Source organism: Myxocyprinus asiaticus, chromosome 37 (assembly GCF_019703515.2).
Source record: "Myxocyprinus asiaticus isolate MX2 ecotype Aquarium Trade chromosome 37, UBuf_Myxa_2, whole genome shotgun sequence".
Lineage (NCBI taxonomy): Eukaryota > Metazoa > Chordata > Actinopteri > Cypriniformes > Catostomidae > Myxocyprinus > Myxocyprinus asiaticus.
This window is the reverse complement of record NC_059380.1, coordinates 2,378,561-2,632,418: the sequence shown is the minus strand read 5'-3', so window position 1 is coordinate 2,632,418 and position 253,858 is coordinate 2,378,561. Positions and strand designations below refer to the sequence as shown.

At 38.8% G+C, this 253,858-nt stretch overlaps 1 protein-coding gene and 1 pseudogene across 2 annotated transcripts; both read left to right on the top strand.

Annotated features, from left to right (window-relative positions):
* Positions 1-7,355: 7,355 nt before the first annotated feature.
* LOC127428091 (protein FAM126B-like) lies at positions 7,356-32,617 on the top strand. 2 transcript variants are annotated; one of them, XM_051676164.1, is made up of 12 exons: positions 7,356-7,605; positions 14,502-14,559; positions 14,786-14,890; positions 16,304-16,483; positions 16,588-16,668; positions 17,416-17,531; positions 21,734-21,829; positions 22,129-22,245; positions 25,725-25,812; positions 29,593-29,743; positions 29,993-30,124; positions 31,217-32,617. In XM_051676164.1, the coding sequence occupies exons 1-12, from the start codon at positions 7,535-7,537 to the stop codon at positions 31,807-31,809; spliced, it is 1,788 nt and encodes a 595-aa protein (XP_051532124.1). In that variant the 5' UTR covers positions 7,356-7,534; the 3' UTR covers positions 31,810-32,617. The 2 variants fall into 2 exon arrangements, with proteins under 2 accessions (XP_051532124.1, XP_051532125.1); XM_051676165.1 differs by lacking the exon at positions 29,993-30,124.
* A 49,663-nt stretch (positions 32,618-82,280) lies between these two features.
* On the top strand, positions 82,281-204,576 carry LOC127427753 (protein diaphanous homolog 3-like; annotated as a pseudogene).
* Positions 204,577-253,858: the final 49,282 nt, after the last annotated feature.

The window sequence follows — 253,858 nt, the reverse complement described above, 5'->3', positions numbered from 1 at the left end:
GGCTAACATTCATTGTGTTTGCATGGAAGAAAGAAAGTCATATGGGTTTGGAAACACATGATGGTGAATGATGACAGAATTTTCATTAATAATAATAATAATAATAATAATTCTGTAATAAATGTTACATGTGGATTATGTAATGGAATACAAGGGAGTTAACGTTCATTATGTCATTTGGAAAGTAACGAGTTAGTCACTACTTCATTACTCTTATGATATGATAACAATGATGGTGAGCCGTGAAATATCATAATTTCAGTCAAATTCTGAGTTTGTCCAGATCCACTGATCCTGATGGAAATTTGAAGGAGCACACATCTCCAATAATCTTTCGGACACGGGGTGTTTTAAATATGGCGACCCAGGGCTGCAGAGCACAACAACATTATCAAAGCATATAAAAGCTGAAAACACAATGAAATTAAACCTCAACACATCAATATTAAGCCACAACACACCGAAAAAGCCACAGCACAACGAAATTAAGCCACAACAACACAACAATATTAAGCCACAACACACTGAAAAAACCACAGCACAACAATTAAGCCACAACACACTGAAAAAGCCACAACACAACAATATTAAGCCACAACACAACAATTAAGCCACAACACACTGAAAAATCCACAACACAACAATATTAAGCCACAACACAACAATTAAGCAACAACACACTGAAAAGCCACCGCACAACAATATTAAGCAACAATAACACAACAATATTAAGCAACAACAACAACACAACAATATTAAGCCACAACACACCGAAAAAGCCACAACACAACAATATTAAGCAACAACAATACAACAATATTAAGCAACAACAACAACACAACAATATTAAGCCACAACACACCGAAAAAACCACAACACAACAATATTAAGCAACAACAATACAACAATATTAAGCAACAACAACAACACAACAATATTAAGCCACAACACACCGAAAAAGCCACAACACAACAATATTAAGCAACAACAATACAACAATATTAAGCAACAACAACAACACAACAATATTAAGCCACAACACACCGAAAAAACCACAACACAACAATATTAAGCAACAACAATACAACAATATTAAGCAACAACAACAACACAACAATATTAAGCCAGAGCACACCGAAAAACCACAGCACAACAATATTAAGCAACAACAACAACAACACAACAATATTAAGCCACAACACACCGTAAAAAAACAGTACAACATTAAGCAACAACAACAACAACACAACAATATTAAGCCACAACACACCGTAAAAAAACAGTACAACATTAAGCAACAACAATACAACAATATTAAGCCAGAGCACACCGAAAAACCACAACACAACAATATTAAGCAACAACAATACAACAATATTAAGCAACAACAACAACACAACAATATTAAGCCAGAGCACACCGAAAAACCACAACACAACAATATTAAGCAACAACAACAACAACACAACAATATTAAGCAACAACACACCGAAAAAGCCACAGCACAACAATATTAAGCAACAATAACTCAACAATATTAGCAACAACACACTGAAAAAGCCACAGTAAAACAATATTAAGCAACAACAACACAACGGAATTAAGCCACAGCACAATGATATTAAACCACAACACAACAAAACTAAGCCTTTTGTTTTCTGATTGCGGCTTAATTTTGTTGTGTTTTCAGCTTTTATTTGCTTTGCTAATTTTGTTTTGTTGTGCACCCCAGGGTCACCATATTTAACCCCACAAATTCAGCTCCATTTGATCAAAGCACCATTGAAAACAGTTCTTTTCTGGGGTGCCAGAAAAACCCGGAGGTGCGGGAGACAAGCATTTGTTTGCAAACAGTAACTCTGCACTGCAGATTTAGCAACAATTTTCGCACCCATTATGCATTCATGGAGACAGCTTTTTCTACTGTTCACTTTAGGCTGAAGGCTGCTGGAATACACAGTGTCAAATCCAGCATTGGCTCCACTCCTTCCTGTGCCACCCAGTCCCAGACATGGCTATGTTAAGTGAGGTGCACCCTGGGAACTACGTATTTTACTGTCAGTGTAGCAGTGGTATTTTCTCCGATATAATGACCCGTATTTTCTTGCATCGTATTTAATTTGAATTATTGATTAAAATATGAGATGCCCAGATCTTTTTACCTTGACTCTCCAACACACTTTTAGATGTGCAGCAGTCTCTCTTTGGATCCTGTAGGCTTGAGGACGTTGCAGTACGTGTACTGACGAGGGTCATAGGTCACTACCCACATAGAAACCAGTTACTGGTAGACTGTGGGTTGGCAGCAGTGAGTCATGATGGTGGCGGGCACTTACCAACAGGATACGCCATCATTGAAGGGAACCAGGGCTGAAGTAAGAGCTATCATGATGCTCGTCACAGAGATCATAATACAGATTGATATTAAATCAACAGAGGATTGTGATTTTTAGTAAGCCACTTGTCTACCTAGTGCTTTAAATGATTTGGCTTGCGCATAAATAATTAAGCGCAGTTTCACGTAAAGTCTTACAACATGTTAAAAACAAATGACTAATGAAGCATAATCTTTTGTGTATATTTGGATGCGATCTATGACTAGAATTAAGTGGGTTTATGAGTCAGATGATTCTGAGGTCAATAAATACCAAGAAGGGTGACGTCGGTATTGCAGACTGCTGTCTATGACTCAGGAACACGGCAGTGTGGAGCCCCTCGCTGGAAAACTGGACTTTAGTCAGTTCCCCCTGGGGTCACTTCTCACACTCATGTCTTAACATGTGAGTTAGCAACCCTCTCGCTGCAACAAACCACACAGAAAATCACAGCAAGGACATTCTCGATTTGACAGCCATTGTTGGTGGTCTGGGATTTTTATGCACACATTGGGGATTAAAGTGCAAACTGCAAATATTGCTCTTTTGTTTACAGGCTTGTGCCACAGCTATGATGCATCCAGTTTATTTAGTCCATTCTAAAGGGAAGATTATAAGCACATGGAAGCCCACTCGAGGCTGGTGACAATCACTAACAGAAGGAATCTGGTTCATTAGGTACTATGGTCAGAAAGTAATTTAAAACTACAGTAGGTGAATGTTAACTATAGTAATATAAACTTGTAACAACTGTGAAATTGCTGTCAAAAAACAATTTTTAAACTGTATATTTTCATATGAAAGGGGCCCAGAGCAATATACAGTCAGGGGTCCCAGAATTACTTGCTACAGCCCTGATTAAATTAATCTATAATTATCTATCACTGATCTATCACTATCATATAATCATTGAATCTATTCACAGACATTCATTTTTAATATTTTCTCTGCTGTGAAAAAACAAACAAGCAGGAAAAACAGGAATTTATGCCTTGTAGCTTTCTGAATGTGTAAGTTTAGGCCAATAATGTGCTCAAAACTAAATGTTTGAATTTCTATTATTGACTAAATCCTGGAAATGACATTCACCTCAATGTGTTGTGAAATCACGTGCCACAATGGAAATGTATATGTATATATGAGTAATCATGCTAAATTGATCATTTGGTACTAGAAAATCACTTGCCATTATATCAAACACAGCTGAAAGCTATTTGGTTCATTAAATGAAGATTAACATTGGCTTTGTAGTTTGCTGACTATCACCCCTGGAGTCGCGAGTTCGAATCCAGGGCGTGCTGAGTGACTCCAGCCAGGTCTCCTAAGCAACCAAATTGGCCCAGTTGCTAGGGAGGGTATAGTCACAAGGGGTAACCTCCTTGTGGTCGCAATTAGTGGTTCTTGCTCTCAATGGGGCGTGTGGTAAGTTGTGCGTGGATCGTGGAGAGTAGCATGAGCCTCCACATGCTGTGAGTCTCCGCGGTGTCATGCACAACGAGTCACGTGATAAGATGCACGGATTGATGGTCTCAAAAGTGGACACTACTGAGACTTGTCCTCCGCCACCTGGATTGAGGTGAGTAACCACGCCACCACGAGCACCTACTAAGTAGTGGGAATTGGGCATTCCAAATTGGGAGAAAAGGGGATAAAAAAACAAAAAACAGAACAGAAGCAGAAAAACAAAAAGAAAAGGTTAGAGTGGGCAAAGAAACACAGACATTGGACAACAGATAATTGGAAAAGAGTGTTATGGATCTTAACCCCATTGAGCTTTTGTGGGATCAGCTAGACTGTAAGGTGCGTGAGAAGTGCCCGACAAGACAGTCACATCTATGGCAAGTGCTACAGGAAGTGTGGGGTGAAATGTCACCTGAGTATCTGGACAAACTGACAGCTAGAATAACAAGGATCTGCAAAGCTGTCATTGCTGCACGTGGAGGAATTTTTGATGAGAACTCTTTGAAGTAGTTTAAGAAGTTCTGAACATTTTTTTCAAATTGTAATAGTAATTTTTCACATTATTAATGTCCTGACTATACATTGTGATCAGCTGAATGCCACTTTGGTGAATAAAAGTACCAATTTCTTTCCATAAGAGCAAAATTTGTACATTATTCCAAACTTTTGGCTGCCGGTGTGTATATATATATATATATATATATATATATATATATATATATATATATATATATATATACAGAATATAAACGGATTGTCTGATTATTTTTATCTTTGATTTTCCACATTAAAGAATCATCTTTGAAAAGAATATAAAGAAGTAGTATGTAAACTGTTCTCTAGTTCAGGGGTTTTCAAAATTTCTGATGCATGGAGCCACAAATATGACACACTTGCGAGAGGCTCTTTTTCCTAAAAATATGAAGGCAGTATTTTACAGTATTTTCATGCATAAAGACCAAATTTTACTGTGAGAAAAAGTGATTTTTATAATAAAAACAACAATTTACTATCATTCTATGAGTGCCATGCGATTCATGGTGCCAATGCGCTAACATTATATATGCAGTTATAATATGCACCGATTACACTGTTATTGTAATTTATGATGGCACTGATACTACTGCAAAGAAGGGTGTATAAAAGTGTGTTAATGGGTGGAATACAGACAAAAGAATGATGATAAGAGGCACATCTTTGGGTACATGTGTGAATGGCTTTTCATGTTGACTGGTCTTAACTGACTCAATGGGAATTAGTTGTCGGCCTCAAAGTAGGTGGAGCTCCAGGTCACACCTACCGATGACGTGGACCAATGGCAGTAAGGTGTTTAGCAGCTGGTAAGAACTTTCCCTGAAAGTTCACCATGGCGAGCTGTTACGAAGCACCGAAATGAACACAAAAACACCTTTTGTTTTGGCTGGATTCTGTTATAAATAACGTCACACCTGTTTGTTCTTCGATTTCGTAGGAAGTATGCAGGAGCCTAGTCAGTCAGTCAGTCAACAAGCATACATGGGAACTCCAAAACTTAAAAAAAAGCATCCCAGGTCAAGGGCGCAGCAGCCGCCCTCTTTAAAACTCTTTAAAAGGTGATTTGGTCCCACTAAACTCATAACGAGTCCAAATGGTGGATTTGTATACAGTATTCCTAGCGTTTTGTTACTTTGGGCAGATTGAGCGACCATCCAGCCAATCACAGGTGAGTTTCATGAGCCGAAACATCCCTTACGTAATACGCCATCAGTCAGACAGTCTAATCAACACGGCTCCGTTCATTTCTACAAAGCTGCTTTCAACAATGCTCATTTATCCATGTTTTTAATCGGCATTGATGTTGATCTAAATGAATCATCTAGAGATGAGCAACACACAAATGAGAGATATTTATCGGCATATCATTCTTGATTGGCAGCATTACATGAAATGCACTGCAGAATAAAAACAAAGGACAATCCGTCTTTTAAGTGCACATTGTAAGTGGAGTTTATATCAGCGCATGAGTCTTCATTACGTTCTGTTTTTTACATTTTGTTTGTGAGATAATAGTTTGATCGGTTCTTTTAGCCAATTTAAGCAGATGACTAGATCTGTGTTAAATATGTAAAGCTATTTTTAATATCAGATCCTGTTTTTTACCTCTATGTTGGTGTGCAGTCGACAAACTGTAGGAAAAAAGATAGATCTGCTGTGTTCTTATAACACTTAACACTGAAGTCCATAGATATGTAGACATGCATTTATATACATGAAAACGTACAGATGTTATTGAAATTCATCATAATTATTATATGACTATAATTGTTGTCTTTTGGTAAAAGTCATGCTCATATATATATATATTTTCTCCCCTTTTCTCCCCGATTGGAATGCCCAATTCCCAATGCGCTCTAAGTCCTCATGGTGGTGTAGTGACTCGCCTCAATCCGGGTGGCGGAGGACGAATCTCAGTTACCTCCGCGTCTGGGACCGTCAATCTGCGCATCTTATCACGTGGCTTGTTACCGCGGAGACATAGCGCGTGTGGAGGCTTCATGCTATTCTCCACAGCATCCACGCACAACTCACCACACACCCCACCGAGAGCAAGAACCACATTATAGCGACCACAAGGAGTTAACCCCATGTGACTCCACCCTCCCTAGCAACCGGGCCAATTTGGTTGCTAAGGAGACCTGGCTGGAGTCACTCAGCACGCCCTGGATTTGAACTCGTGACTCCAGAGGTGGTAGTCAGCAAACAACAAAGACAATGTTAATCTTTATTAAATGAACCAAATAGCTTTCAACTGTGTTTGATATAATGGCAAGTGATTTTCTAGTAACAAATTAGCAATTTAGCATGATTAAGATGTAGATCCAGATGTAAACACACTTCAAATCCCCAGCACACATACTGTACATCATCCACTATATAATATATATTAATATATACCGTAAAATATTAATACTGCACTGTAAGTGTTGGGTTTGTGCGAGCCACCTACTAACAGCTGTGTCCCCCCACATTTTTAATGATTGCTACGCCCCTGTCCCAGGTGTATACCGCATGAAGTTGAGAGAATGCCAAAAAAGACTAAAAGTGTTAACTTCATAGTTGTGACTTTTCAGTTATTCTAAAATATACAAAATAGTCATAATATAAAAAGTGTAGGTGTGTCTAAATATTTGACTGATAGTGTAGACAGACAGACTATTTGCTGTAGTTACATAATCTCCTGCTTCACCCCACACATTGAAAACATTTTTCAGTGTCTCTGAAGGGAACTCGTGGTTCTGTGCACTTGTTTGCTTTTCTTAAATCGATGACGCGTGTCTCTCTTAACCCAAGCACGGGTCACCTATTCACCTGACCAATTGTTGCTCTGATCAAGCCCCCGCTACGGCTGGCCAATAGCTGCGCAGTGCGCTGAGCATCGCTCATCTCACCACTCACCGCACTGTTCGCCTATTGGCCAGCCGCTCTCAGCACACGATAAGAGCGACTCAATTGGTCAGGTAAATAGCTGCAAGTTGGCAGGAAGAGCTCGAGAGACGAGGTACATAATGGCAACATGGGAATGATCCTCTCTGTCTGACCATCTCGAAGCCTTTTTAACCCATCGACTTTCTGATATTCGTAGTAATGGTCTGGTGGGATAATATCATTAATGATCTGCTTGATCTCAGAGGTGGTCGTTGATTGGGCTCCGTCCTTTCATGCGCATTGCAGCTTTGCGCAAGGACTCCAGTGTTCCTCTGCAGCATCCGGAGGAGTCCAGATCCTGCTGGTATGTAATGCATAATAACCATCACTTAGATAAAACTGTGTGCATGGACACATAAAGGATTTGGATACATTAAAAACACATAAAATAGTCGATTCAGGTATGAATGGGTACATTTATAAATATTACATTTGTGGTCACTGTAAAGTTAAGAACAAACTATAATGCGTATTGAAATGCATATTTATGTTTAATATGTTAAAAAACACCATCATTCTGCATGGCATCTCTTTCTATACATTTTTGCCTATAGAGATGAAAGAAAAGCCTAAAGGGCAAATAATATGCATTGCTATTTATTATTATCATGATGGGTTGGCCTTTTGTTTCTGTATTGTTTTGATTACTTAAACATGCATAATTGTCTACTCTTCAGATACCTTCACACCACACACACACATTGGCACTATGCCACCTTCTGGCATAACACCAGTGGGTGTATCTTATGCATCGGTACAAAGTGGCACACCTATAAACCAGCGGCATGAAGTGTGTATTCTCTAAATCCAAACATGGATGCATCAGGATTTAGGGCAGGAAAATGACACAGGAAGAATGACAGCAATCAGTGGTGCGTGCAATCCCAGAGTAATTCTTTAATCAAACCAATTCGGTTTTGTTTATCTCACGAGGAGCTGGATTGTGACCCAAGGATTTGTATTCTGTGCGGCAGAGAGATTTGCCCGGGCCAGATTAGGCACCATTTTGCTAATTTGACAGGATTGAGAGTGAGATGCATCTCACTGTCAGAATAAAACACAAAGCTAAGGCAGGGTTATTATTTGAACTTTAATGTATTTATTTATTTACTTTTTGTTCGTTTAGTTTATGATGGTTAGATTTAGGTTTTAATTCACATTCATTTTTATTACATTTTAGCCATGCAAATGTGTTTAGATTCAGTTTTCCTATTATGTTAGTTTTGATTGTTAGTTCAGTTCATGTACAGGTTTTCATTTAGATTTTGTTAATGAGAATAACATTGCTGAGGACACTTATAGTGTGTTGAAGTGAAGATTCTTTATATGCATGCATGATCTTTCAACTGTATGCATTCATCCAGGTGTGCATATGTTCGATTAAATGTTTACTCTGTACTATGGTTTAGGGTACAGCGGGGCTATAGGAACACCTTAAGGAAAATTCGCTTCTTTTTTTTTCTGGTCACAAAATGTATTGAGATATTGATGAAGCAACATAATGTTTGTGAAATTATTTACATAATTTAATTTATCGCCTTTTCTCCCAATTTGGAATGCCCAATTCCCACTACTTACTAGGTCCTCGTGGTGGTGCGGTTACTCACCTCAATCCAGGTGGCGGAGGACAAGTCTCAGTTGCCTCAGCTTCTGAGACCGCCAGTCAGTGCATCTTATCACGTGACTTGTTATGCATGACACCGCGGAGACTCGCAGCATGTGGAGGCTCATGCTACTCACGCCCAACTTACCACGCGCCCAACTGAGAGCGAGAACCACTAATCGCGACCACGAGGAGGTTACCCCATGTGACTCTACCCTCCCTAGCAACCGGGCCAATTTGGTTGCTTAGGAGACCTGGCTGGAGTCACTCAGCACGCCCTGAATTCGAACTCGCAACTCCAGGGGTGATAGTCAGTGTCAATACTCACTGAGCTACCCAGCCCCCCAGAATTTTTTTTTTTTTTTTTTTTTTTTAAAGGTGGTGATGGGGGTTATAGTGATATCATGTCATTTTAGGTGCAATAGTTATAGGGGAAAATGTGTCAGCTAATGCAAATACTTTTGAGACAGCAAGATGCTTTTTTGAGTAACAAATTAAGATAATGCTTATTCAAGAAAAAGAGTTGCACCATTTCCTGTTAATTTCAATCACATTTGGCATTTTGTAACATCTCAAGTATTCTATAAACAAAAGAATCTCTATTGTGATTGGATCAGTCAATGTGAGCCCACTTTGAACATTTTGCATAACAAATCTATTCACCCCACTTCAGAAAAACAATGTTTTATGGGGGGCTTTTTACCCCAAATACTATCCTTTCACTTATTGGTCAGTTATTGAAAAAACGTCTGATTTTAATTACATTGAACAAAACTGATAATGACAAATAAGTATTTTGTCTCAAAATTAATGTGATCATTTCTGGGATTCTCATCGGCTACGTAAATGTGCAACATTTAAAAAATGTTTAAATATTAGATCAAATTGCCTCAAAATCAACCTTCAGACATTACATGCAATGATCTCATGGATCGGGAATATTTTACAGTGTATAGTGACAAATGGGTGTTTTGGTAGTTTTTGTTGCTCAAATGTGCCTTTAGCCCTGTTGTACCCTAGAGGTGAGTTTCCTGGTTTGTATGAGATTTTAAGCGTCACTTATACACGTCAGCACAGGCTCGTCATAAATGCATGAAACTGTGTGTGTCTGTGACAGGTTTGGAGTACTTTGCACAACCGATTTAACAATGACCTTTCTGTTCTGTCCTGCTTCATTCAGCCAGATCATAGTAGTCAGTCTCTTGTTAATGCTCATTTAATACTAACTTCTTTGATCTCCCTTCAGTAAAATCACCTCTCGTTTTCTCTTCGTGTCTCTTTGCGCTAAGCTCTTTTCACAATGGCTATTTTAGGCCTCACTGTGTGTCCCTCTTCAGAAGGACTGTATACACTTAATTATCTGGCACTGAAGCTTGTAAGCTTCTTACACGATGGCAAGGGTTAGAGAGCAGGCGGCGCAAACCGTGTTGCATCCACGCAGCACAGAAATGTTTTGGTAAGGCAGATTGCCCCTGTCTTGAGATAGGGCTTTCTTGGAACAAGAATTAAATACTCAAGTTCTGTAGTTTGTGTGTAAATATCAGGGAGCGAACGTTGACTGGTGTTTTGTCACACCTACATTTTTAAAACATTTTAGTCAAACTGTTGCTGACCCTCAGTGGCGGCCAGTTGTTTTTGGTAACACTTTATAATAACTACATGGTATAAAGTATTTGTAAAGCATTAGTTTATAGTTAATTGATCATTTATAAATGATTGTTCCTACCTTATTAATACATTAATAAGCTATATATAAATAGTATGTTATTTGTTTCTGTTCACTTTAGAAAATGTATTTATTATTGTTAAATAAGTTCATATATAGGCAGTTTAATCATGTTTTTTATAATAAATAAACAACTTGTTAATCATAACCTAACTTATGTATTTTAGTTGATGCAAACCAGTGATGGTAAAAAAGAAAGCATAAATTCATAGTTAATAAAGATATTAAATATGTAATGAATTGGATACACATTTCTGCTTAATTAATGTGTATATGAGTGTTTTAGGAACACTTACCTTTTTTTATTTTTTTATTTTCTCCACTTTTTCTCCCCGATTTGGAATGCCCAATTCCCAATGCGCTCTAAGTCCTCGTGGTGGCGTAGTGACTCGCCTCAATCCGGGTGGCGGAGGACGAATCTCAGTTGCCTCCACGTCTGAGACTGTCAATCCGCGCATCTTATCACGTGGCTTGTTGAGCGTGTTACCGCGGAGACAGCGCGTGTGGAGGCTTCACGCTATTCTCGCGGCATCCACGCACAACTCACCACGTGCCCTAACGAGAGCGAACCACATTATAGCGACCACAAGGAGGTTACCCCATGTGACTCTACCCTCCCTAGCAACCGAGCCAATTTGGTTGATTAGGAGACCCGGCTGGAGTCACTCAGCACGCCCTGGATTTGAACTTAAGACTCCAGGGGTGGTAGTCAGCGTCTTTACTCGCTGAGATACCCAGGCCCCAGGAACACTTACTTTTAAATCAATTAATGCTTAATAAAGGTTGTAATAAAGCACTTACTAATGGATAGCTAAGCATTTTGCGTGATCTAATATAAAGTGAGAACTATATATGCCTAATTATGCCCGGGGCCAGTGTAAGAGTTTCGCCCTTTCGGGTCAGTACTGCATTGTCACTAAATCTTCCGTTGATCTTGTAAATGTGTTGTATGTGTGTCCTAATCTGATTATTAAACCACAGCAGCCTGCGATTTAATTTCAGAAATATCCAGTTCTCTTGTGTTGCCCGCTTCAAAGTGATGTGTGAAGGCACTGACCCGCTAAAAACATCACATTATGACTTCTGTAATGACACGCTCATTTAATGCGAAGCGTGCAGCACATGCAGCCTCTTACGCTGTAACAATCAAACGACAACATAGCGAACTGCTAATCCAGAAGTGTGAAACTTCCATCAATTAGACACAGAAACTGACACAGTGATCCATCAAAATAAAAGTTCGGTTTAAATGGATGCATGAAATTGAAGAAATAATGACAAAAATATATATTACTACTGCATAGTAAAAATGTAATATTCATTTTAATAATAATAGTAATTGTAAATATTATTATTATATCAGGAATAATGATATTTTAGCAAATTTCACAAGCAAGTGTGCTGTTGTACTGAATGTACTGTAAATCGCTTTTCATGTGGGACACAAATGTGCACAAGGTCTTTGAAAGTGAAAAGCCAAATTGTGCTCTGCTATCCGTGCGAGCGCATCAACCGGGCGCTCCTTAAAATGTGAGCTCTTGTGACAAACGCAGAGTGGCTCACATGCACGATTAATTCAGGCTTCCTTCAGTATCGTTGCGCATGCAACCCATTTGAATTTGCTATTTTAAAGTACCATGGAGCAGTTCAACCATCATGTGAAACGTCTTGACAACGGTGACATTCTGAGCAGCACTAATGAGGGAAAGAGAAACACCTGCTCAACTCCAGCATCAGTTATAAGACTTTACACATCTACACATCAACACCCTTACCAGTCTGAATCGGGCAGGGGAGGAGTGTGACGAGGAGGAGGGCGTGGCCGGGCTGTCAGGGTGCACAGCTGGCGCTGAATCAGCTGATCAGTGGGAGAGCGAGATAAAGGGGAGCCGGAGGTGACGGTTCAAGAGAGAGAGACGCACGCGGCCGCGTTGTGTGTGTCTGTGTCCGTTTATGTTTTATGTTGTTTTTAAGTTCATTTATATCATGACAGTTATGTTGACTGTTCTGCTGGTTCCCGCCTCCTCCTTGCCCATCCTTTACCTGTTACAGAGTGTCATTGTTAATTTTTAAAGAAAATAAGATGTATATATATTAGAGATAGACCGATATATCGGTTTTACCAATTAATTGGTTCTGATAGTTGCTTTTTGAAACTATAGGTTACCTGCAAATATCTATACCGCTGGTTTTTTTTTCTCTTGTGTTCCTCCGTGGCCATCGCTGGAGGATTCGACAGTTTTTTTTTTTGGGGGGGGGGGATTTTTCCCCTTTTTCTCCCAATTTGGAATGCCCAATTACCAATGCGCTCTAAGTCCTCATGGTCGCATAGTGATTCGCCTCAGTCCGGGTGGCGGAGGACAAATCCCAGTTGCCTCCGCGTCTGAGACAGTCAACCCGCGCATCTTATCACGTGGCCACGGAGACATAGCACGTGTGGAGGCTTCGCGCCATCCGCCGCAGCAACCACGCTCAATTCACCATGTGCCCCACCGAGAACAAACCACATTATAGCGACCACGAGGAGATTACCCCATGTGACTCTACCCTCCCTAGCAACCGGGCCAATTTTGGTTGCTTAGGAGACCTGGCTGGAGTCACTCAGCACGCCCTGGGATTCAAACTAGCAAACTAGTGAACTCCAGGGGTGGTAGCCAGCGTATTTTACCACTGAGCTACCCAGGCCCCTGAGGATTTGACAGTTTGAACAGCTTTGTTCTACGGTATAACCGTGGCCTCTAGGTGAAATAAAAACAATCACGTAGGGATTTGTTTATTCTACATCTTTCATCATTGGCAATATTCATCCATATTTTTATCCTCACTTCAATGCAATTTTTTTTATTTTTATACCAATTTTTTTACCAATATTTGCATGCAAAGGCAAATGCGACCATATGGAAATGTGCCCCGTCAGCACACACATCGTGTCGTCAACTTCATATAATAAACCTTATTCCTCAATAAACCTCATCTGGTGAATATATGTATACATGTGTGCAATGGTGCAGTGAAAAGCTTAATTTGGTAAATATTTAATTATAGAGCATTGTAAAGGATCCAAGTCTCTATAATTTCAAAATAAGAGTCCCTTGTGTGTTTTGGGCTTGTTTATAGTTAAAAGTCCAGCGTTATGCACAAAACCAATTTATTTATTTTTGTGCTTTTTATTAGGATTTTTGTTGAAAAGTAAAATGCATCTGAGACCTTATTTATTTTGGACTCTTGTAGCATCTATGTCTGTGCCTGTCACAGTACAAAAACAAAGAATTTTTTTAACAGCTTTTAAAAATAGATTTTTAGGATATCGGCCGATTAATCGGTTATCGCCCTATTCCACCACCAGATCTTTATCGGTAAAATCCACTATTGGTCGATCTTAAAAAAAAAAAAAAGAAAAAAAAAAGATGTGTGTGTGTGTATATATATATATATATATATAATATTATTATTATTATTAAATATATACGTTGCATAATTCAGAACCAATGTCCATTTATAATGGACACCAGAAATAACTATTAAAACATTATTACCATAAACTGAATGTATTGATTGATGGCTGCATTTAGAGGAGAACTACACCATGGTAATTTTTGGTGTTTTCCTGGAACTTAATTGGGGTCTGAAAGGGTAAAAATGACTAATTATATAAAAATGTGTGAACCACTCAAATAATGCAAATAATGAAGAAATAATGCAAAATACAGTTTTATGGCCATAAATAATCATGGCATGTACATTTTCTTGATTCACCTGCCATTGACAGTTCATTTTGGACTGTGTACATAATCTTTGGTGAAAGACTAATAATAATAATCTGCACAAATTACAATTTTTGCTGAATTTTCTTTCGATCTGTATCTCTCAGGAGGACCATGCTCTGCTCAGAGCGTGGGGTGGTGGAGGAATGGCTTTCAGAGTTCAAGGTGAGAAGTTTAACATCCATACAGAATTTAATATGTTTTTTTTTTTTTTTTAGCTCTCTCAAATTAAGTCCTCCCTTCCCAAGTGGTCTGAGTGCAATGTCCCATTAACCATGTTTGGTTTTGTAATCTCAGAATTTAATGGAGTAATATTTTTCAGTTAATTCAATTTCAAGCTGTATCATGTTGAGACTGCACAATCATGCCAAATGCCATTTCTCCTTTTTAGACGTTACCTGATGAGCAAATCCAAAGCTATGCTGGCAGTCTGCGTCTGAAGAAAGCTCTGGTACCTGCACTGTATGCTGTTATACAGGAGCAGCCCAGCAGTGAGGTACGATGAGGGCAAATTTGTGTTTTAATCAGGAATTTTATGGATGATTTCCTGTCAAATGGACTTGTGTTGGATGAAGCTTCTTTCTGAGAGCATGTGTAGATGTTGGCATTTAAAGATGATGTGTAATATGATGTGAAGATTATTCAGTGGGAAATATTGTTGGGTGGGACAAGAGGATTTGATTGGATCATGAGAAGTGGGAAAAGAGTGCTCCTAAATGTTTACAAAATAACTATTAGCACAAATACACATTTAAAATCTACAGTCTTTCTCTTCCAGGAAAACAGAACAAAAATACTGCTGAATCATCTTGTTCACAGGAATGTTTGTCCAATAAAATGCTCTCTAGAATGAGACTGTCCCGTTCCTATAATACCATATGCAACTGAGCAGTAATAGCAAGTAGCAAATCATGGTTCATGACTGTGTGACGTAAATAAAAAGCTATTCACTTAAAGGGATAGTTCACTCAATAATGAAAATTCTCTCATCATTTACTCACCCTCATGCCATCCCAGATGTATATGACTTTCTTTCTTCTGCAGAACACAAATGAAGATTTTTAGTAGAATATCTCAGCTCTGTAGGTCCATACAATGCAAGTGAATGGTGACCAGAACTTTGTAGCTCCAAAGAGCACAAAAAGGAAACATAAAATTAATCCATATGACTCGTGTTTTAATCCATGTCTTCAGAAGCGATATAATAGGTTTGGGTAAGAAAGAGAACAAAATATAAGTCATTTTTGTTACTCTAAATCTCCAGTTTTACTTTTACATCTGAAAGCCACATGTGGTGCCTGTTTAGTTTCACTTTCACATCTGAAGTGAAGTTATAGTGGAGATTTAAAGTAAAAAAGGACTTAAATTTTGTTCTGTTTCTCACCCACACCTATCATATCGCTTCTGAAGACATTGGTGTCTTATGGATTACTTTTATGATTGCTTAATGTGATTATTGGAGCTACAAAGGTCTGATCACCATTCACTTGCATTGTATGGACCAACAGAGCTGAGATACTCTACTAAAACTCTTCTTTCTTCAGCAGAACACATATGAAATTCATATACATCTGGGATGGCATGAAGGTGAGTAAATGATAAGAGAATGAGGGTGAGCACCATGATATGTTGTTGTGCCCCAGTGTCTGTTTCAGCAAGGAATACCTCAACAAAGGAAATATGTGCTCGTCAAACCATTTCATGGGGTCTTTAGGAAAGTACATGGGTTAATTTACTGATTTTTTTGTTTTTATGCTTTAAGCATGCTGCTTTCTTTGTTCTCTTTTCAGTTCTCTCACCGTCTAGGTCCTTGATTTACTTATTCATGCTGCACAGGAGGGTGTTTCCTGTTGCTAACTGTCTCTTTCACTTTGTGTCACTGTCTATTTTGTTCTCCTTCTCTCTTTAGCTGCTAGCTCCAGTGTGTCACCAATTGTTTGAGCTGTACCGGAGTTCAGAGGAGGGATTGCGTCGGTTTACCCTGCAGTTCCTGCCTGAACTCATAGGGGTGTATTTGCATCATTCAGCCTGTAGAGAGCGCTATCGCAATGGCTGTGTGGAAGCACTGCTGTTGGGCATCTATAACCTGGTGAGAGATTGGTGATTGAGTTTGCATTACCTGTAAGGGCGAGGTTGAAATGCAGTGTCTAAAGCTGATAAAGTCACATGACACTCCTGTTTTCTGTGTTACAGGAAATTGTGGATGGCAAAGGAAATGGCAAGCTGTTGTCATTCACCATACCGACCCTCTCCAAGCCTTCAATATACCATGAGGTACCTTCCCTGATGATATACATGCCTGTTAATCAGCCCTTTATTGCACATGATGTCTCAAACACACAAGGTGTCATTGTCCGATAAATAAAGATTATATCTCCTGTTATTACAAGATGGAGAGTTGTTTTCTGGCTGTAATGCACCAGCCTACCCGAGTCAAATCAGGGCAACTTGAAAGAGCAACAAAAACCTAGAGTTCTACATTTTCTGAAGAAACTGCGAGTTGCAAAGCTATTTGCTATGATACTCGGTTTGCAATGCAGTTGTTAAGGTGTTCTGAGTGTTTGTTTTTTTGTGTGCTTCTTTGTGGTTGCTAGGATTTTCTGGGTCATTGATAGGGGGATGATTATAGGCCCAAGTCAAAAGATCCCACCACCAAGTCTCTATGATATTCTGCTCCATAGATTTGCCATGTCCTTTGCCTGTCTGCTAGTGATAGAGTGCGAGACGAGATACATGCTAGAGTTATAGTATGCAACGCCATGTAAAGGAGGGCGCTGCCGGCACGCTAAGGGGGCGCAATGGGGACAACACTCCTCCCCGGTAGGCGAAAGTGGCGGGGACCAATGTAGATGTCGCATACACCCTCGAAAATGGGTAGTTGCGCCCCTGGTTCCATTTAATGGAAGTCTTGCACAAACATAAATATTCAGCACACTTGTATACAATTGTTGAATGTGGGACTTGCGGTAAATTAATTCATAATTAAAGCCAAGTGCTCTGATGTTTATTTTTTTAATGCAGCCATCCAATCTGGGTACCATGGCGTTAACTGAGGGAGCCCTGTACCAGCATGACCTCATCCGGGTGGTCTACGGCGGCCTGCTGTCTCAGAGAGAGACGTTCACCTCACAGAATAGGTGCTGTTATTTCTTACAAGGTTCCCACAGTTATGGGAAAACCAGGAATAAACTAAAATTGTGATAAAAATGTCTTTTTATGAGTGGAGTCTCTTTAAAATGTTTAAAAAAAACAAAACAACCCTTATCCAGTAATCATAATCGACTGGGAAAAGTCATGGAAATGTATTGGTCAAAAGTAGGGATGGGCCATACCATTTACAGTTGAAGTCAGAAGTTTACATACACCTTAGCCAAATCCATTTAAACTCAGTTTTTCACAATTCCTGACATTTAATCGAAGAAAACATTCCCTGTCTTAGGTCAGTTAGGATCACTACTTTATTTTAAGAATGTGAAATGTCAGAATAATAGTAGAGAGAATGATTTATTTCAGCTTTTATTTCTTTCATCACATTCCCAGTGGGTCAGAAGTTTACACACACTTTGTTAGTATTTGGTAGCATTACCTTTAAATTGTTTAACTTGGGTCAAATGTTTTGGATATCCTTCCACAAGCTTCTCACAATAAGTTGCTGGAATTTTGTCCCATTCCTCCAGACAGAACTGGTGTGACTGAGTCAGGTTTGTAGGCCTCCTCGCTTTTTCAGTTCTGCCCACAAATTTTCTATCGGATTAAGGTCAGGGCTTTGTGATGGCCACTCCAATACCTTGACTTTGTTGTCCTTAAGCCATTTTACCACAACTTTGAAGGTGTGCTTGTGGTCATTGTCTATTTGGAAGACCCATTTGTGACTGAGCTTTAACTTCCTGACTGATGTCTTTAGATGTTGCTTCAATATATCCACATAATTTTCCTTCCTCATGATGCCATCTATTTTGTGAAGTGCACCAGTCCCTCCTGCAGCAAAGCACCTCCACAACATGATGCTGCCACCCCCATGCTTCACGGCTGGGATGGTGTTCTTCGACATGCAAGACTCACCCTTTTTCCTCCAAATATAACGATGGTCATTATGGCCAAAAAGTTAAATTATTGTTTCATTAGACCAGAGGACATTTCTCCAAAAAGTAAGATCTTTGTCCCCATGTGCACTTGAAAACTGTAGTCTGGCTTTTTTATGGCGGTTTTGGAGCAGTGGCTTTTTCCTTGCTGAGCAGCCTTTCAGGTTATGTCGATATAGGACTCGTTTTACTGTGGATATAGATACTTGTCTACCTGTTTCCTCCAGCATCTTCATAAGGTCCTTTGCTGTTCTGGGATTGATTTTCACTTTTCACACCAAACTACGTTCATCTCTAGGAGACAGAATGCGTCTCCTTCCTGAGCGGTATGATGGCTGCGTGGTCCCATGGTGTTTATACTATTGTTTGTACAGATGAACGTGGTACCTTCAGGAATTTGGAAATTGCTCCCAAGGATGAACCAGATTTGTGGAGGTCAAGAACCAGAATTTTTTCTGAGGTCTTGGCTGATTTCTTTTGACTTTCCCATGATGTCAAGCAAAGAAGCACTGAGTTTGAAGGTAGGCCTTAAAATACATCCACAGGTACACCTCCAATTGACTCCAATTAGCCTATAAGAATCTAATTGCCTAAAGGCTTGACATCATTTTCTGGAATTTTCCAAGCTGCTTAAAGTCACAGTTAACTTAGTGAATGTAAACTTCTGACCCACTGGAATTGTGATATAGTCAATTAAAAGTGAAACAATATGTCTGTAAACAGTTGTTGGAAATATGACTTATGTCATGCAGAAAGTAGATCTCCTAAACGACTTGCAAAAACTATAGTTTGCTAATATGAAATCTGTGGAGTGGTTAAAAAATGAGTTTTAATGACTTCAACCTAAGTGTATGTAAACTTCTGACTTCAGCTGTATTTTCTTTTTGTTCTGATGCCAAGTACGATCAATGCCAATATCAGGAGACCTATACTGATACCTGGATTAAATGGATTCTTTCGTGAATTCTGAGGATAAAATTAGTTCTTTAAATAATATTCTTAAAAGCCATAATTGCTTTACATTTATGAGCCTAAACGGAAAATTATTAGACTTCTTTTTTTGTGTATATTGTTTTATTAACAACAATTACAGAACACTATCAATGATTTAACAACTTTTAATTGAATTAAATTTAAAACTAGGGATGCACCAATGTATCGGCTGCAAATATATATTGACCAATTATTGATCAAATTATAACCATCGGCATATCGGTTATAAGCATGAAACGCTAATATTATGAAAAAAACTATGATTTATTTATTATTAATTAGTAACACGCTTTGTAAAAATTCATTAATAATAATAGCCACATTATGTAGAAGAGTTAAAGGCTAATTTATACTTATTGGGCGAACAGGCTTCACTTACAAATGATGATGAAATGCAGTGATGTTTTTGTTCTGCCAATGTGTTCGTTTGGCGATATTTTTCCTGTTCGTGCACACGTGGGCGTGGTTTGGACGTGACACTTTTTATTCACAATCGCGTGTGCATGCTGAGGAGTTGTTACCTAGGTTGCTATCCTTAAAATGGATAACTTCGTAGCCCATCTCTCAGAGATTGTGCAGATGTATACTTTTTTACATGATTATTAGCAAAAACTCATCAAAGACAGCATGGCCATGACAAATGCATGGAGAGAGATTGGAGTTTTTATGAACTCAGATCAAATAACTTGTCGCCAAAAGTGAAAGGGGCTCTGTGACAAGTTTAATAAAGCAAAGAAGTAGCAGTATGTTAAACACCGTTACATCACTCTCAACAAACTCATTTTAAAACGATGTTGCACGTAGTATAAACGCCGGCCTTGTTCGCCTAAGGTGCTGTAGTTTGTCCAGGAGAAAAAAATGGTCTTGTTCCATAATATATATCAGGCTTGAAAACATTTAATATGAAATTTGTATTCTTTGTCATTCTCACGTTAATGTGGAAAAATTGTTATAAGCAGATGTGACAATTGTGAAAGCGGCACTTACTTACAGACTACATGATAAGGCGAAACTATCCAAAATGCTTTGAAACCAGCAGACTAACTTCTGAGACATCGGTATGATATTAATTAATGCTGCATGATTGATTGAATTAAGGTTGTAATCGCAGTATTGCCTTGCACGATTATGAAAACCTTAAAAGGCTGCGTTTTACTGCTTCATTCAGCACTGTGTAAGCAAGCGGCGCCCTCTAACGGTCTGGATGGCATTATCCCTTAAACCAATGTAATACAGAATTTAAAAAGGGGTTTTGTTCCTTTGGTTAAAACGTTTTATTTTTTCATGATGTGGTTGACATTTCCATGGATTTGCCCAGCATATGCATTGTATGAATTTGTAATGTTTCATCATATACAAAACATACATGTAAACTGTGAGTTCTGTTGTTTCGAAATGCAAAAAACAAAAGTGCAAAAATGTAATGCAAAATATATATATTTTTTCATTTCAATCATCATGTCATCATACTTTAGTTATGTTTGTATCTTTGTTATCATTTTTATTTTCTATTTATCTTTCATTGTGCCTCTCTTTGTCATGTGTTGAACAGATCCAATACATTTTCAATGGAAATTATTTATTGTTAGAACAGTAAAATAGCTTTTGTACCTCTTTGTACATTTTAAAGCATAATTCCTTGTAAAAATGAGATCTGATGACAAAATAAGATGAGTGGCAAAATATCGGGATGCCTATTTATTTTATTTTATTTTTTTATTGGCATCCGCCAAAAATGATCATTTCGGTGCATCCCAGTTTATAACAAATGTCACACAAATCCATTATAATATATATATATACTTTTTTTGTCGTTATTTAGAGCAAATTAAAATTATTATTTTTTTTCTTTTTTTTTATTACCTCAGCCAAGCACTGCTCTTCTTTGGTTTAGGATTAATCAGCCCATCTCTTGTAAAAAAGTGTTTTCATGTTAGTGTTTACAATCATTTATTCTTGCAGAGTGATTATGAAAAACTAGGTTTGATATTAGGTATATTTCTGGTGGTTTGGTTGATCGTGCCGTTGCCCATCGGACAGTTTTATTGCTTTGACTCTGCCATTATGTTTCCACAGGTTTTTAAAGCCTCAACATTTTTATTTCCTTAAACTTGGAGTGTCAGGCCTGTGAGATCTAGGCAAATATTGTGAGATTTGATAATAGCTGCTCCACCAGCTAGATGCAGTGCGACTGTCTGATTTGTTTATGTAAAATCATGCAGATGTCAGGGGGCTTAGATAACAGTGTGTGGATCTTCCTGCAGATTTGAGGTGCTATCTTTTCTGTTGCTCTGCTACAACTCAGCCGTGGCCTACATGCCTGCGTCCTCCCACCAATCCACTTGCAGAGTGAGCACACGGTAAGAGAGAAGATGTGCATGTTGTCATTACTACTAAAGGCCTGTCTTTGTGTACTCTCTCTCTCTCTCTCTCTCTCTCTCTCTCTCTCTCTCTCTCTCTCTCTCTAAACCATCTTGCTTGCTGTGAGTTTTTACTTGAGTAAGCAGAGAGGGAATGATTAAATGGGATATTGATTTAGAGAGAGAGAGAAAGCGAGAGCAAGAGAGAGCAAAGGTCTTCAGTGGCTGGTCACAGCATTAGCATAAAGACATTCAAATAAACAGGTCATTAGCGACTCTCAAACTCTTTCGTTTCTCAGGCTGTGTGTGAGCGGTTACCCACGGCAGCAGCAGAAGTCGTGGAAGGAGCCACATAACCGCGTGCGTCTGGAGCCAGAGTTCATGGTGCAGATGCTGACTGCTGTTTATCATGCCATGTAAGTTCAGAGCCCTGCGTCTGTGACAGAGCAAGAGCTCAAGTCTGTTTTTGTTCGGACTTGTTGACATCCCACTAGTTCTCTCTAAATGCCATGCCCAGATGGAGTCTGCTGACTTTTGTGGGAAAATCTGAAGGACAATTCTGCAAAAGAGATTTAATAATAATAAAAAATAAATGTTAAATGGAGCTTATTGGTAGCTCAAAGCATCATGAAATTAGGCAAAATATTTAATAAACAAACATGAATGGGGCGGGGGATATGTAGAAGTTTTATTAATGAGAGATGTCACAATTCTGCAGAGTGATTCTGTCTGGGCCTGCTAAATTAACAGCCTTTTTAGATTTATGTTTGAAATAATAACAGTGCTTGCGAGTAGTGGTGGGTAAAAACATTGATTTTCTGATGCATCGCTATCTTCGTTTGAACCATCTCGTTATGATTCTTAAATCTCTTACTCTATGCGCAACCTTCCACTATGATGTGAGGAAATCACTCGGCTAAAATGTTTATATACTGTATGGCAACTGGCTGGTAAATGTTCATATTTCACCAGTGATTGTTTAGTATAGTGGTGGAGTATTCAGCAGCGAGATCCTTTCACTGCATATTGAGAGTGAAAGTCGAGATCCACATGACCTATTTGTCATTAAATAATGTCTCTTTTAATATCCTTCCTGTTATCTAGTCAGTTGTTGATCAAAACCAACAAAATGTTTTTTTGAAATTCCTATCATGCATAGCACGGATGAGAGTCTCTCTCGTTAACATCTACAGACACTCTTTACAGAACTGCCGGTTTTCTTAAAGAGACAGTACCAGTTTTAGCACATTCAACAAATCAATGTAAAAACTTGTAAATGGTACAAATTATGTAATTAAACAATAAACATTTAACACAAAAAGAATATATGAAATATAATGTCTTATTGATTAAAAACATGGATTTGTTCAGTTTTTTTAAAAGCCAAAATGATGAAAAACTAATAAAATACAATTAGTAAAATTTATATTTTTGTAATGTACCTAGTTAGAAGGTCCCCTGTATAATTAACAGCATTAGCTGGGAGAGAATTTCTTTCATATGTCAGCAAAAGGGACTTAATGACTGAAATACACCCATATGAATCGATATCGAATTGAGAGCTTGAGAAACAGAATAGAATCGGGAAATCTGTATCAATACCCAGCCCTTTGTTTTAATAGTCATCAAATATGGGGGCTTGGGTAACTCAGCGAGTATTGACGTTGACTACCACCTCTGGAATTGCGAGTTCGAATCCAGGGCGTGCTGAGTGACCTCCTAGTGGTTGCTATAATGTGGTTCTCGCTCTCGGTGGGGAGCGTGGTGAGTTGTGCGTGGATGCCGCGGAGAATAGCGTGAAGCCTCCACACACACTACGTCTCTGCGGTAACGCGCTCAACAAGCCACGTGATAAGATGCACGGATTGACGGTCTCAGACGCGGAGGCAACTGAGTTTCGTCCTCCGCCACCCGGTTTGAGGCGAGTCCTTTCACCACCACGAGGACTTAGAGCGCATTGGGAATTGGGCATTCCAAACTGGGGAGAAAACGGGAGAAAATCAAAAATAAATAAATAAATAAAAAATATTTTGTTTAAATTGGTCTAAAACCGCCAAAACCCTAAGTATTATACTTCTGCAATTAATTCAGCCCGATCCGCTTAATACGCAGACTCCATTCAAACTTGGTAGTTATTTTCAGCCTTAGATGTGCCATATGTTTTCGTGAATTTATACAATTTTTTTATTTTTAGGATTTACGATAGAAGTTTCAAAATGATTTACATTGATAGAATGTTCGACATTTTAAGGCCTTGTCCACATTAAACCGTTAAAGCTGAAAAAAGAAACCAAACAAACTCTGTTTTCATTTTCCAAACCTCATCGTTTTCCAAAATATGTGGCGAACGTTTATTGTGGAGAGCGTTCTCTAAAGTCTCCATTGAGTAAATGTAGCGAAATAAATGCATTTTTAAACGTGTTAGTGTGGATGTGGCCTAAATGTAACCGACAGAGATCGTAATGTTTGCATACTGTATACTGTGTGGTCTTTCTTGCATCTATTTGCATACTGAATTGTGAATTCGTTTTTTTTTTCTTTTTTGCATCAATTAATCTCTCTTTAGCAGCATTGTTAAGGTGGTCAAACCAGGGCTTCAGGGTGCTTTCACACTAGCACTTCTGGTGCACACCCAGGCTCGAATGACGTCAGAGTTCGGTCTGTTCTGATGATGTGAATGCTGTTTTCCAAATTCTGGTGTGCGCACCCACGAACCACAAATGAGTCCGCTTGAAAAGGTGGTGTGGAGTACGGTTCATGTGAACTCCAGTAAGGTTCGCTACTGAGATAATAATAATAATTCCTTACATTTATATAGCGCTTTTCTAGGCACTCAAAGCACTTTACATCGTATAAGGGGAATCTCCTCAACCACCACCAGTGTGCAGCATCCACCTGGATGATGTGACGGCAGCCATAGTGCACCTGTACGCTCACCACACACCAGCTATTGGTGGAGAGGAGAGAGTAGAGTTATAGAGCCAATGAATTGATGGGGATTATTAGGAGGCCATGATTGAGAAGGGCCAATGGGGGGAATTTGGCCAGGACACCAGGGATACACCCTTACTCTTCACGAGAAGTGTCCTGGGATTTTTAATGACCACAGAGAGTCAGGACCTCGGTTTAACATCTCATCCGAAAGACGGAAGACGAACGCAATCCTACGAAATCATGGAAGTGAATTGCTTTTCAAGCTCCCGATCGCAATTATTTTGGAATAATACATTTCCCATACCCACTTGTCTCCGAATAAATCCCCTTTAGAGAGCAGCTCACATTCTTCACATTTCTTGCAATGCATCTGTGGGCTCGCTGCAGACAAACGCTAATATTCATCGCATCATTTCACATTCAATACATCCATGGCAGACAAACACAAGTGTTGTTCTGTGCATGTGAACTTTTGTTGGTAAAACCAAAGCGATGAATACTTAAATAACACAACGAAGCTGATGTCTTCTCGAGTTGCTGCCTAGTTACAGTGGTAAACAGCTGCCGCTTGTACTCACGTTGAGGATGTAATCGGATCGCGTTTTGACCCAAATAATCCGATCTGAACAGAGACCAGCAGAGGTAGCAGGAGGGGGAAGGAAACAAACTCGGATTCGGTCTAAGCAATCGAATCAAGTGTGAAAGCACCCATAAACTCAAACTTACCTAAACCTTTAACACTGTTCTTTTGCTGCCTTGCAAGCACTGGTAAATCCCTTCAGGAAATGGAAATCTTGTTTTCCATTTTCTCATTCTGTGAGCTTTTTGATTATTTCTTAAAAATATATGACAGTAGTTAGGGGAATCAGCACGGTACCTCTTTTTTCTGTAAACAATTAACTGTTTAAATGATCTGCTAATGATCTCACCTGCTTGATAATACTCTCTCCCATTAACTCAGTTATAATGGGCAGTGGGATCTGGGGAGGGAAGCGTTGGACGATATCCTCTACCGAGCACAGCTAGACCTGCATGCCCAGCCATTACTGGTAAACATTGGCAGCTGTCTACACCTAAATGGATTATGCAAAATACATTGGTTACAGTAAACTTGGGGCAAATAAATTGGAATGAACTGGTGAAGTGGGAGTTTTGGGGTTCCTCATGGTGGTAACTCTTTGTTATAACTACAGTACAAATTAGTTGTAATGCATTAGTTTATAGTTAATTAATAATTTATAAATGATTGTTCCTACATTGATAGGCTAAATACAAATAGTATGTTACTCTTATATATTTACGGTTGCAAACAATGTATTATTGTTTATAAGTTTATATAAGTAGTTTGATAATGGTTTTTCATCCTTATTAAACAACTTACTAAGGCAGGCTGGTCTCATAGAATGAATGTTACTCTATATACATTTTTGCAAACTGACAATCTGACTGACTTTCTACATTTCGCTGCAGTTTCCTGGTGAAATCAACACTAGAGGTGCTACAACAACTGTGTGATTTAATCATGAGGACAATTGCTAATTATTATTTAAAACAAAAAAACAATGTATTTTTCACTCTATTACTCAGTTCATCCTATGTTATAATATCAAAACACTTTTACTGTAATGCATGATTTGAAAAACGAAACATTTTAACACTTGAATTACGGACCCTCCTACATATACACACTTGTTCCCATGTATTCAGCTTGCTTGGTAGATCACCGGATCGAGCGATGGACTTCAAGTTTGACGGCTACGGTTCGAAATCATCCAAAGACTCACGAAAGTGAAAGTGGCATAGAAGCGACACATAATGACGTGACTGCTTCAGTTAATGTGCTTTAAGGGTTAGTTAAGGGTAGGATGTCTGTTTTGTTAAACTCTCATTGATCTTTTCGGACACTATTGGTTAGGTTTAGGGTAAAGTTTCAGGTTAGGGAGGTATGTTTTACTTATTAAAACCTCCATCTAAAATTCACCTTAAAAACCTTGTCTGATTACAACTTCATTTAGCTCAGTTCTGTCGCCCCCCGCTGGACATTTCACTTGAAAACTGCAGCCAAACATGTAATGAAGCACATAATTTCTTTTTTTGCAAAACATTTCATGAGACCAGGCTGTACTAAGTTGGCCATGACATAACCATTTCAACTTTTCAGAGTAATTGATCATTAATAAATGTTTAATTAGACATGTATAGTTCTCACTTTAAACTAGGTCATGAAAATACTTAATAAAGTTGTAATAAAGCACTAAGCACAAATTGTACTGTAATTGTTCCTAAAACAGTTATACACACATTAATTAGCATTATTAGATGTCCAATTCATTGCATATTTAACGTGTAAATCATTTTGGTAACACTTAACAATAAGGTTCCATTCGTTAACATTAATGCATTAGGTATCATGAACAATGAACAATAAATATTTATTTTACAGCATTTATTAATCTTTATTAATGTTAATAAAAAACAGAATTGTTCATTGTTGGTTCATGTTACAAATAGAATTGTTCATTGTTGGTTCATGTTACAAATAGAATTGTTCATTGTTGGTTCAAGTTAAGCTCAATCAAAAGGATTTGTGGCATGATGTTTATAAAAACAAAAAATAATTTGATTTGATGTAAGCTCAGCTTTATCAACTGAACCTAGTGTTAAGTGTGGATAAAACTAAGCTTATACAAATTCAATTTTACAAATTCAAGAAATGTTAAATGGACAGAATTTATTGTCGCTCTACAAGGTCAAAAGATTGAAGTGGGTTCTACTTTTAAATACTTGGGTTTTTTAATTTTTGACAAATTGTCTTTTAAGCCTCATATACAGCAGTTAGTGAGTAAGTTGAAATTGAAGTTAGCCTTTTATTTTAGGAACAAATCATGTTTTTCACTTGATGTGAAAAGAAGATTGGTTGAAGCAACATTTTTGCCTATTCTTGACTATGGTGACATGTTGTACAGTATATGAATGCATCAGTCTTCAAGCGCTGGCTGTTGTCTATCATGGGGCCTTAAGTTTTATTACTAATTGCTCAAACCTTACTTACCACTGTAAATTATACTCCAAAGTTGGTTGGCCGTCACTTTCAGTTTGTAGACTTGTTCACTGGCATATATTTATTTCCAAGGCATTAAAACCTAGTTATTTATCTGTTTTCATGATGCGTAAATGTGGTCTTTATGGACTACGCTCTCAGGATGTTGTACTCATGACTGTTCCTATAGCTCACTCGGAACTGGGTAAAAAGGCCTTTCTATGTTTACATACACTAAGTTAACTGTGCCTTTAAGCAGCTGGGAAAATTCCTGAAAATGATGTCAAGCCTTTAGGCTATTAGCCAATTAGCTTCTGATAGGATAATTAGAGTCAATTGGTGGTGTACCTGTGGATGTATTTTAAGGCCTACCTTCAAACTCAATGCCTCTTTGCTTGACATCATGGGAAAATCAAAAGAAATCAGCCAAAAACATTGTGGACCTCCACAAATCTGGTTCATCCTTGTGAGCAATTTCCAAACACCTGAAGGTACCATGTTCATCTGTACAAACAATAATCTCCTAGAGATTAACGTAGTTTGGTGCGAAAAGTGCAAATCAATCCCAGAACAACAGCAAAGGATCTTGTGAAGATGCTGGAGGAAACAGGTAGACAAGTATCTATATCCACAGTAAAACGAGTCCTATATCGACATAACCTGAAAGGCTGCTCAGCAAGGAAGAAGCCACTGCTCCAAAACTGCCATAAAAAGCCAGACTACACTTTGCAAGTGCACATGGGGACAAAGATCTTTCTTTTTGGAGAAATGTCCTCTGGTCTGATGAAACAAAAATTGAACAGTTTGGCCATAATGACCATCGATATGTTTGGAGGAAAAAGTGTGAGGCTTGCAAGCTGAAGAACACCATCCCAACCGTGAAGCATGGGGGTGGCAGCATCATGTTGTGGGGGTGCTTTGCTGCAGGAGGGACTGGTGCACTTCACAGAATAGATCATGAGGAAGGAAAATTATGTGGATATATTGAAGCAACATCTCAAGACATCAGCCAGGAAGTTAAGGCTCGGTCGCAAATGGGTCTTCCAAATGGATAATGACCACAAGCACACCTTCGAAGTTGTGGCAATATGGCTTAAGGGCAACAAAGTCAAGGTATTGGAGTGGCCATCACAAAACCCTGACCTCAATCCGATAAAATATTTGTGGGCAGAACTGAAAAAGCGTGTGTGAGCAAGGAGGCCTACAAACCTGACTCAGTTACACCAGTTCTGTCTGGAGGAATGGGACAAAATTCCAGCAACTTATTGTGAGAAGCTTGTGGAAGCCTACCCAAAATGTTTGACCCAAGTTAAACAATTTAAAGGCAATCTTACCAAATACTAACAAAGTGTGTGTAAACTTCTGACCCACTGGGAATGTGATGAAAGAAATAAAAGCTGAAATAAATCATTCTCTCTACTATTATTCTGACATTTCACATTCTTAAAATAAAGTAGTGATCCTAACTGACCTAAGACAGGGAATGTTTTCTACGATTAAATGCCAGGAACTGAGAAAAACTGAGTTTAAATGTATTTGGCTAATGTGTATGTAAACCTTCTGACTTCAGCTGTACTATGTGTATATAGGCTATTAATGTAATGTAGGAACAATGATTTATAAATACTCAATTAACTATAAACTAATGCTTTACAAATACTTTATACAGTGCAGTTATTATAAAGTGTTACCCCCCTACATGTAGGCTTTTGAATAATAAAGTTTCAATTATAATTTTAAAGGGAAATTTAAATGCAATTCACCAGTTATATTGATCTCTAATCCTCAGGTGGCAAATGCAATTAGACGTTCACTTCCATCCCGGCCTCCAGAGGGCTCGAGGAACCTTCTTGAAGTTGAAGTAACACCTGCTGGTAGATGTATTTCACAGGCAGCTGTCACTGCCGCCTCCATTCGCCGCCTTCGCTGGAAACGAGAGGGTATGCACGCTCAATATTCCAACCCACACGCTGTCAGACAGTCACCTGTAATTGACTCCTTTTATTTGCCTTTTTCATTCAGTTGTTTGTTGTTTTCTTCTTTCCCATATTATCCTTAGAAGAATTATTAGAATGCTAACATTAAGTCCCCATTGTCTTAGCCCCCTCTATCCTGAATGGAGGCCTTTTCTGTCTGAAATTATCACTATGTGAGCAACATGTTGAGCTTACTCACTGTCTTCACCACAGATTGTTTTGATTTCACATCCACGGCCGAATTCTACACCTCCATACCCAGCCGATACACTCCCCTGGAGAAACCAACCAGTCCTTTGCCATGTGGGCAGATCAAGTGCTCCATTCACCTAACTTCGCAAGGGGGTTAGGAAGATCTTACCCGTTAGACAATCCAGACATCAAGCCCAGCCCTTTTGATCGTAGAACGTGTTTATTTGTCTAAATATTAGAAAGAACTCACCTCAGTACCAGGAAGACCCCTTCGTGCATGTGACCAGTGTTTGTTCCCTGGTTGAGCTATGCAGACTTTGAACGTTTATCTATTCCAGATTCCTTGGTGTTGTCAGAACAAGCATTGTATTGTGATAATTGATGCCTAAAGCTTGCAAGTTCATCTTACCACTACTACAAATTTCTTTTGCACAAATTTCTCTACTTAATTCAGCTAAAGATTTTGGAGGGTTTAAAGGCAGAAATGTGAAGCTTATAATTTTATAAAAGCACTTACATTAATTCTTATGTTAAAACTCATTATTTGAGCTGTATAGTTGTTAAAATCGTCATCGTTTTAGGGTTTAAGGCACTATGTTGTCAAAAGGGTCAGACTCAGAAATTAAGGGAGGCTCGGGGCAAAAATGCAGATTGGCCCCATTGACTTGCATTGTAAGTGCCTCTCTGTAACCCAGATTTTTGCCTTTTTTTAAAGAAAAGGAGGGACAAGGGGCCTGGGTAGCTCAGTGGTAAAATACGCTGACTACCACCCCTGGAGTTCGCTAGTTCGAATCCCAGGGCGTGCTGAGTGACTGAGTGCTCAGCCAGGTCTCCTAAGCAACCAAATTGGCCCGGTTGCTAGGGAGGGTAGAGTCACATGGGGTAACCTCCTCGAGGTCGCTATAATGTGGTTCGTTCTTGGTGGGGCGCGTGGTGAGTTGAGCGTAGTTGCCGCGGTGGATGGCATGATGTCTCCGTGGCAACGCGCTTAACAATCCATGATTGAGGCGAATCACTACGCCATCACGAGGACTTAAAAGCACACTGGGAATTGGGCATTCCAAATTTGGGTGAAAAAGGGGAAAAAGCAAAAAAAATAGAAAAGGAAGGATGAGTCGAACTTAATTTTAGTGGTAATCACTATTATGCCACAAATGCTGTCGATTAAGCTTAATTTAAACCCAAAATATTTAATTAAATCCTGCTTTGCCTCATTTTCCCTTTCTGCCACTCTTCGTGTTATAGATGCAGATGGCGTGAGCTGTGGAGAGGACTCTTTTGACCCAGATGAAGGCTTCTCCTCTGGGGCTTCCAGCAGCAGTCAGCCCAGCAGTGTGAAACGTGACTGGATCATAACAGGAGTGCGACCTTCCCGGGATCCAGGAGCCAGGCAGAGCAAGAGCACGCCGGATGAAACTAGAGCCGCCCTCCGAAGCCTCCACCAACGCCACCAATCCCCTCGCCCTGCCGTCAGCCTCCACACTGTAGAGAGCAGTCGCAGCCCGAGTCCCTGTGCTCCGAGGCGCTTTCTGGACCCCCATTACATCCCTCCTTTTGCTTGTCCACCACCCAAAACTGGCAGCACGTCTTCTAGCAAGTCCTTGGACTGTACAGGCCTGAATGGCTCATTGGGGCCCACAGATAGCCTGTCGCTGGGTAGTCTCAGTGCAGACAGAGCCCACTATCTGTCAGCAATCAGCTTGCATGAAGAGTGTCTTGGGCGAGCCGCAAGGAGCCAGGATCTCCCCTCACCTGGACGTCCATTCTCCTCTGGAAGCCCTTTGTCTAAACAGTCTCGATCATCCAGTTTTAATATGCAGATTATATCACAGGTGTAGGATGATGTTGCAAGGCTTGGCTGTGTGTGTGTGCATGAGTGTGGGAGAGATAAAATGAGACAGAGAGAAAGAGAAGCTGCAGAAATGTTTAACATGCATGCGTAATGCGTATAAGCATGTTGTCTGTGTGAATGAGAGGTTGCACACATGCGTGTACTTTGCTCGCGTGAATCTGGGTGCACACCTGTGCTCATACACTTTTACCACTACAGTATGCACTTGGGTTGGCGAGGAGGAAATAAGTGTTTTGCACAATACTTCCCCTAGTGGACATGTTCAGAAGTGCACATAAACAGAGACAGTTTTAAATGTGCCAAACAAACATACAATAACAACATGGTGTTATTTTAAGAGGAACAATAAAGCAATGAACTTCAGAACTGACAATCACAGTCGATGCATAAAGACCTGATGCATGATCCAAAGAGCCCAGCTAGAGGATGTCCTGAAGAAATCTTCTTCTGTTTCACTGTTTCAGTTGCGCTGATTGAGCCTGCTTTCTGTTGCTTGTGCTCTCCACCCACCATAGATAATAAATTGTGTGGACTGCCTCAATGAAACGCTACATTGTGAAATGAAAAACATGGTATATGTTGTACTTTGGAACAAGTTTATATTTTAAATTGTGTATATTTGTGTATATGATTATTGTACAATAGAAGGAGTGTATGCTAACAGAATCGACGTATATTACTTGTACAGAGATAGGAATCTATCCGCTGAATGGTGAATAAATGTGCTGTTCATGCAAATGCAAGTTCAATGTATTTGACATGGCCTTGATATATTGGCATTAAAGATAGCTAAATAAGGATCAGTTAAACAGACTGCATGTTACATTTATTATAGTTGTCATACGGCGGAGACAAGCCATGTATTACGGTGTTATTCAGTAAGAAAAGAGCACTTTGTTGGAAATGTGAATGACATTCTTTCTTCTGCAGAACACAAAGATTTTTTGAATAATGTTTCAGCTCTGTAGGTCCTCACAATGCTAGTGAATGGGTAACAACATTTTAAAGCTAAAAAAGCACATACAGGCAGCAGAAAAGTAATCCATATGACTCCAGTGGTTAAATCCATCTCTTCAGAAGTGATTTGATAAGTGTGGGTGAGAAACAGATCACTATACTAAGTCCTTTTTTTTTTACTATAAATTCTCCTCCCTGCCCAATAGGTGGCGATATGCATGAAGAATATGAATAGCCAAAATCAAAAGAATAAGAATGTGAAAGTGGAAATGGAGATTGATAGTAAAAAAGGACATAAATATTGATCTGTTTCTCACCCACAACTATCATATCTCTTCTGAAGACATGGATTAAACCACTGGAGTCGTATGGATTACTTTTATGCTGCCTTAAAGTGCTTTTTGGAGCTTCAAAGTTTTGGTCACTATTCACATGCATTGTATGGACCTACATAAAAATCTTTGTTTGTGTTCAGCACAAGAAAGAAAGTCATAGACATTTTGGGTGAACTATCCCTTTAAGAAGTGGGGCATATTGTTGTTAATGTTTTTATGATTATTGATTATTTATATGCTAAAATAGCAAGGTTACTTGTTATTTTAGTGTCAGTTGTAGGGAACGTATATATGTTATCAAAATGAATCCTATAGCTAATTATAACCGTGGATATTAATCTTGTGACTCAACACAGTAGGCAACAACACCAAAGGGGGAATGCTCTTCTGAAGGATTCTTTATGTCACGTGGTTCTCAATCCGACGTATTTCCCTTTAGAGAGACCTAACTGGACCATTGTTCCCACAATAATCTAAATGTTAAATGTCAATGAGATGCACAGTATGGTGTGTAAAGGCAGGTAAAGGTGAACCAAATCACTTCAAGTGGGGGGTACACATTCTAACACCCCATCAACTCTGGACGTGTGCGTCGCGTCAAAAGCAATAGAATCCATTATAATCAATGTTGCTCTCTACACTTGAAGCATCCGTTGCGGTGTGTCTACATACTGGGCGGTATGTAAAAAATATTTAAGTCATTTAGAAGAAATAATGTCATACACATCTGGGATGCCAAGAGGGTGAGTAAATCATGAGATCATTTTTATTTTTGGGTGAACTATACCTTTAAGCTAAACTTGTTATGAACAGTTCATACCTCAATCTGCTGCTCCCATCTCTCCTTGATTCCTGTTAGCGGAAGCCTCTGTTTTGGAAGAGACTGTTTTGTCCTACTCTTGTGGCTTCTGACCCTTTTAATGTACAGTTGTGCTCAAACGTTTGCATACCCTAGCAGAAATTGTGTCTTTTATTTAAGGATAGTGATCATATGAAGCCGTTTATCATCACATAGTTGTTTGGCTCCTTTTTAAATCAGAATGATAACAGAAATCACCCAAATGGCCCTGATCAAAAGTTTACATACCCTTGAATGTTTGACCTTGTTACAGACACACAAGGTGACACACACAGGTTTAAATGGCAATTAAAGGTTAATTTCCCACACCTGTGGCTTTTTAAATTGCAATTAGTGTCTGTGTGAAATCAGACATTATTTTTGGCATATTATCAGTACGATCAAATATCAGGACTCTTAGCATTATTATACATTACGTATATTCAGTATTATATACAGTTTAAAATAGTACAATCATCTGCAAACACAGTGTAGATTCACTCTTGTGCTGAAAAGTCTCTGACCTCTGAGACATCAGCGTGACACCCATGAAAGCTGTTCGATTGATTACATTGAAACTGAAAGCACGGTACGATGTTGCACGAGTTTAATCAAAGTGATCGCGCTCCCTTTCTCCAGTGTGATTGGTTTAATTTACGTGGATGCATTCGCTCGTTTGCTCAGAGAAGTTTAACCGAGACTCGCTTGTGTTAAAAACAAACTTCGAAATACCTGGAAATACGGATCTGATTTAGAATTCATAACGTATACATTATAAAACAGAAAATAGCAGTAAAATGTAAGTGATGCGCTGGAGAGAAACAGCTCTTAAGGCTGAAACATACTTCACACATGTACGCAAACGCAGACGTGAGCGTTTGGCCAATGCATGGCCAACGCGTGGTCCCATTGTACATACATTACGTGCGCTCTTGCGTTGCTCTGGCGGTTACAAACCTCAGACCACAAGAGGGCAATAGATTTTTTAGGCATGACCACAAAACCGGTGTTGCGTCCGAAACTGATTTTATAGATCCATGACCAAAACCAGGAAAATGCTGCCTTCGGAGGCAGGATGAAAATAAGGTGCTTTTCAAACTGTTCGGAGACCAGTTCCTTAAGAGTTCCATTCATTCAAAACAGCTGTCAGTTAAGCCATTAACTGATTAGGCAGCAAGGTAGCAAGTCAGCTGCCTACGTTTTCAGATGCAGCCTGGATGTGGTAGATGAGCTGATAGTTGAGGACGGGGAGTGACATGGAGCAAAAACAAGCTCATTTGAATGGACTGGGGACAAAAAGTCGTATATATTTTTTAGAAAAGTTTCAACTCAAATTGCTGCCCGAGTCCGCCATGACAGTTGTTGATTGAAAGAAGAAAATCCGCTCTAGCGTCCCTTGTGGCAACGCTGAGAATGCAGCGTGTATTTGCGTTGGGTTATGAATTGAGCGCTGACACATTTCACAACGCAACAACGTGTGAAATTGAGCTTGCGTAGCAAGGTGCGTCTGCGTTTACGTGCTTGCTTAGAGTATGTTTGGGCCTGTAAGTGCATCAAACAGCACATGTACTCTGTCAAAGCATCTGTTGCTGCAACGGCTCCACATGAAACTGTATGATTATTATGATCTTCTTTCTAGTGTTTATAAAGTGCTCTTGTGTGCTGGACTTCTTGGGTCGAGTTTTTCTTCAACTTGTCTCCGTCATTTTTCAAACGAGTTTCATCATGCAATACATTTTCAAGGGGCTGTGAAGTGACATCACTGACGAAGCTTCTCCGTGCTTGGGCATATATCCAACTAATTGATAATGAAATTCGATTATTCGTCGAATAATGATTTTCATTATCGATAATAATCGATTTTATCGATTAGCTGTTTCAGCCCTACTTAAAGTAAACTAATTCTGCATTGTAGGCTAATGTCATCAGTGGTATTGATAATAATGGTGGGCCTTGTTTTCTTTTCAGTGGTGGATAATGATAAGAATCATACATTTTGCTGCTAAATCTCCAATTGATCTGAGCCAGCCTGAATGAGATTCAACCTTAATTACAATACCTGTTAGACCAAGGTAGACATTATTTAAAAGTAATGCTACCTTAGGGTGCATTCAAGGCTTCGAAGTTCTTTGTTCACTGTAACAAAATCACTATTCCTTTCCGTTCTCACCAATTAGTCTACTTGCCATGTAATGTTATGTATTTTCAATCCCAAAGGGATGATTGGAAAATAGATGGATATTACTAGTATTTTGTTTTGAGTAACATTTATTTATGTAGGCTTTCCCATACTGTGTGTGTGTGTGTGTGTGTGTGTGTGTGTATATATATATATATATATATATATATATATATATATATATATATATATATATATATATATATACATTAAGCTACTATTTGAAGCAATTACAGTATTTAGAGTTAAGACTCTTGCAGTTAGTTGTTCTCCAAGATCTTGATGTAAATGGGGTTTTGTGGGCTGATAGATGTTAGACTAAGATGCTAAAGCTGAGAATTCAAAGCTCTAAATATGTGGTGATGCGATTTGTGATGTTTAATGTGTTTCAGCTTTTGATTCCTTTAAAAAGCCAGGTGGAGTATGGACATTAACCAGAAGATGGCACTATAAAACCACAACATGAGGGGATCAAGAACAATTTCCAAGAATCAAGAACATTTTAAACCTCTTTTACATGCTTTCATAACCAGATTGTTTTAGTGCCATTTTAATTCATGGATGTACATCATAACGAGAGCTGAGGTTAGAGGAAGATAGAAAATGGATGTTTTTGTTTTGTTTAGTTTTTTTTCCAAATCCAGCAAGGACTGTGTTACTCTCTTCTTGCTTTTTTTTAATTGTGCATACCCCCCAATATCCCCCATAATTAATCAGAAACAGTTAGTAAATTGCTTTGGGTGCATCATGAAGAGATGAAATATGGCAAGACAGAAAGTAAACATCTTGTTTCAGTACTTATTGTCCCTTAATTTAATCAGTATAATCTTAAAACCCAAATGTTGTAGACTAGACTATCTGTTCTCTGTCAGATGGATGGCAAATTGGAAACCCTCCTTTTTTTTTTTCTTTTAGACTGGCAAATATAAAAGCTGTTCTGGGCAAATATGTCAAAGTTGAGAAATAGAAGATGAAACAGATTTGTTTGTTCAGTCTGTTTAAACCTAGAGTGTCTGTAAAGTCAAACTGGGATGTTATTGTAAACATTAATTGGCCGTAATAGGAAGAGGCTACCTCGTGACTCAGTATTAGGACAGTTGGATTCATGAAAGAGATCCACAACTCCAATTAGGCACATTTCGGGTTCATGTGAACACTAGGGGTGTCAAAAAATATTGTATTGTATCGTATGATACAACGCTCACTATACAATACCATTCAGAGCAACATATCTACAGAACATAGGCGAGAAGATCAATGGCAAACGGCAAGAAGATTGTAGCATTACAGCTTGTCGAATTTGCTAAACAATGGTGTCATGTCCCGGCGCTACATAACATCAAACATTTCATTTTATGTACACCTACATCACCGCAAAAACACAGCAGTAGCAAAGCTGCATTTAACAGCCAGGCTCTCCAGAGGACATGGAGCATGACACTGAGCAACACGCTCGTAAGTAACAAAAACGAGCTTAATCAAAAATCTGACAACTTAAGAAAACTGCGATTACATGACACTTATTATTCTCTGGTTTTGAAGTCGAAATGTAAATGGGTATGAGCACAACACTTGCGCACATGCTATAAGCCGGTTATAACGATAGTAAAATCACTGAGATCACATGTTTTCCCCATTCTGATGGTTGATGTGAACATTAACTGAAGCTCCTGACACGTATATGCATGATTTTATGCACTGCACTGCTGCCACATGACTGGCTGATTAGATAATCACATGGATGATTGTTGGTGCCAGACGGGCTGATTTGAGTATTTCTGTAGAGTTGGTGCAGTTGCCATAGCAGGAGACATTCTGGGCTACCCTTCAGAAGGCATTGTCCTGGGCTAAACGCACAGTTCCCCCATCTGTCGCCAATAAGGGAGGGAGTCCGAGCAAGAGAGCATGTGTATGGAACAGAAATGTATTTCACTGCAGCCTTCAGTGCTGCATCAACAAGGGAACATAACATAGTGCAGGTCAACCAAACAACTCTCATTACCACCAATTATGAGGGCAGATTGATTTCTCTGCTGCGGACATGCAAGAAGGCACACGGGAGTATGAAACATTTTCAGGAAAGAAAAAAGGAGAACTGAGGGTGGAAAGCGGCAATATAAGCCCAAAGAAATGTACACTCCGCACTACATGGGTTTTACTGGAAACTTTCATTCTTATGCTGTTTTGACAGCCCCCTGCTGTCTCCCTTTCTCCCTTCACTCTGAGTGAAGAAGTCTGTGAGCATCTTAACGACCACTGTGATGGTAGACGAGAGAGCACTGTGGAACTACAGAACTTGTTGATTGAGATTTGGCTGGAATCCTGTCTCAATGTTGCAATCTGTTTGGAAAGCTCGTGGCTGTTGCTATTGTTGGAAGGACATCTGCAAAATTAGCGGTCTTTCTAAACTTAGTAACATAGTAAAAGGAAGAAGAAAAGAAAAGAAAAGCATGAGATGGTGTGGTGCAGTGCAGTGGTTCTCAAATGGGCCATAAGTATGTTCTATTAGGGTCGTGAAGAACAGGGGAAAACAGTGCTTAATGCGAAATAATACAATCCAACTTAATCATGCATAGCAGCCAAGAATAGCAAAATAAATAGGCTAATGAACTTTTAAAAGGGAAAATTGGATGCCAATTCATCTGTCACATGGAGACATGTCATGAGGTAGGCATGAAATACCCTCATCTTTGTAAACCATAAACAAAACTACTTAAGGTAAAAGAAAAGACTACTTTACATACGGTCCTGCTTGAAATGAGGATCATCACACTTTTTAAATACGCTAATTTTTGCTAGTTGTCTGCGTATTTTTGGTGTGCATGTAAACGGGCTCATTGAAAGGTAAAATGGCTACATTGGGCATATTGAATAGACATTATGTAGAAGAAGCAATTACAGAAGCTGTCAGAGTTGCTCTTCTTTAACAACATGTTCTGCAACCTTAATAGCGCAGTTAACTTTTGACTCACCTAAATGAAAAGGATCTGACTTTTTTCAAACACCCCAAACAACAATGCCAGAGAAACTTAGTGCATCTATCAATGCCAGTGCAGTTATATTCAGTATTCCCCATTCTTTTTCCCTGTTGTATCTGTGTTTTGTTTATTTGTAAAGAAAGGTAATTTTCCTATGTACTGTAGCTCCTGTCTCTCTGGTGTCAATCATGCTACACCTTGAGCTTCCTAAGTAAGTCGCTAAAGCTTTTTCCCCTTTGCGGCTGCACTTATTACCTGGTGGGATGAAAAGCTCACAGAAAACCAAGCTGTCATCAAGGCCAGCAGGAAGTTGTCTGTTCTGACTGTAGCCTGAAATGTTGGATGTATGCTTTTCCTTAACTTCTACAAAAGAAAAACAGATTTTATATATACAGTGTATGTATATATATATATATATATATATATATATATATTTGTGAAAATGGAATTTATAAAAGCTCACTGAGGCTTTAAAAGGTATGCTACAAGTCAAACATGATTTTGCTCCATTTTTTATTTTAAAAGTCATTGTGAGATTTTCTCAAGGAGACAGATTTTGATTGTAATCCTAGCAACAAAGGTACAACATTTTTACAGACCTTTTCTGAAAGCTGCAAGACATGTTTATAACCTTGTTTTAAATCTGTCACTTAAATAGCTGGCTCCTTTTAAAATGTTTCTTTTCCTAATTTAGCTTTAGAAACACACTCCAGTCATTCTAAAATGTTAAGCTTGTGTCTTACATCTAGAAGGCCTCACATCTGTACCTGTCCAGATATTTCAAATGGTAAAATGTAAAATAGTTCTTGTCGCTTATCTGGTAAATTTGCATCCTTCAGCTGCATTAGGGAATTTTGCAAAGCACAAATTCTTCTCAGTTTCAGCAATGAATGTGGTGATGTGGAACTTACCACTCAGCACTGTGCCTATTTGTCTGTAATGACTAAAAAGGCAGAGGTTTAAAATGAATATTATGAAAATAAAGACAGTTATTGGATTTACATTGTTGAGAAAATACAGAGTCTTGTAGGCAAGCACAAAAGCATTGCAAATACAGTTTCAATGCATTCTTAGGTTGCTGTGTGGGAAAGTCCATTAATATTGGAAGGGAAAAAAATCTCCCCTGTAGATCCAGACAGTGATATTCTGTGGGGGTGACAGTGCTCAGGGTCTGAGAACACTCTAAGCCACTGCAGTAGAAGTGTCTGTATTGAACAGAGAGCACAGACTCTAGCAGCTACCGCATGAGCGTTCATGACTGGCATGATGAAAACCGCTTCCTCTTGTCACACACACAGACACTCATACACACTGAGAGAAATAGTTTCTTGTATCCATGACAACAGTGTGCAACATCAGCAGCACAAGAGTGATGGAGCTGAACCTCCACCTCCTGACATATTCGTGTTGGTGGTGGTGGGACAGTCATGCTTGTGTTGTGATTTTCTTTGGTGAGGCCTTCAAGTTGGGCTAGTCGACAGCACTCCTGTAATGCAATGTGTCCCATGTCCCATTTAATGTTGCATCCACATGGAATGATGGAGAAAGAATAAGAGATTATCATTCTGATGTCTCTGATGCTGTTTGGAGATGAGGTCCGAAGGAAACCCGATATGGTTTCGGGATAGTGTCTTTCTCCCTCGTTCCTAACCTCTTGGAACTGTCTGTCACTCCCCTGGTGCGCTGATTGCTATGCAGCTCTGAACTTGCCTTTGGCTCTTTATCCCGACCCCAGCTGTATCCGTGGAGACCAGCTGTCAGCCCAGTCAATTCCCCTCTTCCTCTTAACAGACTGCATCGCCCTTCGGACGCAAACCTGGAGATTGGAAGAAGGCCAGAAATCCACACACAGACTGAGGCAGAGACAGAAACAAATGAAGACAGACGGATATGAAGACATGCATGTGCAGATTGATGTATCCTGGTGATGGTGATATTACCCAAACAGAACCACCGTTAACCTGCTTTGGCTCTGTCACCTTATTTTAACCTGATTTCGCTACCTCTATTGCGCCTGACAGAGTAACGTTCAAACTCTGTGAAATCTTTGTTAACTTGTATGTCTTAGAACTCAGGGGGTATTTACACTTGGTCACTTCAAGCGTTTTTACTGATCGGATAGCTATAAGTGTAAATGCCCTCAAAGACTGATTCTAGACAGAAACCTCTGGAGATGTTTTGAGACATGTTCCATTCGAAACTCGGTCAAGTATAAATGTTCAAGCCACATATGTAAACTTTACTCCACCCAAACAGTGCTACGTCAGCAAATGGAAAATGTGAAACATAATGGTTGGCGTGCAAAAAAATAACAGTTGTTACCGAGTATTTGCATGGGGCTCGCGTTGTGCAAAAAATAAAAACAAATTATAAAATGGAGGACGAGAGACAGAACTTTTATCTTCATTTATTTGATGCAGATCGCTGACGAAACTGAAACTAAACACTGACAATGAGTGCAGCTGCATGGACATATCTTAACTACAACAAGCCCTGAGGGGACAAATACACAGCGTGCACATACAGATACCCATTTATTTTATTACACCGATATTTTATTTGCATATAGCGCAGGTAATGAAGATTAGATTTACATCCATTTGGTGGAGGCTTATTACATTACTGATATGACTGGAGTCTTCAAGTGTTATTCATTTCTTTATGTGTGAAACTTTTTTTTTTATGAGGAAAAATTTAGCTTACTGAGTGCTTCATTAGAGTTTACAAGTGGAACTTTACTTTGACTGAAACTTTGTGGTATTACAGATCTGCTGAAGTTTCTTTTTTCATTGATCAGAGCTCCCTTATTATCGAGCTGGCACACTTTTACTTCGTATTACTGTAAGAAACTCATTGACATTTTTTTAACCAGGATGATGTAATTGGCTTTAAAGTCTTTCATAGGAGCTGCATCAAGTCACACAGACCAGCCATGCTTTGGTATCTGGTCAATACTATACTGTCAATTACTTTAACTACGTTTGGTGCATTGTAAGGTCATTATGACTGGATTTTGAATTGAAATTGCACCCAGTGGGTTAGGTAGTGCTGCTGCAGGTTGACTTTAGATGGCTAATAGGCAAGGAATGAAAGTTTCTATTTGGTTAGCAGTAACTGTTTTAACAATTCAAAGGCTGTTTGGCACATTGTCCATAGTTTTAAATATTAGGATGTGCATGTGTTAGCACAGAGGTGTTTTTTTCTTGTCACAAAGTCTCTGCCAAGAAAACACATCCCTTACCTCGTTAGATATGATTTGGACTCCAGTCTATATTACAGCATATCAGCACTCACTTTAAATATCTGTTTCAGACTATTACATGGACATATATATGCCTCACTCTGCTCCTGTAATGTGCAGAGACTGAGGTAGTAGTGTGACAGCTGTCGATGACATCTGCGCACTGAGCCCAATTGCAGCACTCTCTCTCCGGTCTTGACATCCAAGGTTAAGACAATCACCGGCAGGTGGGTGTGATTGAGCCTAATGGACTGCAATTGACATGATTAGCATCTCTCACCTCTGTTGAGGTGCTAGTGGATTGATTTTAATAGCCTCTCCTGGCAAAGTGTCGATGGATCTGTTTGGCATTCATGCTTCCACGGCTAAACCTTTGGATTGACCTTCCTGCTGTCCGACCCCCTGCCACCCTTTCACTCATTACCCCGCCCAATTTTTACTCATACTGCAGTATATCGGTTTTATTTGAGCCTGTCCTTGTACTGCAACTCACCTACATGCAAAAATAGATCTCTTGCTGATCAATAAGTGTTTGAGGACAAAATGGAAAGGGATGTTATGATTGGAATAACTGTTATGGCAAAATATCAAAACTGTTTTTGTTTTTTTGGTCTATGTGATTTTTTTGATTTGCTCAAATATCACTCTGTCAGTTCTTTGCAGTCTCCTAATCTACTATTTGTTTTGATTCACCTCATCTCATTGAGTCTAGCTGGACTAGGAGACAGGGTTTCCTAGCAACTGTCACTGGGTGAAGCACATAATCTTTATCTGTTTTTGGGGAAAGTTTTTATTCTTACTATTGTCTCCCCAACCCCATGACTGTCATTCAAAAACCCACTTTAACTGTGTCAGCCAAGTAGTGTCAGTCATTTTTGTTTAAAGCAGTTGTTCAACTGATTATTATTTATCTTGTTTTACATTAAGCTTATTCAATGTACAGTGTGCATGCTCATGTCAGACAGCTCTCTTTGACATTGAGAGACATGACCTTTTATTAAAGGCTAGTATGATGGATGACCAATTGCTGTGATCTAACAAACATGGTTATTATTAATATAAGCAAGCGAAAAATGCTAATGTTGTTAATTAGGCAATACGTCCTTTTAATTAGACAGGTGCAAGGAGGGAGTACAAAAATGGGGGTGCAGCACATATTTGAAAAAATGCTCTTTATTTTCCAACAGGGTTCGCACAAGGTCCTTCAAGTGCTTAAAGTGCTTGCAATAAGCTTTTAGAAATTTAAGTGCATGAATACCAGGAAAATCAGCATGTTTTGTTGAAAAGGGCTCTAAATTAGCTTTTAGAAATTGACAGTAAGTACTGGGAAACCTGGAAAATCTATAAGTTTTGTTAATAAGTGCTTAAAAGTGCTTGAAATTAAAAGAGAACATTTCTATACATTTAGCCTGCCCAAGAAATACATACATTTTCCACATACCTCAGTTTGATTATATTCACGATATCCCCGGCACACAGTGCACATTTGAACCGGCCAAGTTTGGAAGGGGTTATCTGACCGACATGAAAAGCAACCAACCACAGCTGGTGTCGATGAAGCTGCAGAATGTTGATGTGGATACACATACCTCTGCAATGAAAGTAATTACTCTCATTGTGACGAAATATCATGCTAGGTGACAAAAATGTCTAGCATTTGCCATTGACCAGCAAATCACTCGCCAGTAATTGAGATGTGTAGTGGTGTATAAGTTTAGCGCCAAGATTCTTTCACTCTGCAGTCTCATGCGAAACAACCATATTTTAAAGTAAATGTACCTAATAGATTGGCTGCATGGAATGTCACCTTCGCTGAATGGTGAAATGCAATGGTTAAATTTATTTACATTACTGTACATTTAATGAGGTCAACTCTGATTTTGGTTAAGCTTTACCACATACTGTATGACAACATTCTCCTTTTTAGCCTGTATGACTGTATTTTCATTAAATAATGAGCTTGTTTACATGCACACCAATACTAGGGATGGGACGATATGGTTATCTCATGATTCGGTTCGATAGCCTATACAGTATGAGGTACACTATTCAATAGAATCTCGAGTCAATATAATAACACTTAGATGACAAAGTATTTCAGAAAATTGCTTATTTTTGGAAACATTTTTGAGCAAAATACAAATTGTAATTTCTCATCCAAATTAAGTTCTTTAATACACAATATGTAAGTTCTCAAAGTTTAAATAATAAGAGTGTCTCATATACCTTTCTCTATAAGACAAGATCACAAACGTCTTCAAAAAAGTCTTCAGAAATAGTGGGTGTAACGAGGTTCTTAAGATGGGCAAGGAGGAGGTGGGAACCAGCTGAACAGTCAACTTAAAACTTTAATAACAAACTGAACTCATATATAACATAAACTGCAAAACAAACATAGAGACTGTGTCTCTCTCTCTCTCTCTCTCTCTCTCTCTCTCTCTCTCCTGAACTGGCGTCTCCGGCCCACTTATCTCTCTCCCGCTGATTAGTCAACTCGGTGCCAGGCATGCGTCATCACGGCCCAGCCACGCCCCCCAACTTGACACACTCCTCCGCCACCAGATTCAGGCCAGACTTACTCCCCTCCTCGATTCCTGGAGGGGAGGTGTTGCCCTTTCGGCCGGCCTTCCCCGCCTCCTAGGAAACTGAGAGAGACGAGGGGAGGTAGAGGGGAGAGAGAAAGAGTGAGCGGGAGAGACAGAATGAGAGAGAATGAGGAGAGAGAGAGAGAGAGAGAGAGAGAGATAAAGTGGCATGCCGTTCCCCGGACACGCTGTCGCCTGGTCCTCAGCCACTCTTCTGCCCCCTGGTGAAAGACAGCCGCTCCTCCCCTGGTGGACGGCAGCGGTTCCTCTGTGGAAATAAAGTGAACTAAACTCACAGCACCTTCTCAGATGATCGGAGATAATTTGCAGCATTCTCATAGACGACATTATTCTTGCAAACAGTTTTCAGACGAATGAAACAGAGAAAAAAAGAGTGAAAACTCTTTACATGCACTTGTTCCATGAGACAGGCTGATGCTGCACGCCTCTGAATAATCAGCGCATCAGACACGAGCATTGATGGCTTTTCTTTTTTCTGTTCTTAAAAATATAATAAAGTATGTTACTTCAAGCATGTGTCTTTTCCCCCCTTAAGCAGGGCTGTGCGTTATGGCAAAAAAATAAATAAAATAAAAAATAAATATATATATATATATATATACATATATCGATTTTTTTTTTTTTTTTTTTTCCAAACTAATGGGTGATTCATGATTCAGTCTTTCAACTTTTAAATGTACTCCAACATTATGCTAAGTTTTTTTTTTTTCATTTTAGGAAACAAAGGTGTGCAAGAAAAATGCTCAAAAACGTGCACCACACAGGAAGTCAACATAAGTGTAAATGTAAAATGAATTAATATCTAATCAGTCCAGATGTTCAGAAATAGAATAAAATAAGAAAACTGCAAAATACTTCTTAGCCAATGTAGGTATACATTTTTATCCAGTTCAAGTCTATCTAGAAAGTACTCGTAGATCAAAAAATTTGATGTATAATCATAAAAGGCTGCCTGTAGAGTCCAAGTCACGCAGTGCCCTCTAGTTCTACACACTGAGCAGCACAGCAATATGAAATAATTTATCAATACAATTTAACTCGCAACGTTTGTCAGAATGATTGATTGTTTCCCAAATGTTGGCTGTGCATGCAGTAGACTTGAAACACACCATAGAACAAAGCAATAATTAGCGATCTATCTGAATCATCATGGTAAAAGGAGTGGTGGATTTGATTCTCCCATATATATAGTCTATCCATATGATTTAATATGAAGTGCCCGCAACTGTCATGGAACTAACGCTTTATTATGGGTATTTAAAGAAAAGAAAGGAGACTGTTCATCAACATGCCCAGAAAACACAGGCCAGAAATGATCTTAAGCTAAATGGTCTACATGCATGATGAACAAAGTAGAGCTACAATCATACTGGAAATAATAACGGCATCTTTTATATCAGTCTCCATGTTGTTAACCTGTTATGTTCATTTGGAGCTCGCACACACGTGCAGCTGATCTGTTCGAGAGAGGCATCAAGCCAAGAGCATTGTTTCTCTTCCTTATTCAGCCTTTGGTGGATTGACAACACATCTAACTATACCGCTTGCTAATATTTTAATGCTTATAGAAAACTGAGCAACTCCATCATGCCACTTGAATAAAACACTGCAAAATAAACTTTTCACAATGAACATTAGTCAGAGGTATAATTCATACTTGGGATGTGCGAGACCAGTCGACTAGTCGACTAAATGGACCTGATGCTGCTAGTCGACACTGGAATTACTAGTCGGTTAATATTTTTTTCCCATATATTTTGAACAGCTGTCATAGTAGATCAATGGCTAATGCACGACTGCACGTCGTGAAATACACGCAACTTTACAGTGCATTTTTTCCTCTCTCGTCGATTTGGCTTACCTGTTAATTATTTTCAACTATGTCCTGACTGTTTTAATATGTGAAGTAACTTTTACTTGGTGAATTCCATTTTGAACAGGCTATTAGGGTTGCACTATTGGTCCTGCACTATTCATTCAATTGTTTTCAATAAATATGCCTTTTTAATATTCGCTAACGTTGATGCAGTGAATGCGTGTCATGTTCTATATTTAATTTACAATGGTCATAATGCAAGCATAATTTATCTGCGAGCAAGTCACAGATAAATGCCCCATTTCAGCGGAATTTAGCGTCAGATTTGGAATAGATTAAGTATTTTAAATGGGTCGTATAAACACAATTTTTATTTTACTGTTTTCTGAAGGTTGGTTTCTGTAACACATTCATGGAAAGGAGGAGGCGAGAACCGGCTTGATAATATAAATAATAGTTTAATAATGGACTTAAACCAAAAGACACAAACACACACAGGTGTCGGACAGCTGTCCATAACTCTCCCTCTCTGTCGCACTGCCGTCTCCAGTCGGCCTTTATCCCTCTCCGCCCTCCGCCCTGCCACATTCCTCCCCCGTTCTCTCAGGCCGGGGAGCCCCCAGCATGACGTAAATCCCCCCCCTTTCCCTGGGGGGGGAGGCGGGCCTTCCACCCTGTCTATCGGCAGGTCATCCCCGTCTACCTGGATCAGGGGAGGGGACAAGGGGAGGGAAACAAAAAAAAAAAATGTGGCACCTACACGGCGTAACGGCGATTGTGCCAAATTAACAAAAACATTTAAAAAGAGAGGGAAAAGGCCAACACAGAGCGGCAGCGGGAGAGAGAGAGGAGAGAGAGAGAAAAAAAAATTCACTTGCCGGTTCTCCGATACGCCATTCCTGGTCCTCGGCCACTCCTCCACCCTCTGGTGGACGACAGCCACACCTCCCCGGGTGGATCGGAGGCAGTCCTCCAGCCCCTGGCAGACAGAACGCCCTGCCGTTTTTTCGGTGGACGAAAAAGGGTTTCCCCTGCCCCTGGCAGCAGTTCTCCCGCTCCAGGCGGTCGGCCAGGAGCCCCTCCCCGCTCGCGGTTGGCAGTCTCAGACCCCGCCGCGTTTCAGCGGCTGGTAGGGGTCTCCTCCGCCCCTGGTAGCGGCCCTGACCGCCCCAGGCGGTCGGTTAGGAGCCCCTCCTCCCCTCACAGTCAGCGGCCGATCCTCCGCTTTCAGGCGGCCGGGCTCCTCCGTCCCCCGGCAGATGGCTGCGGCTGCTCCGTTGGGGTGGATGGTAGTGGCGAGGACTCTACTATGGTGCATCCCTCCTCCTTCCCGGGTTTTGGCACCAGTGTAACATATTCATGGAAAGGAGGAGGCGAGAACCAGCTTGATAATATAAATAATAGTTTAATAATGGACTTAAACCAAAAGACACAATCACACACAGGTGTCGGACAGCTGTCCGTAACTCTCTCTCTGTCGCACTGCCGTCTCCAATCGGCCTTTATCCCTCTCGGGCTAATCAGCCTGATTAGGATCTGGGTGTGTAGAATCACGACCCAGTCCAGCCCGCCGCCCTGCCACAGTTTTTTTTAGGCAAGTCAACTAGTCGACTCCAAAATTTTCGTATAAACGTCAGTGAAATTGGTCATTCCGCACATCCCTAATTCATACACTAAAAATGGTTAATGTTCTATAAAATTATTCTTTATGTATAACTAATAATGTTTTATTTAACATTAAGGCTGTTTAACAGAGAGAAGACTATGTTTTTATTCAAATGAATCACAGCTTTATGGGAATTACACTGGGCCATGGAGCAAACTGCTTATCTGGAGGTGAGAAACTATCATAAAAAACAAACTAAAATAACCGGCAAAATAAAAGCTTGATTTAAACGGACACATGTGTTTTTGCTTAAATATTACACTTGTTGGGCACATTAAATGTCCTGGAAAATTGTGCCTAGAAAAGAGTGGGAACCCTGACAATGGTTGCACAAGCCATTCTATTTTCTCTTTTATAATAATTCTCTAGACACATACATGCACAAACACTCTGTTCCTCTAGTTTGTCATAGCTAATATCTTTTATTTCTTCCCAGTATAAAATCACACGGGCCCGTACACCCTTACACCTACTGTTATATGAATAAGCTACCAATGAACCCAATTGCTGTTGTAGCCAAGTTTAAGAAAGTTTGTGTTTGTGTGATTGGGGGTGGGGTTGTGGTGCACTTGGCCCAAAACTAGTCCCCTGCCAGTTTCTTGAATCAATGACACCTCTCATGCTGTTTGGCTTCCTATAGTGTGCAATATCTGTGGCTAACACATCTCGTGTTTTATTATTAGTAGGGTAGATAGATATTTGTCTACAGTAAATAACAGATAGGTAATGTATCAGATTACACTGATTATACTTAATAAATGATCAATTTAATGTAAAAAGCATTCATTAAAGAGAAGATATTGCTAGTTTTCACTCTTGGTCCCACTCTCTCTTAACTTTTCTTTGTCCTTCTGTATTCTTGACTCTATAGGGTCCCTGGTTTCCTTTCTCATCTCTGCTGGGTGTAAAGTTGTTAATAAATGTGTTGTTTCTAACTGTTTGTCTAAGTTAAGAATTATTTTCTATTTTAAGTGGAGTGGAGAATGGCTTCACTTCTAATGAGATGTCAAAATTAAAGTGGTTTTGATAGGTTTTACATATTCTGGGACAATTACATTGAAGCACCGATGATATTTCAGATGCTGTTACCATGGGTGTTTTAATGAGCCAAGCCATTTGTGTGTGTGCAAGTTTAAGAGTGTGTAAGAGAGACGTCAATGCTTATTTAGGCCTGCCATCGCTCCTGATATAAAGTACTGTGTGCATTATAAGGCAGCATCACCCTTGAATGGAGGTTAAACTAGCAAATATACACTGGACCATCCATATGCATGGACACACACATGGGCTTTGAGCATTTGTACTTTGTCATATCATGTGGTATAAACATGTTTGAGATGTGATGAGTTTCTCTAATTCAAAGGCATGGACTTAGATTTTCCTCAATAACTCTATTATCGGCTTTCTCATGGTCTTCTTGTTTACTGTAGGTGGTCAGCCCACCCACTGTTGGCTGAGGTGGAGCAGGACCCTGGCTGGGCTAGTGGTTGGGTGTGTTAATCTCATTAGTAGACCTGAACTCAATCCTTGCAGTTTTGCTCAGCTCTAATAAGGATCTCCCATTGCTTGCCCTCCTTGACACACATACTGTTTTTGTTTGGGTTGGTCTCGTCTCCAGTCGTAATGGTTTGCCCTTTATTCTAGATAGGTGTTCTATTCTGCCCATGTATAGAATATTAATTACTTTCAATTTGATTATGCTTTTTCCCCCCTGTTAGCTAGTGAATCAAAGGGGCTGAGCTGATCTGAATGCATAATTCTTACCGACCACGTTTACATGCACTTAAGAAAACGTTTTATTCCAGGGTTTTAGCAGAAAGCGGCATTCTGAAACATCATGTAAACAAGTAGTGGTCGACCGAAATTGTTTTTTTTAATGGCCGATGCCGATATCCAGAGAGCAGGAAGGCCGATAGGCCGATACAATGCTGATATATCACACAATTTAATATAGTAAATAACAAACTTATAACTGCTAAAAATGATAAAATACATAAACTCTTATTTAGCACTATATTTACTCAATTTCACACAAAACTAAAAAAATAATATTGTATTTTAAATGGTAGATTGCAGTTTCTTCAGATTTCTGTTTAGTCATCACATTTTAGTCATTTATTTGCACATGAAGAAATTGTTAATATATTAGGAAGAAGGAAATAACAGTACATACAGTAGTCCAGCAACCATGGATGGCCTGTCCACATTAGCAATCGCATTTACTCAAAAACTATAGAATCAAACCAATTGTACATACAGTGCATAGTGAATAAAACATTTACTTATAGCACATGTGAAGTGCTTTTGACTTGCTACCTTGCTGCCTATAATCAGTTAATGGCTTAACTGACAGCTGTTTTGAATGAATGGAACTCTTAAGGAAACTGGTCTCCAAACAGTTTGAAAAGCACCTTATTTTCACCATACCTCTGTATACAGCCTCCGGAGGCAGCATTTTCCTGGTTTCAGATGCAGCCTTGAAGCTGCACTCACACGCCTGTGTGGATCCAGCACGAGCCTCAATCTCCTGACAGTTTAATTGGCATGGATCACCTGCTTGGATTGTTGTCATGATTTGTGAATCAGATCAACTTTTGATCCTGATCCTGAAATTTTTATTCTGGTTGATAGAATATGTGCTTCAGAGGAAGATATTAGATGAGCGCTCGACAGGAAGAAAATGCTGGATTTTCGTGAGGTTCTGTTTAAAAGAGATATCTGCATATTTGCAAATGGCATATAATACAAGTTTTATTGATATTTGCATTTTATCATTAGAAAAGAAAGTTAAAAGTGACAGGGAACTGTTGAGGAGTGACTGTAAGAATACGTGCTTTAGAGGTAAATAAATGACCGCTCCACCCTGGATCTGCTGAAGTTTTGTGAGGTTGGTTTATTACATCGGTTTAAATGAGATTTGCACATATTTACAGACAGTATATGATATTAATTTTATTGATATTTGCCTTTTTATTATTTGACAAGACAGTTAAAAGTTACAGAGAACTGTTGAGGAGAAAGAGGGAGAATGAAACCGGTGAACACTTTATGAACTCAAACGCGTCTGCCACGGCTCTGATATGCAGACTGTTTAAATGACACTGTGTTGCACACCAATCTATTACTGGAGTAACACGATGGCACGTAACAAGAAAATGAACCGTGACTGGTCGTTTACGTGTCTCAGTCGCTTCACATGCAAGCAGGCGATTCTCAGCGCCCTCAAGAAACAAATCGGCCAAATGGGAAAATTAATCGGCTTCGGCGATATATCAGTCGACCACTATAAACAAGAATGTTGATTTCCTTGTGCCATTTAAGGGATTAAGATAAAGCGGTTTAACACACCTAGGTTTCTCTCTGAAAACACGGCTTAATGTGCTCATGTAAGCAGATAAGCGGCATTCTGATGGGTGTTTGAAGAGTGCACGTGTGTGGAACAGACTGGATAACAAATGCCATAGGATGGAACCCAACAACATGTCAACACAGCGGAAAGAATCCAACATTTCTGGAAGTACAGTGGGAAAATCATATATACTAGGATAAACTATTCCCATTTATACAAACAAATGTAAAATATCAACTGTTCCTAATGTCTGCATATATTTGCTCATACATTGGGGGAATCCTGGAGTTTTATGTAAGAGGGAAACCCCAAAACTGCATCGCAATTCAGCTGCAGGTCACAATAGTAAGTTAAGGAAACAAACACAGCAACAACTTGGAATATCTGGAAATAAAGCGAATCAACAGAAGTAAAATAGTGAAGTCTTCCTCGGATGGCACGTGTGTTATTTACAACATAAATAACACACAGGAAAATTAAGTTGCTCTGGAGAAAGCTGCTTATTGAACAAGCCACATTTATATGGCAGTAAAGAGTATGCCACTTAAACAGTGCATGCAAACAGGAACGCTGTTTTCTCACAATAACACGCTTTCTGGTGTCCATGTAACCATTATCACTGTGAAATTATTGGTGGCACTTTCAAACTGTTTGCCCAACTATCATAAGGAGAACTGTGGTGATAACTCAACTCAGAAAAGACAGACTTCCAACAGTTGGTTGCTTCTAACAACAGTAGTGTAAGTAGTACAAGGGTTCAGTGTGATTTGACATTTGTCTGCCCGTAATGAATGGAATGTGTGTATTTGCTTCGGGAATGTGATAATTATCTTGCCTCTTCTTAGTTTAAATGAGTCTGTGTCAGGGCAATGTTATATATGAATGAGTTTACAGATGGTGGGGTGGCTGAAGGCAGTGATAACGACGGTGGGGAGTTGAATAACGAAACAGCGGTAGTCTACACACGCCCCAGTGGCTGTGAGAGTCTTCCTCATTGTATGAAGTTAATTCATTTCTGAAACATGACTCTTGTTCTCAAGTGCTTTACAGAGGGGCCCTTTTAACCTGCTGTTTCATCTCAGCCATTTTTGAAGAGATTTTGATTTTACCCAGAGGAAGTTGCTTATAGGAACTGATCTTTTGTAATTGTGTTAACTTGTACTTAGGATTTGCTGGGGGGTTTGGTGTAGTGGTTGAGGCTCTGTGCTGGTAACTAGAAGGCAGCTGGATCAATACCCAAAAGAAGTAGCAATGAGCATCACTTGCTGGGTTTCAGGGGCAGACTGGCCATCAGGAGAACCAAGACTTTTCCCGAAGGGCTGGTGAAGCAGCGCCGAATGGGCCGCGATAAGCTGAAATGGGCCGCCGCGTTATGCAAAATGGGCCACAAAAAAGTGCCGCGATATGCCGAAGGGGGCAGCGATTTTCAGAAAAGGACAGTGTCAACCACCACCACCCCCCCACCACGCTCAACAACTTTTGGGCCATTTTCTATGTAAAATCCCAGGGCGATTTCTCTTCCCAGTCCACCCCTCGTGGGTATTTTTATGCAAATTTTAAATATGTGCTTAACCTGAATAGAAGCACTTTATATGTGCATAAACTCTCTAGATTTGCATAAGTTGGTGGATTTGAGAGAAGTCAAAATGCACATTAGGTTTATTCGCAAAACAATGACGTGTTTTGGCGATTTCTGCACATATTTCCACTCTTTCTCACAACAAAGCAATTCTTCGAACATAGCATTTGACATTCGTAAGTGTTTAACCCACAACTGGTTGTTAAAGAGCGTCCTCATATTCCACCAGAACAGTTTTGAGCGTGGGTGCTCCCAGGTAGGCCAATACGAAGGCTGGTGAACTACTGAATTTTAATGTTATTTCTAGGGTACAAGTAATCTTACACTGATGTGCAAGTTATGAATGTCTAACTCGAAATGAAGTACAACATTAGGCTACAAAACACAGTCTAAACTGTCTCTGAAACGGATAATGTTTATTTAATGATGATTTAAAGATGCACGAGTTTTGTTGTAATAGGTGACATTTTATAAAAGAATAAATGAATTAATTACATTTGCCATCACATTTCTTGTTGGTTATAGTTAGGGTCTATTATTGGATTGTAATTATGTCTCTGAAAATTCTGCAAACACACCTTTTACAGGAACTGTATACATTTTATTTTTGATTTGTTTTATCTGCTCTGTAGAAATCTGAAATGATCTCATTATTTGGTAACAGACAGCAGAGGGTAGTAAATACAATAAGAATTGCATTTCTCATTTCCAAATTCTTTTTAAAAAAGTGACTAAAATAATTACTGGAATTGGAATCTTTAAATTCCCAGCCCTAGTTATTTCACTCCATCAAGAAGCCTATATTTTGTCACATATTTGCACATACACAGTGACATTTTTTTGTGTGCATATCCCAGCCAAGCTAGGATGGGAGTGCAGGGTCAGCCATGATACAGCACCCCTGGAGCAGATAGGGTCAAGGGCCATGCTCAGGGGCCCAAGGGTGGCATCTTGGTGGTGCTGGGGCTTGAGCCCCTGACATTCTAATCAGTAACCCAGAGACTTAACCACTGAGCCACCATTGCCCCTATGTATAATACATATATTGTGATTATGTCACCTTAACCAATGATATGGTCCAACGCAGCACTCTTTTTAGATAGATGCTTTATATTTCCCGATCTCTCTTATCGAGATGAGAGGAAGCCAGTAGTTTACAGGATATTTAACAGCATCAAGTGTACGTATATTACTTGCCGTACATGACAAACTCGTTAATTTAGCTCTCATTAGTTGATTATTGTAAAACAATTGTCTACTTTTCTATTGCAAACTTAAAGATTTTCTTTCCCTCAAGTATTAAACATTTTTGCAAATTTTGAGATTTAAATACCAACAAAAAATTGTCTTTCAGGTTAACATAGATGAGGTTTTGTTAAAATTGGAAGAGTGGTTTGTGATAGCCTGGGAATCATCAGTTAGAATGGGTTGAAAATAATGAAGAAATCAACATATTTTATCGTTATTTGGAAAAGGTGTTTGTATATACAGTATATTGTTTGCATATATTTTTAACTGCCATTGATTTACATTTACATTATAGCTGTATTATTGACAGCTATTATTGCAAATGAAAACGTTAACTAAAAAATATAAATATATACAATATATTGTTCTGGCACATTGTAGAAAATTGTAGTTGTCAAACAAACTGAATACAGGCCAGGGAGGACCACTTGATATTTAGGTAATTATAGTGTAAATCTAATCACAGCCAAGTAGCGTAAGATGTATTTACTGTCTCAGCTACATTAAGTATGACAATGGCTTTTTTTAATTGTATGTTTGTGGTATGCTTTAAATTATTAAATTTCCTCTCAGGCAGTGACTGTCAAGTAGAGAGAAGGTTCTACAATTAGCCTCATAACTATTTATGTTTTGCTTTTTGATGCTCAGGGTTTTTACAGAGAGATTATTTAAACCACTATCTACAGGTTCATTATATGGTAAATGGTCTGCACTTATATAGCACCTTTTAACCTTAGCGGTTCTACAAAACACTTTACACTGTGTCTCCAGAACACATACACACTCACACACCAATGACAGCAGAGCTGCCATGCAAGGTGCTAGCCTGTCATTGGGAGCAACTTGGGGTTCAGTGTCTTGCCCAAGGACACTTCGGCATGTGGAGTCATGTGGGCTGGGAATCGAACCGCTAACCCCGCTCTACCACCTGAGCCACAGCCGCCCACATGGAAATGTTTTTTTCAAATCGCAGCCGTTTGTGGTTTAATAATTGCACAAGGTCATAACGCAATTTCGATTTTATTTCGATTAATTGTGTAGCCATTTAGCAAAAAGATGTTCCTCAAAATTCTTTGGCTTTTCAAAAGGTCTCTTTTCTTGTCTTGTTTCTGGTATTGAGATCATCTTGTGATTGAGAGGTTTTATGCTTTTGGAGGTCTGTTTTCTTAAATGAAGGTCATTTTCCATGCACCGACACTCTGATTGATCACCAGAACTGCATGTTTACTCTAAAGCATTCAAATTTGTTTTGACTCCATTAATGAAGTAAGACTGATGGCTGTGATGTTTGGCCAAGCCAACAATAACTGCACTATGTGCGTGTGTGTGTGTGTGTGTGTCTGACTATTGTGTGTGCCACTAGCTGAATTAATAGCGCATGTAACTGTTTAGAGGGAGGTTGTGAAAATGTAGATTTGGAGTTTGACCGATGATAATGCATGCCATCTGGGACAAAGTCGAACTGTTTGCAAGAGACAAGCTGGGTTAATGCTGAATAACCCAATTATCCCTCCTCTCTAATGGAGGACTGGCAAAAGCCTATAGCAAGGATACAGGCACCAAATGTGGGGTTGTTTCTTGGCTTTGTTCCTTTTCTGAGGTTTGGCAAACAATTCTTCAGAGCTCTTCCACAATACCACAAAAGCATTCGCAAAACATGCATTTCCTGAGCACTGCGAAAGCAGTATTTCCTAGCACACAGGCACGATCCAAAGTAACAGATGGGTCTAATTTTGTCATTAATTCAACATGCAGACATTCCAATTGCAGATTAGCACATTCATATTTCACAGAGGAAGATTTCTCATTTACAGTCAGCCATGATACTTGTCTTTTACACGGATGGCAGCTTGTAACCGCAGAGAGCAGTTACAAAATGGCACTGCCTTCAATTTAATTCTCAGTTTTGATTTTTAAGTCTCACTCTGTTGTCACTGTTATTCTGAATTGGTATTAAATGTGAAAGGAATACTGTACTCCAGTCCCTCAGTTATTGTCAAGGGGTGGGTGTGTAGAATTAAATTAGATGGCTTTTCTCCTCTCAGTTCGATAATTGCATTCCCAATTATTTCTTATATATTAGGTCAGTCAATCGATTAAAATGTATTGAATTAATTACATGATATGCTGATTAATTCATTGAATTCATCGCAATTAATCGCACACATCAATATTTGCAGATAAAGGCCCCCAAATAAAAGTAATTCATTATATGATTTAATAATGATGAGTAATTACATTTAAATAATTATAAATATAATAAATATAATAATTCAGATGATTTATAGACATTACATTATTGATCCAGACGGGTAAAGCTAGGCCATGGTTCCCAACCTGGGGACCACGCCTCCCTTAGGGGGGCACCAGAGTTCACAAGGGGGGAGCGAAATGTAATTTTCCTTGAGGCGGTCAAAGATACATAAAATGTGCTATAGCAGTAAGACAACATGTGAGCGTCCTCTTCTAACTCGACGAGATATAAGCAAAATGCAATAAACATTAAAATACTGTCCATAGACCTTGACACCATGGCAACTGCTGCAAAACTTCATTAAATGCCTCTCTACCAACCTGAGCATCTTTGCACAACTGCATGAGGATTAAGTGCACCAAGTGCTTGTAAGTTTCTTTTTCTTCGACCATAAAAATGCATAGAATTTCTGAAACTTCATAACCACAGACTGCAAAACCTCTTAAAACTGCATGCCATGTTAACACTTTTTAATGAAGCCACCAAACAGCTCTAGGACTCTGCGTCGATAACCATCAAAACAATATACATTACCAGTAGATATGTGTCAACCGTTAGACATTTTCAATTATCGTTTCTATCATGGTTATGCAAAATCCCACCGCATGGCAGGGAATGCTTGTTCTAAAAAATCATTACATTAAAATCATTATATAATTATTTTTTTTACGTCATTTTACATTTGTGTTATATTTGGATTTCTCACAGCATTGGTTGACGACCCTGTCTCTCGCATGTGCTCAAGCGAGCACACGCACAGCGCACGATAAGGAGAAGGAAAGAGAAAACCTACAGTAGATGCTCTGCTTCCCTTAGTTACTGTTGCTGACGCTGTCAAGCTTTCCTATCGATCACACTGACTCTGAGTAGATTACCTCAGCAATGATTAAATAACACTTCTGTCTGTCTGTCTGTTTATCAGGTAGGGATGGGACGATATATTGAATTTCAATACCACAAACAAAACAAAAGAACGAACCATATTGAGGAAAAATTTGATATTCCAAAATTTGAAACATTGTTTTCTGTCCATGTGATCATAAATGAAATGACCCTTCAAACATCATATTCTCTCTATCGCTTGATTTTACCCCTACTGCACTTTTTTTCTATACTGTTAACAGGGTTGGCACAAGGTCCTTGAAGTGCTTAAAGTGCATGAATTTAGCTTTTAGAAATGTAAGTACTGGAATACCTGGAAAATCACCTTGTTTTGCTGAAAAGTGCTTAAGATTAAAATGGACCATTTTTTTTTCTGTGTAATGTGTGTCCATCAAAGATGAGATCCCGCACTCCACTTTCATTGAATAATGTGTTCTTTACAGTCAGATAAAAAAGTAAAAAGAAATATACATTTTGATCACAAATAGCACGGATTCACTAAAAAACAGAGACTTCTTTCTCGTGAAATGAATAAACAGAAACACCCGTGCGAGTCTGTGAGATGCGCGTTAAACTCTTAACTCTTAAACATAATGTTAGAACTTGCAAATTGTACACATTATTTCAAACATTGACAGCTCATCATTATTATACAGTTTCAAGAAATAATATTAATTGATAAGGATGCACGATTTATTGGCAGCCTATATATTATTGGCCGATAACAGGGAAAAATCAAAATATTATTGCGCTGATAATGGAATTGCCACCAAAATTTTCGCCAATCATTTACTTGCGTCTGAAATTCTCTGACTACCTGCGGCGTCTCAAGCGACGGTGCATGTGCGCATACTAGGGATGGGCACGAGTACTCAAGTACTCGGATACTTGGCAGCAATGATCAATCATGAAAACAATGATCGATGGTGGTCATGCATGATGTGACTTTTCACTTAAATCAAAATTCAGTGACAATTACCTGACAGCTAAAGACAAATGTATCTGTGGCGAGCAGGGTGTGGCCGAGCGAAGATGGTGTGGAGCGAGGTCAGGATGGACACCTGGGGTGAATTATCCCTCACAGCTGTGGATGATTACAGACTTAGCGGGCGAGGGAACAAAGACGCAGCCAGAGCAACAGAGGGGAGACACACGGAGAAAGAAAGACACATGAGTTGACGTGTGCATTCTGCGTTGGGCTGAAAAGTCAACTGTGAGAGAGGCACACGGAGCTGTGTGTGGGTGTGTTGAAGATATTGTGTGCTGAAAAGCAATTTTATTTTGTGTCACACTGAAAAGTGTTTTTAATAAAAGTCGTACGTTTGGATGTTTGCCAGGCTCCCGCCTCCATCCATCATAGAGAGCCCAGCTGACCAGCGGTCTGTGTGTTGGCCATTGCCATTTCACTTATATAATACTTTGATTTATTTGTGTGTGAGCTCATTCATTGTCGCTATTAAGCGAACGTGTTTTGTTTAAATAAAAACTACTTTCCTGTGTTGGAAACGCCGTCTCCCACTTCCTCATTCCCTGGAGCTAAGAATCTTGTTACAGTGTCAAAGAAGGAGTTAATTTTTAATTTTGAGATTGATTATGTTGTGATTTTGAGGGGTACATTGATTGTCAGAGACGTCTCATAGCAACCAAACTGATATATGACCCTGCAATGCTATCACTACGATCATCAGAAGAGAGTGTAATTAACTGTGTTTTGAACACCTGTCTCTGCAAAACGTTTACTAATCATGTTTTATTATCAATGTAAGAACTTTGACTCGTTAATGGATATTATTTAATAAAATGAATGTTTGTCATTAGGGCTGAAACGATTAGTCGACGTTATCGACAACGTCGACAATAAAAAAATTGTCAACAAAAATGTTCATTGTCGAATAGTCGTTTGATCTCATTTAATGTAACATGAGAGCACATTAAACTCTAATGATGATGCATGAGAGCAGCACTGCAGTTCTCGCATGACAGAGGAAGATATTAGATGAGCGCTCGATGGGAAGAAAACGCTGGACTTTCTTGAGGTTCGTTTCATGAGGTTCTGTTTAAATGAGATATCTGCATATTTGCAAATGGTATACAGTAGAAGTTTTATTGATATTTGCATTTTATCATTAGAAAAGAAAGTTAAAAGTGACAGGGAACTGTTGAGGAGTGGCTGATAGAATATGTGCTTTAGAGGTAAATAAATGAGTGCTCCACAGGATGCTGGATCTGCTGAAGTTTTGTGAGGTTGGTTTATTACAAGTGTTTAAACGAGATATGCACATATTTGCAGACAGTATATGATATTAGTTTTATTGATATTTACCTTTTTATCATTAGACAAGACAGTTAAAAGTTACAGAGAACTGTTGAGGAGAGAGAAGGAGAATGAAACAGGCGAGCACTTTAACATTATGAGCTCAAACGCGTCTGCCGCAGCTCTGATATGAAATGAGACTGTGTTGCACACCGGTCTATTATTGTAGTAACACGATGGCACGTAACAACAAAACAAACTGTGACTGGTTGTTTACATGTCTCAGTCACTTCACATGCAAGCAGGTGATTCTCAGCGCCCTCAAGAAACAAATTGGCCAAACGGAAACATTTATCGGCCGGTGCTGATAATTAAAAAAGTCAGAATATCAGCCGATTTATCGACCTCTGCGATATATTGGTCAACCACTAGTTCTTATTGCACTAAGATTTGCTGGCTGCCAGCGAAAAAAAGGAGCAACTTTTCAGGTAGGAATACATTACTGGAAAACGACATATGTGCACAATGCACATTTGATTTTCTCTCTCGTTAGACTTTGGGAAGAGATCATTAAATATCTAGCTAAAGATTTACTCATATTTGCTCCAGAGTTCAGGTATTAGGCACATGTATACTCTTGATTCAAAGTGTTTATGAGAGAGGAGAACTCACTGACTTTGAGAGTTTTTGTAGAACATGGTTTGAAATGGCACTGTCAAACAGAAGTGTTTTATTTGACAGTAATTGGATGTGAATTTATAGAAGTGTTGTTTTTGTCATCTTTGACAAATATGTCATGAAATCAAAAGCTTTGTTTTAGCCGCGGCACCTGTGAAATTATTCTAATCGCCCCTCTCTCCCTTTTTCTTTCTCCCCTACTGTTTATAGCACTTGAACATCAGAACACTTACTGACGATGTGGTAAGACCTTCCTAGGTTTCTCTCACTTATTCTGTCTAATTCATTCTTTCTTATCTTCTGTCTTGCTCTTATTCATTAACATCAGGCTTTCATCTTTGATTTGATTCCTTGTTTCTGATATCTGACAGTATTAACCCCAAACCACAGACTGTCAGAGGCTTAACACAGTGTTTGAACCTTAAAATAAATGGCAATTTATTCAAAGTCAGTATCATACAATTATGTGAAGTATCAGTTTGTTTGGGTGTATTTGCAAACTGACTTTACTAATCTACTACCATGTACATCTGACACATCTTTATGTGCTATTATACTGTCACTGATTGCTTAAATACATGTGCTAGAAAAAGGCTAAATGATGTGAACTTGATGTTGCACAGAATGCACACCAACGATATTACTAATCTAACACATCCCTCTACATTGCGAGTAAGTCACTCGCATATGTGACAGAATTTGGCGCTATGCGACTAAAATATGTCTGTTACTAGCCACTGGCTAGTAAATATTCAGATTTTACTCGCCAGACACTGAGTTATGTAGTGTGGCGTAGACGAACTTAAGCACCGTGATCCTTTAACTGATTAAGAAGCTGGCGATTAAGAAGCTGGATTCAGTCTCGTCTTTGACTGCTTGTTGTGTCTAGTGAGCGCACACTCTAAAGAAAATGTACCTTATTTGGCTTCAGTGAGTCCTGAGGTGTCGTGATTGCGCTGTCACCATCACATTAGTTGAGCCACGAAATGGCACTGACATTGCATTTAATGACATCAACTCTGACTTTGATTAAACTTTTCCACTGACTGTTTTCCCAACATACTCTGTTTTAAATAGGGTTGGGAACCGAGAACCGGTTCCATTCTTTAAAAAATACTGGAATCGTGTAATCTTTGTGACTTTTGGTTCCGTTAACGGTTCTCCTGCATGCAAATTTCCGCCAATGCGGCTGGAACACTGCCCTGAAATACTCACTGACAGTGTCACATTATATCACATTATAATGTAATTAAAACCAAGCAGCACAACATTGAGAGCTATAAAACAGTCTCCTCCCATAGAGGCTGCGCGGAGCGCTCACAGGAAAACAGAGCAACATATCTACAGTACATAGGCGAGAAGATCGATGGCAAACGGCAAGTATATTGTAGCCTTACAACTTGTCAAATTCGCCAAACAACGATGTCATCTCCCAGCGCTACAGTGCATCAAACATGTCGTTTATTTACGCCGACATCACTGCACAAATCTGTGGATTTGCGATGCAGAAACAGCAACAGAAAGATGCACCTCTCCCAGACAACCCGGAGCATGACACTGATCAGGACGCTCATAAGTAACAAAAACAAGCTTATTAAAAAATCTGATAACTCTGGTTTTGACGTCGAAATGTAAACAAGTATGAGCACAACACGCAGAAGTGGCCAAAATGTATGTGTGCTGATCTTTTTTTTGCTCAAGCCAATAAGTAATAAAACTGTATATCGTAAAACGATACTACAAAACTTTTACTACAAAATAAGTTTTTTTTCTTTCTACAGTCACCTTAGCTTGCTCTCGGGGGGATTTCATCTGCCTTTAGACGCATATGAACTTAAGTGACATCCCATTCTTAATCCATAGGGTTTAATATGACGTCGGCCCACCCTTTGCAGCTATAACAGCTTCAACTCTTCTGGGAAGGCTTTCCACAAGGTTTAGGAGTGTGTTTATGGGAATTTTTGACCATTCTTCCAGAAGCGCATTTGTGAGGTCAGACACTGATGTTGTACGAGAAGGCCTGGCTCACAGTCTTCACACTAATTCATCCCAAAGGTGCTCTATCAGGTTGAGGTCAGGACTCTGTGCAGGCCAGTCACACACCTTCCACACCAAACTCGCTCATCCATGTCTTTATGGACCTTGCTTTGTGCACTGGTGCGCAGTCATGTTGGAACAGGAAGGGGCCATCCCCAAACTGTTCCCACAAATTTGGGAGCATGGAATTGTCCAAAATCTCTTGGTATGCTGAAACATTCAGTGTTCCTTTCACTGGAACTAAGGGGCCAAGCCCAGCTCCTGAAAAACAACCCCACACCATAATCCCCCCTCCACCAAACTTCACAGTTGGCACAATGCAGTCAGACAAGTACCGTTCTCCTGGCAACCGCCAAACCCAGACTCGTCCATCAGATTGCCAGATGGAGAAGCGTGATTCGTCACTCCAGAGAACGCGTCTCCACTGCTCTAGAGTCGAGTGGTGGCGTGCTTTACACCACTGCATCTGACGCTTTGCATTGCACTTGGTGATGTATGGCTTGGATGCAGCTGCTCGGCCATGGAAACCCATTCCATGAAGCTCTCTACGCACTGTTCTTGAGCTAATCTGAAGGCCACATGAACTTTGGAGGTCTGTAGCGATTGACTCTGCAGAAAGTTGGCGACCTCTGCGCACTATGCGCCTCAGCATCCGCTGACCCCACTCTGTCATTTTACGTGGCCTACCACTTCGTGGCTGAGTTGCTGTCATTCCCAATCGCTTCCACTTTGTTATAATACCACTGACAGTTGACTGTGGAATATTTAGTAGCGAGGAAATTTCACGACTGGACTTGCACAGGTGGCATCCTATCACAGCACCACGCTGGAATTCACTGAGCTCCTGAGAGCGGCCCATTCTTTCACAAATGTTTGTAGAAGCAGTCTGCATGCCTAGGTGCTTCATTTTATACACCTGTGGCCATGGAAGTGATTGGAACACCTGAATTCAATTATTTGGATGGGTGAGTGAATACTTTTGGCAATATAGTGTATATACAATCCTCAGCAATCAACGGTGAGTTTAACCAGAGACTTTTTAGCAGAGACGGGCCACTTCTATTAAAATGAATGAGAGAAACTGGAACACCCAACGGTCAACGGATGTTAAAAGGAAGTCCCGCCTTACAGGTAAAAGAGCCAGTCTCCTTTTAGATACAGATATGATGTCAATCAACTCTATAACATACATGCATATTAGCGATACAAGCTGGGGAAATTGCATTTTTAGGGTAATCTGAGGTAAAGAAGCACAACTTATGTTACCAGTGTTGTCTGATTTTACTGCCGATTTGAAATATGTTCTTTGATCATAATCTTGACCAGCTGTTTTTGAGCTTTTGGTGTTCCCCCATATCTACTTAGAAAGGAGCTGCACTGGCATGACTAGAAATAGCCTCCTGGGAGCATTCCAAAGATGGCCACCAGTGGACTGACTTGCTAGAAAGACTTTGGTTGAACAGCGCTCATTGGCACGTGCAACAGCATTCAGCCATCATCAGCTGTCCAGACCGGAGCACGTTTAAACTTTTCTGCCGATAGTTTCGTTTAGGGATGGCTCGAGTACTGGGGTACTCGGACGTGGCAGCAATGATCGATCATGAAAACGATGATCGATGATCGATGGTGATCATGCATGATGTGACTTCTCACTTAATTCGAAATTCAGTGACAATTACCTGACATCTAAACACACAAACAAAGAGGGAGCTTATTTTTAATTTTGAGATTGATTATGTTGTGATTTTGAGGGGTACATTGATTGTCAGAGACGTCTCATAGCAACCAAACTGATATACGACGCTGCAATGCTATCGCTACAATCATCAGAAGAGAGTGTAATTAACCGTGTTTTGAACAACTGTCTCTACAAAACGTTTGCTAAACACGTTTTATTAACATTTAATGTAAAAACTTTGACTCGTTAATGGATATTATTTAATAAAAGTGAATGTTTGTCACTGACTGTAAACCTCCTTGCCCTGGGTGGCATCATGTTTGCATGACATAACACACACCTGCATCTTGACGAAATGGGAGTTGAAGATTTCTGCACGAGTTTCTAAGTTAGAAGTCCAACATAAAGTGTCATTCCATTGCACTTTCCCCAGTTGAAAGGTGGAAATTCCGACTCTCCATGTTGAATGAAATGCTTCATGAATCATCACAGCAACAACAATACAGAGCATCGCGGCTTTCCCAACAGGAGCAAACACTTGGACATGCACACACACACACACACACACACACACACACACACACACACACACACACACACACACACACACCAGGTTTGCGGCAGTGGACTCAATGCACTGCGAGAAGAACAGACAGATGCGCAAATCTTCACATAATGACAAAATATGATGCATTATATTGATTATGCAATCTTTTGTGCATTTTGTAACAGATTATTTTATGACACCCTATAATAATGAATAGACGATACACTGGAATAAGACGCAATGCAGCAGCCAAAGACGTTTGTCAGGCATGTTATATATTATATATACAGTTATGTACATATCATTGCCCCTCGAGTACTCGACGAGTTCTCGAGTAATTAGTCTGAGTACTCGAGTAGACAAAATGACCAAAATGCCCATCCCTAGTTTAGTTACACTGCTTTGCTAAACGTGGATCGCACCGTTTAGGTGAGCATTTGATTGCGTCTTTTTCAATCAAATGTATTTATATAAATTGCTTGGTTGTGTAGAGTGCGGTCAAATCTACAGATGTAAAAGATCACTGCAGGTGTTACATAAATGCTGTAAGCACATAGGCACATCTAAGGCAACAAAAGAGAAATCGATTATGAAAACTGTTCAACAAAAATTTACTGAAAAGTTTGCTTTTATTCACTATTCCTGAAGTGTCAAACGGCGAGTCTCATCAGTTCAGGGTCGGTAGTGCTCATAAAAATGGTGATATGTGAAACTGAACCTGCAAAAGTCCTGATTATATTTGGTTCTATACATCAGTGAGTCAGCGCTCTCAATCACAAACAGCACCAACTCAGTTTTTCTTCTTTTGCCAATGATTATCTGAATACATTTCTGGCTCCTGCACTGGCTATTGTGTGCAAATTCACAATATTTGCAGGACTAATTTTCTTCACTGAATAGGATGATATTTTACAGAGAAAATGGAAGAATAGACATTTTATCTCTTTTTTTTTTTTACAAAAATAAAATTGAATTTAAATGCATACTTAAATAAGCCTGACATTTCTATATGACCATTGTTTTCAAATGTGGGTTGATATTGTGAGAGGGCTTTAGCAGATCTAAATGTTTCTCCTCGGTTTTCATAATTTGTAAACAATAGCGCTAAAATGATTATTATACATTTGTTAGCCATGTTTATGTTTCAGCCAGATCTTATGAAGGAATTTATGGCCAGCTTAAAAAAAAATTATAATTCAATATACAGTATACCCTGTGACCATTTTAATATGAATAAATGCACAGTATTAAAGGTGTTTTTTAAGTAACATGTTACTTGCAATGAAAGTGCTAGCTAAGATGAATACTGAAAAAAATTGGCCCCCGCTAAGTTTTCATCTGGATAATCTGGCCCCCACAAGAAAGTAGTTGAATAGTCCTGTTTTAGAGTATCAGTGATAGCAAAGTCACCAATGACAAAATAATACAAATGGAATTATGGGAATTATGTAATTGTTGAACAAAGCAAAATGAGTTTTGCATAGGGCTGCAACGATACATGTATCTGCGCCGAACTGAACGGATACAAATCTTAGCATGCGTCAAACTAATATTAAAACAACATATAAAAAAACAACATAAACCACGTAGAACTAAAATGAAAAAAGATTGCGGAGCAACACAGGACTGCATGGAACCAAAACTTAACAGAACAGAGTGCCAGATGGTGCACTAGAAACTGCGGATCAGATAAAAGAATGTGAAGTTTATGCGGATAGTTCTTTCATCAACGTGTGCGCTGCCCTGGTGGCTTTCACTTTTGTGTGCTGTCTCCGTATTTATATCTGCGTATCCCGCTGAACATGCTTAGATGCAATATACAATACTGAACAGCTTTTCTGTGGCCCGTGGAACCCCCCTCCCCCACCCCCAAGCCCAGGCCCGGGACAAAAGGTCCAGTTGTCCCCCCTTATTGGCGGCCCTGCTCAAGAAGCACATCTAACATGATGACTCATTTGCGGCAACATTATCAACGTGTCACTTGAGCTTACGGGAGCAAAGCATAAACAGCCTGTGCAAGTTAGTCTCGCCACGGCGTTCAAGAAGCCTCTCGCTGCAAGCTCAGACTGGGTTATAGCGATAACAAACGCAATAGGAGTATTTATTGCTGCAGATATGCGACCATACTCAGTCATCAAGAACACAGGATTTCAGAATCCGCTTAATGTGCATGAGCCCCTTTATAAAGTTCTTACAAGAACGCATTTCAGCAATTCTGTAGTGCCCGCTCTACATAAACAAGCACACGCTGTAATTGTCCAGCAGGAAGACATTTATCCATATAAATGATGCGATCCAAAGTGCATTTGAACAGCGGTGAAATACTTTCTTATGATGTATTACATTCATACAAGTTCACACTGTTGTGAGTGAAAAGGTGGATATGATGTCATTGACGAACTTTCCTTTGGGAGCTTAATAGAGGAGCTACATCATGTTTCTACGGCTTAACAAGAAAACAGTTAGAAATGCTTTGACAAATGAAACATACACTATGTGGCCAAAAGTGTGTGGACGCCCCTTTCAAATTAATGAATTTGGCTACTCCATTAAATCCAGTAAAGAAAAATCTTAATGTTTCTTTATGTAATGGCTTGGGCTTTGTGTGCTTCCAAATGTGTGGAAACTGCTTGGGGATAGCCCTTTTCTGTTCCAGCATGACAATGCCCCTGTGAACAAAGTGAGGTCCATAAAGAAATGGTTTACTGTGTCTGGCGTGGAAGAAATTGACTGGCCTGCACAAAGCCCAGACCTGAACCCCACTGATCACTTTTGGGGTGAACTGGAACAACAACTGTAAGTCAGGCCCCATCGACCAACATCAGTTCCTGACCTCACTGATAGCCTTGTGTCTGAATGAGAGCAAATTCCTGCAGCCATGTTACTTCATACAGTATAGTGGAAAGCCTTCCCAAAAGAGTGGAAGCTGTTATTACAGCAAAGGGGGAAATTGATGCCTAAGGTTTTGAAATCAAATGTTCATCAAGCACATATGGTGTCCACAAACTTTTGGCCATATAGTGTAAATCCAATAAATACACGATTACACGCCTTGTCAATGTTTTTTATGAGGTTAGGGTATTTTTACAAGAAATGCTAACCAATGTAGCCTTTAACATCATATAGAAAGCTACAACCAATATATCTGTGACGAAAATGCACGTTGGAGCATAACTTTTTTTTTTCTCTAGTAAGACTTTTGATATTAGAGCAAAGATGTACTGCAAAAATCTTATTCTTAATGAAAATTGAAATATTGTTTTTCTTTAAAAATATCAAAAAATCCTTAAAGCAAGATAACTTTATTTACTTGTTTATAGTCAAAACAAGTGAAACATTCGCCAGTGCTGAAGAAGTAATCCAAAGTATTTAGATTACATTACTGACCTTGAGTAACCTAACGGAATATGTTACAAATTACATTTTACAGCATGTATTCTGTAATCTGTAGTGGAATACTTCTTAAAAGTAATCTTCCCAACCCTGGTCATGTATAAATGAGCCTTCACAATAAGAACTGTTGCCCATCAGCCACTGTGTTTTCAAAATAAATCATTTAAAGAAAGAGTCATTTTTATTTGTATAGCGCTTTTCAAAACACATCGTTTCAAAGCAGCTTTACAGAAAATCATGCTTTAACAGAAAATGAAACTGTAATGTCATCATTTTGCAATTTGATTAAATATGATTGTAAGTTGTGTATAAAAATAAATCATTAAATAATAATTGTATTTAGAACCCTAGTGAGCAAGCCGAAGGCGACTGTGGTAAAGAACATAAAACTCCATGAAAAAGATTATTTGTTTTCGTCGCTGAACCTAAACCGTACCAAACCGTGACCCCAAAACCGAGGTACGTATCAAACTGTGATTTTTGTGTACCATTGCTGCCCTAGTTTTGCATGACTCTTGAATGAGCTCCCAGATGCTGATTACTTGTTGGCTGCTTTTCTGTCACTCTTCAATCCAACTTCAGTACGAAGATTTTCAAAAAATCTTGAATTCAAAATTGCTGTTTTGTCATGATATTCATACTTGGGCTTTACTTATATTTGTTTACAAAACAAATTTCATTTCATTTTGATCAGAAGGTCTTTAAGATTTACATTCAGCCAGGTGTTTAAACTTTTGATTAGTATGAATCCACAATTTTTTTTTTTTTAAACCATGTATAATCAAACTTTTTGAGTAATGTTTATTTTTATTTAGTTTTAAAATATATTTATTACATTGAATTGTATTTATTTATTTTTATTTATGGTAATTTAGACAGACAAAACCATTTATTTTATTTTATTTATTTATTATTTATTTTATAATTGGGGACATCATTTCTAAATTATACTGAGAGGTTTACTTTTTTACCATTATTATATTATAAAATTGATCAATTATTAATATTATTACTACTACTTCTATACTATCATAAAATTGCAATCAATTTAAATAAGCTAACAAACAAAAATGAAACAATTTAATTTCTTTTAATATATAGACAGATATTAATATATAGCCAGAGGAAGTGGAAACGTCTTGATTTGTACAAAAAATATCCTGGTATTAAGATTTTAGTGTATAGTTTTTGTTTAAAGGTAGTCTTTCAAGGATATACCAAAGCTTTAAATAAACCTGAAAGACACTATCTAAACACGGAGAAGAGGAAAATGCATGTAACTCATAACCTGCCAGAAAACCCATTAACAAATGCAAAATCAGTCTAAATATTTCAATTAAATTCTTGAGTACTCATGAGAATAAGTAGATCACAGAATTTGTTCTGATGGAAAAGTGAAACGAAAGATGATGTATTCTGAGCCATGAAAAACTGTAGTAATGTGCTGATTTTATTAAACATCATGGTGGTATCAAGCCGATGCAGCTGGACCTGTTTACTCTAGCACCAGTGGAAGGCAATGAAATATTATGGATGTTGGATTTTGGGTTATGGAGTGGAGCTGTGAGTCAATTTAAACAGCACTTAGACCAGCTTATCAATCGAACTCAGTAGACTCCTGGTGAAAAGCACCAACTTTGACATTTAGTACTATAATCATCTCCATCCTCACTTCGATCTCATATCATCCTCTCTTTCCTGACTTCTGCCATGTTCACTCTCTATTAATCTCTTCACCAGATTTCTTCTTTTCTCAATACACTTCAATCTTCTCTTATTAATCCCTCACCTTCTTGGTCCTTTACATTGTGGTCTTAGAATGTGTTTTGTTTAGTTTGCATTATCGACTGGCATCAAAATGTGTTTTTGTTTGTGTTGGTTTGGTATTGATTCTCACAGTCTGCTTGCCAGAGGGCTGTTAGACCCAGGAACAGGGTAATCAGGAGTATGATGAGGTAGACACCACTGGGACACGCACACACACACACACACACACCAAAGTCAGGTACTCTCTGAATTGTATTAATGTACGTATGAATGGCTGGTTATAGGGATGGAGGGGAAGATTGATGGACTGATGGCTAGATTGATACATAGGATTGATGGTATTAGAGGAAACGGAATGAGTGAATGAATGGACAAGAGGACAGAAAAGTATAAACAAACAAACAAATATGCAAAGGTTCTGAAGTTGAATAGGTAGACAGGTGCACTAGTGACACTGACAGACAAGATGACTTCATGAATAGGTTGAGCTATTTTACCAAAGGCCTTAGTTCATTTATAATATACAACATAAGGCTTGCTTTAGGTAGCACAATAGTATAGGACATATTTTTGATGGGTGGATCATGTCCTTAGATAATGAGGTGCTTTTTTCCAGGTGAGGGCTGATGTGTGGTCATGGTAGAGATGTGTTTTGGTGCTGAGAGGCTGAATTACTGAAGACGGCCTGGATGGAGTGATCAGAAGGGGAATGGAGCCATTAGTATAACATCAAAGTGTCTGTTGGCGAGAAAAGGAGAGTGCAAGAGATTGCTTGAAAGTAAGCTGCAGACTCATAAACACCTAAACAGCAGTGAAAAGTGCTTCATCATCTAGATCAGCTTGCGTTGGATGTAGTATGATTTCTGTTGTTGTTATCAAGGTACCTGCTGCACATATTTATTTATCTATTTACCAGTAACGAGTGTAGAATAGCAAACTGCTTCTTCCCTCCACTGGGGATGAATCTCTGTGATTAAACTGATCAGTGTCATCACTCAATGTAGCGAAGAGGCGCTTTAGGGGAGCGGCAAACCAAATTAGACAGATGATGGTGTCGTTCAGTATCAGACACCACGCATTTGCTCAGTGTATTGGCTCCACATGCTGTAGATGCTAGCTACACACTGATCCACAGCTTGTGTTTAATTAATTTTACATCAGTGTCGTTGCTGATTATCTCAGTGTGTTGCTCTCCTTCTTACTAAGATAATGCACAAAGGGTGGTGTCTGTGAAACATATTCATGAAGATAACTGCTGCTAATCTACCCACCCCTCGAAAAAGGGGGCAATGCCCCTGAAAATAAACACCTACCTTTTCAGCTAGCACTGACATCTCCATCGCCCATCTCCCTGTTGTGCCCACAGGCTGAGGGAGAGCAAACAGCTCCCTGACAAATCTAATCCAATTAGGAAATCATTATCTGTGTGATGCGGGGGCCTCCACCTCAGTATAAATCGATGCCGAGCTACATTCACTCTGCTCAGATGCCCTGTTTGTTAGGCATGCTGAATGTGTGGATACTGGTGGTCGACCGATATGGGGTTTTAATGGCCGATGCCGATATCCAGACAGCAGGGTGGCCGATAGGCCAATATATCACACTATTTAATATAATAAATGACAAAAATCATAAAACTGCTATATATATATATATATATATATATATATATATATATAAAATAAACTCTTATTTAGCACTATATTTACTCAATTTCACACAAAACAAAAAATTCTACTTTATTTTAAATAGTAGATAGCAGTTTCTTCAGATTTCTGTTTAGTCATCAAATTTTAGTAATTTATTTGCACATGTAGAAATTGCTAATATATTAGGAAGAAGGAAATAACAGTACACACAGTAGTCCAGCAACCATGTATAGCATGTCCATGTTAGCAATCACATTTACATAAAAAATACAGAATCAAACCAATTGTACATACAGTGCATAGTGAATAAAACATTTACTTATAGCACACGTGAAGCACTTTCACCTGCTTCCAAAAACGTAGGCAGCTGACTTGCTACCTTGCTGCCTATAATCAGTTAATGGCTTAACTGACAGCTGTTTTGAATGAATGGAACTCTTAAGGAAACTGGTCTCCAAACAGTTTGAAAAGCACCTTATTTTCACCGTACCTCTGTATACAGCCTCCGGAGGCAGCATTTTCCTGGTTTCAGACGCAGCCTTGAAGCTGCACTCACACGCCTGTGCGGATCCAGCGCGAGCCTCAATCTCCTGACAGTTTAATCGGCCTGGATCGCCTGCTTGGATTGTTACAGACGGACAGTCATGATTTGTGAATGAGAGGAACTTTTGATCCTGATCCTGAAGTTTTTGATTCTTGCTGATGGAATATGCACTCGATGGGAAGAAAACGCTGGATTTTCGTGAGGTTCATGAATTTCATCTTTTTAAATGAGATGTCTGCATATTTGAAGATGGTATATAATAGAAGTTTTATTGATATTTGCTTTTTATCATTCGAAAATTACAGGGAACTGTTGAGGAGAGACTGTTAGAATTCGTGCTTCAGAGGAAGATTTATGAGCGCTCTACAGGATGCTGGATCTGCCGAACTTGTGTGAGGTTGGTTTATTACATCTGTTTAAACGAGATATGTGCATATTTGCAGATGGTATATAATAGAAGTTTTACTGATATTTGCCTTTTATCATTAGACAAGACAGTTAAAAGTTACAGAGAACTGTTGAGGAGAGAGAAGGAGAATGAAACAGGCGAGCACTTTAACATTATGAGCTCAAACGCATTTTCTGCCGCGGCTCTGATATGCGGACCGTTTAAATGAGACTGTGTTGCACACCAGTCTATTACTGTAGTAACACAATGGCACGTAACAACAAAACAAACCGTGACTGGTCGTTTACTTGTCTTAGTCACTTCACATGCAAGCAGGTGATTCTCAGCGCCCTCAAGAATCAAATCGGCCAAACGGGAAAATTTATCGGCCGATGCGATAATTAAAAGTCAGAATACCAGCCGATTTATCGACCTCGGCGATATTCTGGATACATCCACAAACTGACAAGCCTTTAATGAAAGTTTGCTTAGAATTAGAAAGTTAGTGTGAGTGTTTGATGAACATCTGAGGCTTTGAGGGTATTAGGTGTGTACAAGGCAGCTGTCCCTCACAAATATATTTGTTGCACTATTACAAGTTGCAACCTTGTCAACGACCAACAGAAATATCAACTCAACACAGATTACATTCTATACAATATTTTTGTTTTAATGCACTGTAAAGACACTTTTTTTTGATGATATGCTGAAGACTAAAGGCTCCTCCACACTTCCTACAAAATTGAAGAACGGTGTGAGATAGGGCTGTACACAAATTGAATATTCACAATATGATCGCAATGATTATGCTGACAATATAAAATTAAGCAATATAGTGAATATCACAATGATTTTAATATGCTTTTTATTTGGTTTCATAAAAAGCTAATTTCATGATCCTTCAGGGCTTCACAATTAATCAAAATAATACTAAAATGGTGATAGGGTCATTTGATTATAAAACTGACAGATAAACAGACAAACAGATAAACATGGTCTTTGTGCACTTCAGAATAATGGGGTTAAACGCTGTTCTGTGCACATGCAGGGCTCATGTTTTTAGCACTTTTAGAGCAGTTCACATGCATTGCGAAAGAAAAGTGCTGCATGTTCAAGCACTTGTGCTGTTCAAAACACTAGTAACCGCTACAAGTTATTATAAAAATCTGCACTTTCAGTGTCAAAATAAAAGCTTCAGGTTAAGGCGTATTTATTAAATCAATTGTATTCATTTATTATTTTATATAAAACAAATCTAATCCTCAAAATAGTTATGATAATTCAGTATTATAGTATAATAATAAACTTGACTGAGTCTCACAGTAAGAATTTAGCATTATGCCGTTTTCAACTGGGCTCCAAAAAGAGTATTTTTTTGCACACCTTGTTCATTCACAAATTTTTATTAAGCTACTATGTACAGTATCATTGTATATAAAATACAAATATAAATATAAAAGTGCAGATCAGTGAAAATGATTAGATCTCACTCTCCGTGTTCATTTAGTGAAACTGTGGGGAAACATATCTTTATTTTTTATATAGATTTTTGTTCAATACCTTTAAAATATTGAATCTACTTGGCTAGAAAATCTGTTTGGATGAAATAATTTTTCCTCTGATTTAAATAAAAAAAATAAAACTTTCGAGCCATTTCAGAGCAAATACATAATTATTGAGATATATATTGAATATTGTATAGCCCAGCCCTAGTGTGACATCACTGAACAAAATCAGTCCAAAAATCTGTTTATTATTTGTTTCAGTGGTTCATAACCGCTCGCCAGGGCTTCAGGAAAACTTCTTACCGACTGCCAAACACCTTCTTACTGCCACTGGTCCATGTCATCTTCCTAAGAGTCAAATACTCTTAGGTGCCCATTCACTCATTTGCGCTCTGCAACCGAATGCCATTCACACATCTGCCCAATGTTAGATATAATATGCCTCTTATCATTCTTTTGTTTGTATCCTTCCCAATAACACTCTTATACACCCATCTTTGCAGTATCTTCAGTGTCATCATAATTACAATAACAGTGTAATCAGCTGTGGATAGTGTGTTAGTGCATTAGCGCCATGAAATTACACATTACACAAATTAAACATTATCTACTGCATATACTGTCTTAATTTAAATCGAGTAGTTAAAACAGCTTCTTTTACTGATCTCATACTCATAAAATGAGGCATGAAGTCATTGATAACGCATTGTTATGTCATATTAGTTGAGGTTTTAGAGGCAGTCTTGAGCATCCTCATATTTAAAAGTACCTCTAATCGCCTCCCCCAGCGGCTTGGCTGTCGTCTGAATGTACGCAAACAGTATGTTGTTGCTCTGCTATTTCTAACTTCATTTTGACTGAGCGAAGTATGGAAAAGCACTTTGCTGTGAGTGTGCTGGCACCTTAATATGCCCTGATTCTAACTAATTGTTCTCTTCATAGTCATAGAGAAATGACAATACAGTTGGAAAAATAAATGAGCACTTTATGAGGTGTCATGATAACATTAATAATTAGGGGTGTGCAGCAAAGCCATTAGCTGTATCTGATATTTGTTCATATGACAAAATTATCTGCATCTGTCTCTGTATTCGGATAGAACCAGGTGTGGGCGGGGCTTAAACCGGAAGTGCGTTAAAACTAAACGAAACGGCCATTTTTAAATGTTACCCTTACATTTATAGTTTCTATTAATCATAATTAGGGCTGCGACAATGAATCGATAAAATCGATAATTATCGATAATGAAAATCATCGACAACGAATTTCATTATCGATTAGTTGGATATATGCCATGAGCACAGAGAGGCTCCGTCAGTGACGTCACTTCACAGCCCATTGAAAATGTGTTGCATGATGAAACTCGTTTGAAAAATGACGGAGACAAGTTGAAGCGGAAAAAACAGGACCCATGATGTCCAGCACACAAGAGCACTTTATAAACACTTCAAAGATCCTAATAATCATACAGTTTCATGTGGAGCAGTTGCAGCATCAGATGTGTTGAAAGAGTGTATGTGCTGTTTGATGCACTTAAGAGTTGTATCACTTATCACTCCAGCGCATCACTTATATTTGACTGCCATTTTCTCTTTTATAATGTAAACATGTTATGTTTCTATTCTGGTGTCACCATTGCCCTCTGCTGGGCTGATTTTTTGTTCCAGTCAATCCCTGATGAATAATTTTACTCTTTGATAAACAGCACTTTTTAAGTTTTACAAGTAACGAAAGGAACTGTTTTGCATATGTCCTGAAAGTAATAATAATAATAAAAATCAAACATAACTATTAATGATTCAGGCTTTGTTAAAAGTTTTGTGAGAGTATAGAATCATTCAGTACAGTAAACCAAACCAAATCCTTACACTTGTAGAGGTCTGCAACCCGACCCGGGCCCGACGGGACCTGAGAACCCGATGGGTTTCGGGCCGGGTTCGGGTTTGTATGAATGAAAAAATAAACAGGCTTACCGAACTTGTCTCCCGCATGTGCTTTCACTCACAGACGCGCGAACGGACGAGTTGGGACCGTTCACACCGAACGTGTTTTTGCGCGCGTCTGTTCTGTTTTCCCATTGTTTTCCTATGTAAACACATGCTGGACGAATGTCTTTGACATTTACACCGCATCTCGCTTTTTCTTCAGCGTCTTGCGCAGGACCGGCACATTTTAAACATTGTGTCAAGTTAAAAAGAACTTACAATTTTCAAAAACGCCTGTTGAGGGGGCCTGGGTAGCTCAGCGAGTATTGACACTGACTATCACCCCTGGAGTCGTGAGTTTGAATCCAGGGTGTGCTGAGTGACTCCAGCCAGGTCTCCTAAGCAACCAAATTGGCCCGGTTGCTAGGGAGGGTAGAGTTACATGGGGTAACCTCCTCATGGTCGCGATTAGGGGTTCTCGCTCTCATTGGAGTGCATATACATTATGTCACTATAATGTGGTTCGTTCTCGGTGGGGCGTGTGGTGAGTTGTGCGTGAATTGCGGAGAGTAGCATGAGCCTCCACATGCTGTGAGTCTCCGCGGTGTCATGCACAGTGAGCCACGAGATAAGATGCGCGGATTGACGGTCTCAGAAGTGGAGGCAACTGAGACTTGTCCTCCGCCACCCATATTGAGGTGAGTAACCGTGCCACCACAAGGACCTACTAAGTAGTGGAAATTGGGCATTGGGGTTGGGTCGGGCCAAACGGTCTCGGGTACGGGTCGGGTTTGGGTTTCATTTTAAGGCCTGTGCAGACCTCTAATACCTTGTCGTCATGATTAACACAGGCTAACGATTGGTGTAAATTCTGTCATGTGACACTACATTTTTGCGTTATTGCCAATTTTCTTGACAAAAGTGTTTGCAAACCAGTTTTCGTGACATTTGAAGTATCGACATAGAGTTTATGCACTAGAGTTGCATCAGCTGTATTGGTAAATGTTTTGATGCACTGCACCTTTTGTCACAAATAAAAACATTGCATGGAAACGTAGTTAATGTGATGTTATTAAATAACAACAGGAATACAGTTGTGTATATACTGTATACATTCAAAAAAGTGATACATTTGTTTTGTCTTCATGCTAGTGTGTACCTCCATCTACCTTGGACATGTACAGTAACTATCTAATTATCACTCCTACACAATGACCTTTATCAGCCTTTCAACCACAGTAATCACTAGAGGTTTATTTGCAATTATGTTTTAAAGAAATGCAACCTTTACATAATGAAACGGATTGTTATGGGTCATCGACCTCAATCAGCTTGCATTCATGTAAGCAGTAGGCCCTGTTGCCATAAATGCACACACTCGAACACTAAAAGACTCTTGCATTTTCTTGCACACATATCATACAGTCATGGACAAATGTTTGCAAGCACCTTAGTTTGTTGTGGTAAATAAGAGAAAATACTAAAAAAAAAAAAAAAAGTAGGGATGCACAAACTCTTCAGCAGCTTAAAATGCTATTTTCGGCCAAAAGAGAAAAAAAGGCTGAACCACTTCTTTAAAGTCCGGTAACAGAAACACTCACATAGAGAAAAAACATTGTTAATGAAGAGCATTTCCAGTGCTCCAATAATCTGTGTTATTGTGTTTCATAGCCTTTACAGTCAAGCTCCAATATGACATTAAATAAGCATAAAGGTACCGTTAATGTAGTCCATATGACTCGTGTATTAAGTTCAAAGTGTCTTGTAGCCAGTCAATAGATTTGTGAATCACAAAGGATGCTTTTAATAAGGAAATATATAGTCTGCATGCACAGCACTCGTCAGTGAATGTATGCTGCCCTGTTGTTGACACATACTCATAGCATGTGCAGGTATTATGATGTGCTGCTATTTTCAGCGCTGCGGCTCGCAATATGTGAGTGCTCCACATGAAATCCATCTCAGCATCCATCTCTGCATTATTGTTTGGTTTGCTTAAAACATGCATTGAGTGAAGCCTTTCACCTGAACTAGCCTACACACAGGCATGTAAGCTCTTCTGTTAGTAAATCACAATCTTAAAAAATCAAAATAAATAACACCTTATCACATTATACAAGCTCTCCCTAAGAAAAATGATTTTGTGCTACAGGAAAAATATTAACATGAATTATTGATACAAAAATGTATTTGGTTTATTTCTTTTCCACTACAGATACATTTTGTGTAGATCTTATTTGTATCGCAAATTTAGGCCTATAGAAGAATTGCTCACTGGCTGTTTTTAAACTAGTCTGACCTTTCTCATTTCTTCCTAAATTGTCGGATCTGATCTGAAGTACCTTACCTAGCCCTATAAGCTTTTATGTTTAACTTACTGTAGTGGCACTTAATTTAAAAACTGAAATAAAAATAAACTCCACATTCATTTGAAACACATTCTATTAATTTTTCCCTCAATTATAATTTTAAAACAAGACCAATCCTCAGTTACCTGAGTGCTATCGTACAAAAGTCCCTGTAGGTGCCTCTTCTAAGAGCGGAGGTGGTGTTAGAGGTTGTGCAGCGTCTCCGAGCAAAGGATTGAGTGACAGGAGCAGGCACTGCTGGGTATAGAGGTAGAGTGTAGATAAGGTGGGCAGAGACGCAACCATTAGTCACGGCAGGTGCGGACTTGGATACATGAGCATGCCAGCAGAGGTGACAGGGCCAACAGTGGTAATGAATGCCTTTCTGCTCTACGCTCTCTCCCAGCATCCTCCTCTCTCTTTCTGACACGAGGACTGCACCATGGCTCCAGGCCCATGAGTGAAATCTTAAATGGCTTTGATGATCTATCATCTCTGGAAAGGGAAGAAAGGGAGAGTGGAGACAAGGGAAATAACACCAGAGGACACTTGGGACATTGCATTCAACATTATATGCAGCCATTGTTGTCTTTTTCTCTCATCACCCTCTCAATCTCTCCTTTCTCAGTCTCGTATCGATTTTATAGTTTTTATTTTTTTTTATTTTGCGCACATTTCCCTGCTCACTCTATCTGTTGTTTGTATTTGTAAACTGTCCGTGGATGCACTCTGGTTTTTCTCTCTCTGTCAGAGATACTGAGTTTGCGAAGTGCAGTGTGATAGTCTGCTTTGGCACAGGATGTGTTGCTTGAGTGAATTGGCAGATACATTTGGCAATTTCAATTTCTATCAGATTTAACAGATTTAGTGTTTATGAGCTCAGTTTGATGCTCATTTCTCTTTCACTATTAGTTACCAATCTTTTTAGAAACTGGCCCATACAGTAACATTTGCTAATAAAAAATGCATGCCTTCATTAGTCAGGCGTGTTTTAGGTACTTATGTTTCAGATGTGTACAAAACACTTACAATTACAAATGCCTATTTTTTTTTTTAGTACTCTGTGATATCTCACAAAAGTCCTACATTAAAAGCAATTGAACAGAACAGAAATTTTAATGCTTAACTTTAAACTAGATTAGATTTAAACTTTAACTTTGTATTCTTTTTTTATTTTTTTTATTGTTTTTCTATAGAGTTTTTTTGTTAAATTTTCATCTTCCTTTTTCTTAAAGGGATAGTTCACTTAAAAAATGAAAGTTCTCTCATCATTTACTCATCCTCATGCCATCCCAGATGTGTGTGACTTTCTTTCTTCTGCAGAACACAAATTAAGATTTTTAGAAGAATATCTCAGCTCTGTAGGTCCATACAATGCAAGTGAATGGTGACCAGAACTCTGAAGCTCCAAAAAGCACATAAAGGCAGCATAAAAGTAACCCATAAGACTCCAGTGGATTATTTAAAGTTTTCTGAAGTGAAACGCTTGATGTGTGTAAGGAATAGATCAATATTTAAAACTTTTTTTACTAAAAATTCACATGGGTTGAGGTCACGCAGCCTCTCGCGTGACATAAATGCATTGGCAAGTTCACGCTGACATGTGAAATATGAAAATAATACGGAAGCGCAGTGTTTACAATAGAGGAGCATGGATAATAGGGCTGTCACGATTATGAAATTTGGCTGACGATTAATTGTCAAACAAATAATTGCGATTATGATGATTAATTGTCTATTTTAGGGCTTTCACAATTATTTGTCATATAAATTGTCATATTTCTTTAGGTGTGCTTTCTTCTGCATGTGTGCTTCATACACCTTAAGAAGTAATTTTTACACATTTAACTTAAAATATATAAAACAAATAATAGAACAGGGATATGTGATTTCCTTTCAAGGCTTTAAAAACATTTGAATGACATGAAAAATAATGTCTTAAATATCAAAATATTTTAGATACTTAAAATATGTCTCTCTTTTTGGTCATCTTTAGTTTTGGTCAGTTTTACATTTACACTGTTGTTTTTTTGAACTCATACATTTTACATTTATATATTCTTATAAAAAATAAAAATAAAATTTTTATATATATATTTTATTCTATTTATACAATATTTTAATATGTTATGCAAGAGTAAAATATTTCTGTCCTAACTTCTTCACTTTCACACATTATTGTAATGCTCTGATTAAACCCGCGAGCCCTTCTTTGTCATGAAGCAAAACCTTTGAGATTTCGTTTCATCATTTCATCATTCCACAGAAACAGAGTAAGCGTGTGTCTCCTCCTCTTTGTCACTGCGTGTCATTAACACTGTGTGTATGAACCAGGAACATTTGCCATTACATGATCGTTTAAAGTGAAACTGGAGCGCTTTGTGTTCACTGTCACAGTTTTACTTGTGGTTGGCACGAGCCTCTGCTGACATCGCGCTTGAGATGCACTTCATGCGCTCTTCCGGACAGGAGCTGGTTGACGGCCGCGGTGCAGCTCGGAGTTCAACTGAATGACACACAAACGCGCCGTTCATGGGATTTATACAGTATATTTGCTTAAAATTCCCTTATTTGGCCATTGCAATGTGATTGGAATTAGAATGCCCAGTTATCGCGGTTGTATCAAAATAACCGCGTTTAGATCAAACAACCACGATCAGACAGTTATTTAATAATCATGACAGGCCTAGTGGATAATCATACATAGATGCCTCATTCGGCTGGTTTTGATACGTCAACTGCGACGCCATCTTGGAACGGTCAACAAGTGCAAGTGAATGGAGGAGATGCCTCAGACCGCTGTATAAACTCGTTTTGTGTCGAAACCGTATCGCAGTCCATAGGAACAGCTGCTAATAAGGTATCTACTATGAATATCTAAGCAGAGGAGGCTTACACATTTACATCACGCTAGAAGCAGTTTGATCTCCACCCTCATCAACGAGCTAGCCGGAAGTGAACATTTTTAGTAAAAAAAAAAATAAATATTGATCTATTTCTTACAGACACCTAGTGTTTCGCTTCAGAAGAAATTAATACACTGGAGTCGTATGGATTACATTTATGATGGCTATATGTGCTTTTTGGAGCTTAAAAAAATTTGTCATAGAAGCCTATGAGACAGACTGCCTGAGAGGCCTAAATGCACCAGTACATTCATTAGATAATTTATAGTTATTAGGATGAGTTTTGGGAATGCACCACATGCGAGGCGCTCAGGGCTTCCCATTGAACATGTTTACATAACCCACAAGTCTTGAAAATGTTGATTTTGCATGAAAAATGACTGTCCACGGACCACCTATTTGGCGGCCTTGAAATAGATTGCACGTGGGCACTTCCTGTGTGACCTGGTGAAAATAACCTTAAATTTGATGCTAAGACCTAGGGGCTTCGAATGCTTCATCGACCTACAGAACTGAGATATTCTTCTAAAAATCTTCATTTGTGTTCTGCTGAAGAAAGACAGTCATACACGTCTGGGATGGCATGAGGGTGAGTAAATGATGAGAGAATTTTCATTTTTGGGTGAACTATCCCTTTAACGTCATACTTGCATACTTGAAGTATCCGCCTGTCGGATCTACAAGTAGAGGTTGATTTCCTGTGGTTTTACTTATTTGCAGTTCCTAAAAGAACAGGTGTCAGGCATGGTTTGATTCATGTGAATCTTGAGATGGAATGATGTGAGAGCTCTTTGTTGTTCTAAATTGGTTTACAACCAATAATTTCCAAATGCTTTTTTTCTTTTGGGCAGAAATCAACATCTGACTTGTTGGTTCCTTTTACTCTTACCAATGTCTCGTCACATGAGTGATGGGGACTGTCATAAAGCAGGTCATAAGTTCAGAACTTAAAAGTTTTTTTCTTTTGACATGCTACTTATTTCTTGTTCTTGTGCGTGTGGTCTGTGTTTTCAGGAGGATATGAATTTTAATGAGAAGAAAGCACCACTCAGAGAGAAGGACTTGAGCATAAAACGGGAGATGGTCCTTCAGTACATCGTCACAGCTGCAAAAACTGTATGTCAAAGAAAGACTGCAGCCGCACATATAAATAGCGCATACATAAACATGAATCGATGAGTGTTAAGTACATTTGATGAGCACCACTGCCTTTCAAGCTACCTTTTTTTTTTGTAAGCTTCCTTGTAATTCATAATAATTTTCCACTACAAACTATCTTGTCCTAATGGCCAGAGTGTTCATGTTGTTATTTACTCTGATCCTGGTGATCTTCCTAAGATAAAGTCAGATGAATGTGTCATAATGAATGCAAACCCTTTGGTTTCCATTTATCTTTTTTATTGTAAAACACCAAAATAATAAGCGATGATGCAAAACCAACACAGAGACACTGTCTCCGTGTGCATTCATGCCTGTGCTGAGTGTGTCTCAGTGTTATTGTACTTGTGGGTTTGGCCTGATAAAAATATCTATAACTGCAGGCCTCTCTTATGAGGACATTGACAGGCTAAAGACTGTATTTATCTGAGATGATTGCCCTCATTTGAGTTTGTTTCTTTTATTCTCTTGTCCTGAGGTGAGAGGGAGGCTTTGATCTTCCACATGTATACTTATGAACTCCTATTGCTATGGTAATGGATGGCAAGTTGTGATTTTACATCATCTCCCAATATATATTTCCCCATTTCACTTTTTTGCAAATAGTCTTTGGCTTTGTATGAGAGAATACAGGAGGGAGAAGAAATAAGGTTGAGAAGTAAAGAGAGGCATTAATATAAACGCTATTCTAAAATCGTCCTCTTCTGTTCTTTTTAAAAATGAAGGTTCTGATTCTCAGCCATGCCAAGTTCATCATTACTGAATAAGAGAGGATTGAGATGACCCTCAGGATTCATGTGAATTGATGGAATGTGTTTTTGTTAACGTGTTTAGTTTGCCCTTTTGCTTTATCAGTAATAGCTTAATTGAAATGGAAAATAGCTTGTCTTCCTGATTCAGCTTGTATGTTAATCAACTAGCTGCTTGATTAATTGATTTGAGTTTGCTAGCTCAGTATTGGGAACAAAGAAATGTAAGTTTTCTCTCCATGTAGTCTCACTTTTACATGCAGGTTGAAGCTGTCTGCATTAGATGGATTTCTGAGTTTTATGTCATGTTGTTTAGGGGATTTTTTTGTCTGTTTTTAAGTCCCTATGTGCTGATGAGAGACTGACAAGCGTACGTGACTTGCAATCGTGTATGCTCAACAAATCCTCTAGTTCTTCCACTGCACAACATGGCTCCACGCAAGTGGAAACTCTATATGCAGGATTCAGGCGAGGTAGATAATAAAAATGCATTTTTCTGCAAAAATTAATTCCCCAATCTAATCCTCCTGTTGTTTCGCTCTGCGTTCGTATACAGGGCTTGCAAACGATGGAAGAGAAACAAGAACTAGGGAGTTTAATTATAATGCCATTCCTCTCTTTCCACTGAGAATTTAATTATTCTGGAGTGCTTGGAGATTTCAAGATGATTCAATTTGGATTGTATTTGCTATCTGGAGTGGCTGGCTGGGACTTGTGGTTTTTCTCCAATCAGCTTTAGTCTCTCTCTGCGTTTGGAGTGCTGAAACTCATAAACCTTGAGCAATCATGATAAAACGCCCATGTCTTGGAATCTATTGTATGTCCTCAAAAATGGCCTCAAAATAGATGACCTAACATGTCTCTTTCTTCAAACAAATAAGTTTGATGCGGCTCTGTGTTAAATTATGCAGGGGGGCTAAAAACTTTTGAAGGCAGTAAAAGTGTTTTACAGATGTCGAGGCTTTTGATAAGTAAGAGTGCTTTTACATTTGGTTCGACTGCTTGGACCGAAGCCGAGTTTGTTTCCTCCCCATCCCCCAGGCCCCGCTGGTCCCTATTCACATCATATTATTTGGGTCCGAACTGTGGTCTGATTAACTGAGTACAAGTGGCAGCTCTTTAATCAATGTAACTTTGTAACAACTCAAGAGCACATCAGCTTCACTATGTTAAGTGATGTATTAAAGTTTTACCACCAAAACTTTACATGCACAGAGCAACACTTGCATTTGTCTCCCACGGATGCATTGAATGTGCAATGATGTAATGAATATTAGTATTTGTGTGTTGTGATCTTAAGGATGCATTGCAAGAGATGTGAAAAATGTGAGCTGTTCTCTGAAGGGGATTCATTTGTCAGAGCTGGGGTTTGAACTTGGGTCTCTGGTGCAAGAGTCTTAATTTCCACCACTGAGCCACAGAAGGGAGTTGGACCCAATAGTCAGACGCATTCTTAAATGAACTCAAGAGTTTATTAACAAAAATAGCAAAAAGGGTACAAAAAGCAATTTCTTACTAACAACCACAAAACAGAAATATTTCATCCAAAAAGGATCCAAAAGGAGGGAAAAAATAATCTCCAAAGAACTCAGGAAAAAGACACCAAAAAACAGCAAAAATAAACACAGGGAAAAAACAATCCAAAAGGCATTCAAAGTTTAGTACTTAGAACTAGAGCAGACTTACGGCAGCAACTGGCTAGGAACATCAATAACCAAGCAAAGAAACAAAAGGAAGTGATCAGCTTAAATACACAGCCCAGAACGAGGCACATGTGAAAACAATAACACATGATACAATGGCGGGAAACTGAAATGAAACACAATGAGGGCCTCTAGTGGCCAAAATATAACATTAAAGCAAAAAACTCTGACAGGACCCCTCCCTCTAGGAACGGCTCCTGACGTTCCCTCCCGGATGACTGGACTTGCGAGCATGAAATTCTTGAATTAGTTTGGGGTCCAAGATGTCCTTGGCAGGAACCCAGGAGCGCTCCTCAGGGCCATAGCCTTCCCAGTCCACAAGATACTGCCAGGACCCACGTACTCGATGGGCATCCAGTATTCTGTGGACTGTGTAAGCTGGCTGGCCACCAATGATACGAGGAGGGGGAGGTTTACCTGTCGCAAGAAAAGGAGAAGACAAAACAGGTTTTAACAGTGAGACATGAAAAGTGGGATTTATCTTCAAAGACTTAGGCAAGTATAAGCGATAAGTAACTGGGTTTACTTTCCTGGCAATCTTGAAGGGGCCAATGAACCTCTGGGAAAGTTTACGGGATTCCACCCGCAAGGGAATGTTCTTAGTGGAAAGCCAGACTCTTTGGCCGGGGCGCAGAGTGGGGGCAGGTCTGCGTCTGCGATTGGCCTGGTGCTGATTCTGCTGAGAGACCTTCAAGAGCTTGAGTCGGGCTTTTTTCCATGTCTGGCGGCAACGTTTAACAAACTGTTGAGCAGAGGGAACTGCAACCTTCACTTCTTGCTCAGGGAATAGTGGAGGGGTGTATCCCAACTGGCACTCGAAAGGGGACATGCCTGTAGCAGAGGAGCGAAGGGTATTGTGAGCGTATTCTGCCCACATGATGAAGGAAGACCAAGAGGATGGGTTGTTAGCTGCCATACACCTCAGTGTAGTCTCAAGATCTTGGTTAAGCCTCTACGTTTGCCCATTGGACTCCGGGTGGAACCCAGAAGATAGACTCACTGTAGCCCCCAGAGATTGACAAAATGCCCGCCAGAATCTGGAGGAAAATTGGGGTCCTCGATCAGAGACGATGTCTTGTGGGATGCCAAAGACTCGGAAGACGTGGTTTATAACCAATTCAGCAGTTTCTTTAGCGGTGGGTAGTTTGGGCAGGGGAATAAATCGGGTGGCCTTGGAGAATCTATCAACTATGACCATGATAGTGGTGTTGCCTTGTGATAGCGGAAGTCCAGTGATAAAATCCATGGAAAGATGAGACCAAGGTCTATGAGGTATGGAGAGAGGATGCAATAGCCCCTGAGGAGAACGGTGAGGGACCTTACTTTGGTTGCACGTGGGACATGCGTCTACAAATGTTGGCCACCAAAATCGTCTTTGGAGGTACTCAAGAGTGCGAGAGGTACCAGGATGACAAGTGAGACGAGAGAAGTGTCCCCACTGGAGGATCTGGGAGCGGACAGCTTTAGAGACAAACAGGCGTGGGTTGGCCCCCCTCCTGGGTCAGGTTCTCGGGCTTGGGCTTGTTTTACAGTATATCCCAGATCCCACCTGATAGGAGCTATTATCTTGGAACTGGGGATAATCGATGCAATAGAATCTTCCTGAGTAGTGTTTACATATACTCGGGACAAAGCATCAGGTTTTAGGTTCTTAGAGCCGGGGCGGTAGGATAAGATGAACTTGAATCGGTTGAAGAATAAACACCAACGTGCCTGGCGGGGGTTGAGTCGCTTTGATTTTTGTGGTCTGTGAATACTTGGAATGGGTGTTTGGCCCCCTCAAGCCAATGCCTCCACTCTTCAAGCGCTAGCTTAACTGCCAGTAACTCTCGATCCCCTACATGATAGTTCATCTCAGTCGGTGTAAGGCGGTGGGAAAGGAATGCACATGGATGCAACTTGTTGTCCTCCCCCCTTTGGGACAGCACAGCTCCAACCCCTACGTCCGAAGCATCGACCTCCACGATGAAGGGTTTATCTGGGTTAGGGAGAATGAGAATAGGTGCAGAGGTAAAATGGCTTTTAAGTTTGCTGAAGGCCAACTCTGCTTCATGTCCCCAATTAAAGCTGGTTGTATTCCCCTTGGTGAGGGCAGATAAAGGAGCCGCCACAGTACTGAAGTTCCGGATGAACTTGCGATAAAAATTGGCGAAGCCAAGGAAACGCTGTACTTCCTTTACCGATGAGGGGGAGGGCCAATCCACAACTGCTTGAACCTTTTGAGGGTCCATTTGTATCTGGCCAGGCTTGATAATGAACCCCAGGAACTGAACTTTGGTCACATGGAACTCACATTTCTAAGGTTTAACATAAAGATGGTTATCAAGAAGACATCTGAGAACCTTACTGATGTGTTTTACATGCTCTTGGAGGGAACTCGAGAAGATGAGGATATCGTCTAAGTAGACAAACACAAATTGGTTGAGCATGTCTCTGAGAACATCATTGATGAGAGCTTGAAATACTGCAGGAGCATTAGTGAGACTGAAGGGCATAACTAAATATTCATAGTGCCCAGTGGGCATGTTGAAGGCGGTCTTCCATTCATCTCCTTGTCTGATGCACACGAGATGGTAGGCATTGCGCAAGTCAAGCTTAGTAAAGATGGAGGCTCCTTGCAGAATTTCGAAAGCAGTGGTCATTAGCGGCAAGGGATAGCGGTTTCGAATAGTGATCTTATTAAGGCCCCTGTAATCAATACATGGCCGGAGCCCGCCATCCTTCTTCCCAACGAAAAAAAATCCAGCTCCAGCGGGGGAAGTGGATGGTTGGATGATACCTGCCGCAAGGGATTCGTTAATGTATTTGTCCATAGCAGTTCGTTCGGGGAGAGACAAAGAGAATATACGACCTCTGGGGGGACAGGTTCCTGGGAGCAGCTCAATGGCGCAATCATAGGGGTGATGAGGAGGTAAGGAGGTGGCCTTCGTTTTGCTGAACACTGCTTTGAGGTGGTGGTACTGAGCAGGGACTTGAGGCAGATCTAGGGCTTCTTGGGACTCGAGAACAAGATCAGGGGAGTTCTGGGCCAAGCATGTAGTCTGACAGGTGGGACCCCAACTGAGAACAGCGCCAGTAGACCAGTCAAAGTGTGGGTTATGCTGGAGGAGCCAGGGGTGACCGAGGATAATAGGGAACTCTGGAGTCTGTATAAGGTGAAAGCACATTCTCTCCTGGTGCTGGTAAGTGACGAGACAAAGGAGAGAGGTGAGGTGGGTTATTTTCCCTGGAGCTAACGGTCTTCCATCCAAGGCTGTCGCAGTTAGGGGGGCAGGAAGGGAATTAATAGGAATCTGGATACTTTTGGCAAAGGAAATATCCATGAAATTCCTGGCAGCACCAGAATCAATCAATGCCTGGAGTTGGTGTTTTTGATCTCCCCAAGTGAGTGTGATGGGAAGGAACAATCCAGAATTGGAAGGTGAAGCTGTGCGTGTGACTCCCTTTACAGTCCTTCCTTGCCTGTACGGGACTGGGCGTTTCCCGAAAGCTCGGGGCAGGTGGAGCGAAAATGACCATACAATCCACAATATAGACAACAGTGCTCTCTCATGCGACGGTCTCGTTCAGATGGGGAAAGCCTAGTCCTTCCCAATTGCATGGGTTCTGAGGACTCGTGGGGCACTGGTAGCATTTGAGCAAGTGCTGGACTGGCAGACAATGTGGAAACAGATGGCCTGTTCAGTCTTCTCTCCTCAGGTGATTATCCAGCCGGATTGCTTGATCCATGAGGGTCTCGAGATCACGAGCAGGTTCTCTGGTAGCCATATCATCCTTGATTGCCTCAGACAGACCATTCAGGAAACACACCATGAGGGCCTCGTCGTTCCAGCCGCACCCTGCTGCAACTGTCCGAAACTGTATGGCATATTCAGCCGCGCTGCCATTACCTTGTTGGAGGGTGAGAAGTCTCTTAGAGGCTTGCCGGCCACTGAGGGGGTGGTCAAAGACTCACTTGACCTCCTTTTCAAACACAGAATAACTTGAACAGAAGGGTGCCTGTGCCTTCCAGACCGCTGTTGCCCAAGAAAGAGCCTTGCCAGAAAGGAGGGTGATAACATATGTGATCTTGGCCCGATCTGACGGGAAGAAAGATGGTTGTAATTCAAATGTGAGAGAGCATTGAGTCAGGAACCCATCACATGCACTGGGATCACCTGAGAAATGTTGTGGTGGAGGTAGGCAAGGTTCAATCAGAGGAGAGAGCACTCAAGAATCCAGAAGGGGTACCAAGGCAGCAGTAGAAGCAGTAGCTGAAGTAGAGGACAGCCGGTCCAGGATACAACAGGACAGAAATCATGAGATCTGACAGCACTTGTGAGAGTTTAGCCATCACAGTCTCCTGCTGAACTAATGCTGACTCATGGCGTTGGATTATGGACTCCTGCTGAGCAATTGTGGCCAGGAGTTTTTGAGCATTAGGCATCTCTATGTTCATAATGTGGCTTGGTTATTCTGTCAGAGCCAGGATTCAAACTTGGGTCTCTGGCGCAAGAGTCTTAATTTCCACTACTGAGCCACAGAAGGGAGTTGAACCCAATAGTCAGATGCGTTCTTAAATGAACTCAGAAGAGTGCTATTTTTCAAGAAAAATAGCAAAAAGGGTACAAAAAGCAATTTCTTACTAACAACCACAAAACAGAAAAATCTTTTGTCCAAAAAGGATCCAAAAGGAGGGAAAAAATAATCTCCAAAGAACTCAGGAAAAAGACACCAAAAAACAGCAAAAATAAACACAGGGAAAAAACAATCCAAAAGGCATTCAAAGTTTAGTACTTAGAACTAGAGCAGACTTACGGCAGCAACTGGCTAGGAACATCAATAACCAAGCAAAGAAACAAAAGGAAGTGATCAGCTTAAATACACAGCCCAGAACGAGGCACATGTGAAAACAATAACACATGATACAATGGCGGGAAACTGAAATGAAACACAATGAGGGCCTCTAGTGGCCAAAATATAACATTAAAGCAAAAAACTCTGACAATTTGGACACAAGCAGGTATGAGAAATGCATTATACTGCAATAATTGCAATCAAGAGCCAATTTTACATCATCACCGTACTGGAGTCACATGAACCGTACCCCAGACCACCTTTTCAAGTGGACTCAGTTGCGGTTCCCAGGTATGCACCCGAGTTCGGAAAACAGCATTCACATAACCGAACTTTGATGTCATTCGGACCCGGGTGCGCACTAAAAGTGCTAGTGTGAAAGCACCATAATAGTACTAAGACTGCTAAGCCTGAGTTCCCCATAGTGTAATAAGCAACAAGTAGGAGCACATCTTTGCATTTTCAGCTGAAAGGTTGAAAAATGTTGGTTGAAAAACCACTAGCAAACTCAAATCAATTAATCAAGCGAGTGTGCTGTTTGTTAAAGGAATATTCCAGGTTCAGTACAACACTATGATTCACCACTAGATATATTCAACTCATCTCTCGTTTATTTAAAACAAAAGCAAAAATCGCATTACAATGAAAATGAAAGGTGGCCAGTAAATAAACATTAAAATAAATTTTGTTTAAAAAAAATAGCCACAAGATATGAACGTTATATGTATTAACATGATATTAGTGTGATAAAATTGCTTACTTACATTATATGTTAAACTTATATCCAATACTAATATATCCATGACGGCACAATGGCAATAAAGAAGCAATTTTATCATGCAAAACTAAAGTCATGTTGAGCAGAGATTTTATTACACTAGACTCATGTTAACACGTGTAATGTTGGTATAATAGTGTGTATTTGAATGTCTTTGGACTGTTCCCAAATTCACTTCCATTGTAATTACCCCATGTGACTCTACCCTCCCTAGCAACCGGGCCAATTTGGTTGCTTAGGAGACCTGGCTGGAGTCACCCTGGATTCGAACTTGCGACTCCAGGGGTGGTAGTCAGCGTCAATACTCGCTGAGCTTCTCAGCCCCCCTAAACTGCAATTTTTAATTAAATGAGACACAAGTCAAAGATATTTTCTATGGTAATCAACATTATACTACTAATGCTGTCGACTGAGCTTAACTTGTATTGAACCCGGAATATTCCTCTAATTGTATAAAATATGACGTTTTACATCTTGAATTGTCTAAGTTAATGAGGGAAAATTTGTTAGGTTATTCATGAAGTTCATGCAGACTTTAAAAAAAAAAAAAACTGAATCAGTTTGCCAGAACAGACGGTGATGTATTAGTGTTTTTTGAAATTTCCTGTTTCATACTCAAGCCTTTCCTTACGCTGCTTTGACTAGTTTGATGGATGGACATTACTTTAAATGTGTAGAACGTCCTGGATACTCTCTCTCATGCACTCGCTGGCCCCTGCCCCCCTTCATCTCTCACTCTTTCACACTCTTGTCTTTTGACATTCAGGCTTGGTTGTTTACCCCCTGTCCATGTTCTTGACGAATAATTGCCTCCCAGAGAAGCCTTTCCTGTTGGCTCTGCTCCTCTGTCTCGGCTGGTAATTGAAACTATAGATTCTGGCATAGGCTTCTCGCCCTCTCTCTGTTAATAACATTCACCTTTTAAAACATTCACCTTGCCATCGCCAGCAGAGTGCCTGGGTATAATTACGATTTGCCAAAATTAATGGCCATAGTCAAAGCTTTTGCTGTTTTGTGAATTGATGCATTGTCATTAGGTCTTGTTAAGTGCTCATTAATTGATATTGGAAGAGTAGGAAACAACAAATTCATGGCGTTTGAATACAAATAGCATACAGTGAAATAGGTAATCAACACAGAGTGTAACTGTACTGTATGAAAACACGACACTCCAATGATCAGTAAAGAGTAAGTGTTGGGCGTACTGATCGCTACCTATGCCAGCGTGCAGTGCGAGGGCAGTTACCAATGAATATGGTAAAGGTGGATGGTCAGGACACAATGTCAGTGTGTTCACAATGTGTTATTAATGAAGGATGTTGACTCATTGTGTTCTGATATCTAATAAATAAAGACAGACTGTACATTTACAGGTTCACACATGACCCTCAGATCAACACTCATCCCTCGATTAGTCTCTGCGTTCGTCCATTAGTGACACAACGCAACAATATTGAGCTTTGCATTGAAAAACAATAAGACACAGAAAGCAGAGTCAACTCTAAATGTTTTTCATCGCCAGCATTATAATTAGTTATCCATTATTTATGATCTATGGTTCATGTTAGCGTCATATTTTGAAGATATGGTACTAAAAATAATGAATCAACAGAATCAAAGTTATTCTTATGCCCCTGTCTGCCTCTTGGGATATACTTTGGTTGGTAATTACAAAGATTAACCTAAAAATAACCTCTCCAATCCTCTTTTGTGTCCCCTTCGAATTATCAAAAGGTTGTTGATCATGAAATCATTTTTGGGTATAATACATGGGTAATAAAGGGACAGATAAATATATCCCTTTCACTGTGGTTCTATTTATTCTGTGTGCTTAGGAATTCAGTTGCATCAAATTCATTATAGTGTAGAACAATAGAATTTGCAAATGTTACAAGAAACAGGCTACCATCCAAACTTTAGTTCCAAGTCCAATATTTATATGGTTATGGCATCACAGAACATTTTCGCCTGTACATTCACCACTTTAGCTCTGTTCCAAAACCGAGTGAGCTGCCTTGCTGCCTATTGCCAACAGTACATAAGCAGCTGCCTCCTAAGGTGTCATCCTAAGTGTGACAGAACCATACAATCAACAAGTGACTTCTTTGGAACGCCCTACTTACTGTAGGCTGCAACCCATCCTGCTACAAAATTATGCTCCTCATGCAAAGCCTGTGTTATACTCGACTCCCAAATTGATTTGAATTGATTTCAAAGACACAATATCAAAGTCCCTTTTAACCTTGTGCGACCTTGTGTCCTTCTGCATGGACATTGTGTTTTGTCTTCGGAATAAGCTATGCATAATTTAATTTCATTTAAACTGACTGATCTCAGTTCAGGGCCCTCAGGGCTGTCAGTAAAGGGTTAAACTTTTGACGCATGTGACAAAACAACATAGCGCTGATCTCAACGGCGTTTGTCTATGGGAGAAACGGCAACAAAACTACATCTGGTAAGAAACATAATTACATTTGTACATTGAATCCTGTTTAAAGATTAGAGTCTGTAGTTGCATCTGATATGCCATTTTTAAAATGCGAGCGATTGGCACGCTGTTAAACACAATGACAACCAAAGTTGACCATAGCGCTATTTTTTCCTTAGAAATCCTCTATTTACAGTGTTTTATCACATTGAGAATCAATGGGTTCACCCAAAAGCTGAAAAGTTTGGCTTTCAGGGGCTTTAAATGGAGTTAGGTGCATTTTGAACTGTTCTGAGACCAGTGCAGACAGACAGCAGACTGCAGGTTAAGTCATTCACCAAATAGGGAGCAAGTGAGCTAGGGAGCATCCTATAGCTTTTCTATGCAGCCAAGTGCATTCACTCCTAAAATCTGACCAAAAGTTCCGTTTCAGGCTGCAGATGATGTTTGCACCACTTAACATGTTTGTCAGTCATGGGACAATGACAATCAGTACATAGATTCAGAATTTATTATCAGGGTATCCGTAGGTCATTAAAAAGTATTTAAAGGTATTAAACCAATTTGGGGAAAATTAAGGCCATTAAAAAGTGTTACCCGAGGTATTATTATTATTATTATTATTTTTTGTTTTTGTTTGAACATTTCCCTCCTTGGGTCATAAGGTTGAATGAAAACCTTACAAATGAAAACCTTTCATGCCTCGCAGATAGCAGAGAATAGAGTGGGCGAGTGGTTTTCACGTGTACGTTCAGTGCAAAGTCTTTCTAGCAAGTCAGTCCACTGTTGGCCATCTTTGGAATTTCTCGGGAGGCTATTTCTAGTCAAGCCAGTGCAGCTCCAATCAACTTTAATGGAGAAAGACCAAAATCTCAAAAACAGTTGTTCAAGATTAAGAACATATTTCAAATCAGCAATAAAATCTGACAATATGGTATCAAAAATTGTGATTCTTTACCTCATATTTCCCAGGTTGTATAGCTAATGCACATAAGGTGCTCTAGAGTTGATTGACAGGTGATGTTTGTATCTAAAAGGTGATTAGCTCTTTTTACCGTAAGGTGGGACTTCCTTTCTACATCCGTTGACCGTTGGACGCTAGAGCTCCTTGGTTGAGCGTTCCAATTTCTCCCATTCATTTTAATAGAAGTGGTCCATCAGGGGGCCTGGGTAGCTCAGCAAGTAAAGACACTGACTACCACACCTGGAGTCGCAAGTTCAAATCCAGGGTATGCTGAGTGACTCCAGTCAATCTTCCTAAGCAACCAATTGGCCCGGTAGCTAGGGTGGGTAGAGTCACGTTGGGTTAACCTCTTTGTGGTCGCTATAATGTGGTTCTCACTCTCAGTGGGGTGTGTGGTGAGTTGTGCATGGATGCCATGGAGAATAGCGTGAAGACACCACATGCGCTAGGTCTCTGTGGTAACACACTCAACAAGCCACATGATAAGATGCACAGATTGACTGTCTCAGACACAGAGGCAACTGAGGTTCATCCTCCGCCACCCGGATTGAGGCAAGTCACTACACCACCACGAGGACTTAGAGTGCATTGGGAAATGGACATTCCAAATTGGGGAGAAAATCGAAGTGGCCCATCTCTACATCTCTGGTTCTGTGTACATATGCACTGGTCCTGTGAGTATTGCTCCGGGGCTCGAGATATTCCCCATTCATTTTCTCCACTGTCATTTCAACATTAACAGACTGGCCGATTACATGAGAGAAGACACATTTCAGTAAGTTGTACCGTTTCTTTCAACATATCCTCAGAAGTTCATAAGTTGGAGAGAAAGAGTTTTGTTCCCAACTCTTTTTGAATGGCCAGCTACCATACCATATGTCTACCATAGTCTGTCACAGGCACCATTAAAGAGTACAAATACAACATTTATTGTTTGAATTTAGAGATAACGGGACATAATTTAAAAGCTTAACTTAAAATCGTGTTTCTCCAAAAAATGACATCTGACTCAAATGATGGAGAATAACACTATAATATTCTATCTCTGCCCAGACGTAAACCTCTTACTTGAATCACATGAGGACACAGGTAGAATGTGTTTTCCTCCGTCCTTTAACTCTGACCCAGTTCCTTGAGGCTCGGGTGATGACGGGAGGCCGTTTCCTCGCTCTGTCAGCGGGCGGTACGGCTGTTGATTCTCGGTGGGCTGGCGGAGAACTCAGAAATGTCAACTTGATTGAAGATGGAAGAGAAATCTTTAATCTCTTCACTTCTGTAGGCAAATGGATGAAGATGCGAATTGCTCGGCGGTCTCCTTCGGATCCGTTAGAGTGTTTGGTTGAACACAGAGTAATCTCAACTCGTCCAGCGAGATGGAGATTGTATGGCTACAGTTTCAAGTCGGACGATACTTCCTCGTGCCACGAGGTTGCACCTGAGAGCAGCAAAGAGCTACGTCTATATTCGGACAAAGTCGCTGGAAGTAACTCACAAAACATTTCAGAGGTATTTCAACTCCTGATGATGTCATGTTTGAGGGATGTTCTGTCGTGTGCCTCATCCAATAGGAGTTGAGAGTTCGATCCTTTAGTGAGCAAGGCTTCATGGATTTGTAGTCCGTTTTGGACTCCCTTTGTTTGATTTTGGCGCAATTTTTATCAGTAAGATTTACGACATGGTGTGTGGGGGCTGAGTGAGGTTTTACGACTTGTGTTAGGCCTGCCTTTGTCTTCTATCTGAATACATGAGGCCCAACATTGCAATGGAACCACCAGGCGTTGCTCATTCTTAGATTGCAGGGAGCGAGAGGGGACAGACCTGGAGGAGTAAATTAAAGAGGGTGCTGTTCCATCTGCTGTCCTGAAGGCCAGAGTCAAAGCCAAGTTATTGTACAAATCTAAAAACATGACACAGTATCACAGAAAAGGAGATGACAGTGTTTAACCAGATTTAAAATGAGAAACAGTGTAAACTGTTAAATAAACACTGCCCTTTCCGCCAAAATAAAGGCTCCAAGTCTGCCAAAATAAAAGCTTCATGTAAATACTACAGAAATATATTACTATTATATAAAAACAAATCTAATCCTCAAAATTATAATAATTCAATTTTATATTATAATAAAATACTTGAAAGGAACCCACAATGATTATTAATAATATAATAAAATAATATTCAAATGGGTTCCAAAAAAGTGAGTGAAATTGTCCTGTCATTTTTGCACATCCTTTTAATTCACAAAAATGTTTTAGTAAAAATATATGTTGGTAAATACTACTTTTTATTAGGCCAATAAATAAACAGCAACTGATTCATTGCAGGCTGAATTTATGTGGTGTCTCTGAAGAGTGGTGAAGCACCACTCATTCAGGTTGAACGAAGATATTTGTTCCCCGATATATCAAAAATATAACATATATAATTTGAATTGGTCTAGATCAAGGAGAAGCTATTTGGTAGTGTCAACAATGCAGGGCCATTTGTGCTCATGTTTTACGAGAGCCTCAATGAGTGCACTGAAAAACACAAACAAATCAATGTTTATGTACGATTTTTGAAGTGACATCCAGTTGAGGTACCTTGTGTATAGTAATGAACATAAGCATAAGTAATGAACTACTGTAGATGTCTGCATAAAAATACTCACAGTAGGTATACAGTATCAAACCAGCCCTTTACTCTCACATAAGCAACATTTCATTTTAATATGTGACTTCATGTTGCATCTAGTGTTGGTTAAATATATGCATTAGCCATGTAGTGACTGAAGTAAGGAACAAGTCTTAAATCTTTTTGAAAAGGTCTTGAAAAGGGTATTAAAAAGTATTAATTTGGACGAACTGATACCTGCAGATATCCTGATAATGCTTAATTTTATTTTAACGTTCTTGGCAGTGATTGGATGATGCTGGCCATTACTTTGAATCAGAATTATTTATGTTAATTTCTGATGATAAAATGCTTGATTTTACTTGTTTGTTTGACAGTGCAAAGAGAGAACATTGTGATTTTGTATCCAATGTAGAAAAAACAACAACAGCATTGTAACATAAAAGTCAAATCAGGTCAAATATATATTTGGTTTAGTTATTTATTTGTGCTTTTCTCAATACACATTGTTCCAGAGCAGCTTTACAGAAAATCATCTGTAATGTCTCAAAAACATGATTAACCAACTCTCCTGGAAACATAATAAACAATTTGAATATATATATATATATATATATATATATATATATATATATATATATATATATATATATATATATATATTTTTTTTTTTTTTTTTTTTTTTAATATATATATATATATTCTATAGACATTCTATAGCTTGGTAATGTTTACAATTACACATTTATTTATTTATTTATTTATTTTTTGCAATTTTATAAGGTTTTACTAGTTAAAAATCAAAAAGGGAAATGGAAAATGCACACAATTGCCACGTTCGGGTCTGAAGAAGTTAAGGCAAGTCAGTCCACTGGGCTGGCATCTTTTTCTAAGGATACAAGTTGAAGTCAGAAGTTTACATACACTTCACAATTCCTGACATTTAATCGTAGAAAACATTCCCTGTCTTAGGTCAGTTAGGATCACTATTTTATTTTAAGAATGTGAAATGTCAGAATAATAGTGGAGAGAATGATTTATTTCAGCTTTTATTTCTTTCATCACATTCCCAGTGGGTCAGAAGTTTACATACACTTTGTTAGTATTTGGTAGCATTGCCTTTAAATTGTTTAACTTGGGTCAAACTTTTTGGGTATCCTTCCACAAGCTTCTCACAATAAGTTGCCGGAATTTTGTCCCATTCCTCCAGACAGAACTGGTGTAACTGAGTCAGGTTTGTAGGCCTCCTTGCTCGCACATGCTTTTTCAGTTCTGCCCACAAATTTTCTATCGATTGAGGTCAGGGCTTTGTGATGGCCACGCCAATACCTTGATTTTGTTGTCCTTAAGCCATTTTAACACAACTTTGGAGGTATGCTTGGGGTCATTGTCCATTTGGAAGACCCATTTGCGACCAAACTTTAACTTCCTGGCTGATGTCTTGAGATATTGCTTCAATATATCCACATACTTTTCCTTCCTCATGATGCCATCTATATTGTGAAGTGCACCAGTCCCTCCTGCAGCAAAGCACCTTCACAACATGATGCTGCCACCCCCATGCTTCATGGTTGGGATGGTGTTCTTCAGCATGCAAGCCTCAACTTTTTTCCTCTAAACATAATGATAGTCATTATGGCCAAACAGTTCAATATTTGTTTCATCAGACCAGAGGACATTCCTCCAAAAGATGTGCACTTGCAAACTGTAGTCTGTTTTTTTATGTCAGTTTTGGAGCAGTGGCTTCTTCCTTGCTGAGCAGGTTATGTTGATATTTGGCTTGTTTTACCGTGGATATAGATACTTGTCTACCTGTTTCCTCCAGCATCTTCACAAAGTCCTTTGCTGTTATTCTGGGATTGATTTGCACTTTTCGCACCAAACTACGTTCATCTCTAGGAGACAGAATGCGTCTCCTTCCTGAGCAGAATGATGGCTGCGTGGTCCCATGGTGTTTATACTATTGTTTGTACAGATGAACGTGGTACCTTCAGGCGTTTGGAAATCGCTCCCAAGAATTGCTCTTCCCTGATTTCTTTTAATTTTCCCATAATGTCAAGCAAAAAGAGTTTTAAGGTAGACCTTAAAATACATCCACAGGTACACATCCAATTCAATATACCTCCAAACAATATGTCTGTAAACAATTGTTAGAAAAATTACTTATGTCATGCACAAAGTAGATGTCCTAAATGACTTGCCAAAACTATAGTTTGCTAATATGAAATCTGTGGAGTGGTTAAAAAATGAGTTTTAATGACTTCAACCTTAGTGTATGTAAACTTCTGACTTCAACTGTATATGCGACATAAAGGTACAGATCCTATCCACTGCAATGGGGAAAGATCAAAATCTACATAATGGTTGGTTAACATATTTAAAATCAGCAGTTAAATCTGACAACAATGGCATCATAAATGGTGCTGCTTTAGCTCAGATTTTTCAGGCTGGTACATCTAATGCATTCAGCACCCTTAACCATTATCGATTCTTTCCAAAATTAAATTTAATAAGACCTTTATAATCAACAGCTCTCGGTTCGTCTGCCACAAGTGATACTGCTTTAGAATTTGACCAAAATGAGGTATCTTAGAAGGTAGCATAATTAAGTTGCCTACCTTTTGGGCCAGACTTTGCATTGGGAGAACACCCAGGATGACTTAAAATGCTGCCTCCATATGTTCTCTAGGTTTTGGAACAGAGCAATTGTGTGCTTATAAATCAATTTCTTTGTATTATTTTATTTAGACTGGAATTTCACAGTCACACCAAAGTGGTTACAGTTCAATGCTAAGCTGTATGTTGTAATGGTGGACATTTTAAAGGAGACCTGTTAACATTTTTTTTTTAGTTTTAGTTAATGCATTCTAATGGCTGTGAAAGTACACAAAGGGAAACAGTCTCCTGGTTTCAAGAAGCATCTGTTTTGAGTGTGTGATATGTGAGCAAATAAGGCTTTAATGATTGACAACACTAATAATCCACACTGAGTGTATTTGTGCATTGGTATGATCGTTCATGTTTTGTGGATGTCAGAGTAATTGGGAGACGTAAATACTGAATAATAATGGTTTAAGCAGGCCGGTGTCTCGTTCACTGTTTCTTGCCTCATTAGCATGTCTAGTCCTGATTCTACAAGCCATCAGTGCTTACCTGCACTCCACAATAGCCTGATCCAGCACACACCAAATAAACTCTGAGAATGAACTCCTGGAGACCTGTCAGTAGGACGTATAGACTAGTTTCTCTTCTTACTCTTGACTTGGTGCAAAAGTGCTTGATGGTGGTTATTGTGTAGGCAGTAATAACTGTCTACTATTCTCTCAGAAATTGGCTCAGGAACTAAAACCAAAGTTAATCTGTGTTATTAAATGCATTGCTGCAGAGGTATATTGAAGTATTGTTTGTGTTCAAAGTGCAGTTGTTCCTTATAGATCCTTATTGACACTTGGACAGTGGCATGAGATGCGTCAAAATAGACTTGTACTCTTTGGTTTGCAAAACAAAAAAAAAAACTGTGAACTGACTAAATCGCTTAATCTTAGGATGACAATGACTTTCCAGATAAAAATGTGATCTCACCGTAGGTGACATTCACCAAAGATTAAAAAAATAAATAAAAAGATGAACAAACAAGATTTGGGGTAATGAATTGAATTTGTTTTAAATATTACACACACAGATTGTGTGTGTTATAGTCTGCACGTTTCACCTGATTCATTAAAATAATAGGGACAGGCACGCTGTGTTGATCTCCATTCCAAGGACAGCGCTACCATTAGGCAGTCACAACATTCATCAGTCAAATTAGGAATGCGTTATTCAGCATAGAGAGAAAATGGAAATTCACAGACTCTTCTAAAGGTTATGTAAATAGCCAACAGTGTGCTCTCAGCAGTGACCGAAAAGCCCACTCATTTATTAACTGGTTAATTTGTTATATTCTTTTTCCTTTTTCCTTTCTGTTTAATGGTCCGACAGCTTTGCAGCATGGGGGTATCCCTGGAAGATCTTTCAAAAACTGGTAAAAAGAGTTCCTGTACCTGCTGAAACAAAGGTGCTGCAGCTTTCCTTAGAATTTAGCGAAGGTGTCAAATCAAGATACCGTCCATCCTGGTCCAGTCTGTCATGAAGTAGAGAAAGGAGAAGGGCTTAAAGTAATAGTTCACCCAAAAATGACATAAAAATCCATATGACTTATTTCTCCCATGGAACACAAGGAAAAGTTTAGCAGAATGCCGTGGCTGCTTGTCTCCATACAGTGAAAGTGAAGACTAGGGCAGTTGTGCTCCAAAAATGACAACAAGCATCATAAAATTATCATGAAAGTAATTAATCTGACTTGTGCACTTTATTCCAAGTCTGTGTGATTAACAGATGTCATTTACATCATTATCTGCTGAAAATCTCCGAAGCAGAAGCTCTCAAATCTAATGTGCGCTTCTGTACATTCAAATATGCCGAATAAAAACACATTGTGCTAGGTTTGTTAAATTAGCAGACAGAAAATAACATTGTTATTCGCTGAATTTCCTCTCTGCCGTTGCTTTCAAATCTTATTTGCGCTGCTATACAGTCAAATTTGAAGCGTGAATCCAATTCGATGACTTTAAAGGAATTGTCCACTCAAAATGTCTTTATTCGCCATAGTTTGAGTGTACTATTACTTTTGCAGAGAGTGTCGTTCTATAACTTAATTCAGCTACCTCTGACTTAGGTAAAATGCCTGTTTTTTAAAGGTCTACAGAAAACACCACCTTTGTCTATTCTCAAAATGTTGAGCTCATCATTACAAACAGAAGAATATGTTTCTTTTGTGAATTGTATTTTCTCTGTGCTCAGTCTGTTTTGTCGTGCTATGTTTTTCCCCAGCCTTAAGCTTACACAAGCTCCCACATCCCATCTCAATTTAGTGAGCCAGTGCTTCAGTAGGAGCTGCCAGTGGTGATGAAGATGGATACAGTAACCTGTTGGAACACAGGTGTGAGTTATTGTCTACAAAGATTTTGCATGGCTTGCTACTCTGTTGAAAACCACCATTTCCAGAGAAGCCAGTCTGTCTGATGCTGCGTGACAGGACCTTGCATCCTTATTTATTACTCCTATGCACAACTTTGAGTTTAATGGTTCACAATGTTGCTTGCCATACAAGCGAAAGCTGTTAGCAATGCCACTGAAAATGAAGTATTAATACATACAGACCTTTCATACTTTGAACTTTTAATGTGTGTCACTGCATGGTTGAAGTATTCATTTAATTCTGAACTTTTTCAATGCTTTTCTTCCTATATCTCCCACCCCCCGCCCCATTTCCTCCCCTTGAGAACACCTAATTAGCTCCTTTACTGCAAAGTGCTGTATTGGCCTGCAGTTTTCTCTCGCAGTGACCAGAATTAATTGGCAGTGATCTTAATGTTCGTCAGTGCAGCTAGCTAACAAAGCACATTGAACCCACTTCTGTTTTCAAAGTGAAACAGGAGTTACTGAGAGAGAAGGGGAAAAATACTCTTAACTAAGAACTTCTCTTAGAACTGTGATTGTAGAAACCCGAGGCAATAGCTGTGCTTGTCTGGTTTTGGTCTGATTGTGCATGCAATTTCTAGATCCGTTTCAAAATTGTGTGTGTCATCCTGTGTGCTGTTGAGGAGTCATGTAATCTTTTCTGAAATATCCAGACCCGAACGTATCTAGGCTATCATTATAATACGTCATAATTCAAAACATATTCAACATATTCAAAACATGTTTAAAACATCCATCTGACCAAAGTAAGTTCAATGTTGTTGCCTTCTCCAGTTACAATATATTATGTTAATATTGCTTTTGTATCTCAATAAAATGTGTTCTTTCCCCATAAAACTGGAGATTAACCTAACGTGACTCAACCCATCCTAGCAACTGGGCCAATTGGTTGCTTAGAAAGCAAGATTGGAGTTACTCAGCGCGCCCTGGATTTGAACTTGCGACTTCAGGTGTGGTAGTCAGTGTCTTTACTTGCTGAGCAACCCAGGCCCCCAACATTGTTATTCTTTATTCATATTGGATGTCTATTATGCAAGTAACAACAATATGTACCATATTATGTCTATAGAACACATTCATATCTATAATGCATATCATGTAATGCATTTGTTTTTTTTTAACATTTGCAGCCACGTTTATAAGCCAATCCTTCATGGTCCACAATGCATCTGTGACTCTAGTGGTCACAGTGTTGAATACACTCACACACGATCAACACATTCTCACAAACAGCCTTGAATACACTCACACACTAATCCTTATTACCATGCAACTTACTCGATATTGTAGACACAACACCATCCTCACTTCTAGAGTAAATGTCAGTGGAGACTTGGGGTCTTAAGCAGTGGTCACAGCTAGTGTTTCTCATCGCAGAGGCTAGAAAAATAGAAGCTCAGCAGTTGCCAGATTGGCATGCTTTATTAGTCCCGACTTAGGTCTTTTTCTGTGGGCTTGGAGGGAGATGCAGTGTCATTCTGTTCACCTCTTAATTCTCTTGACCACTGGGATGCTGAGAGGTCACCGCTGGACATTGGAAAGCAATCAAAACCGCATTTACTTGTCTAAACCCTGCCACACATCAGCACTGGAGGGTGTCCCTAAAACTAATTTGCTTTTGGAGGGAAAGGGTGAGCCCGGGGTGACTGGCGATGTGAAGTGACCAGTGAAGAACATTCTAGAGTTCAGCAGGGCTTTTCGGCAGTGTTATTGAGACCTTGTGAGCTGATCCGTCTCTGTCTCCTTGTCTGTAACTTGGCTTCTCTCTGTGGATGTGCTGTCCTTTTGCCAGATGGATGTGGAAAATTTGTGTCCTTCCTTTGCCATCTTTTATCCTTTGAGCATTTGTTGTAACTGTAATATTTGCCAACTGCCACCCGCCCCTTTTAACACTTTCGTAAATAATAAAAAAGAAGTCTTCATAAAAACAAAATGACCAGCATTGTTAAAAAGCTGCGAGAGCTATTGTGGTTTGTCATCATACTTAGTAACTAGAGGAACTCACCTGCCCAGTGGTTAGAAAGTATCCATTCCTTCATACAAGTTTCAGTTTAAGTACATATTTTGTATTGTTTCTGTAGGTCTGAAAAGTCTTAAACAGCCTTAAATTGCCCTTTTGCAAATTAAGGCATTAAAATGGTCTTAAATCAGAGCAACAAGTCTTAAATTCATAAGGGCATGTATTAAATGTTGCATGAGGGATTGGTTTCTCATTGCGTTTAAGTCACTTTAAAGTAGGGCTGAAACGATTAGTCGACATATCAACAATAAAAAACTGTCGACAAAAATTTGATGTCATTTAACGTAACATGAGATCACATTAAACTCTAATGATGATGCATGAGAGCAGCACTGCAGTTCACGACCTGACTGAGGAGAGGAAGAATTACACAGATCACAGTCCAGATGAACTCTAAACTTTCCAAACATCTTCAGATGATGTAGATCGCAAAGTATGCGGGAATTATAATGCAAAAATACAAAATAAGTAAATAGAGAAGCACTCTTGTTGTGGAATAAGTGGAGCCGGAGCTCTTTAAAGGAAACACCCCGGCATTACATCTTAAATGCACTTACATTTAATGCGTTATAGCTTTAATAAAGTTCAAATAATAAGGAAGTAGATCATGTAAATAACTACAAACTCCAAAATTGGCATTTCTCTGTGAGGTCAGTGCCTCTTCTATGAGTTGCGTGAAGTGTCGCGCACGCTTAATGCAGCTAGATTATAGTTCATGATGGAACTAAAATCTATTGTTATCAAGTGCTTTTGTCTTATTTTCCATTTAAAATTGTCTAAAAATCCTTAAAACAAGATACATTTACTTGAGAAGCAACATATAAGATATTTAGACTTGCTTTAAGAGAATGTACCTTAAATACATGTATTTTTTCACTTATTCATACTTCTGCCAGTGCAGAAGTCATACTTGTATTCAAGATACATTATCTGAAAGCAAGTCTAAATTGAACTGAAGAATTGAAGAATCAGTGGTTAAAATATATTTGAATTATTTAGCAGTACAACCACAACCAATGCTGGATTTTCAAGATGGTTACTCCTGAAAGATGGTGCAGTTCCCACTTTGTTGGGACAATCTGGCGCTTCAGATTCACAAACTTTACAGGTTGTATGTTTGATTATTTGTGGATTTATCTGCTATCGATTGTTCAAATACGGAGTTTCGTGTTGTAGCTACGGTGTACACCCAGTACACAGCTGTAGGCCTCTGCTAACCTGATAGATAATGTTATTGTGTTGAAATAGTTTTACTAATCAGCTGTGGGCCCACTTTTACCTTCAATTGTGTAAAATTATGCAGATTGTTTGTCATTCTTACTATCATGAATAGTGATCAAGTGTGGAGATGGATTTATTTTCACAAATGGTCATTTTACATCTGCAATCTACGGTAGTGCTCGGCTAACTTGCTATGTAATGTTATCGTTTTGGTAAGGGTTTACTATTCAGCTGTGGGCTGGCTTTTACCTAAAACTGTGTAACAAAATGGTCGATCTCAAGAGTCTTATATAATTATATAATTACAAGCTGTAATGTTACAGCCGCTATCCACGGTAGTCCACGGCTAACTTGCTCACTAACTGGGAGTAAGCCTCTGTTCTTCGTTCATATCTTGGGCGAAAAAAGTTCGGCTACACCCATTCCAGCAAAAGATGAACTTAGATGCACTACGTGTCTTTTACTTGAAGCTTTGTTAGGTTCACAATAATCAACAGTGTACTTGTAAGAGAGCTACAAAATAAAAACGTACCACTGTGAAACGTCCAGCTCAAGTCATGCTTGCGAAGGTGGTTGGGGTTGATCAGCTTGTTCTTCCAAACTTTCATTATCGGACTCGGACTCAAACTCAAACTCAAACTGGTACGGCAAAAACCGACGCCATTGTTACCATAGTTACAATAGTGTTTACAGCTGTTAAGGAAGCCTGAAATTCAGTTATGGTAAGGGGCGTTACATTTCCGACACACGCTCTACGCGGTTAACCAGTCACAACAGACTAGGCCAGCTGACCAATCAGAGCAGACTGGGCTTTTTGGAAAGGGGGGCTTTAAAGAGACAGGACCTAAATCAGAGCATTTGAGCCAGAGGATGAAAATAGGTTTAGCAGAAATGTACAATATGAGAAAAATAATGTGTTTTTTGAACATAAAAGCATGTAAACCTATTCTAGTAGACCCCCAAAATGAAATCATGAAGTAGTTTTAGATATTTTTATTGGGAAAACAAGCTAAAACAACAACAAATCAAAAACTCTCTCTTAATAGAGCTGCGTATCGCCGATTTTCTTCACAATAAGAGACACACCGTGACACATATTATGATTCACTATGTTGCGAGCCATCACGTTTTCATCTAGCTGCAGCAAGCTAGCGCGAAGGACGAGTGTCCCCGCGTCAGAGTGTGCATCACCCAGGCTCTGGGTGCAGTTTAAATCTCACCCTTAGATTGGGTCACTTCACATGACTCATAGAAGCGGTGCTGACCGCACAGAGAAATGCCAGTTTTAGAATTAGTACTTATTTTCATGACCCGCTTCCTTATTATTTGAACTTTAATAAAGGATGCATTAAAGATATAATGTCTGGGTGTTTCCTGTATTTACTTATTTTGTATTTTTAAAGACGTTCGACATGCAAGTTTTGCTCAAGCAGAACGGCAGCTCCGGCTCCGGCTCCACTTTATTTCACAACGAGAGTGCTTCTGTATTTACTTATTTTGTATTTTTGTATAATTTCCTCATACTTCGCGATCTACATCACCTTAGACTGTGTGGAAAGTTTGGAGTGCGTTTGGACTGTGAGCTGTTTTCTTCCTCTCCTCAATCAGGCGCAAGCTGCGGTGCTCCTCTTGTGCGCACCATAATTAGAGTTTAAATGGCCTCATGCTACGTTAAATAAGATCAAACAACTACTCGACAACGAAAATATTTGTTGACAATTTTTGATTGTATTAAAACGAAGCTTGGTATGCTTGGACCCATATCAGCCATACTGCCTCTCCGGCATATTGATTTTTTACCAAAAAGTTAAATATCTTTTGAATGCATTGTCAGGTTTACAAGAAATTTGGTATGCATCATTGACATAATGTCCTGAATGTACCTGAACAGTTTGGAGACAGCGCCACCTATAGTTACAAAGGTAATCCACACTTTTGTGCTGACTCTATCTTTGGCATATCTCTGCCATTCGTGAATCATGTCAACTGTGGCACAATGTGTAAATCTTTGTAAAAGTATGTATTATTGGCTAATCTAGGACAAGGGATTTAGACTGCAGAATCATAGGGAGGTTTTTATATCAAAAGAAAATAAAATCATACATGCTCCTTTTGTTGAGCTTCTAGATTTTTTATTTCTCCTTTTCTCCCCAATTTCTGAATGCCCAGTTCCCAGTGTGCTCTAAGTCCTCGTGGTGTCGTAGTGACTCGCCTCAATCCAGGTGGCGGAGACCGTCTGAGATGTCAATCCATGCATCTTATCACGTGGCTTGTTGAGCGCGTTATCGTGTTACCGTGGAGATGTAGCGCACGTGGAGGCTTCACGCTATTCTCCGCGGCATCCACGCACAACTCACCATGCGCCCCACCGAAAGCGAACCACATTATAGCGACCACGAGGAGGTTACCCCATGTGACTCTACCCTCCCTAGCATTCGGGCCAATTGGTTGCTTAGGAGACCTGGCTGGAGTCACTCAGCACGCCCTGGATTCAAACTCACGACTCCAGGGGTGGTAGTCAGCGACCATACTCACTGAGCTACCCAGGACTCGAGCTTCTAGATTTTTTATTTCTCCTTTTCTCCCCAATTTCTGAATGCCCAATTCCCAGTGCGCTCTAAGTCCTTGTGGTATCGTAGTGACTCGCCTCAATCCAGGTGGCGGAGACCGTCTGAGACGTCAATCCATGCATCTTATCACATGGCTTGTTGAGCGCGTTATTGTGTTACCATTGAGATGTAGTGCATGTGGAGGCTTCACGCTATTCTCCGCGGCATCCACGCACAACTCACCATGTGCCCCACCGAAAGCGAACCACATTATAGCGACCACGAGGAGGTTACCCCATGTGACTCTACCCTCCCTAGCATACGGGCCAATTGGTTGCTTAGGAGACCTGACTGGAGTCACTCAGCACGCCCTGGATTCAAACTCGCGACTCCAGGGGTGGTAGACAGCGACAATACTCGCTGAGCTACCCAGGACCCGAGCTTCTAGATTTAATGACCAAAATGTATTGGAATAAAATCCTGTTTTTACATGTTTGGTGGTGATCACATATTTTATTCCAGACTTTTGAGGTATATTTGTGGGTGTTGTTTAAACACTATTCAAGTGAAACAGCAGTGTCGTAGAGGAATATAGCTGATACAATGGGTCTGATCAGAAGGTAAACATTATTTCCACATTCTGTGGGTTAGAGGCAGAGGTATTCAAGCCTTATCGTGTTACTTTTTGTAAAATGAATTAAAAAGTTGAACTGTATACAGTGTATATGACTGTTCTTGTGCTCCCTAGGTGTTTACATTTAGAGAACGATGCAATGACATATTGTGTTTCCTTGAATTTATTACTTAAGTCTTAAATTTAGCTCCATAAAACCTGCAGAATCCCTTAATAGCTTATTGGAATGGCCTCATTTAGGTCATGGAAGACCAAGCCATTTTGTGCTTAAAGTTAACCTCTTAAGTTAAGCATCCACTGTATTTTTTTTAGTTTAATGACATGGGATGGTCAAGCCCACATCTGAACTGATCGCTTGATTCCAATCATTTTCATTTCAAGAGATTGTTATCCTACAGGTGCATTCACTTTTTGTCTATCTATCAAGACCATGATAGTTTCCTTAAAATAAAAGTATTTTTAAAAAAAGTTTTTTTTTATTTTTTTTTTATGTTGGTCGTATGTTTATGTGCTTGTTTGTGCCTGAAATCACATCCTGGCTAGATGTGAATGATGCTGTGTATTATAAACACAAAAAGCCTGTCTTTTCTTTGCAAAATGTTGCTGACCCCCCTGGCAACTGTTACAAAGGCAGCTATTCATTATTTGTGAAAAGGTGCATTACATTATTTATTTTTTGACTTTCCACCTCCCTTGCCATATACGGTATATTTTGCTTTTATACACCTACTGACAATGTAGAAACAGGAAGGGCGAAGAATAGAAGTATATTTTGATGCTCAGGTGATGTTTTTTCGTACCCTCTTTGTTTGTTCCCAAACAACCTTGTGCTGTTTGAATGTTTCTAGCATATTGTAATATGTGCAAAAGGAGGTTTTATCATATTTTTTTATAAATAAGTATATTGCATATAAAAATATACAATTAGGGATGCACTGATCTGGCATTTCTATTGATACCAATAATGAATAGCTCATTGTAGCTGATACCGGTAAGTTTTACATTTTAATCTTTTAACCTGAAACCGCTAGCTAATTTATTAAAAGCAACTCGTTTTAAAAATAGGTGTCATTCAAAAGCTTGCAGTCTGCAATTGACAATCTGACCAAATCTAAACTCCTGCTATTTAAGGTGTGATGGATGTAAGATGAATCAGAAATGTGCCTATATTACAGATGTATGCTGATTTTAATGAGAAATAAATGACAATACACTTGCATAAATTGTATGGTACCAATTTATGAGTATTTACGGTAATCCTGATGAATCGTTAACAGAGTCGTGTTTTTAGCCATCTCACGTCACTCTGAGGATTATTTCAAGATCTATGCACCGTGGTACGTTGTGTTTGGGATTGTTTTAATCGCGATCCTTCGCTGTAAGTAACAATGTTCTGTTTTCCATATTCTGTTTGTTTCATTAACTAATAAGTGAAAATGATTGCCCTCAAGTTACATTCATGTTTTCATTTTTTGCCTCATGAAACGGAAAAAGAATATGGAAATGGCATGTCATTACAGCAGATGATCCAGATTAAAACCAGTCCCAAAACAACGCAACCATGTGTAGAGATGTTGAAACAATTCTCACAGAGCTACTATCCTGGCTCTTGCTGTCAGACACACTCTAGACACTTCAGACTGCCCCTTTAGAGTTCCTGCCTGAAAGAAAGAAGCCGCAGGCAGTCAGAGATTCTCAGCCGCAAGCAAATAAGCCATAACAAATTATTTGGTGAAATATCGGCAGTAGGGCTGCAACTAACGATTATTTTGATAATTGATTATTTCTTCGATTAAACGATTAATCAGATAAAAAACTGAAATTGTATTTCCTGTATTTGATGTGACTTTTAAAAAAACAGAAATGATAAAAGGCGTAAGTACTTGGTTCAATTTATGGTACTGAATTCATGATTCTTTACTCTCACAAAACTTTGAACAAAGCCTGAACTATGAAATGTTAAGTTTGAATTTATTATTATTATTATTATTACTTTCAGGACGTATGCAATGATGGTCACCCTCATGCCAATGAGGGCATGAGGGTGAGTAAATGATGAGAGAATTGTAATTTTTGGGTGAACTATTCCTTTAATCAAAATGATTGCACTCCCTTCCTCCATTGTGATAGGTTTGAGTGACAGATGCACTCGCTCGCTTTCAGAGTGAAATTTAAAGGTGCTATATGTAAGATTGACAACAAGCATTTGAAATGAGTACTGCAGTCCAAATTCAAAATATTGGAGAGTTGTCTGCCCCGCCCCAGACTCGAAGCTCATGCTGGTTGCCAGAATGTTGACATGCAAATTGGCCAACTCAACATCCGTTTAAAAGAGTTTCTGGGCTTTAAGCTGTCTCCATCTTCCAAAGGCATCTCCAATATTTATCCTTGTTTCACTACGCCTCTAGTCATGGTGGTTTTTAGATGGATGGCGAGGCTTTTTAGGTCGGGTGGAATCTGTTTTCTCTGATCCAGTTCGTTTGCTGGCTTCCATGGCTGTAGCACGCAGTGTTGTTTGCCTGCAAACTTGTTCAAATCTGGCAACCCGGCGGTGTCGAAATACTATTGGTGAGTGGGCAGTGGGCGGGATCACACAGGCCAAAACAAAAACAGAAATTCCGGCCGGAATGGAAACTTCCAAGCAGAATATACTGGCTGTAGCATTGTTATCGGAGAAGCCAGTATTTCAACTTAACATGTTTCCTAATTCTCTAATGACATATTATGGTCATTTTATGATTTAGTACAGTAAAAATATTACTGTTAGCACCTTTAACAGAGACTCACAGTTTTGTGAAATGGAAATATGCGCCTGATTTTGAACTCATAACGTGTACATTCTAAAACATTAAAAAAATAGCAGTAAAAAGTACAGTTGTGCGCTGGAGAGAAACAACTCTTATGCACATCATACAGCACAATCGCTATGTCAATGTACCTGACGCAGCATCCGGTCCACATGAAACTGTATTCTTATTATGATCTTCCTTGAAGTGTTTATGAAGTGTTTTCGTGTGCTGGACAACTTGGGTTGTGTTTTTCCACTTCAGCCTGCTTTTCAATCGAAATCAAATGACGTCACTGACGAAGCTTCTCTGTGCCCGCCGCACATATCCAACTAATCGATAATGAAATTCATTGTCGAAGATTTTCATTGTCGATAATTATCGATTTTTATCGATTAGTTGTTGCATCAGTAATCGGCTGTAATTTCACTATCGACGGTTTTGATTTTCCCGGTTATCGACCAATAATAATCAGAATCCCTATATACAATTGTTTAGAGGTCAGGACCTCATTATACATTTTTTCCTCCAACTTCCATATAGTCTTGCACTCTACATTATTACCGACACATTTTGTTTGTACTAGTTACTTTTCCATAATGCATGTTTAAATGTAGCATCTAACTGCAATATTGCTGTTAAACTGTTACTCTAAAAGTTGGTTTAGATCCCTATTACACAAACTCGTGTCTTTTCTCAAGCTTAGAAAGCACCTTGCTCACCCTCTCAAGAGTCTTTCAAGTGTACGTCTATGCTGAAACACCTTTTCTTGCCCTCAGGATAGTCCATTTTTATAATGTCTTTATGCAGCTAATCATACATTACTGTGCTAATTATCTCTTGCCTTTGACCTGCCTTTGAAAGGGTTGCAAGTGGGACACGTGCTGTACTCATAGGAGCCCAAGGAGAGGTTGAAGGGGAGCTATCCTTTCCTAAATCCCTCCTACCTTAATTCCCCAGCTTTACTGATTCTCGTTTTTTAACTTCTGGTTTATCGCATGAGGTGTTCAGAACATCTTTCGATTTTGTGTTTCACAGAGAAATGGTTATTATTATCAGGGAGAGGCTGATGATAAATGTCAGACCATTTACAGATCCCCTGCCAATAAGCCACAAATTCTACTTCTCCATTTGTCGACAATTGACCCCAAGAGATTCCAGACAGGAATTAGTCCCTATCTGCTATGAGCCCACAGTAAAAGTGATGGTGAGATTTCGTTATGATCTCTTAATTCCCGCAGATAGACACGTCTATGCCAAGGCTGTATGTGACATAAGATTAATATTCTTTATTTTATCTCTTTTATTTATGGCTGTATTAAAGCACTTGACATTTGCACACCTTTTAAGTGTATCTCACACCTTGCCTCTTTAAGTTATGGCTTAATCTAAATTTCTTAAAGTTCAGAGCAGGCACAGAGCTTTTCTTAGAAAGGAAAGGTACCTCAGTGGGTGTATTGAGTTAAAGAGATAGGATTCTATATTTTGGATTAAATCTCTGGCATAAGAACATATGTAAGAGATTCGTGCCCTGTTAATTTTCCCTTTAGATTTAAAAAGACAGCATTAGTCACAACTTAGAGAGCCTTAAAAACCCAGCCGGTAACAGATTAGTGTGGATATTACTAATGTTAAAAGTTAAACAAGTAAAGAAAGTTAGGAAGACGACCTCATGTGCAGTTTTTACAGATATGCATAATTTAATACAGTGATGCTCTACTGATGAAAAACTTTGTGTGAGGGTAAGATAGTAAGGGAGATGTGTGATTTTACAGTAGACTATGATTTGCCTTAGGAGGATAATTACTGCATAAAGTTTGAAAAAGTTTCATTTGTCATTGTTTAATATGTGTTGATTGGGATCAGGTAAAACTATGAAGCTAGCAGATGACAATGTGAAAGATTTCTTTTTGTGGGATAATTTTTATAATTCAAGAATTTGATAAACGTTTATAAGGCAACACTTGGCTGGAAATGGGTCTCACCAAGGATGTTTCAGTGTTGTGTAAAAACTGCACACCTGTTTTTAAATGCTGCAATTAAGGTGACTGTGCTAAGGAGAAATATGCATATATTATGCACTTTTTTCTTCTTCACCCTACTTACTATTCAAGATCTCTTCACAGTTATTTTAATACTTTAATAAGTACTTTTGAACAGTCTGCTAACAACTAGAGAGAGAAAAGCCAAAGAGATACAAGAATAATTATGTCTCTCTAGTTTTTAATCTTGAAAGGCTGCACCTGATTGATTTACATATTACTGTTTCTTTAGTAAATAATGCAAGCCTTTAAACCAAGTCAATCGAAAAAGTATGTTCTTTTCAGGGATGATGGTGCAGCTGTCCCCCTTTAGTAAAGGTTTGCAGATTTTGAACACTTTTAGCTATTTTGCTTCTAAAAAAAAAAAAAAAAAAAAACCCCGGGTAAAACAGTTTTTGGTTGTGCAACACTTGTTTACTTCATCATGCTGCTGAAAAATAATTTCCGTTCTTACTGACTAATTGCACATCTTGTAGCTGTTTGCCTTTTTGAGGAATAATGTTCAAGGAATGGTACTATAATAGCTCAGATTTTCCGGTAGAGGAAATGCCTGTTTTACTGTGACAAGACACACCCCCTGTGGTTTTCAGTAGATTATTGCTGGATAAATGTGAATTCTATTGTTGGCAAAAAGCTTTTTGAAAATTGCAGGTATATAGGTGCAATGAAAAAAGACGGGCATGATCTTAACCAGATCAAACCCTTTTTTTTTTTTTGTGCCATCTTCACCCTTACTCTACTGAAATGCAGTCTGTAGTTCTCCAACTTCAACAAATGGTGCCATTTATTTTCTTCTGCTTGTTCAATTTGCAGCCATATCTTTTGTCAAAATTGCTGTTTTTTCTGACTCTTTAATTCCCAAACAGCAATATTCTGTAATTCCCTCCAAGGTTTCGCAAGGCCATAATAGCCTTTTCTCAATCTTCTCTCAATTGTGAGTTTGCTGTTGGTGAAAGACAGCGTTTGCAAACCAATTACTTTAATAGAGAAAAAAACACCTTTTTGATTTGCATTTCAGTGCATGTGATAAATTCCTAATCTCATAATTACACTGTAGGTCTGTTAATGGAGTGTATTTTAATGAATCAGGCTTTTGCATGACAATGAGCTGTCATTGTGACAAAGGAGGTGTAGGTGTCAAAGAAAGTGATAGAGAGGGCACATCCAATTAAATGTAAAATCGTGATGCCCATTTTAACTGACCACACAGTTTGCGACCAGATTGAATTGTTCTTAATTATTTTCATTGTGGGCCACTCTCACAAGTAATACAAATATTCTTTAATTATCTGCTGTGCAAATGTTAGAACATTACTGCTTTTTTGATACAATGTATTTGTGTGCCTCCATTATAAGATGCTGTTGATTTTAATAGTGTCTACTACAACAGACGTTACATTGTAATTTCAAGATGAGTCTACTCTGACCATTTCTGTATTTCCAGCCTGAGCTCACATAAAATTCGGCAAGTGTGTGCCGATTTTTCTTTAGCTGAAATCAGTATACGTTGACCGAATTTGAAAACACTGCCTCCAGAAGCTAAAGCGGTGTTTCAGAGCATATAGACAAGTGTGACATTCATTTATATCCACGAGAGCTCGCCAGAAGCCAGTTGTAAAAACAATTGTTCTTAGCTGAACAGAGTGTAAAACAGTGAAGAGAAATGCTTATTTTATTTAATCTACCTCCCAACCAAAACACAAATCTAACCCTAACCATTAGTAGAGACAAAATGCAATGTTAGGGATAAAAATGCAACCTCCTTATCACGCTCGTGATTGTTTATACAAACATGATTAATTCCTAGTTTGAATGGGGATTGAATTGTGGTCTCCCATGCAACTGATGCAACACGCTAACAGTCATGCCACGAGGGAAAGTAATTGCTATTGAGCCGTTCCAAATATGTCCGATGGGAGATGACGGAAACAGCATGCCAACTTCCTGTGTGATCATGTTGGTATTTCATACCTCAAAACCAGCAGAGGCCTATCAGAATATACAGTGGATTAGCACTCCTTTTTTGACATGAGCCTAATGAGAGACAGAATTATCACTCAGTGTGTTTTAGAGATGCTCCCCAGTTCTGCTTGTGCACTATAATGAGAAGTAATAGGTTGAAAAACACTATGCTGCAGGGCATTGTATGAAGAGAGGTACAGGCATTTCCTGCAATGGTGCGCAATACAATGCCCACACTTTCCTCTCATGTTCCCGATGGTGAGGTGGCCTACAGACTCACTGAGTGCTCTTGTCAGCACAGTGGTGGAAGATGAGCTTTCAGTATATATGTCTGAGAAGATCTCAGCCTGTCAAGTTTTTTTTGTGAATTTTTATTGTATGTGTGTGAGTTGGCTTATTTTGTTGTTTGTCAGTTTTGATGCCCCTGTATGGATGTACTGTGAATTCTGAGAAGCATCTTGCCTGACTTTCATAAGATCACTTTATACATTGGATTTGGAAGGTTGTAAGTGTAGATTGGAAAGTGGTATGCTTGCCTGGTGTTCACTGCTTTTTTATAAGCTGCATAATTATCAGCATGTAGGTAAGTCAAAATTCAGATCCATTTTTATTAACATGCATTAAACGGAATAAGCGTTTCTTTAGATATCTGTTCAGATCTATAATTGGAGGAAAAAGTTTCCTGCTGTCACACTGTGGATGGATGTGCGCTCTATTTTGTCCTCAGTTTCAGGTCGTTAGTTTGGTGGTGGGGTGGGGTATGGTGCCTGGTACCCTCCATCGATCAAACGTTTTTCTACACACGCTGTTAACGAACGCAGCCTCAACAGTTTCCAGGTTCCAGTTGCTGCTGAAACCACAATTAAAATAATTGATTGTTGAGCAGATTGATTATTAACAGATTTAAACAAATGCCTGCCCGTCAGCAATTGTACACTGCAAACAAAGGATAATAAACACCCCCTAATTGCTCTTGACTGTTGGCTGTGTTTTCTGTTTACAATATAGGCAATACAACATCGTGCTTGTTGTGACATTACATTACCTTTTTTTTTTTTTTTTTTGTCTGTATTGTTTTCTTTGAACTTTGGAGAGCCACGATTGTAAAAAAACTGCAATTTTATTTGTTTAACATCAGTCTCTGTGATCTTGCTTGCTGTAATTAACTGGTTTCTGATTTAATTGATTGATTTTGATCGATCTGACTTTGATTGGAATACCTGCCCTTGCCACTGAGGGGCAGTATAGGGCATAAGAATTAACATTTCTTCAATTCAACAGGTGTATATTGTCTGAAGAGCTTCTGCATAACTTGATCATGAAGTGTATGGAGAAAGAGTGAGAGTAAATTTTAGGGAACGGATGCAGATATTATGGAGGCAAATGTATCTAGTTAAACACTAGTCAGGCTAAATGGACACTTGGACAAAAGTCCAAAAGGTCAGCCTGAGCTTTGTGCTGTAGTCTCCTTCTTATGATTTGACAACCCGTTTCCATGACGACTGTGATGGTGCCGCATCAGCCAGATATGTTGAAGACTGGAGAATGGGCAGCCCACCCTTCATCGACAAGGCCTCTCTCATCGATTGGGATGCATTAAAGCAGGGGTCGGCAACCTTTTTGACATGGAGTGCCATTTTTTATTTTCCTGGTCAGTGGCTGTGCTGAGCATCTGCAAAATCCTAAAACTTCATTTCCAGGTTTCATTAATATTTTGATTCGACTCAGATTTTTATGTTTTCTCTTTTAATAGTTTAATGTAATTTTGAGTGTGATTATGGTTTAAGGAGGGTGTACCTGTATGCTGGGTTGGAAATCTCAAGGATTAATAGTGGCGTTTTCCTTATTACATCACGTGTTTTTCTGAAAGCAAAAAGAAGCAAATGAAACCTGGAATGTAGGCTGTCATCCGCGCAGACTGACTGGAGCTAAGCGGCCGCGTTTACTTGCGCAATTAGCCGAAAGTGAAGCGCTGCCGGCTCGTGATGCACGAATGGCTTGCACGCGCTGCACGAGTCTGTTGGGTACACTGCAGTCTTGTCACATTTTAACTTTTTGATTAGCCTCCCATTCAGCTGATGAAAACACGCTGTGTGATCATGAGGAAGGATTACATCAAGATGTAGATTGGAATACAGGTGCGGAATTTATATAAATAAAATGGTCTATTTCTCTCTCACCGTTGCTGGAATGACAGTGATTACCCCTCCGCATGCCAATGCTGGCACGCATGCCACAGGTTGCCGACCCCAGCATTAAAGCCTTGAGAGGTGGAGATGACAATCCTCCTTATATTCCAGCATGCCCTTTCAATGTGTCTCTAAATGCATGTCTAAGTCTTTCTGGAGCACATGAAATGTATATACGTTTCTGAATACGTTTTCCCTTAAGAAAGTTTCTGATATGTTTGCATACTCTCAAAACCACTTTTAAATCAGTCCAGTGAATATGAATACTTCTTTGTCTTGGACATCTTAAGTGTTGTTTCTGATATAGTTAAAACATGTTTCTACATTCTGTTAACCCTCTCCATTCAGTTTTAATACTCTTTTCACTTCAGCATCTAAGACACATGCTCTTCTTTTTTGTGGCCTCTAGATAGCTCTGTAGAGCTGCTAAAAAAGCCCAGCACCAGTAACTGTGTATTACAGTTTATTTAGTCAGTAAATGGAAGCCTATTCTTCACCTTGCATGTTATAAGCTTTCTGCTGCCGTCACCGTGTTTAGCTCTGTTTTACTAGCTTGTGGTGGAAGCAAGCATCTCTCTCATGATGTACTTTGAGTTGAGGCTGATAAGAAGCTCCCCACGCACAGCAACAGATTCAGGCTTTGTCGTGCTTTTCCATGCATTTGTCCTTACAATCTGCGTGCTGTGACTGCTGTCTATGAGCGGAGGAAATTCTGATCATGTTGTGGATGAAAATGTATCTTTTAATGTTACAGTTTTATGTGATGAATGAGAGACCATTTGTGTGACCCTTAAAATGTAGCTAGCTAGGGTAGTGAAGTACACTACTGTAGTTTTTTGGTTTTACATTTTTTTCTTTTGATGGAGTTGGTTGAAGACTTAATGGGAGACAGACTTTAAGGGCTGTATCTTGTCAAAAACGTCTCTGTTTTTCTGGCACCATGCAATTGCAGACTTTGACTGAAGTCTCCACTGGGCTCGAACCTTTTGTTTTAATAAAGCATGCTCCCTCTAGTCTAGTCCATCACTTCAGCTGGAAGACAGCATTATATTGTTTTTAAATCAAAGGAGCTGATGTGCAATTATTTTAATACTACTTTTTATATTTGAAAAGTTGAAGCTTGCTTTATAAAGTGATTCTTTGAATCTGTTTTTTGAAATGTCATTAAATTTGTCATCAGTTTATCTTTGGAAAAGCAAAGGACTTGCATGCAAATGTTGTCGAGATAACAGTTGCTGTTCTTGTTTTGTTTCTCTTTCTTTCTCTCCCTGTTCAAATGAAGGTCAGCTGCATCTGATTCTATTTTGGAAATGGAAATTTGGAGAGTAATGGGAGTGTTGTTCCGTTCATGAGGAGTCAGCACGCCTAACTGAATATAGATCACGGAATAATTCTCAGATATGACATGATAAAAGCTATTCTTACTTTGTTGGGGCAACCATAAGTACCTCCTCAAGATGGGAATTTAATATACACGAACAGTACAGGAGAGAGAGAATGAAAGAGAACAAGAAAAGGAAAAAATTTCCTCTCCTGGGCCCAAATAGTCGGGCCCCAGAGCTCTTAATTATATGAGAGCGCTAAAAGGAGAGCCAAGCCAATGCTCCTGTGCTCATTTGCATTATGCATTAAGGTTAGCCTTTGTGTGATGAAGAGAGCTGTTTCAGCTTTCCTCTCCTTTCGCTCTTTTACTTAATGCCATCTCTAAAGGCACTAAATGGAGAAGTTCCTGCGTGGTTTGTTTCTCAATAATGCCAGGCCCTGTTTAGACTGTACAGACCTCCCACTCGCACCAGAAAATATGATAAATCATTAGGACAGAGGAAAGGATGGAGAATGAATAGAAATAGGAGGATGCACAAGCAAAGAGAGGGACTGGACAATGGAGCTCGAGTACATTGTGTTTTGGCACAGGACTCTTGTACAAAAACACTCTGACATGCTCGGTCATTAAAGGCCCCATACACACATTCTCTTCCGTGCTCTTAGATCTTGTTTTCTCTTCAACCACAGTGGCCCTCTGCGTTTGATTTCAGGATTTGGACATCCATTCCCTTTGGAGTCTGTAATTGGGAGTCAGTGCTGTAGTGCTCCCCGGTGGCGAGTCCACTAGCAGGTCATCTTATGCCCAGGGCAAACATAATCCTTGCCTGTTCATCTGGGAGACTAATACTGTGCAAAGTAACCCAAGGAGTTGAAGTTTATTTGAAAAGATACACATATTAAACTGCAAAGATGAATGGAGCATATGGTATATTTTCTGGGTTTGTGCTGAGGTGCAGTTTAAGAGAGAAAACCTTATTATATGCTAGTACCTCCTGGAAAAGCCCGGGGCTAAGCACTTTATTTTAAAATCACAACTGTGCCAATGGAAACCTGTGACCTGCTGCAGAAAGATACTTGACAACCAGTGGTAAACATCCACAACTTCAAGTAAATTATGTTGGTTACACCTGAATTTGAAATCGCACAAAATAAGTGTCATCAAAATCCAGATTGCCTCTTTTAAACCCTTAAAGGCTTTAAAAAATTGTGCAGTCCCTTTCAAGTCTGTAAACTACTTCTGTTAACATTTTTCATTGTTCTGGTTTATAATCACGTGGCTGACCTTTAGGTAAGATGTAGCCTAGGTCTTTGCCTTATCCTCCTCTTGAATTTGGGTGACATTGCCTAGATTACTCTAAGATTTATGGTCTCATTATTATAGAACAAATTTCTGAATAATGAAACATCAGCGACTGCTTCCAGAGTTTGTGTGTGTTGAGGCCAGAGTCGGCATCCCTCTGGTGTAAGATTAGTCCATAATCATTTAAAGCTATTTTGCTGGACGACATTCAGTGAGTGTGTGTGTGTGCGCTTAGCTTTATGAATCTCGAGGTTCGATGGGTAATGATGATTTGGCTCATTATGAATCATAAAGCAAACCAGGGGGGAAAACTAGCCCAGAAACGACATGCAGGAAAAGACCTGGGCAGATAGCCATATTTCCCCGGGACTGACTGCCCAGACGCATGTCTGCTTAGACCATTCACACACTCAATATTTTGTTTTCTCTGCTCTTAGGGGTAGAGGGAGACGCTGGTCGGTCTAAAACAGTGATCCCTCATAGAAGCCTATTTAAGTTTTTTAGAATTTATCGGTAATCTGGTCACTTACAGTGACACATTTTATCCCATTTATAGTTTGGTACATTCAGTTACAGAATATTACATTGAGTATAGTGGGGGCATGTCCCAGATACTTGCTCCACAAAAAGCTCAACACCTGATACATTAAATGAGCTCCTATAGGACTTAAGCAGTGGGATCCATTGGTACATCACACAGCAGGAACTTATGCACTAGAGGTCTGCACGGGCCTTAAAATTAAATCCGAACCCGACTCATCCCCGAGACTGTGTGGCCCGACCCTACTCAGCCCGAACGATACCGTCAGATTACAACCCAACCCAAACCTAAATCGCTCAATTAATAATAATTTCTTCTCTTAGCAAGTACTGTTGCAGTAGGCTATATTTTATGAAAGCATTATAGGCAACATTTGTAACAGTACTGAAACAGTAAACATACACAGTTTTAACAAGGCACGCAGCCCCTTAGTACACTAGAGCAGAAGCGAAAAAAGCATTGACTTACCGTTTATTTGCTGTAACTTCACTTGGTGCAGAACAATCTGAATAATATGAAACAATGCAACAGTCCCCTCTATACAGCCTGAACTTGTTCAGAATGGTAAATATTTGTGACACCTGCACTAAAAAAAATCTAGATGCAGCGCAAAGAATGAAACAGAGCGCAGGTGTCTCCACATGCGTTTTTGAAAATTTTAAGTTCTTTTTAACTTGACATGGTGTTTAAAATGTGCTGGTCCTGCGCAAGTAGCTGAAGAAACAGTGAGACACGACGCAACAGTCAAAGACATTCGTCCAGCATGTGTTTACATGGGAAAACAATGGGAAAACAGAGCAGATGCATGCAAAAACACGTTCGGTGTGAACGGCCCCTAACTCATCCAATCACGCGTGTCTGAGTGAGAGCGCGTGTGCGAAACAAGTTCGGTAGGCCTGTTTATTTTTTCATTCATACAAACCCGAACCGGCCCGAACCCAAAGTCCTACTTGAAAAACTGACCCGAACACAGCCCGAAACCCATCAGGTTCTCGGGTCCCGTCGGGCCTGGGTTGGGTTACAGACCTCTATCATGCACACACTGACATCCTTGAGGACTGGCCCATGTTGTTCCTCCACATTCTGGGGAACTCTAAATCCTCTTTATTTTTTATTTTTATTTTTTTGTGGACAACTCACAATTCATATGTTTGGGTTGCTATGGCATGCACAGATGTGATGATGATAATTCAGACAGCAATATTTCAGGGACTTTTAATATTTGGCTGTGAAACTCCAACACATTTTGTCATTCGACCAGAACCCGATGTTAATTATCACAACCACAGGAAGCCGAACAGGTTGATGAGACATTTTATGTTTTTTAAATTTAAAAACAAAATTATTTTATGCCCTCAGTTGCTCTCCATGCTGATTGGATATGAGAGGGTCTGGCATTTTAGAGGCATTGGTGACCTGTCCTTTAAATTGATGATCAATTCCCTAAGCATGTCTGACATTTGCTTATGGGCTGCTGTTTTATGCTTGCGTGCAATTATAGGCAATATTGCAGAGGACAGAGCAGATAGAGAAAAGGCAAGGGAAGGGTTGTGCTTTGACAAAATCATTTTATTGGAACAAACAAAGTTTTCAAAAAATCCTGTCTGTTGATACTCAAAAAAAGAACTTATAAAATCTTCTATTTATCTGTTTATCATAATATTTTATTTTGTGCAAATCCAATGCAGACAGAACAGTCTATACCATAAGGTCTGTAATGCTATGGTAAATCCTGTTTTGAGTGCTAAATATGCTTCTAATTATACAGTTTGGTTGGTTTTGAGAGTATATTAACAGCTACAACCAGAGTTTGACAGTGAGTTTGGTTAATGTGTGCTATATGAGCGGAACTGCAATCAACAACTAGTTTAAATTTGGATCTTTTGTGCTATTGACAAGTATGGCATTAGGCATGAGTTATTCTTTGCTGTTAATCACTAATGTTAGTGCTAGGGCTGCTCGATTTAAAAAAAATAATTTAAAAAATCGTATTTGAAGTGCAATAAGTAAAAACAAAACAAAAACAAAATTAAGTAATCTTTTGCCCAAGCTTTACTTTTTCTTAAAGGTGTTAATACATGAGTTTTCTTTAAAAACAAAACAAAACAAACTCAGACCTCTTTCTGAATTAATTGGATCGGATGAATCGGGAGAGTTTTTGACCGAATGCCTGATTGGATGAAAGCAGTATGATCTCCTTGATATTTAGAATAAAAATGTAATTCTTAAAGACACAATTCAAAGTGTTTAGCTGTAATTATTACTGTTATCTGTCAGGATGGGAGACGAAAGAAATGTAACTATTCTGATTCCTCTTAAAGATTCTGGTTCCTTAATGGTTCCAATAAGGATTCCAGTAATTCTTTTAGTACTTTTGAGGAAGAATTATTTGATGAGATAACTCATAGTCTCATTATCAGATTTCACAAATGAGAAATACAGTTCTTATTGTATTTACTCCCCTCTGCAGCTGGTTGCAAAATGATGAGATCATTTCTTGTGTATCTTTAACTGCACATTGTCATATGAACAATTCAATAAGTGCACTGCTTGATTAAAGTCTCACAGGTCTGAAGTAACATTACATAACAGTTACATTTTCAGAGACAGTTACACTGTTTTATATACAGTGGTGGCCAAAAATATTGGCACCCTTGGTAAATATGAGCAAAGAAGGCTGTGAAAAAAAATCTGCATCGTTTATCCTTTTGACCTTTCATTCACCTTTTATTGAAGTAACATAATTGAAACAGGGGAAATATCTCATTATTAAATACATATTTTTTTTCTCCAAAACACATTGGGCACAATTATTGGCACCCCTAGAAATTCTTATGAGTAAAATATATCTGATGTATATTCCCATTCATATTTTAATTTTTTTTTAGTGCACCTGGGTGACTAGGAACATGAAATTGTTCTGCCATGATTTCCAGTTTCACAGGGGTATAAATATGAGATACCATATAGGCCAAATTCCCGTAATCATCAATCACAGTGGGTTAGACCAAAGAATATAGTTCTGATGTGCGGCAAAAGGTTGTTGAGCTTCAAAAAATGGGAAGTGGCTATAAGAAAATAGCCAAAGCATTGAAAATGGCCATTTCCACCATCATGGCAATAATTAACAAGTACCAATAAACTGGAGATGTTACGAATCGGCCTGGAAGAGGACATGTGTCTATATTGTCTCCACACACAGTGAGGAGGATGGTTCGAGTGGCCAAAGAATCTCCAAGGATCACAGCTGGAGAATTGCAGGAATTAGTTGGGTCTTGGGGTCAGAAAGTCTCAAAAGACATCATCTACATCACCACAAGTTGTTTGGGAGGGTTTCAAGAAAAATAAGCCTCTGCTGTCATCCAACAACAAACTCAAGCGTCTTCAGTTTGCCAGACACTACTGGAACTTCAAATGGGACCTGGCTTTATGATCAGATAAAACAAAAATAGAGCTTTCTGGAAGCAAACACCAGAGACGGGTTTGGTGCACAATGAGATGAAGAAGTACCCATTGCCCACGGTTAAATGTGGTGCTGGAACTTTAATGTTGTGGGGATGTTTTTCTGCCAGAGGTCCTGGACATGTTGTTCGGATACATGGCATCATGGACTCTATCATTTACCACCAGATACTGAATCAAAACCTGACTGCCTCTGCCAGAAAGCTTACAACGGGCCCTGGTTGGATCTTCCAACAGGACAATAATCCAAAACAAACATCAAAATCAACACAAAAATGGTTCGCTGACCTAAAATCAAGGTTCTGCCATGGCCATCCCAGTCCCCTGACCTGAACCCCATAGAAAACCTGTGCGGTGAACTAAAGAGGAGAGTCCACCAGCATGGAAGTCTGAATTTGAAGGTTCTGGAGAGATTCTGTATGGAGGAATGGTCTCAGATCACTTGCCATGTATTCGCCAACCTCATTAGGCATTATAAGAGAAGACTCAAGAGCTGTTATCTTGGCAAAGGGAGGTTGCACAAAGTATTGAATAAAAGTGTTCCAATAATTATGGCCAATGCGTTTTGGAGAAAAATATTTATTTAATAATGAGATATTTCCCCTGTTTCAATTGTTTTACTTCAATAAAGGTTCGAATTTTGTGATTTTATTTTGAGTGAAAGGTCAAAAGGATAAACGATGCAGAATTTTTTCACAGCCTTCTTTGCTCATATTTACCAAGGGTGCCAATATTTTTAGCCACAACTGTAGTCTTACTTCAGGTTTGTGAGACTTCAACAGCTCTTATTTCATTTAGAGTTGGACATTCATAACTTGTGCATCAGTATAAGATTAAAACGACAGCTCTGTATGTTTTGCGCTGTAGATTCAAACGAACCGGCTCATTATAATAATTCTTTCGGGAATCTGACTGTACTGGAATGACTGTATATTTTAAGTGGTAGATTCAGAAGAGCCGGCTCATGTGAGTAATTTATTTGGGAATCAAAGTACACTGGTAGCACTGTGTGTTTTACGCTGTAGACCCAGTAGAGAGTGCTGCAAAATGCGCTAATGGAAACACTGGCAAAACATTTTAGTTCAGTGTTCTGTCTGCATCAGCTTGGACTTGCACGTAGGGGAACCGTTAACAGAACCAAAAGTCATGAAGATCAAACGATTCAGGTATTTTTTAAAGAATGGAACATGAACCGATTCTCTGTACTCAACCCTAGTTATCTGTCACTGTGGTTACAGATATTACTCAAGGCTTTCATGAGGTGGAGAAGGACTGAGCAAGTTAGAGGACTGACTTTGGTTACCTGTCCATACAGATAATATTCGATCTGCTCTTGTCTGCTGTTATATGTAAAGGACAATTTGAGTCACAACGGTTGTCAGTTCCTCACTGAATGGACCAAGTCCATGGCAATTGGGTGGTGGTACCTTAATGGAGGTACATTAATCGTCAAAGAAGCATAACGGCTGTTAACACAATGGTTGCAGGTTTGATACCAGTAGGGAACTATGAACTCTAGAGTTACTGATGTCACTTTTGGCTTATCACTGCTGTGCCATTGAGAATGACACTTGGTTGTTTTGGTGGGACTGTCCCGTGTTTTAGTGTTCTGTAAATCAGTTTGTGCGCTAAATACCACAGTAAGTAATGAGAATCTGGTTCAGAGTGATAGCTACAATTACCCAAGGAGACTTGGCTTCATGGTTTATTAATGTCATAACCTGCACAGAGTTGATCTAATTGGCCTGTTGTCAGGCTCGGAGGGCTTGGCACTAAGCAGACAGGTTGATCCATGACCCAGGGCATGCTCCAGGATGTTTACCTTCGTTCCTGTGATTCCTGACACAAGACGCCACCAGGTGATTGGAGCTTCTGCTCTAAAATCATGACTCGGCTGCTTAATGTGAGACTATTGTCTTTTAACGTTGCCGCTGCAAGCAAGATTCGAGTGAAAAGATTTGTTTCGATAATGCGTGTTTGAAAGAGTAGGTTTGATCCTGAGTGAACTACGTTTATCTTTTATTGTCTGTGAGGTTTTATAATTGTATTTTGATTAATCTGTACTAACTGTAGATAAAACTCTTGTGGTGTACAATGTACAATGTTACAAAATGTGTTTAAATGCCCTCTACCTGAAGTAAACATGGAGCATGTTTAAATTTCAAAGTTACACAGCTCTGTTGTGATAAATCAAAACTTAGAGTGATAGTTCACCCACAAAGGAAAATTCTCTCATCATTTACTCACCCTCATGCCATCCCAGAATATCTCAGCTCGGTTTGTCCTCACAATACTGGTGGATGGGTACCAAAATTTTGAAGCTCCAAAAACACAAAGGCAGCATAAAAGTAATCCATACTACTCCAGTGGTTAAATAATCCATGTCTTCAGAAGTGATATAAGCGTGGGTGAGAAAGAGATCAATATTTTAGCCCTTTTAATATTATCAACTTTCACTTTCACCTTTTTTACTTTTGTTTTTTGTTTTTGGCGATTTGCTTTCTTCATGCATATCACCACCTACTGGACAGGGAGGAGAATTTATAGTAAAAAAGGACTTAAAAATAATCTGTTTCTCACCCACACCTATCACATCACTTCTGAAGTCACGGATTAAACCACTGGAGTCATATGGATTACTTTTATGCTGCCATTGTGTGCATTTTTGAGCTTCAACATTTTGGTACCCATTTACTTACATTGTATGGACCTACAGATTTGTAATATTCTTCTAAAATATTTCTTTTGTGTTCAGCAGAAGAAAGAAAGTCGTACACATCAGGAGTGGCATGAGGGTGAGTAAATCATGAGATAATTTTCATTTTCAGGTGAACTAACCCTTTAACTAAAAGAATACTGATTTTGTTTATTTAGTCTCATTATTATTATTTTTTAATTTTTTTTTTATTTTTTTTTTTAGTTATTGCACTTTAATCATAAACGAGGACATTTTAAATCCATTCTATACCTCAAATTATCTTTTTTTTTTTTTTTACCACTTTTTTATTTCACAATACTAGACATACTGTGGACACAGATGAAGACTGGTACGTTTGTCTCATAATTTTTTAAGCACAACATCTAAACCACACAGACCAAATGTCTTCATTAACCTTAAATATGCTTTGAGGTTTTGGTGAAGAGTGTGCTGCTCTGTCAGGGGATGCAAAAAGTCATTTGCCTCCCTGATGTCACAAAAGCAGTCACCATGGTGATAAGGTTTTGGAGTTATATAAAGAAAACAGGAAAGGATAGTAAGAGAGAGAACAAGGGATGGGTGGAGAATTGTTCAGTGGGAGCAGCTGTACCTCCTGTATGTGATGATTAAGACCTCAATGTCCTGTGGAGGGGGGTGGTCAGGGCAGCATCTCACAGGCCCAGTGCACCATGGGTAGGAACAGAGGGGCCCGATCCTGCGGTGTAATGATCTAGTGCTTCTGACCGTGTCTGTCTCCCGCTGACCATGTTTGTGACCTGGCTGGGAAAATGAATTGTGAATCCTGGTGAAAGATATGTAGAAAACATAGAGTAGAGAAAAGATATAGAAGAAATAGGCTAGTTCACTCAAAAAACAAAATTCTGTTCATTTACTCACCCTCATGTTGTTTGAAACCTTTTGTCATCCATTGAAAACAAAAAGAGATGTTAGGCAGAATGATGGGGGAATGATTTATTAATATAAATAGGGGAAAAGATTTAAAAATAACAGTAAACATTTGCACTCACCTATACTGGTCTGAAAAGCTACAAGTTCCTCGAATCTTTCCCCAGTAAAAGCAGATCCTCGTCCATTGGTTTGCATGACTCCAACAAGAACCAAATACAAATAGAGTACAATTCAATACGAATCAAAACATTACAAGCAGGGACTAAAAATGAAATGTTTTTCATTTGGTTCGTTCTGAGAAAAACAAAAAAAGTATTTTTTTGTTCCGGTTCGGAAGTTCCGCAGCCTCCTTTCCAAATGATAACCAGTTAGCACAAAATAAAAGAACGGTTAATAACGTTCTTTAAAATGAGAGTACTCTGCGCTAAAGGGATGAGTGAAATACCAACTGCAGTGTTACCAGATCTCACAAGAGAAACAAGCCTCAAAACAAGTGCAAAATAAGCCACTTGCCTCACCAAAATAATCGAAAGTAAGCAATTATTATTTTTTTCCTATGTGGTGGATTTATCAGCATAGAAATCATAACAAGCAAACAGTTAATTAACAGTTAAGTATAATTTTAATTACAGATCTGCTTCTCATTCAAAACCCAGCAGCATCAAATCTGTATTAATTCATCATATCTAACAATAATTCATTGAGGACTTGGAAACAACTCAGAAATATACTTTCACCTCTAATAATGTTTTCACTGTATCTAGATTAGCCATGCATGTACAGTATATGTAGTAATAATACATAGTTTTTAAAAAAGTCTTCATTCACAGAATGCGACATCCACAACGGGCAATTAGGCAAAGAAATGTGTGATGCAGCTAGGCATGTGACAGCATCACATTTTCACGGCATGATAATTGCTGAAGCTTTTATCACGGTACACAGTATTATCTCGGTATTGCATTACATTACAAAAACAGGTTTAAAGATAAACTTTATTTTTGTTCTCTTAATACCAAGTTTAATTAATTTTTCAATACCAAACTGGCCTTTAAATGAATTAACAGATAACAAAGAACTTTGAAAGAGCCCTCAACATTTAAAAAACTACCATCAACACCGTAGATACAAAGCCAAATATAACATTAAGTTGATGTCTTAATATTTAAATGGTCATTCTGCCACGGCGCACCTGATCATTAGAAATCAGTACAGACCTTGTCTTGCTTAGGCTAATGCTAAAGTCAGGCTAGACTAATTTTATCAAGCCATCTACTGTACTAGGCTACGACAATAGTATGCATGTTTTTTTTTCTGGATAACAAGCCAGTTGCTAATATATAGCCAGGGCTGGATTGGTAATCTGGCATACTGGGCATTTTCCTGGTGGGCCGATGCACTTTGGGGCCGATTAGGGGCGGACTGGCCATCGGGAGAACTGGGACTTTTCCGGCCGGCTGCGAAACGGGCCAAATAGGCTGCGATAAGCTGAAATGAGCTGCTGCGTTATGCAGAGCAGGCCACAAAACAGCACCGCGATATGCCGAAGGGGCCAGCCATATGCAGAAAAGGACAGCGACCTCCCCCCATCAGATTTTGGGCCAGTTTCTATTTAAAATACCGGGCCGATTTCTCTTTCCAGTCCACCCCTGTATATAGCTAGGCACTAGCTACAAATTTAATAACCACAAGTTTACTCACACTTTATAGCAATGTATGTTTGCGTGGCGTTCTAACTTGAAATTAACATTGAAATGATCATTGTGCCACATTCCCATTATTAACCCTTGTGCGTCAATAATAAAAAAAAAAAGTTACTCAGAGGTCCTTAGAGGACAAAAATGTCCTTGTCAAAAAACTACCATAAAAAATATTATATATTAATATTATTTTCCTCTTTCACTGACTTAGATTTTTTAACCAACATCAGTCCTGATCATAACTTACCAAATATTCATTCATTTTCAGGATATTAACCCTTTAAATGCCAGTTTGTTTACATAATACCACTGTTGTTTTTTACACACACACACACACACACACACACACACACACACACACACACACATTTCTCAATACACACATACAAAACACACTCTGACATTCATACCAACACACACACACAATTTTAGCTGCATCATTTATTCAATTGGCCAGCAGTGCTCTATTATACAGCAAACAGAAAATAGGGGAAAAGCTTGTATTTGCTCCATAGGCTAAACATGAGGAAAAATGGCGGCATCAGGTGGAAAATATAAAAAATTAAAATTTTGAAGCCAGGGCTCCGGAATGAAAGCATAATATCATAGAATTCATGATTTTATGCTTTAATGGCACTGGGATCAAATATTGCAGTTTTAATGGGTTTCAATGGGGACATTTTTGTCCTGAAGGTCCTGAGTGGAACTATTTTGTGTACACAGTGTATTATAGATGTATTATAGGAACTGAGGTTGAAATATCAAAATTCCCCCAAAAATACACACCTTTGGCAAAATGTACGCCGTTGGCATTAACACAGCCAAAATGATCAAAAAAACAAAAATGAAAAAGACAAAAATGTCCCGAAGGTCGCACAAAGGTTAATTACAGGTCTTAGTGTTAGCTGATTACAACTGTGTTTTAGTTGTTACTATGAGACACAAATGTTTCTGTGTAGCCAGCAGAGTTTTAGCGAACTACTCTTCGGCCTCTTGAAAGCAAGCGAAACTATTTGCAAATGGCAACAACAGTTCAATTTCTTTGTCGTCTTAGTTGTCACTTAGCTATTTGTCTTTTATAGTGTTGTTTCTCAGTTTTCAAAAACAGTTTGGAAAAGCGAGCCGAGTCACAACTTACCTTTATCCCGCTGAACTGAACAGACTGATTGTCCCGCTGATGAGCGAACATGTTGGAGATATTCCCGTGTTTTGCTGCCACTTTTCTGCCACATGTTTTACACAAAGGGAAACCATCACTCCCTCTGCATTTTATGGAACCCCAAAATACGTCCACTCTACCGACTTAACCCTGTTAGAAGGCAGATAAAGGGCCGGATGCGTTCCTCCTTCTTCTTGTCCACATGGGTTTGTTTACATCAGAGTGCACATGTGTCATTTGTGCCACATACACACAGTGTTGTAAATCTTGATTCATTGATGGAATAAAAACGACTGTGCGATCAGAAACATCTAAACAATTTGGCTAAAAGGTTATCTAGAATTATTTACGGTATTTTGAAGTGCCCACGATAACAATATTGTGCATGTTAATTACCGTGATATACCGTATAACTGAATGCCGTCACATGCCTAGATGCAGCAGTTTCCTTCAGGATAATTATTTTGGGCAACATGATGTGGTGTAGTTCCAGAAATTTACTGTGATAAACCTTTGGCCTTTGGTTTAATGAAAAAAAACTATTGGAACGAAATTAACCGGTTTTAATCGTTTACCAGCATTTAAAAATGACATTTTCACTCCAGAATCTTTGAAAATCACTTTGTTCGCATTTTTGCTTCTGTTCTGCAAAAAAATAAAAAAAAAATAAAATAAAATAAATAGTTTTGGGTTTTTGTTTTTGTTTTCGTTCCTTGAACCATTTTTAGTCCCTGATTACAAGTATTGCCTCACTTGGTTTTGCTTGAAAACGCAGACGCCACGCATCCACAGTGCCCCCCAGTGGACTGAATTATAACTGCGAGATTTGGCCAGAGATTCAGAGGGAAAATACAGTGTAATACAGTGTACAGGAAAATGAATTTGCGCTGTTTCAGTAGTGTTTTTAATACTCGAGTAGCTGGTGCAGAATGAGTACTCGATTACTCATGAAACATCCCTAATTAAAAATTCGACTTGAATTTCGAAAAGTATTTTTCCTTTGCCCATTTGCCTGCCGTTGGCAATGCTGAGTTACACTGTATTTTACCTCTGAATCTCTCACCAATCTTGCAGTTACAATTGAGTCCACTGGGGGGTGCCGTGGATGTATGTCATTGAGAAGAAGATATCATGTCATCTGTGCTTTTTAAACAAAACAAAGTGTGACATTACACAATACTTGTAATATTTTTATATTCTTGTATATTTTAATAAAACTTGTATATTTGTATTCAGTCCTTGTTGGAGTCATGCAAACCAATGCACGGGGATCTGCTTTTATTGTGGTAAGATATGAGGAACTCTGAAGCTTAATAGACCCATATGTGTTTGCGTGCGTTGAATCTGTAAACACCGGCAGAGCGCATTTTATAAAAAGCCAATTTTCACCACATTTTTCTGGATAATAACATGTGGAATGATAGCCTTTATGTAGATTTTGTGTTACCCTTATACCGCCAGTATTGGTTTCTATGTAAGCTCCATGTGAGTGCAAATGTTTTTGCTGTTGTTTTTCAATATTTTTGTTTTCCATTTTATTAATGCATATTAACACATGAATAAATTCAATATGTCTTGCATATTCTTGGTAACATTTGTGCAAAAAGTTAAAAAAAATTATGTATGCATCATACTTGTTAGTTTTAACTTGCATTTTACTTTACTAGTAATTGAGTACGCGCTTTTTTGGTGGGTTGGATTACACAACTACAAAATTACTAGAAAATTCCCATCCCTAACACCAACATACTGCCTAACACCTTTTGCATCCCGAGAACAGAGAAGCACCACCCAGTCACCTGCCAATCATCCACTGTGCTAAAACAAGAGTTTTAAACTTTGCCTGTTACCTGCGGCTTTTAAAGAAAATAACCATCCGATCTGAAAATTTGAAACAGTGCATACTGTACATACTCATGTACAAGAACTTCACGGAACTTCTTCAGTGTGCCTGATATCAACAGATGAGAAGCATGCACATCTGAATCTCATTTAAAGGGATAGTTCACCCAAAAATGAAAATTCTCTCATCATTTACTCACCCTCATGCCATCCCAGATGTATATGACTTTCTTTCTTCTGCAGAACACAAACAAAGATTTTTAGAAAAGATATTTCAGCTCTGTAGGTCCATACAATGCGAGTGAATGGTGACCAGACTTTGTAGCTCCAAAAATCACATAAAGGAAACATAAAAGTAATCCATACTACTCCAGTGGTTTAATCCATGTCTTCTGAAGCGATATAATAGGCGTGGGTGAGAAAAGAACAAAAGTCTTTTTTACGATAAATCTCCACTTTAACTTTCAATTTCACATGTGAAAGTGAAACTAAACATGCACCACATGTGACATTCATATGTAAAAGTGAAAGTGAAAGTGGATATTTTCTTCTAAAAATCTTTTTGTGTTCTGCTGAAGAAAGAAAGTGGTCACAGGAGATGCATGTGAAATGCATGACAAAAAAAAATATGACAATATGATGACAGTAAATAATGACAAAATGTACATTTTTGGGTGAACTATATACAGTACCTTGAAAAAAAAAAAGCTACACAATTTACTTGGAGACAGAGATTTGCTTTGAACAGTCAGATGGGTCATTTGGCACCTTGCTCACTGATTATGTCTGATGTGAGTCAAGTGTCTGGAGTTTATCAGTGTCAGCATGCTGCAGGCCAAAAAAAGTCTGTCTGTATGCTGTGTCTCTGCCCTTCCTCTAATTCTGACTTTAGTCTGAATTTCTCTCATCCTCAGCATGTGTAGACCTAAGTCCTGTTGGCTGTATGTTCAAAGCAGCCAACAATGTTTCCCTGAGCTGCTTTCCCCTGTGTAAAAAAAACACCCCAGAAGCTGTTTGTACCTCACACACACACATACACACACACACACACACACACACACACACACACACACACACACACACACACACACACACACACACACACACACTCTCTCTCTCTCTCTCTCTCACACACACACACACACACACACACACACACACACACACACACACACAAATATGACCATTAAGACATTGGCAGAAACATTACTTATTAATTTTGTATATTCTGTTCCTAAGGTCCCCACACTTAAAAGTGCACTTACTATATAGAGTGAGAGAGGTAGTGCTTTCAATATTCACATGAAGAGAGGGAATGAGATCAAGATCAGGAGCTCTCATATAGATCTCTTATATATTATGTGTGCATGACGACTGAACAAAAAGCAATTTGTTCCTTCTACACTTCATCCTCAGGGAGAATAATTCAGTAAGATAAATCACACTTAACCAATTTCCTCATTAACGTGTCAATGTTTTCGAAAACCTCGGAAAACGACAAACTGGAATGGCGGAAATATATTATCGTCATGATTGTGTCATGCCTGAAATTACACATACTCGTACACTCATCATAAACACTCTAATGGCCCAATAAAAAACAACAAATAGTTATCTGTGTCAGAGGGTGGCTTAGTTTTTATCTGTACTAAAGTTAAAATACCAACAACAATGGAATTTTATGATTCTCTATACCAGTTTTGATACCACCGCAAAAATAAATATACTATTTAAAGCATTTTAATTTCAGTCCATTTAGCATTTATGAAGCTTTTTCAATTAAGTAAACATCACTTCATGAATATCAAGTAATTATTCCTTTGAATAATGCATCCCTAATATCCACTCACTATCTGTAATACTTGAAGTTTACAACTAATCACAAGTAACTGTAGTTTTGTTTGTCATGAATTGGATATGCAGGAGTTTTGTTGAGTTGTGTTTGTGAATACTAGCATCTCTTATCTTAAATTTGGCATGTCTATGTGCTGACTGCTCCAAAAACAGTAGCTTTGCCAAACTAAATCAAAAAGTAGTCAAAATTTGTCTGAAAGTGATTAGAGTTTTACCAAAGTATTAGAAAGATTTGTGTGTGTGTGTGTGTGTGTGTGTGTGTGTGTGTGTGTGTGTGTGTGTGTTTAATTGTATTGGAACTGACACATTCTAAAAGAGCATGTGTTGATTGTTTTACATTATTAAAAACTATGACATGTAATCTTTTAATTGGACATTTACATTTAACCCTTTGGAACGGTGCCACTTCCTGCAAACATTTAGTTAGCATCTAGACTGATATTTTCCCTCTTCTCTCTGTATTTCTCTGACAGGATAGTTTGAGGAGCTGCAGTCAGGTCTCTCCCCAGAGTTTTTCAGTGAGCTGAAATGCGCAGCCACCGATGAGAGACTCTTCGCTTGCCTGAACTCTCTTAGAGTTTCTCTCGCCGGCAACCCAGTCAGGTAGTGTCCAAAATCTCTATTAACAGTAACCCTCTTAGAAGGGTCATTCTCTGCTCTGATCTCTTAAGTCCACTTAAGGTCTCTTGCACCAAAAACAGACACAACTTATTTTTTAGCTATTTTCACAGTTGGCTTGATAGCACGGGATGAACCTGAGTTCAATTATTCCAAGTTTGCATGTAACTTTTCACATTGTAATATTTGGTTCTGACTTCTTACCACTGTAGTTAGGTAACAACTCATTGTTTTTTTTTTTTTAGGGCTGGGTATTAATGCAGACTTCCCGATTCGATTTTGATTCACAAGCTTTTGATTCAATTCCAATTTTAATATGATAATGATTCATATGGGTATATTTAAGTTATAATGTCCCTTTTGCTTACATAATGTATGAAAGAAATTCTCTCCCAGCTAATGCTGTTAATTATACAGGGGACCTCAAAACTAGTTACAGTATGAAAATATAAATATTACTAATGATATATATATATATATATATATATATATATATATATATATATATATATATATAGTTTTTGATCATTTTGGTCACATTACAGCTTTTAAAAAATGAACAAATCTATGTATTTAATCAATAAATAAGATATTATATTTCATGTATAATGTTTTGTTACTTGTTTATTGTTTAATGGCATCATTTGCACTATTACAGGTATTTACACTGATTTGTTGAATACGTGCTAAAACCGGTACTGTTTCTTTAAGAAAACTGGCATTTCTGTAAAGAGCGTCTATAGATGAGCGCATTTTAATGAGAGAGTCTCGAATGGCATTGCATCATCTCTGCTATGCGTGATTAGAATTAAATGTTTATTTATTTGTATTTTTTTGATCAACATCTGACTTTAGAGAACAGAAAGAATATTAAAAGAGACCTTTTTTGGGTGGGGGGGGGGGGGTTGATTTTTCCCCTTTTTCTCCCAATTTGGAATGCCTGATTCCCAATGCGCTTTTAAGTCCTCCTGGTTGCGTAGTGATTTGCCTTAGTCCGGGTGGTGGAGGATGAATCCCAGTTGCCTCTACGTCTGAGATCGTCAACCCGTGCATCCTATCACGTGGCTTGTTGAGCGTGTTGCCACGGAGACATAGCGCGTGTGGAGGCTTTCACGCCACCCACCGCAGCAACCACACCCAACTCACCACGTGCCCCACCGAGAACAAACCACATTATAGCAATCATGAGGAGGTTACCCCATGTGACTCTACCCTCCCTAGCAACCGGGCCAATTTGGTTGCTTATGAGACCTGGCTGGAGTCACTCAGCACGCCCTAGCGAACTAGCAAACTCCTTGGGTGGTAGCCAGCGTCTTTACCACTGAGCTACCCAGGCCCCTAAAAGAGACATTATTAAATGACAAATGGTTTGCGTGGATCTCATCTTTGGACACACATTACATTGAACAACTTTCTCTCTCAACACGCAGTGAAAGTATCTCGCTGTTGAACACTCCACTATACTAAACAATCACTGGTGAGTGAAATATGAACATTTCCAGCCAGTTGCCATTTGCCAAATATATACATTTTTGTTGCATAGCACGAAATGTATTTGCAAATGCGAGTGATTTCCTCTCGCTGTAGTGGAGGGTTGTGCAAAGAGTAAAAGATCGATCTCTGGATTTAAAAATCGATATCGAGATCATTCAAATGAAGACTGCGACGCATTAGTAAATCTATATTTTTACCCAACCCTAGTTTTTAGTCATGTTTTTGTCACTTTGAATTTACCACCAAAACACAGAACATCACTTGCAAATAATGCGAGCCACTCTCCGAAGTCAATTTATTCGTAGTCATGCAGCGATGATAAAAATTGTATGTCTCAAAAAGTGTGACCGGGTATAGATTAAAGATGCAAAGTATAGATCAATATAAGTTCCATTCCATGATTTGTGGTGGTTTGCTTTATAACAACTGTGAACTGTGAAATGTACCCTAGACCACCTTTTGAAGCATACTCTGGTGCAGTTCACTGATGCACTCCTGAGTTCGGAAAACCAGTTTCACATCAATCAAACAAACTAAACTCAGCCAGCAAATTGACTGATGGTGGGAAAAGCATCCTCAAATGTCCGTTTTCTACCCTCTGTCTGGTCCTTAAAATTAAACCAGCTGTTTTTGCGGCTTGACCGGAATGTGTAATAACCTGTTTTGAACATGTCCATCCTTTTCACACAAACACACTTTTTCTTCAAGCATTTCCTATGGAAAGCATCTTCAAACAATTTTATTAGACTCTGTAACTAGACAAACAAGGCCAGCTTGATATAGACCTAACTCAGTAAATGCACAAGCACACACACTGAGCTGTTTCCCTTGTCTGACCTGGCCACCTAGCAGGTCTGACCTCCGACATTTGCCCGATGGTGTGTGACTCAGCGCCGTGCCCCATGATTTCAAGCTGGAGCAGCATTGCACGCTGTCATTCATTAATATGTATTACCGATTGCTCATGGTTTTCCCTCCCACCTCTTAATTGTTTGATAGCGGTCGTGACGAGCTCACCTGCTGTTCGCCTGCATTTGTACCATAAACTATTTTTTTAATAGTTTTTGAGTCTTTTGTGTCCATTTAAAATGACCCCATTTAAAGAACATTTTATTTTTTAATAAGAGAAATGGCAAGCTGCAGGCAATGGTTTGAGGTGTACAATGACAGGAGAAAAGGAAGGCTTATATTAGAGGAAATGTATGTTTTATGCACATTGTATTGTGACCACGTCATTCTGTTCTGTCTTTGCATCATTTTTTCAGTCTGTTATCTTCTTTTATTGTCTTTTATTTATTTTTTTATTTTTTTTACAGACTGAGCTTGTATTGATCTTTTAGAAAACTGTCAGAATACATTTAATCCTGCACATTTCAGATAAGTGAAAAAAAAACAAAAGTTGCGTTTATTTATTTATTTGTTTGTTTTTTTGTAATCTTTACAGGAGCAGGGGGGGTCTAATCTTTTGTTTGAGCCCGGTCTCATAACAAGAGATTGTCTTATTTGGCTGAAAACATGACCTTAGAAGCACCTTGTGTGTCTTGCTTTAGGACACCCTTCATTTGATCTACTGTCCTTTTCATCTGAAACGTTTTCCTAATTCTGATCACAAAAAATCCAAAAAATAAGTGGGTTAGAGAGCCCAGTGTGTGCGTGTAAATAAAGTTATTACAGCCAGTTAAAGTTAATTTGACAGACTGCACTGAGCAGTGTGTCCAATTTCAAAGACTATGGACAACAAAATAAGCCTCATTTCAGATGATGGAGGAGTGAGAGGGGATGAGAGAGAGAGAGAGAGGAGAGCAAGCTCGAGAAGGAGAGTCTGCGTTAAACTGTTTTCATCAGCACTGCATTCTTTATTGGCATAATTCATGAAATGTCATGATTTCTATTAGCACCCTGAACGTTGTTCTGGCGCATTTAGCTGTTCGTTATGGCCGTGAACGTCGCAGGTGGAATGATCCACAATTGGAAAGCAATGAACGACCTTGAATGACAGAGTCTGGCCCGAACATTACTCACACCTGTGGCCTTCTCCAAACAATTCAGTAAATGTTGAATCGTTGCTGAACTCTCTTTTTAACCAAATAGATTCAGAGCGAGTTTCACTGAGTCCTAATCTAAGTGGAAATGCAAAGCATGTAGACATTCAGTGTTTGTTTATTAATTAAAGAGTAGATTAGCGCATGTTTCAAGTTGAGAGGACCTTGATGCGGTATTTCACAGTAGGGAGGGAATGTGAAGAGTAATTTTTCAAATAGAAAACATGACTGAGCCAAGTAGTCTCATTACCATGATCTTCTAGCTTCCATGCTCTCCAATGAAAAGTGAGAGAGAGGGAAAAGACCACAGGTATTCCCTGATGTTAACGCACATATGGTATTTTATTATAACTAGGATCACCACAAGCCCTTCTCAGCAATTCCCTGAAGGAACTTCTGGATGTTGATATTAACATGCAGTCAAGGCTGATGTTGGCCCACTTTGAAAGTTATACTACCATTTAGGACTGGGAAAAATATAGTTTTTCTGATGCATCCATTTGAACGATCTCGATATTGATTCTTAAATCCCAAGATCGACCTTTAACTCTAAGCAGCAACCCTCTAAATTGCGAGTAAGGGGGGCATGGTTTGCATGAAATAATGGTAATATGAAACCTGTTTTGCAAAACGGGGAGCAGACTATGGGTCTGAACCTGAGACAACCTGTAGTAGGTGGTCTGAACACTGTTGCAACAAAACTGTGGCATGGTTTGCATTAATGAGAAAAAACAAAATTCTGTACTTAGGTCCGCACTTGTTCAGGAAGTAAAATAACTGTTTGTATTTTTTGCCTAGTTAAGCAGGACTACATCATCAGTTGCACAAAAAACACATGTGCACCATGAATGGCAGGAAAACATATGTAATGCTGCAAATACTTTGCTTCTGTCTCCATAAAAACCGTTCGCGAGCATCAGGTAGGAGCCTTCTCTTAGACATGCATATCTGCTGAATTTTGGCATGCCACGCACAGATTCACAAGTGTTGTTCACTCTAATATAATAAAGCCAAATAAATAAAAAGCACACAAATATAGCGACCTGTGTTGTGTTCTCTGTTATGTGCACATTTGTGATAATGCAAGACGGAAAAGCACCATGGCTCGATAGAATCTGAAAGAGTCTGAAACCAGACCAATGCTGTGGGGGTGCCAGATTCGGACCGCAGCAAACATGCCTAGAATGAAAACCACCTAAATCAATCACACGTGTGATCATATTTTGCGCTATGCGACTAAAAATGTCTGTGATTAGCCACTGGCTGGTAAGCGTTCAGACTCACTCACCAGTGATTGAGTATACTGGCCAAAGATGAGATCAACGCAATCCATTTGTCATTGAATAAAAGCTAAAATGTGTCCAGAATGATGAAAAACTAATGATAAAATAACATTTGTAAAGCTAATATTATCTTATGTACAGTACCTAGTTAGAAGGTCCCCTGTAATATTAACAGCATAAGCTGGGGGAGAATTTCTTTAATATTTAAGCAAAATTAACATTATACCAGTAATTGAAGTATACTCATATGAATTGCAATTGAATACGAATAAAATTGATAGCTTGTGAATCAGAATCAAATTAAAATGGGAAATCTGTATGTGACGAGGAGGAGGGCAGGGCTGGGCCGTGACTACACACTCCCGGCCCCGCCCTCCTCCTCGTCACACTCCTCCCTCCTTTGCCTCAGGCCGGGGAACCCCCGGCAGGAAGTACATCCCCCCACCTCCTTTCCGGGGACGCTGTCCTTCCGGCCCCGCCTGCTGGCAGGCTTTTCCCTGCCTCTCTAGAGCTGGGAAGGAAAAACAAAAACAAAACAAAAAGTGGAGAGGGAAAGGGCAAGATGGAGCGACAGTGAGAGAGACAGAGGAGAGAGAGAAAAAAAACTTGCTCGCCGTTCCCAGACACGCCGTCGCCTGGTCCTCGGTCACTCCTCCACCCTCTGGAGATGACAGCCACTCTGACCCTTGGCGGATGGAATGCCCCTCTGCATTTTGGCAGCTGGTAGGGGCTCCACCGCTCCAGCCCCACCTACCCTCGTGTACAGTAGCCGTTCCTCTGCGTCAAGGAGGCCAGCAGTGACTCCTCCGTACCCCAGCAGACAGCCGTGGCTGCTCCTTTGGGCGGATGGCGGTGGCGAGGACTCCACAACAGCGCATCCCTCCTCCTTCCTGAGCTTCGGCACCAATGTAACAGGGTTCAAATGGGAAAGGAGGAGGCGGGAACCGGCTGAACAGTCAAAATAATATTTTAATAAGAACCTAAACAAAAGACACAAAACACAAACATACACACGGCAGCTGCGTGTGGCTTTCTCTTTCTCGAACTGCCACGTCCCGCTGCACTTATCCCTCTCCTCAGCTGATTAGCCCAATTGGGGCCGGGCGTGTGTAGTCACGGCCCGGCCCCGCCCTCCTCCTCGTCACACTGTATCAATACCCAGCCATACTTCTATTTGTGTAAGCTTCTACTTTTCCTCTTTTCCTTAGATGCTATGAAATTTGCTCCACATAGGCGTAGCTAATCGATGAAATACTGTTCAAATAGAAACCTATTATATTATTATCGGTTTTGTAGCCTGATATACATTTCTAGATCAGAGCTTTCTAAAAATACAAATAAAAACAGTATAAACGATATGTTTATAATATTAAACAAAGTTATTAGAGCCCTGAGATGCATTTGGAAGGTCAAACAAACATTTCAGTTTTAGCTCCCATTGCCTGAGTTACATTACAAACCTAAGATTTGAGAACAAAGATTTTCATCTCATCAATGTCAAACTGAGTGTATAACTTGTGTTCAATAATTGATAATTGTACTTGCCATTTTTATTTTTTTTTTTTAATTCTGTTAGCTGGCGTACGAGGTTCTTCATGTCAAGGGAATGAGATGTTGTACTCAAGGGAATTCGTATACTCTTTATCCTGTCTTGGTGAAGGATGAAAATGTATCAGAATTGGTTAAAAACTGTTTTAAAACTTGTTTTAATTATTTCTATCATTATTTGCTCCAAAGTGCAGCCTGATATCTGAGATTCCTTTCAATGATGATTAAAGGCATAAATCATTGTAATTTAAGCTGACTGCTGATGACATTTTGATAAACTGTGTTCTTTATTTCATGCATCACAAACTTGCCAAGTTAAAACTATCCTGTCTTGTTATGCAGTTCTAAGATTAGTTCAGATTTTAGTTCACATACACATTTTGTTGTCACTAGGTTGATAGTTGTCACAGTTCCGTCGCAGCAGATGTGTGTAACTGGTAATGATGAGCTTGATAAACAGTGTTTTGTGTTTGAGGCTGTATGGGTGGCCGTCCTTTGCTTGCCTGGTGTTTGATTTGTCATTTTATCTCTCCTATTCTCTCTACCATGGATGAGAGGAATGAGAGATGAGGGAGCCTGTGCATTGAGCATGCACACCAACGATATGTAGGGGGCGTAATTTATACCCATACATCCTCTTCTTCTCAGGCGAAGCGTCTGATTGGATGAGTGAGTGATGTTTCCATTACCTGCGTCTGCCATTGTGACTGACATTGATTTTTACCCCTCCTGTTTTCCTCCTCCTTGTGTCATTTCAGAAGTTCATCCTCCCATCACAGCGGAATGCTAAATGGTTTTGAAAAAACACCTGTTCTGATTTAGCAGGCCTCATCATGCTCCACTGACTGTGACTGGTTAAATATTGAGCAGGATGACCCAAACGAGGACAGGGCATAGCGTATAGATAATAACCCTTTCCTCTGCTTTGTCTAGTTCTTTTGCAGGATTAGTGCATCATTTCACCCCAGTATGCTGTTTTCAAATACAAGAATGTGTTCAGGAGACACATCTTTTTCACTATAAGTTGAGGATTAAATATTTAGAAAGTATAAATGCTGTTTAATTTTTTTAAGTGATCCCAGCCCATCCCTCTAGCTCTGATCCGAAAATGAGTGAGCCTTGCTTTGCTGTCTACTGCCTACATATTACTACCAAACTACCTTGCTTAAATGCATTTAGCAGTCAATTATATTTTAAATGTAGCCTACAAATAGGAACACATCTTCTCCAGGTTTGTACACAGTAAAGTTTTAGCAGATTTCACATTTTAAATAGTTTTAGGAAATTACAACACTTTTCATCTTCTCTTTGTTCTCTCTTTCTTCTCTGTGTCTCACCCCTCTCGCTCTTTTGCTACCCTCCTTTTTATCCCGGTGTCAAAACTCTGGACAGATGCGCTCTTGTCCCGACATGTGTGAGGGAGATGGAATATAAAACATGTAATTTCCCTTGGGTCCAATAAAATGGGCTGCCTGTTCTCACTTAGAACCTTTAGTGGGAAGGAAAAAAAAAAAGGTTTCTGCACAAGTTATTTCAGAGAAATACATTTCTTTCTTTACTGGCCCTCTCTGTTCTCTGTTCCCTCTTTCCCTCTGCCATGCTTTCTGAAAGACCCGTTAGTTTTTCTCTTTGTGATAGGCAACATGTGCAAGAGTCTTTGATGTGAGACAGAGGGAAGGGAAAGGAGCAGACATGATAAATGAAGAAAGGGTTGGAGCTGAATTTGTGCAAAATGCTAATTATATGATGGGAAGTTAGTTGTCTACAAATATATTTTGAATTGTGATAAGGTGGTGTAATGCAGTGTTTTCCTTAAATAACAGATTCAAAAAAGCCTTTAAGAGAAATCAAAATGGGGAGCATTATCAATTTATTGATAATGAGACATGAGGCAGTACAGGCCTTTTTCTTGATGAATTTCAATGTTATCATGGAGCGTTTCTATAGAGTTGAACATTACATTTACTGCACAAACCGTTATAGTGTTTTAAAGTACAACATGATGACAAGCAGTGTTGATCCGCCTGTCTCCCTGTATCATCCCCACGACAATAACCTCAGTTCTCTGTGGGAGAGCATACAGGTACATTCACCATCACCAGTGTAGAGGAATGTTATTAAATGTATTCACACAGCGTGTTATTTGACTTAATTTCAAATAGTCAGGATTAGCAGAGAATAATGACGCTCAGGACCCAAACGCAATGAAAATAAACGGGGAATTTATTCATACAAAATAAAAAAACAAATTAAAAACAAACCAAAACTCTCATAAGGGGGAAAAACATAAACTACCCTGAAATGGAAAAAAGGGTAATTCAGGCTGGGGCAGAGGGAAACAGGAACGACCGGACCGAAACAGGAACCAGGTAGAGGAAACAGAACCGACAGGGAAGACTGAACACACAAGACTGGAAACAAGACGAACTGGCACTGGACAGCATACACGAGGAGACTAAAATAGGGAGAGAAATCAACAGGATAACAAGAAAGGGCAGGTGTGACTAATAAACTAATAATGGGCAAACAAGGAGGCGGGGTATGATGTAAGACAGAGAGACATGTGGTGATACAGAAACAAAACAATGCCACGTGCTCTAACAAGACAACAAAACACCCGAATGAGCACACATCGCCAAGACAATAAGGCAATATACGCCCATGCCAACCGACAAACAAGATGAGAGAATGCGTAGCAACGCCAAACAAAGCGATGCCACACATTCTCACACTAAACGAAACCTAAGCGTACATCGCGAGGCAAACGGCACGCAATGCACTCAACAGGCGACAAAAACAAGACAGGACACCTGTGCGAGAGTTCGGCCACACACAAACCCGAAATCTCAGACCGAAGTGATCGAACCTCAGCACAACATGAAGACAGCTCGAGACCTGGGCATGCAACGTGAGCATGACGCGCACCCGTGTTCGCGAGAGACAGACATAAACTATTGACGCGAGAGCATGCTACCAAGATGCTATAAGCACGATGCATCCATGTCAATAACAGACAGACCTGGAGCATGAGTGTCTGGACTCCAACACAGACTGAAACCGAACCAGACAGGGAAGTCAGGATCCAGACACCAAACTCCAGACAAGAAACAAGACCGATCAAAGAGTGCACAGCAGGGAATACAACTGAAACCTTGCACTCACACAAAGACAGACAACGAAACACAAGACAGACATGGGACGATCATGCCATGGTCCTGTCAGACAAAAACCCAGACTGACAGGACTGTGACACAAATAAAAAAGTATGGTCTGAAATACAGTATACCTCGATCTACAATGTCAAGTTTTAATAAACTGAATTTGTATCTTTTATACAAGTTATTATTAACGGTAATACATTAATAGTAAATGTATATAAAATAATTAAAACACAGCCTGAATGTATTAAAAACACACAACCTCAAAATATTTTAAGAGGAAAATACCAATACTCACATTTCTTAAGTGTATTTATTGAAATTATATTTAAACAGTAGGCTTCATGCACATACTATTGTTGGCTGTTTCATGTTTTTTTTACAGTTCCTTCTACAGTAAGGATTTTTTTCAGAGGCAATGCTGGCATTTTTACATTTTCATTAAAACGGTTGGTTAGTCAAACATCTTTTTTTAATTTCAAACCGTTCACCACTTACAGTTTATTATTGTTATTGTTAATGATTAATCAGTTTTCATTAATTAATGTTAACGATTGTCAAATTTTCTAAAATCTGCATCCCTAACGCTAATCCATAATTCTATATGCCTGTGTTTTTTGAGGACTTCAATTAAAAGTGCCTGATATAGTAGTCGTTAGGGCCCTATACATTTTTTTTTATTTTTTTATTTTTATTTTTTGCCCAAATTCTGTGTTTTCCGATTATGTTTTTCTGAATTCCGTTTTTGACAGTTTAATTAAATTTTGTCATCGTAATGATGTCTAAATGAATTATTTAAAAATGTAATCATATGAAAATAGAACAATTAATTTTCAACACAACATTGTATTGATTATATCAAATGAAGTGCTTTTCTACAGATTTTTATGGTACAATCCAAAACACAACATTGGAGTTATTTTGTCAAATAAAGTGCTGCACAAGAGAGATATTACTTAAACATAATTATTAATGTTATATTATTATTTTTACTATTATAGCGAATATTACATAAATATATACAGTAGTGATACAGTTCAAGTCAGAAGTTTACATACACTTAGGTTGAAGTCATTAAAACTCATTTTTTAACCACTCCACAGATTTCATATTAGCAACTATAGTTTTGGCAAGTTGTTTAGGAGATCTACTTTGTGCACGACACGAGTAATTTTTCCAACAATTGTTTACAGACAGATTGTTTCACTTTTAATTGACAATATCACAATTCCAGTGGGTCAGAAGTTTACATACACTAAGTTAACTGTGCCTTTAAGCAGCTTGGAGAATTACAGAAAATGATGTCAAGCCTTTAGACAATTAGACAATTAGCTTCTGATAGGCTAATTGGAGTCAATTGGAGGTGTACCTGTGGATGTAGTTTAAGGCCTACCTTCAAACTCAGTGCCTCTTTGCTTGACATCATGGGAAAATCAAAAGAAAATCAGCCAAGACCTCAAAAAAAAAAAAAAATAAATAAATAAAATAAAAACAATTTGTGGACCTCCACAAGTCTGGTTCATCCTTGGGAGCAATTTCCAAACACCTGAAGGTACCATGTTCATATTTACAAACAATAGTATGCAAGTATAAACACCATGGGACCATGCAGCCATCATATTGCTCAGGAAGGAGACGCATTCTGTCTCCTAGAGATGAACGTAGTTTGGAGCGAAAAGTACAAATCAATCCCAGAACAACAGCAATGGTCCTTGTGAAGATTCTGGAGGAAACAGGTAGACAAGTATCTATATCCACAGTAAAACGAGTCCTATATCGACATAACCTGAAAGCCTGCTAATTAAGGATTTTTTTCTACTGTCCCGGTTGGGCCAGTGCTTCAGATTTTTACTTACCCTGCCAAAATTTTCATTACGTTTTTAAGACAATTTCCCCCAAAATTCTATCACATTTATAGTTTGCAAGATATGATTTATGCCTTATGAAACCCCATATAAGTGCTTTACAGATAAATTCATAAATACATCATATTAACCTCAGCTGTCCTGCCATTTACAACAAATGTTTTTTTTTTTAAGTGAAGAGTGAAGCAAAGGATATGAATTATTGAGAGAGGAGACCTTGCTACTAAATCATTTGTGATTTGTCTATGGATTAAGAGTGTGGATATAAACATACAATTAGACAACACAAACAAGATCAGCACTGACTGATACTCAAAGCACAGAAAGAAAAATACCTGTACATTTCAGAAATAAGAAATGTACAGGTGTGTTATGAGGATGGCATGAAGAAGATTGTTTTAAATAGTCATCTTTAGCCTGCAGCTGAACTGCTCTGAAAATAACAATAGCCATATTGATTTAGCTTCTTTTCATATTAAAAACCATTATCTTAACGTTACTTAATTAAACATTACTTAATTCAATGTATTCTTACATTTTGGATACTGAGCAGCTCAGATTTCCAGCCACGTGTATAACTGGGGTTTAACAACGTTTATTAGGTTTCATTCAGCGCTTCATCTCTAAAGGCGAAATAATGAAAGAAAATGCTTTTTTTTTTTTTTTCACTATGGGAACAATACTTGCGCTCTGTCCCATTGAGAGTATATGAATAAATATAATCATGTCTCTCGTCTCTGAGTGCTCGGTTAGAAGACTTTGCTCCCTCTGTGTATTTTTTGTGCTCTCTCGCTCTTTGTCTGCTAACGCTAATGTTATAAATGCAGCACTGGCCTGATCGGGCAAGTGACAGTTCTTGCAACTGGCCTGAACCTCTCTCACACTCTCCCCGGGCCGTTGGGCAGTCCTTATTTTTGAGCCCTGGTATCTTTGCTGCATATGATGCTCTCATGGTGTTTACTGGTTGCTAGTATGTCCAGTGATCTTTGATATTGACAACAGAACTATTCATAACCATTTTCAATTCTAATAGGTAACTGTTAGCATTTCACAATTCATGTAAATTGAATGTGATTTTACTGTGTGTAGCATTAATATAACAGCAGAACATAACTTGTATAAGTGTGGCAAGGGGCACTTTAAAAGTATCGGTGGGGGCCTGGGTAGCTCAGTGGTAAAAGACGCTGGCTACCACCCCTGGAGTTCGCTAGTTCGAATCCCAGGGTGTGCTGAGTGACTCCAGCCAGGCCCCCTAAGCAACCAAATTGGCCTAGTTGCTAGGGAGGGTAGAGTCACATGGGGTAACCTCCTTGTGGTCGCTATAATGTGGTTCGTTCTCGGTGGGGCATGAGGTGAGTTGAGCGTAGTTGCCACGGTGGATGGCGTGAAGCCTCCACACAGACTATGTCTCCGCGGAAACGCGCTCAACAAGCCACATGATAAGATGCGCGGATTGACAGTCTCAGAGGCGGAGGCAACTGGGATTCATCCTCCGCCACCCGGACTGAGGCGAATCACTACGCAACCATGAGGACTTAAAAAGCACATTGGGAATTGGGCATTCCAAACTGGGATAAAAAAAAAAAGTAGCGGTGATCGCATTGGTATAGACCGATCACAGTGTTAACATAACGGTGATTGGTATCGGCCTCAGTTTTCCTGATCAGTGCACCACTACTAAGTATTAAACTTTGGTGTGTACCGAATCCCGAATCCCTTGTGAACAAACACAAAACTTTTATCTCAAATCATGTGGCTTGTTGAGGAGAATTGTACTGGTACTTATTAAAAAGTGTCCAGACTTAAAAACAATTCTAGGCTTATGATAAAATGTGTAAAAGAATGCCTCAGACTTGCATCGAAGAAGGTACTCAAACTACAGTATATCAATCAATCAGAATATAATAGAGACTTCAGGGTTGACTCTTTTGGCTTAGCAAGTAAGCATCCCCTAGCATCCATCTAGAACACCCTATTTGTGATTTTGTTTAGTTTTGTGTGGGCAAGTACCATTCATATTTTCATGCCTGCAGTTCTGTTTAGTGCCACAAAAATAACACACTTGGTTTTTAAATATTAAATGTTTTTGGATATTCATGGGAATATTAAAAGCTTTTCTGATAACTTATTTGGAAACCTTGAAACTCCAGCATCCAGCATCATTATTAGATGAGAAGGTGATTTTAATTTTCTTTCTGGTAAGCAATTTTCCAATAGCAATGTGGCTCCCTTGAGAAGAATTACCTTTAGACTTTTCTTTGTTTCCAGGAGGGGTATGTTTATATGTGCTTTTCATTTTTCAGTTGTTTCTTTACATTCTCTCCTTTTTTATCCCTTCTTGACCCATTTCTGCTTGCGAATGCAGATCCCACACCTCCTCCTCTTAGGGTTCAGCCAATCTTTCACTCCTGAATTGGGCTAGCAGCTTTTGTTTTGGCTTGTTGCAGTTTTTTGCATCTATTATCAGGTTTTTCACTCTCTCTCTCTCTGTCTCACCCCTGCTCTCACACTTTTTCTTGTTGCACGAGTTGACCAAAGTAATTCCCACTTGTATGAGGACCCTCACCTTCCACCCTCAGCTGCCCCTCTCTACAGACGGAATGTATGTGCACACACAAACGCTGCGTACCACCCTTGCCCTCTTAAATTCTCCAGCTCATTCGAGGCGTTTGTGTATAGGGGACATCATTGTATTAAATGAAGGTCATAAATGGCTTTGACAAACAGGCGGAAATTGGTTTTACACATTGTATTAAAACTGACCTTCAGGTTTAAGGCTTTATATATGTTATATTGTCAGATGGACAAGTGGAGACGTTCTGAGCCTTGGCTTCGTGACACTTTTTGGAGCGCATGGCCAATAAAACAGCATCAGTTGGACACTGAGTGGGATTTGGCGTTTTTGCTGCCTTATCTCTGTACTCTGCTGTTTATTCAGCTGATAATTATTCTCTTTTCAGATCCTTCTTACTATTCATCATCACTGTCACTGGCTTCTTTTGCAAAAGCTCTTGGCATATTTCTGTGTGTCCCAGTTGCTTGATTCTAAATTCTTTGCAATGTGAAGTCCGCATCAAGCAACACAAATGACTTTTGCCACCCGAATTGCTTCTTTCATACAACTTTGATGTCCTTTTTGGTCTGAAGCAGTAAGATGCTTAAGCAGAAAGCATTAATGATCTTAATTAAACTGGTTGAGATAAACAGTATAGATTTAGTATACATGTAGATTTCGATACCACTGCGAAGGAAGGTAAAATGTTACTGAACACACTCCTTTAGCTTAATGGATAAATATAGTAATGTAAATAATAATTTAGAACTATGTCATATGTTCTTCAAGTGTTTCTCAATTAAGTAAAGTAATTGAGTTTTGTAATGTTTTTATTGACTTTTTCACTGAGTAATTACTGAAGTAAAATGTTATAATAAAACAGAACAAAGTATAAACTAAGAACAGTAATAAACAACAAATAAATAAATTAAGAACATTGAGTCATTTTCAGTATAGCAGTTAGTGTTTTTTTTTTTTTCTCCCCAATTTGGAATGCCCAATTCCCATTGCGCTCTAAGTCCTCGTGGTGGCGTAGTGACTCGCCTCAATCCGGATGGCGGAGGACGAATCTCAGTTGCCTCCGCGTCTGAGACCGTCAATCCACGCATCTTATCACGTGGCTTGTTGAGCACGTAACCACGAAGGAATAGCGCGTGTGGAGGCTTCACGCTATTCTCCACGGCATCCACGCACAACTCACCACGCGTCCCACCGAGAGCGAGAACCACACTATAGCGACCACGAGGAGGTTACCCCAATGTGACTCTACCCACCCTAGCAACCAGGCCAATTTGGTTGCTTAGGAGACCTGACTGGAGTCACTCAGCACACCCTGGATTCGAACTTGCGACACCAGGTGTGTTAGTCAGCGTCTTTAATTGCTAAGCTACCCATACCTGTACATAATTGTTTTTGTTCCACCTGTTTGCATCAGTCGACAGTGTTAACATTAATACCACATCTGACGGGCATTTTGACCATGAAGCGCATTTGATAATTTATGCACGCAACTGCATTTACCGTGATGCGTGAGCGCTCTTCTTCTGATCGCATCTCAGTTCCTTTGCTTGAGCACTGGCACTTACATGCCGATCAGCAGCATTTCGTTGTTAAAGGAGTAACAGAGCAGGTGCTCACCTAAGCGAGTGAGCATTTGAAAGCAGCATTTTACCAAATTGAGATTCAACCCAGTACTGTTTTTGCAGAAATCTTTTTTTTTATTTTTTATTTTAGTATCAACTTGGTACTGAAATACTGGTACGTTTGACATCTCTAGTGTGGTGTTTGTGAATCTGTATGTGTGTCTTGCTCTGTTTCTTCATCGTAGCTAGTTGCATGTGCTTGTATATGTATGCAAGTGTGCATTGCTCTAGATGATTCTGATCCCTGCATGGTTCCCCAGGTATCCCCGGAAGCTTTTTTAATGCTTTAAAACATTTTCCTCATCCCACCACTCCAAACCAAACCATCAGCACAGCTTCTCGCTCTTCTTAGCCTTGGGGCATGCATGCAGGTATGAGTGTTTGTTTGTGTACTAAGGTACATGTATCAACCCCTATTCTTCCTCTTTCCTCTCCTCATTACTTTGCTAATAGTATGGTGCATACAAAGGAAACAGTGTTGACTACAGAATAGGATATGGTAAATTTTCTTTAATGGATGGGTCACAAACAACATGCACATAGGTCACTGTAAAACTTTTGAATGGTGTAACATATTTCACATGATCCGGAAATAATTAGCGTTGTCTCTGTGTCTCAAAACTAGACCTTTTTTCGCTTACTGTAAATAGCAGTTTCATTAATCCAGCAAAGTTTATTGCTCTTCTGATATGATGTGGGTGTACTGACTCTTGATCATTCTCATTAAAAATCATGGAATTTTTAATCAGCATAATGCATTTAACTAATATTTTTGATGGGCTGCCACACCAAGGTCAGAAAATACATCAAAATCCCTTCGTTATTTAGATTCCAGCCATTTGGTTTCTTTCAACACCTCTCGTGTTTTATTGACGCGAGGTTGCCATTCAGAGACAGCACTATTGATCAAGCCAAACTTAAATTACTGCCCCGAGTTTAACTGATTAAGGCATCTTCATGTTTGTGTCTTCTAGCTTCAACTCACCAGTGATTTTTTTTTCCTCCCCTCTCTTTTCCTTTGATGGAATGACCATTCATGCTGCTTCGTGTCATGATAAATCATTTCAAGGACTAATTAGTTTTTATTTTTCACCAATTAATTTATCACAGCTAGTTTTGCTTTTGCTGGTAAGTTCTTAACTCTTCTTTTAAAACGTGACAGGGTCCACAGGATGTTGAATACTTCAGCGGCTCAAACAAAGCACATACCTCATTACATAGGCAGATTTTTTTTAATGACGCCTGTGAGATTGTCCTTGGCTTTTCAAGTCTTATTTCCAAGTGGAAGTTGTTTCCATAACCAATTTATAAATGTTGAGAGTCTATAAAAATTCAGACTAATACCCTTTAACCCACATTCATTTCGTTTTGCAGTCTGGGAATAGACTACTGAATGTGAATACTCAAAACCTGATCGTGGCTTTAGGTGAGCGCAAGGCTTACATTTTACTTCTCATTTGCCCTGGTGATTTTTTCTCCTTCAGTGTGCTCATTCTGATGCAAATCTTTTCTTCGTTCTCTCACGTACAGGATTTGCTAAATTGTCTCTTCTCAAAAACGCCTTCCTGTGGAAAGTACAGACTTCCCAGGGTGCACTGGAGGAGGCCCTCCGAACGGCTCCAGACAGGCCTATCAATCTGAATTTCAAATCCAGCCATTTCAGCCTTGTTTAGGGCCTCATTTGCCTGCAATCCAAATGTCAGCTTATTGAGTTTCTGGCTGCAATTCTCCCTTCCTCTCCCTGCTCTAGCCCACCGGTCCCCTATATACTATCATAACTCAACACTAAAGCAGTTAGCTTCACTCAACTCCAGTGTGAAATCTGGGAGAGAAGTTTCACTTGAGAACTCTGTCATATGAGTATGGGTGAATTCACTGTTCTGTGTTTTGATTGCAATGGTTTTGATGTGTTTCCTTAAAAGGAGAAAACGAAAAAAAAAATCTCATGCTCTCATGATAAAAACAGTAAATGTTTTACAAATCAAAAATTTCCTTTCGTGCAGAACTATCAGATGTAAAATAGGGGCCTCAAGAGCACTTTGCGTTATGGATGTGCAAAACTGCATATTTTTTTTAAATTGACTAGCTGGTGGGTTGCCTGAACGATTAGTCAACTGAACAAGCCTTATTATAGAGGGTATCTAAAAGGCAGACTAGTGTTCTCCAGACAACAATCAGAAACTTTTCATTGCAACTGTTTGAGTTATTGGATGAGTTATTGTGGTCAAAAACAGCTGGGCAAAGCACAACGGAATGGAACTGAATAGGGCGCTATTTTTGTTTACTCTACATAATGTTTTAAAAATAAAGCGCTCATGGCGAGAGGCATTGCATATGTACATATGCAAACAAACAAAAATCAGCGTGGGTAGCTGATACCTACGCTTTATGCATAAAAATTAGATTATTGCTCATATATAGCGGGGGGGGGGGGGGGTCTTTTTGGTGCACCTTGGAGAGGCTTTACCATGCTGACCACCTAATCCTCTGAAATCTTCCATCTTTAAATTCATCCTTTAAAGCACCACCACAAAAAAATAAAAAATAAATAAATAAAAAACACAGTGTAAAATTAAAGCTAGTCGGTTGTTGGATGACTCATCACTAATTTGCATCCCCATTGTTTTGAAAAAATAATTAAAAATAAAAAAAATAAAAAAAATCCAATTCCAACACGGTAGAGATGTTTAGGGTTAAATCTGTGGAAATAACTGGCAAAAAGAGACTGTTGGAATCAAAACAGCGTTTTTACTGAAACCTCCAAGTAAGTTTAGGTGCTTGTCTCTGTGCTGTGTGTACGGTAAGGAATGTGCATGGACATGTATTGATTTTCCTTCATTTGTACACACCGTTCGCCCTATGCAGCCATCATATAGACGTCTGAGAACTGCAGAGAACTGTCATGTCACTTGCTTCCTCTCTCTCTTTCTCGTTCACTTTTTCCCTCTGTTTCCCAGATGGAGTTTGAGATGAATTTTTGAATTTGTACAGGACAGGTTTAGGAAATATCTAAATGATTCATCTAATTCAAATTATGAGGAGGTGCGTTAAATCTGGATGAAAATGCAGCCCACATACAATGTTGATGTCGAGAGAGAAATGAAGAAAGGGTTGTCTGTTTGCCATGAGCAGCTGGCACCTGTGAATAATGGCTTATACTTAAGATTGCAGACAGACAGTAATTTCATCCAAAAGGGAGGAATCACGCACACAGACATGTGCACACACTCTCACATCCTCGACAGAAGTATTGAAGCACTCCTTGAAGCTAATATGAGTATACTTTTGAGATCATTTGCTCGATTAGACTTTGATTTAATGCCATCGTGTTGAGTAATAAGTTACATTTTTGCAATGGTTTCGGGTTATTAGTGCTAATTTTGCATTAATTAGATTTTTTTTTTTTTTTTTTCATTCCTTTAATCTTCCTCTAGGCTTCACAAACCAGCAGTCACACACCTGATCACACACCATTACCAAAATAGTCTAGAATCTGCTAATGTGGTGGTGAAGTGTATTTTTGGGCTCATAGTCTCAGATCTACACACTTACTAGCACACAGAATTTCAGATGTAGGTTTTTTTGTACCATTTCAGTCTTTTGTTAGTAGACACTCCTTTTGTGTGTGCATTACATTGGTGACTGAGTAAAGTCTATGGTAAATGATGTCATGTACCTGAAAGAATATAATTCTAATCTGAAACCAGCTTTCCACCCACAGTAATACTGTACACATGTAGGTCATTTAGATCTATGTACACATGTACAGTCAAAATAAGGCCACAGAGACAATGCAGAGAGTAGTGGTCGACCGATATTGGTTTTTTAATGGCAGATGCCGATATCCAGAAAGCAGGGTGGCCGATAGGCTGATGCAATGCCGATATATCACACAATTTAATATAGTAAATAACACAGAAATAAAAAATTGCTTAAACATTTATAAACTCTTATTTAGCACTATATTTACTCAACTTCACAAAAAACTTTAACTTTGTAAAAAAGAATATAAAAACATGATATTGTATTTTAAATGGCAGATAGCACTTTCTTCTGATTTCTTTTTAGTCATCAAATTCTAGTAATTGTTAATATATTAGGAAGAAGGAAACAACAGTATATCAAAATCTATTGAATCAAACCAATTGTACATACAGTGCATAGTGAATAAGACATTTACATATAGCACACATGAAGTGCTTTTGACCTTGAAGTTGCACTCACATGCTCATGCAGATCCAGCACTAGCAGCAATCTCCTGACAGTTTAAACGGCAAAGATCGCCTGCTTGGATTGTCACGGACTGGCTATCTTGATTTGTGAATCAGAGGAACTTTTGATCCTGATCCTGAAGATTTTGATTCTGGCTGATAGAACACACGCTTCAGTGGAAGATATTAAATGAGCACTCGACGGAAAGAAAACACTGGATTTTCGTAAGGTTCGTAAATTACATATGTTTAAATGAGATCCATGAGATGCATATTTGCAAATGGTATACAATAGAAGTTTTATTAATATTTGCCTTTTAACATTAGAAAATAAAGTTAAAAGTGACAGGGAACTGTTGAGGAGTGACTGTAAGAATACGTGCTTTAGAGGTAAATAAATGAGTGCTCCAGAGGATGCTGGATCTGCTGAAGTTTTGTGAGGTTGGTTTATTACAAGTGTTTAAATGAGATATGCACATATTTGCAGACGGTATATGATATTAGTTTTATGGATATTTGCCTTTTTATCATTATACAAGACAGTTAAAAGTTACAGGGAAAACCAGCGAACACTTAAACGCGTCTGCCGCAGCTCTGATATGCGGACTGTTTAAATGACACTGTGTTGCACACCGGTCTATTACTGGATTAACATGATGGCACATAACAACAAAACAAACTGTAACTGGTCGTTTACGTGTCTCAGTCGCATCACATGCAAGCAGGTGATTTTCGGCGCCCTCAAGAAACAAATCAGCCAAACGGGAAAATTTATCAGCTGATGCTGATAATTAAAAAAGTCAGAATATCAGCCGATTTATCAGCCTCTGCGATATATCGGTCAACCACTAGTAGAGAGGTTAGGGAACATGAAGATAGAATGATTGCATAGAGATAAAATGGTCTGTTTATACCTTGGTAGCTGAATACCTCTTCCTTCAGTGGCCCAATAAAGATGAACTCTTATTCTATTTTATTTTCTATACTGGCATTACCAGAAGGACCTGGCCATTTGAAAGCATTTTATATCAGATACTGTATCTAAATGATATTCACAGTACAGAAACATAAAGCCTTGAGGTTTAACTCCGTAAAGGAGACATGATTGTTGGTCGATGATAAACTGGCTGACTGTACATTATCCATCTTATTACACGGCTACTTACCAAATAAATAAATGATCATTAAAGATTGATTTTAGTTTAAATTATTTTATAATGTGAGAAGAAATAGGCCATGAAATGATACAAGATATGAAACTAGCACAGCTATTTCAGAAACTGTGTGCATTGGACAACAGTTAATTTTACAGTTTACAAAAAAAAAAAAAAAAAGACTGCAGATGCTTCCCTTTCAGAATCATGTATTTGTATGAGCTTTGTAGTAAGATATCTGAAATGTCTTCAGACCTAAAAATGTGCTAAATATATATATATATATATATATATATATATATATATATATATATATATATATATATTTATTTTTTATTTTTATTTTTTTTCAGTAATACATCTTAACACTTCTCTCAACCCTTTTCTGCAAAAAGTAACACTGTAAATTCTTTGTAAATTTTTTGTCTTAAGATTTTCCAGTTTGATCATTATTGCTGTCGTATTGTTGTTAATAGGGACTTTAAGCAACAGCTGTGGACTAGACCGCAACTGTGACCGGAAGTAAACTAATCAACCCCCATCGCCTAGAGACGCAAAAATCACTAACCAACTAAATAGAGGATGGTGGAACAGAGAAATTATCCATTCATTTTCAAAAAGTCATTTAATACAGTGAGAGAAGTGTTGTTTTTAGTGTTTAATGATAACATACAGTCAGAAGAAGTTTGTGCATAATGTTAATAAGTCTAAAAACCTAGATATTATTAGTAATATTAATTTTGTTTTTTTATTAGACATCCATTCTAATCAATGAGTTTTGAGGATGATGTTTAGTCTACAACCTGTGCTCACTTTGCACCATCTTTTGTAAAACATGACATTTAATTTCCTAATTTGTCACAGTGTGGACTACGCCAAAGTAGGGATTGTCTCTGTCAATTCCAAGTCGCTCATGCGCACTATAACGGAACACCGTCCTGTCTGATGCTGTTGCTTAAAGTCCCTGTGGCAGGGCGGAGGGCGGGGCTGGGTCATGATTCTGCACACCCGGCCCCCTGATCAGCCTGATTAGGGGCCGGGTGTGCAGAATCACAACCCAGCCCCGTCCTCTGCCCTGCCATAGTCCCTTAAAGTAGTTTTTTTTTTGCGGAGCTACTCCAGAATGGTCACCCAGTCCTCAGCAATCACCTTTATTCAGTCTCTAACCAGTGCTGTTATTACTAATATTCTACTGGCTTAGCTGTGCACGAGTATGTCACTCACATGCATATGTGTATTAATACACTCCTGCCTATTGTTTGCGTGTACTTAGTATCTAGGTTTTAGAGTCTCCTCTGAGCTAAGGAGACTCTCTCTCTTGTGGAGGGTAAGGGAAAATAGGCCGAGACGGATGTGTAAGGCCTGGGGGCGCTGCAGGACTTTAGAGTTAATGTTTTATTTTCGGCTCAGCGTGGCTCCGACCCAGTGCATCGCTAACGTAGGTAACGCAGCCTTGGGGTAGAGACTCCAGAGGGAGAAGGGAAGTCAAGCTACCTTAGCCATGAAGTTGCCCAGATAAAGGCACCTCATTTTTCTCTGATTTATGACTGTTTTTGTTTCCAGGGAATGAGATGATGAATTTGTTTACCAGTGTTTTAATGCTCAGCTATGAGAGAGAGAGACAGCCTACCCACTCTTCTCTTATGCTGCGTATGGCTCAAACAAGTGGGTGATCGTAAATGTGTTACTCCAGCGACACTTTTCAGCATGACTGGCATGTATTTCCTTTGCAAGCATAAATTACTCTAAAACTTGTTAATATTTAACGCTGGCTAACTTTGGATCTTCATTCACTCGATACTGTTATGTCTCATTTCTAAAACCTTTCGAAGGTCTGTGTTAATGCATTAACCTTGCTATGGGTTTGCTTCAGATGTTATCAAAGAAATTACGTAAAAGTATAGTCAAGTCTCTCTGTAAGGGGGCATATGATAGGTTTGCATCGAATTCACTATATAAGCATAAAACAGAGGAAGAGCTTTAGAGGGATAAAGGGAGAAAATAAATGAAAGCATGAAAGATGTAGATAGAAACGAGAGAGAGTGTTTGATGAGGCAGGTTGTTAAGGGCGTGGGAGGTTGTTATGGGCTGCTAATGAAAGTGAAGTGTGGCTTCCGGAGGCCAGACAGACAGAGTTCAAAGCACTCACATTTTCACATCAATCACAGTTTCTTTATTCCCCTTCTATCTGTTTCTGTGAATGTAAAGATTTGCACCAGTCATGCACTGGCTCACTCTTAGAAGGCCGACTGGTATTTAGACTTAGAAGCTCTCATATTTCCATATTCATTAATAAAAATACAACTTGGACATTGAAGGATATAAAAAGAGACAGAAACGGCATTGATGTGTGGAGTTTATGCAATAAATGTAGACAGATTGAAAGTCTGCCATGGCATGGTTTAAAATGGCCAAAAAAGTAAACCAAGCGATCGACACAATGTACTGTTAAGGCTGGTTAGGACCAAAAATATACCTTTTATCATGTGTCGTTTGCCGTCAGGTTAGGACAAAGTGTGACTGTAGCTGCCTTCAGCCTCCTCTTTTTCTGTTTGGTTTCTGAGTACTTCTCAAAAAAAAAAAAAAAAAAAAAGTGTCTGGGCATAGAAATGCATCTATTCTTTGAGTAGAAACTCTTCAGACATGTTTAGTAAGTTCTCTTCTCTGGTTTGTGTGCAGCTGTGTTGTGTTATGTTGTTTCTATCACTGTGGTGGTCCTGTTTTTAGGTAAACAAAATATGTTTTCTCTTGAACGCCCCAATGTCCAGAGGGGGCTGCATGAATTGTTTCTCTAGTGCAGTGTCGTTATCAACACACAGAGGAGAGTAACGGTCAGTCAACAATTTCACTAAATAATACATTAGATTTCAATTTGTTTCTCATCAAAGTTCATCGTATACTTTCAAAATCATGAGTCTCATGTAATAATTTATTAGACTTCTGAATTATACTTTTGCCTCCTTTTGAAGCTTGAAGAGGTGGTCACCATAAACTGCCATTATATGACATCACTGAGCACAAAATTTTTTCACAATTTCTTCCTTTGTGTTAAGAAAAATAAAGAAAGTCAAATGGGGTTATAACAACACAGGGGTGAGTAAACAATAACTGAATTTTCATTTTGGGGTGAACTATCCCTTTAAAGGATCAAAAAGCAGATGAAAGATGAAGGACGGTAGAAGAGAGATGAGAGAAAAGAGGGAGACACATAGGGGAACTAAAGAAGAGCAAACCATCTCATGCTTATTTTCGACATGTTTTTCCTTTAATGAATGTGCCACTTTATGTGATTATGAGCAGTGGGACAGCTCTCAACGCTGCCTCTCTTGATTGGAGCCTCCTGTGGTGGTAAAGTGTTCTGCCTTTTGTTTAAGACTGCCGTCTCTACCAGCACTTGTGGGGTTGATGGATATTGTTATTCAGACACGAGCGTTTATCTCCAGATGTTCCGCTTTTGTAATCGGACACTTCTTCATGGGAGATGGGAGCAGCGAGAGAACGAAGAAGAAAAGGGATCTGCTGTTTGATGTCAGGCTTACTGATGCAAACAAGGCCTGGTAATGATTGCCTTTGCTTGGCCTTCATCAACTGCAGTAGAAAGAGGAAATAAATGATTCTCTAGTCAGAGAGCCAAACATGGATGCTCATTTCATACGAGGGCATCTCGGAAATGAGATTTCACTTCTGATGTTGATAACTTCACATGGCATGGTGGTAGATAACAGTTGTTTGGAAGAAAGTGTTTTGCTTGATTTGCTGCTTGTGAGAATGTGTGAGATTTCAAATGGCTATGTGGGAGGGTGGCGAGTCTAACCTCTCTCTTTTCCCCTGCCTCTTTCTTGTGGCAGCTAGTCTGTCTCTGTCACACTATGTTGACAGGAATTGGCACCCTGCTGGTTTGATGGGAGCCACCTTTTTCCATCTGGAATAATTGACTGGATTAATAACTGCTCATTCCTCTCCTCTCCACTGTGTTTCACCTGCGGATGACGAGAGAATGTGACTTTTCAAGTGTGAGTTGTGCATTCCAATGAAGCTCTTGTCAAGACCCTAGGCCTTGGCTACACAATGTCTTCCACTTGCCTTTGCCCCATCCTCCAAGGAAGCAGGAGTATGAATTGACTTTTCCCTCTGGCGTTGGAGCTTCATTCTTTAGCTGTCATTTCAGGCGACCCCCTGTTCCATCCACTTGTCAGTGTCAGGCCTTCCCACGTCCACATATACAGTGTTGCTGAATAACAGGCGTGAGAGAAATAGTTTTTTATTACAAGCTGGGGGCGTTTAAATTGCCACTTTGGTGCTGATGAGATGCTTAATTGATTATGTTGTAATTTTCTTATCGGCCTTCGTCTCACAACTTGTTTGTTCTCTCTGGAAGTCGTTGCTTATCTGAAGTTCCTTTTCTCCACATTTTACAGTTAGTCTTTCAAACTAAAACTTGAGGATTTAGCATATTTAAAATGCCCATTTGGATGCTAAAACTGTGCATTTGAATTTTAATTGTGTGCCAAGCACTGACAATGATTTGGTGGAGGCCTTTGGCCATTGCCAAATGGGTTTTAAAACGCTGCGCAAAACACTTGAGTTCTAGGAGGTCATCTAGAGTTCCCCTCATTCTCTTCCATTCTGTTGGACTCTGTTTGTCGTTCTGTTTAATCAGCCCCTAACCACATTTACCAGTATACCGCACAACAACAGGTTCGATTATTTATGTCTAATTTAAGCGTTTGCAAAAAACCTGACTAATTTCATAAGTGAAACTCAAGAAACATATTTAAATAAAGAAAGCATGTCATGACCCCTTTAAATTAAGTCATGTCTTTAAATTGGGATATAAATCAAATTTTAGTCAAATTTAAGCGAAAAATTCAAGTTTAGTCTTTCAGCCCTGTTGACAGCCCTAATACAAAATTTCCTCATACACATACCAAGTGCAGTTGAACACCAATCTTTTTTCACTCTTAATAGTCCTGTGAATTAGTGTACCTACAGGCATCTCAGTTTAAGGTGTGACCTGCCTTCAACTCTCATACAGGTGTGGGATTGGATTCTCTCATTTCCGTTTTCATTCTTATGTCATCTCTTTCTGTGTCTTTCTCATTCTCTGTGAATATTGATCCTGTTTGCATTTCATTACACATCACAATTTCCACCTTCATGAGAAAGAAGCTTGATTATGCCAGAAATTCGCACTGGTTGACAATCCTTCTATTCCTTATTTTTCAATTACTGACATTTTTCCAATCCCATTCCATCCATAAAAAAAACACACCAAATAACCATGCAAATGAGATGAGTTCAGTGTGCATAAGATGCACGATTCTCGCACACACAGATATTGCCTTTAATTCACTCCTGATTTGAGTGCTGTGACACGTCCGTACCTCTTCATTCCACTAAACTAACAGTTCATTTTATTTATAATAACCATCATCATTGTCGTCATTTTGATTTAGACATAAGCTAGAATCCCATCAGCAAATGAATTTTGTTGATGGCCTACTACACTCCCCTTCTCTGTTTTCTCCACTCCGATTTGACAAAATCAATTCAAGGTGAGTTCCCCTTTTGCTTCACCTTGAAAATTCACACAGGCATACATGCTATGATTTGATTAGTGGATGCTTGGAGGCATGCGGGTTGTTGATTAGAATTGGACGAGGACTGCATTTTGATGGGAGCAGACATTACACTGCCTCTTTATTTCTTTCTCTCTCTCTCTCACTGTATAAACACTCTGTCTCTCTCTAGCTCATTGCTTGTCTCTCTCAACCAAGATTCTCTTCATAACTCTCCACTTTCTTGCTTTTCTATTTCCAAATCTTATTCTGTCACACCATCAAATCCATCCTTTTTTTACCTCCTCATCTCCCTCTCTCCTTCACCCATGATCATTTGTTTCCTTCCTCTTCCCTCCCAGTGGGAAGCCCCATTCCAGGCCAGTGGCAGGTTCTGTAATCAATATGATCAGGGGAAAAGCTGCAGAATGAATGAAACCAATGGCTCTTTTTTTTGTATGGAGACACGCATTACTCTGCTTGCTGCTGATTATTCTGTTACTGTGTTACATTTACTTCTGTGGTGAGATGTGATTAACCAGCTCTTAGGGGGCCTGAGCCCTTAACTCCCATCTCAATCAACCGCAATACCTAAAAGACTGGCCGAGATTTCATCTTCCTCTCACGCCCCTCTACGACTACAAGTTAAATATGTTCAGAGAGCCTTATTCTGTCTACGTACACCCAAGAGGCCCCATGTACTGGAAATCATTACAATCCCTTTGGAGTGGCTGAAGCAAAGAGAAGTAACTGAAGAGAAATAAATAAAGTAAGGAGAGGGGGAGTGGAAGAGAAAAAAAGGAAGTGAAGTACGAAGATCCATTTTTAGGCCATGATGGCTCCTATTGGTTCCTCCATTGTAGCCTCTCAGGTCTCTATGTTTCAGCTTCAACAGCATGTGATGCTAGGTCTCCAGAAAGAATTTGTGGTTTGATCCTCCAACAACTGATTTGCATGTAAGGATGAACTCTGCTTTAAACTTAACTGCATCTACAGGCACACATTTTTCTTTTAATTTCAATTAATTAATTTATGTCCTAAACATGCAGCAAGTTATCTGCAGTGCACCGAAAGCAGCATTGTGTGAAGCGACACAATCACAGCCAAATAGAACGTACTGTATTTGATGTTTAATATAAAGTTTAATATAAAGTATGTCACTTTTGAGTGTTCCAATTTCTCCCATTTATTTTAATACATGTGCTTTGTCTCAGGCTAAATATTTTCAGGCAATATGGCCAAAAAATATTGCCTTTTTTTTTTTTTTTTTTTTTTTTTTATAGACGTTGCGATTGCAATTATGATTGCAATTTTGGCAAATGTTTTTCCTTATTCATCCATTTTACATCCAAAAATTTCTGTTTTTGAAAAAAATAAAAAAATAATAATCTTTGCACTGATCCCTTTTTTTTTGCACACTCCATTCTGACAATTCTGATTGTGTGTGTGTGTGTGTGTGATTTGCAGTTAATTGTGTAGCTCTAATGGACAGTGTTTTATTTTGTTTTACTACTTGCTCTACAGCTTGTTGTTTTGTCTTGTGTTATTTTATGATAAAACTGGCATGAGGAGTCCATCAGTTAAACACAAGCTTTGTGGCTGGAGAAGTGTGGCAATATCAATCCTGCCTCAGCTATGAGAGCACTTCTCGGTGTCAGTGTACAACAAGCCATCTCTTGTGTTCCTCTCCTTTTTCCTTTAAACAGCATTATCTGTCTCTTCTCTGTCTCTTCTGTGCTCTTCTCTAGTCCTACTCTTAGTTTCCACTTTCCAGGTTGTGGTCAATTTCGGCTGTAATTTAGCCATGGAAGCACACCCACACCTCTTGACACTGGCTCTCTGAAAATGTACTATTGTTGCTCACCTCTCTTCTACACTTACACTGGCAATTTCACACAGTTTTGTGAGACTGCACTCCACCCAACCCACCATGACTGACTAACAACAGTTCATAGCTATAAAGCATGTGATCACAGAGAAAGGCAGATGAGACTTTGCGTTTTCCTGACCTATCTGACTGCGGGAGGGCTTAACCGCCTAGAGATTTGGTTTGGACACATTCTTGTAGACTAAGTACACTGAATCGACACTTGGTAGGGCTTGGAAATGCCACAGACCTTCCGATTCGATATTGCAACGATATTTACTTGCCTGTTCGTGTTGAACTTTGCACAAATATAGCTTCCTATATTATCAATCAATCATTGAATTAATATTAATCTAAACATGTTATTTTTGTAAATTAAATTAAAAAAATAGTTTTTTCATCAGGGAGATTTGCCTCAAGAATCGCGATTTGGAACAGAATCAATTCCCCAACTGCATTGTGGAATAGCAGTTTCTTGACTGTGAATTTGTCTTTTTTAAAGCTTGAACTCAAAGAGGGTTCATACGGTTTGTTTCTAGTTGCCTTTAGGCTTAGATGGGACTTAAATAGGGCTGGGCGAAAAAACAATATCAATATTTACCGGAGAATAATCCTCAAAAAATCCACAATATCGATTCGGCAAAGTTATACACACACAACTAGCTAACTGAACTATATTCATCCTTGAGGTCTAACAAACATGTGTAATGCATTTTCTTTCCCAGTAATGGCATGAAATATACAGTATATCATGATAAATATCGATTTCGAACAATATGAAATATCGCCCAGTCCTTGTCTTGAAAGACACATTGATGAATACATGCTTATATGCATACATTATATGATACAGTATATTACTGATTGCTGAGGGGAAAATACTATAGTACAACATCAACTATTTTAATACTCACACCCAGGGCCATACCGAGAAATTCTGGGCCCCCTGACTATATATTGTTCTGGGCCCCTTACCTATTAAAATAATACAGTTTCAAATTTGTTATGGGCCCCCCTGGACCTTTGGGCCCCTAGAATCATTACCACTTTCACCCCACTGGCTATGGCCCTGCTCACATCCAATGTGGTTAAACAGTTGACAGCATAAAGACATTGCATAAGAGTGCCATTAGACATTCCTATATACTCTATATGCATTATTGGGTTTGTTGTCATTTTCGACTCCTGATAGACTGGCAAAAATGTATTTTATTTATTTTTTTAGATTCAAATCTCTGTCTGCTTGACACATGATGCCATTTCATCCATTAAAAGCATGTTTGCAGAAACTTCTGTTACAGGCTGCAGTTCATAATTGAATGAACTCTGTAACCTGCTTCCTACACACAATGGGTTAATCGGTTTGTTTATGCTTATTGAATTCCCTCACTATTAATCAATGCCTTGCTCGGCACACTTCCCCTCTCGTTATTAGAGAGTAAAATTTCCACTGTGGCAATTCCCACAGACAATAGAGGCCAAATCAATGGAGATGTAGAGCGCGAGATTGTGTCTGAATGGAGTTAAAATAAACATCTTTGCTCCATTAGCAACGTCTTTCACTTCGAGCTCCTGGGGGAGAATTTAATCTGTAGCAGAAGGTGGTATATGATGTTAAATAGGCTCTGACAAACACAGCTCTGATTAGGATTATTGACTCTTACAATATATGTTTCACTCCTCGTATGAAATACAAAGAGGTTTAGATTAGGTAACATCAGGCTGCAGAACCTTTCTCAGCTGCCCATTGTAGAGCTATTGGTGTGAACAACCAGCAAGTACATTAAGTGACCCCCCCAAAAAACAAGTGGTGCTAGATCTTCTCTCAGAACTAACTTTACTTGTCAGCCATTTGTGCTTAATGACTTTTAATCAACTGAAGTGGCAGTGATTTTTAGTGGATGTATGAAGTCAATTCCCCTCCATTTCACAAGGGTGTCCTATAAAGAGAACAATAATTATGCATGTTTCACTAATGTTTGACAAGAAGCATTAGTGAAAATAGGCTGCTTCTTATAATTTAATCTTAATTGTGAACAGTATTTCTATTGTTTTATCATTTTTTCAAATGATCTTTTTGTTTTGCTTGTAAAATGTGCTTGTGCTATCTTTCTGTATTTTAAATACCACTTGGATTGATGTTTAGTGATCTAATGCAATGCCATTTATACCTTTTGTAAGGACCCCTTAAGTGTGTAGTTGCTCTTTGGGACCACTCTACAATATGAAGATGTGCAACGATAATGCCATTCAGAAAAGTTTTAAATAAGACAAGATAGTAAAATGTTTAATAAAATAACTTCTAATATCCACTTCAGAATTCATCAACACAATCTGGATTGCACAAATATGAGGATTTTTTTTTTTTTTGGACATGAGGGACTGGGCCTTCTTTTGGATACATTGGAGAGGCTCCTTCTCACAAAACAGTAAGACAAACTCCATTACCCACATTTCTTAAGCAAAGGCTTCCTTCCTACTATGCTAGTTGTCTGCTCTACCCTCAGCATGAATCCTGAGCTCCGTGCCGTTTGCTATCCTAACTCTTTGACTCTGTTTTTTTCTGTCAGTAACCCACTGAGCCCCTCTCTCTTTCACTCACATTCTCTCCTTTTTTTTCTATCAGCCAAGAAAAGGTGGATAAGAAGAGTCAGCACAAAGTCATCCAGTGCCTCAAGGCCTTTATTAACAATAAGGTAATAACGTCACTCAGCAGTGTGTTCACTATATAACAAACTCCTATTTGAGATAACCGTTGTACTGGACCGCCAAATTCACCCCCTAAAAATTCAGAGGCACCAGTAGAACACCAAGTCTCTGCACTGCCATTGGATGCCACGGTGTCACATCGATTCACATTTGCACAAGTTAAAATCTGCTCAACTTTGTTGCATCAATTATGGTTGCTGTCAGCCATGACACCTCAGATTGCTTACTCTCATTGAAAGTGAATGGATACCATATTAGGGCCTGGGTAACTCAGCGAGTATTGACGCTGACTACCACCCCTGGAGTCACGAGTTCGAATCCAGGGTGTGCTGAGTGACTCCAGCCAGGTCTCCTAAGCAACCGAATTGGCCCGGTTTCTAGGGAGGGTAGAGTCACACGGGGTAACCTCCTTGTGGTTGCGATTAGTGGTTCACGCTCTCAGTGGGGCGCATGGTAAATTGTGCGTGCATCGCAGAGAATAGTATGAGCCTCCACATGCTGTGAGTCTCCGTGGTGTCATGCACAGCGAACCACGTGACAAGATGCATGGGCTGACTATCTCAGAAGTGGAGGCAACTGAGACTTGTCCTCCACCACCCGAATTGAGGTGAGTAACCGCGCCACCACGAGGACCTAGTAAGCAGTGGGAATTGGGCATTCCAAATCAGGGAGAAAAAGGGATAAAAAAGAAAGTGAATGGATTCCAGTCAGTTTGTTTCTGCAAATCACGGTCAGTGTGATTGTATGTATGTAATATGTCCTTAAGTTATAATACTTGTTCAAAGATAGCGAAAGTCCAAAAATATGTGTTATAAAATGTGCTAATATGAAACAGATTGAATGTTAGTGCTCATGTTTATTGTTTACACAACAGGATGCCAAACGTTGCTAAGCTGATTGTGAGTTTGGAATATTATGTGTGACACCTGTGCTCTGTACACACACAGAATGATAATTTATGTGACTGACTCTTTATCACTTCCAAAACTCAGCACTATTTGTATTGTATTATTATATTGATTTTCACAAATACATATCACGGTAGTACGGGTATCACGGTATTAAGGATGCATTGCTAATATTAACTGTATTTTAATAATTAGTTATATCTAAATTTAGGTCCAAAAAAGACATGTTCGATACTGCAATTTAATTAACTGCCATACTGTCAAGTTTCATTTTTTTAATTATTATTATTTTAAGATTTATTAAATTAAATTTTGAATAAAAAAATAAAATGTAATGAGTACTGCCCAGGTTAACAGTTCACATATTCGTGTGATTCAGTAATGGGTTGTTTTTGTAAATTTTGTAATAATACCTACTGAAAAATATATGATTATTCATTTGATTTTTTTTTTTTTTTATTATTATTAGTTTTTATTGTATTTTTTACTACAGTGTCAATATCGATTTCAGCACTTTTTAAACCCTATTTAATACTTAACAAATAAAATAAATTAATATTAGTATTAGTATTAAAAACATTGTAGGCCTACTGTTGCGTTGAATGTAATTATGTATCAACAAACAGTTTGCCCATTGAATTTAAGTGCTAAAATCTTTAGCATTAGCCTACCTGCAAGCTTAATGAGTCATTACAAATCATGTAAAACTGTAAAAATGTGTAAATGTAGCCAATGATTTTGATTTTAGACAATTTCTGAAATAACTGACTTTATATTGAATGAGATGATTTCAATGGGATGAGCACCCTCTGTTTTAAAACCGAAATTAAAATTGTGAAACTTTAGTGTGCACATCGCTAAAGTTATTAAATAATTTGAATCAAGTTCTACTATATTTACTTACAATTTTTCTATGTTTCTTATTAGTTGTTAGGAAGAATTTGTGAAAAGGTGTCAATAATATACCAGTTTTTGTAATGTCACTCATTGTCAATTGTCTAATGCCATTAACACCAAATTAAGTGCCATTAATGTCACCTAGAACACCTACATGATGTAAAGTAAAATGTGTGAAAAGGTAGCATATATATACCTGCTGTGAAATAATTTTTTTTATGTCGATATCTCGTTATTACCCTAAAGTCCCAACTTGAAACAAGACTCATTCCAGCCACTCTGCTGTCTCAGCCGGCCTCTTCATCAGCTGCCACATTACATCTCCAATAACTCACCGCATTTCTGCTCCTCCCTGCTGGACAAACGTACCGACGGCGGCTTACAAATGGTCAGGAGCGATAAGAGGAGAGCTTCAGATGAACGGGGCTGCAGACAGTCACCACTCTGAACTCAGGAGGGGGTTCCTTCGCACAGCCAGGTTGGAGAGGTCTAGGGGGCTTTTGATGATTTGCACGCTCCTGTTAGTGGGAGGCGTTAGAAGTGGATCTCCAGTGGTTTCTTAGATGTTGTGGAGATTTGTGAGAAGTTACTCCCACAACACGTACACATACATACATGTGTGGCAGGGATAGTGATCTGTGTTATTTTGATCTGTGTTATTTCACTGCGTATGTAGCGGATGTTAGACAAACATGTTCGTCAGGTGTCGACATAGGGTATCCCATGGTGTTTGAGTGAGGATTGGAAATGATCTTATCTAAGAAGCTGTTAGCAGTTATCTATCAGTCAGACCAACTGCCTCCCTCTGCGTTTTGTTTGGTGTTTTTATTAGTAGTGTTTGCCAAGGCTGTTGGCATATGCCATTGTTCATACAAACCCCTAACCCCTAAACCTAGGCATTAAACTTTGGCGAGTAACTTTTCCCTAACGGTTTGTTCTACGGACATGAATGACACCACAAATCCTGCAGCTTGTTGAGAATAGGTGTGCTATTACTGTTCTATGATTGACAGTTTGTGGATGATAAAATGGACAAACTCCTCCAGACACACATTGAATGAGAGAAAGAATGAGAATATTAGTGACATTTAGGCAAGAAAGAAACCACCCTAGCAAGTGCATAGCAACACACTAAAAACATCCAAGCAGTGTTGGGTAAATGACTCAAAGTAATTTACGAATTACTAATTACTTGTAAAATCACAGACTTTCCTGAATTTGACATTGAAAAAGTAATCACTTTACTGACACTCTGACTCGAAATTAGCTGATAACCGGGAGTAATATCCTAGAACTTGTGATGTCTGCTTTTGTTAACTCTTCTCTGCAATGAACCCCTCTGACGGATGCTGGAATTACATACTAGTGGGGTCATTACATGAGTATGTAAAATAATTGAATCATTTTTTGAGCCAGTTTATTGAAACTAAACGTTTGAAAGAACCGGTTTGTGGAAATGAATCAGACTTCCCAACACTACCCACAATACACTAGCATTGTGGTGGCTAGTTTTGCATGGACAAGCACCACTCTCACTTTCTTCAGAAAGTGTGTTTAGATGAGTTTTCCTATCCAAGACGCTTCACAATTGAATTTCTTTTCTCAGTTATTGTATTTAATTATTTTGTCATTGACTCTAATTGACATGCCAGTTGTTTAAAATGTAAATTAAGCAATTAAGTGCATCAGTGAATCCTTCAGCAGGAATATTTTTCATGGACATCCACTGAGAAAAGATATATGGGTGGAGGCCATTGTTGTTTTCTCAAGGCCAGTTGTCTCTTTGCTAAGGCTATCAATTGATTAAAATGTTTTAATCAGTTTAATTCCATGGTATGGCGATTAATTAATCAAATTAATAACAATTAATCATATATATATATATATATATATATATTGAAATAGTTATAATTTATATAATAAATATAATTTATTTAAAAAAAGATGTTGTTCAGATAAGTAAAATGCATTACATTGTAGTCGCAGACGAGTAAAACATTTGAGAAGACAATATAAAAATTCAATTTAGAATCCAATATTTTGTTTTTCCATATTATTGAACATAAGCCACTCACTGGCCTACAGTTCACAGCAGGCTAATGCATTTTGCAACTGAATTCATCAATCTGTCCGAGAGATTTATTATGAGGGCTTGGACACGTCAATGTACACTGGCGTCAGACGGAAGCTTTTGGATCGTCTCACTTTGGTTGCGTTGCATCATAAACATAGCATTTTTAGGTCGAGGTGTCAAGTTAAAAGTAGTTTGAAACGTAGGAAAACACATCTTGAGATCTCTGCGTTCGGATTTGCGCTCCATCATGCTGTATTTGAATGCAAGAACGATTCCTCATTTCGTGCTGTCTGCTATGGGTAAGCTTGGTTCGTCCTCTGTATAAGATGCATGCTGCCTATACAGCTTACAGCCCCCTGGAGAATACAGGTGGTACTTCAACCTTGAATTGCTCCAATGGTAGGAATATTCCTTGTTATGTTCCGGGGACGTGATTAATTGTATAAAAATGTTTAATGCGTTATTATTAATATAGTTATTCACACTGAATAAATCGACAGCCGTAAAAAAAAAAAAAAAAACCACACTCAAAATCGGAATATTTTGGGTCTAGTTCTGCTTAGTCATTCTGGAAATCCCAGTAGTGTTTTCAGCAAATTTTCCAAATCTACTGCACGCATCCTCAACCCTAATGATCTGGTGTAATCCCCAGCACCCGACATGTGCCAGGAGTCTTTTTTACCCAGAGGCCTGTAACCACTCCAGACCTCTCACTTTAGCCCTGCAGTATCATGGGACTTATTCCACTCATAGTGCCTGCCAGCCAGGTGCTCGCATCCAGCTGTCACCAACTCCTGCAGAATAGACCTTATTCATGCTAGCACCATCTTTGATTTTTAATGTGAATGACAACGAGGCTGTGAGGGATAGACTTACAGTCTCTTCAATGGACTGTGCTGCAGTTTAAAGTGTTTTTGGATCGTTCTGCAGACAAAACATTAATAAAATATATTTCTAAGAACATTCAGTATACAAAGAACTCCAGAAAACATGAGTTGTGGAAAATCAGATGTGATCTATGCACTTTATACCATTCATGCCAATGAAGAGATGGTAAGCCTGAGCAAAGATGCCGCTAGCGTGAATAAGGTCTATACAGACAGAAAATGGCTCAAATATGTTTACATCCATTACAGCGCGTAAACACTGTGATAACACGTTATCTCCCCTGTGCCTCTGAGGAGGGAAGGATGTTTTCATACCTAAGTTTGGATAAAAAAATAAAAAATAAAATAAAAAACTGAGGAAACATCTGTTCTGAATGACAACAAGTCTGAGATATGGCAGTGAAGCCATTAATTGGCATGAGTTATGGAGCAATTAACACAACTGTGAATTTGCTGTCCTTAAGCTTTTTCGTCAGAAATTAATTCACTCAGCGTGATTCATGTCTTGAAAGTTATTTTGTGCTTTTGCATTAGCAAAATGGTAGCTGATTGGGTTCTTTCAAATTAAGCATTTCTTATGAAGAGCCATTTTTACCATGTATATTAAATTGTAATTTGTATTGGGCTTGCGTAACAGCACAATTTAAATAATCAGATCATTTCAGAACTTGTTTTCCATTGACATTTTTAACGAGGACGTAAACGCCTCAACTTTGTGAATGTCTTTTCACCCCTCTGATGGGTCTCCACAGACCCACCTGAATGCCCATTTACATTTACTGCATGTTTAAAACATGAATGAATTCATCTTGAAAACCAATACATCTTTTGGAAGCTCTAAATCTCTAAATGCTCTAAATGCTTTGATGACTAAAAGCAGTTTCATTATCAAAATGTTATAGCTAATGTATTTCTATAATTTATGTAAAGAGTGAAAATCAAAACATTTGTATCATACATCACATAGTGTGAAATAATTCTGCAAACACATCTCCAATCATGTAAGATCCAGTATACTTGTCATTTGATGGCTGCACTAAACAAACTCCATTGAATCTTTTAGTCCAAATGTGTGCACATTTGGAGAAACGATGGTGGATTTTTATAAGTTTACTTCAGATTTCTTTAGCCAGAAGCGTAATTCATGTCAATTTTCTACCTAATTATGCAATCTGATGCACTGCAGCACTCTAATACTCTTATATAGTGTGTGTTCTATTGAACTAGGAAGACAGAGGGAGCTGTGGGCAAGATATGATCCAAATGTGGAGTGTAGAAGAAGATAATTTACATCAGAGATCACATGAAAGGTGTTCCATATCCATTACCATAGCAGGATTAAAACTCTGTGTAAATCATTATATTAACGTTTAGACTTATGAAATATGTCTTGAATATATAGAGAATTATGTTAATATATGATTTATCTATATTTTCCAAGCAATCGCTGGCATTTTTTTTAGGTGTGATGTCTGTACACTTGAAGAATTCTGCATCCATCACTGAACCTGCTGTTTGCTATAGACTGCATATTCAATAAATATCTTGATTTCTGCTTCATTCTATGAATGGATTCCACATAAGATAAGTATAAGAAGCTGTTATAGCCACTGTGGTGAACAATCGGACCAGATGACATTCCGGGAGCTAGTTTATGGCAGACCCCCTCCTTAACTGTCAAGGCAAAGAAGAGTGGCTCCATTTTGATTGGATTTTGGCAGGACCAACACAAACAAATACCAAGCACAGCCATCAGATAAGCTGCTCGGACAACTGCCAGACACCCCTCACCATGCAGGAAGAACCTTCCAACATGTTAGAAAAGACTTCTCATTGGTCCATGAGTGGTTTCTTAGCAACCTCTCAAACTCCCCATCCTAAGGTTTTCCCTAAGACCAGAGATGAGAAGGACCATAAAAATTCTTCAAGACCTCTTGAAGCAGCATTAACTTGCCATGTGTCAAAAGCTGAAACAAAGAAGCCACAGAGACAAATCTTTACACACAAACTTTTGCTCCTAACATGGACACCAACTGCAACACATCCACTCCATGTTTGTTCACAGAAATGTTTATGTAAATTGCAGTTGTTAAATTAACACAATAGTTCATACAAACTGAACTATGGTGGTATAAACGAATGCTTGCGTAATATGTAATCTTTCAATATCATGTTTGGTCTCTATATCTTCAGAAAAATGCCAAGAGTATTTCATCAGGAAGGTATAAAACTATCCTCCGGATGACCACACCTTTGTCCTGAGTCCCCGTCCAGAGGGTCGTTAACAGGATACACTTCTATAATACTTCTCCGTTCTGAATTCCGGGCTGTTCGAGTTTGGGAGCAATAACAGAATAATAATCAATGTTCTGAGTTCCTGGCTGTTTGAGATTGGGATCAATAACAAAATAATAATCAACATTCTGAATCTCTGGCCTGAGTGGTAGGAGATGTAACAGAATACAAACCATCCAACATGCTAAGTCTCTACTTCACACAGAGAGAGGATAACAGATCACCCAACATTCTCAGTATCCATCCGAGAGACAGTAGAAGCTGGTAGATACTGTTTCGGATGTGGGTAGTACAGCGAGCAACACACACACATACTTTGTTTCCGGATGTAGAGCCCCTGCAGCAGAGTGTTTTGGTGACATTTTGGCAGCATACTCGCTCAGCAAAGCGACACCACTCTCCCGTTCCTGTTAGGGTTTACAATCAATTCTCCCCACTCTGTGATGCACCCACTGAGAATAATGTTGAAAGAGCCTTAATAATTGGTGATTCTATTGTAAGGAAAGTGGAAATAGAGACTCCAGCCACCATTGTTAAATGCATTCCCGGGGCTCGAGTGTCTGACATCAGATCAAATTTACAAGTGCTGGCTAATGCTAAACCAAACTTTTCTAAAATTGTTATTCATGTCGGCACTAACGATGTCCGGCTTCACCAGTCGGAGATCACTGAAGATAATGTTTAAGAGGTGTGTGAACTTGCAAAAATGATGTCAGACACTGTAATATGCTCTGGCCCTGTCCCTGCTCATCGTGGTGATGAGGTTTATAGTAGCTTAGTGTCACTGATTGGCTGGATGTCTGAGTGGTGTCTGGAAAATAGCATAGGATTTATAGACAATTGGAAGAGTTTTTGGGGTAGACCTGACCTGCTAAAGAGAGACGGACTCCATCCTTCCAGGGAAGGTGCCGTTCTCCTCTCTAGTAATTTGGGTGACAGTCTTAATAGTGATAGTATTTGACCAACTGGGGCCCAGGTCAAGAAGCAGACAAACTGGTTAATCCGAACGTCTGCTAGCTGCCTTGAGACATCACATAGGTCACATAAACTAAAACACACAGAGACTGTATCACCTAGATATCATAAAGAGACTGTGTCTGTTCCCCAAACTACCAAACACAAACCCCTCACTAAATAATTTAGAAAAAATGTGATTAAGGTCAAACTTGAAATACAAACTAAAAAATTGAAGATAAACATCATATAAAGGTAGAGCTACTAAACATTAGATCTCTTTCTACCAAAACACTAATTGTAAATTAAATTATTACAGATCATAGTTTGGATGCGCTCTGTTTGACTGAAACCTGGCTTAAACTGGATAAATATATTAGTTTAAATGAATCTACTCCCTCAGGTTATTGTTTTAAACACGAGTCTCGTCTGAAGGGTCAAGGAGGAGGTGTTGCTGCAATTTACAGTTAAGTTTTTGGTATTACTCAGAGGATGGGATATACTAAGTTTAAGTCTTTTGAACTAATAATGCTCAATGTGACACTGTCAGATACAGTTAAAAAATCTCTTTTGCCCTTGCTACAGTATATGGATCACCTGGGCTTTACTCAGATTTCCTTGGTGAATTCGCAAATTTTCTATCAGATCTAGTTGTTAATGTAGATACAGTAGAGCTTTAATTGTTGGTGAAATCAACATTCACATAGATAATGAAAATGGGGGATTAGCATTTATCGATATTCTCAACTCTCTTGGAGTCATACAAAATGTGACAGGACCAACTCATTGCCATAATCATATGCTAGATTTAATTCTGTCATATGGAGTTGATGTTGATACTATAGAAATTCTACCGCAGACCGATGACATCTCTGATCATTACCTTGTCTCTTGTTTGCTGCGATCAGCTAATGTCACTAATCTACACCACATGATCATTCAGGCAGAACTATTCTTTCAACCACCAAAGATAGCTTCACTAATAATCTTCCATAATTGTCTCACACACTACCCAGTAAGCCAAAAAGTCTTGATGTAATAACAGAAAATATAAATACAGTCTTCTCTAGAACTCTTGATAGTGTCACCCCCCTTCAATTAAAGAAAATTTAAGAAAAAAAGACAGCGTCATGGTACAATGATCACACTCATGCTCTCAAGAGAGCAGCTCGGAAAATGGAGCACAAGTGGAAGAATACAAAATTAGAGGTATTTTGCGATGCATGGGAGGATAGTGTCTGTAGCTATAGACAGGCACTTAAAGCTGCCAGGTCAACATATTTTAGCAAACTCATTGAAAATAACCACAACAATCCTAGGTGTTTATTCAGTACTATGGCTAAATTGGTTAGGAATAAAGCATCGACTGAACCAGATATTCCGTCACAGCACAATAGTAATGACTTCATGAATTTCTTTACTGATAAAATTGAAATAGTTAGAAATAAAATTGGAACTATGCAATCAACTGTCACAGCACCTCAGAAAACAGTGTCTCATAATTTTCCTCATGAGAAACTTCAATCCTTGAACAAAACTTATAAAAAAAAAAAAATCAAAAGCCACAACATGAATGTTAGATCCAATACCAACTAAGCTCTTAAAAGAGGTATTCCCTGTAATCTCAGAACCTCTTCTTGATATTATTAACTCCTCGCTATCCTTAGGACATGTCCCAAGAAACTTTAAAATGGCATTTATCAAACCGCTTATTAAGAAGCCGCAGCTTGATCCTGGAGAGTTGGCTAATTACAGACCAATTTAAAATCTACCATTTATGTCGAAAATACTAGAAAAGATAGTGTCCTCCCAACTATGTTCATTTCTACAGAGAAATGGTAGATATAAACAATTTCAATCAGGATTTAGGCACCATCACAGTACAGAGACTGCATTTATCAGAGTTACAAATGACTTGCTCTTATCATCTGATCGCGGCTGCATTTCTCTTCTAGTGCTTTTAGATCTTAGTGCTGCCTTCGACACGATAGATCACAACATTCTCTTGAATAGGCTGGAGAATTATGTTGGCATTAGTGGACTTGCATTAGCATGGTTTAGGCCCTATTTTTCAGACCACTACCACTTTGTATGTGTTAACGAGGAATTGTCAAATCAAACAAAAGTTAAGTATGGTGTGCCACAGGGATCAGTTTTAGGGCCTCTGCTTTTATCCTTATAAATGCTTCCTCTGGGAGATATTATCAGAAATCATGGAATAAGTTTCCACTGTTATGCCGACGATACCCAACTTTATATTTCTTCTAAACCCAACGAAAATGCACAATTCTCCAAATTAGCAGAGTGTATCAATAAAGTCAAAGATTGAATGGCCAAAAATGTATTTCTACTCAATTGCGACAAAACAGAGGTACTAATTATTGGACCAAAAACCTCTAAAAATAAGCAGCTAAAATATAATTTGACTCTTGGTGGATATACTGTTACCTCACCTTCTACAGCAAAGTATTTAGGTGTTATATTTGATACCAATCTGTCCTTTGAAAATCAAATTTACATTGTTTGTAGAACAGCATTCTTCCACCTTAGAAATATTGCTAAGTTACGACACATGCTTTCTGTTGTTGATGCCGAAAAATTCATGTGTTCATGACCTCAAGACTAGATTATTGTAATACATTACTGGGAGGATGTCCAGCAAGTTCAATAAATAAACTTCAATTGGTTCAACATGCAGGTGCCCGAGTGCTGACTAGAACCAAAAAATATGATCATATTAGCCCCATTTTATCATTGTTACATTGGCTACCTGTTAAATTTCGTATTAATTTTAAAATTCTGTTAACTACATACAAGGCTTTGCATGGTCTAGCTCCATAGTACTTAAGTGACCTTCTGACACATTATATTCCACCACATTCATTATGATCACACAATTCTGGCTTGTTAATTGTTCCTAGAAAATCATAATCCACAAAAGGAGGTTGATCCTTTTCCTATTTGGCTCCTAAACTAAGAAATAGTCTCCTTAACACTGTTCGGGATGTGGACACACTCACTCAGTATAAGTCTAAACTAAAGACTTATCTGTTTAGCCAGGCATACACCTAATTTATCCATCAACTCACAATTAGGCTGCTTTAATTAGGTCTGCCAGAACCAGAAACATCTATCATGATCTATAACTCTGCATATAATTTAATGGCATCTACGCTAATATTATTCTATTTGTTTCCATCTCAACCTGAGGTTACCAGAGCTGGCCAGATTCAGCTCCATTCCTGCTTGGTGTCGGATTCCACTGCTATGTGTCTCTGAGTGATGACGACTAAATGCAGCCGATGCTAGCCAGACATCACTTCAGTCTTTTACAATGGACTTCAGAGGATGAACTGATGCCCAACACTAACTGTAAGACATCGGATACTTGCCACTGTCTGAACCTTGGACTTAGGATGGACCCCACTGAACCTCACCGAAATGACCTGCTGGTTGAACTGCGATGCACCTCATTGATCTCTGCCTGCATCACCTTGGTCTATTAACAGCATGCTAGCATTAGCTTAGCTCCATGACAGCTGCATGTAAACAATACAAATTAAACATAACATGCTGCATATATCTTGGTTTCAATTATAATTATAATGAGTGGTGTAGTGAGAATCACCCTAGCACCTATTGAAATGAACTGGGCCTCACCCAAGACACCAAAGTATGTGGTGATTTTGGATCACAATTCACTTAAGATGTATGTGTGTGTGATTATTAATATCAGACAGCCCCTCCCTCCATCCTCGGGGTACCAGCCAAGGCATTTCACCATAACAGTAAAAGAATGATACAAATGGACCATTCAGTAAATTTAAATTATGTACACTGTAGGGAGTTGGTCATCTGATTTATCTGAAGGATTCATGAATTTCGGCCTACCCTTTAGAGCTCTTCTGTATCATCAACACAAGGAGCACACAGTTGTAATAAATTAAATTAAATATGATCGTAAAATATGTATAAAATGTAATAATTAAATAATACGTGTATTAAGAACCCCAGTGAGCAAGCTGAAGGCGACTGTGGCAAGGATCACAAAACTCCATTAGATGTTGGTTAATGGAGAAAAATAACCTCGGGAGAAACCAGGCTCACTGTGGGGGCCAGTTCCCTTCTGGCTAAACAGCATTCCTTTTTCACTGTAAATCTTGACAGCAGTCTCTTTGGGGATCGTGATTTCAAGCTCGATTACACTTCCAATAGCACCTTCTAGCATGAGGAAGTGTAATTGAGCTTGAAATCATGATTGTGCCTAGAGACTGCTGATGGCAAGATGTACAGTGGAAAAGGAATTACATTTTGGTCTGTTCACACCCAAAACCGATTGGATCACTTCAGAAGACAGTGATTAAACTACTGGAGTCTGATGGATTACTTTTATGATACCGTTATGAGAAATTTGGACCTTCAGAGTTCTGGCCACCATTCATTTGCATTGAGAGGACCAACAGAGCTGAGATATTCTTATAAAAATCTTAATTTGTGTTCTGCAGAAGAAAGAAAGTCATGCACATCTGCGATGACATGAGGGTGAGTAAATGATGAGAGAATTTTCATTTTTGGGTGAACTATCCCTTTGAGATTGACAGGAGAGATATGTACCTGTAATCTTTTAAGTTACACCAAAGTGTTTTGAATTAATGAGAATTTCTTCCTGTGGTATTAGCACAGCGGTTGTCATTAACTGAACCCCCTGTGTTCAGACATGGATATTCTCCCCTCTTTGACTTCTCTCTAAGGGTCTCCAGCTGCTCTTGTCGTTCCAGACCCCCAGTGCTTTTCTGTCCGGTGTCTGTGTTCTTTATTCACCTTTATACTTCCCATTACTCTTTTTTAAATCTTTCTCTCTGTCTTTCACGCTACCATTAACATATCCCTGATCACAGTTTTGTCATTATTCCAAGGACAGAGCAACAGGCAGCTCTGTGTACAGGCCTATGACATGTGCTTCTTTGGTTCCTCCACTTTAAGGTTCACCTTTGATTCATAACTAAAAATCTTCTTGATATTTACTTAAGAAAAAAAAAAAGAAGAAGAATAGATTTATTCTTGATAAATTTTAGATTTTTTGTTGTATTTTATTGACAAAAGCAATTTAGGACAGCTATATATTAGTGCTGTCAGTCGATTAAAATATTTAATCGTGATTAATCACATGGCTTTTCATAATTAATTGTGATTAATCACAGATTTTGAAAGTGCTGGAATTTGACTACATGTAACATTTTCCAAACAAAATATTCCACAGTGTAAAGACAGAAATGCACTAAAATAGCACCAGTTCGAGTATAATTTAAACATTTCCCAAAGTCTAAGTGGGAGGTTGACTAATTTAAAGAACTAGGTTGAGTCTTCACAGCAGTAGGCATTAAATCTCTTAAAAGGCATTCACTCTCAAAAATGAAATGGAAGTTGCGACTGACTTTACTTCGTATGTGATGTATTTCCTAGTGAAACAGCTTATCGAACAAGAAAAAAAATGTAGGGCGGGGATTTGAGTTTATCCATTGGTTGTTGATTGTATTGTGAAAATATGGGTGTTGCATAGCCGAACAGAGGCAGATGTGAATGCAACACACACACACACCCCTACCACCGTTGTGCTTGAGTCAGATCCAGTTATTGGTGAAATTGAGCAGCGATCTCAACACATTTATGATCAAAATAAATGCACGAGCACATCTTTGCTTACTTAAAGACTGTAGCCGTTGGAAAACGAGTGAGTAAAAAATAAAAAAAATTGTTATTCCTCATCATTCAAAATGTAAATTCAAGCCAGCTGACCCGTAACCAAGGAAGTTTGGTTTAAAGAATGATAGTTTTGAAGAAAAACAGATGAAAATACACCTTGCCATCTTCACCAACATGCGATTGACGCTTCGTTCAACTCTATGCAAGGTTGTGGTATTTATAAGAAAGGGGTGGGGTTTAAGTGGACTAAATGATTGGAGAAGTCCTGCATACATCACCAGAGAGAAGTCTGTCGTTTCACCGGAAGATCGAGTTATTACATTTTGATTAAAGATTTTGAGGTAAACACACACACACACACACACACACACACACACACACAAAAACATGCATGGATGAATCGTTCACAAGATGCATTTAGAAAATAGATAGGGTGAATTTTCATTTGATGCCCACTTTAAACCCTCATTCTCCACAACGTAAATCGTGGCTATCCACTTTCCTACAGCAATTGTGAAGTCGCATTCACATGATTTGCAGCATTTTGAACTCCACATGAAAAGCGCTACATAAAAGGTCTTGTTTTGCTCTCTGCGCTGGCACTGCACACGTAAAAGACTTCATCTGAATTGTCTGTAAAGACGAAAGCGCAATGTGGCACCGGGGAAAAACACTGATGTTTAACGTGTTAGTTTCGTCAACTTTATTATAGAGTTTTTCTTACCATCTTCAATCTTTTTCTTTTTTTTTTTCTGTTGGCCAATGTGCTGTCATTTGTTTTCATAAAGTTTTTTTTTTTTTTTTCTCCTCTCTCTCACTGTTTGCAGTATGGTCTGGAGCCGATCCTTGGTGAGGAGAAGAGCCTGGCACTGTTGGCACAAGCCACTGACCCATGTCAGCCAGCCATGGTGACAGATGTAGTCAAACTGCTCTCTGCAATCTGCAATTGTGGGCGAAGAAAACACGTAGGCCTCCCAACTTTTTTCCAGCCTTTCAATAGAAGTCAATTAGAAGTGGTTGTCATTATAGTGCAATTATTGTTCATATCAGTGTCATTTTAGTATTTAAGCTCCTTACCCATAAGTCCCCATATTGATTTTGACATCAACAACTTCAAATGGCGATGTCATTGTCAAATACCTAACACGTCAGAAGTATTTAGACATTTAAGCCACACTAATACAATGAATTTTATTGTATTAGATAAAATATTATCAAACCAAGTGGCATCTGTAAACAAATGTTGCTAGAGTTTGTCTGAGAACTAACTTCAATTTCTTGTAATTTTTACAATTATTATTTTCAATCTTACTGTTCCTAAAGTTATTTTTAGTGGATGTATTGAGTTCCCCACAAGTTCACAGTGGTGTCCTAGCAGGGTAACCACCGTTTTGTAACTTTGGACATGTTCCACTAACGTTTCACAACCAGAATGTGTCACTATACTTTGTAATTTTATTTTAAACAGTATATCCATTGTTTTGTCATTTTAAACCTAACAATGTTCTTTTTGCAACATTTTTAGCTTGAAAAGTGTGCCTGTGCTGTATTTCTTTAAAAGGAATTCCACATAGTGGCATCTAAAGCACTGTCATTCATATGTTTTTGAAGGAATATTCCAGGATCGATACAAGTTAAGCTTAATCGACCACATTTGTGTGTGGTGGTGGTGTAGTGGGCTAAAGCACATAACTGGTAATCAGAAGGTTACCGGTTCAATCCCCACAGCCACCACCATTGTGTCCTTGAGCAAGGCACTTAACTCCAGGTTGCTCCGGGGGGATTGCCCCTGTAATAAGTGCACTGTAAGTCGCTTTGGATAAAAGCATCTGCCAAATGCATAAATGTAATATTGTTTATTACAAACATTTAATTTGAATCACCCATTCTTTTCTTTAAAAAAAGCAAAATTCTGTGTTCCTGTGAGCAGGGTTGTGAGGGTTACTTTTGAAATGTATTCCACTACAGATTACAGAATACATGCTGTAAAATGTAATTTGTAACATATTCCGTTAGATTACTCAAGGTCAGTAATGTAATCTAAATACTTTGGATTATTTCTTCAGTACTGGTAGATTTTTTCACTTGTTTTGACTATAAAAACTCTGCCAGTACAGTAAGACAAAATACACATGTTAAAAATACTTTCTCTGAAAAATCGAAATATCTTATGCAGTGTTGTTTCTAAAACATGATCAATCAAATTGATCTTGTTTTAAGGATTTTTAGATATTTTTACAGGAAAACAATACAAAAATTATTGTCAAGAATACGATTTTTGCTCTAATATCAAAGGTCTTACTAGAAAAAAGAAATTATGATCCAACGTGAATTTTCTTTTTTTTTTTTTCACCCAATTTGGAATGCCCAGTTCCCAGTGCGCTTTTAAGTCCTCGTGGTCACGTAGTGATTCGCCTCAATCCAGCTGGCGGAGGATGAATCCCAGTTGCCTCTGCGTCTGAGACCATCAACCCACGCATCTTATCACGTGGCTTGTTGAGCGCGTTGCCATGGAGACATAGCGGTGTGGAGGCTTCGCCATCCACCGCGGCATCCGCGCTCAACTCACCACGCGCCCCACTGAGAACGAATCACATCATAGCGACCACGAGGAGGTTACCCCAAGTGACTCTACCCTCCCTAGCAACCGGGCCAATTTGGTTGCTTAGGAGACCTGGCTGGAGTCACTCAGGACACCCTGGGATTTGAGCTAGCGAACTAGCAAATACTTTTAAAAAAGTTAGTATTTTAATGTTAAAAAAATGCCCCCCATTCACGTCCACTGTAAATGCCTCACTGTCACCTCGTTTTTTGCTTTTTTTTTAAATAAATTATTTTTTGTGGTATTCAACATTATGCCACAAATGCTGTCAGTTGAGCTTAACTTGTATTGAACCTGGAACATTAATTGTGGCTGAAGTGCCAACCTGTGTTTTTGGGCAGCTCTTTGTTTACTTTTTATATAATGGTATCATACACCTAGCATTTAATGCAAACTGGCATGTTCATGATGTCACTACTTGTTCATAGTATAATGTTTGCCATTATTTCTGTGTTACTGTAGAGTCGTATAGAATCAGCAGACTGCTTTCCAATAAACAAACAAATTAATGATTGATTGCTTTCCTCCTGCAAACATAATTTATACATTAGCTTCATACACATTCTTATTGATGCTATTTTTTTGTTTCTGTCTTTGTATCTTTTGCCTGGTCTTATGCATTGATGTTATTTTATATGCACTGCATAAATATAGCCCAAATGCATAAAGGATTCATCATGGCTACTTCATTAAAGCACTCTCCTTTAAAATATATTGGTGGAAGAAACTAGCAAAAGATGAATGCCTTGCATTAAGATTTGTCCTTTGTGCATTTTATTTTATTTTTTTATTTTTTTATTTTACATTTCCCGTTATAAGTTTGGAGAAAGTCCTTGAAGCCATCACCACGGCAACAGAGAGAAGAGGAGCGGCCCGCTTTAGTCCTATCGTCCAAGGCCTTACTGTTCGCTCTGTCCAGTTACAGGTAAGCGTTCACCGTCCTCTTAATCTGCCCTCCTGTTCACCTCTCTTCTGCTGATACATCCCTAGTATTAATAATATACACACACACCATCCACATAAACATTGCGTGTTATCTCTATGGTAATTGCAAAAATTAATTTTTAAAAGAGAAACTGCTTTCTAACTGAACTGATGATACGTTATGAAAAAACAAAAAACAAAGCATCAAGCAGTTTTTGCATGGTCCATGTTATGCTTTCTTATTCTCTGAATGAGTTTTTTCCAACCCAGTAATGTCTGCATCCACCAGATGTTTTCAAGGTCATCCCTCCTTTGAATATCTTTGTCTTGTTATCCAGTAAAAAATAAATAAAAATAAAAATAAATGAACATCATTAAAACAAGATATATATATATATATATATGTACCAGAGAAGACTTGCAAAGGATACTAAGATTGAATACAATTTATTGAGATTATTCTTTTATTCATCTAAATGTATTAAGGTCTAATGAGGTGAGTAAAAAAGACACAAATAATAATGATATTGTTCAAATGATTATTATTATTATTTTTTTTTTTTACAGGAAAAAAACCCCACTTTATACAGATTTATACAGATGTTTTTTTTTGTTTTTTTGTTTTTTCGGTGATTGCACAAGTATCACATTTTAAAATCCCTAGTCGCCCTTTAATTAACACTTCATTATAAAGGAACACTAACCATTTTGACAGTGCTATTCACACTATTGTGAAAGGCTTTTGTGTTTGTGTGTGCGTGTGCATTGCTCAGATGAGCTGAAATAATCGTAAATTTCCTTTATATACAATTCCATTTGGAAAGTTTCCCCTCAGAGATTCGAGGGCCGGTAAATGGTCGTGCTGAGATGAAACACCAGCAATTTGCTTGATAGTGACTTCACTATGACGACAAAGTCACAGGCTCTAAATCACCTCTAAAATGCAATTTACACTTCAAAATCCCCTGGTGTCCATGTATAGAGGCCATCATGAGGATCAGAAAAGAAATGAGCAAATTTGCTGGTTAACGGCCAGTATTTAATGCATTTCAAAAACTTAAGATAAAAGATAAAGATATATATGCTCCTTGTGGTGTTTGCACAACTGTGACACTATTTTTTTAAATTAAACATTACAAAATTACCTTAATTTCCTTTCCACTTTCTGACAAATCAACATGACCTTTTGTTTGGCCAGTGTGCTCAGGGGCTCGCGACACTTGTAAAGCATTAAGATTAATGCTGCCAGTTACAGCTCCTCATTTGCATTGTAAAGCACAGACTGCCATTAGTCAAACATCCCTGATGAGATTTAACATAATCATTCCATAAATAATTAATAATTTGATTAGAAGTAAATAGCCCTGTTGCCAAAGAAGGAAATGCACCATGAGTCTAGGCTTGTAAAGCACAGTTTTTGTAATGTTTTGTTATGCACTCCAGTTTTTTAACTGGATTTTTTTCTTTCTCGATTAATAAGCCGTGGTTGATTCTAAATGTCAATAATGGAATAGATAATGACCAGATCAGAGACTTAGTTGCACTAAATAATTTCAGAATAGCAACACCAAAATATGATGTAAAACTGGTTAGCTGACAAAGTTAGATGTCCCCGGAGGTGCTTTGTGGATTTCTGATACTTTAGTGTTCCATTTTAATTTTCATTTTTTATTTTTGTGTGTGTGTGTGTTTGCAAAATAAAAGCTGCTTATCTTAGTGTTGAAGCTGTTTGTTTCATGCATTTCTTGATGGCTGTGGGCTTTCTCGTTGCCACGTGTGAGGGTGTACATGTGTGCTAATACTCCAGACTTGCTGTGCGCTCCTCCACTGCAATGTGTTGGCCCTTGCGGCCATACAGAACAGCGTGTAGTAGTTTGGCTACGTTTTCTGCACAACGATATTGCTGAGGCTTATTAAAGCAGCAGTGTTTTAGTTTAATTGGTAGCAGAGGGAGGTGAGAGAGAGCTTTCCCTTCACTATGGACTCTTTCATTCACATGTGCAAAGAGGGAACGAGAGTTGTTCACATGCATACTTATGGACACTTCTGGATTAACCATTAAAGGAATATTCCATGTTCAATACAGTTAATCTACAGCATTTGTGGCATAATGTTGATTATTACTTTATACAAATTCAAGTGACTCTTTTTTTTAAATGGAGGTTTCAGTGAGGCACTTACTGTATGCTGCGTTCATGTCATGTCGGAGATAGTAACTTGTAGATTTACTCGGAGCTATTGACGTCCTCAAACCACGAAAGTTATTTGTTTCTAAGACAACACTTGTAACGCATAAACAGCTTTGATGTTGATATCAGCTAAATGTGTATCACTGCATTAATTAATTAATTCACTTCTATATGGTCTTACAAAATGTTTTACAAAAAAAAATAAATAAAAAAAAAATGCTCTAGGCATGAATGGCGTAATAAAATGGCACATTAAACATAAATATGGGTTCACTAACTTTAACTGTTTAGGCCGTTGCCATATGGGTTCTTTTTACATGACGTCACGACTGTCAAGTCGGAGCTTTCATAGAATTATGAATTTACAATTTGTAATTACCAGTCTTACGAAGATGTGAATGCTTTTTACAAGTCAGAATCTCATAATTACATTAAAATGGTTGCAGCCTGGTCTCATGTAATTTACGTGAGCATTGCAATGTTTTTGCAAAACTGAAATGATGTGCTTCATTACACGTTTGGCTGCAGTTTTCAAGTGAAATGTCCAGCGGGGGGCGACAAAACCGAGCTAAATGAGGTTGTAATCAGACAAGGTTTTTAAGGTGAATTTTAGTTGGAGGTTTTAATGAGTAAAACGTACCTCCCTAACCTAAAACTGTACCCTAAACCTAACCAATAGTGTCCGAAAAGATCAATGAGAGTTTAACAAAACAGACATCCTTACCCTTAACCAACCCTTAAAGCACATTAACTGAAGCAGTCATGTCATTATGTGTCGCTTCTATGCCACTTTCACTTTTGTGCACCTTTGGCTGGACTCAAACTGCGGTCGTTGAGCCCAAAGTTCATCGCTCGATCAGGTGAGTTACCAAGCAAGCTGAAGACATGGGAATAATGTGTATTTGTAGGAGGGTCTAAACTAAAAGTGTTAAAATGTTTCATTTTTCAACTCTCGCGTTAAAGTAAAAGGGTTTTGATATCATAACATAGCAGGGGGTGAGTAATAGAGTGGAAAATACATTTTTATAAAATCAAAATCAGCAATTGTACTCGTGATTTCTGTGACAATGATTAAACCACACAGTTGTTGTACCGCCTCTATCTGTTATCTGGCCCCATTCACTTCCATTGTAAGTGCCTCACTGGATCCCAGATTTGAGCTTTTTTTAAAGAAAAGGATGGATGAGTCAAAATACATTTTTGTGGTAATCAACATTATTCCAAAAATGCTGTTGATTGAGCTTAACTTAAATATATAGACTCTTTTTACAATGACTTGGGATGCTTTGGATGGGACTTTGTCCTGCATATGGTACAATATTTTGATATGGCTGACTAAAAAACAAAAACAAAAAAAAAAAAACCCACCAGTATTTCCTGTTCAAGAGCTTTCTATAATATTAAATCGTTTTGTTTTTGTTTTTTCTCCCCAATTTGGAATGCCCAATTCCCAATGCGCTCATAAGTCCTCGTGGTGGTGTAGTGACTCGCCTCAATCCGGGTGGCGGAGGACGAATCTCAGTTGCCGCGCATCTTATCACATGGCTTGTTGAGGGTGTTACCGTGGAGACATAGCATGTGTGGAGGCTTCACGCTATTCTCCGCGGCATCAACGCACAACTCACTATGCGCCCGATCGAGAGCGAGAACCACATTATAGCGACCACGAGGAGGTTACCCCATGTGACTCTACCCTCCCTAGCAACCGGGCCAATTTGGTTGCTTAGGAGACCTGGCTGGAGTCACTCAGCACACCCTGGATTCAAACTCGTGACTCCAGGGGTGGTAGTCAGCGTCAATACTTGCTGAGTTACCCAGACCCCAGTATTAAATAGTTAATACAAAATGATTCCCTCCTTTATCAGTCTGCGCTCTATGAATGGCATGTCACAGAGGACACAGCCCCTCATTCTCTCAATTTCTGTCAAGATACAGTATGTTTTAAGTGAGATGAGAATAAAAGGAGTAAAAAAAAAATATATATATATATAATAATCTCAAAGTCAGCCTGGTTAATATCCATGAAGGCCAACCAGTGTGTTAGAATGCCCCCAGCAATGTTTTATTGATTGACTGGTTATTGTTCCCATTTGCTAATAGTCGGCTGTGATCGCCTTTAACTGCATGAATCATTTATCGAAGGCTGTTATCACTGGGAACAGTTTAGGAACAGATTTTTCCTTGAGGGTTTCTCTCTCACACACGCCACTCTCTTGTTTTTGCAAGAGATGTTTAGGGCCATGTCTTCAAATAGAAACTTTTAGAGACACACACATACACTGAATAAAGTGTAGTGGAGGAGGAGTGAGACTCAGGGATCGCTTGGGTCAACCGAAGTCTGGAGAGGTTTCTTTTTTAAGGAGTTTTCAAAAATCGGCTTGAGGACAGTTGAAATGCACCTTTTGCATCTTTTTGTGTGCTCATTCATAAGAGTTTGCAAATGATTCAGCATGTTTTTTTTTTGTTTTTTTTTATATATATAAATATATATATCACAGTGGAAATATATTTCAGTACTTTATTATTCTGGGCTAATCAAGAGTGAGTGATTCACACTGGAATGCAAATGTTCTTTTTCTCTTTCTCTCTACATTCTGTTCTCTAATTACTCCCATCTCTCACCAAACATGTGAAAAAGGCAGATAAAGAAGAGGGTAATGTAAAACTATTAACGGCATACATGTATTTTTTCTTTCCCCCCATGGAGTCTATCAGCAAGTGTCTCTTATAGGCTCAGACTTGCTGTGATTTTTCCCACTATTTTACTGCTGAGGGCACACGAACATGAATAATACTGTCAACTTCTCCTAATCAAAGGGTTCTGCCTAAGAAACACATATTCTTATAAATAGATCTTGTAAAGTGATACAAGCTAATCTTCTACATTTCACATTTTTATTTTATTTTATTTGTTTATACAATAAAATGTTTGGATTTTAAATATTGGCTACTTTTTGGCGTTTTAAGAATAGAAATATGTTGCTCTTCCTTCTATATTAGAAATAATGCCCATTGCCTTCTAGTTCTCGATGGTTTCTTCTTCATAACAGACATTATTCAGTCCAATAGATATACAGTATTTATCAAGCATTGTTCAACACTATTTAGGTTCATAATACGGATATGCCATGTGTCATTACAGCACGTTAGACTGAAACTCACCACCATAAATCATTTGTAATCTGTGTGGTCTGCTGTACATATCAGTTTTTGTGTCATCATTGAACATAGCGTCAGCATGAACGTGTGCTTTAACATGCACGGACACACAGAGCCATAAAAAACAATTCACAGTCTGTTCAATATGCCTCAGTCCTCTGAATGCACAAGTGCCTTTTAGCTAAACACTCACTCACACACGTGATTTAGGGGTCGCAAACATGGCTGATCAATAATTGATGATCTGTGATGGCTGAGGAGATAAATAGTAGTTTTTGACTGAGGCAATGGAATCCTTAATCCTGGTTGAGAGCCATAAATCACGATGCTACTCTTCAACAGGTCAAAAACCTGCAATTTCATATACATTCCCATGCAAACAAAGTTACTTTTGCTTCAGTGTAAACCTCAGTATAGGAACTGTAATACAAGATGTGACCCAGTCATATGAAGTAACCAATATATCACATGTACTGTATTTGAAAAAGTGAATCACCTTTTTTGTTTTGTTTTTAACAGTTGACTTAAATAGTCATATTGGGTGACAAATGAATTTTAAAAGTAATGATATACTTTGCTGTTCCCCAATTAGAGTCAACTAAGTGCTGTTTAAAATAGTTTTGTATGAAGTATAGCATGTCACACTGCGGGACATTTCTTGACATGTCATATCAACATATTAGCAGTCAAACATGGTTGCATACGTACTGTATATGCTCACTCTGTTATTCAGATTTCCCCCCAGACCTGCATACAAAATACACTCTCACACAGTCTTGCTGGAGCTGAATGTTATCTTCTTCCTCTAGGTGGCTTGCATGCAGCTCATCAATGCACTCGTAACGTCTCCCGATGAGTTGGACTTCAGGCTTCACATCCGAAGTGAATTTATGCGCTGTAGCCTGCGAGAGATCCTGCTGGTATGCGGCTCGACCACTGCCTGTGTATTAATATTTAAATGAGTTGTCCACTTGAGTGAAATATTGTAAAATGGGTCTGCAAATAATTTATGAGGCCTGAAGGAGAGGTCGCTCGGCTGAATCAATACCTTCAGTCAGGAATGGATTGGTCCCTCTATCTCTCTCACATTCCTCTTGGCATTCTAAATGTGGTTGTGTTCTATCAACAAAAGCCACTGAAAACTGCCTGAACAAAACAGGTGAAGGGTGTGAAATGAAAGCCAGAGAGTGTGTGAGTGAAGCAGATTAATGCCTCGCCCATGTCTTATTTATTATTCAAAACAGAGGCTTCCTCCTGCCTCAGAAACAGGAATGGAGAATGGAGTGAGTTGGAAACATCTGCAGAAAAGGAATGAGAGCAGAAGTGTTTGTTTAAAGGGGCCAGCTTCTGCAGTAAATGCTTGTCTTAATTTATTTTTCACTTGATTTCACTTATGTATTACGGCCTGTAGCTTTAAATGACCGTTTCTACCATATCCCCTTCTATCTTAGAATTAAACCTATAGTTTTTGCTACTGCACCTTTAAGAATTCTATACTGTATGTAAATGTTTTGATTGGCCAACCTCTTCAGGTATGAAGTTATTAACAAAGCCCCCACCAAGTTGCTGAATACTGCTGCTGATATGTAAAAGTGGGCGGCCGTGTGTGAATGTTCTCATCGTTCTGACATGAATACTATGACTATTAAAACAGTTGGAGTAGTAAAACAGTTTTTGCTGCTTACCCTCCATCAGTTGTTTGGTGATGTGAACATTAAAACATGTCTGTTTATTTATTTATTTTTAATTTTATTCTCCCCTTTTCTCCCCAATTTGGAATGCCCAATACCCAGTGCGCTCTAGGTCCTCATGGTGGTGTAGTGACTCGCCTCAATCCAGGTGGCGGAGGATGAATTTCAGTTGCCTCCGTGTCTGAGACCGTCAATCCGCGCATCTTATCACGTGGCTTGTTGAGCGCGTTACCTAGCGCGTGTGGAGGCTTCATGCTATTCTCCGCGGCATCCACGCACAGCTCACCACGTGCTCCACTGAGAGTGAGAACCACATTATAGCAACCACGAGGAGGTTAACCCAATGTGACTCTACCCACCCTAGCAACCGGGCAAATTGGTTGCCTAGGAAGCCTGGCTGGAGTCACTCAGCACGCCCTGGATTCAAACTCGCGACTCCAGGTGTGGTAGTCAGCGTCTTTACTTGCTGAGCTACCCAGACACCCAAAACATGTCTGTATTAAACTTTTATTTCAAAAGAGCAAGAGCAACCATGTTTTCCACGACCTGGCCCTTTTGATTTTGTTTCTCCACTCTTTTTGTAGAGCCTGAGTGCTATAAAAAGCAATGCTCTGGATATCCAACTTAAGGTGTTTGAGGAGCACAAGGAGGAGGACATGAGTTCTCCCATCGCCTGGAGGACATCAGGAGTGAACTGGAATATCCTTTTGACACTATCATTTTATATTCTGTCCACACTTGTACACTCAGAAAACTCCTCCTTGCTTTCTTTCTTTCACTCATTCTTTGATATTTTTAGGACCTTTTAATCTCCAACAATAATAAAATGCTGACACACATTCCAGCCTGACTGTAACAATACCCTTCCAGAACATACACTTCTGAATTGATCTTATTTTCCCAAAATGTTCTAAATAATTTTGATTCATTCGTTTTCATTAGCAGAGTGTTTTAAAGTTGTCATGCTGCGACATGACTAGTCAAAATGTCTTTGTTTGTGTGTATACTGGATGTAGAGAGAATGTCTTGAGTATGCTCTCTCTCCTCTTCTGCATGTTTTACATTTATGCATTTGGCAGATGCTTTTATCCAAAGCGACTTACAAGGCACTTATTACAGGGACAATCCTCTGGATCAACCTGGAGTTAAGTGCTTTGCTCATGGACACAATGGTGGTGGCTGTGGGGGTCGAACCAGCAACCTTCTGCTTACCAGTTATGTGCTTTAACCCACTACACCACCACCACTCAGAGTGTTGCTACTTTTCACCTTTATTGTGCCAGTGGCAATACTCGAGTGCTCCTTAACACTGTGCGTACTGATATCGGGATGTGTTTAACATGTTATACTGCTCTGTGAAGGACACAGATGCTGAGAGTCATTTCCTCTCCATACTGCAGCATCTGCTTATGGGTCAGGAACGACTATTTCACACGGTGAGGCCCTGCCTGCATCGACTGTCATCAGAACATCACAGATAAGAGGTACTAGTCAGATTTCCATTCAAGTTGCAAATATAATTCATGCAAAAATTCTGAATATCACATGAACAATTTGTAAATTAAGAAGCGTTTACACCACACACGTTCAAGAGAACAAAACTGTAATTTTTTAGGGAAATTGGTGCAAAGTAGAGTGGAAATGGATGTTGTAGCTAATGGAGAAGCCATTGTGGCTCTATTATTAAATGCTAGACGTTGCGGTTTAGAGCACACTGACCAAATGCTTGAGCTGAATGGATAACTGAAATAAAACTGAAATCGCCCAGTGTGATTATCGATCTGCAAGGGCTATGTTTTAGACATTATTTAATTAATTAAATAGTCTGAACAACCTGCCGGCTGTGCTGCACTTCTGTGAGCAACTGTTTTGTCTGTATTGTGTAGTGTTTAAAAATAAAAAATACAGTATACGGGGTCAGTGTATTACACATGTATTGTGCTCGATACACACAAATTCTTCTTTCTGGTGCCATGTGTGATAGATGTGCTCTGATATGGGTTTGGTGTGCTAACGTGCGCTGAGCGCATTATATTTAAAGCAATCCAGATTCAGTTTTATTGCACATTTGTTTAATTTTACATAGCTCTATGTTTGGCCTCTTCAATTTACTATACAAATCTAAAATAACCCCATGACAGCGGGTTTTTGTGAAATGAAATGGAGATGAGAGCATTTCACTGCATTAAAAGGCTCTTGTCAACTCAACTACAAACAACAGAAACTACAGTTCCTTCAGTTTCTGCCAAACCGGTGTGTAACCGGAAATTAATAAAAATAAATGACTATTTAATATTAATACTATTACTAACACCACCACTACTACTACTACTACTACTAGTACTACTAATAATAATAATAATTATTATTATTATTATTATATTGCAGTAAGATAATATTCAAGTTGTCTGGGTTTCAAAAAAATTATAAAAAGTGAGCTGACCCTTTCACAAATTGGACAAACAAATGTGCATAGCGGACAGATGCAATGTAATTGTGATGATCTTTTCCTCTGTGTTTCACTTTATTTATTTATTTTGTTTGATTATTTTTAAGAGGACTGAAATGTACCCTTTCTAGAACAGTATTTCTGGTCAGTAGAAGAGCATAGGCAAACCATAGATTCATTTTTGGTTAAAAGCATATCACAGTCCAAATTGTATTTGCTATATTTTTCAAAATAATCGCAATTAGATTTTTTTTTGTCCAAATCGTTCAGCCCTACAAAACGCTTTGGCGAACGTTGTTTGCTAGTGATCAGCGACAGATGCCTTATGTGTGGAAGCCAAAGCATTTCAGACAGTTCTAGGAGGTCATAGCAGCCAATAATTTCAGGCATTTCAGAATGACCAGAGCAACATTTGAGATGCTATGTCCGCCAGTTAGTCTAATTATGAGCAATATTCTTCAGTCACATTATTTGTTGAGGCCAAGTCACATGACTTCTAGAAATGTATTCAGTAAATGTGTTTCCATTGTGTTTGATGTACATGTCTCTTAAACATCATATACGCACCTCAAGTGAGTGTATAAGCTTTTTATTTTTATTCGCATCTTGGTGTTTCCATTCAGCCTTTTTTTTATGCGAAATCCCAAAATGAGAGAGAGAGAAAATATATATATGTATATATATAATTATGTGGACAGAAACTGAGTTATGACAAACATAGAGACCTTTCAAAAACAAGCCTAAGAAAAGAGAGAATGTCTTTCAAAACCGAATCAGACCCATACTAGTCACTTTACATTCATCAAGCATTCATGCATTTTCTCAAGCACTACATGAAAATGCTTTCTCTCATCCCTTTCAAACCCAGTCTGAGGTTTTATTAATTTCTGACTAATTAGTGCCAGTGATGCTACGACGTGTTCTCCCCGCGTTAAGGTCTCGCTAATGACTCAGTGTTTTGTGTGAATAGCTTTTCAAGATCTTTAGCCAGTGAGCTGCATTGTGCTAGGAATAACAGCTTTGACAGAAGAAAGAGGTGCAAAAGGAAAGCGAGGTGTTAAGAGACCATCTGTTGAGCGCCTCAGCGAAGGCACCAAAGAAAAGAAGCACCCATTCTGCTTCGAGAGATCAGCTGATGTAAACATCAAAGGCAGTTCAGTTCTCGCCTGCCTTGCGCCGTTGATCTGCCAAGTTCAAAGTGTTTTAGGGGATGTACAGTCTACACCTCCTCCGGTTTAGCAGGTGGTTGACCTGTCATCATTCTGTTTCACAACTTTTTTCCACAAGGAGGAGCTAACCTTTATTACATATAGAAAGATCAGTCCATATACCACTTCGCTTTACCTTAGCTCTCATTGGAGGTGTTAAGTGGTGATATACACCGCATCTGCACATTACATTCACTCTCTTCTCACTTGCTAAATTCATAGTTAACAAGGGCAACCATCCGCACTCATCATCAATAACCTTTCTATAACCATCCACCATTTCCCTAGCATAGGGATCAAAGTTTTGAGAGATATTGATATGCAGAATAGGTGTACAATCGTAATACGTTTAATTGTTAGCCATACATTACAAGGAACACAAACTATATACAAAACAACCCAAACTGCCAGAGCAATTTTACAAAGTAAATATACTGTATGCCTGCACTCAATTCTAAACACACATACTGACTAAACAAACTCCATTACTCTGCTGTGTCTCCTCCTCTCGCTGGTTGTGTGACTACCCACATCCTGCTGGGAAATTGGTCAATCCCTATTAAAAGGTCCCAGTAATAATTGCCCACCTCCTGAACATTTCTCTCTACAGTCTATGCATGCACGCTACTTATTCTACACAGGCCGTCCTCACGCCCTGCTGGTCTCAACTTCCAAACCATCTAATGACAGTGTCCAACAAAGAGAATGAACCTGCTTTCATCTTCCTCTCATCTCACATACCCACATTATTCTTCTCCCACCTTATATACAGTACACTCCATCTCTCTTTTTTCATCTGTGGCATCTGCTCCAAGAGAGTTTTCATGTCTTTGAGCTCACAGCTGAGGGTGTGTAAACCTGCATTTGATCAAAAGACCGGCTCCTAATCGGTAGAATACAGGATTATACTACTCAGTTTTTTTAAACCAACACAGATAGGCAAAGTCTACCTCCTTCATCCAAATACTCCATATATTCACACAAGTGTTATTTTCAGTAGAGTCACACGGCGTGATTGTTTGGCTGTCATGGAAATGAGCTTGTCATTGCACTGTTTGCGTTTTTCCATTTTTTGAGCCAGGTTTTCCTTCTAGGAATGTGGGCAAGCCCATGTGCCTTTAATGCTGACTCGCAATGATTCTTAGAATATGGTAATCCCAGTTTCTGTGATCACAAAGCCATATTGTCTTCTATGATATTTGACTGTGTGGTTGATATGTGTAGTTAATTTGTTCAGGACTGTTGTCAAATCTATCAATCATTGAACACGATTAATTACAGTAGAAATCTGAGAATGATGTTAATTGCAATTGACCCTTTGCTAAGCCCCGCCTTAAAAGCATTTCTGACCAATCCTATTTTAGCAACGGTTGCCATCCGCCATTTCCTAAACAAGCGTTTGATATTTTCCAATGAGAAGTGCATGCTATGGATCACACTGTGTCAGCTCTCATTCCCAAATGAAGATGTGTAATATCAGCCAGGACACTTACTGTGGTCCAAGGTAAAATAAAGCTGTTAACTTAACGTTAAGTCATTTATGCTGTATATTGATTAATATGTATTGATAGTAAAGGTGATAGTAAATAAAAAGTTTACAGCATCAAAGTGAGTGTGATATGAGACATTATAAGCATGTTTGTTCACTTACACTAATGTTATCAGGTGTGTAATCACTATCAAACGACACTTTTCGGTTTTTAAGTGATTGTGATGATAATGTGCCTCTGATTCACAGTTTCCACAGTTTTCAATCAAATTGATGTGCAATTTAACAAATGATAAATATGCTTTAAAATGTCTCTCTTCATTCCAGTCCACGTTAGAATATTATCAATTCTGTTAATGAGAATAATTGCCAAAATACACACAGTTCACAGCAATCTCCCATTCATTCCTATGGTTCTGCAAAGCTTCTGGAGCTAAGCAAAGTGTCCATTGAAATAGGGGATTATTACGGAGTATCTTTATAGACCAACTGTTGTCTGTGCCTTTACAGATTTAACAAATACCCAATGATGCTCATAACACAGGTCAGATGATATAGGATCATTGAGAAACCATTTGTGCCGATCATTTCCAGCTTTATAATGTCACTCCTTTATAACCAGTATATAACCAGAAAAGCTTGATTTGTTAGTTTGCATTTACACATTATTGTACACACCCCACCATATGATCACTATTTACTTTTGGTTGTTTTCTTTTTTCCAATTTTGAGTTTGAGGAAAACGTTTTTCCTTTTTCTGTCTTTAGGCTTGGAGGTTGGATGGTTCTGCTGCTTAAATTAAAATTAAATTAATTAGGCTGGGTCCTTTATTGATTTTGTTTGAGTGCCATAAATTGTGGTGAGAGAACACAAAGCCTTTGGTATGTCTTATCTGGTCTCCACAGCCGTGCCCTTTGCCCATACTAGATGGAAACATTATAGTGACCTCGGGATAGGGAGACTTATGAAAAAGAAGGTTCAAAACAGGTTAATCTGACGTTAACAGTGACATTAGGTGTATTGATGAGATGCTAAAGCAGGGTTCCCATGCGTCCTGGAAAATCTGGAGTTTTGCAATGCATTTTTCCTGTCGTGTAAAATGAGAAAATACCTAAATGTCGTGGAAAATTATAGTTTGTCCTGTAAAATATTTTAGTTTGACTGTATCACTAACAAGGTTTTTGTTACATGTAAAACAACATGGTAATGATCGGGAATCAGGATAGGTGTCGAATACACAAATTCATATAGTTTTGTCAGTGCCAGTGGCTTCACATTTCTAAACAACAGTGATTGTCATGATTGAACCCGTCATGTACATTTTCTGCTCATCTGCCGTCATCTCTGCTTTGCTACGATAAAATATTTTAACATCACTACAAATCTGAACCTTTTTACACATAATTAATATAATGATGGGATGAAAATACAGTGCAGAATATAATCCTTTTTTCATTTGATTAAAGTTTTAATGAATTCATTTAATTAGACACAATTTTACTAAATTCTCGAATACAGAATTCAGAAAAAATAACCATCCAATAACCACAATATACATCTTGACCGCTAAATATTACACCTCTTGGGCACATAAAATGTCCTGAAAATCTGATTGAGTTCACGCTACACTATCACATTCGTCATTCCTTGGCTCTTTTGTTATTTCTGTCTTCATTCACCTCTCCATTTGATCTCTTTCTCACTCTGTTTTATGTCGTGCAGCATTTCAGAGTTAAAGGACTGAACAGTCATTTTCATAGCACCAGTTAATAGCTTATATAAGCCAGTATCGGTACTGTCAGAGGATTGAGAGTTAATTTAACAGCAAGATTGCATAGTCCATAATACCATATTCCCAAAATGATAATACAGTGCATTGATTTTCTTCCACCCCTCACTCTCTCTTATTCTCTATCGTGTCCGCTGTCTTCTAGGCCTCAATATTTTAAGATCATAGAGGAGTGTGTGTCTCAAATCGTTCTCCATCGCAGTGGCACAGATCCTGACTTCACCTACCGCAAACGTCTGGATGTGGACTTCAGCCACCTGTTAGGTGTGTTTTGTGTACTCATCTATGAGCTGCTTCCAAACTGAAATAGTTAATATCTCTATCATCTCTCTGCAGAGGTGTGTGTGGATAAAGATAGGGCAGAAGAATTTGAACAGAGAGCTCAAAAGTTTGGTGCCCTTTATTTTCCTCTTTATCTTCTGCCTCTCCCTTGTTGTCCATTTCTTTCTTCTCAGTGCAGCTCCTCTAATGAAGAATGCAGCCTTTGAAGACCATTCACGACCATGCCATTTAGCATTTTTTAATTAAGATGAGATTACTTGAAATCGTTCAAACAGCCATTTGTAATTAACAGTATTGTAAGATTAAAAAGGCGCCTGCATTGATTGTTTGGAACACTCCTTTATAATTGCGGGCTGAAATGTACGTGGTAGAGGGCACTGAATCTATAGATGCCAAACCACAGCTCCTTAACTACCTCCTTCCCAGACAGGCTAGTTAACATAAAAAATAAATAAATAAATAAATGCATTCAGAAAATGAATGAAACACTCTAAAGTTCTTGTTAACAAAAGGTAGAAATATATCAGGATGGTCGACTACTCAGCAACAGGCAAGTCATCTAGTGAGTTCAGATTCTTGTTTTTCCTTTTTGTGCTAACATATTTTTTTAGTCGCAGTGTTGTAAAGGGGAGGAATTTAAATATTCTCAGAGACCATGACAATGAATCAATAAACAAATAAATTAATATACCTCACATTATCTTATGCAACTTCTAAGTTTGCACGAACCATTAATTTAATTTTCTTTGTTTTGTTTTTGTTTCATACTTGGTTTAATTGTCTTGCATTTCAGCAGTTAGTGCTCATCCTTTTTACATGATGCTAAAAGAGGAACACGTTTGAACTACCATAAGAGTTGTTGTCATGGGTTTATGTGTTTTTTTTGTTTGTTTGTTTTTTTGTTTGTTTGTTTTTATTTTCTCCCCAATTTGGAATGGCCAATTCTCAATGCGCTCTAAGTCCTCGTGGTGGTGTAGTGACTCGCCTCAATCCGGGTGGCGGAGGACGAATCTCAGTTGCCTCCACGTCTGAGACCAGCATCTTATCATGTGGCTTGTTGAGCACGTTACCATAGAGACATAGTGCGTGTGGAGGCTTCATGCTATTCTCCGTGGCATCCACACACAACTCACCATGCGCCCCACCGAGAGCGAGAACCACATTATAGCGACCACGAGGAGGTTACCCCATGTGACTCTACCCTCCCTAGCAACCAGGCCAATTTGGTTGCTTAGGAGACCTTGATGGAGTCACTCAGCATGCCCTGGATTTGAACTCGTGACTCCAAGGGTGGTAGTCAGCGTCTTTACTCACTGAGCTACAAAGGCCCTAGGGTTTATGTGTTTTTGATGTGTCATCCCTGTTGGTGATTTGTTTTTGCTCTCCAGTTTGATGAGGAGTTCCTGGGCAGACAGGAAGCTCAGGCCCAACTTTTAAAGAAAGAGGAGAAGATCTATGAGCTGGGAGCTGAACTTCAAGCCTAGGTATCTATGCATTTCAGTCTCTTTGTTTTGACTACATCTGACGCTGTTTTTGATGGCAGAGCATTCAGTCAGTGCTGGTCTGCAGGCAGTCCTCACTTCATCCTCTGAATATTCTTTTATTTCAGAGTCTCTGTCTTTCTGCTTTCTGTAATTGTTTAATTCTCACTCTGTAAAACATATCTTAATCCTCCTGTGTTTGTCTCTTTCTTTCTTGGATTGGTTAATGGAGTGTTATTGACATCAGAGCATGACACCATGGTGATTAAGCATCTGTCCTGAAAAAAAAACAGACACATCACTTTTCTGTGTGGTTTGTTCTCTTTGTTTCAGAGCTGATATAACAGTATATAAAAACACATTTTGAACTACAAATACTAAACATTTCTGGTAAGTCTGTATAAAACAGACTGCACTGCTATGTTTATACAGAGCATAGTTTATCCTTTGAAAAACAGTTTAATATAGAATTCATTACATTGGAAATGCAACTAGAAAGATAACATGCAAAAATACAGAAAACCCATTGGCAACCTTGTGGTCAGATGAACAATTTCAGCTTTAGCTATACTTTTAAGACACTCATATGTAACTTTTGAATTTCTTTTTTATTTTTACCCATACTGTTAGATATGAAATAAAACCAAACATGACTGGGGGATCTAATAAAACACAGGTTATAATAAATTTGGTGTTGTAAAATCTATCGGTAAATCTTGTAGGAAATTGGCAGCAGTTTGTTTAGGTGCATACACAGAATGTGAGGACAACGTTGCTTTCAGAGGCTTTATATGGTGTTAGGATGACAATAAGGTGCACTTTGAACTGATCTGAGACCAGTGCAGACAGACAGCACACTAAATAGGGAGTAAGGGAGCATCCTATAGCTCTCTATGCAGTTAAGTGCATTCACTCCTAAAATCTGACAAAAGTTCAGTTTCAGGCTGCAGATGATGTTTGGATCACTCAACATGTTTGACACACATGTGACAATGATAATCAGTACATAGATTCAGAATTTTATAATGTATCATTTTATTTAAACATGGTTGACAGTGATTGGATGATGCTGACATTACTTTGAATCAGAATTAATTATGCTAATTTCTGGTAATATGTTTCAGCACTGGTTATCACTTTTATCTTTTTTTATTGATTTATTTTAATGTGAAAATAGAGAACATTTAGGTTTTGTTGCCAAAGTACAAAGTACAAAAACATTGTAACATTGTCAAATTTTGTCTGAAGTGTGTGTCTTAAGTGTCTTTGCTTGTCTTGAGTCTTGTGACACCAGCCCACATGAAAGTGGTGTCAAAGCCTTTCTCTTTCTGTTTTCTTCAGTTTCCAATTCTCTCATCTATTCCCCTCTCCTCACACAGGAGCCCCATTGTTTTTTACAGAGCTTTGTTGAACTCCAAACCACTCACATTGACATGAAAAATAGGGCATCAACAGAACAGATTTTTTGATCAATTGCTTTTTGGCTCAATGGGCTATTGTCAATAGAGTGGATCAATTCTAAAATAATGGTGGCCGATCAGTGAAGTGAAAGTTTGGAGTGCAGGCAGTTAAGCTGATCTATCTCTTTGGGGTGCGATCGTTTGCAGCACCGCAAAACGTAATCACCCAGTCAATTCTCCAGGTACACAGGACCGTCAGTCATGCTTATCTAGAGGCCAGCATGTACGCGGCTTGAATTAGTGCATTTACTTGTTCAATAAATCCCCCCCTTGCAGCTGGTTGCCATTCAGGATGAATGAAGTTAATACACTAGTGTTAAGCGTTAGGAGTGTAACGGTTCTCTGTAAAAAAACGAACCGTGCAGTTTGCCATCCATGGTTCAGTAAGCATTGGCGCTGCGATTCACCTCAAGTTTAATGACGCATCTAGAGCACAACGTTTGGTGAAGAAAACAAAGCGTCAAATAGACAGGCACAGTTACAACCTCCGCTAATGTACCTGAATGGATCTATAGATGGATACGCCCCACCTGTGTTTCACGTGGGTCAACTTGATGTATTTTCACTACTGCTAAAATCAATCTGAAAAGACAGATGCGTCTCTATGCTGCGCACAAATATAACCTTACACCTCATTGAATCTATTTTTATTTGTTTCCTTATTTCATGTGATATTGATATAGGACAGCGCTATGAGTTTGAACAGTGCCTGTAACCTGGGGAAACCTGGTTGATTTAGTTCAAAGGCACAATTGTGATGGCTCATGGCTTGCACCTTATGAGGATTGAACCAGTAACATTCTGTTTAATGCACTGAACCATAAAAACTTCACCAGATCACTAGTTAGAAGTGCACTGCTACTGTAGTCGGCAATATTTAGTTACTTACAGGGAGACCTCAATGTTTATGATTTCTAGTCCATAGAATTCGTGTTCTGTGAGGACCAACAGGGCTGAAATATTCTTCTAAAAATATTAATTTGTGTTCTGCAGAAGATAGAGAGTCATACACTTCTGAGATGGCATGAGGGTGAGTAAATGATGAGAGAATTTTAAGTTTTGGGTGAATATTCTTTTAATACGCAGCACAAAGACCATATCTTAACTTGACTGTTTCTTGTCCTCTCTTGTATTTCCTTCTCTTCATCCTTATTTCCCCCTGTCCCACCTCCTCCTGGACTTGGGGCTCCAGTCCCTCCACCCCCTCCTCCGCCACCACCCCCACCAGACTGTGCCTTCATGCCTGGGATGCCTCAGACCCCTCTTCCTCTGGGGCTGGACAGGCTTACATTCTCCTCAACCTCCTTCAGCCTTTCGGCCTGAAGACCAAAAAGGAATTCAGGCCTGAGACTTCCATGAAGCGCCTCAACTGGTCCAAGGTAAGAGCTCCAGCTGTTACAGATACTACAGACCCAAGTTCCGTTCATCTGTCTATCTGCCTATTTATTGAATTTTGTTCCTTTGAAATCAAGAAACAACTTTCTTCAGTCTTGTATTTAAACTTTTACTCTCTCAAAGCCCCACGGGGCAAAATTATTCTTTGGCACTAAAACACAATGGCAACAGCAGCAAAAAAGGACAGATGTTTGCCAAGTAACTTTGAAGAAAACTACTTCTGTTTGGTGCCAACTTACATTAATAAAATCATTGCGCGAACCCCCTCGCTGTGAAGGATTACACTCTGTTGTTAGACTGCCCACTTTCGTTTCTGAGCAGATGTTGCCATACTCAATCGTGTGGTGTTAGTTTATAACATTACTATTAATATTTAATCCTCGTCCCTTTTGCTACCATGATACAGATGTTTTTAAAGAATTCACCATATGCTTCATCTCATCCGAAACCTGTTTGTAATTATCCATTAGGTGGACACAAAGAGGCTCCTATGAGTATTTTAAACAGCTGTTTGAGAAGTCGACGCCATGCAATATTCATTACTCCTGACCCAAGACTTTTATCACTCATTAACAAGAGCTTTGCATCATGGGAAACATGCCACCACTTGCCCGTCGGATGGACTGGTTGTTGAACTGAACGAAGTAGTGCACCTTCACATAATCACACATGCAGTCGGAAATGGCGGTTAATTACTTGCACTGAGAGGCTCATATTCAGTCCATTCTTGATGTTTGATTTCCTTCAACACATCCATTTGGAGGACATTTCAACAGCTGTTACTGGCTCAGGTATTTTGCAGGATTGTGAGTTCTGTTCATTAGCGCAAACTGTCTCATTGATTAGCCTTTCTGTCTTTATCCCAACCCTTTTATCTCAATAAGAAGACTCCATTAAATTGATCATCCCACAATGCGCTCCTCTCCCCCCATGTTACAGTGGCTTTCTTTCACACCTCCAGATAACATCTTAAAATGCCCAACGAAACTGTTGGTAGCCTTAAAGGGATAGTTCAAGTTTCTTCAAACATGCGTCTTTGTGTCTAACGACCTTTCTTGTCAGATGTCACTCAGAGATATCTTACAGGCGTTTGGCGTTGCAGATGGGTGTTAATTTTAATCCCTGTTTAAGACAAATCTTAACTGGAATTGTTAAATTTCTTAAGATTATCATACCTACTCCTCATTCACACTTCTGCATATTAAAATATGGCTCATTGGGATCGGATCCAAAACGTGAGAATCAACAAGCGAGTTTACATGCACGTTTTTTCAACCAAGTATGTAGTAAGCCGACAATGTGTGTGGTCATGTAAACTCATTAAACGGTGTTCTTTTATTGGTGTAAGGTCATTAACGGCATAAGAATAAACTGATCGGGGCCTGGGTAGCTCAGCAAGTAAAGACGCTGACTACCACACCTGGAGTTGCAAGTTCAAATCCAGGGCATGCTGAGTGACTCCAGTCAGGCTTCCTAAGCAACCAATTGGCCCAGTTGCAAGGGACGTTAGAGTCACATGGGGTAACCTCCTCGTGGTCACTATAATGTGGTTCTCGCTCTCGGTGGGGCGCGTAGTGAGTTGTGTGTGGATGCCACGGAGAATAGCGTGAAGCCTCCACACTCGCTAGGTCTCCGCGGTTACGTGCTCAACAAGCCATGTAATCAGATGCGTGGATTGATGGTCTCAGACGCGGAGTCACTACGCCACCACGAGGACTTAAGAGCACATTGGGAATTGGGCATTCCCAATTGGGAGAAAAAGGGAGGGAAAAAAAAGAATAAACTGATCAACACAGGTAGATTTTTGCCCTTTGCACCGATTTCGCGGTGCATGTAAATACCTTAACCAGCGTTTTTACTGGCTCATCCAGTGTGCGCATGCCTCTTTGTGGTTTAACGTCAAAAGCAGAGAATAACACGATTAAATAAAATAACATGCAAACCCGGATTTCTTGCTTTGTCTGATTTTTGGGATTATTCAGCGTATTGGTGTGCATGTAAAAGGACTCCATGTCATTTTGCATCATTGATTTCAAACTTGGCGTGATTCGTCTTCATGCACCATATTTCAATATAGACAAGCATAGATTACCGAATTACAAAGGAATGGGTGTCAGGTAACATCGTAAGGAATTGCCAGGATAAATTGCACTGGAAAAATAAAGCATATACATGCTTTTAATGCTATGTTTACAAAGGTATTATTTTATACTGTTGCAAATATCTAAGGCATAGGCCCTGGTGAAGGGGTTTGCCAAGTGCATTATGTTCTCAGTCTTTTGATTTCTCTCTTTGTCTCTTGTTCATGCTGTGATGGCCTTTTCTAAATGACAATCATCAGCTTCCCCCCCCCAGCACCGTGCTTTGTGTTTTTGGCATTTGTGTACATGTTTGTGTGTGTGTCCTGTGTGTGTTTGTGTTTGACTGAAACATGCCCCTGAATTGGTGTTTACTGTTATGACTGAGAATGAGCCTCTGCTGGGCTGCATCCAGCTGTCACACACACTGACATGTACAAGAACAAAATAAAAACCAGTGATAGAACACAATATGAATATTTGAATAGGCTTCCTCTTTACTTTTTTATGAAAATCTAACTGTGGATTTGTGTTTAGACTCTTCACGTTGCCTAGCAACTCCCACTTTCTGACCTTCCATGTGGTCTCATGATGATGTCAGGACATAATTTATCTTCCCAGGGTCTTTTTTTTTTGTGTGTGTAGATCTCACTGCAGGAGATGTCCGAGAACTGTTTTTGGATCTTGGCCAGTGAAGATCATTACGAGAATGAGGACCTGCTCATCAATCTGGCAGTCACCTTCTGTACAAGAAAACCGGTCAGTCCATTTTAACAGTTTTACATGGTGATACATGGCTAAATCCAGCTGAATCAAACATTTCATTAAAGCTCCTTTATACTTTCTCTTACAAAAGTTTAGTTGACTTGACACTATACTGTAGAATATTTTAATATTGAAAACTTTGAACATGGCACCATTGCAGCCATGGGTTAAGCCAAGCACAAAGTCGGTATACAGTACGTGCAAAAATAAACATTTTATTTTTTCAACATAGAAGCAGGATAACATAGCCTATAACATTATACTTTACTAACATTATTAGTGAACCTTAGTGGGATTTAGGACCATCTCTAATTGTGTCATGGTGTTTAACAGGAATGCACTGGGTTTCTCCTCTTCTTCATCGAACTATGTGGGCTTTGAACACTGAATGGGATGATGTCAAATATACATGTACACAGGTGCATCTCAATAAATTAGAATGTCGTGGAAAAGTTCATTTATTTCAGTAATTCAACTCAAATTGTGAAACTCGTGTATTAAATAAATTCACTGCACACAGACTGAAGTAGTTTAAGTCTTTGGTTCTTTTAATTGTGATGATTTTGGCTCACATTTAACAAAAACCCACCAATTCACTATCTCAACAAATTAGAATACATCATAAGACCAATAAAAAAAAAACATTTTTAGTGAATTGTTGGCCTTCTGGAAAGTATGTTCATTTACTGTATATGTACTCAATACTTGGTAGGGGCTCCTTTTGCTTTAATTACTGCCTCAATTCGGCGTGGCATGGAGGTGATCAGTTTGTGGCACTGCTGAGGTGGTATGGAAGCCCAGGTTTCTTTGACAGTGGCCTTCAGCTCATCTGCATTTTTTGGTCTCTTGTTTCTCATTTTCCTCTTGACAATACCCCATAGATTCTCTATGGGGTTCAGGTCTGGTGAGTTTGCTGGCCAGTCAAGCACACCAACACCATGGTCATTTAACCAACTTTTGGTGCTTTTGGCAGTGTGGGAAGGTGCCAAATCCTGCTGGAAAATGAAATCAGCATCTTTAAAAAGCTGGTCAGCAGAAGCAAGCATGAAGTGCTCCAAAATTTCTTGGTAAACGGGTGCAGTGACTTTGGTTTTCAAAAAACACAATGGACCAACACCAGCAGATGACATTGCACCCCAAATCATCACAGACTGTGGAAACTTAACACTGGACTTCAAGCAACTGAGGCTATGAGCTTCTCCACCCTTCCTCCAGACTCTAGGACCTTGGTTTCCATATGAAATACAAAACTTGCTCTCATCTGAAAAGAGGACTTTAGACCACTGGACAACAGTCCAGTTCTTCTTCTCCTTAGCCCAGGTAAGACGCCTCTGACGTTGTCTGTGGTTCAGGAGTGGCTTAACAAGAGGAATTCGACAACTGTAGCCAAATTCCTTGACACATCGGTGTGTGCTGGCTCTTGATGCCTTGACCCCAGCCTCAGTCCATTCCTTGTGAAGTTCACCCAAATTCTTGAATCGATTTTGCTTGACAATCCTCATAAGGCTGCGGTTCTCTCGGTTGGTTGTGCATCTTTTTCTTCCACACTTTTTCCTTCCACTCAACTTTCTGTTAACATGCTTGGATACAGCACTCTGTGAACAGCCAGCTTCTTTGGCAATGAATGTTTGTGGCTTACCCTCCTTGTGAAGGGTGTCAATGATTGTCTTCTGGACAACTGTCAGATCAGCAGTCTTCCCCATGATTGTGTAGCCTAGTGAACCAAACTGAGAGACCATTTTGAAGGCTCAGGAAACCTTTGCAGGTGTTTTGAGTTGATTAGCTGATTGGCATGTCACCATATTCTAATTTTTTGAGATAGTGAATTGGTGGGTTTTTGTTAAATGTGAGCCAAAATCATCACAATTAAAAGAACCAAAGACTTAAACTATTTCAGTCTGTGTGCATTGAATTTTCTTAATACATGAGTTTCACAATTTGAGTTGAATTACTGAAATAAATGAAATTTTCCACGACATTCTAATTTATTGAGATGCACCTATAGATATATTTTTTTTATTCACACCAAAACTTGGTGTTTATCAATGTTATTACGGGGTTCCTATACTCCTGAACCTTTTTTTTTAAATTATTTTTATGGGGTGGCATGCAGACTATGAGGGGTGGCAACACTAAGCAAGCACCCATGCATAGTTCTTATGGATTAAGGTACCAAGCGTCATTGCAACAAGTACTAGTTCATTAATTAGAGTCACTATCAAATTGTAAATGTCCATGAATTTGTGATAAAACTGCATTTCCACAGGAACTACATAGTAACCATTTTGATACTGATTTGCCAACATTTAAAAAAAAAAAAAAAAAGAAATATTTTTGCATATTAAAAAATAAGTAACAACATTTCTATCTCCAGAGCACCAACACATCAACAAATTCTAAATGTTCCTAAACTTCACATATAGAACCAGCAATCTGGACTAAACATCACCACCTTTGTTAAGTGTACCCATGGATGGAAAATGCATGCATATCCCATGTTATTCTGCTAATAAAGTCCTGTAGGCCTATCACTGTAAGGGACTCGACATGGAGGCGAAGGTAGAATCCATATACAAGAAGTTTATTACAATCAGCAAACAAATCCAAGACACAAGGCAGAGACGTAATCGTTGAAGCAGGCAAAGTAGTCATTACACAGGTAACCAGTCAAACCAGGTAAACAAATCAAACAGTAATCCAAAATCAGTAATCCAGTAAAGCAGGCACAATGGTCATAACAAGTAGGCAATGAAACAGACAATGAGAACAAGGCTTGGTAAGAGAATGAAACTGGCAATACTTCACAAAGTCACAATGGAGAAGCATGGCTATTTATATGTTTCAAACAGGAAATAACCATAGAAGAAACGGTATAGTGTCAGTATTCGGGAGAGGGCTCCCTCTGGTGGTCGGCTGAAGGGATACCAGCCTCATTCATTACAATCACCTTTGTAACAGCTGGAATAATCAATTTGAAAGTGAAGATTATCACAAAGTTAGGTCTAAATTAATATAAACTGTACAGAAAATTGTACTGTGTGGGGCAGTGCTTCAAAACTCATGAATATTAATTATGTTGAAATATGAATTAATGCACAGTAAAAGATTCTTTTAAATGACCTGTTTTGATCAACAGCAATTCTTAATGACCGATTCAAGCACCCATATTAATATTTCACATAATATGGTAATTGCATCTCTACATCTGCTACTATCAGTCTTGAGATTTTGTTAGTCAGTAGATGAATACATAGATCAGCAATTTGATTAAGAACATGACTGATTTAGTAGTAACTTTAGAGGTTCAGTGTTCTAATTTTCCCAAATATAACTTCTTATTTTAATAAACCGAGGTTGCATCTGTATGTCAGTGGATGGGTGTTACACTTTAAAAATAAAATGCAATAAAAGATGTGGGGAGACGAGAGTAGCAGAAACACAAATTTATTGACAGTTCTGTATATGAAAAAACAGCGAACTCCGAATTTCAGACAGCGACAACCACAACCACAAACTCTCCGCACCAGCAGCGGTAACCCAGAAAAAAGTAAATGTGCACCTGAGCACCTTTGAACGAGATGACACAGTTCACGAACACCCGTCTCCCTTTACACAACCCAGCCATGAAACACTCTGTTTACATAGGGAGGAAACACACTGCGCACTTGTGCGCCCCATCAACAATCAGCTCACCTGGATACCCCACACATGAGAGCGATTAAGAGAGAGGGGGAGAAAGAGAAAATGGCAACACACACACACACACACACACACACACACACTACATACACACAAACAATACGACCGAGAATGCCATCACAATGGGGGACACGGAAAAGAGAGTGAGCTGCGGCAAAACTGCTGACGCTAAACAACACTGATAACAGCCGCAACAAACACTTATCATAACATTCAAAATAACACAATAACACACACAGATGAAATAGAAACTCTACCTCAAGAACTGGATAAATTTCATCTGGATTAAACACATACCAGATGAAAGCTATTTCAAAAAGTGGTGAGGACACATCTCACCCATCTCAACCCATAACTGACAGCGATGTATCTAGTTAAATACTAAGAAACAACTGAGAAATTCATCTTTTACCTCTTTTTTCCCCCACATATTTGTTCATGTGGTCATCGTTGTTGAAATAAGCTCATCAGTCCTCGAGAGCCCAAACACTGTACACGCACTGCAATAATAGGTAGGCAATTGGTCGATACTGTGATTGGCTGCTGCTGTAAACAATCACGGGATTGGCCGCTGCTGTAATCAATTAATGAGTCTGTAGTAATTTGTGCGTTTGTGAGAGTTTAGGCAGTTTGACATGAATAAACCCCAACACAATGTCAAAATCAGCGATAATATACGAACATTTATATTTAATACATTTGGATACTTATGCTGAGGTGGCAGATGGGGTGGCAATGCTTTTTCTTAGGGTGGCATTTGCCACCCCATGCCACCCCGGTAGTACCGCCCCTGCCCACACCTATAATAACATTTCTGAAGATAAAGATTTAACCACTGGAGTCATATGGATTGCTTTTATTCTGCATGTATGCCCTTTTTGGAGTTCTGGTCACCACTCACTTGCGTTGTATGGGCGTACATACAGTATACTGATTTGGGTGAACTATCCCTTTAAGGGGTGATGGTTGCCCCCGGAACTGATTTTCAGGGGCCTTTTTTTACCCTTATAATAGGAGCATATACAGTAGGACACATAAGATATACAGTGGCACGGCGTGTCGTGTACTTAAATAGAATAAATTCATACAAATGGTCAACACAGTCTCTAAACCCATGCCTATAATGGAATATTTTTAAATATATCAAATTCAGTATGGGGGCATTTTTTGCATACAGATTTCTAACATCTGGGTCATTTTTGTCACTTTTGGGGGCATTTTCTCCCCAAGCAGTGGTAAATTTTTGACCTTTACTTTCAAGCCACACACTTACACTGGTTGAACTGAAGGGAGTCGAACATCTCAGAAATGAGTTTTGCACCTTTAATAAGGTTTAGGATTAAGTCATTTAAACACTGTTACAGTCACAAGATAATTAAGATCTTTCTTTCTCTCTTCTCTCTCTCTCTCTCTCTCTCTCTCTCTTTCTCAACTCCCATTCTGATGATTTATTCATATTCAGCTTGTTTTGAATTGTGCAGGCATGTTGCTTAACTTTTCTTTTTTTCTTTTTTATATTCATGTCGGCATTGTCTACCTGTCACTAACCAGTGCTGTATGCAGATGTCTCTTTCAAACACACACACACACACACACACTCTCTGTTTCCGCCTCTCTCTGTGCCCACAGGGATGATATTATGCGACCGAACCTTGAATTATGCACACTGTTTAAGATGTCTAGCTTCAATAGGGAAAATGTTGGAAATGTTTTACAAGGTTGTCAGTTTTTGTTTTAAATTATAATGTGTGCGTGAGGAGGTGCAGCAGATATTTTATACGCCTGCAAATCGTTCTTTAATTATGCAAACATGCATCAACTTGCACTCTGTCAGGTAAGCAAAGTTACTCCTCATGCTCATTTCCTAACAGTCTACTGTGCTGTTGTATTCTTTGATTGTCTTCTGTGAAGTTTAAAAACTTGTGAAAGTTTGTGAGGGGGGGTGCTTGTTAATGAGTTTGCTTCACACTTCTTTTATTGCAGGTGAAGACTTTGAGTATGTGCCATTTTATTCCCGTTATGCTATTTCAAATCATTTCCACTGAGCCAACCAAAGAACTCGTATGCACGTACACATTAAATGCTTTTGATTTTATATGACTTTTTCTTGTGACTGTAGGCAAAAAAGTACATAGTTTTGGTGTTGCCTGAATGTGTACATTTTAATAGCTGTCATACAATCTTATGGGTAAAACTAAAGATCAAGGGGTCAACTTGTCGACCAACAAAACACTAGTCCGGGCATGGGCAAACAACGGCCAACAACCAGATCCAGACCTTTCCATACAGTAGTTTAATGCGGTCCATGGGTCATTTTTCAGATTTTTTAATTTATTTATTTTATTTTCATTTTATTTGATAGTTCTATTATCTTGCAGTAAAACTTGAGTGTTTACTTCTGCAAGCGCTTAGCATGCAGAGTATTCCCAGATTTGGAGAGATCCCAACAGCCTAATGAGAACTTTACGCTTGCACGATGTCTATGCTTTTGTCATAAGCCTCTCTTCTTACCAGTTCTGATAAATGTAAGCTGCATTTATTTGAAAGTACAGAATGTTATATAAACCATTTTAATTGTATGATCATTTTACTGGATGGCTCCCAATATATAATTTCAAGTCCAGTGTGGCCCCTGAGCCAACCACATTTTTTAGATAGTTACACTGTTAGCTAGGGCTAAGCAATTTTTTTTTTAGGCGATTTTTCCATTTTATGGCTTAATTCAAATTTAAGTTGTCACTCTTTTCTTCTTTTCAATCATATAAAAACCACTAAACGCTACAGATACATTGTCAATCCACCAAAAACTAAAAAGGGAAGACACACTTCTTTTTTCATAGCACTTGGCTTGATGCCACCCCCAATTGAATCAGCTGCACATGTCTGTGCGCTCCAAACAAATGTAACAGAGGTTAACAACATGGAGACTAATATAAAAGCCAGTGTCTTGCCAAATGCTATTGTATAGTGTCATTGTAGCTCAACTAGGTCCAGCATATATAAATACACCTGGTTAATCAGGCATTTTGTGCATGTTGATGAACTAAATGTCTCCTTTCTTTTCTTTAAATACCCATAATAAAACATTACGGATGTGACAGTTACACATCACTTTATATTAAATCATATGGGAGAATCAAAGGTTCCCCGCTTCTTTTACCATGATGATTTGGATAGAGCGCTAATTATTGCTTTGATATGTGAAATTTTTCAAATGTACTGCACCTATAGCCAATATTTGGGAAGGGATTATTTTGACAAACTTTCCAATTTACATTTATGCATTTGGCAGACGCTTTTACACAAAGCATTATGTGTACTCTCAAAGGGCCAATTGAAAATGTGGCACCACCACCTGATTTGGTAGCACCCATGAAATTACCAATAATGTTGCATATTTTGTGCATTGAACTCAACAGTAAGCACTGATTTTTGAATTTCGGATGCAGATGTAAATAATGATATTAACAGTAAAATCTGTGAAAAATTAACACCTAATTTATATACAGTAGGGCTAATTTGAAATATACTGACAGAGCGCATAAATATGGTCTCTTTTACAGATTATTTTCATCATTCTCAAACTGATTAAAGTAAAGTCATCTCTTGGTATTTTAGAAGGGAAACAAAACCAGTTATATTTTCCCACAATCTACAGGCATTAGAGGAGAACAGATTTCACACAGAAGGAAAAACTAATAGCCTGGTCCACAATAATGATGATAGTTTTAACAATGGTATTTGTAATACGATCACAGTGACCACATGTAAAACCACACATAACTCCTCACTACCATGGTAAGAAAAATAAGGTTAGGATAACAGAGGAAGTCTCATTAATATTCACAAGGACTAGTCATTAACTGATTGGTCAGTGAGACATCCTGTTCACCTGCCATCCTACATTTCTGAAATTAGCACACAGGCCACATGAAATGAGGTGGCAGGCCGGATTCAGCCCACAGACCTTGAGCTTGACAACTGTTTACTAGAAAGACTTAATTTAGGTAAAAATGTATACCTAGACTGGCTAAAAAGTATTTAGCAGTTTCCTTATTTTATGCTATTCTGAACTTCTGGGTTATTTTAAACAAATTTGACTTTCATTTAATTTACATTGTCGACTACTTCCTGTGTGGTGCTCTTTATTCTTTTGTGCCTTTTTCTATAATGCATATAACTTTGATTTCTCTAACCAGGCTGCCAAGCATTTTAATAAAGCACATGTTATTTGAATCATGTGTAAGTTACTTTTTAGTTGAGGACATTTAAATGTTTAAAAAGGAATTGTGAATTGTCCTTAAGTTAAAAAAAACAAATTCAAGATTTATTTTTTGCCACAACGCCCAACCCTACTGTTAGCATCCTTAATGTCTCTCCAAGACGTTGCATCTCCAAAAGCAATCCCTTTAAAGCACTGTGGCGGAACGACCTGCCTCTGAGGACCGTCCTTCAGCCTGGCTCACAAAGGGAGTAGACAGGAGAGAGGAGAGGTGCAATTTAATAAGCCTCGTTTGGGCAGCGGATGATGAGGTACATCTGATATGACTAGAACCTCATCACCGCTGCCATGACAATGTAGAGCACACCTTTCCTCAGGGAGCCGGCTTCTATCTCCTTGTGTGGACACACTGGCATCCTCGTAGGTCCAGGGATGGAACGGGGAGGATCTGCCGCGAGTTAGAAGCATCACCGGACTCGTACTCCGGACACCCGGAGCAAATTAGATGCAATACCGAGCCACTTCAAGGAAGCCACCCCTCTTTGCGCCCGGAACCAGGAGAGGTGTGTGTAACGGCCACCGGATCCTGCCCATTATACCTGGACTTTAACCTTTCATCACCACCTATATTTCACTTAGCCCCATTCACCACGATCATGCCAGATCCTCCTTTATTTTGGACACTATTTCCCCATCAACACTTTAGTCCCCTTTTTGAACATTTATTGTTGATGAGTTTTTCCAGTAAACACCTCTCCGAGGCCTGACACCCCACTGTGTCTGTCTCTTGCTCACCCCTTCCACAGCACCTCTGCTACCATCATGAAAGCACCACTTGTATAACAAATGCACCACAAATTCAAGATGATTAAAATTGCCTGCTGTGAACAATGTTCAAGTTGTAATGTTTAACGGGGTTATTATTTTTTAAATTTTTTTAGGACTATGATAGTTTTGTGGAATCAAATAGTTTTTAGCCTGTTTATTAGTTAAATATCCTTATTGAAGGGATGCAAGTAAAGTCCATGTATTACAAAAAAAAACAAAAAAACAAATCTAATCATGTCTGCTGGGCACAACCCTAAACCAACCAAAATGTACAGGGCTTCCTTAAGTTCCGACTGGTCGTTTAGACAACCCACTGACTAGTTGATTTTGAAAATATCATTTGACAATATGTAGCCTTGGTGCTTGGGGTCTGACAATAAGAAATGTAGATGTTGTCAATGACTGGCATAATATTACCCTTTTCAGCAGTCCTAATAATTAGCTGGGATATTCATTTATTATGCTACTGCCTGTAAGGACTCTGTCCACCATTCTATTGAAGAAATTGATTAGGGTTATGGTTTGACTGGTACTCATGCCCCATGTCTTTTATGCCACAGGGAGTAGAATCCCCAATTGTCCCACTTTGCACAAGTTTAACCAGCTTTGACTTAACGAACCAAAGGTTTCTCTTGCGGCTCTGTCAAGGTTGGAGTACTTGGTTGGCCGTTACTTTGGCTGTCTTTGTAAACCTGAAGCAGGATTTGGTGCTGTCAGTCATATTCCCTTCAGGCCTTGATAAATTAAGTCAACCTGTCAGATTCTACTCTGTTTTACTTCAGTCCGAGAATGTTGTGTTCTCTGATGTGGTTACAGAACCCATGACAGCCAGAATCCAGATTTCCTCTCAAAGAACCAAGCACTCAGCATCGTGGGTCACCCAGGGGCCCGTCAGGACTCTTCTTACATCTCAGTCAGAGATGGACTCTTCCTTTCTGTCTTCTTTCCCTACGTGTCTTTGGAAACTGCTGCGAGTGTATTTGTATTATTTATTTATTTCATTTTTTTAAGAGCATAAGCTAATGTTTGGAGTCCTCCAATCTCCTTTGTCATATCAGGACCGCATCCGAAACATTGCCGTTCCTTGCTGCTCATCATTCTGTCTCTCAAGCTCTCTTAATTTCCCAGAAGTGCGCCAACATCTGGAGCCCAATTAAACATTAAACAGAAGAATCAAGACTACTTTGCTGAAATATTTATTTTCACCTCTGCTGTTTGTTGTTCACCTCTGCTGTTTAAGCACCGTGATTGTGCTTCTTATTGTTTGCCCTGAATTGACGGCGGTGATTGAACTGATGCTTGATTTTACAGTCTGAAATTGGTTAGTCTTGTTTTTTTGCCTCATCCTTTTCCCCTCAAAGCAGCACATGCAGGAAACAATCACCAGGAGCGGCTTATTAGAGGAGGCTTGCCCTGCCTGTCTTTCGTCAAACCTTTATCAGGGTGATTTAGGTTTTTGCTGTACCATTGAGTGATTGCTGGAATAAAGCCCACAGACAAAACAACATGCCATGCAATCTTCTGCCCTTAAACTCTGGTCTGCAGTTTCACACAACCTGCTAAAATTATCCATCAGTCAGAAAGCTCCTCGTCTTCCTCATTGGTGTTGTCAGTTTGATTACAGGGAGTTAGAATCTGAGTAGAGAGTTACATGAAAGAATCCACACCGCTGAAAGTATGAGAACTTATTCTGCCACAAATGGCCCCTTCATGACTGAACATAGTGATCAAACTGGATATCAAGCCATGAAAAATAAAGTATGAAATGTCTCTTTTTATTTATATTACCGTCTGTGAAACATTTCACCGATCCTCTCTAATAATTTGTCTTTTATTGGCTGAACTTCTCAATGCTTTACTTGTGTCAAACTGACACAAGTAAAACTTTTTTAATGTTTGTATTGCATTATACCATACCACAGTATCATACAATGGAGATGAAAAAATACAATAAAAATAAAACATTGATCCTGCACACAAAAAGGAAACAAGAAATTTGATATGAAAAAATAAACAAATAAATGTAAAACCCAACACTATTATTGACACCACTGAACATGCTTTTATTCAAGAAGGCAAGCAAGCATTTCGGCAAACTTTTTCATTTTAAATTTGACACTTTATTTGAAATTGCTCCAGTTTGTTTGAGGCTTCAGTTTTCTTCTTTCTCTGCAATAATAGCGAGAGAGAGAGAGGGGGGAGAGCAAGCACTTTTTAATGATCTGTTCTTTGCTGCTTTTAAATGCTGGTTGTTTTGTTGTGGATGTTGTGAGCCTGAAGCCTGTGGCTGAGGTGATCATGTGCCCCTTGTCAGATGGTCTCTGTGCTGCTGCCCCATTGACTGGAATGAGAGAGGGAGCAGGTGTTGAGAGTGCGAGTGTGTTCACTATGTGTGACTTTATATGTATGTCATCTGTCTCGCTTACTTTGTGCGTGTTTGAGAGAGTGTAAGCACAGGTGTTGTAGCCTCTGTGAGTAGATAGCATCTGCAGGGGCCAAATCTGTTCTCCACCCACCCCTCCAGATGTGGCCCCGTCCCCTGTGAGCAGGTGCTGAAGCTGTGTTGCCATGGCGAACGGCTGGTAGGATATCTCAGGGGTATTCTTCTGTGGTGGTACTGTTCTGATAACATCCTAAAATATTGTCAGACTGTAACCTGAAACAAAACGACCAGAAGGTGGGAAGTGATGTGCAGTGTTGTGTAATATGACCCCTGGTTCACATGTTGTCAAATTATTCTGGATGAAATGTTGCGAAGTAGGTCTAGCTTGTGAGTTTGTATCATTGGTCCAGGATCTTCGCTGGTTTTTATGGTATAAAGATAATCGAGTTGGTTGAGACTGTAACATATAGTTGAATCCAAGTCCGGAGTCCTTTATGGCATGGTCTAAAAAGTGATTTATTGTAGGATAGATGCATTTTATTCTGCACATATTTTGTCTTTTCCTCATCGCTTTGAGAAATGTTGTGTGGTTGTGTATGTGTGTATCGCATCAAGGCCTATAGTTTGACAAACAGACCAAACGATCCATTAATAACTAATTGTACAGTTTGGTTCTGTACTTACTACAGACAGATATTTTTTTTTAACTTCTAGAGATGCACAGATGTATCTGCCAGGCATCGTTATCAGTAATAAAATCATTTACCTGCACTTACTTACAGTTCCTTATCTCAACTGTATTTAGCTACCGTTTGTATATGGTCGTTGGTGTAGATGCATGTATGCGTACATAGACAACTTTTTATTATCCTGCTCCAGCACTAAAGATTAAGCTATCTGCAGTCATTTATTTCTTAAATTATGTACTTCAGTTCATTCATCCTTTCGTTTCCAATGCAGACAAAATTAAACATATGGTTTAGGGTTATCCATCCTCTCATCTCCCTAATGTGTCTAATTCGCCCCTGCCAAGCATTTCCTGTTCTGACATAAAGCTTTGCATGGCAATGCTGCCATTCACACTGCAAGCTTCACAGTTTATCGTTCTTCCCCCTTCTGCAGAGAGTGTTACACTGTAAAAGGGAGATAAACGGAATTAATGCACAAATACATACCTCCACTTGCACTGCTCACATCTTGGAATGTTCAATGATCCCTAAAACCTGGTTGAAATGAATGGTTGGAACTGGGCGTTGGGGAGAACAAACAATTCAAAGCTTGTGCTGAGTTTGCAAGAGTTTTACTGATCTCAGGTTACCCTGGAGACAGTCCTGTCAATCATCTTGTTAGAGAATTGGGATGTGGAGGAAAAATTGTGGATAAGAAGAAAACCTGCAGATTTGAGTCTTTGGCTTTGACACCCTCATTCAAACACATTTACATTGAAATATTTGGAAACTAGTGTAGGCACATGCTCACAGGTAAGGAATATCGTGATGGAACATTTTGTGTATGGTTGTATGACATCAGCATTTCTGCCAATTTACAAATAGAAATGTGCACACATGCAGAGTGTCTTTCCTGAATAGTAGATGGCCACAAACCATATGGATATTTAAATTAATGTGGCTGTGTCTTTCATCATCCCTTCATTTTTAGTGTTTCTCTGCATTCACCTTTTTTTTTGTTTGTTGTTGCATTGAACTATTCTGCTGTTGTCTTCATTCTGTAGTCAGCCTCCCTTTTATTACAAAAGTCGTCCATCTGTCCATCTCGTCCGTCCATCCGTCCGCTCTGCAGTCAAAAAATATTCTAAAGTATAAAACCGATCTCTCACTCTCCTCTATTCCCTTCCTCCTTTTCTTACTCTCAATAATGGATCTCTTCACACCTTTACACTTAGCACCCACATTATGTTGTTCATTTACATCAATCTCCACATCTCTTTGTCTCCTTTTCCTTCCTTCCTTCTCTCTTTCTGAGACCTGCTGTCTGAGGGTTCAGTGCTAATGCATTTTGAAGAGGCATGATTGAACATTGCCTTTATATAGACACACTCTCACATCTGGGTTCCTATAAGACTGTAATTACAGGCTTTTGCACTGCAAACTGGTAGAAGACTCTACAGACTCTGTTTAGAAGCTACTTTAAATGAATAGTTCACCCAAAATTTTAATTTACTCTAATGTCACTCCAAGCCCATTCAACGTATTTTCTTTCTTATAATGTGTTCTTTCTGTTTACAGCACCCAAATCAATTTGGGACACGTAAGAACCATTAAGGTTTGATGTTATTGACATTGGAATATTTGATTTGGGACCGGTAAAATGGGAGCTGATCAGTGATTTTATTGTAAATAACAACTTAAAGCTGAAGTGTCCGTTTTTCGACATTGATATTTTCAGAGACAACTACAAGTCAGCCATTCGTAGGATGATTTCTCAAAGTGTAAACACTCTGTCTCTGTGGCGCTATAAAATGTCCTCTGATTGTTTGAGCGGCCCGTCCAGATCTACACAACATTGGCTCAATCAATGGTATGAGTTGGGGGCGGAACTATCTGTTTGTTTGATTAACAACAGACGGGTGGGTGAATTTGGAAACAATATTTGTTTTCGCTATTTCGTTCGGTGACGTTAGTGGCGCAGAAATTACACACTTCAGCTTTAAATATCAGTCTGTACATCAGTTGAGAGTGGCATTAGAGTAAGTAAATAATGACATAATTTTCTTTATTAGATGAACTATTCCTTTAAGAGTAATACAAGCTAAATGTTGTGCATTAATTTTTGCAGTTGCTTTTTGTGCTGTTGTTTAGCTTTATTTGTGTGTGTGTGTGTGTGTGTGTGTGTGTGTGGTTGGGTGCATGCATGGAATAAAATACAACATAATTGCTTTGGCTCTGAGTGTTATCCCATAATACTAAGTGATGACTGCATTCAAAGAGTCAATTATAGATCACAGATCACTCATACACCTGCTCCATCCACCCAGACCATCAGACACCTGCCCCAGTACCACTCCACTACAGATTAACCAGCGTCCCGGAAACTCACGAGAGATAACCATGAGTACAGTGCAGACAGTAGCTGAGAAAAGAGTGGAATACGATTATTACAGCATTTAATGCCTTCACTAATGAATTCAGTAATGCCAGAAGCGTATCAGCTGTAAGTCTTTAAATGAACTTTAAATGTGTTGCATGTTGACCTGTTGATTCTCCTACTAAAATTGATCCTGCTTTTAGCGGGTACACTGAGGAGAAATCTCCCAAGATGTTCTCCCCAAAATCACCTGTGATTTAACATTTTGTTCAAACCCTCAGATGAGCACTTAAACAATCTCTCTCTCTCTCTCTCTCTCTCTCTCTCGATTTCCCGGGTTCAATCCAACCTTTTGTCCCACTCTTTTCCCCATCCGGTTTGTTGTTTTCACTCTTAATGTTTCCTTTAATATTACTTATAATTAGGGATTTATTTTATACCCCGATACTGTTTATTTTAGCACAAGTACTGATACTTCCTTTTCAGTACTTGCTGATACCGATACCTGTTTTTTTTTTTTTTTTTCAAATACAATACTGTAAAAACCTGCTCTTAACCCTAATTGCAATACTTTATAAAATGTCACTGAAAAAAATCTTTATAAAAATAATTACTATATTCAAAACCAAGAGAGCTAAACTGCTGACATTTCAGCAACTGTAACTCAAATTAAAACCAAGATGTAAAGACTGTCTATCAATAAGGATTATTTTGCAAATTTAAGTGGACGATTCGTTTTTACAAACAGAATCATCTCTGCATGTTAACATGTATGGCCCTATGAAATCCTTTTTTTTTTTTTTTTTTTTTTTTTTTTAGAAATTCTGTTTGTTTTATTTTTTTCACAAAGCCAATTGTATCATCAAATGGTATCTACAGTAAATAAATGAAATCAATAAAAATGTAATCAAATTAAAGTAGAACAATTACCAGTCATTTTCAACTTAACATTGCATTATTTTATAATATGAAGTGCTTTTATACAGATCCTCAAAATACAACATTGCAGTTATATTTGTCAAATAAAGTCTTGCACAACATAGCATCACAGATATGAGGTATTGCTTAAGTATAATACAAATTTATTATTACAGTTAATATTACATAACTAATCAGTAGTGATACAGTGCATCCGGAAAGTACTTCACTTTTTCCACATTTTGTTATGTTACAGCCTTATTCCAAAATGGATTAAATTCATTATTTTCCTCAAAATTCTACAAACAGTACCCCATAATGACAACATGAAAGAAGTTTGTTTGAAATCTTTTATTACAAATAAAAAATAAATTAAAAAAAATAAATAAAAAAATAAAAAATCACATGTACATAAGTATTCACAGCCTTTGCTCAATACTTTGTTGAAGCACCTTTGGCACCAATTACAACCTCAAGTCTTTTTGAGTATGATACTACAAGCTTGGCACACCTATTTTTGGGCAGTTTCTCCCATTCTTCTTTGCAGGACCTCTCAAACTCCATCAGGTTGGAGGGGGAGCATCGGTGCACAGCCATTTTCAGATCTCTCCAGAGATGTTCAATCTGGTTCAAGTCTGGGCTCTGGCTGGGCCACTCCAGGACATTCACAGAGTTGTCCCGGAGCCACTCCTTTGTTATCTTGGCTGTGTGCTTAGGGTTGTTGTCCTGTTGGAAGATGAACCTTTGCCCCAGTCTAAGGTCCAGAGCGCTCTAGAGCAGGTTTTCATCAAGGATGTCGCTGTACATTGCTGCGTTCATCTTTCCCTCGATCCTGACTAGTCTCCCAGTTCCTGCCGCTGAAAACCATCCCCACAGCATGATGCTGCCACCACCATGCTTCACTGTAGGGATGGTATTGGCCAGGTGATGAGCGGTGCCTGGTTTCCTCCAGCCATGATGCTTGCCATTCAGGCCAAAGAGTTCAATCTTTGTTTCTCATGGTTTGAGAGTCCTTCAGGTGCCTTTTGGCAAACTCCAGGCGGGCTGTCATGTGCCTTTTACTGAGGAGTGGCTTCCGTCTGGCCACTCTACCATACAGGCCTGATTAGCGGAGTGCTGCAGAGATGGTTGTTCTTCTGGAACGTTCTCCTCTCTCCACAGAGAAATGCTGGAGCTCTGTCAGAGTGACCATCTGGTTCTTGGTCACCTCCCTAACTAAGGCCCTTCTCCCCCGATCGCTCAGTTTGGCCGGGCGGCCAGATCTAGGAAGAGTCCTGGTGGTTCCAAACTTCTTCCATTTACGGATGATGGAGGCCACTGTGTTCATTGGGACTTTCAATGCTGCAGAAATTTTTCTGTACCCTTCCCCACATCTGTGCCTCGATACAATCCTGTCTCGGAGGTCTACAGACTATTCCTTGGACTTCATGGCTTGGTTTGTGCTCTGACATGCACTGTTAACTGTGGGACCTTATATAGACAGGTGTGTGCCTTTCCAAATCATGTCCAATCAACTGAATTATCACAGGTGGACTCCAATCAAGTTGTAGAAACATCTCAAGGATGATCAGTGGAAACAGGATGCACCTGAGCTCAATTTTGAGTGTCACGGCAAAGGCTGTGAATACTTATGTACATATGATTTTTTGCGTTTTTTATTTTTAATACATTTGCAAAGATTTCAAACAAACTCCTTTCACATTGTCATTATGGGGTACTGTTTGTAGAATTTTGAGGAAAATAATGAATTTAATCCATTTTGAAATAAGGCTGTAACATAACAAAATGTGGAAAAAGTGAAGCACTGTGAATACTTTCCGGATGCACTGTACATTTTATTTTATTTTGGTGGTGCTTTTATTTTGACACAATACAGAGTGAAGCTGTTTAGTGATGACAGCTTCACATTTCTGGAAGAGCAGGTCCCTACCTGACCCAGTGTGATTTCAAACAGCAAAAATTCTGCTATTTAACTAAATATGTAGTCTGTGTGTGCACTTGCAGACTATATATTTATTTAATTAAATTGCAGCCTTTGCTGTTTAATAATCACACACATAGTGGATTTCATTTGTGCACTGAATGTTTACACAATGACATTCGCACGTCAGATGGTATCGGATTTTGTAATCGGATCATTTTTATGAGCACGAGTATGAGTACGTGAGCACAGTATCTGAGCCGATTCTGATACCATTCCCGGGACATCCCTACTTATAATAATAAATAAAAATTAATATAAAGGTTGATTTTCCATTGCAGTGATTTGGTTGTGGAGTGCAGAGAAGAGTTTAATTGAGAGGTCTGTAGATTGCACATATTCCCTTTCTTGTCCATGGCAAGAGCAGTAATGCCTTTATTCTAAGACTTAGTTAATAATTTTATTTATCACACATTTGCACATGTATAGTGAAATACTTTTTTTCCCACATATCCCAGCTAAGCTGGGGGTTAGAGTGCATGGTCAGCCATGATATGGGGCCCCTGGAGCAGATAGGGTCAAGGGCCTTGCTCAGGGGCCCAACAGTGGCATCTCAGCAGTGCTGGGGCTTGAACCCCCAACCTTCCAGTCAGTAACCCAGAGCCTTAACCACTAAGCCCAGACATTCTTTCTGTGTAGATTGTATCACTCCTTTTTCGAAAGTCTCGGGAGACTAACCCATATGAAAATTAACAAGTGGTTTTATGATAGATATTGTAGTAATCATGTTTTGTTGAATTAACCATGGTGCTAATATTGTAACTATTTTGCTACAAAATACCAGGTTGAAACTTCTAAATGTTAACTGTAGTATAATCATTGCTAATTTCCATACAGGAAGGCTAGGGTTGGGTTTACAGGTCGGGGTTGCTGTACGATGTCTGTGGGACTCTAAATAATCAATAAACATGCTGCAGTGGCACCCCTATACTGTATATTAATATTGAAATATTGGTGGAATATGGGTATTTGCTATTATTAGCACAGGGTGCAAATAGCATCTTCCGTTATTTGCACCAGGGCTGGGGTGCAAATTATATTTGCTACTGTTTGCACTGGGTTGTAAATATGATCTACCATTATTTGCACCAGTGTGCTGATAGCATCTGCCATCTTTGCATTATCCAGCCAGTGTGTGACTGCAAATTCTGTATTAGAAGTCAGATAACTCACTTTCTTTAGAGGGAAACAGTGCCTCCTATAAACTTTAGCACTGCTCATTAGTGGGACTACTGACACGTCCACTGGCTGATGCTCTGTGATACAGTCCCCTGCTCCTACTATCCTGACTCTTACAATGTGTCTAGAAACCTCCTGTCACTCTGTGCATGCTCATCTTAATAGGACATAAGTAGGCGCCTGCTTTTTGTTTCATCATGTGAAAGATACTTTTGTGTACCTAATAATGTGTGTGTGTGTGTGTGTGTGTGTGTGTGTGTGTGTGTGAGAGAGAGAGAGACATAGAGAGAGAGAGAGAGAGATAGGAGAAAAAAGCTTTTGATGAGGGTCTATAATGATGGACACAAGTGCAGTGTGTGGGTAGCCGAGTGTGGATGGATAAAGGACAGTATTAGTTATTGTTGAGTAGTTTTTGTTCTATTAGAGAGAACGGGACAGAAAGTAAAAAGAGTAATGAGGTTTTAACACTCGCTCGGCTGACTGACCTTAGCCTATACAGGATCTGATCCTCACTACACATGTAACACATTGTCACAGCAGTATGTGAATTGCTTCTACCAATGTGTGTGTAATCTTTGCTCTTTTATTACACAGTTCTTTATAGTGCACAATGTAGTAGAACACTCTTAAACACAATCGCATGTCTGTCTTTTTGACCCAGTGAATGTTAACAACAATTACTGATTGCTTCCAGTAATTTACTAGTTTTCTGAACGCAGATGGTATGAAAGGCAGACATACATATTCACATACCCACCTCTAGATTTGTCTTACTGTTTATGTTCATGTTCAGTCTATTGTACAACACATATCATAACAGTGGTCCTTTAAAAAATGCAGTCTATCTATCTAATATGAATTTTTTTTTTTTTTTTTTTTTTTTTGCACTTTTAACTTGCTCCTTGTGATTGTTTTTGTATCACTATAACTGCATCCCAAATTGCATACTTCTGCACTATTTTATGTTATTTTGTAGTGTGAGTAGTGTGTTCACACTGAAAATGCAACATAAAGAATAGTATTATGAGTATCCATATGAGTTTAGAATTTTGGACACTTCATGCGCTCGTTGCTTGCCTACATAGCGGAAGGGGCGGAGTTACCTGGCTGCGATGCTGGTCTGGCAAAACAGTTGTAATAAATGGTGAATGAAGGCTTCTGTGTATAACTTTCTCCCCAGTCAGATTATTCTACCCTCTACAAACACGTTGGAGAAATAATCACTATTGACTAGTAAACTTTAGTTTTTACTCACCAGACTTTTGACACTATGTAAGCATAAAGCAACTGAAAAAATATATATTAAGCAAACTTGGAAGGGTGCATCTTCACACACTTGCTTGCTCATTGTAGTCCATCATATCCGATGATGACATTCCTCCTAATTCCTCAATTCCTGTGTGGCAGAGCTGCCGCTAGATGGAACGGTTAGTGGCAGCTTCTTCCAGTCGTGAGGGGTCGATTTGACATTTTCTTAGTGATGTTTTTAGCTGGACTTTGTATCGCTTCTTCTGAACCCCTGCGGACCGACAACCCAGATGAAGTTGTCCATACAGGACTTGCCATGGCAGGCACTCTTGAGGCATCCTAATAACATGCCCAAGCCAGCGCAGTTGGTGTTCAGTGACTGTGGCCTCCAAGCTCTTGCAGTTTGTCCTAGCCAGCACTTCGGAATGGGGTACACAGTCATGCCACATGATACCCAGGATTCACTGCAGGCATCTTATATGGAAGTGCTCCAGCAACCTTAGGTGGTGACTCTATGTGACACAGGCTTCACAGCTGTATAGGAGAGTGGTGATGCAGATGGCTTTATAGATGTTAACTTTGGTGTGCAGGTTGAGGTGCTTGCTTTGGAAGACCTTTCGACAGAGTTTGCCGAAGGCTGCAGAGGCTTGTTTTATGGATTTCATGATCGATGTTGCAGCCCTCTGATAAGATGCTACCCAGGAATTTAAATATGGATCAATTGTGAGTGGTCAATATTCTATGGTGAAGACAGGTGTAGTGGGTGGGGGGCTGGTCCTCCATTGGCATATCACCTTAGTCTTGGTGGTGTTGACTGACAAGCCCAGTCTGCTGTAGGCCTTTACAGTAGCGACAAGGATGGTTTGCAGGTCTTCTGGGATGTGAGCCATAAGCGCACAGTCATCAGCATACTGCATCCCAAGGACCTGAACTGCTGTGACTTTGGTGGTTGCCTGGAGCCTTCGGATATTAAAAAGGTTTCCCTCTAGCCTGAAGTCTAGAGTGATCCCACTACTGCTTTCCAGCTCTTCATGGAGAAGTTTCATGACACATAGGAGGAAGATGTTGAAGAGTACCAGCACCAGCACACACCCTTGTCTTACCCCAGTGTGTACATTTAAGGGCCCTGATTCCTGTCCCCCTATGGTCACACTGGCCACCATCCCATCATGGAACTGTGACAGGATGTTCACAAATTTTCTTGGGCAGCCAAATTTTATTAGGATGTCCCAGAGTAGATCTCGATTCACAGTGTCGAAGGCTTTGGAGAGATCGACTAATGGCATGAATAGGTCCTGATGCTGTTCACAAAACTTTTTTTGAAGCTGTCTTACTGTGAAAATTATGTCCACAGTACTCCGGTTCATCCTGAAGCCGCACTGTGACTATGACAGCAGATGTTCTGTTAGGTTTTCCACCAGCCTGCATAGCATGACTTTTGCGAGGACCTTGCCTGCAACAGCTAGTAGTGATATGCCACGACTGTTGCTGCAGATGGATTTGTCACACTTGTTTTTGTAGAGAGTAACAATGTTGGCATCCCTCCATTTTTGAGGGACACTCTCCAGATCCCAGACCTGCAAGGTGTATTGGTGGATCATCCTGGTACACAAGTAGCCACCTTGTTTGAGGAGCTCTGCTGGGATACCGTCACTGCCAGGGGACTTGTTGTTTCTGAGGGAGTTTATGGCTGCTAGCACCTCTTGAAAGGTTGGTGGATGGTCAAGGACTTGAATGGGAAGCCAATTAGGCAGCTCTTCCAGGATGGAAAGATCATTTGGTGAGTGTTGGTTGAGGCTTCAAAATGTCCAGCCCACCTTGCCAAGATCTGTTTTTGGTCTTTCAAGATTGAGAGACCATCTGCTGCTTTTAGGGGTGTGATGGAGCAGTTCCTAGGGCCATATATGGTTTTTAAGGAGTTGTAGAAATTGTGCATGTCTTTTCTGTCAGCATATGATTGAATTTCTTGACACACGCACACACACACACACACACACACACACTATATCTATCTATCAACTGTATATTTAGAGTATGCTTATAAATGACTTCACACGCTTTAGTATTTTATATGTTGCTTTTCAGCATTTTTATCACATTTTAGCATTTTAAAAATGTACAAATTTTACATTCTATCAGTTTATACTATTTCATGAAATTGCATTTATAATAACGATACAAGCTGTTGTCACTAGGGATGCCATGGTGTGAGATTTTGACGATTAGATTACCATCTGAGGAAAAATCGAGGTTAAAAGGTTTTACGATTATTTGCAAAAATAAATAAAAATAAAAATATTAATAATTTTATTTATTTATCACACATATACAGTGAAATTCTTTTTTTCTCACATATCCCAGCCAAGCTGGGGTCAGAGTGCAGGGTCAACCATGATACAGCACCCCTGGAGCAGATAGGGTCAAGGGCCCAACAGTGGCATCTTGACAGCGCTGGGGCTTGAACCCCCAACCTTCTGATCAGTAACCCAGAGCCTTAACTGCTGAGCCACCACTGCCCCTAGTGCAACAGCACTGAGGCAAACAGGCATATCATATCACAATTGAATGTGTAAGTGGATGCATTTCTTAGGGATATATGGACTCTCAGTGCAGTCATACAAAAAGAAAACTGCTAAATACATAAACAATAAATAGAAGGTATATAACAAGAGACGCAACACTGCTTATCTGCATCCCGGGCGCAAAATGTGGTTCAATGTAACTGGAGTGGTTGGAGTCACTTCAGAACTGCATAACTGTAAGATTATTGTGGATGCACAACATGTAGTTTACGGCATACAACTGTTTTTCTGCAACGGTTTTTTAAAGCAATCCGTTGTCTGTCAGACACCCCACTATAAAGAATCGGCAATAGACTTCATAAAAATACTGTCCTTTAATCTGTCCACAAAATCTCACAAATAAAAATGTGGACTATGCATAATAATGGTAACATTGCTAAAAGCAGCAATGAATACGGTGAATTTGTCCTCAAGCAATCCTTTAAATAATGAGGATGATTTAAGACTCAGTAGTAACTACACGTAAATGCACTGTGCACTGTCAGCATGTTTAAACATTACAAACAAGTTGCATCTTTCAATTCATCCTTTTAAAAGCACCACAGCCTAAAATATTAAACTCACTAGTTGGTTGTTGGATGACTAAGTAGAACATCCTGTCCCATTTGTAGGATGTGTAACTTTATATGACTTCTGTCTGCATGTTTTCCATCCGTCGTTTTCAGTCTGTCATTCAAATGCTCCAACACAGCTGATTTTAAGTCGCTTTTTCGGTGGACAAGAGTCTGGTAGATCAAATTCCTGTGTCATGTTTTGGAGTTTGTGTGTTTAAGCCCCAATTTTACATGAATTGAAAGTTCACATTCAGTCCACGACAACTGGCCAAGCACCATGCGGCCGCCATCCGTAACCATAGTAACAGCTGCTCTAACCATCCAGGCACAAGCAAAAGAGAGGCTTACAATGAAAAATTCTTTTATACTACATATTTATAGAATATTCACAGAATATTTTTGCCACACGTAAATAAAACATTTCACGGTTTTTAACCATAGATTCAAATATCTTGCGGTTTAACTAACCGTGGAATTTTGAATTGCCGTTAATAGTGAAACCATATAATTGTGTTATTCCTAGTCACGATTAAAAACTAACATATTTACACAGTTATTACACTTACTTCATTACTACATTTTGTTACATGTTTTGTATGCATAATTTGTACAATTTACAAGTATTTACATTAATAAGTATAACATGCACTTAAATTGTAATGTTTCTTTAAGAGTACCAGCAGTTCAGCGAGCAAGTGTTTACAGTCGGGTGCACATTAACGAGAGAGAAGTTGCACGGTTGTTTTTACTTCATCCGTGCAATGTGTGATTAGAATTAATGTTTCTTTTTACTTTTTGATTAACTGTAAATACCTTAAATTATATTAAAAGAGATATTATGAAATGAAAATGGAGTGTGTACATCTCATCTGTGGATTACACTGAATGTGTCAAAGCAAACTTTACTCGCATAATGTGTATTGACTTGCGTGGACAAATATGTATTGCACGAGTTCTCAAATTCAAATATACAAACCTGTGCACACATAAGCAGGGCTGCAACTAACGATTATTTTGATAATCGACTAATTTAACGATTATTAGAACGATTATTCGACTATTCGGCGATTATTGCAACGATTAATCGTTAGCCCTTAACCGATTATTCAGCTTGTGCCCGACTTAAAAGGTTGTATTATACGTGCTTACTAACAATAAATAGGCCAAAATCATCTTTTAAAAATACTTCTAAATGATATTCACTGAATTAAAGGAAAAAAAAAATACTTTTTATTAAGTTTAATCCAGTAAAGAAATTCACTGCAAAATATCCTATTGTTATCAAGTGTTTTTGTCTTGTTTTCCATTTGTCTAAAAATCCTTAAAACAAGATCCATTTACTTGAGAAGCAACATATAAGATATTTAGACTTGCTTTAAGAGAATGCATCTTGAATAAAGTGTATTTTTTTTCACTTGTTTATGCTTAAGACAAAATATACTTACAAGTCCAAGTCTAAATATCTTATATGCTGCTTCTCAGGTGAATGTATCTTGTTTCAAAGATTTTCTTCATGATAACATACTCACTGCAACACCTACGTATTATGATTCACTATGTCACAACCCATCACGTACGAATCTAACTGCAGCAAGTGCATGCGAGGGATGAGTGTCTCCATGAGAGAGTGTGCATCAGCCGGGTGCAGTTTCAATCACTCCCCCTTAGATCGCTTATTTGAACATTAATAAAGGATGCATTAAAGATATAACGCTGGCAGCTCCGGCTCTGCTTTATTCCACTAGAGTGCTTCTGTGTTTATTTATTTTGTATATACTCATACTTTGCGATCTACATCACCTTAAGCTATTTGGAAAGTTTGGAGTGCATCTAGACTGTGAGCTGTGTCTTCTTCGTCTTCCGAATCAGGCGCAGGCTGCGGTGCTCCTCTTGTGCGTCATCAGTAGAGTTTGACGTGATCTCAAATGAGATCAAACGACTAATCGACAGCTACATTTTCTGTCGACAATTTTTTACTGTCGACGTTGTTGATAACGCCGACTAATCGTTTCAGCCCTACTCATGAGACACAACACGCAGTGAATGGATCTCAGTGCTAAAGTTCTTCACCACGACACTTAATCGCTCTGATTAATCACACTGAAATCTGAATATTTACTAGCCAGTGGCTATATATAGACATTTTTAGTCACATAGCTCGAAGTTTGGTCGTATATGCAAGTGATTTACGCACAATGTAGAGGGCTGTTAGAGTGACACATTTCAGTACAGATTGTTTTGTGACCTTGTGACCTGTCTCAGTGTGATGCAGGTGTTACAAAGAGGCTGTTTTAATTTTAATAGTGTACTTAGAATATTCTTGTTCTTTCTGGTAGTGCTCAAGTATGTCACTTCTGGAGTTTCAGTCTCCAGTTAATAATTAAAAAAAAAAAAGAAAATCGGTTCATAATTATTTTTTGGGTGCTTTGAAAGAACAGCTCTCTTAATAGCTCAGCTGATGAAATATTGAGCATGTTAAAACATCATTTAAAAGTTAATCTTGGGTCATGACGCTGTAGCTGTCCATATGCTGCAGCTTTAATATTTTATACTTCCCTGCAGAGGAGGAATGAGAAAGATCTCTATCTTTAACCTCTCTTTATTTGTCTTTTATCTGTTTTCATTCATTTAGTCAGCCAAAGACAAGAGCTGAGTTTCAGCAAAGAAAAAAAAGTGTATAATTGACAAGTAATGGTAAAATGAATAATGTATGATCATAGAATATAAACTATGATACATTTATAATAATATAACAAATGTTAAAGTTTTTAAAGAAAAAAGAAAATTAAAATAGTAATTATGAAAGAAAAAATCAAGACAGCAATAGCTCTCTCTCTCTCTCTCTCTCTCTCTCTCTCTCTCTCTCTCTCTCTCTCTCTCTCTCTCTCTCTCTCTCTCTCTCTCTCTCTCTCTCTCTCTCTCTCTCTCTCTCTATCTCTCTCTCTCTCTCTCTCTCTCTCTCTCTCTCTCTCTCTCTCTCAATTTTCAATTTAAAGTACTTTATTAGCATGATTGTGTTTACATACAATATTGCCAAAGCATTAATACACAAAACAGATAATGACAAAAAATAATAATAAAACAGTAACAAATAACAATAAAAATATAATTAAAATACAGTGCCAGGTAATTAATAAAATAACATAAAAAAAACTATAATAATGATATATACACAATATAAAATAAGCATTTAATAAGACATTATGTACATAAAAAAATAAAAATAATAATAAATAAAAAAAAATAAAAAATATTGGGTGTGCAGCTCAAAAATGAATTTAGCTGCAACTGATGCATGATTGTCCTCCCCCAGTAACACCTGCATTTGATCTGTTTCTGCTGAACTGGAAAACTGTGGCATGAGGTTTGAGAGTTAAATGTCTCCCAGTGAAGGAGAAAGTGTGTCTCTGTCACAGTGAGCACAGACTCGTTCATGTTAGTCTGTGTCTGCCTTTTTCTATGGCCAGACTGTGATCACTGAGTGTATTTGGTGAAGATCCGTCTCTGTTTTGGATCTCTTACAGTGTGGAGATATTCTGCTAGATTATACGTTCTGTTTAGGGTCCGATAACATTCCAGTTTGCTTTGGTTTTTACTTTCATTTTTTCCAATGGTCCAACTATGAATTTGTGCTTTCTTTTATGATTTGGTTTACTGTGATTTGGTTTTGTTCAGCAGTGCTGGTCTGAAACTGGTGTTTGTTAGTTGTTAGTGGGTTTGTGAGTTTCAGAGTCAGCTGACAAAGGGGACTGGTTTTAGGCTTCAGCTCTTGGGTTTTAAGGGCTTCATGTTGCAGTGTGTTAGGGGAAATTTAATTAAGGTGTGTCCAGAATTTGCGGGATCATTTTTCAATATGTATAATTAGGGGGTATCTGCCTAGTTTGGCCCAGCATGCATTAGTAGGTGTTCTTCTCTGAACTCTTCAAATGTTTCTACAGAATTCTGCATGCAGCGATTCTATGGGGTGTTTGTCCCATCTAGAGTAATCTGCCAGACAGAGTGGACCCCAAACCTCACATCCATACAGAGCAATAGGCATAACAATACTATCAAAGATTTTACACCAAATTGTTACAGGGATGTCTATTTGGGTAAATTTGCCTTTAATAGCATAGAATGCTCTTCTAGCTTTCTCTTTTAGTGCATTCACTGCCAGACCAAACCCCCCTGAAGCACTGATTTTAAGACCGATGTAGTCGTAGTGTAGGGTGTGTTCTATTGCAGTGTTTCCCAGAGTGAATGTGTAACTGGTGTCCTGTAATCTGTCTCTTTTCTGGAAGATCATAATTTGTATTTTTTTTTTTTTTTTTTCATATTGACTGTCAGGGCCCAGTTCTGACAGTAGTTCTCCAGCAGGTCCAGGTGCTGCTGCAGCCCTTGTGCAGTAGCTGACAGCAGCACCAGATCATCTGCATAGAGAAGAAACTTCAGAATTATTTAGAGTAAGACCGGGTGTTGCAGATGGTTAGCACTGCTAACTCATTAATGTAAAAGTTGAACAGAGTTGGACTCAAACTGCATCCCGTCTCACTCCACACCCTTGAGTGAAGAATTATGTTCTTTTATCGGCAATTTTAACTCCCCACCTGTTGTCCGAAGTCTTCAGAAAGTCCGAAAGTCTTCCCCAGATTACTGTTCACACAAATGCCTCGGTAGTTACTGGGGTCTCTCTCTCTCTCTCTCTCTCTCTCTCTCTCTCAGTATTATAGGGTGTTATCAGTGTGAGATGGGAGTGATTCTACAAATCGACAGAGGGCAGGGACTCTAATAAATGAGAGGGATAATTTTAGACTGTACAGTAAATCAATACTACTCCTCACACCCAGAACTGTATGTAGCCTAAGGAAAGGATGTTGATTTCCAATTTCCTTGCTCATTAAAATGAAATGCGCCCTTTCCACTCTGTTAATTATGACGCTCTGCCAAGTGTACGTACACACACACATACACGCATACACAAAAACACGCACTTGTCTCGACCTCAGATAGCATTAGAATTCGCCTGCGCACATGTCATCTTATGGGGCACATGAATATCTAATTTTCTGCTTTTTCTCGTCTTTTCTCTTTCATTTGCTGCAATTTCATGCACGTTTCTTCTGACAGAGATAGATGTCGCACATTCTGATGGAGTAGAAGGCTCTCACTCTTTGTCAAAAGCTTTTCTTTAACATTTAACAGGACGAAAACACTTTGAAAATATTTTTTTAAGCCTTTTTATTATGTACATTTGTTATCTTAAAGTCTTTCTGTGCCTATTACAGAGCCTAGCACAGTTTAGAGAATATAGTCTACACTCCAAACTGTCTTTCTCTGTCTTCTTTCTGTGTCCTTCTTTCTCCCTGTCCGTCTTTCTCTATATCTTTTCTGGACGAAAATAAAAATGTATTCAATCAATTGTCCCTGGCTGGAGGCTGAGTTCTAGTGCTTGCGAGAGATCAGAAGGGAGGGTTTGAAACAGAACTACCGCTAACACAGAATATCTTTTTTCTTTTTTATTGGCTTTCAGAAATGCATCTAGGGGACTTTTTTTCTTTCTCTGCCACTCACTCTCTTCCTTTTTTGTGGCTTGCTGTTTTCTTTACTTCGTAGTCTTAGTCAATTTAAAATCAAGACTGACCCTGCTTAACATAATACACATTCCTGATCTTACTGTAAATGAGTCATCTGTGACTGTTATATCAAAGAGAGAGAGAGAGAGAGAGAGAGAGAATGTAAATCTATGTCATTTCATATGAATGTAACAATCTGCTCCACCTCTGAAATGACTTTCCTTTACAGCTGGGTTATGTAATAAAGGTTATGGCCATAATAGCAAATTATGATCAATTTGCAGAAAAATCATTACCATTAGATTATATTTGGTGAATTAGCACTTTCGCCTCCACATCCCAGTCACTGTCTCCATTCCTAGTAGGTTGAAGCTCAAATTGCCTGATTCATGAATCAGAAATTTCAGCCTCTTCACAAACAAGTTAGGTCTCACTCCACTGTGTTATGGAATGACTTTTTTTCCCTTTTTTTATAGATGTATTTATATATACATATATATATATATATATATATATATATATATATATATATATATATATATATATATATATATATAAAATACATCTATAAAAAAAGGAAAAAAAAAGTGGCCACTCCATAATATATATATATATATATATATATATATATATATATATATATATATATATATGTATATATATATAATTATTATTATTTTTTATATTTTTTATTATTTGTTTTATATTTTTCTTAAATCAGCACATCACTCATTTGATGATAACATTACGTGGAGCCGTGTGGCTCTAAACATTACAAAAGTGAGTTTATATGAAATTACTTATTCCTAATTATTTTTTGGCTGTGCCAACTTTGTTTAAAAATATGCCTTTCCAATTTTTGTCAAGCACTTACACAGACCTCTTTTGTGATTGGATGTGCTTGCTTTTGTCTACTATTTTTGGACACTTGATTATTATTATTTTTTAAAATTTATTTATTTATTTTTTGTACATTGCAATCAATTCCTGAATATAATTAAGTCCTGTTCTCATTTTCTTTCTCTTCGAAAATTCTGTTTCACTTGCAGATGTTCCTCATTATGAAGTAAAATGAGTTTTGAATTAGGGATGGGCATTTTTGAGGAATTTTGTTTTTGAGTACCCACAAAAAAAAAAAAATAAAAAAAATTATTACTCATCAATAAAATGCAAGTTAAAAACAACAATGTTAAATCATAACAATGTGAAATTTATAAAGCGCTTCATTCACAGACGTTACCAAGAACTGTTTCAAAATAAGGTGACTTCAAAAAGCTATGCTTTTCTTTTTTGAAAAAAAAAAAACAAAAAAACAAAAGAAGAACTGAACAATATGCATTAACAAAAATGGGGGAAGATTTAAACATATTTAAAAATTACAGCAAAAACATTTGCACCCACCCAGAGCTTACACAGAAACTAACAATGACAATATGAACTAATGCACTTATATAAACTTTGAGTCTGCATAAAGTGTGTTATTTAGAAAAAAGCACCCAGTCTGTGTTCAGAGATTTAACGCACATATACTGATAATCTTCAGAGTTTCTTGTACCGCTTCACATTTTCTTTCCACAATACAAGCCGATCCTTGTCCATAGGTATGCATGACTCCATCAAGAACCGAATATCAATATGGTATTAATATATTACTAAAATATTACTAGTATTGCCACAGTTGACTTCACACATGGCCAAAGACGGCATCATATTTCCTTCTTTCACCCAACACCTCAACGACATCCACAGTGCCCACCAGTGGTCTCAATTGTAACTGCGAGATTTGGTGAGATATTCAGAGGGAAAGTACAGTATAATTCAGCATTACTTGTGCACATCCCTATTGTGAATGCTGTTTTATGTATACTTTAAAAACTTGGGCATTTAGCAAAACCAAGGCTCTGGTCTGGTTGATCACACAGGCTACATAATAACCCAGAAACACAATTACAGGAGCACACTGAGTCAAGCACAAAGGAGAGCCCACACACTTATTCTCATTGGTACCCCATGCATGCTCTCTATTTCTCCAAGCTGCAGTCCTCTGACATTATTGCTGGCCACAACATATAACAGAAAAGCTACATTAGCTTATTTTTGCCTTCGATTTAATCTCATATCTCTCATAAATAAATTTCCCATAAAGCAATTTTACGTGCATTATGGATGTGTTGCCACTGCTTGGCCTTCTGTCCCTGAAGAATAGAATTAGACTCTTGTCCCATAGCTCATACTAGTTCAGAGGCTCTGAATGCATTGGTATGAATGGAGAGGGCTGTTTGCGATCCAATCAAAGCAGTACATCACTATGACAGGGGCGCTAGTCGGGTCCCTAAACACACATGCACAAAGACACTGACACACTCATATACACACCTAATCTGATAAATGCTAAGTGAAATGATACAACTGATATTATGAACACAATGTGTGTTGTCTTGGTACCCAGAAGTGTGGCCTATTCAGAAGTGATCTCAATTGTGATCTCTGTGTTTATGTACTGTATGTGGTGTGTGTGTGTGTGTGTGTGTGTGTGTGTGTGTGTTCATGAATATTCATGAATATATATGGCTGTAACAGGGTAAATGGGAAAGGAGGAGGTGAGAACCGGCTTAATAATATAAATAATGGTTTAATAATTTTACCAAAAAGACACAATATAAACAAGTGTTGGACAGCTGCCCGTAACTCTCTCTGTGTTGCACTGTCGTCTCTGGTCGCCCTTATCCCTCTCGGGCTTAATCGGCCTAATTAGGGACCAGGTGTGCGGAATCACGACCCGGCCCCGCACTCCGCCCTGCCACAATGGCTTCTTTGGCTTTTGTTTGTACATACACTGGCGACCAAACGTTTGGAATAATGTACAGATTTTGCTGTTTCAGAAGGAAATTGGTACTTTAATTCACCGAAGTGACATTCAACTGATCACAAAGTATAGTCAGGACATTACTGATGTAAAAAAACAGCACCATCACTATTTGAAAAAAGTCATTTTTGATCAAATCTAGACAGCAGCCATCACTCCAACACCTTATCCTTGAGTAATCATGCTAAATTGATAATTTGGTACTAGACAATCACTTGCCATTATATCAAACACAGCTGAAAGATATTTGGTTCATTAAATGAAGATTAACATTGTCTTTGTGTTTGTTTTTGAGTTTTTGTTTTTGAGTTGCCACAGTATGCAATAGACTGGCATGTCTTAAGGTCAATATTAGGCCAAAAATGGTAAAAAAGAAACAGCTTTCTCTAGAAACTCATCAGTCAATCATTGTTTTGAGGAATGAAGGCTATACAATGCTTGAAATTGCCAAAAAACTGAAGATTTCATATAAAGATGTACACTACAGTCTTCAAAGACAAAGGACAACTGACTCTAACAAGGACAGAAAGAGATGTGGAAGACCAGATGTACAACTACACAAGAGGATAAGTACATCAGAGTCTCTAGTTTGAGAAATAGATGCCTCACATGTCCTCAGCTGACAGCTTCATTGAATTCTACCCGCTCAACACCAGTTTCATGTACAACAGTAAAGAGAAGACTCAGGGGTGCAGGCCTTATGGGAAGAATTGCAAAGAAAAAGCCACTTTTGAAACAGAAAAACAAAAGAAAAGGTTAGAGTGGGCAAAGAAACACAGACATTGGACAACAGATAATTGGAAAAGAGTGTTATGGATCTTAACCCCATTGAGCTTTTGTAGGATCAGCTAGACTGTAAGGTGCGTGAGAAGTGCCTGACAAGACAGACACATCTATGGCAAGTGCTACAGGAAGTGTGGGGTGAAATGTCACCTGAGTATCTGGACAAACTGACAGCTAGAATAACAAGGATCTGCAAAGCTGTCATTGCTGCACGTGGAGGATTTTTTGATGAGAACTCTTTGAAGTAGTTTAAGAAGTTCTGAACATTTTTTTCAAATTGTAATAGTAATTTTTCATGTTATTAATGTCCTGACTATACATTGTGATCAGCTGAATGCCACTTTGCTGAATAAAAGTACCAATTTCTTTCCATAAGAGCAAAATCTGTACATTATTCCAAACTTTTGGCTGCCAGTGTATACTAATACATTTATACAGCTGATAGACCTTGACCTCCACACAACATAAATGAAGACCATTTCCTCCCATCTAACAGCTTTTTATACTCAATAACTGACCACAATATTTTTTGTTGTTTTTAAAGTTGGATACAAACAATTCCAAACAGAGAAGGAGAAATGTTTCTATTAGGAGAGGAAGCACTTTTTTAACGCTCTCTTCATGGAAACAAACAGATCCGCTCTGTGTTTGAGATATTGCACATTGTGGCTCTTTTCTCCAAATCACTGGGCTCTCAAATTCTCTGGTCCCTGAGGTGTATTTTACCAAAGTCTGTCTGCTGAGATGTACTCACCATGGGACAATGGAGCCACCATTTAAAACAGCCTTTTATACAATAAAAACATTCAGAAGTCATGCGTTTTGTTTTTGCTTTTTACTTCTGTTTTTTTGGCTCACTCCTGCTCTTTATGTAGCTCTTTTATTTATTGTGATCATTTCAGGTGGAACATATGGGGTTTATTTAGTTGCAGGGGGAGTTTTTGTCTTCATAGCAGGCTGATATGTGGGATATACAGCCTTCTGTGGAGGACTGTAAATCTCACAGAGGAGAGATATACAGAGAAAGAGATGGAGACTCTTCCGCTCTCCAAAAATGAAAATCACACCTCAGGGAACTGTGGAGTTCATCCATCATGTAGAGTGGGAGCAAAGAATGCAGAATCTAACATAAGTCCTCTTTATTTGTGGACCTGCCATGCTAATTCTTAAGGATTTAGGACTCTTTCTCCCCCTTTATAGGTAGCAAATGTTGTATCCGTTTGTATTATAAGTGGTCCGAGGTATGTTAAGGCACACATCACCATTATTATTACTCATACAGAGCTAGGGGGTTGTTCAAGAAAGTATTAAAGTATGTTTTTAACTTTCATTATTCATCCCGCACTTCATGGTTCTACGGACATGAATCACTCATCAAATCGTGTGGCTTGTTGGGGAGAGGTGTGCTATTACACCGGGTTCACACATCCTCCGTTGGCGTGGCGTGAGCTCACGTTGGACATTCACATTGGCTGCGTCTCTTCCACGAGAAACAGCAACGCCTTTGCACAGAAAATAAAGATATCTATGGGATCCTACGCCAAATGTATTCTATAATAAGGTCATAATAAGCTGAGGTTATTGCTGCTTCAAGGACAACAGCGGGCAATCACGTGCACTTCATATTTATCAAAACACTTGGTTGTGATTGGTTAATGTTGTGTCTATATTGTACACCTCTATACAAAGAATGGCATAATGTCCGGCAATTTGTTAATTCTTTCCTTTATTAAGTTATTTTATTCAATTTACTTGCATGCAAACATATACATTTTAGTGTACTGTAGGTTTGGTTTGAATAATTATGATTTGCTTTTGTATCTTTTCAATAAATTCCTGATTATTTTAGTGTTGCACCCAGAGCCACTGAGTTCAGCGTGAGCCGCGCGGCAAAAATAGGCTCAACACCAAAACTATCCGCTCACTGCCATGTCTGGAACGCTTCTGGGATGCGTCACCTCACAACTCACACTTGCAGTTTAAACAGTGTCATCTGTTAATATGGGTGTCGAAACAAAAACGCACCACTCACGCCTCACTCTCTCCCCACTCACGGAGGATGTTTGAACCCGCTGTTACTTTACTAAGCAGACAGACTTGAGATGTTTCCCTGTCGCAGGAAAATCCAGTGAAAATACCCTATAGACTTGCATTGAAGAAGGGACCTGAGCCTTAACTACATATTTATGTACATATTTAATTATAGACATACTATTTATTATATTTACAATTTTTTTTATGCATAACAATTTTATTGAAATGTCATTTATTACCGTTGACAGTTACGTGAGAAAAAGAAAAGATCAAATCATCAACCATGAGAAGATAAAACTATTAAGCACAGCTTTTCAACACTTCTGTTTACAAATTTGAAGGCTGCTTATTGGATCAATAAAGGTAAACGTCATATCATGCACATTGCTTTACGGAGAGCTTAAATCTACTAGCTAAGTCTTGCGTTAAGAACAAGTTAAGCACTGACTTTGTTACAAACTAACTAGTAGTCATCAATCAATAGTTTTAACTTTACGCCCCAAACTTAAGTAAGACCTCACGCACAGCTGATGCAACCCTTCCCAGAACATCATAGAGACTTTGGGTTGAGCTTTATTGACTTGGGCCCTTTACTAACCACCTAGCAATGCCCTAGCATCAGCATAGGAACATGCAAATGACCCCCTAGAACGCCTAAGCAACCACCCAAAACACCCTAGCAATGTGATGTTGACTTTTGTATGGGTTTTCTTCAGGAAAGTAAAAAATATAACTGGTATTGTTGCAGATAAATGAACAATACCAATCGATGTGTTTTAAAGCTCAAAATAATGCTTCAGTTAGTCAGGACTCTTACTTTGCAGTATTGTTGGAAGTAGTGTGTCGAACTCTGTCTTATTTCTGATTGTTTAGGCTCCCAGGTGGCTGTTTGAGTAAGTGTAGGTCAGCAAGAGTTAATCAGTGTGGCTTGGCCTGCAGGTTATCTCTCTAATCGTGAATTAAAGAGAGGCTAATGATGCAGCGCTGGTGAGTACCTGATCCAGGCTTCTTTAATACCATCCCCCAGAGATGATGAAGTCTAACTGTGCTTTTCTAGCATGGTTTAACCAAGCATTTGTTTTAGCACATTTCCAGAGGTGAAGTCTGTTTGAGTTTGTTTGAGAGGGTGCACTGAAGAAACTCCTTCAAACACTCAAGCACACTCTGGTTACACCACTTAATGTACGTCAGGTAGTTTCTGGCAAGTTCCAGAAATATGTGTTGCCTATATGGGACATATTTTCCTTCACTGAAATTGCATGTTGTCATAAATAAGTTATGTCTTTTTCTGCCATGCCTCTGGCTGTCCGTTACATCAATTCAAGAGAGTTCACAGCAGCAGCAAGACAGCTTGTCAAGACCCAGCTTAAATACTGTATATATCTGCACTGCACTGTCTACAGGGGTAAATTAGAGCTTTTTAATAGCCTTCTAAGTGAATTACAGTCTACAGACGGACAACTGGCTAGCTCACTTAGCTCCCAGCATGGAGTGTTTTTATTTCAGTATATAAAGCATGACATATGTCCATATGGCTACGTAATTCTAACTACCAATCTCTCTTGCTCTCTTTTTCTTTCTTTTGCCGCATACCCTGCTGTCCTCTTTCTGGAACAAAAGCCACAGATCAGTTTGCTTTTTACTTGCTCTTTTTCTCTGTCTCTCTCTTTTCATTGTTTTGGCACTATGTATTTTTTGTTCTGTCTTTTCACGCACACACAAGACACGCTGGTCCGGTGAGTCATTCATTGACATCTCCTCATTTGCCATTTGAATCGCACTCATTTCTCACGTCTTACCCACAGGCCAAATGTGTACCAGCCATTACAGAAGGGCCTCTGACTAACTTTATTAGCTTGAATTTAAATGTCACTAGCCTTTTTTACCCAAGCACATACATTTAAGAGCTCACATCATTGTCATTATGTTTACATTTACAACCTTTTCTGAGGTCAGCGGAGCTCTTGATTGATGTGTGTGTGCATGCATGTCTTTGCCCATTTGTGTGTGTGCAAGAGATATTAGAGTGGATAGAAGTTTCACACTTTCTTCTCACAGTCCTAGTTCAATTTGAAGAGATCTGTTTTCGCATAGGTCATTCGCTTCACAGACTCTTGGTTTGTTGGAACGTGCACCTCTTTCCATCTTGTTCATCTCCTCGTACCTGTGGGCAACTCTTTTCTCCCTTATTTCCTGCCAGCACGATAATGGGGGATTATGACTAGAAGGAATCTTCTGCCTCTCGGATGTTGTGCCAGCTCTCTTCAGCTGTTGGCACACAAGCCCTTTAAATGTTAAATCGACTTTCTTCAAGTCCTCCTATCTAGGTGGTCGTAATTACGATGTGGTGTGCGTTCAGGTGATTTTGGTCAAAGTAAAATGCATGTTAACCAAATACATTTTTCTTTCTCTTCATGTCCCGAAAAGACACGTAAGCACTTTTTGATGCTAGTACAGCGAAGAGCAACGTTTGTGCATTAGCTGTGTAGAGGTAGACGATATATCCAATATATCGGTTTTACCGATTAATCTGTGCCGATAGTTGCTTTTTGAAACTATTTGTCATCCTCAAAAATATATGCCCATAATTGCAATTTACTTATTTTGTATTTTTGTGTTCTTTCGCTGGCTCTGGAGTATTCTGTAGTTAGAACAGCTTTGTTTTACACTATAACAGCGGCCTCTAGATGTGAAAGAAATACAAGCACTGACACCTCGTGGGGATTTGCTATATCTAAGTCTGTCTTTGACAATATTCATTCATATTTTTATACTCCCTTCAATGCATATTTTATTATTTCGATTAGATAATCAAGTGTTTTAAATTAATACGAGATCGTACAAAGAAAAATTTGACTGTATAGAAACGTGCCCCATCGGTACATTCAGGGTGTCTCCAACCTTATCTGGTGATATATATTGGCTATAAAAAGCTTAGATTGGTAATTAGCCTACTTAACTAAAGAGGATAGTAACAGCCAAGTCTCTGTCATTTCAAAAAGGGGCAGTGGTGGCTTGGTGGTTAAGGCTCTGGGTTACTGACTAGATGGTCAGGGGTTCAAGCTCCAGCACCGCCAAGATGCCACTGTTGGGCCCCTGAGCAAGGCCCTTGACCCTATCTGCTCCAAGGCCCTTACCATATCATGGCTGACCTTGCACTCTGACCCCAGCTTGGCTGGGATATGCAAAAACGGGGCAGTTGTGGCTTGGTGGTTAAGGTTCTGGGTTACTGACTAGATGGTCAGGGGTTCAAGCCCCAGCACTGCCAAGATGCCACTGTTGGGCCCTTGAGTAAGGCCCTTGCCCCTATCTGCTCCAGGGGCACCATATCATGGCTGACCCTGCACTCTGACCCCAGTATATGTGCAAATGTATAATTTGTGATAAATAAAAATATTAATTATTATAATTATTCATTATTATTTTTTTTTAATTAAAATTATATTATTATTATTAAATAAAAGTCAGCAGTGTTCCGGGCATGTTTATAGCTAGAAGACCTGCGTTATGTACCAAATCATCACTTTTTCTGGTTATTATTGGGATTTTGGTTAAACAATAAACTGTATCTGATATTTCATTCATTTTGGACTCTTGGGTCTATGCCCATCATTGTAAGAAAAGAATAAGATATATATATATATATATATTCTATAAATTGACTTTAAAAAACTGTCCGCTGAATTGTTATCAGCAAAATCCACTAACTGTGCACCTCTATAGGTGTGTAATTGATTCTTTATTTTCTGTATTTTTTTTTGTATTATATATATATATATATATATATATATATATATATATATATATATATATATATATTTTTTTTTTTTTTTGTTGTTTTTTGTTGTTTTTTTTATTCTTATGCTGCAACAAAGAATTATAAGTAATTTTTCAGGGCTAAAAATAAAATCCAGAGTTTCCCACTTGTATTTAGGGCATTGTGGTGTCCTTCATGTGTGCTCAACTTGCAAATGAGATCATGCCAACATGACTTGAAGGCAACATTAGAGTTATTCAATGCTGATAAGAGAACAGTTTACTGGTTAAGGATCGGTCTGATTTGCAGAAAGTGGACATACAGTAGTTTTCCTTCTAAAATCATGATAGACCTCTGAAGTACTGAAGTCTGATAGATACATTTTCAAATCATGTTATGGTTAAGAGAAGAGATGTTTTTGCAGATCAAAGGGTTTCACCACAGAGATGTAGACGGCAAGGGGATCGAGCACGCAAATGCAAAGCTAGCATTTGAGCTGCAGAATTTATTTCCATTTTTGAGTGATCCATTATTATTGTACGTGCTTTAATACCACTGAAGGTCTCTTATACAAGGTCAGGTTGAACACAGTGTTGCTTTGGATCAGCGTAGACAAGGCTGGTTATTTCACGGAAAGATTGTGCTTTTATCATTACGTGAACTGAAATGAAAACCTTGAAACAAGGCTGCTGACACCGAGGTTGGTCAATAGTAGTCTCCCTTTGAAGTCTTATTCGGTTTGAAGTCTTATGCTTATTTGGTGATTGCTTGAAACCCATATCACCTGTTCTATATCTCACACATTAACGTTTATTTACAATTATTCTGTTGGTTTGTCTTTTTAAAGCTGATATAGTTTCAGTTCATACGCACACATGGGGTGGATGATAAACCAATTGAAATGCTAAATCATTAGATCATCATATATATATATATATATATTATCACAATCATGGAAGGGAATAGCCATTCCAGTCACTTTCCATTCAGCCATCACGTGTCCTCTATGGAGTTGAGCTGTGCCAAGCCTCGACCACTTACAGTAGTTACTGTTGCTAACACTGTCAAGCTTTCTTACCAGCGCTTGTTCTGTTGCTGTCAAAAATGGAGTGAAAACCAATGTGATTTAGTGAATTACCTCAGGGATTTTAAAACATAACTAATAATGCATGTGTAGCTAGTAATTATGAAGTATATACAGTATGTTCACTTGTATGTCATGGAAGCTTACATTAAAAATGTAAAATAATACCAAGAAATGGGTGATGGAGGCTCATAATTTATAATTAAAAAATAATTATTAATTATCATTGCATTTTGACAGATACTGTAGGTAGAAAGGACCTTTCAAATACATGTTTTGTATATTTCTAACAATTTAATAAAAAAAAAAAGAAAATCAATATTATTATATAATTAGATATATATTATTATTTTTGAGAATATACTTATTTCCTTATTGCAAATCCCAAAACACTTATATATGCTTTTTATTGTCTCATAGTTGAGAGACAGAGCATAGCAGGATGTTTTGATTCTACTGTTATTAAGTGCCAAAGATATGCATTGGTGCTTTTAGTATTCCGATAATTAGCTTCACTTTTCAGACTGAAACTGAGAGTCAGGGTAGCCAAGAGAAGAGAACAGCATCTGTTTATATTTGAGCCGTTCAGACAGTTATTAAAAGCCATTTTCAGAGAGCACAGCATGAGGCCAAATTGCAGGCACAGTTGGACGAAGACAGGCAAATGTTAAAGCTGGCATGGACCAAATACAGACGGCCTGATCAGAGTGCCACTATAGAGAAGGGCAGAACTGCTAACAGAGAAACATCAGTCACTCACACTAACTGTGCAGTTTGTTACACTTTGTGGCACAGTTGGTCTCAAACAGAGTTTTTGATTGAAAATCAGACAGATATTGCTATATAGAAAGATGGGATCAGCCACCTCTACTTATTCTGAAACAACAAAAAAAATCTCTTTGTCTTTTGTGAGGAATTCAGATGTTTATGTTTATATGACCCTCTGGAACCCACGGTCAGTGTATCTCTTAGATTGAGGTCCTTCAGTCCATGTCCTCAGATGTCTATATCTTTGTTCTGATTAGTCCTTCTCAGAAAATGGCCCCTCCCCTTCAATCTGGAAATGACTTTTGTGGGCTGCTGTCTAGATTTGTGTGTGAGAGATGGAAAGATTGTTGTTGTATATCTCTATGATGAGAAATTAGGGCTGATGCTTTACCAGTAACAGTAGATTTTTATTTGAATTTTTTTTTTATTTACAAAAGTAGCCTTGTTTCCAAGAGAGAGACACATTATATATATATATATATATATATATTATAAGCTTACAACATTTAGACAACATTTACAAAATAGACCAGAAATACAACATTTAATTTATGCATAATTAAAGTCACAAACCTATGTTTATGCTCCGTGAAATTTTATCACTATCATTTTGCATTTAAGCACCAGACTTTCCTTCTGGAATTCAACTCAAAAGTTTTTGAGTTTATTATGAGGGAACGTGGACATCACAGAAGTGCAGTGCTTATTCACATCTCTCCACTTTGTATTCAAGCACATACAACACTTGATATCCTGTAGATCCCACAACCAATCTGTGCTGTTGAGGAAGGAATGAGATTTATATTAAGGATAAGTGTAGATGGTAGTGGCAGATTAGTGTTTGTACATTTGAGGGAGGACAGAAACTGAGAGCAAATGAAATAAAGGGAGAAAGAGAAACGAACCAAACACTCAGGAATCCTGCACTCTATAGCGTCACACCTCAGAAGATTTTGGAAAGTGCTTTGATCTCTCGCCATCTCAAGGGAACCCCTTACAAATAATTTTGTCTGTAAATAAAAAAGGAATGCTCAAAGGCATCCTTTTGTGTGAAAGACAGAAAGTAAGAAGAGGTGAAGGCAGAGGGGAAAACCTGGTGATATTTTCTGTTTTTGCCAGAGGGCTGAAGTCTGACAGCCCCAGAGGCCCCTCATCAATCACTGCAACTTCTGCGCTGCAGTTCTTTGGAACTTCTTTGATTTGCAAGGACTTACAGTATCAAGTTGTCATGTAGCACAACTAAGCCCACCTCAAACAACAAGCTTTTAGCTTGAGAAAGATGGTCAAAAAACTAAGAAGCCAACAAAACCCTGGCTCAAAGCTTTTACAGGTGATTACACTTTTTAAACATTCCATCCAGCCCACACAGATGAAACATCAGTGGTGTTTTCAAAAGACCTGTCTGTGCACATTTTGATGTATTAAAGAAATAGTTCACCCCGAAATGAAAAATCTCTCATCATTTACTCCCCTCCATGCCATCCCAGATGTGTATGACTTTCTTTCTTCTGTAAAACACAAACAAAGATTTTTTAGAAGAATATCTCAGCTCTGTAGGTCCATACAATGCAAGTGAATGGTGGCCAGACCTTTGAAACTCCGAAACACGGATAAAGACATCATTCATTTAATCAGTAGTTTAATCAATGTCTTCTGAAGTGATCCAATCGGTTTTGGGTGAAAACAGACCAAACTGTAACTCCTTTTTCACTGTCATCTTGCCATTGCAGACTTTAGGCACGATCATTACTTCAAGCTCAATTACACAGTAATTGCTTGACACATGCACAGAGCACAAGATGGCACCATAGGATGTGTAATCAAGCTTGAAATCATGATCACCAAGGAGACTACTGTCAAGATTTACATTAAAATAGGAATTACATTTTGGTCTGTTCTGCCAAAACTGATTGGAATTCTTCAGATGACATTGATTAACCCACTGGAGTCTTATGGATTACTTTACTGCTGCCTTTATCTGCCTTTTTGAGCTTCAAATGTCTGGCCACCATTCACTTGCATTCTATTGACCAGAGCGGAGATATTCTTCTAAAAATCATCGTTTTTGTTCTGCAGAAGAAAGAAAGTCATATAGATTTGAGATGACATGAGGGTGAGTAAATGATGAGAGAAGTTGAATTTTTGGTTGAACTAATCCTTTAATGTTTCTCAAGCAGTAACATGAAAGCATTTTGATGAAAATATCGAGGCTGTGAAAGAGTGGATTTGTAAGTGTCTGTATAGTCTTGATTCGGGGGATATTGCTGCAGCTCTTGAAAGAGTCTGTCAATCAAAATGCATTGCACTCAGCTCACACTTCAAAAGCATATGGTTTCTGTGCAAGATACATTTCATTATACAATGATGGGAACAAGCCTGTTATAACTCCTTTATGAGATAGTAGGGCTGGGCAATATGGCAAAAAAAAAAAAATAAAAACTAGATTTTTTTCAAACTTAAAGACAATTTACGATTCATGCCGATTTAAGTTTTAAATGCAAGGCAACCTGGTTAGAGAAATCAAAATTCATTTCATTTAAGAGAAGCAACGCATGCAATAAATATGCACAAAAAAGAAAAAGAAAAGTGCGCCGCACATGAAGTTGTCAAGATAGTGTAAATGTTAAATCAGTTAAAACTGAAGTTATATATAAACATATATAAGTCTATCTAGAAAGTTATCTAGAAATCAATATATAGAAAATACCAAGTTTTTCAAAAAGTACTCATTGTACATCAAATAATTGTGTGTATAAACATAAACCACTGCAGAAAGAGTGCAAACATAAAAATAAATAAATAATTAAATAAAAAATCAGTCTTGACAAATCTTGTTTTTACAGTTTAGAACAGGAAATGAAGTTGTGTTACTGACGTGAAAAAATGGACGTGGAAAAACAAAAACAAAACTTTAACCTCTGAGACTTCGGTATGGTATGCATTGAGGCTGCACAATTGATTGAATTAAGATTGAAATTGCGATATGGCCTTGTTCAATTATGAAACAGAAAAAGGCTGCGTTTTATGATTTTATGATCCTTAATGATTTGATATAAAGCGCCTGCAACTGTCATATAATTAACGCTTTATTATGGGTATTTAAAGAAAATAAAGGAGACCATTTATTCATTAACATGCACACAACGCTGAGGCTAGATCTGGTCTGATTAAGCTGCTGTAAACATGCATGATAAACAAGGTCGAGCTACAATCACACTGTACAATTGCACTGGAGATATTGCCGGTTTTTCTATCAGTCTCCATGTTGTTAACCTGTCTTACATTCATTCTGGAGTGCACACACGTGTACAGCTGATCAAGCCAAGTGCTTTGAACTTTTTTAATCTTCTTTATTATGCCTTTGGTTGAGTTGTGACTGAGGCTAACATTCTGCCCAACATTTTTGTTTGCTTATGTTTCACTGAAGAAAGAAGCTCAGAAAGGTTTGAAACAATGTGATGTTGAGGAAATGACTCAATTAAAATTTTTGGGTGAGCTATCCTTTTAAAGGCTGATGATCACAGACCTGCCACCTGATACAGTCAGATACTGCACTAGAGTATCAACACTTACCAGCAACCAATAGTAAGACTTGGCAACCTCTAGCTATTTAATCGCTCTCAGTGTGAACCAGGGGTGGACTGGGAAGAGAACTCGGCCTGGGATTTTACATAGAAACTGGCCCAAAAGTTGTTGAGTGGGGGTGGGGGGTTGTCGCTGTCCTTTTCTGCATATGGTTGGCCCCTTCAGCATATCGCGGCGCCGTTTTGTGGCCTGCTCTGCATAATGCGGCGGCTCATTTCAGCTTATCGTGGCCCATTCGGCCCGTTTCGAGGCCAGCCCGGTTCTCCCGATGGCCAGTCCACCCGTGATCAGCCCCAAAGTGCGTCGGCCCACCGGGAAAATGCTCAGTATGCCAGTTTACCAATCCAGCCCTGGTGTGAACACACATTTATAGTAGATCAGCATGGTCAAAGTATTCAAGACCCAACCATGAGACTCTACCGTTCATTGTAGTTGAGAATCGTCAACAGAGGCATTGTTATCAATCAAAGAAAGGAACCCCCTTACCTGTGCCTCCGGTCTGAAACTCTCTCAGATAATGACCGCTATGAAATTTCTGCCAAGTTGTGCCGATTCCCCCCTCTCCGTGTCACACTTAACCATGACATTTAATTTCACCTGGGGAAGCCAGGTAATGGAATTGTTTATGAGATGGCCGCACCAAGATGGATTTCCAAGGGGGCAGGGGTTTTAAGACTCGTCCCCTTTCGCTGCTCTCCTAGAGGCCTTTAAATTGGTTGCTGTTGAATAGCCTTCCTCCTTTTTATTTCCCTTTGGCTTTGCAGGATGTGGAACTGCATTCCTAATGCAGCATCAGAGGGGCCTCACACCGAACGCCCTGCCTCTTTCACAACTCTTCCCCCAGATGACTGCGCCACTCGCATTCCCTATGCATACGACTAAGGTACTCAAGGTCAGCCTCAAAGCGCCTTGAAGTGAAAAGAATAGGGGTTGGCTAATAAAAGGAAAGAAGTGAATCTTTGCATTGAAGAAGAAAAACGAAGGGAATACTAAATTGTTGTTGTTGTTGTTGTTGTTGTTGTTGTTGTTGTTGTTATTGTTGTTGTGTGTGTGTGTGTGTGTGTGTGTGTGTTTCGTCTATGTCTGCGCCTTCCAGACTGCTGGCAGAAGACACGTTTTTCACGTTTTGGTCTTTGAACTGATTGTTCATTGGAAGACAGGATGAAGAGTAGATTGGCAGGCCTCTTTCATTCTGTTTTTTTTTTTTTTTTTGGAGTGGAGTGGAGTGGAGCTAATGCTAAGCCCACAGAAAGAAAATGCTTTAAATGTATTTATTTAATCTCAGAAATTCACTCTTGGCTCTTTTTGCATCTCATTACATTCATATTTTGATCAAGGATGCCTCTGAACGTTTGCACTTCAGCTTTTAGTTAGTGTTTTGTTTCTTCTTTTTTTTTTTCTGTAAAATGTTCACCTCTGCCCCAGCTCAGTTTGCAGAGAGCATATCTAAATCACACCAAATGCTTTTCTCTAGTGTGGATTATCATTTTAGAGCTTCCGAACTTTCCAAATCAAACCATTTACGTCACCAAACTTACTGCAGCATCAGAAAATAAGTGTCCGAAAATGTACTTAACATTTTCTCAGTTTGTGTTAACTGCGGCTAATAGAACTGGGAAACAATATTGATGTTCTGATGCATCGCAAATTTCACATTTCTGTGATTAGCCACTAGGGACTGAGTAGTAAAGTGGTGAAGAAGTTTGCACCAAGATCCTTTCATTGTGTGTTGAGTGTAAATGATGGATTTAAATTATGCAGTGTAATTTGTGTCCAAAGGCGAGATTCACACAACATATTTGTCATTAAAAACCATCTCTCTGTTTTGTACACTTGTTTTTGATCAAATACATCAAAATATAAACATGTATTTCTGATCACACATAGCACGGATATAAAAAGCCTTTGACCCCCACTCTCATTAATATGCATTCAACCGAAAACAGAAAGACACTCAATGAGCTGCTGGTATTCTTAAAGAAGCAGTACCGGTTTTTAGCACGTTTTCAACAAATCAGTATAAAGACTTGAAGATGGTACTTGGTGCAAAAGTGCCATAGAAAGTGACTGCCCCAGAAATTGAAAATGTAGGGGTAAAAAAAAAAAAAAAAAAAAAAAAATATTATTGAATGATGAATTATTATTATTATTATTATTATTATTTATTTATTATTATTATTATTTTTTAAAGTTGTTCTTATTGTTTCATTTTAGGCATAATTACATAATACGTAACATAAAATGTTGATTTAATTTTATAGGTAAGGGATTATAAATAAATGTAATACTAACAGAATACTAATTATTTAAAAAAAAGAGTGTTTAAATTATATTTAATATAATTAATTTAATATTGAGAATTTATTTTAGTATTAAGTATATACTGTGTATATACACACACACATATATTTATATATATATATATATATATAGATAGATTGATAGATAGATAGATAGATAGATAGATAGATACAGTGTGTATATATATATATATATATATATATATATATATATATATATATATATAGATAGATAGATAGATAGATAGATAGATAGATACAGTATGTATATACATATATATATATATATATATATAGATAGATAGATAGATACAGTGTGTATATATATATATATATATATATAGATAGATAGATACAGTGTGTATATATATATATATATATATATATATATATATATATATAGATAGATAGATAGATAGATAGATAGATACAGTGTGTATATATATATATATATATATATATATATATATATATATATATAGATAGATAGATAGATAGATAGATAGATAGATACAGTGTGTGTATATATATATATATATATATATATATATATATATGATAGATAGATAGATAGATAGATAGATAGATAGATACAGTCAAATCAGATTGTTTTTTTGTTTTTGTTTTTATCAGTACCCAGTCCTAGCGGTTGGTGTTTTGTGCAGTATAGTTCATGGTTGTGAGCAAGTATGATTCCTTAAGGGAGGGATGACAGATTAAAAAGTCTAATTTCACACAAGCCAACTTCTGGCTCGCCTTGTGCTCAGTGATGTGATTATTTGAGAGCAGCTCACCTTCCTTGTTTGCCATGCACGCCTGCACACATCACTGAACACTCATTCACAGTGTTCGTGCATGTGCTATGATTATGCGATAGATAGATTTATATACTCAAACTGAGTGCAGGTGCCTTTGTTCAAATTCTACACCAATCGGTGCCATCTCATTTAATATAATCAGTGTCTGCTTCTTCATTATTTGTTAATTCAGCCTAATGTTGTGACTGTAATTGCCCCATCATACCTTGTAGCAGAAGTTTATCAGGAATCTGATAGCAAACATTTGAGCAGCAGTGTGATTAGAGGGTTTAGTTCTGCCCGGTTGTTGCGTTTACCTTCGGTGCAGCTGTAGGATGGTGTATCTTATCATGTTAATTAGATCACCAAAGACTGATGAGCACTTCAGTGGATGCTATGTGGCCATACCCCACGCCCTCCGATTGAGCAGCACAGACTTAATGGAGGAGAAACACACAGCCCATTATTAGAGTCATCCACTCGTTTATGCCACTCTCTCTCTCTCTTCCTCGTCTGCCTCGGCTCTCTTCAAGCATTGCTAATTGTGTGCATATGTGTTATTCAGGTCAGGCAACTAGAACGTGATCTCTCATCTAGACAACACCGATGTCCTTTAAAGGGGGAATGAAAATGCAGGCCTAATTTTCATCATCGGCAACCCAAATCATGTTTGCTCCAGATTGTGTTCATATGTGACTTACTGTTTATGCACATCAGCCACTGGTTAGAATTAATTGTTACTCTATAATGTGTTTTTCTATCTCTCTCTCCGTGTTAGTACAATGATTGTGAGAGGATTCAGCCACTGGTGTTAGCCCACGCCCATGAAATCAAGCAAGTGTATTCATTTCAGTGAGAGTAACCAGGCGGCTAACCTGCCATGATATCTCACATTAATAAAAAAATAAATTTCTGTTTTCCAGATCGGCATGTAATTGAATATGCATCTATGCCATTCAGTTCATAAAAAGGCTATATGTGCAATGTTTGCTTTTTGAAAACTCTTCAGATTACTTCAAGAAAACTACTGGCCTTATTCAGTAGGGCTGTATTAACCTTGCATGTATTATGTGTTGGTGTATGCTGATAAAAGTAATATTTAGGTGCATTATAGGTGGCACTTGCACAGTGGTGTAAGATCTTGGCTGGTAAATAACAGGGAAAAGACTGTGGGTTCAATCCCTTTTAGAGTTGATTTATGAGCTAGAGCAGGGCTACTCAAATTCGGAAAGATCAGGGGCTGCAAAGCTGGATCCCTGTGCACCGCACTCTTAAATTGTATGATTATATATATATATATATATATATATATATATATATATATATATATATATATATATATATATATTGTTTATAGGTATGTGTTTGTGTAAAATTAACATTTTTGTTTTATTCTATAAACTACTGACAACTTTTCTCACTCCTGGCACAAAAATTCAAGCAGCTCGGCTTTGTTTGATGGCTTGTGGCCATCCATCTTCCTCTTCCTCTTGATCACATTCCAGAGGTTTTCAATGGGGTTCAGGTCTGGAGATTGGGCTGGCCATGACAGGGTCTTGATCCGGTGGTCCTCCATCCACACCTTGATTGACCTGCCTGTGTGGCATGGAGCATTGTCCTGCTAGAAACAAAAACTATCCTCAGAGTTGGGGAGCATTTTCAAAGCAGAAGGAAGCAAGTTTTCTTCCAGGATAACCTTGTACATGGCTTGATTCATGCGTCCTTCACAAAGAAGAATCTACCCAATTCCAGCCTTGCTGAAGCACCCCCAGATCATCACTGATCATCCACCAAATTTCACAGTGGGTGCGAGACACTGTGGCTTGTAGACCTCTCCAGGTCTCCGTCTAACCATTAGATGACCAGGTGGAGGATCGGTGATGATTTAGAGCCTTAATAAAGACTCTCACAAGTCATTATAGATTTGAAGTGGCTTTCTCTTATCTTTTAAACATGCTGGTGGATTTTTGCCTCTGTGCATGTTCACTTGAGTGAGACATGCTGTATCTTCAGGGTTCTCACGGTCATGGAAAGTCTGAATATACTGTATCAGGGAATTTTAAAATTGTGTTTTCTGGAAATGGGTATATATATATATATATATATATATATATATATATATATATATATATATATATATATATATATATATATACCCATTGCATTGTTCTTTTGAGTCAGTTCTCTTGAATGAATTAGTAGAAATGTTTAAAAAATCTGTCTAAATGATTCACTATCAAAACGTTCTGTATCAAAAATTTTTCTTATGTCTGGAGTCAGTAATCAAAAATGCCTTCAAAAGTCATGGAAATTCATTGGTGAAAAAGTGTGGAAACTATGGTATTTGTATTTTTGTTCCTGTAGCTTAACAATTATAAACCTTCAAATCTTTGCCTTAGGACTTTGAAGAATTTGTGATTTTGTGTTTTATCACAGCAGGTTGTGAAACTCGTAGTTGTTAGGCAGTGTGGTCTCTCACATTCTTTCCTTATTAATCAGCCTGTAAGACGCTGGCACTCCGGTCGATACAGTGACGGCCCACCAGAATGGCCGGGGATTAAAACACTTCCACACACTCTCTCAGCACTCCGTCAACATATGCCAGAACGTTCCACAAGACCACCGCTGCTTCAGGGGCCGTCACACTGATGACTAATGGGTAATGAAGTCCATAAGAACCCCTGGAGTGAGCACGGTTGTCATAACTCTCTACTGAGTGATTGGACTACAACCATTCAATCGTTTTATCTTTGCTCGTGAAGAATGGTTTGTTTCAAAGTCACTTACGCAGACACAGCTGGACATCTGAGGCTTTGACCTGATGTTGGCCATTTGCTTGCTGATCATTTTAACCAACTGCAAGCAAAATGCAGCCTTAATGTAACATATTTGTTCAAAATATTTATTCATTTTTGAAACCTGAAAGTGATGTCACTTTCTCTGTATTCTTCATGGGCTCTTATATTCATACAAACAGGACCATAGCAGACGTCTTGTAATATTGTGCCCAGAAAATAACCCAAATTATTTTGTTACTTCTGAATGAGAGATGTTTCCTTACAGTGTTTTACTCTGTGTACTCGCCAGTCACATATCAGACTCGCTGGCGAACAGAGATGAATCGTGGATAAAGAATATTTATATGTCTGTGAAAGTGAATTTCTTTTTTATTGCATTGACTTCAGACCTGTTTACACTTTCACTGGAACTTGCCATGGATCAAAAGCAATTGTTTGGTGTTTTTCTTGATACCGCCTTTGCTTCCTCCCACTGATGGTCTTTGCTAGGAAAAAGTGACGTCACTTACTGGTCAGTAGGTATTAGGTTTGCTCCAATACCAAAATTTTGTCTTCGGTACGATACCAGCCCTGGTACCTCGGTATCAATACTAAATTGATACTTAGGCAACAAATAAAAAGCCTCAGATTTATATGAAATTACACAGAAAATGACTTGATTAAAATAATTGCATAAAGTCTTACAGTTTTAATTAAATGA

What these genes read in the sequence shown, in the direction of transcription:
- LOC127428091 (XM_051676164.1), top strand. Translation starts at nt 7,535, where the DNA reads ATGCGCATTGCAGCTTTGCGCAAGGACTCCAGTGTTCCTCTGCAGCAT. An exon ending in AGCCTTCAATATACCATGAG is followed by an intron (nt 16,669 to 17,415) that starts GTACCTTCCCTG and finishes TTTTTAATGCAG; the next exon opens with CCATCCAATCTGGGTACCAT. An exon ending in TGCATGCCCAGCCATTACTG is followed by an intron (nt 25,813 to 29,592) that starts GTAAACATTGGC and finishes TCTAATCCTCAG; the next exon opens with GTGGCAAATGCAATTAGACG.